This window comes from Osmia bicornis, chromosome 9 (genome assembly GCF_907164935.1).
Source record: "Osmia bicornis bicornis chromosome 9, iOsmBic2.1, whole genome shotgun sequence".
NCBI lineage: Eukaryota > Metazoa > Arthropoda > Insecta > Hymenoptera > Megachilidae > Osmia > Osmia bicornis.
In genome coordinates, this window is record NC_060224.1 from 2,216,018 (window position 1) to 2,441,777 (window position 225,760).

A 225,760-nucleotide genomic window follows, 5' to 3' on the forward strand; every position below is an offset into this window, starting at 1 on the left:
TTCGGTGAATTGTGTGTCCTTACATCTCTGCATTCTTTTCATCTCTACAATCCTTACATCGCTTCATCCCTTATATCCCTACATTCTTTACATCTCTTCATCCCTTAAATCCCTACATTATTATCATCCCTACATTCCTTTCATCCCTACATTCTTTTCATCCCTACATTCTTTTCATCCCTACATTCTTTTCATCTCTACATTCTTTTCATCCCTACATTCCTTTCATCCCTACATTCTTTACATCCCTACATTCCTTTCACCCCTACATTCTTTACATCTCTGCATCCCTGCCAAATCTGTGGCCACTGGTTCCAGTAAAGGTAAGTAAATTCAATTTTTGAATGGTGAATTTCCAATTTTGGCCCTCTAGCGGCAAAAATGTGAACTAAAATCTCAATGTCCGGTCAGCGCCATCTGATTTTGGAAAAAGGAACTAAATCATGCACCATTTTTGGCCCTCTGGCGGCAAAAATGTGAACTAAAATCTCAATGTCCGATCAGCGCCATCTGGTTTCGGAAAAAGGAACTAAATCATGCACCATTTTTGGCCCTCTGGCGGCAAAAATGTGAACTAAAATCTCAATGTCCGATCAGCGCCATCTGGTTTCGGAAAAAGGAACTAAATCACGCACCAATTTTGGCCCTCTGGCGGCAAAAATGTGAACTAAAATCTCGATGTCCGATCAGCGCCATCTGGTTTCGGAAAAAGGAACTAAATCATGCACCATTTTTGGCCCTCTGGCGGCAAAAATGTGAACTAAAATCTCGATGTCCGATCAGCGCCATCTGGTTTCGGAAAAAGGAACTAAATCATGCACCATTTTTGGCCCTCTGGCGGCAAAAATGTGAACTAAACTCTCAACGTCCGACCAGCGCCATCTGGCGGCGAAAAATGGAACTAACTTACCTTTACTTACCATTCCTCGAAGCAGTCTTTATAATATATTTATTGTAAGAGATGTAGGGATGAAAAGAATGTAGGTATGAAGAGAATGTAGGGATGAAAAGAGTGTATGTATGAAGAGAATGTAGGGATGCAAAGAAAGTAGGGATGAAAAGAATGTAGGGATGAAAAGAATGTAGGGCTGAAGAGAATGTAGGGATGAGACAAATGTATGGATCAAAAGAATGTAGGGATGAAAAGAATGTAGGGCTGAAGAGAATGTAGGGATGCAACGAAAAGTGGAATGAAAAGAATGTTGGGATGCAACGAAAGTAGGGATGAAAAGAATGTAGAGATGAAAAGAATGTAGGGATGAAGAGCATGACAAATAAATGAAGTAAATTTCATAAACTGTGGTAAAAAATTAAAGGACAATGATTATACTGGTTGTGCCCTCTTGATACGGACCTGATTTTATCCGGGGGTGTTAGGGACCCCGCTGCGCCAACGGCGCCCTATGCGTACCGACCTGATATCATATTGGGGTATTAAGGAACCCGAAAAGCCGGTGAGTATTTCTGCGTACCAACATTATAGCATCCGGGGTGTCAGGGACCCCGAAGCACCAGGGTCTATCTCTGCATACTGATATATCATCTTGGGGTGTCAGGAACCCCGCGGCATCGGTGACACTGTTAGTATACAGACATTTTGGCATCCGGGGTGTCAAGGACCCCAAAGCACCGCAGACAATCTGCTTACCGACACTATGGCATTCGTGTACCGGTAACGCTACATGCCGACATTATGCCACCGGGGTGTCAGAAACCCCAAAGCAAATAGCGAAATATAAGACCTAAAAACGAACAAATCGTGAAACTCACTTGTTCGGGATAGTGATAGGTACGACGGGATCTGTGGAACAGGTAAATTTTTAAGAAATTATGCACTCATAAACAATGAAAATGATTTATTTGTAAATAACAAATGATTTCCAATCAATTACAGTTATCAGTTATCACAAAATTTGTTTATTATAAAAAATTACTAAAAAGTTTCGGCTCACATCGTGATTGAAATGAAATTGCTAATTACAAAAGAATTAATTTTTCACAAACGCTAAAAATAGACTCACAATTAATCACAAACGATTTACAAACGAAATACAGTGAGAAAAATGAAAAATAATCATATTTTATTATTCCTTCCGGCTAGATTCATGTAGGTGTCGATATGCAGGGTATCACTGGTGCTTCGGGGTCCTTGGCACCCCAAGCCATATATGCACGTATAGAGTAATGAACACGTAGCGCAACATAAAACGCGTTGTATCTATTTTTGAAAGTTGCTTACATGTAATGCGATCTTAGTATTATAATATATTGTCATAATTTATTAGCTTCATGTTTTTTCCTGTTTACATCGTTTAGATCTTAAGCTACTACATTTATATGTCACATCATCCTTCCTTTGAACAATAAGTTTCAATTCGAATTCAACAAGAATACGCATTTGCTAATTGTTTGTATGAAAGTGGTTGTATTCCTTTTATTTCATTGCATTTCCTATTTATTTTATTCAATTTATAATTGCAACTTTAACTTTCCGTTTGTTAAAAAATCCCGCTGTTTTCTTAGAAATACGAGTGATACCATCTAGTAGTTGGTGCTAAAAAATGGAGCTTCTCGGTTCTGCCATCAGATGACGCAAAAATTCTTCCTACCTTCAGTTCCGATTTTCGTTACCACCGATTACTTTCACCCTTGTGCAGTAAAGATTCAATGAAAGCGAAACGCTCAGGACCGAACTTTCGTTTACATTGTGCAATGCCTACATTATTAGAAGTTTACCGACAGCTTCGAACACATGAATTTTGCGCTCTCTAGCAGCGAAAATTGAAACTAAAAGTAGGAATAATTTTTAGCAGTTCTAGCACCAGCCGCTAGATGGCACTACGTGCACCCCCAAGAAAATGGCGGGACGTTTAAAGACAGAAATTTAGTCAAAAATAAAATGACCTACGAAAAATATCACGCTATATGTTTGACTTACTTTTTTATGTAAATTTATGCCGTTTCTGGTTGAGCCATCAGGTCGCAAACATCTTGTATATTACATTTGCAATATGATAATAATTTATCACCATTTTCCAATGTACAAATCTTTTAATTTTTACAGAAAAGAGCAATGCAACCACTGTTCACACAAATAGAGAGCAAAGTGTCCAAACTTCCTCTTCGTTTGAACATAAAAAACAGCGAAGAAAGGAAAAATACTAAGACACGTTCGAATTCTAATAATTCCTTCTTCGTGTTCTACCTTACCTAATGTTTACTAATTACATAATTAGTACTTTATTATTGTCACGTGTATCAGAGTGGCTATCAATGTAAAAATATACACGATTTTTTAAATGGTATTTTGTGATACTTTTATGTCAGCGAATTGTGTCATGTACCTTACTTGTTTCAAAAGTTTAAGAATCATGATAATTTTGATAGAGATTTATCCAACGTTCTTTCTACCACATTTCCATTTATATTTTCACGCATTTACATAGAAAAATCTGCGTTTTAAGAAAAATACTGAGTTATCAAGGATTGACTAGGCCTCGTATCGACAGTCACCCTGATTTATGGTTGTTTCACAAAAGTTCGAGATCGAAATATGATCATGGCAGATACCGCTAAAACATGAAACTATATTTAATTGATAGCGCCGCCGATACGTCCATTCATTTTTTTAAATTGTGCAAGAAAAAAAAGAATTATTGTCTGGTTCAGTCGATATGAATCTCGAACTTCGACGATCGCTGATCAAAAAAGAAAAAGGAAAAAATTGAGCATTCAGCGATTCGACGAACTTCGAAATACTTTTAAGAAACGAGAAGATTTCAATTTAGACGAGTCGACGAGGCTAACGTATCAGATGAATTTCGTGACAATAATTAAAATTTCATTTCAGGATCCTTATGGATGCACCATGTGTCTTTTTCAATAAGAACACTCGATAGAAAATATTTTTGGTCCTAGATAATGTTTCGCTAAGGATATGCTAAAATTTTGTTCATTTTTTTCGCTTCTCTCGCAATTCATACATGAATAATATCATTGGGCCATTTAATAGTCGTTCATTTTTGAAGTTCAAAATTTAAGAACGACGTCTTACATTTTGTAACATAGATGACACATTCTTCTTAAGAATTAGTAGAATTCAAAACGTATATAGAAAATGTGTCATAATTATCTCTCCATTAAATACAGTGTCTCACATAATTGTTCATATAAGAGACATCAGTACTTATCAAACTTAAACTGAACACTGTGTGAGTCACTGCATATCACACATAGTGGTCAGAGATCCATTTGGACTAAAATTCATTATAAAATTTGTTTTGGACCAATTTTCTACCAAGATTTTATAGATATTAACAAATAATTAAAATGTAATTATACAGTGGATCAGAAAAGTATTTGGCACTTTGATAATTAATTTTATCAACAATTTTATTATTACTTGTGGTACCTTAAAAAGAACTAATTGCAAAAAAGCAGGATGTTTCAATACATTTTTGATCCATTGTATATTTGATTGAATGATTAAATGGACTTTCGGACTTGCCATAAAACTGTGAACTCAATGATTATAGAATTAATGAATGGCAACCTAAAATTGCCTTTTTTTAATTGTCTTTAGTGATCAATATAAACAAAAGGATATAAAAATCGCTTAATGTTAAACATGAATCATTCTGACCCTATCCTATCAGTTGAGGATAAAAATTCGCATTATTCTCAACGCAAATTCTTATCGTATCTGTGCATGCAACAATAAACGCACTCATCAAACGCATGCATACATTCGCGAAGGAATGAATGAATAAAAATACAAATAAAAAGAAAGTAAATAGAGGCTTGAAATGCGACTAAAATCATCCTAAAACGGTTGCTCGCTTAAAAAAGTATTAAAAAACCGTGAATTTGAATAATTAGAGTCACTTGAATCGCTATTGCATCTTTTTAAATGTTGTTTCTTTGCTCGGTGGGTCTTTTAATACTTTGCCAACAGGTCCGGACGTCGAAATTACAATAATAATACACATTTTGTTAATACAATCAAAATTTGATTGCTTGACAAATACATACATTTGATAAATTTGTAATGTACGCTTTGGAAAGCGTACAATTGGCAGAATGATAACAAGAGTTCCACTAATTCCGATAGAACATTGTTTTGCACACGATGGCAGTATGTATAACGCGAGTACAATGTTTAATAATCGAATACCAGCACGTAAAACAATACGTCTGTTTCTCAATTTGAACGAGAAGGAGGGAAAATCAAATGAATTGTCTGCTGTGATCGAACAATAAATTATCGTTGACGATTTTTTATGGGATAGCTAACGAAGACGTAATCGATGCCTATGGTGAAAGAGGAAGAGGCTCGAATCGCGTGAATGGAAATGATATACATCGTGGAATGAAAGAAAAATACATACATACGTTCAAATCGTTGCAAAGAATCGGACACGTCGCGTGTCCAACGGAGGCGAATATGTTATGTTCCTTATTTTAACATATACACTTTTCAATTGATGATCATTTTCTGTTGATGTACCCAAAAGTTTATGGAATTATTAAAAAGACAATCAATATTAAAAAGAAAATTTTTCATTGTAATTCTAGAAACCTGTGGGTACTTCTTTGTGTATTTACAGAGTGTTAGAGAAATAATGACTATAAGTTACAGAGGAAATATTTTTAACAATAATATAATTATTAAATGAGAAATAAAATTAAAAAAGATAGTGGCATAAATACGTGACACTAAAGTGTCTTCTTTTACAAATTAATATCATTAACTTAGTATAGTGGATCATTACTGTAAATTATGATCATTATTGTGTTAACACCCTTATATATTACTATACCTCCGCTGGAATCGCGAGCGTGATATAATCTCGCGAAAATCTTGATGTCAACGCAGCAGGGATGATATCCAGGAAAGAGAGAACTTCCGTTCTGCTTAGTTTCTTAGGTGGCCTGCATCAAAATATGGCTGTCTTTTGGCAGGTCACCATTTTACACTTGTAGAATGCTTCCTTACATCTTGCAATTCGTTTAATAGAGTCTATATTAGAACACGATTTGGTAGATCAACTCTAAATTTTCAAACTGTATTTTGTTGAAGTCTACCAGTCATTAATCTGACCCTACGAATTGCGAATTGTTGAAGAAAAGAAGATTCTACGAGGTTTCCGGAAACTTCGCTTCGTTTGCCGTTGCCTTAGAACCGGAAGTCACTCTCGTGGATCCATTCTGACTGATTAAACCTGAGCGGGTTTCGACTTGCCGACGACCAGCATTATTTTCTGCAGGAACTTCGTGACGCTTACTGCAAAAGAAAAATAATATTTTTAATGATTATACAAACAAGGGTCTACCGATACAGAATATGACATCACGATTAGAGAAGTTAATTATCAGATTTCATTATACATAATTAATTCCAAAGATTACATTAGTCACAAATTTTATTGGTGCACCATTGTGAGACAGCTGTACGAGTTAGTGTGTGTGGTGCTGACTGTGAGTGCATCATGCAAAATTAAACTTGAACTCGTTTAAAACATAGAAGTATTCAAATGTAATTACAGAAATTAAACAATTTTATTTCATAAGAAAAAGAAGGAAAAGGAAGATTGATTTTTTAAAGAACTTATACTCATATATTCTTTAAATTGATGTAAATAAAATAAATATTAAGCATGCGTGACATGACAAGAGTAAAATTATGTTAGAGTGTGTTTTTGAACCTTAGTCTTTGGTCCGACGACTACCATCAGCTTCTGCAAAGTTTTGGTAACGGCGCCTGTGGGAACACATTTAACGTTAACCAAAAATAGAAGAAAATTATAATAAGAATCTTTCTAAATTTCTAAGAAACTCAAACGAATATGAAATTATAAAAAGAATAAAACAAGAACAATTGAAGCTCAATTTCTATGTAATCAGAAGTGATTCTCAAATTCTCTGACAAATGTTTTCCTTTTATTATAAGGATATTACAATAATCCACTTACCGACTCCTTTTTGGAAGCATTTTGGCTTATTTTTCCACGCGATAAACATAAAGTACACAGGTATGGATGAGAATATCATCAGGCAACCGTATCCTAGAAAATAAAAAATTAAAATTCTTGTTAATATAAATTGTCTTGGATGTGTGATATAATTTATGACGGATAAACTTACCTGTTTCAACAGGACTGGCGTACATTGGTACCACGGTTACGAAGAGGGTGGCAAGGATGTAAATAATTGGGAAAAAGAGATTCACTTTAATTGGCCTGGGTAGATTTGGTTGAGTCCATCTGAGCCATGGCAGGCACAATACAGATACACCTATGCTCAACTGCAAACAAATATGAAAACAATTATATAAGTATTAGTATTAGTAGAAGCATTAGTGTTAGTAAATTTTTCTGATTTCAACGACGGTCAGTCGAGTCGCAATAAGGTGGGCACGCTTATGTCCGGCTATAAAGTCGGACAATACTGTCAATTACACTGGACAGTATGAGTCAATTAGAGAATTATCACTCGTCCGGTTGGGCTAATAATTCGTGGCGAGCAGGTATTCGTTCTGCTTGTATATCCTGACCTGTGTACAACAATCCATTGCGTTTCTTGGAACGTAATGACAGGCAATTACCCGATTTTATTTTCATTGCTGAACAACCAATAAAATTGCACTGTGTCAAGGCAAGTTTTTCTTAGAAATATATTTAAACGATCTCCATTCGTTGCACTTCATTTTACTTTTTAATTCTTACATCATAAATCAATAACAACAAATGAAAAATATTCTTCTTAATTTATGTTAATTTGAAAATGTAGTTGATTTAAATGATTTCACGTACCCAGGTAGCAAAACCGACGTAGTTGATCAAGGCAAAGATATCGGAGGAGCAGAGGTACAACATAGACAGCAGGGCCTGGAACAAATTGAACACCAACATTCCAATTAACGCTCGCAATTGTCACTTCCTTCGATCTCGATTGTACAGAACATTCTCGGTCAATCGCAATCTGGACCAGAAGATTGCACAAACATTCTCTACGAGATTACTCTTAAACTTGAAAATCCGACCAACGGTATAAAAGAGAACCTCTAGGATTTTTCTCTTTTATTACGGTCAACTTCTGGGAGATTGAAATATCGGAAGTGGCAGGATGTACCATGCAGAGAACGGCCGGCGTTGGGGTCAGCCTGGAAGTTTGGATCATCGTTAATATTTCAGGCATTTGACCCTCGCATGCTCCTGCGTAGAAAAGTCTCGAGGACGTTAAAAGAATTCCATTTACGGCGCCGAACGTCGAGAGGGCCACGAATACTGGTATCGTCCAGGCGAATACACCAAACAGGCGATTGGCGAAGGTCTGAAAGAAATACAAAATCCTTTTTAATTATGTAATTACAATTATAGGAATTTGATTATTTTATGGTGATTTTCACTGTAGCAATTAAGTACAGCTATTCTCTTCAACAAATTATCAATTTACCACTGCAACAGCTTCGCTCCCCAGAACTTCAACAGGGCTCAATGTGGTGTAGAAGGCCATATTTGCAAAAACGTAGACTACAGTGACCAGAACACAGGAGATGGCAATGGCTTTTGGTAAATTTCTGAAACAGAAACGAAAAGAAATATGGTCAGAATCGAAGAATAAGTTGAGGAGTGTCGAAAATCAAAAGAACAGGGAGCAAGAACCCTTTAATTGACCTCGTGTCAAAGTTAAAGAAGGCGGGCTTTGCGACCGTATTTTTTAATTAACAGACATACCAGTTCATATGGTGTGATCATTGCAAGAGATTCCTACAGAGATAACGTTTCTCCTCTTTCAGAAAGAAGAGAAGAGTTGAAAGTTTGAATTTTCATTGATTTATCTCCCTTTTTATCACTGTTTGGCGAAATGACTGGTGGATTGCTTACTTGACAGGATCCTTCAGTTCCTCGATGATGAAATTCAAGTAGTTCCAGCCATTGTAAGCGAATAGTCCCGAATAGAAGCTGAGTGCTATCGACGTCACTTCTGTGTTCGTGTTGTCGAACGTGAAATACTGCGTGTGTCCTGCAACATGGAATAAAAGTAATCGATCAGACACGCGAGCCATTCGAAGGTATGCACTTGTCGTTTCTTTCACAATATCTTTCATAACGTTCCGACAAAAACAAACGCCTGAATCTCATAAAAGAATTGTGAAACTAAGGCGATCGAGCTGACTCTATCTGGAAATAAAGCATGGAATCTTAGTATCTCAGAATTTTAGAATAGCGAGGGACCCAATCACCATTTTTTAGGCAGCCAAGCCCATCCTGGGCCCATCAATGATGTTAATTAAAGCTAAACCTATTAATTTTTAAACCAGAAGATTTTATACACTGGAAATTAAATTGAAATTGTCGTTGGCTGAACGATTGGTCTTCGGAGGGCTAAAAATGGTTCTCACGTCGATGTTCAGTGGAAGAAGAAGAGGCATTTGAACGTTTGAATAGGTCAATTCAAGCGATTCCTCGTGCACGAACAAGCGTACACACCTCGAGATCTCCTGCGTCTTTAACCCACCTTTTTGATTGGGCAAATTGTCTCGTCCGGCAAATGAAAAGACGCCTAACAGTCTTATACTGCTTCAAGGGTGGGCGTGGGTGGTGAAACATTATAACGCGAGCTTCCTCGTTCTTGCCCAAGACGTTTTCATTGCCTTTATAACAAACAGGGCTACACTTGACATAGAAAGCAAACTCTGATTTAATTTTCGATTTCTATTCGATACTGCAATTTTATTTTTTAATTTGATAGCATTCAATTAAAATTTGCAAAGTTATTAATACTCTGTTCAATTTATTTCTCTTTCTTCTTTCTATTAAACTACGCTAAATCAGTAAAAAATTGACAGAAATGTGAAAAAAATTAGCTAAGAAGGCCTCGCGTATCAAGAATAAAAACCTTGTATTTCTTACAGGCATTTCTCGAAGGCAATCGCACCATCAAAAACTTTCAAACCTTCGATACTCTACATAAAATATTTAGTTCCACTCTTTCTTCGTGCCGTTTACTAAAAATGACACGACAGAAAAGATCCTATAACGATCGATCAACTCTATTTAGAGTGGAGAGAAAGTTAGGTTTCCTTTTGTCACGGGTACAGAGAAAAAGATTGTGCAAGAACTTCTTTTTGTCGAAATGATATAGCCTCGAGCGTTACTGGACGTTCTGTAAGTCAGACAATAGTTCATAGACATCATGAAATATCCTGGTAGCTATTTGGCCGCAGTGACCTGTGCGGACCCACCCGCATGTTCCAATTAATCATCATTTTCTATCTCTGGGTACTTAAGAAGATAACAGAGTTTCTAACATAAAATTGTTAATAACGGAAGAAATGAATAAGAGCATTGAACTCACCGCTGAACAACTGATAACCCCCGGTGAAAATAATGATGAAGAGTGCGAGCAACTTGGCGTAGGTGAAAACGTCTTGCACTCTGGTCGCCCATTTTACGTCCCAGCAGTTGATGAATGCCAAGATGCCTGGACAAAATTGTTAATAAAAAGTGTTAATTAATTTTTTTTTATGCAATTTCGCTAAAGTAGAAATAAATTAAATTTATTAACCCTTTACCGTACAACACCCTGTCGTACTCGTGACGCAACTTACGTCTAAACGATTCTAAATCATAGAATCAGAATTTGTTAAGAAACAAACCGAGAGCGAGATACGGACTAATCAATTTAGACGCACGTTAATTAGATTCATTAGCCGCTGGAATGAACCGGAGAAACCTATCAACGTGATCGGGTTTGTCATTTGTTCCCAGACGAGATAGATTAGATAGATAGATTCTTTTCCAGGTGAGACACGCAACGATGGCACGCGATTACTGGCGAAACTTTTCTCTTGGAACATTTGATTCCATTCATTGTGATAAGGAAAGGTTAACGGATGTTAATTAACAGTGATAACTGTGTCGTTTCGAGTGGCGTTAATTAAAAATTTGAAACTAATTGTGTTGAGATTAAAGATATAAATGAAAAATCAGTAATCAAGTCTTCTTCCAAAGTCGAAATTAAATCTATCCTCATGACCCATCGTCGTATTATTATCAGCATTGGATGCGATGGACTTTCTGCCATTTTATCAAAGATCGCTGACTAGTCCATTCGTTTCCAAACCACAACAGGCAGATCGATAACACTAACGTTTACCAACATTTTAATTCATGGAACCGGTTGCATACGGTAGCCTTAGACTAACTGGCACCAGTCCAACCAACCATGACGACCACAGGGGGTGGAAACCAGCATGGGTGGTTATCGACCTGCTACCTTAAGAACCATCTGTCCAGGTGAGCTAAGTTATACGTAGTTTTACTTTGTAATCAATTCGCCCCTTTCATCTAAATCTCGAAGATAGTTATCAAAATTCAAAACGAGAATTTAAAGGATTATTAACACTAGAACTATGATAATATAAGAATATAAGAACTATATAAGATACTTGATTGGTAGCAATATGAGACAATCTTATATTACTATCACATTTTAAAATTTATTATTTAATAATAAAATGTATGCTTCTAATTTTATTTTTCCCGAAAGTAACACTGTCTCATATTGCTACCTGAATTTTTATTGGTCCAAATTTTCCATCATTTAGAAAAAGCGAAAAAAAAAACACAGAAGTTGTGCAATTTATATTTATACAGCACATTCCGCATGAAATTCTCAAAATTTTTCTGTTTCATTTTTCTATTTATGACTATTCCGAGACTCTCTACGTCGAAAATTAAACGTACCCCCTTCTCTTCTGTTTATTGATCTCCTAAAAGACTTCGTTCATTGTTAAGCAATTGTCACCACAAAATGTTCTGATGCAACCTACTGCACATTTTGCACTTCCTGCGGTCAGGCTTCTTCTAAGAATGGTAACTTTATTGTCCATGGTTATAATGTGACTTAAGTGGTCACGACAAACAATATTCAAGGAAACTGTAACACGTGGAAGAAGTTTTCCAACTTGCAAATTTTGTTACATTGGATTGAAAAATCTGAGGATCTATAATTAATGACTTTGGATGATCAGGTTTCACCCAAACAATCCTTTTAATTCTCATCTAGATAGAGAATTTATAGTCTCTTATGGATGATAAATAATGAAATGGAAATGTAAAATTAAATTAAAATAAAATTGATGGAACGAGGAAGATTTTTATATAAGCAACTGGGTTCGACTGTTTGACCAGGCTGTCCTTGCTGGGTTCGTTAGCGAACGTTGAAGAAAAGTAAAAAAAATGTCGACTGATGCAACATCTCGAAGAATATCGCGAGACTAGCACTGCACACGCTTTGTTAACTCGTTCTCTTTCGTTTCCATTCTATTCCCCTCGCTCGTCTTCTTTCAATCCGTTCTCTTCTCTATTCTGCTCTTCATTTCGCCCTCACCCCGTGAGCCCCCCTTCGGCGAATTATGCTGTTGTGGCTGCCAGTTGACACGTTATTAGAAGATTACATTTAATCGCAATGGGACGTGATTGCTACCGCAGTCTCTTTTCACTCGAGAGCACTGCCTCCTCGAGACTCCACGACTCGACGTCGTTTCGATCAAATCGATAAATATACAGTATCTTTCAAAAATATTGTTAATTGCAATAATTACACAGTGGGGTGTCTTTAACCCTTGGAGGATCCATGAAAAACGGCCACGAAACGATAGAGAATTACATGCAGTATAATATTTAAAAAAAAATATATAAATATTTTTCATTTTAATCCTGTAATTAGATTTTTCTTGACAAAAGAAATTGAAAAGTTCTCTATCATTTTGCAATATACTTTTTGGTTTTCAAGATACAAGAGGTTGCACGTTCTACTTCCGGGGTGCCCTGTTCACCCAGAGCACCCCGGAAGTCCAACTCCGCAAACGATAGTTGGTAGGCAAAATCAATCGAATAGTGAAAATTGTAGTATTTTGAAATGTTGAAGAGATTAAATTATTAAAGAATGTAAAATATGTATTGTAAACCAATTAACTTGGGTTAGGTGAGGTCTACCATTGACCCTCCTAAGTTTAAGTGGTAAGAAACACTGGAGGAATAACATGACGTGAACGTAAATTAGATGGTCAAGTGATGGCATCAATTGATACAGGCACACTGGTGTACGGATTATTGTCAAGTTTCTTTTCGATTTTTCTTCTTCACATTTTTGAACAATATAGATTATGTTTTAAAGAATCTGATGAAACTGAAGCACTTGAAATGTAAATAACATGCAGATAAACTAACTGCTAAGGAATAATCTCACGTTTCATAAATCACGTAGACTCCCCTGGGATTAGTAATTATTGATCTTCATCACTGGAAACTCGTTCTAGGAAATCATTTTCCTCGGTGTCACTACTCATGCAACGTGCAATCAGTAATACGAAAAAATACAGAAAAAACAATCAATCAGTATTTTACCGTAGATGAACATTGGAACGAAAAATAAAGGGTAATCAATTAAATCGAATTTTTCCAAGAACAAATAGGTAATTAAAATCTAATCAACAGCTTTTTATGTGGATTCTTGACGAGAGTGAGGATGTTTCACAATAGAAATTCTTTATAATTTTTCATATATCTTACACGACGTTTGTGATGAATTCTTACAAGAACAAAACTTTTCCAAAAGAAAGCTCATTGAAAGAAAGAAAATATAAAATAAGACCTAATTACAAGTAGACAGGATGAAAGCTACAGAAACGAGATTTCATTTCGTTCTTACAGGAAGGAAGCCTTGTTCGCGAAACGATTCATCGGAAATTAAACGGAACGTTCCCTGGAAAGTGTGATACTTTGTTGGAAAATCCTCTTTATGCTCGATGCGTGAAGCAGACGCGAGCGAAATTACTATTCATTCGCACTACTTTAATTACAAAGAACAAAAATAGAAACGTAGGAAAATTACCGTGGCATAGAAGATTTTAAACGGTTACCAGATGGTGGCGGATAATCGCAAAGGTGAATGAATGAACGAATGAATAATTCATCGTCGTGGAGAGTCGACGGTGTGAGACGAATCTTATGGAAATTTTTTAAACCTGTTGATTTTAACATTAATTAACATCTTCAAGGCTGGAGACAGTGAATAATTTGAGAAAGAAGGTTGTAAAAGATATTTTTAAAGTCTATGCGTCGCCGACCTTCCGGACGAATTTTTGGCATCCATAGAGAAGTATAGTGCGAGGAACGGGTTAACAGTGGACAAATTTTTCAAGTTCCTATATACTCGTTATAATAATAGCGTATAATATAGATATACTATTTACGATTCTGTAAAACGATATATAAGGAGGGATCTGAACACAGGCGGAAGAGCAGCGACCACAGAAACGCGATATCCTTCTGCTGTGTGGCATTTACCAACGAAGAAAAGGATTCCCAAAAAATACGCTTTTTCCGCTCGTGTTGCGGGATCGAGACAAGCTGGCGATCCACGTATCGGCAACTTTTTGCTCGTACAGAAACGAGTGGAATGTTGCTAGAATTTTAATGAACGTAACTTCAAGTACCTCTGGAATTACTTGCTTCCCAACGAAGTTGTTACGTATTTCAAATATTTTACGGTGTCTAAGGTTTGACTAGATAACAGTGATCTATAAATTATCGCAGCGCAATTTTGAACCATTAAATTCAGCTTAAAAAGCCCTTGGGGATTCGTTAGATTCTTGTAAATTGCATGGTTGCTGTGAGACATCCTGATGGACTGTTCCATCTCGATGAAAACAAGAAGATAGACAATTGCAAGGCTGTTATTATTGAGGGAATTACAAATTGCTCTCGTAAGAAGTCACGGTATTAACTGTGAAAGCTTCTCGAAGGACTTAAGCTGTGTTTCATTTTGCGACAATAGAGAGAAGTCGGATTTTCTTTGGCAAAAAAATGTCCAAGGACAATGTGAATAGAATTCCGTCGACCATTAGAATATTGGCGATCTTCCTACCCACGCGAAGAAATTCCACAGGGAATGAGAATATTTCTGGAGTGTTTGTAGGAGGCTTGAAGCCTCGAATGATTTAAATCCACTGGAAGAACAAGGAAATTTTTCATTCTTTTCATTTTTAGTAGAAGAAATTTATGAAACTATAAAGACGCCTGGACAACATATATATTACAAAAATGATTTATATATTATCTCATGGAATGTAAAATCCATTCTTTTTCTAAATTTACAACCAGACTCAAGATTGCACATTAATTGATGTAATTCGTTTCATCAGTGGAGATCGTCAGATTTTGGTGGTGTTCCAAGAATTGTTCCTTGTAATTGGAAGGACGGTTCACTATCATTCACCAGCATAACAGTCGCTTAATCAAATCATCTCCTTTGCTACTCTCACGGAGAGTCCATTTTTAGCTTTCTATTATTACATTTTTACTTCAATGAACTCTGACGGCAAATAAATTCTATATAATTATGTTCACTCACAGATGCAGCAGGCAGCCAATATCCTCGTTGCATCGTCTGGTGGCGTGCAGTCTGGAAACACCGGCTTCAGTACGTAAACGCTGAATGTCAAGGCCACGATGGCCTGGCTGCAAGGTCGCACTATCATACATTCAACCCAGAGTCTGATGAACGCCAGGAAAGGTCCGAAGGTCTCCATGATGTACGCGTAATCGGCGCCCGACTTTCTGATCATACATCCCAGCTCCGCGTAACAGTATGCGCCTACCTGTTGGCGATAAAATATACTTTATGGCTACGTTAGACTACATTAATCCTTTGATACCCTGGCTCACCGTGTTACCGGTTGAGTCAAACAGTACTCTATTACATAGTAATCTAGAGGATGATTCTCTAATCCTCATGTATTTTGTAATAGAGTTATTAACACTAGATTTACAAGACGCGTCATTTTGACGTATTTTGAACTTTATCATTTATGCTAATCCTACCACTTATCCTACCACTTTTATCCAATTAACGAGACAAATTAGTTTTCTTCCAGGCCTTCTAATCTTGAAAATCTCCATGGATACGCGTCAATTTGACGCAATCGTAAATTGACTATTAATCCTGGTACATCGGCTGGACTCATAAAAGCATTACTTCAGTGATAAATATAAAAATGTAAATCCCTACGGATACGCGTCAATTTGACGCAATCGTAAATTGATTATTAATCCTGGTAAATCGGTTCGACTCATAAAATCAAAGTAAATGTCAAAAGTAAAGAATGCAGTGGAAATATTTCGAACCCAATATCTGAAATCTGAAGCGGTTGGCGCGGCGTAATTGTAAACCTAATGTTAATGAATGCTTGTTACTTAAACTTCAAGCTTCGAAATGATATACATGTTAATTTAATACTCAAATTAACTTACAATAATCGAGAGTTTTGAACTCGATCGCCGGGTGAACGACTGCTTGCGGATCGATCGCGCAACAGGGTTTTACGTACCGTGGAGAAAATACCGGAAGCAGTCCACACTAGGAGGCTCGCGTTCACGCTTCCCGTGTACTTGAGGACACCGGTCGGGCTAACGAAGATGCCAGAACCAATAATCGAACCGACGATCACGGTGATGCCGTTTAAAAGGGACATCTTCGCCTCGAGTTTGATCTCGTCGTTTGCTCCTTTGTCCGTGATTGGAACCGGGTCGTACGGGCCCTTCTCGCCATCCTTGATGCTACCCGACTTCGACATCCTCCCTGAAACGTAGAATAAAAACATTAGTTAAATATCAGTTGATAATTCAACTGCAAAACGCGGAACGTCCACGTGCCGATTACGAGGAAAATTATTAATTATTTATAAAGCTTTGGTTATGCAAATGCTTGTTAAAATACGGTAATTAGTATATCTATTATCAGAAAACTGAAACACCGTGATAAAAATGAAAATAAATTTATTAACTAGCTTAGATTCTCCACTTCAAAGCTGTTGTGTAATACAGAGATAGTTAAATAGCATTGCTTTTGATTATACAAAGAGTGTCCACCTTGAACTTTTCGAATGATAACTAGCTAATCAGCTTTCTCGAAAACACCTGTTGAATAAAGTAAAAGAATCAACGAATTCAAGGCTGGAGTGTTTTGATACTTTTCCCATCGAGTTTCTTCGATTCATTAGATAAAAGCATCGTTACGAAGAAACGTTTCGTTATCATTGTTTTAGCTGAGAAATTGGAGTTTCCATCGTCCCTTTGAATAATGCAACTCTCGCTGAGTAAAGATCCTACGGCGTAAAATCTACTGGGAGGAGTTTGCTGAATCAGCAGCTTCTGTTTTGTAACAAAGTGTGATCAAGAGACGTAGTGAAAGATATAAATTTATGTATTTTTCACTAAAAATCACTACGGGAAATACTGAATTGTTATCGAGTTAGAGGTGCCATAAACTTCGGAGTAATATGAAGATTTATAGCTCGAGTAGACAGTTTGATAAATATAAATTTCGGTCTCCTTTTTATCTTTACTTTTGCGTTAACTTTAAATAGCGTGCGTTTTAAGTCGACACGCGTTGATTTTTTTTGCATTCGTTTGGGAAAAAAATGAAATTTGATCGGTAGCGTTCGATAACGAAAGCGATGCGAATGTACTCGCAATAAAGCAATTTCTCTGATACATTTTAGCAAACTCATATACGGTGTCAAGAGTTTCACAATCATCAGATTTTTGCGCGAGGAATTCAGCAATATTGCAAATCGAAAGGTGTCAAAATATGCAAAAATTCCAAATGAAAATCAGGTAAGAAAGAAATTCTGCGCGCCAAAATATTTTTCGAGAAACGAGATCGAGTCACGTTTTTCCTGCAGCAAGAAATTCATATAGAAACAAAGACTCGACCTTCTGGAATTGGATTTGCATTAAAGAGAAACACGTGCGGCTTTATGTATTTACAAGAAACATTCGATCCAGAAAGAGAACGTAATTATTCAAGGGGTTAGATAGTTTCTTATTTACGTTCCACTTTCTTCGCGACGACAAATTCTGGGAAAAAAATGAAAAATAAACGATAAGGAAATCCGTCGCTTCTTTCTTCGTTTTACCGATCAAGAAACTACGTAATACAATCATCAAACGTGACGTTCGCGTCATTGCAATTTTTTCATTTCAATGATCGAGAGTACACTCCTTCGTCGAGATCGCGAAATCGGCCAATGGTGTTCGCGAACGTCAACGCACGCCTTTCGATCGGTTCGCTGACTTTTACGATCGTTAATACGCGTTTACATACCGGATATTCTAGAAGTTATCTACCGGATTCTAGGTTTCTTGATCGATCGTTTATTAATTACGCTTCTGTATGAGTCTTGTAATTAAAGTGGCACTCCTCAAATTTCTATTATTTTTCATTTTATTCTTGGGTTTGTTAAAGACCTGATTAGAAATCAGTGAAGAGAAGAAGTATTGAAGAATTGTCAAAAGAAAATAATTCTGATAACGAAACAATAACATTATAAATTAAAAAAGAGTACCAAGATCCATGGTGTAATTATTAAAATATAAAATTGAACCTACATGGTTAATAATTATTTTATAACTTACTATTATTGAAGCATGTCCACGTAAACGAAAAAACGCATAGAATAAACAGACACCGTATCACATAACTCATAGAATCTCGTTTTACAAATCGGACACGTTGACCAGCATGTTGCACTTCGAACCTGAACGCTTAAGCTCGTTATTTCAACCAAATCATTGGAGTTATATTAGTCATTAACTGTGATATAATTTGTCCACATACCGCAACGTGGTCAATCGAGATAGATCCACGATTCGTTCATGGTAATCGATTCACCGCTAGATCACTTATCAAGAAACAAACTCGGATCTAGCGTTAATCGTACCCAACTCCTTCTACCTTCCTTCGTATCAAATCGACTGAAATCAGCCAATGGCATCCACAAACGTCGATACACACCTTTCTATCACCTGGTGAACATGTTCGAAGGTGACAAACCAGTTCTTTAATCCGCCTCTGTTAACCGCCACTTATCCCTTGAATTCCATAAATTTTCTAATTGCTTAATAACGAATGCCGACTGGTTAAGTGTCTCGGGGGGAACAGGTGAATGTTAATGCGAAAATCGTTGCCGTATCGAGGGAGTTGTTCTTTCTTGTGATTTATTGTTACTTTGACAGTTGAGGGTCAATTGTAATCCGCGTCGCAGATTCAATATTGATGCACTAATTAAATAGAGAAAGAGAGGGAATCAACCTGTTAACGAAGTTAAGAAAGGATGATGTAAAGGTTGGTGTAAAATATCTACACCTATCCTTCATTTATTAAAAAAAAAAAAGATACGATGAAAGGAGATGGCGAAAGTTAGTCGTAAGTTTTCCTCCTAATTAATCACGCTACCTTGTTTTCACTTTTGAATATTTTGCGCGTATACTTCGTCTGACAGTGAGCGATTCCAGACATGAATCATCGTGAAGTCTCCAGTGAAATCATTCCTCGACGGGAAGTCCAGATAAAGAGTCGTTAATGAAACTTCACTAACAATAAATTATCTTTCGTTACATATGTTTTCGATTATTACTTATAAATAGAATATCACCTCTTATAGGTATTTAGTAATTGAATGCAGGGCCGGCCCTGGGCCTAGGCAGATTAGACGGGCGCCTAGGGCCCCCCAAGGTCTAGGGCCCCCATAAGACGATTTTACGTCTAAGAATGCAAGAAGAGTAATGTTTACTTGAATATTAATCGATGTAAATGCAAATCTAAATTAGTTATAGAAGTTTTAATTTTAATTTTAAAAATTTTATTTGAGCTACTTTTTTTATGTCATATATGTGAGGGGGCCCTTTTTCGGAAATCTCAGGGACGGCCCTGTTTGAATGTAACAACATTTTCACTGATACCCTGTAATTTGGTAAATAAAATGAATCTAACAATAAGTCTTCATAATGTTATCACGTACCAAATGTCCCATACGTGTCCCGCATCTTCTATATCCTTGCTCCGATAATTCCAGATCCTATTGAACTCGTAAAATCATCGATTCAATGGAAAACACACACGTTCGAAACACGTAACATAAATCTTGCTGAATGTTCTAAGGGAAAAAGCAAATAAAAGATCGTACACAATGTAAACGAGATTTAGCATCGTTAAACAGCACGATTGATACTAAACAACCGAGCGAATGGCTGAACGATCACGGTATTGCTCCTATTTACACGACGGATCGAGCAAAAAGATGTAATCACATCCACCGGGTCGAGATACGCGTTTTGTAACCCGACCGATCTCGAACAGAAAGAACACGATTATAGTTTATGTTTTCGATCGAATTTGCTGCACTGATTCACGCTCAATTTGTAACGGGAAAAGAATGTCCACGAATTCGTTCTCGGAAGTGTTTTTCTGAACGACCGAATAAGCTTTGTTATTCAACGACGCGACAAGTTTCACCGTGAAATTCATTTATAATTATAATTGTGTGTTTTATTCCCGATGCCTGGTTTAATTAGCACTTCCTTATCTTGGTATTGCCTTGTTTGTTAATTGTTTATATTATTTATTTCATTTTGTGTTGCTCTTCGTATTGTAGTAATTAAGATATAATACTATGTATGTATACAAGTAACGGACGTTGTCGTAGAACTCGTATAGAGATTAATTTCAATACATTGTTAACCATGCAAGATTTCCTTGTCTTTTAATGCATTAATGAATATTTAAACGCAACATTATCTCGTTTTAGGTTTTAAATCGATTATTTATTAGTGATAGTATTAAATTTTGGTATCTACATTACCTGGAATAGAAATAATTCTTGAAATTTTAGAACCTTCCCAGTGTTGATAAGCCTGACAAATTTGGGGGAATATTTTTCGATATTTACTTGGTGTTTCCTCTTCCTATCACAGCATACCTATCTAACGTGTATGTAGAAATAATATATACATATAGATAGATGGATAGTAAATATAGATATCCTAGAACGATCGACTACTTGTTGAGTCGTATCGCAAGCGACCCCTCGAAAATCTATAATCGATCATCCAGCTCGAAAGGAGCAATCGTAAGCGTATATGCACAAGCACGTGGGTCTCGGTGTCAACAATCACACATGGAGCCGCGTTTGAGTCACAACACGATATTAAATTTCCTTGTATCTCATATTCTGAGATAAAAAGAAATGCGTTGTACAAAATTCTGACCGCAATCAGTAAAAGAAAGGTAAAAGAAGATACCTGTTCAAATCTGATGCAATCCGATTTCTTTTTTTTTGTAAAAGGTATGCAGGTTCGGCCCTAATACCAACACTGCCATACCTTAAATCGAAAAGCTTTAATAATCATGAAATTATGAGAACTTTGCAACCAAATCAGTATAGATAATGAAACAGTTTTATTCTGGAGCATTTACAAAACGGAACTCACTAGCAACCCTCTCTTTAATTCGAACTCTTAATACGACAAGTCTAGCACTCGTACTGCTTCGAACCGCAATACACGCACACGCGTTATGAAGCTGCTTTGAACCTAGTTTCTTTTATCGTTCAAACTTTTCTTTCGTACTAACATCATAATCGATCTATGAAACCCCCCTTTCGAGTAACGACTTCGAGATAATCGATTCCATTACAGTACACAACCTGCGTCAAATGAACGCTTATTTGAAAATTCAAAATAAATAATCATATATTATAATTCTTTATCTCGACGAAAGTCAACATAAAATTTAATAACAGCACCTTGTTCAGATTTGTAATTTATGATAGAAAATTTACAATTCGCCATTTTGACAGTTTAGGTTGTTTTGATGTGAATCGTTTAAATTATTTGAAACCACGAACAGCGTAATCTTTATCGTTCGCTAAATATAAACACGTATTTCCTTATCAACAAAGTTGTCCATGAATTTGTTACGTATTTACGATAAAATTTCTTGAAAATTAATTGCAGCTGTCAATACAGTGCTTTATTACCATATGAGTCATTTAGAAACTGATGTTTCTAACGCGGTTAATGATTTATAAATATTAATGAAAAGAAATGAAATTTGTAACTGTGATATAAACAATACAGCACATGTGAAATACAATAAAACAGAAGTGACGATTCATATGGAAATAATGTCAATATTTCTCCGTGCGTCTTTTTCTGTATGCGTCAAGTCAAATAGCTGATAGTAGATCAGAAAATTTAGTAAGAACGGAAACGTTGCTGTCTCTGTAAAAGAAGTTATTCCTGTGCACGTGCATGAAATTCCAACGAGTTTGGAACCTCCCGAAACTTTCCTGAAACATTACGTCAGTTTTTATTGATCCCGTACCGACATCTCTGCTCACCGTCTAACGGTAACACAACCTGTGCACCAGACATTATGAAGTATTGTTGTCAATCCTTTCGTCTAACATAAATAAATAAAAATTATTACCATTAAGAAATTTTGTAACCTTCGAACCTCATACGACGAAGAGAAGAATACCTGCGTAAAAAATTAAATATCACTAAATAGTAATATTAAATATTTAATATTACCAGATACTTGTCCCATAGGTATCAGTGTACTGTTTGTTAAGGGTATGGGAATAACCCGACATGTCTATCGGAAAATGTAACTAACCGTTTTCAAATCGTCGCTGAGAATATATGTTATCGATCCGTTTGCAGAAAACCAACCAATCGTTATGATAAGTGACAAAGTGTGTTTAGTAACACTAGAATGATGAATTGTCCCCCTAAACGTAATCAGTTTATTCGATTACCTGTATGCTGTATGCTGTTTAAACATGTCCCTAAACTGCGCATATTTAAAATGTTACTATCAGAAACATATGTACATAATTGTAACTTCATTTAATAGATACGATTAACATGAAAAATTGCAATTGAATTAAAAGAAAAGTGCGCATTCGATTGATTTACGACGAAGAAAATGGTAATATTCGTAGGGGACGCTAAGGGATGAAGAAAAGGCCAGTTTTCACCACTGTGAACGCAGCGGCGTGGCGGGCAAGAAAATCAATAGGCCACGTGGGTCGCCGACCGGGTTTTCCGTACCCAGTTTTCGTTCAACGGTTCACACTACGACCCTACGGAGTGATGAATAAACCGTCAAACAAAGAATCTCACGATACAATAGAAAAATCATTATTAATAGAAACATGTCTCCATAGAGGGGGTTGCTTCCATTCAACCAAAACAATTCAACGCGCAATTCAATATTGGCGAATTTCGCATCAATCACATTAGAAAAACAGAATTATTACGGAAATACTATCGACATATCGTATCGTTCGATCTTCGAGAAACGTAACTCGTACTCCGAGCGGCGTTACTCGACATACGCGAATATAATTTATAACATTACTCACTCGATTCAATCGTATCGAGCATCGCGATTACTTAACGTCCTATCATCTCGATGTTTACAATCGATCGCGTTCAATCTTTAACTACTTTTCATTCAACATCGTCGATAATCAACCGCGTCTCGAACGGCGCATCCAAACCGCCACACGTGCATGAAAACTTATGACTGCATCACTCACCTAGTATCTATGAAAATCCGTGGAAGTGGTTGGTTCGTTGGAGATGAAACCAAGTCCTGAAATTTCCACTGGTCGACGAATCACAGAAGTAAAATCACCGGAGAGACGAGCGAGAGTCCAGCGTCGTCGACACGAGGTCCACCCTCAGAGCATAGTTCCCTTTTCTGGTTCGATCTGTTCCAGCACTCACGACCAACTTAGCTGATCACGAAGGCAGGGCGGATGCACGGATCGTGTACACGACGAAACAACAAGGACGTGAAGGAGCCACGAAACGTGCAGCACACTGGTCGAGCTCTGAATGACCGTCGTCGAACGTTCCGCTCCGTTCGTGGGCTTCGCGCATTATAAACGTGAGGCAACGAGGACCGGCGCATGTCGTCGGTTCTTTCTCCGTCTATCTTTCTCTGTCCCTCCTTTTGGTCTGCCGCTATATGTGATTCTGTTATGCGCAGTGATGGGTAGATAAAGTATCGTATGGGTAAAACCAACATTTTGTATATGCAGGTATCCTACGGAATATCGTATGTTTTTTAAATATTTTCTAAAATGAACGATATTGAAATATTTTGAGCGCGAATGCTAACCTCCAACTTTCAATTTCGCGGGAATCCTGATCATTGGCGTAACTGAGATTCCTGTCTGGGGTGGATCCATTGGCGTAACTAGGACCTTTCTTTAGGGTAGTGGGCCCATAATTAAGTGTAATTCACTAGATGTAGCAAAAATCAAGAATTTTCCCCTAAATTTACCCATTTTACCTTCGTAAACAAATTTAAGTAGATTAAGATTCGGTATGTTACGTGTTATGGGTCAGTTGCAATGCACGATAACCACTAACGAAGCTGTTATCATCGCATTGATAATAATTCTGTAAACAAACAAAAAAATGATTACATTTATGTATACATATATACATATATGTAGGTTATTTTATGTAGCGTATAAAGTACTTACACTCAACGAGATTCTGAATGCGTATGTGCATTAGGTGCGTAAGGGCAATGAAGAGGCTCACGACTACCCCTAGACGTTATCGATTAATCTATCAGCCATCTGGCTATAAATGTTTATATTCTTATACATAATTCATGTTCATTACGCAATTTAATAAATAACTGAGCCATTGCAAAAAAAGGGGTAATTGTATATCTTCTGAATAACCCCACGAAAGCCGAGGTAATATCAAGGACGACGAATTACTGGAGAGTGGCTAAACGAATTTGAATGCTTCACACGCCGATGTTGTGGTGTAATACACGATACCACAGCAATCTTTATTGACCTATTTTTAACAATGTGCTAGTGTGGTAAATTTTACAGAATCGACCCATAGCCGAGTGTATCTTTACGTCGTCCATAATCAATGAGCCGTTCTTAATCCGACGATGCATAAAGTGCACCAGTTATCGTTACTATAGAACCACTCATTTTCGATCCATTAAAGTCTTGTTCCGTGTATTTTTCTTTCACTCTGAGAGAAATGAAATGCCTTGTTATTGCAAAATCAAAGCGACTTAATTTTCTGCTAAAAATTGCATCGATCGGTGCATCAGCGTTGCATCGAACGCCAACTTAATCACATTACGCTTTGACGTGGCGGAACAGTTGTGTTTTCGGTTGTTGCATAAACTGTGATAAAATTAATTAACTTCTGGCGATCGAGCTGTATTTTATTAATCCATTCATTATCTGCAACAGTATCATTGTTTACATTGAGATTTAGATTTTGGTCTGGAATCGTTTAAACACGTTTATGAATGAACTTTCGATAACAAATTTTCAACTGTTAAAGTGTTAAGGATTTATGAATGAATTTTACTCACGTTCAACGTGGAACGATCATACCGAAACGCCAGCAGCGAGATTAACGCAATCTAAGATAACGACAACCAGAAGTTCCTTGAAAAGGAGAGGAAATGGTGAGTCGTTATAAAATAGTACGTGCTTTCCCATGATTTTTCCTTTCCAACTCCAGTTCGCTTCTTTTTCCTAGATCCAACATGCGCAAACGGTCATCCCAGGAAGTTTCATTCAATTAAAACTAATTGCACGCTGAGTCATTATCGATCTTTGCTGTATCAATTTACAAATGTCATTTGTTTGTTAATGGACTTGAAAATAAATATCGATAAAGGATATCAAGAATATCTTTGTAGTCATTTGAAGATCATATATCCCTTGTAGACATTCTTCAAGAATTGCATCGAAGAAACTATATTATTTTCAGAATGATATGGTTAATAATTATTTAACTTTCTTAAATACCTAAATATTTAAATTAGCTTTAACGTCAGGTTGGAACTGCTTATCGAAATTGTTGTAAAATTTTAATTTTACGTTCAGTTCTGAATTGCAAATATTACAGCACTGCGCATAATTTTAATGGATAATAAAGAAAAGCAAAATTCAAGGTTGCACACGTGGACCAGCAGGGCACGAGAAACTCGTTCGTCCACGTAGAAGCACAAAAGATCCCGCAGCTGGTTCTGCTCTAAGGACTTCAGAAACTTGGACAAAGCGTAAGAACGTGGTACGAAGGGGTGAAAGATCATCTCCCAGTAAAAAAAGTAGAAAAACACACCAACGAATTGGTTTGCATCCCTCCAAATCCTTCGCAGGTTGGCCCAGGTGCATATTTCCTTTTGTCCTCTTACGTTCAACACGAAATGTTGATAAATAGACTGTGAATAAATTTAAAATAATACAAAAAACATTTTTATTACTCTATGTATATCTGGAAAATTAATTAATATTTTGGCAAAATTCCAGTTCGATGGCTCGCTCAATTAATTATCCAAAAGTAAACCTGTAAAACAAGCAATTAAAGTGAACGATCAAGCAAACTGACGCAATTTGTCGAAACAATAACGTGGAATCTTTTTTTACCTTCCCTCAAGCAAGAAGAAATTGATCCCTATAAAAAAGCAGGGGAAACCACATTGAATTGACTCACGCATTACTGGTCATTATTTGTTATTTTTCTTCTAAGACGGATTTTTATAAGATTCAAGAAATGCTTCATTGAACATGCAAAATGCATCACGTAATCGAGCTTCTTGTGCCTTGCGATAAATGTAATTGTTGGTTACCATTTTTTACAAATTTACACGTTCGCCAGTAACTGAAATTACTGGTGATTACAGATACATAGCGAAATAGAGGAGAACGTTCAGTTTACTGTATTCTGTTTTTAAACACGATTAATTATAAGAAACGCATGAAACAATAATAATGAATTCGGTGGTACAGCTTGTTGCGTAGAAAGTGTTCAACGACGTCACAGAATCAATACCGTGGTCCAAGGCGATCTACGTCATCAATGACACGCTCCTCTTCGGCTGGCGAATCGAAGTGCTAGAAACCAGGGTACCGTGTCATAGCGGACCAACGGTTGGATTAACCAGATGCCTCCCTAACGTGATTTACCATCTAACACGGCGTTAGAAGTTAGCCGAGGAACGAAATTGCATCTTTCTCCTTCAATTTTCCTCTATTCAATCGCATCCCGCCTCCGAGTCGAAAGGAAAACTCATCTCGAAAGGACTCTCCGTTTTTCTGCCGACGAGTTTAAGTCACCTTCTAGATAATTATTGTAAACTGGATAAGTAACGAGTAAAAGAAGATTACTTGAAATAAAAGATCAATTATCTTGGGAATAAAAGTTACGCACTGTTCTTTGGAGTAAAATAACATTTGATAGCGTTCCTTATCGATGATAGAGGTAGCAATTAGAATGGTAAATAGCTACGGGCCCCAAGAGACCTTTGCGCGACACCATTCATCGTGGCAATTTTCCAATTCTCAGCAAACCTTGCAATTACGTCTGGGTCCAGACAGACCGTAATCGCGTCCGTTGAATAGTTAGGCATAAGATATCCTATTCCATTTGTTAGCGAACGGGCTTCGTTTGCGAACACCGCCGGATGATATCGTTAGCATCAACCAAAGGGTGTATCCCCTTGCGGGACTACGCTATAGATGTATTCTCTGTGATTTACTGTGGTCCCATATCACGCATGCAATGATCTTTTCGGAATTCTAACATGTGTGTATATTACCAGGATAATGGAATTAACTGAGATACCGAGAAAGACAATTGAAAAAAGAAAATCCTAACGAGAATCCTAATAAGACTTCAGCACCATCAACTTATATTACCTACACGTTCTACGTTTAAAATGGTCTTATAAAGTTTCTTCCCTTCTTCCATTGATTCCAATACCGAGAAAACAGAAATTTACTTTCCTTCTAAGTTTTTTCAAGAACCATCAATCGATCAGTGCGATTCAGCAAACATTAAAGAGCCTTCCAATACCTTTTGACCCAATTCAAATCTATTACAAGGGCATAAAACTGACCTATAAAATTGTTTAGTTAATATAATAATTTGAATAAATTCGATAAAGTAATGATGTATTTGAGTGAAAATTTTTGAAGTTGAGATCACTATGAGATTCTTCCATAATAAGTTATAGAAAATCTGTATATAATTCAGTTCTAGAATTTTATCAATTGCTATGTGATAATTGAAAGTTAATTAAAAAATATTAGATTTAATTATTTACTATTTATCTACTTGTATTACGCATTTAATTGCATAAATAAATTAGATAAGAAAGCTCATCAATTTACTGACGGTAGTCGGAAGGAAAGGATATCTGCATGGAATAAAAAGATTTTGTACCCCCAAAAGATAAAAAAGGGTTCTACGTGGTGCCCTCTGATGTTGATATAAAAAACTATAAAATGATGTATTTTTTGCACTCTTTATCGGCGAAATCAAAAAGCTCATTTTTAGCATCAAACAGTAGATGGCACCACGCGCGTTTCCGTTGTGGTGATCGTTTTAAAATATAAGAATTTTGATGAATTTTTAACATCGATTTATGCAGAAATGAAGCCTCCTGGGAAGCTTTATTTTACTTTTTCATTTAGATTCATCCCCTATAAATCACAATTTTCCTCTATAGATTATACTTTCATATAGAATGCAAGTAATTTGCATAAGAAAGTAACCAATCGATGTGCATGAATAATGACAAGTAGTAAAAGGAAAGCGTGATTGGTTAAGTTTTATACAAGCAGTCAATTGCATCTTAAAATATATCCATTGTCGCGCTTTAAATGCAACTGCTGTTTATTTATTATATAGCTTCACCCCTCGCTGTTCATTAATTTCAACTTGGTGTGCTAAATTCAGTATTTCTATTAAAGCTTTGAGATTTTAGGTTATGCTTTGTTTACGTGTAATTTCATATTTATAAGCCTATTATTAGCTTATTTTAAAAGACACAGTTGTTTATAAATTAATTTTGATAATACAATGATGACCTGTGAAGCACACGATTGTCTTTCAAATGAAAATACTAAGATTGATGGGAAAAACATTTTATTGTTTCCTTTCCCTGACGACGTTGCGTGAGTGGTAACTGTATTTATATCTTTATCAATTTTGATATGTGGTATTTTTACCTATTTATTGTTTTTAGTCGAAAGCAGCAGTGGATAAGGAATTGTGGGCTGAGTGAAAATGTTGAAAGCAATAAACCTCTGTCCCTCTGTCAACTGCACTTTGAAGAAGTGCATTTTACAAATTCAATGGAATTGAAACCAGATGCTGTTCCAACTATTTTTAATAAAGTGGATGGTATGTGCATTGATTTATTAAATATTTTTAATATAAACCCTATGTTCTGTGCTAAACTATTGTTCATATTTCTAGATGGTCAGAGAAAACGCAAGGCAGAAGATACACTTGAAACTGAATCACCCGAAACTCCACCATTAAAACAAAAGAAATTGGACGATGATTCGCATAGTATAGAGACTCCACCACAAAGTCCTTGTATTCCACTAATAGAAAATGTAGAATATTACTATCTTCTTTATATTTTATGTACTTAAAGTAAAAGTGTATAAAACAATTATGGTGTTACAGGCTGAAGAAATGAATGGAGAAGATAAATTGGATGTATCATCTAATTGTGAGGTACCATTAAATGACCCTACCCACTTAAAATCTGAGTCACACCAAGAAGTTAAGATAGGAAAAAGAGTGTATCGTTTATCAATACAAATAGATAAAATATATGGTAAGCCATGTCCTAGATCAAAAAAGCTCATGATATTGGCACAAGTAATGAAAAGAAGCCAGCTTCCTGGAGTTCTATTTGACATAGACCAAAGAGATCAATCTCTACAGAAAATTAATGGAAAAGCAATTTGTGAAAAGGGTGGTTGTAGGTTAAAAAAGTCTGTTTATGACTCAAAGCCAGCATTTCAATGCGAACATTGTGATAAATACTTTGTAATGAAGAAAAATACTAATCAAGAAGAGAAGAATATTTGTAATACATGTCATGAAACTTTCCCATCTTTACAATCTTTAAACCTTCATACTAAAACTCACTTGATATGTGATATGTGTCAGACTGGATGTAGTTCACAGGTGACTTATGATAAACATGTAAGGCTACATGTTAGTACAGACCCGTTACATCCATATAAATGTCACCAATGTACAGAAACGTTTGAAATTAAGGATGACATAAGGCAGCACTATCTAATCGTTCATCCTACAATAAAATTACAAAACACGATTTTGCAAGTGACTACACCACCTGTAGCCCAACAAGTACTTCAATCACAGGATTATCGGTGTGTCAGTTGCAATATTACATTTAGGAATGAACAAGCTTATAGGTAAACATATGAAAAAACATTTTCTTTTCCATGAAGTATAATATAAAAATATATTTTTTTCAGGAATCACATAAATTCCCATAAAAATAAAGAAGGTTTAAGATGCAGCATCGGAGATAGTACTAATAATATATTTCCAGTACCTAATCCTTTGACTGGTAGCCAAATTGGTATCCTCCGTGCGGTGAAATTCAGTTGTAGAGTATGTTCCATGGAGTTTGACAACGTGGGTGAGGTAGATAAACATACGAGGACCCACTTGGCGGAAGATACCGAAGAGGAACAGCAGTGCAATATTTGTAAAAGAGCGTTTAAAACAACCGCTCTACTTAATGAACATTTAAAATACCATCTGTCCCGTGCACATTCTTGTCCTACATGTTCCAAAGCTTTCATCAATAGAACTACTTTGAAAATACATTTAAAAACACACGGCGAAGCATAGATACAGCGACGAATATATTGAAAATTTGTATAAATCAGAATGCGTTTACGGTGATGTAATTGTATTAATCGGTAAGGTTCCTGAATACAGAAACCTTTGTATAATGTGTACAAAGTTACATTTTAATTGCCATTCACAGCCAGTGATGAAGTAAGAAAAATCATTGTATATGTTTGTAGAGAATTATTAAATTCTTAAACAATAACATTCATGTTTTTTTTTTATTTAATTGTATTATAAGTCGGTTCAATTGCAGACCATGAGTGTCAGTGACAAGTGTAAAAGAGGAACGTCTCTAGGAATCGCGAGCGAAGAATGAAAATAATAAGAAGCGGGCTTCTTTGAGGAATATCTGAGCTCGAAGCTGATGAAACGCACGATTCAATGATCCTGATTTTTCGGAAAAGAATGTTTAGTAGTTATTGGCAACGTGGACACGGTGAATAAGAAGGAGAAAAAGGAAACGAGGGCAAACGATTCGGTGCTTGAAAGGAAGCCGACAACCTCTGACGGAACAATCGATGTTCACGGTTATCCTGTCAACGGGGACCACTTCAAACGTAGCCGTCCTCAATGTGTTTATTTGGTCAACGTCAAATTTACTCGTGGAAAAGGAGAGCTGCTTGTACCTAGCTGTTGTTAGCAACACCTTGCTTCCCTCTGTCCATGGACTGCCGCTAGTTTCTTGCGTTCGACTAAAATGAGATCGTTTGGTCGCGCTCGATCATCGGCACTTGGGCGTGGCTCGTGTACCTCTATTGTCGACTTTTGACTTTTCTCGACCCGAAAAGTCAAGTACTTTTGCTCTCGCTGTTCTTTGTTACATTAAAGAAGCCACGATGTACTCGTCGAGTTACAGGCAATTTTTTTTTAAACTTTTATCTATTAACCCTTTCATTCTGCAAGGGTTCAATGCATGTTTTCAAGGACAAATTTATTACAATGAAATTCTTCATTAAATACTCTAAGAATTATTATCAATCGGTAGTAAAGTTATTAATGAAAGGGTTGAAGATAAACAGAGTATGCAAATGTAAGCACTTTCAAAATTTGATAAAATTGTGAATAACAGTATGAAGTTTAGAATGTTTTGTATTGTATGGATGGAAGTGAGTCTTGTACTTTAATTCGCATTAAGAAGAGAGATACGTCTCTGCGTATTTAGTAACGCCTTGTCAGCATCATGATGTCGACCAAGCATAACTGGGTCAAAGTAAAGCGGTCTATAAATTCGCCATGGTTTTCCATAGTAGCCAACCGACTAGTTCAGCATTTATATACGTCTTCTCGAGGGTTCCGTGAAAATTAAGGACGACGGAGGGTTGTCGCGTAACCAATCGTCTGATTTTCCGTGAACGACTAAAGTATCTTCCATGGAAGAGGAATATGATGTACATTTCAATCTGTTTCCACTCAACATGTATCAAATATCAATAGCATCATATTTGTTAGCCATTAGCATCAAATTTTCAATAATTTTATTTTTGTGAATTTTGACGTATTATTGATTTCCTATTTATTCTTATCTTCTATACTTTGCTTCACATTTCATATAAAATTGATCAGCAAGCAGAACTAAATTTTAATTATGTAATCTAAGCATCTTTATAATCCTTTATTTCACATTATTTGAGCTAAATTTTCCGCTGATTTTTCGCTGCAAAATGTCGAAAATCAAGCGTAAGGATCGATTCGTCGCATGGTTGTGGTATTTTCACGCGGATCTATTTTAGCAAAGGCGTCGAAGGACGACGAGGAAGGCGTCAAAGAGGAGAATTGAAAAGAGGCATCCCGCGGTTAAATTTGCACGCCTAGTATTTCCGCCAAAGGGTTGCTCGGACAGTAAATATGCTAATTCACAGTCGTGTGGTTGTGACCGGCATTCGCAGTCGGGATTCTGTATCTCAATTGTTCGGCAGACGCCGTTTATTCGGCATCAAAGTGCCGACGAAACGATGCAGCTGCACCGGCACTTTCATTTTTTACAACGCGTTTCCAAATACTTGCGTACAGTTGCGTTTTGTAATTTGTTAAAAAAATGAAATGCAAATTCCTGCAATTTCAATATTTTTAAGTTCGCCGTTCGCAAATTGAACGCTTGCAGCTTGAAAACCTGCAACTTCAATCTTTTCATCTTCAGCTTTTAGCTGTTCACGTAACATTTATTTCCAAAGACATATATCTGTGGTTTCGCTTTGATGTCGAAGAGGCGCATTGTGAAACCGCAGAACGTGTGTGCACACACGGTGGTAAGACAGGAAAGTGTGAAAAACGTCGGACTGACGTTATTCTGTGGAACGATCGAAAGAAAAGGCAAGGAAGAGAAAAAGAATGGGAAAGAGGGACGAAGAGATACGCCACTCTCTTCGTTGTCGGCACGGGCCATCTGGCAGAACGATCTTTTATAGGATCATCTATCCCGTGTCCTTTCTTCAATGAAGGAATCACTCGCGTGGAAGTTGCTGGCCCTTTTGATTAATGGCTGACTAGATAAACCGTCCTGCTTCCTTCATCGCAACCACGATCAAAGGATCGATAGAAGCTTCTGAATCCGATGCTTCCTGGGATATTTTAGTGGAAAGTGCAATTGTAAGCTTGCAACTAGGACGCTTGAAAATTCAACCCCTTCAAGTTCGATGCTTGCAATTCTAATACTTGCAATTCTAATGTTTGCAATTCTAATACCTGCAGTTTTAATACTTATAATTCTAATGTTTGCAATTCTAATACTTGCAATTCTAACGTTTGGAAATAGAACGCTTGCGCATTTGCAACTGTTGCGACAAGCCGCAAGAAGAGTACTGCACGTTCGAATGATACGCGCGTGCTTTTTCGTCGAGGACCGATGATGACAAAGACAACTTGTCTGCGGTAAGGGGGGGAAAAGTGACATAAATCATTGACGGGTACCGGCCGATGAATCGCGTTGGGTTCATCCACGTGGAAGGGGCATAATCAAATTTCAGCCCGCCATGCAAGGGGCGGCGACTCTGCGGTTGTGCACACTTTCCAAGCTTTTCTGCTTACCAAGAGGGTGGGTCTTGCTCGAGGGCTATTATAGGGCTTGCCTTTGGTTACCCCTCGGAAACTTGGGGCACCAGGAGCATCCAACCGTGTAGCGAGTCCTAGATTGCATCCGACGTGACGCTGACATTCGCATTCGACGTGTCGTGTGAACTTCATGCTTAATCCTTTTACTTAAATCTTTTATATATTGATCTTTGATAGCCACTTGCTTCGATTTATGAATTAAATGTTCAATATGATTCATTTCATTTATCTAAATCTTTATCAACGTTATCTTATACGAGTTCATTGATCATTCAATCTTATCTGTATCATTCTTTGATATAATTCATGTATTATTATTATCAATAATAACAAATGTGCAGATAATGTCGCTAAAATTAATATCATTCATATACTGTTTATAAATCAAAGTAAATAAGGCTGAATTATCTTTCTCTGAAGAAAAGAAGAAAACAACTGTTGGTGAGGAGAGATAAAAAAAACGGAGAATTGTAATTACTTGAAGTATTATCTTTTTAAAGGAGTTCATTGAATTTCCATGATCGATGATCATCGTATCATGATTTGGCAATCAGAAATTTACCTTCCCGTTGTTCAATGACATTGGAACGAACGATCGTTCAATCTGAATCGTTCGCGTGCAATGGTTGGAAACAGATTTTTGGGCAAAAAACTGCTGTTCCAGAGAAAAAATTAGAGCGAGCAATAACCTATCAGTCATTGGTTATTGACGGAGGTACAAGAAGAACTGACGAGGCACGCGTTTGCTCTTTTTTTCTGTAGCTTCTTCAAAATATGAAAAACAATACCGTATTATATTTCGAATGTATGTCGAATGTAGAACATTGGAACGAAAATTATAATTAACGAAATTTAGAAATATTAGAAATTATAGAAAATTATTATCCTAAGCTTGTTGCGAGTTTTCTGAATGCTCGTTCAACACAGAAGCGGAAGCGAAGAACAAATTTTTCGACGTAAAACGATCTCTAGCCACAAATCGTTGTTATGACGTTTAAATGGAAAAATAAGACGGATCGATGGGTTTCCTTCAATCGAGTGATCAATCAAAAACAGTGACAGAAATCTTACGTTTTCTACTGACTCAAAGAAAACGCCTCTTGTTCCCCGGATGGATGTTCTAGCTCCTTTTTCGATAATCTATTGAGTCTATTTTTCCAACAGACTTCTCGAAATAATCCTTTTCAGGGTTTTGTGATTTTGAAAAGACGTTTGCGCAAATTTTGTGCAACTTTTTGTCAGATAAAAGCATGAATGGTTTTCTGAGGATAATAACATTTTTATAAACAACTTTGAAAAGAAAAGTATAAACAGTCATCTAAATTAATTTTTTAATCTACTACCATTGGAATAAGGAACTTGAAATCCAACGATTTGAGTACGATTACTAAAATTTGAACATTAATCTTATTTATTTCAGATCAATTTCGGTTGAAAGTTATTTGAAACGATCTACTAATCATAAATATGCAAAAACTTCTCGTCAGTTTATCAATACCTACATGTTTACTCGTTCGATCACGACGCACGAATGTTTAGCCAAAGTAGAAAAGAGAAAAGTAAATTTCGAAATCAACGTATCCTACGAGTTCAAATGTGTATATAAGGAAGAATCAGCATTTTGATTGCTAAATTTTCGTGAATTTTTCTCGAGTACCTTGCAGTTTCTTCGCAAAATCTATTTTACAAAAGTTATTTGAATTTTCATCAAGCAAGAGATCGTGTTCGCGGTTTAAAGATTTATTCATTTATTTATTTATTATTTATTATTGTGTAAACGGATAGAAATACGGCGATGATGTTCTGACGAGTGTCACAAAGGGGCCTACGGGTATCAATGGTCCGAAGCCGGTTTTGTACGAGTATCGTTTTGACAGAAGGGTACCGCGTATTGCTAAGGGTGCGGAGGGAAATAGGTGGAAATAGGTGGAGGTCCGTTTCTGAAGGGAAGCTTAACCTCGAGTGTTACAATAAATCAACGAGGAGCTTTTGCAAACTCCACCCTCGTAACTTCAGGAGAACACAAAGCCCCATAGACAGAGGTCGTCTGTCTGTTTTGTTATGTTTAAAGTACTTCTCGTTCGTATAAACAATTTATTATTCCATCATATGAATTTTAATTTCATACCGGATAATTTCAAGGTTTTTCATTTTACACACGTTCAACGTAAAACTCATTTTTAACCCATCATTTTATTCTTATATATTCCGTTTTATGTTTGGTACATTAGACTTTTATTTAAATGAGCTTTCAGCTTCGATACAGATAGAAACGTTTAGCTGTGCTTTTAGAAAAATATCCACTCAAACTTGTTACGATATACATACTTCGTCTTGTGCCATAATAGTCGTCAAAATTAAAAATCATAATCAAATTTATACACGCGTTATAAATTCGTCTCTTTAAAAATTCGATGTCAACATAGCTGACTCAATATAGAACCGTTTGCTATCAAACCATTGAGGACGGTTGAGGTACGCCAATACAGAGTGCCGTCCTCAAAGGGTTAATTGTTTTCAAAATAAATTAATAAATTATTTAAACGTCTAAATGTACCAATTAAAAATACGTCGACTATTCGTCCACTGTTATCATTTCCAACGAAATAATTTCAATGAATTATTTAAAATATACCATAAATGAGAAAAAAGATGAAATTAAAGTCAAGATTTAAAAACTTAGAAACTAAATGGAGGAGAGCAAAAAGAAGAAGGCAAGATAAGTAGGCAAAGACCAAAGAACTAGATAAGCAAGACAGGGGTTGCAGCCCTTGAATAGTACAGATATATCGTTCCTCGGCGTTCTTCTTTGCTTCCTCCGTTTGCTATGGTTCCCTTCTCTATCTGTTCTCCAGCACCCTTTGCAAGCCCATGACAAAAGGGCCAAAGGCCCGTGGCCGTGGTGACCGATTAATTCACGACAAAAGGGGCTGCGTATCGGTTAAGCGAGCCCTCGACCGGCCCCTCTAAAACCCACCTTTGCCCTTACCGAGAAGGCCGCCCCTTCTACTTCCTCTTCAGCTTCTCTCAAGGGCTACCTTCGCTACCGAACGATCCAATCCTGTACAGAGGGTGGCAACCACGAATGCTATATAACACTGGGGTGAAGTTTGTTAAATCAGTCGTGCTCAAGGTCCCATGCCAATAACACCTCCTAAAGAGGAAGAAATTTCCGCGTCGAAAAGTTCTCGTCACACTAAAAGAGACCGTCGGTAGCTTTGAAACGAAGCACTAACGTATCAGCTGGAATTAGCTACCGACAGGATTCGAACCTGTGCGTTTCAGTGGTGTGAATAATATTTTAAGTGTTTGAATAATATAAATTATAAAACAAAAATGAGTGCTACGAGGAGCACAAGATTCTTCCGACCCTGGAACGTCCATGAAACCGTTGGTGGAACTAACACGGCGTCGGCTGGAGGAAACGAGAACCGGCACGAAATGGAAGAGCCAGTAGAACGACAAGATGAAGATGTCACCGCTTCTTCAGGCGTTACTTCCGGAGAGGTCAGCTCCGGAAGTTCATCGGACAGCGACGTTTCCTCGGCTGGCACCATGGTGTCGGCGTACAGCGACGGTGCAACTAGGCGTATTTCCATGGCACCACAAGAATCTGCGTTTCAAATAGCGAACTACAATTATCTAGCGAGCACTCTGCATCAAAACAATACGAACCTCTCAAATACTTTCCATCTTGGCTTGGATTTGGCCAGTTCTTCAACGTCTCCGACAGTGTTTCCGGCCATGTTAGGGATGTACTGTCCATCGTCCATGGACCAGGCCGTTGAGAGAGTTCACTTGCAAGACGCGGCTGCGAAACAGATGAAGAAATTGCGGCCGAAGAAATTTCGATGCGAACTCTGCGACGTCGCGTTCAGCAATAACGGACAGCTGAAGGGACACGTCCGTATACATACAGGTGTGTTTCACCTTCAATTGTATCATAAACATATCCTGACTTTCTGTTATATAAGAAAGCAAGTTCTAAACCAGGGTTTCTCAAACTTTCTCTGCAATGGAACACTTTTTACTAGTAGTAAAAATTTTAAAAAAATGTTATTAAAACACATTATTTATTTAGTAATTATTTTTAAATATAAAACTTTCCAAATTATCGCGGAACATAGTTTGAGAAACCCTGTTGTAAATGATCGAGCTCACCTCGTGTTTTCGATTTCTTGTCCTAGTTTCTATTCTGTTTATTAAAAGAGGAAAGGTCAGTTCCTTTTGTCGATTTGAACAGAGGTTTCATAATAGAACGGCTGAAAATGAAATTAACAATATTTTTAATAATACGGTATTTTTATGTAAAATTTTCTTCTTACAGGAGAGAGGCCCTTCAAATGTGACGCGGAGGGATGCGGAAAATCGTTCACCAGAAACGAAGAACTTACGAGGCACAAGAGGATTCATACGGGAGTTCGTCCACACGGTTGCATCGTCTGCGGGAAGCATTTCGGAAGGAAGGATCATCTGAAGAAACACATGAGAACGCACGAGAACCGAGATCCATATCGTGTGTCAGCAGCAGCGTTAGGGATGTTCGCCCTTGGCTCGGTTCTACCACAAGGCTCTCCGTTTCCACCGTATCTATATCCATTTTGACACTGTAACAGTGAAGAAATCGCGGCGTATTTTGTAATGTATATAATTGTTATGATATTTTATTTTTATACACTTTGACTAGTTATAAGAGATTTAATATATTTTTGTATAGGAGAATTATTATATTCTATGTATCGAAACGTTTATATAGTACAAATGATCGTTGCCTTGATAGGAGGGTCCTTCGTTTTATGAAGGTTCGATGAAAATTGATATATTTTTGATACCGTGACTTTATCGATGCTAGTCAAGAGCAAAGGCTGTATTTACAGGCTGTAAAATATCGTAACAAATGCGAGAAATATTTATACACAAGAGATATATGTACAAGAGATTATTGTATGAATTAAGTTAATTTTCATTAAAGTTTATCTATTGAAGTCTGTTTGAAACATTAACAAGATTTTCATTTCAACCTCCATTTTTCCAGCAATGAAATATAAGATGGCGTCGCTAGAACCCTCTGCAAACCCTATTTGAAGAGTAAAGAGTCCCCTACCCTAGTTATAGGGTGGCTGGCAGGGAAGGGCTGGTACAGACGCGAGGGTTGAGCCCTTTTGCTCCCCGGATGGGGCGATTACTGTGGGCAAACCTATCTCTGCCCTTCTACCGACTTTTTTACACTCTTCTCGCAATACGTTCTTGTGGAACAGTTCGTGGTCGAATACATAAATGTATCGGTTGATTTTGGGGTAGGAAGTTCCAAGAGGGCAGGAAAAAATTCCAATTCAATTAGTCACTTCGCTCAGATATCAGATGACTGCAGAAATGCACTAAAAGATGAAAGTTTTATTAGGTGTAATTATATGCATGAGAAACATATATCAACATTTAATTGGAACAGACAAAAGTCGTTTAACCCTTTCGCTACGACCAGCGACTACAGTCGCTCTCCACACAGTGCCTTTGATACATGATATTCCCTATCCTTCTCGTATCACATGCTTAGAAATCATAAGTTTTTCTTTTATGGAAAGTCCTTTTTCCAAAAAATCGGCTAAGCAACTTTAGATACGGTGAGGTGTTAATTCAGTCGTTTACATGTTTCCTCGCGTAATATATACAGTTTTGAAAGGATTAATGATCCCTCACAAATCTACTAGTTAAGAAAAAGGGTTTATATGATAAAATGCTATTTGATAAGATAGAAGCGTCTTTCTAAACGAATATGGTTGCGCAAATTCAGGAAAGTTCAGGCTTTATTGCATTAGATTCTCACACTTGGACACGCAGATTTTCGGTGACATAGCAGGGTAGTAGACACCCTGCTGGGCCATTCGTTCGAGATCGTTGACACCCTCCTACGGATCGTCTGATATATGACAGCATCCTGACTTCTCTCCTACGGTGCAATTCTCCCTACTTTACTACAGGACCTTTTGCCAATACTCTTCCCTATTCTGCAATTTTCATTTCATCTATTAGATTTGTCCTGCACCTTATTTTTAATTTTATAACAATTACGAAAATTACGTACTTATTTCTCATTTTTCTTATAACTAATTTCAGTTTGTTATTTCAATAAATTCCCTCCACTTCAAAACTATCCTTCCACCCTATCTTTAATTTTGCCACGTAATCTTGCAACTAATAATCTTAGAATATCTCCTGCAACATTCGTCTTTTTCGTGGATTCTGTAATTCCCGGTCCCCTGGATACATTCAATCTTCGCCATTACCTGCATAAAGATACGTTGCACCCCGGTGCAAGCTACGGGTAGTCCTGTATATCAGAACGTTTGCCCTCGTCATTGTTGCGTCTCTGACATTAGATGCATTCTTGTGCCGCTTAAAAACTGTTTAGTGTCTAATAGCAAACTCAGCTTCCTCTTTTTGGACAATTCAGATGACCGACGACGAAGCATCCTTGTGCTCAAAGGGACGCACAGCACACCCGGAGTGCGTTGACTTTCCTAATATATAGACACGCAGGTCTTTCGATCAGGATGAATATCGACATTCGTTGGTACGTTCACAATGGAAGAGGCTGGTGGAGTCGTCTTCGTAAGAGACGTTGCAATAAACGTATCAGGGGCAAGATATTTAGTACAGGAAGAAAGGAATCTTGTTGAAAATATTGGGAAAAATTGAAAAGTTATCGTGTAATCTTATGAAGCTATACCTTTGTTCTTCTTTTATTAGTTCATATCAATTGAGACATTGTTTTTCAAACTATTTTCGTTGTATTTAGATTTCGTACACTGGATCGGTCAAAAAATTACCGCTTGGACCATAATTGCATACCACATACAAATACATGGACGAACCTATTTTGTACTTTATTTTACCGCAACCAAGCCTATTCGTTTTAGCCCAAACTAATTGAGTATAATCACTCACGCCGTTGGTACTTCTGTAATCAACAAACAAATTAGTTTTCATTTAATGTAAACATTTTTGCGACAGGCGATGACCGGCAAAACGTTTAGCTGAATACCGCATATAATTTCCAAAAATCTGTACTTGAGTATGGAAATGTTTTGATGTTTGTAGGTATGTGAATATAAGTATTACTTATCACTGTGATGCTTATAGTCAGTTGTTTATAATTTTGAAAAATGAAATATGAAAATCGCTTACTCGAACGTACGACTACGTCGTTCGTATTCAGGTAAAGCATTCGAAGTGAGGTAGGACTACGTTGCACGTATTCAGCTAAAGAGTTTGAAATGATTACGTCTCCGGTCACAGAAGCGTGAAGAAAGAATGACAAAGATTTACGTAAGTCGGGGAACTTGTTTGCGGTCCATCCTTTGTACTTGATTGTACCACGAGGCCACTACCTGTGATAGTGTCGTACTCACACTTGCATAACGCGATTCGCTATACACGGTTTGCCCGACAAGGAATCTATCTACAATAAAATCATTAATAAATTACAAAGAAAATTCTGGAAGGCTGCAATTTAACTGTGTCTTACCAACGTGTCTGCATGTATCATAAGCGTAATTGCACTGGTTTGCCCATCTCTGAGCAATTTCCGCTAATTCGCTGTCCCAAAACTGAATAAATATTTAACAATAAATATAGATAGTTAACACGTTTAGAGTGATGAGTATAGCACACTATAAATAAAATTATTCAGAATAATGACACTTTCTAATTATCGAACCAATCAATGTGTTAATCGTACCAATACTTGCATATTCGATGCCGGTGGTTGTGGTCCTGGATTTCCTTTCGTTTCACGACCCTGAGCCACCCGTGATCTCTGCATGTTGATTGCATCAAGTATTTCCCTTCGTTCTATGTCTGAGAATCCCATAGATTGTACTTGGCCACAGGCTACTGACGCATTCGAATTCTGAAACATCAAATATTTTTGTTAGCAATAATGTTCTTGTAAAAACGTAAAAGCATTCTACAAAATGTGAGAGACTTAAGACACTTCGATTCCAGATTAATTTTTTATACTGACCGTATACTTGCACATAGTGTGCTGCGTTCCACTTGCCAGGCATATATTATTAGTGCAATTGACAGCCGAACTTGTAGTTACTGCAAATGCAATCGCAATAACGATACCCAGAAATCTTTTCATAATTGAATTTTTGTTTGCCACTGTACTATTGCCACTCACAATTGTCGCTGTGCATATGAGAGTACGGCGAACGTGCTCGTCGATATATACTTGTTGCCTTATCAGTTTAGTCACAAAACCAGTTCATTTCTTAGTATCACAATCTTTTTTATCAAATTTTCCTGCTCCCTATTAATTTCCACCTGCAAGAATTATTTTAAATCACTACATATTTCAATTATTGATAGTTTTTAACTATCCTTTTGATGATAGACTCCAAATCTTTGAACTAAGCGATTTGTTTGTAAATCGATGTAATTGTCTATTACTTCCGTAAATTTGAATATCGTAATGCAAACATGTTTACAAGGCGAGGGATAGTCTCGTTTACTAGGATCCTTCGTTTTCCCTCTGATAGAAATAGTCTGGAAAAAATACTGAATAGATCCATTCATACTCTCACTTGACCCTGTTATTTAATCGTCAGAATTTAATCGCTTTGGAAGCTTTTGGAGATCTTAATCGCTTCTCTTTTCCATATTACTATGTCATCGAAATTCATTGATCAAGCTCCAAAGTTGATAACGATAAGCAAAAAGATTGATAATGGTTACAAACCTCAAGCCATTTCTTATGAAATAACATTAGACGCATTTTACTGCCAAGTAAAATAATTTACATTTACCATTTTTGTAAAACTATGATTTTTGATGTCATAATTTCATCGAGGAGCCGAAGAAGAACATCGAAGCTGAGATTCGAACACCAAGACCTCCAACTTCGCCATCAACGTAATCAGGAAGATTTATCAGTAGAAACAGCATACTAAAAAAAAGATAGAACAAGGAAAATGATATTGATTAAAAAGAAATGTAATCTCTTTCCATTGTCATTAAATCTTCAAGGCAACATATTTACGTGATAAATATATTTTATCAAGATATTTCATTTATTTCACAGAAATGAATTGCGTCAGGAATGAAGTGCGCAAAAGGAGAACGAGTACATTAGTCAGCACGCTGATTGTTCATTCATCCTCTTGACCATCCCCTTTCCTTTCTAGCTGCACGGACCAATCATTGAAAAAGTCTGCTGTTTCTCAATGAAGAAAACGAGCGAACTTCGAAACGATTAATGACGCGACTCTCCTGAGGATTCTATTCTCTCCATTCAAGAAATCTTTGTAATTGTCACTAACTCCTCTGTCGTTTGTAGCCGCAAGAAGTACACGTACGTTCAAATGATACGCGCGTGCTTTTTAGGCGAGGACCGATGATGACAAAGATAACTTGCCTGCGGCAAGGGAGGAAAAGTGGCATAAATCATTGACGGGTACCGGCCGATGAATCGCGTTGGGTTCATCCACGTGGAAGGGGCATAATCAAATTTCAGCCCGCCATGCAAGGGGCGGCGACTTTGCGGTTCTGCACACTTTCCAAGCTTTTCTGCTTACCAAGAGGGTGGGTCTCGCTCGAGGGCTATTATAGGGCTTGCCTTTGGTTACCCTTCGGAAACTTGGTCCTGGATTGCATCCGACGCGACGCTGACATTCGCATTCGACGTGTCGTGTGAACTTCATGCTTAACCCTTTTACTTAAATCTCTTATGTACTTTCGAATTTATTGGCCGTTTGAGCAAAATTTCTGGCCAACAATCTGTAAAATGTTTACGAAATAAATGTATATTCATACACACCTACTGTGACTGATCAATGAAATGTTCAGTATGACTTAAACTTTTGTTGACGTATTTACTGATCGTATAATCTTACTTGTAATCAATGATAATATATCTGCTGATAATATGGCTAAACTTAGTATGATGTATACACTGTTCATCAATCAAAGCAAATAAGGCTTAATTATATTTCTCTGAAGAAAAGTAAACAACTGTCTTCCGGTGAAGAGAGATTAAAAAAAGAGCAAATAAGGCTTAATTATAATTCTCTGAAGAAAAGTAAACAACTGTTTCCGGTGAGGAGAGATAAAAAAAAGAGGAGAAATTAGATGAGAATTGTAATTACTTGAAATATTATCTTTTTAAGGGAATTCATTGAATTTCCGTGATCGATGACTATCGTATCATGATGTGGCAATCAGAAATTTATCTTCCCGTTGTTCAATGACATTGGAACGAACGATCGTTCAATTTGAATCGTTCCGTGTAGGTTGGAAACAGATTTTTGGGCAAAAAACTGCTGTTTCAAAGAAAAAATTAGAGCGAGCAGTAACCGATCGGTCATTGGTTATTGACGGAGGTACAAGAAGAACTGACGAGGCTCGCGTTTGCCTTTTAATACTAGATAGACAAAACAGGAGCTGCAGCCCTTGAATAGTACAGATACATATATCGTTCCTCGGCGTTTTTCTTTGCTTCCTCCGTTTGCCGCGCTTCCCTTCTCTATCTGTTCTCCAGCACCCTTTGCAAGCCCATGACAAAAGGGCCAAAGGCCCGTGGCCGTGGTGACCGATTAATTCACGACAAAAGGGCCTGCGAATCGGTTAAGCGAGCCCTCGACCGGCCCCTCTAAACCCACCTTTGCCCTTACCCAGAAGGCCGCCCCTTCTACTTCCTCTTCAGCTTCTCTCGAGGGCTACCTTCGCTATCCAACGATCCAATCCTGTACAGAGGGTGTCAACCACGAATGCTATATAACACTGGGGTGAAGTTTGTTAAATCAGTCGTGTTCAAGGTTTCATACCAATACCTTTTCTCTCTTGCAATTCTCATTTCATCTATTACATTTGTTCTGCACCTAGTTTTCAATCCTCTGTCTATTTAATCTGATAAAAATTATGTATTTATTTTCCATCATTCTTATTGTTATTTCAATAACTCCCCTCCAGTTCAAAATTATCCTTCCACTCCGGTGTAGGCGCTTTTTCCCCTCTTTTGTCATTACGAATCGTGGGTCACCCAGACGTCAGTACTAAGAGGATAACATTGGTTTAATAGGGTAGGATACTCGGTTGAACGTCTCCCGGATTACAACGCTCCTCAGCCTCTCTAACCCTGGATTAGAACGACAATCTTCTCGGTGGTTTGACAGGGTAATAGGATTTGAGAAGGCGTTTATTACCTTTTACCACTGTTTACATTTGATCACAAACGCAAGGATTGTTCTGGAATGACAAGTTGCAACGTCAGTAACATTATTCAGGAAAAAGGAATTTTTATGAAGACATCCTTGTTCGCATGATGCAACGGTTTGTGAAAAATTCCCGGTCCGATGGATATATTCAATTTTCGCAATTGCCTGCATAAAGCTACGCTGCACCCCGGTGCAAGCAACGGGTAGTCCTGTATATCAGAATGTTTGCGCTCGTCATTGTTGCGTCTCTGACATTCGATGCATTCCTGTGCCGCTTAAAAACCGTTTAGTGTCTAATAGCAATCTCAGCTTCCTCTTTCTGGACAATTCAGATGACCGACGACGAAGCATCCTGTGCACAACGGGACGTACAGCACACCCGGAGTGCGTTGACTTCCCTGATATATGGACACGCAGGTCTTTCGATAGGGATGAATATCGACATTCGTTGGTACGCTCACAATGGAAGAGGTTGGTGGAGTCGTCTTCGTATGAGACGTTACAACAAACGTAACAGGGGCAATATATTTAGTACAGGAAGGAAGAAACCTTGTTGAAGTGAATAGGAAAATATTAATAAACATCCCACGGGAAAAATATTGGGAATTAGAAACTGAAAAGTTGTCTTGTAATCTTTTGAAGCTATACCTTTGTTCTTAAAAATATCTTTTATTAGTTCATAACAATTCAGACAAAGTTTTTCAAATTATTTGCGTTGTAATTCGATTTCGTACACTGGTTCAGGCATAAAATTACCGCTTGGACCATAATTGCATACCACAGAGTAATACTCGTGCGAACTTACATTATATGCTATTTTACCGCAACCAATGAACTTTGTCTTGGCCCAAACTAATTGAGTGTAAGCACTCACGCCGCTTGTACTTCTGTAATTAACAAATAAATTAGTTTTCATTTAATGTAAACATTTTTGCGAAAATCAAATATGAATAACGTTTACTTAAACGTAGGACTACGTAGTTCGTACTCAGGTAAAGGATTCGAAATGCCGTAGGACTACGTTGCACGTATTCAGCCAAAAACTTTCAAATGACGTAGGACTACGTCTCCGGTCACAAAAGAGTAAAGAAAGAATGGTAAAGACTTACGTAAGTCCGGAAACTTTATTGCGGTCCATATTTCCTACTTGCTTGTACCATATGTCCACCATATCTGATGGTGTTGCAGTCACATTACCAGTAGTCTCTTTTCTAGCCGAATTTTGCCCGACCAGGAATCTATCTACAATAAAATCATTAAGAAATTATAAACAAAATTCTGGGAAGCTGCAATTTAATTGTGTCTTACCAACGTGTCTGCATCCATCGACAATGTTTTCGCACTGGATTGCCCATCTCTGAGCTATTTGCGCTAGTTCATTGTCCCAAACCTGAATAAATACTTAACAATAATTATATATAATTAACGCATTTAGGGTGATATGTAGCATAGCACACTATAATTAAAATTATTCAGAATAATGGCACTTGCTAATTAACAAAGCAATCAATGTGTTAATCGTACCAATTTTGGCATATTCTTTGCCGGTGGTTGTGGTCCTGGATTTCCTTTTATTTCATAACCCTGAGCCACGAATGATCTATGCTTGTTGTGTGCATTAACAATTTCCCTTCGCTCTTTGGTTGTTAATCCCACAGATATTACTTCGCCACAGGCTGCTGCCGGATTCGAACTCTGAAACAACATCAAATATTTTTGTTAACAACAATGTTTTTGTGAAATTTTAAGAGCATTCTACAAAATGTGACGGACTTAAGACACTTCGATTACAGATTAATTTTTTTATACTGACCTTATACTTGCACATAGTGTGCTGCGATCCACTTGCCAGGCATATATTATTAGTGCAATTGATTGCCGAACTTGCAGTTGCTGCAAATGCAATCACAATAACGATACCTAGAAATCTCTTCATAATTGAATATTTGTTTGTCACTGTACTATTGCCACTCACAATTACTGTCACTGTGGATATGAGAGTACGGACGTGCTCGCCGATATATACCTGTTGCTTTATCAGTTTAGTCACAGAACCAGTTAATTTCTTAGTATCACAATCTTTTTTATCACATTCTTCCTCCCAACTTTTTCTCCTAAGCTTCACGCATTTTTCGCAGTAACTTACAATTAGATGAGTTCTCTTGTATGAAGTAGCTTTGTTTCCTTCAATTTCCACTTGAAAGAATTATTTTGAATAGACACCAAATGTTTAAACTAAGCGATATTTATTTGTAAATCTATGTAATTATCTATTATCTCAGTAAGTTTCAATATTGTAAAACAAACTTGTTTACAAGGTGACCAAATTATTGTGATATGCTTTTTCTCTCTAATAGAAATGGTCTAGAAGTAATCGCTTTGGAAGTTTTTGAGGATCTTAATCGCTTTCTGTTATCAATATTCATTGATCAAGCTCCAAAGTTGATAACGATAAACAAAAAGATTGATAATGGTGACAAACCTCAAGCCACTTCTTATGAAATAACATTAGACGCATTATACTACTAAGTAAAATGTTTTACATTTGGCATTTTTGTAAAATTATGACTTTTGATGTCACAATTACATCGAGGAGTCGAAGAAGAACATCGAAGCTGAGATTCGAACATTAAGACCTCCAACGACGAACATCGACGTGACCACGATCAACATAATCAGAAAGATTTATTAGTAGAAACTACATCCTTAAAAAAAGTCAGAAGAAAGAAAATGAAATTGGTTAAAAGAAAAATACAATTTCTTTTCCATTGTCTTTAAATCTTCAAGGCAATATATTAACATCATAAATATATCTTGTCAAGATGTTCTGTTTATTTTATTTATTTTCAAAAATGAACTGCGTCAATTTTTTTAAAATAATTTTTTTACATAGTATACCTAATAGAGGGTCACCAGGAACCATTAAGCCTACACTCGGAGTGCGTCGACTTCCTGATATATGGACACGCAGGTCCTTCGATCAGGATGAATATCGACATTGGTACGTTCACAATGGAAGAAACTGGTGGAGTCGTCTTCGCAAATTACGTTGCAACAAACGTATCGAGGCCAAAATATTTACCACAGGAAGAAAGAAACCATGTTGAAGAAGCTAACGGAGCTGATCGCAAAAGTATCTTAAGTGTGAATAGGAAAATATTAATAAACATTCCAAGAGAAAAATATTGTAAATGGAAAATTGAAGTTATCGTGTAATCTTATAAAGCAATGGGTTGGTTCTCATTCTATTAGTTTATATCAATTGAGAGATTGTTTTTCAAATTAATCCGCCGCATGTCGATTTCGTACACTGGATCGTACAAAAAATTACCACTTGGACCATAATTGCATACCACATAGTAATACTTGTAAGAATTTGCTTCATATTCTATTTTACCGCAACCAAGCCTATTCGTCTTAGCCCAAACTAATTGAGTATAGCCTTCCACGCCATTGGTACTTCTGTAATCAACAAACAAATTAGTTTTCATTTAATGTTAACACTTTTGCGACGAGCGATGACCGACAAAACGTTTAGCTGAATACCGGATGTAATTTCCAAAAATCTGTACTTGAGTATGGAAAGGTTTTGCTGTTTGCAGGTATGTGAATATAATTATTACTTATCACTGTGATGGATAAGTACTCAGGTAAAGGATTCGTAATGACGTAAGACTACGTTGCACGTATTTAGCTAAAGAGTATGAAATGATTACGTCTCCGGTCACAAAAGCGTGAAGAAAGAAAGACAAAGATTTACGTAAGTCGGGAAACTTGTTTGCGGTCCATCCTTTGTACTTGATTGTACCACGTATCCACGACGGCTGATGGTGTTGAAGTTGAACTTCCAGAATACATTCTAGCCACGTTTTGCCCGACAAGGAATCGATCTACAATAAAATCATTAATAAATTATAAACAAAATTCTGGAAAGCTACAATTTAACTGTGTCTTACCAACGTGCGCACATCCACTGATACCGTTTTCGCACTGGATTGCCCATCTCTGAGCTATTTCCTCCAGTTCGTTGTCCCAAACCTGAATAAATATTAAACAACAAATATAGATAGTTAACACGTTTAGCGTGATATGTAGCATAGTACACTATAATTAAAATTACTCAGAATAATGACACTTGCTAATTAACAAAACAATCAATGCGCTAATAGTACCATTGTTTCCATATTCGATGCCGGTGGTTGTGGTCCGGGATATCCTCTTCTTTCTATACCCTGAGCGATGAATGATCTATGCATGTTGTGTGCATGAAGTATTTGCCTTCGCTCTTTGTCTGTGAATCCCACAGATATTACTACACCACAGGCTGATGCCGGTTTCGAACTCTGAAACAACATGAAATATTTTTGTTAACAACAATGTTTTTGTAAAATTGTAAGAGCATTTTACAAAATGTGACGGACTTAAGACACTTCGATTACAGATTAATTTTTTTATACTGACCGGATACATGCACATAGTGTGCTGCGATCCACTTGCCAGGCATATATTATTAGTGCAATTGATTGCCGAACTTGCAGTTGCTGCAAATGCAATCACAATAACGATACCCAGAAATCTGTTCATAATTGAATATTGTTTGCCACTGTACTATTGCCACTCACAATTGTTGCTGTGCATATGAGAGTACGGACGTGCTCTCCAATATATACCTCTTACTTTATCATTTTAGTTACACAACCAGTTAGTTTCACAGTATCACAGTTTTTCTTATCACATTTTTCTCCCAGCTTTCCCTCCTAAGCATCACGCATTTTTCGCCATAACTTACAAATAGATCAGTTCTCTTGTTTGAAGTAGCTGTGTTTCTTTTAATTTCCACTTGCAAGAAGTATTTAATCGTCAGAATTTGATAGTTTTAGAAATTTTTGGAGATCTTAATCGCTTTCAGTTTCCGCATTATGTTATTAAAATTCATCGATCAAGCTCCAAAATTAATAACGATAAGCAAAATGATAATGGTGAAATACCTCAATCCAATTTTTATGAAATAACATTAGACGCATTTTACTATTAAGTAAAATGTTTTACATTTAGCATTTTTGTAAAATTATGACTTTTGATGTCATAATTCCATCGAGGAACCAAAGAAGAACATTGAATCTGAGATTCGAATAACTAGGCTTCCAACTTCGCCATCCATGTGACCAGATTCAAGGTAATCAGAAAGATTTATCAGCAGAAAGTGCAACTTAAAAAAAAAGTTAAAACAATGAAAACGATATTTATTAAAAAGAAATATAATCTCTTTCCATTATCATTAGATCTTCAAGGTAACATATTAACAGCATAAATATATCTTATCAAGATGTTCTGTTTATTTTATTTATATTCAGAAATATCCTGAATCAATTCTTTTAAATACATTTTTTTACATAGTATACATAATAAAGAGTCGTCAGGAACCATTAAAGAATACACAGGAAGTGCTTCGACTTCCTGATATATGGACACGCAGGTCTTTCGATCGGGATGAATATCGATATTCGTTGGTACATTCATAATGAAAGAGACTGGTGGAGTCGTCTTCGCAAATTACGTTACAACAAACGTATGAGGGGCAAAATATTTAGTACAGGAAGAAAGAATCCATGTTGAAGAAGCAAACAGGGCTGATTCCAAAAGGATTTTAGGCGTGAATAGGAAAATATTAATAATCATTCCAAGGGAAGGATATTGGCAATTAAAAATTGAAAAGTCATCGTGCAATTCGATAGCTTCTTATGAAGCTATACGTTTGTTCTCATTTTATTCGTTTGTATCAATTGAGACATTGTTTCTCACATTAATCTGTTGGAAATCGATCTGGTACACTGGTTCGCCGAAAACATTAGCCGTTGGACCATAATTGCATACCATCCAGTAGATCTTCCATTCGTCTGGTTGATATATTATTTTACCACAACCAACTCTATTCGTCTTCGCCCAAACTAATTGAATGTAATCATTCGCGCCTTGGTTATTTCTATAATCAACAAACAAATTGGTTTTCATTTAATGTAAACACTTTTGCAACGGGTGATGACCGGCAAAACGTTTAGCTGAATACCGCATATAATTTCCAAAAATCTGTTTCTGAGTACGGAAAGGATTTGCTGTTTGTAGGTATGTGAATATAAGTATTGCTTATCAATGTGATGCTTATGGTTATTTGTTGTTTAAAATTTTTAAAAATCGTATGTTGAGAGTGCTTATTGAAACGTCGGAATACATTGTTCGTACTCAGGTAAAGCATTCGAAATAACATAAGACTACGTTGCATGTATTCAGCTAAAGAGTTTGAAATGACTACGTCTCCGGTTACCAAAGCGTAAAGTAATAAAAATGGCAAAGACTTACGTGAGTCGGGGTACTTGATTGCGGTCCATATTGTTTACCTGATTGTACCAGTAGTCTATTATGTCTGATGGTTTTGTAGTCACAGTTCCAGTAGTCTTCATCCCAACTGCGGCTTGCCCGACACGGAATCTGTCTACAGAAAAGTTATTAATAAATTATAAACAAAATTCTGGAATGCCACAATTTAACTGTGTCTTACCAACGTGTGGGCACGTATCGGCAGCAATTTGGCACTGGATTGCCCATCTCTGAGCTACTTTCGCCAGTTCTTCGTCCCAAACCTGAATAAATATTTAAAAATAAATATAGATAGTTAACACGTTTACAGTGATATGTAGTATAGCACACTGTAATTAAAATTATTCAAAATGATGACACTTGCTAATTAACATAGCAATCAATGTGTTAGTCGTACCAATATTTGCATATTCGATGCAGGTGGTTGTGGTCCTGGATTTCCTCTTTTTTCAAAACCGTTAGCCACGAATGATCTATGCATGTTGTGTGCTTCAAGTATTTCCCTTCGCTCGTCCTCTGTGAATCCCACAGCTAATACTTTGCCACAGGCTCTCGCTGGTCTCGGAGTCTGAAACAGTATCAAATACTTTTGTTAGCAAAAATGTTCTGGTAAATTTGCAAGAATATTGTACAATGGTGGTTATACTGACCGGATACTTGCACATAGTTTGCTGTGTTCCATTTTCCCGGCATTTATCATTCTTGCAGTTGATAGCCGAACTTGTAATTACTGCAAAGGCAATCACAATAACGATACCCAGAAATTTCTTCATAATTGATTCTTCGTTTGCCACCGTACTACTGCCACCCACAACTATCGGTGTGCATATGAGAATACGGCAAACGTGCTCGCTTATATATACCTACCTATTGCCTTATAAGCTTAGTCACAAAACTACATATGCTAGAGATACAAATTTGGTACCGTTGGAAAGGTCTTGATGAGAAACGCTGAAAATCGTTGACTTTGTGTTTCTGGATGGTCAGGGTCAACAGATATTGAGATTTTACCACTTTTCGTAGAGATACATGTAAAAACAAGGTGCAACAGCTTGCACGCCATATGCACGCATAAACTCCTTGGGTTCCTAAATAGTTAACATTGGCACGTAGTTTTAAAAGTAAACAAGGTGAAATTAACAAAGACACAGCTGTCTAGGAACCCACGGAGTTCATCAGTGCACCTGGTGTACAAGCTGATCTGACCTTGTTTAATTGTTCTTTTAATTAACCGACTTTGAAAAAGGAGGTGGTTACTTAATTCGATCAGTATATTTTCAGAAATGCACCGTGTCAATTTTTTTACATAATATTCCTAATGAAGAGTCGCCAGGTGCTATTAAGCCTTCACTCGGAGCGCGTCTATTTCCTGATATATGGACACGCAGGTCTTTCGATCGGGATGAATATCGACATTCGTCGGTACGTTTACAATAGAAAAGGCTGGTGGAATCGTCTTCGCAAATGACGTTCTAACAATCGTATCAGGGGCAAGATATTTTGTGCAGAAAGAAAGGAACGTTGTTGAAAAAGGTAACAGGGCTGGTCCCAAAAGTATTTTAGGTGTGAATAGGAAAATATTAATAAACATTGCAAGGGAAAAGTATTGGGAATTAAAAATTATTTTCTTCTTTTATTAGTTTATAATAATCGAGACATTGCGATTAATCGAGGAACAGTAACTGTTACTGTTATTTTCTGATTTGGTATATTGGCTCGTTCATGTAATTGCCACCTGGACCGTAATTACATACCACATAGTACTTCTTCCATTGGTCTGCTTCATATACTATTTTACCACAACCAAGTCTATTCGACTTGGCCCAGACTAATTGAGTGTAATGACCCACACCGTTGGTGTTTCTGTTGGTAATCAACAGACAAAATTAGTTTTATTTTAATATAAACACTTTCGCGTCATATGATGGCTGGCATAACGTTTAGCTGAATATTGTGTATAATTTCCAAAAATCTGTAATTGAGTACGGCAAGGTTCTGCTGTTTGTAGATATGTGAATATCAATATTAGCCATCAGTGTGATGCTTATAGTCATTTGTTGTTTAAAATTTTTAAAAATCAAATATGAAAATCGTTTATTGAAACGTAGGACTATGTTGCACGTATTCAGCCAAACACTTTCAAATGACGTAGAACTACGTCTCCAGTCACAAAAGTGTATTAAGAATGGCAAAGACTTACGTGAATCGGGATACTTGATTGCGATCCATATCTTTTACTTCATTGTACCACATGTCCACTATTTCTGATGGTGTCGTAGCCACAGTTCCAGTAGTCATTGTCATAGCCGCGTTTTGCCCGACATAATATCTATCTGTAATAAAATCATTAATAAATTGTAAAGAAAATTCGGAAAGTCTACAATTTAATTGTCTCTTACCAACGTTTCTGCATGAATCGTGACCGAAATTGCACTGATTTGCCCATCTCTGAGCTATTTCCGCAATTTCATTGTCCCAACTCTGAATAAATATTTAATAATAAATATAGATATGTAGTATAGCGCACTATAATTAAAATTATTCAGAATAATGGCACTTGATAATTAACAAAGCAATCAATGTGTTAATCGTACCATCGTCTGCATATTCGATGCGGGTGGTTGTGGCCCGGGCTTTCCTCTCTTTTCTGAACCCTGAGCCACGAATGATCTACGCTTGTTATGTGCTTCAAGTATTTGCTTTTTCTCATCGGCTGTGAAACCCACGGATATCACTCTGCCACAGGCTGCTGCTGGTTTCGAATTCTGAAACAGCATCAGATATTTTTGTTAGCAACAACGTTCTTGTAAAATCGTAAAAGCATTCTACAAAATGTGAGGGACTTGAAACACTTCGTTTCCAGATTTATTTGTTTATACTGACCGGATATTTGCACATGGTGTGCTGTGTTCCACTTTCCCGGCATTTATCATTGTTGCAGTTGATAGCCGAACTTGTAATTACTGCAAGTGCAATCACAATAACGATACCCAGAAATCTCTTCATAATTGAATTCTTTTTTGCCACTGTACTATTGCCACCTACAACTGTCGGTATGCATATGAGAAAACGGAGAACGAGCTGGGTGATATTTACCTGTTGCCTTATCAGTTTAGTCATAAAACCAATGAATTTCTTAGTATAACAATTTTTCTTATCACATTTTTCCTCCCACTCTTACTTCCTAAGCTTCAAGCATTTTTTACTATAACTTGAATGCGTTCTCTTGTATTGAAACAGCTGGGGTTTTAAAAGAAATAATTGTTTCTTTTAACTTGAATGCATTCTCTTGTATTGAAACAGAGGGTTTTTAAAAGAAACAATTGTTTCTTTTGATGTCTTTTTAATTTGAAAGAATTATTTTGAATCACTACACATTTTAATTATCGTTTGTTTTTAATTTTTCTTTAAATCATAGACTCCTAATCTTTGAGCTAAGCAATTTCTTTGTAAATCTATGTAATTATTTATTACCTTGGTAAGTTTAAATATTGCAAAACAAACTCCTTTGCAAAATGACCAAATTATCAAGATATATTCAAGGCGAGGGACAGCTATAATTACCAGCATGCTTTTTCCTCGTGATAAAAATAGTTCTTTAACGATGTCAAAGTTACGCATTTTATTGAAATATCTTATTGTGCTTCTTTTGACCCTTGACTTCAAAAAATGGGGCTACGGTAGGCGGGTGGCTACTCCTGGAAAAGGATCTTGGAAAAAATACTGAATAGATCCATTTATACTCTCACCTGACCCTGGAATTTAGTCGTGGGGATGGTTTTGGAAACTTTTGGAGATCTTAATCGCTTTTCTTTTCCTAGTTATTGCGTTCAAAATTCATTGATCAAATTCCAAAGTTCATAACGATATACATATCATGACTTATATCGACAGAAGTGTTTGAAGGTTGATAGGATCGAAATCTATTTTAGTAAGAAATAAATCCATGGTAAAGGCGTCTACACCCAGAAAAGGGGCGCGTTCGACACCTGTTGTGTTGTTAAATCTTCTACAGGATATCTCCCACAGGATATACCTGCTGCGAGGCAAATCGGTTGAATGAAAGTAATCTTGCTAAGTCGAATTGAAAATGACTCCTGAATTTTCAAATTTACAGCTCCATATAGAGAACCTTCTTATTACTATTTAGTAGTTGAAGACAATATCAAAATAAGCTTCACAATTAACCCTATAAATATTGTACATGTTTAATATCAAATTGATCTTTTATTTTAAGCTCCAAAAGCTTTAGTTATATCTTATCACTGCTGTTGATCTAATAATTGAAGATCTTTTATCTTAATCTTTCAGGAATGATGTTTATTAATTGGAAGTAACTGTTATCTTACAAATGAAATGTCTATTTTATTTTCAAGAACGATTCATTTACTGTCGCTTTCCCTTTTTACTTTGACTCGAGACCTCTTTGTTTTTTCTTTCTTCTTCGACATCTTTCTTCAACGTCGCAGTACTAGATTCTGGTGGTTTGATTTGTTGACTGTACTCCAATAGTTTCTTCGTGGACCAAGGACGAGGAGTTTTAAATTCCAGATCGATATTGAACTTCTTATCACCTGCGCTGCTCTTCCTCTTAAACTTCAACAAGAATATATTCGGATTCTCTGCTTGATCAATCGTGTTCCTCAACTTAAAACCCTCATCTCCGTGGTGGTACTGAAAATCTGTTGATTTCCGATCTTGTTCTCGAGGTCGAGGATACAGCATTACAGTTCTATTTCCTGAATCTTGAACTTGACTTTCTTCTGCTTCGACCCGTCTACTAGGAAGAGGATCCTCGACGCAGTCACACGGAGGATCGTATTCCACTCTACCAGGTTCTGTCTGTGTTCTAATTACCACTCTATTGTTATTAATAATAGCTTCGATCTCTTTATAGGGCAACCCTTTCTCAGCAATCTCCGAACGAATCTTGCTGGATCTCTGATACTTTGTCTCTGATGGTTTTACAGGACAACATGTCGAAGGGTCGACGATTCTTGGAGCTGGTGGAGGACATTTTTTAGGGGCTGACTTGATGGAGACATTTTTGGAGGCGCAACAAGGTGAACAAGGAGGTTTTTCTTTCTTTGGTGGACATCCACATTTGTTTGTTGCCAGGATCATTCTTACAGTCGTTCATCTTGATAAAATAAAAAGAGACGTAGGATTAATTTTGGCAAGGATACGATGGTGTCATCAACTACAATATAAATATCTCACCTTTTTTTATTGTTAACATGATGAAGTTATGGAAATTTAGTTGATGGTTGTAAAAGTGTCATGATGGTAAGGTTGATTGTACGATGTGAAGATATATGATTTCTTGAATACCATGAATAACGGCAGAAAGCAATCGATTTCAGATCCATCAGTGTTCTCCAGTGCACTCCGTTAACCCATATTCTTCTTTAAACATGCATTAACAAATTCTCATTTCTAAATTGCAAGTGTTGTATTACTTCTCTGATAATCATAATTAACATTGATCACCATGTACTCCTGTCCTCCTATGCCACCTCCACCCTGTCCTCCACCATGTCCACCTCCTCAGCCATCGTCTGGGGATTCTTCCTCAAAATATTACCGAGAAATTGGAACAGCCATGATTGGTAACCAACTGATAATTCGTATAGAAAGAGACAAGTCGAAATCGAAGAGAAATCGAGACTGGGATCCTCCTTGCGATTGTGATGTGATTGAGATCCAGAGACCAACGAATAAAGAAGGACCAAAGATACTGAAAGGTGGCAATAACAATAGAATCGTGTTTCGTATACAATCAAAGTCACAAATTTCGAAAAAAACTGATAACGATGACAAGGCTCAAGCCATTACTTACGAGGTAACATTAGATAACTTTTATTAGACACTTTTGTAAAATTATGACTTTTCGTGTCTTACTATGTTTTCAATCATTTTCTTCAACGTTCCTGTTTAATTAGATGGGTCGGTGCAGTGGTGGTCCCAACACTAATGATCAGTGTAGAACCTTCACTATTTATCCTGTGATGAATAGTTCAACAAACGCGCAGGAAGTACATACAGATCGTGTTACTGAAGGAAATGAAAATGTGTTCATGTTGAAAGTGAAGAAGAAGACAGATTCCATCGAGGAGCCGAAGAACAACATCGAAGTAGAGGTTCGAACACCGAAACCTCCAACTCCGCCATCAACGTGACCAGGATCAATGCAATCTGGAAGATTTATCAGTAGAATCTGCATCTTTAAAAAAAAGTCAGAAGAAAGAAAATGAAATTAATTGAAAACAAATATAATCTCTTTCCATTGTCATTAAATTTTCAAGGCAACATATTAACGTCGTAAATATGTATATCTTATCAAGGTGTTTTGTTTATTTCATTTATTTTCAGAAATGAACTGCGTCAGTTCTTTTCAAACAATTGTTTTACATAGTATACCTAATAAAGAGTCGCCAGGAACCATTCTTTATCAAGGTTCTTTATCATGGCATAGCATTCAAATTTTCTGGTAGCACTGCTCAATGAATTACTAGAAGCGAAATTCTTGAATGAAGTATTCAAGACGAGAACGAGTTGTACACTAGTCAGCAGGCTGTTTGCTCATTCGTCCTCTAGACCAGCCATGGAGAATCGCTTCGTTCCGGCCGGATGAGCTGTCTTCAAGTTCCTCCTCTCCTTTCTAGCCGCATGGTCCAATCGCTGAAGAAACCTGCTGTTTCTCAATGAAGAAAACGAGGGAACTTCGAAACGATTGATGACGCGACTCTCCTGAGGATTCTATTCTCTCCATTCAAGAAATCCTTGTAATTGCCACTAACTCCTCTGTCGCCTGTAACTTAGTCTAGAAATGATCATTCATGACTTCCATTGAAAAACTTTGACAGAATTCTAAAGAATAATCTTCTAACATGGTCGCTGAGGAGATTTAAAATTTCAATTTCTAGAAGATTTAAGTGAATAAATTAATATAATACTGCATACCTGCACCGTCGAGAATAAATTCCAGTAACGCCCATAATCGTTCACTATTGAGGATTACAACTTTTCATCGAGCCAACTCGGAACATCGAGAATTTCTAAATATATCGATGACAGTTCGTGAAATTCACTCAACTCTTTTGTCTGTTCACCTCCACATTTTTTTCTTAGTTCTCTGACATAAAAAATGGGCCTTCAGTGGGCGGGTGGTCATTCCCGATGCTTTGGAAAAAGTACTGAATGGTTCGATTTTCTTCAGTCCCATTCAGACACGCACCTGACTGCTGACTTTGGTCGTGAGAATCGCTTCAGAGATTTTACCAGACCTAATTGACGTCCTGCTCTTTGGAAGGTGAAAAAATCAGAATAGAAGGTTCTTCTTTTCCTTGTTCTACAAAAAAAAGATTACGTTCATTTTCTTCTTAAAAATTGGAGCCTTTTCTTGTGTCCTTATTAATAAGCTTTACAAGTAATTATGTATAGAATTAGGAGGAACAAATTGAAAAGTCGATGATCTACCGTTAGGTGGCTTCTCAGGGAGGATATTTACTTTGAAATGGATCAATGGTAAGTGTTAAGGCAGCCACGCCCAGAAAAGGGCGCGATGGACACCTGTCGTGTCCTGTGGGATATACCTGTTCCTAAACAAACTACTTCAATGCAACATTCTGATGCTTTTCAATCGAATTCCAGAAGACTTTTCAAGCTATTTGTCACGAATAATTATTTAATTTCATAAATTTTATATTATATTATAAAGTTTGACAGAGACTGAGTTATGAAGAAGAAGAAGAAACGAGAAGAAAAGTCATGGCGATTGTTACAGAAGTTCATAAAGGTGTCGTTCGAGTTGTGTGGTCTTGTTCGACAAAGAGGGTGACCAATAAATTAGGTGATCCATAAGGAAGACAGGCTCTCGATCTAGGAGAAATAGTCGTGGCACTTATTATCACGGCCGTAGGTGGAAAACCAGTCGCCTTTTCCAAGCGGGAGCTGTCTCGTAAAGAAAAAGTCTGCGGTCAGTACTGAATAGAACGACAAGTGACCAGGATATTATACGTGGGACGAATCTCTTCAGAAGATAGAAAAGAATCTTTAAACGTTGAAGATACGTCTTTCAGATGAAAGAGTGGCGATAATTCATGAGTTTCGATTCTAGACCCAAACATTTTCGCACGCTTCTATCCTTAACAACTATAGAGTATGATAAAAAATAGAATAATAAAGAAAATTTATACATGTCGTTCACTTCTGAATTTTCATGAATGAAAATTCGCACATTCAATTTCCACACTCATCCTTCGTTCATTAATAAAATTAATCGTCGAAGCGTTTAGGGAGAAACGAAATAAATTCGCAGGAAAACAGAGAGCAGGTAGGAAGAACGTGCGACTTCGCCAGGGGTGGTCTACGTTTGCTTCATTGTCCCGAAAGCCACCGCAACTGAAAACGCGGTGACACATTCACGGGACGTAATATCATCGTTATATCACACAGATGCGTCGAGATTTCCTTTTTATATTGTGGTCGCGTAGCTTTTGTGCTATCTTTCTGTCTTTCCTAAAGGGAGAACCCCTGGAGAGATGTGGTATATACGTCTCTGCGGGGTTGTTTAACCGACTTGCTTCCCCTGTCGACAGCTATGGTGATCTGTACACGTTTTCGCTCGCATGCTTCTTCCTGTTTCCCTTCTGACACCACTGTTACCTGCAAAATATGCAACCATTATGAATAGGCAAAGGACGTTTGGGATCTGGGACAAATTGCTGCGATCCTTTTCAGATAATATTTGCCTGTGGTTCGTTAGGGTAGCCGGTATCGATCATGGGGTACCATGGCGTGCAGCTATGTTAGAATGTTGAACGTAAGATTTTCATGAAATATAGAAAAGGTTTCTAGAAATTATTTTTTAATTGGTTCGACCGATTCGTCATTTATTTCACGAGCGCAGACGCGTCGTCGTCGATGAATATCGTTTGACAGATATATCCAAATTCATGATTTCGACATCGTTACCGTCATTAGGAACATCGAAACGTTTATCATGCTCGAACCTCTAATCGTGCTAACAGTATTGAACTGTTTCTTCATGTTCAGCTCAACAGTGACAACCTGCGCGTTATGGTAATCAATATTATCAAAATGATCTCAGCCTCGTTTTGTTCAGCACTGAATCGATACTCGACAGGTGGCAATATCGGAATCATCGATGTTGTTTCAAAAAGGATTCAATGAGACACGACTTGTCGAGGATGAAGACAACCTGTCCTGGACGATCGTCGAAGAAAAATGGGAATGGGAGACAAGATAGTACAGTGAATGGAAATGATAGACAAGATAGTATTGTGAATGGAAGTGATCGTAGATCTAGTTCCACTGTTCATAGAGATAGTAAGAGCTCGAAGAGAAACTCGAAACAGAAGTCAAAGTCGAACATGAAGTATCTGCTTCAGGAAAGGATATCCAGCGGGGAAGAAGTGTCTTCCATGTAAAAATTACAATGAAATAGTGTTAAAGGTTTATATATTGATTTTTCTAAATTTTAGATACGGAAGTAGAGATCTCGAAGAGAAGACAAGAATGTCAGAGGCTTCTCAAACAGCCAATGAAGCAAAATCAGCTGTTGTGATGGAATACTCGACTGTCCAGAAAATTGTACAAATTTTAGACAACGATGTGAATCTATCTGCCACGAGGATGGCAATTAGAGAGATGAACCCTAAACACCATAATGATGAGAAGAAAGTTCAACAGATCCTTGAAGAAAAGTCTGAACCTGAATCCGTAACTGTGTATGAAGCAGTGCTTGAAGAATAATTTGAATGAAAATTACAAACTGAACACGATGGATCTTTAGTAAAATATTAGGTTTACATTTTCAAGTACTAGATTTAAAAGGAGCACACTTTGTGTTAAAAATGAAATCTGTTTTTCTGTAACAATATTAATTTGCAATCTATAGTTACTGAGCGGTATAACCCTTTTCTAACAAAAATAAAAAATATTGAACGTATCTGGCAAGTTTTCTACTCGGATCACGACGTTACAGTGGTCTTCAGGTTCTCAATGGTGGGGAACAGTGTGTACTTAGACCACACCAAGAGAATCCTTTGCTCAGTGTTGATGTTGCAGTTTAACGTTGGCCTCCATACGTTGCACACAACGTTTTTGGAAGAATTTTTTTATCTAAAAATCTGTACTTGTGATTTTTTTCTTTTGAAGTTCAGTGTTGAATCATCTGTCATCTAGAAACAGGTAAATGTAAAATATAAAAATACAAATACAATTTAATTACTATCAGTTATTATTAATTTTCAAGTTATATGAAAAATGTGAATTTATATTTTGGAAAAAAATTTGTTGTTTTCATTTAATAAACAAATCATCCTTGTATTTCATGATATTAGCGACTAACATCTTTTTTTGTAAGTGCAAATACTAAATGTTCAAGTTCAAACTTTCATTTCCTAGAGTTTACAGTTGTTTTTAATTAAAACAAGTAGATACTTAGAATTTCAAATTCCAACACGTTCCATCGATTGCCAATTAGAAACTCTGTACAGTTTCCAGAATTAAGAGTACAAATATGATAATTAAGTCATTGAACTTACTGCCATACCATTCATATTTAAAAAAAGACTTTTCATTTAGAGACAAAATACTGTTAAAATGTAAAACTTTTTAAAATTTTCTAATTTTCAGTAGAATCTACTTTCAATGTACGAGCGGTAGTTTTGAATACTAAACAAATTTCATTTCAAAGTAAGTCGAGAACCAGAAAGTTTTCGAATCGAATTTGTCAGTCGAAAAGGCACCCACAATTCCCATTGTTTACATTTATCACACTTTCTCCTTTCAAACGGCGATTTTCTCAAAGTTCACACCGAGTCTAATCAATTGCGATCACGTATAACACCGAATGATGTTCGGCCGAAAACAAGCTTTCTCCGATCGACATACAGAAAACGCCTGCACCCAGGATTCAACGGTGATGCAATACATAATCATCGTAGAATTCTGTTCACGTAGAATCTTCTTTTTCACCGTGGTGTTCGCTCTTTTATAAATGGAAAAAAATCGTTTCACCTTCGAGCTTCTGATGATTTACGCGTAAAAGGTACTTGTCTGAGGTCACAGAACTGAATTCCGGAAGCACGACACCGATAAATCGTATGCATGGATGATTATGATTACAGATTAGCGCTCGATTATCTTAAAACTATGAATTTTCTATAATCTTCAATCTCAATATAACTCTCGCAAAATTCCTGATCGTTTTAAAACTCTTGGAAGATATAAAAGGTTTTAGAAACGTTTAGAAGATAGAATTACAGACATAATATTACAGAGATGCGCGTTGTGTTACAAGAAAAATGGAAGAGATCTCGAATTTCGCACATCGTTGGCAGAGACAAGTTCCTCGAACGAAAAACGATGCGTAAGAAGTGTCAATATTTGATATTATTTCCTTCGTTGAAACTGATAATCTTCTGAGAAAGAAGAGTACCTACGCTCAGTTCTTTCGCAAGTGTTGCCAATGTTTGCAAGGATCTCAGTTCCGGTTAAAAAAAGCAAATTTACCTTTGCAGCGAAGAATGACACTGTTACCGCCGACGGTCGAGCAACAGAAACGCATAAACGAGGAAGTTCCGACCGAGCCGGAAATGAGGAAACGCGATGTCGCCGCAATACGCAGCTGGCTCGCGAAACAACCTCATCTGCCTAATCACATGGGTATGATTTTCTAAAATTCTTTCATATATTAAGATTAAGAATACAATAGTTACACTTAAACAAATGGATCCTTATAGAATTTCGCGATTAGTCTTCGGATGATCAAGCGTGTCCCTTCGTTTTCAGATGACGTTAGGCTGGAGAGATTCCTCTTCGGTTGTAAAAACAGTTTGGAACGATGCAAATTGATTTTAGAAAGATACTTCAGCGTTCGTACAGCAATACCGGAGTTCTTCGCGATCCGTGATCCTTTATCACAGGAGATCCAGGAATGCTGCGAAGCAATGTAATTAGCGTAACTTTTACCGTGTCTGACACCTCTAATACACTTGTAGATTTTAAGGTATGGTTTCTTTTCATGTATCAACAGCCATTACTTCGTTTTACCGTCGTTGACAAAGGATGGCCATCGTGTGAGCGTTTTACGACTGCGAAACACCGCGATAGAGAAGTTCTCTATTCAGGCTATCTCCAGAAGAATTCTTATGGTGTTAGATGCACGTTTGATGGAAGAACGGTGTCTGTCGAACATCATGGTCATCGATCTCCAAGTATCGATCTCTTGAAATTGAAATTCTACTTTTAATCGTACAGTTGTATTTATAAATGATCTCTTCAGGGATTCAGCGTGGTGCACTTCACGAAATGCAGTCCAACGCAGAGTATCGTGAGGAAATCGATGCTGGCTGTACAGGATAGCATGCCACTGCGTCTTCACAGAGTTCACTTCCTCCATGCACCTGCGTTTATAGAGAATATTCTTAACATATTTTACCCCTTGCTCAAGGAACGTCTCGTTCAAAAGGTACTTATATTTAGTTCTTCAAACTGAATTTTCTTATTTAATTTCATGGTCTTTCATTATTTTTAAGTTTCGCATCCATACTGGTGGTGGAGAGGAGTTGTATCCTTACATGGACAAAGAGATCCTGCCAAACGAATGGGGTGGTCATGCAGGCACCTTTGATCAGCTGAATGGTTTCTTCTTACACCCTTCACACGAAATTAAAGCATTGTTGCATAGCGTCTAATTCATAAATATTGTTTTCAGACGCATGGAAGAAGAAAATTGAGAAAAACAGAGATTGGTTCCTCCGCGAAGAGAAGATTAGTCGAACAAACGAAAACGCGAGACTTCCTGAATCGAAATCAAGGCTGCTGATTGAACTGGAAGGATTGCAAGGTTCCTTCAGACAATTAAACATCGATTAAATAAATAGAGAATTCTTAATAAATAAGAATCGTCTGTTTTTTCTCTGGGATATAAATGTACAATTATCTTGGATCTTTTTAACTTTGCGATAACCGACAACATTCTGCGAAGTCCCCTAGATAGCGCCACGGAAGAGTTCCAAATCCACAGGCAAGCATTATCCAGGGTAATTTCGCTGAATGAAAGCTACAATTATCTAACCTAACGATCTAACGCGTCACATCAAAGCTGTTTCATATTGTAATATTTTGCAAAAAGTACATTAAATGTTTATGTAACTCTAATCCATTATACAGTATCCTTTTATACTGATCATACTTGTTTATGTGTTGTTTGATGTTGTTGAAGATATTCTAACATATCTTTCCAATTGCAATGTACTTATATTGTCCTATAATAATTTCTGTTAATTACTATTGATAATCAAACATTTCGGCTAAATTCCCCAAAATACTAATTTCTTGATACATTTATCAGAAAATCTTAGGGATTTAAAGAAATCTAACTGGGCCGTCTACTTGGTCCGTTTTCTCGGTTCAAGCAACTTCAACCATTCATGATATTTAAATCTGAACAATATACTGATTCCGAGCAAGTATTACACACGTTTAACGATTCTCAACTGGGTATAACTTCCTGACCCATCAAACATAATTTAACTTTTATCGACTATTTCCTATACTCTTGAAAGTGATTCGAACTTTATATGCCATTAAAATTGAATGGAATCAAATGGCAAATAAAATTGTCCGTTGAAAGAAAATGAACCGTAGTACGATCGATTACGCAAACTGCAATTAATTCGACTAATTCAATGACGGTGACCGTGCTGGCTAGATATACAATATCCCTGTCCTGCCGCACTGTACAGTACGACGGCAGGGTGGATTGATTTTTCGCCCCCTGACGTCACTACGGGGCTAGCATGCGCGTGTCGGCCGCGACGCGGCATCGCGACGCCTTTTATTTCCCCGTCTCGGCTTCTATTTTCCTTAATCACCGACTGGATATCCCCCTTATCGAATTCCTATCCATCTTTATGAACGAACAAACTCTAGGTCGTCCACCTTCCTACATCTCTAATCAACCGTTATAACGAATAATCTTAAAAATGAGTCAATTTTCTTTCTGAACACACCTCCATTCTGTTCTTTATACTCGGCATAGTTTTAGTCCACGTTTCTTTCAAAGACAAAAGAAAGAAAAGCAGGCCGACTTGATTAATTCGTAATAAAAGCATCGACTTCGACTTGTACAAGGGTGTATTCCATATATTCAAACAGTGGAACATTCTCAAGAGTCAGAAGTTCAATAAGTGGTGTGATTTTAAAATTCAGACCTCTAGAACACATTCCATGAATTCTAAAGTAAAGTCGATTCGAATCGTCATGAAAGAAACTGATGATAATGTAGACCTAGCAGAGGGGACGAAGACGGTACAGGGTGGTGGAGTTGGGGTTTCAGAACGAAGCAGGACGTGTCGGGGTCAGAGACGAGTTCATTCAGTGTCGCGTGGTTGGTCGACTACACATTCTTCTTTCTTCATCTAACCCCTATACCCCTCCTTTTCGATAGCTGCACTCTCCTCCTCCTTTGAGGTGATTTCCAAGCAACCAGGAGGAACGGGTTGGTCGATGAGGATTAAGCAGCTTCGCGAACTTGTCTCTGTTTGCGCTGAACCCGCAGCACACGTGCGCCGTCACGGCGACGAGACGCGTTTCTAGGCGGCTTAACGTGGTCTGGTTTCGCCGCGACGCTTTCGATCGACGTACCAGAGCTGGGTCGACGCTCAGCAAACTACCATTGACGAACGGTGCGCGGATACTTTGCTCGAATCTTCGTCGACGTCTACGAAGATCCTGAAGTCTGCTGGACATTTCTATTCTTCCCAGGCGTATACACAGCTCCACGTTTCATGGTGACAGAGGATGATAAAGGGGCGACTGACCTGAAAAGAAGAGGCTGTGTCTGAAGGATCAGGATAGAAAGAAAAAGGTGGATACGTGACGGAGCATTGCGCGAACTGTCGAGCGACGAGCACGACGAGGGACGATCTAAATCCATGAGGGCTATCCACCACGCTCGGCTGCTCCGTTCCCCACGCTGGTATGCCCCTCCTTCTTCGATTCGCCAGGACGTCAGCTGGAACTTGCGTGGTGCGTTCTGGGTGTGCAGCGTGCCGCTGCAGCTTCTAGTCCATTGTCACGATCCGAAAGACGATACGAACTGAAAGAGAAAAGGAAAGTCAACGGTGAAAGGAATCCATTATCAAACTGTATCCTCGTCAGACAGTGTCATCGTTATCGCGTTTCGTTGAACCGATTAACAACGGAGTACACTGATAATTCATGGATCGTCCCTGCTAAATCAGCCAGTGTGAACAAGCGTGATTTTGTGCATCGAAAAAAAAGACTATCCTGATCTACTTGTAACCGATACATCGCGGATGCGCTCGATCGTCGTCCAGGCTGTCGCGTGTTCTCGCGCTTCAGCGTGATCGGGAGCGACCGGCACCAGGCTGCCTTTCCTCGATTCAGTGGCAATCGTCGACGAAACGTCGGTGCGACGAGCCGGTGCGACAAGAAGCGACGGAGTACTGTCAACTTTGTGAATCGTTCACCCATAGGACACGTCAGTCTTCCGGTAAGTGGTCGATTGAACGCAACAACGCAAAGCGCACGCAGATTCGACGCAACCAGTCGAGCGACGATCGTTCACTGTTGCTCTAAAAAACGGTGTTTCGTTAGGATTACTTGACAGTGCTTCGTTTTGTCACGCAACGTCAAATGTTCACCGCAAGCCCGGTTTATCGTTTGAAATTATGTAAGAGACCGCGTTACGCGCAACTAACGCCTGTCCCTGACGCGAATAATGCGCCTCGCGCAATCACGTGCTTATTTTCTTTAGTGCATCTTAACTCTTTCTGTCCATCTCCATTTGTTTCGTCATTCGACGAAAGGAGCGATGAAGGGAATCTTGATCGAAGCCGCACGTGCTGCGTCAATTCTGAACACCTGCAGCGAGCAGATCCGGTTAACCGATCGGTTAATTAATCCCTGACTGATTGAAGTATGCAGTTTCAGGGTCTAGTTTCAAGAGACGGAACAATAGTGTACGCTTACCCGCTAGTACCATTCGCGATTAACCGTTGAAAAAGATCGGCAATAGGAGCAGCGTTTACTTAATTAATGCGGCCGCCGTGCGGCTCGTTGACCCCGTCGCAATGCTCGGACTTGGATCGTCCTTCGACGAAATTGATTTACTAAACCTACGGACCAACTTGCGTTTCTTATTCGGCTAAAAAAGTGTCACCATCTCTAGCTACTTTTTTCTTCTTTCTTCTGCTCTCCTCTGTCCTTTTTACCCGTTTCGCTCACATCCCTACCGTTCCTATTCTGCAATGCGTCAACGGACCACCTTCCGCACGCAACACGCGTCTGTAAATTTTTTGGTCGACCAGCTCGTCTGTTCTAAAATCGATAAAAAGACTAATTAGTGTCACCATTATGGGTTGGTTCATTTCTACACTGGTCGTTTCGTGACTAAATTAATCAACTCACCGTGACACCTGTCAAACGAGTAATAATTCATAATGTATATCGAAGAAAAAATAATTGTTTTGAGTATTAAAAGTGAGGCTCGGTAATAAGGAAGCCTTTTGATGCAAAAACAAGATTATACGTTCGGTGTTTTCCAGTCGAATACGAGCGAACAGACTTGATTAGAACATTTTCAGTTTCTTTTCTGTATAAAAATATAAGGTTGTCAGCCTTTTAACAAGCCTAATCTTGTGAGAGATTGAAGTTAGACTCCACTGCATTGAAATGAATAACAGTGTGAAAAAATAAACTCAGTCAGTCCCAAATAGGCAGCAGGAAGCAGCAATGAGAGAGTAATTTGTTTTCTCTGCGTTGCACCCCTCGTCAGCGGGAGAAACGCAATTACCGTCGCATCGTTCGCGCCTCTTTAAGTCATTAATTCAAGAGCTCGTCACCGCGTTCTGTCCCGCAATTTTTCTTCGCCATAAATGATGAGCCTCTAATGCTATCTCTCATCTATCAAGTAAACGAAGCATCATTCTCGACGGTTGAACACGTTTTCTTAAACCATCCGGTTTAATCACCTTTCCATAAGATCATTTCCAACCTTTTCAAGCTTGATCCGATTGCTGAGTTTCATTCAAACTTGGTGCATAATATCCGAAGTGCTTCTCCTTGTGAATGAATTGGGATCAGAGTTAACTCGGGTTGCCCTAGAAAATTAAATGAACGAAAATTAGAGGACGTTGCTGTAAGAGCGTAATATACACTATGCCAATCTACTCTCGTTTCAAGATTCCACTGTAAGAAATGGAACTGTAATGAATATTCAATTACATCGTTGAAAATAAATTGGAGTATCGGTTGCTCGACTAATCAAACAACGATAAATCTACTTTTTCTTTAGATACAAACGACGGATGGTAATTTCAATCGCAAATTGATCGTAAAAATACGTCAGATCGAATAGCCTATTATAAGTTACGTTTCCCATCGATACTGAACGTTTAACGATCGCGCGATAAGTTCAAGTGCAGCTCCATCGAGCGTGCTCTCCTTTTTCCTGAATCGTTGCTCACTTTCCAACCGGTGGACACTAAACAACGGCAATTTCGTTGAACCACGTAATCGTGAAGTGTCAGGAATCAATAAGACCTTGTCCAAAGTCGGCAATTATCATAGTTGACTGTCACAATAGAAATGACCATGTGTAATATAAACGTCTCATAGTGACAGTCGTTAATACGTTGTCTGTCATACTTTAACAAAAAGTCTTGCGACAGTCAACGTGTTATTAATGCAATTGCTATACATTTTTCTTACCATCCAATCATACTAAATTTCTGATCAATTGCATAAGCAATAATGCATCTAACGGGCATGCCGCTTATCGATTCAACAAGCAGTTTACTTTCATTTTTCCTGTGGATTGGAAACATTTTTTAAAAACTTTCTGAAACGCAAGCTAGAGTGATCGTTCAGCTAAAATTGGTCGCTTCTTCTCTGCTGTTCAGCTGAAAACTAAGATTTAAAATAAACTGAGTATTTTGAAATTGTTTTTATGCAATTTTTCATGTAAGCAAGATTTACGAGGTGTTTGAAATTTCTCTGCGACCAGGCACTACCGTCAGCCAAATATTCCTATTACTTCATTGTCCGCTCTGATCGATTTTGCCGCGTTGATTGATACGAGGATTCTTATTGTTGGAACGGATTCATTCACAGACCTCTTCCAAGAATGCGGTGCTATGTATCGAGCGAAGGTTTTCACTGACTCACTGATTGTTCTGCATACATCTATAGATGTTGTCACCTAGCAAGCACCGATTATCGACGTGTCCGTTTGAAATACGGCTTTTTATAGCGTCCATAGAGATAAAATGTACGTCAACGGTATCATGCAAACGATGGGTGCAGTTCTAAGCCATATTCGATGAAATTATTTTCTTCAGAATGGCTATTTAAAATTCTTCATAAGTACTTTGACTACAAAATGAAGAATCTTAGAAAGCAACGTTTAGTTCATTCGCTCGAGTCGTCGTAGAAATGTCAAACTTTCGGCCTCGATATAAATAGACAGCGATGAGTTTCAGTGAAAATCGGTGCAAACCGGTGTAATCGAAGGCTCGAAGTTCGGTTAAAAGCGGCGAATCTCAACGACGGTAGTCTCATCCCGTGGTGAAAGCTGGTCGCGAGAGGAATGGGTTGTGTCCATGCCTTCGTTCAGGGTTAAGGTGATACAGAGGTTGAGGTTGAAGTTGCGAAGGTTCGATACTAAATATAGAGAAGGCGCTTACGGGGTCAAATCAATAGGCATTCTGCGTATATATATATGTATATGCACACTGCCTGAACGTCTGCACAGTTAAGCTTAAAATACCCGTTCCTCGTGATCGTATCCAGAAACATCCCGTCCCCACGTGTATGCTCCATTATTTCCTTCTGTTTCGGATACTGGTCCCAACACAGCATCGCTTAATTTCTTCTCTAAAAGAATTTCGATACAATTTTCCTGATACCTATTCCGATCATTGCTGAGGAGTAGGGAGAATCAATCCGCATTTTGGAGGGGGCCAGGTTCGCCCTGGCAATTATGCAAATACTTGTAACAGTGATAAAGTACCGTTTAGAAATGGTAAAGCAGAGAGACGCAAAATCGAACGCATTCGCCGCATAAAATATATCACAAAATTTCATCGGTCACGCGACGCGACCCCCTTATTAGGCCATCACGTAAGGACATACCTTTCCTCCCACGTGTCGGCGCGATTTTTTTTTTTTCTATCCAGTTGCTATTCTAGCAATGATTAAATCGTTTCTAGAATTTCACCAAGGGCATCGCGTGCATAGAGGTAACGACTCACTCGGGGGTACGTTTTCGGATTTTCGTTTATTTTCGTTCCAGGATCGTAGAGCGAGCCGATACCGAGATCGGTGCACAGTGAAGATCGGATGTGGTGGACGTGCCGTTTAGCTGGAGGAACGACAGTGCTAGTATCGGTGGTAGCCGCGTGTACAGACGAGCTGGCACGTGAAAGGTTATATTGGATGAACAGGGGAGATTGTCGGTGATGGACAATGAGCAGCCGCATCAGGAACTGGTCAAGTGCGTGGTCGTGGGCGACACCGCAGTTGGAAAGACCAGACTGATCTGCGCGAGAGCCTGCAACAAACACGTGTCTCTCTCGCAACTGTTGACGACTCACGTGCCCACCGTCTGGGCTATCGATCAGTACAGAATCTACAAGGATGTAAGTTCTTTTTGCACAGCTATCTAATGCATGTTAGAGCATATATAATTAGACTGCTATTCGTGCAAATAAAAATGGCATTTTTATTTAATATGCCGTATTAAAGAAATGGGATAGAAAACAATGTCCTGCATTCGTTTACCAGGTCTTAGAACGATCCTGGGAAGTAGTCGACAACGTGAACGTTTCTCTGCGTCTCTGGGACACGTTTGGCGACCACGAGAAGGACCGACGTTTCGCATACGGAAGGTAATCTTACTCGTCCACCAACGTGCAACCTTCGCTAGATTTCTTCACGAGGTTAAAACGTTCAACTCTATTTATACAGATCAGACGTAGTGTTACTATGTTTCTCCATAACGAATCCCGTTTCTCTGCGGAACTGCAAAGCGATGTGGTATCCGGAGATAAGAAGATTCTGCCCTCAGACACCGGTATTGCTGGTGGGATGCAAGAACGACCTGCGGTACATGTATCGAGACGAAACTTATCTCAGCTATTTTCGAGATCGCAGTCCATTCGTGAGGTACGTTATCCGACTGGCTATGTTTAGCTCGATTTTTCTTCCGTATTTAGAAGCAACACACCCCTTTCGAGATTGATTTATTTTCCATCCTATACGATGGCTCGTTCAAATGCATCGATGCTTCTTCACCGATGGCCTCTTTGGCAAACTGTGTCAAAGTATTGATTTCGCTGGCTCCGCGTGCCTTTCCAATCGGTCGCTACTTTTCCCACCTCTTATCGGATGAAAATTTCCCTTTTCTGAAGATCACCGACGCGGAGTACGACATTTCGAACGCCTTTAACCATCGAGATATCGAATTCCCGGTTGGATGGCAACATTAAAAAGCGGGATTAATAGAACCTTGACATATAACGGTTGGCTCTCGAGGGATCTTCAAAGTTCAGCGCGACTTTCAAGAATTCTCTGCTTCTGTTTCGAGTCAATTTCACTCTAGGACGATCCTGTTTTCAGGGCGACGAGGAAGAGCGATCTGGTGATGCCTGATCAGGCTCGCGCCGTCGCGCGTGAACTCGGTGTCTGCTACTACGAGACCAGCGTCTTCACCTATTACGGGGTCAACGAAGTCTTCGAGAACTCGATCCGTGCTGCTCTGATCGCTCGTCGCCAACAACGATTCTGGATGACGAACCTGAAGAGGGTGCAGAGACCTTTGCTGCAGGTATCTTGAAAGCAGAAAATTTCACAAGTTACCCGTACAGTGTCTCGAATTGAAAGAAATATTTATGATCGCGTTTAGGCACCGTTCTGTCCACCGAAACCAGTCCCACCGGAAGTATGTCTCGCGGTAAGCACCTACGAGGAGAACATGAGGACGCTGTGGACGAAGCCGGTTCACACCGACGTGACTTTGATAGCCGGTAATTGCACGTTCTCGGCACATCGGTGTCTTCTAGCTGCCGCATCGCCGGCGTTCCATCGACTCTTCTCCACGGAATTGATCCAGGAACAGACGCCCAGAAGTTCCAGCGAATCCAGCATGGTATTGTCGCTACAGTCATCTGACCCATTTGCAAGTCGTTACCTGGATGGGTATAACAATGTTTTCTTACATTATTAAGGTGAGTACATTTGGCGAAGCAACGGTGGGTGATTTCAACGAGGACACCGAGTGCCTGATACGTATCGATCAATCAAAACCCACAAAGTAAGTTTATCCGACAAATAAGCGGTGTTTCTAATACCCGGAAATCCCGTTGTGATGCAACGATCAGCATTTCAATGAGCGTAAACGAACGTTGCAGAGTTTGGGAACAACTGAAGCGTCGCTCGAGCTTCCAAGTACTGCCCACGATGGATAACCAGAGGAAATCAAACGGTGCGACCAGGGAACTCAATCATCCTGCCTTTCAGAACATCCGTGTGTGCCTGGTGGGTACCTGAAAAATGAATTAATGAACGTCTAACAGAAGTTTAATTCTTTATTTTTGTCAATTGAATCATAGACTGAGAATACGAACGGAATGCAACAACCAACTACCGTGGTGACGCTGTCCAAGTTAATCACGCCACAGGCAATGCAGCAATGCCTGCAGTTCATTTACACGGGCAGTTTGGATAAACGGTATCATGATCTACAAGTACGTTGCGTCGGTAGATTTTCTATGCGGGCAGCCAGGTACACCCGTCCAGCACTCTCGCGAAGTCTTATCCTTTGCGTTTTTTTCAATTGGCGTAACAAGTTGCGTACGCCGATTTCTTAATAGCAAGTGTAGTTACGGTATGAGCAAACGAATAAAGAGAGCAAGTTAATTATGTCGACAGGTTACGTCAGTTTGATCTTGAATAAGAATATCCAGCTACGGAGAGCTTGTAATATCAATGTACTTTCTTTAAGCAATGAGTTTAAGCGATGCTAACAGTGCTGTATACAGTAACTAACGCGGCTCTATTCTTTCAGACAGCTCCTATCGGGCTTCTACTGGTTAGTACAATGTGAGATACGTTTGCTGACACCAGCACACATACACAAACACATAAGAGAATATAGACACGTATTAACACAAACCACACGCACGCATCTAGTAGAGCCATTTAGCTTTGAATTGTATCGATTCGGAGAGAATCGATCGGTTAGGTCATTGTCGCAATTATTCTTATTTTAGCATGTCCTCTTATCCATTAGATGAAAATGTAATAGAAGAGAAGAATCCAGGTAAAGGACGTATTCGTAGGATATCATCTGATAAATGTAACAAACATTCGTAACGATCATGGGTGCATGGATCATCGAATAGGACTTCCAAATGATTCATATCGATCATCTCCGTCTCGCGTGATAAATGGATTCCTGGTGATTGTACATATTTCTCGGTCACAGGAAATCAGGCAAGCAGCAGAATTCTTGGAGCTTCCGCAGTTACTGATGGTACTTGGAAGTATCCAAACAAGAGAACAGTTCAATAGTGACCTCAATAATCGGTACAAGCAGGTAGTGAGGCAGCGACTCGAAGATATTTGCCTGGAACACGGTAAAGCGTTAATTAAATAGAGATTTCTTGAATTTTCTATTAAACATACGACTTCTTTAGGACTGTTCGCCGATGTGGTGTTCGAGTTGGACGATGGAAGCGTGCCAGCCCACAAGGCGATTCTTACTGCCCGATGCGACGTTATGAAGGCGATGTTCTCTGGCGATTTCCGCGAAAGTAGCGCAAAAGTGGTAAGTTAAATCTCTTTCACCTCTACCGTTTCATTGTATCCTGTAAATTATAATAAAATTCAAATAACAGATAGTGTTTCCTGGAGTACGCGAGTACACGTTCCACAAACTGCTCTGTTATCTGTACACGGACGAGGTGCCAGCAATTTCCTCTGCCAGATGCTTGAATCTACTTGAACTGGCGAATCGCCTCTGTTTGCAACGACTGGTTAACCTGGTCGAGAGCAGGGTAATCGAAGATCTCGAGAGGCTGTCGCAGAACGAGGGAAACGAGGCTGTGGAGAATTGCCTGAGGCTACTGGAGCCGTGCAAGGTCAGCGAAGTCTTCGATCACTCATCGACTGATCAATAAACGACGAGTCTAATTTACGATTTATCGTTGGTTTGCAGTTACACAACGCTGATCAGCTGGCAGATTGGTGCATGAACCATCTGTGCGTGAATTACAATAAGCTGTGTAAGATGTCCCCCCGGAGTGTCCGTCTTCTTCATCCGGAGAACCAGGAGTATTTGAACGAGCATCGGTGGCCTCCAGTATGGTACGCGTTTTCAGTCAATACACCCTGGTACATTTGAAATGTTCAATTATATATTCTCTGTAATAGGTATTTAAAAGACTACGATTATTACCAAAAATGCCTGGCGGAACGGGACCGCGAGAACAAACCGACGTTGAAGAGGAATCGCAATCAGTCCGGATGTCTGTGCTTCTCTGGCTCTAGCAAGACGAGAAGAGAAGGTTCCAGCAACGGTAGCGGCACAACATCGTCGGCGAACAACGATCCACAAGCTGAACGACCATTGTTCGACTCATCCATAGAATCTGGTGACCAGGTTGTATGACAAGAGCCAAGCGGCATTCGCCGCTCGGTCAGATTCATTCTGGTCCTACCTGTGCTCATGGTCTTCATATGCACCATTTTTACTATTTTGATACTGCTACAGATTTATACTTAAGGAAAGGTATACGCTGACAAGACAATGATCTAATGCACATACAAGGTATACACACCTGTTACTAAAGTGTACCACGATGAAGCCTGTGTGTACTTGAAACAGGCTTCGCGTTCTTTATCCATTTTTCTCGTATGCAACAGGGATGAGAGTCTCTCCCTTGATGCATATTTCTTTCTTTTTTCTTCCCTAAAATGATACGCTCGATTAAAGCGTAGATTTTTTTAACATCGATACACGGTGCAGCTATATTTTTTTCTATGCGAACACAGTTCCAACGAAGGTAACGTTAAGCGAACTTACCGTTTATACTTGTACGTTGTCGAACTGCTGTAATCCTTTTTAAAGTAACTTCCTAACGGACGTCCATCGTTTTTAAAGAAAAACAAGCTGGTGCCTTTTGTTGATAACTCGTCGTTACCCACTAGACAGACCATCAAGCGTAACATTGACCATCTGAAAGAGAGGTTTCAACATCTTCTCCTCGTGTGTAACGCAAGAGAAAAAGACGAGTTACGATGCCGATTTCGACGATATGCTTTCTTCGGAATACCTTGCATTTGATTGTCCGTTAACACTGACAATGGAAATATTTTTAATTGTTCGTCTACTTTGATCACGTGAAATATATACAGATTACTTCGGTTACTGTCCAGAATATTCAGGCTTTCATGGTTAATAGTGTTTTAAAACAATATATGAAAACATTCAAGAGCTTCAGACATTATTAACCATTTTGATAATTATTGTTACCTTTTTTTCTTCCTTCTCTCTATAATTCTAATTTTGCAAACTATTATACGAAGTAAAAAAGGGATATAGAAAAGGTGACAAAACATTGAAATCAGAACGAGCCACTGAAGCAAAAAATTTCTCCAACAGACGATAACGATCGGCGTAATTTTATCGATGCGTGTTAGACTGAAGAAAACGAGCAATAGCTTTAGTTGATAGTAAAGCGTAAAGTATTAAGCGGTACATATATAGTTATGTAAGGATATAAGACAGCGTACGTGAACCTCTCTCGAGCCGTAAACTATTATTACACAAATCAACGCGAATTTTTACATCGTTTGTAAGATTATTCGACAACGTATACTCCCCTCCATCTCTTCGGTTTTCCTTCGACGAGTAAGGTTACAGCTTCTTCGAATCGTTAGAAGACTTTCTCGTATTTGTACTGTTTTCTAATCACCTACGGTTTAAGCGAATTATCCTCGTCGATTGTCGATTACCTTCGAACGACAAAAAAAAAGGGAACGTGCAGTTCGATCGACGCAGGCAGAGATCGTCCAATACATAACTGCAACATATCGATCACGGTAATGGGTTACTGCTAGAATTACTCTTCGCGACTACATCGGTAAGAATAATTAATAACTAGATAAAGGGAGAGCGGGAGAGAATCGATTATGTTTGTAAGAAGTATACATCAGGTGTATCTAATGTTCATAGGATATAGAATGATGTTATATCAAATATATTTCAATATAAGAGCGAATCCTTGGGTACCTTGTATATTTTCTGAACAATTTCATACTTTTTAAATGCACAAATTAACGGTCCTCGTGCGTCGAAGAAGCGTAACCTTTTTGTAATCCCATTGTGATCGGTTCAACTACATGTAACATTAGTGGTCGTTATTGTAGGCCTCTTGATATTTTTTAGTAGTCGATTATCACAAATATTATCGTTACTCATACCGTACATTATTGCGTGTTAAAAGTATACTTGGAAGGATTGAACGAATGAAACGATTTGAGAGAAAGAAATGAAAAATAAAGAAAACATGCGGTGAACGACTGAAAGAAGCGACGTATGTGTTTTGACATCCATAATTCTAGATTTTATATTTTGTGTATACAATGAACATTCGTTTTTTCACGAGCTTTCAAATAATTTGTAATATTTCGAGCTGTTTAAAATATTATTCGAATTGAACGTAAGTTCAACATTCTATCAAATATTCAGGATAATTCGATCGCTACATTTAGATACGCGTCAAATAATTGAACATATAGAATGAACGCATACACAGTCACAAAAAAAAAAAAGCGTTACTGCCCACTATGCAGGAAGTTCTGTTACGAAAACGACGTATGCCAAAGAGTGTTTGTTCCGGTGAGGGTAAGAATAACGTCCCACTTGTACGCTACGTCAATTTCAATGTCAATGTTATTCTTCGTCGCTCTTAAATGTATATTTTATACTGAAATTGGTAATCATAGAATTAAGGATACAACCGTATATGCGGTTGCAGATATGGAACGATAAGGGGCATCAATTTTCGCACGTATTTTAATCGAAGTTATCTTGTGACGCGTAAAAAAAATGTTAAGTTCAATACTTATTCAAGGCATTTGCGAGCGCTTAGAGTTCAACACTTATAAATATTTCATAATTAACATTATATTTATCACAAAGATAACTTAAATTCATACGTAGAAGTATTTCTTATCCTTATATTTCAATAATTCCTCGACTATTCGGGGTATTTACGTCCATCTTGTGTTTCTTCACTTTAAATTCAATGTTTTAGCTTCCCGCGCTCGCAAAGCCGTTGGTCCTGACCCCCTGAGGTATCGTTGCGACATATGTTTTGTAACGATAATCAAATCGATCAATTTAATTGATTTATAATCAACACGATGGAAAATATTATGGTCGTATGCTAAAGTTTAAGCATAAACATCAATTAATAAATAATAAAATTACATGAACATTTCATACTGCAAAATTTAGCACTGATAAGAAAGAATCCTTATTTTTTATGCGTAGCATTTATAAATGGACATTAAGTCCTATAGACGCGTTGTACTTCGACCTTTTAACTATTCCATTCTTAAAAGATATACGTACAAACTGACCGGCTTTGCCGACGATTAAGATTTTTTAAACTACAATCATAGCATCTCAACTGAATTCAGAAAGTTCTTTACCATCAATCTATTACCTACTTCTTTACCGGGTATATTTCAGTTTGTGGTCACATACTCGGTGAACAAAATCATATACGTAGCGGAAGCGGAAAGAAGCTGATCTTGAGACGTCATCGTTGAGCGCATAGTTAGCGCCATCTAATAACATAGCGCTGAACTGTGATAAACCGACTTAACTCGTAACTACCAGTCGATAAGTTCTTTCCATCTATCATTTCAATAGCGCTGCTATTTTATTCTATTCTGAACCGATAATATAGTATGTGACATAAAAATGGTAAGAGGTCTGTATTTGGTATAATTGTATTTGCAATGGTACATTTCAGAATCTCAAAGGCATAGTTCCTGAAAAAAATATAACAGAGATTAAATAGAAAAATAAAAACATAAATTCCGCAGCCAATTCGCTCGTATTATTTGCTGCATAATTAATAAGTGTACCATTGAAATAATGATGCAATTATTAATAATCCATCAAATAATAACGATTTACCAGGTCTCACCACGGGGAGGTTGCTGCGGCTGGAGACCCGCCCTACCTCATCCCATCCACCCTCCATTTATGCAAATTTTTACTTTTATTTAATAACATCATCCTCTTAGTGCACATTTGCAAAACGTTTCGATTGTTGTGCAAACGAACAACAAAAGGAGCATTGTTTTTATTCTCTACCTACCTATCTACTTATCTATACATATATTTACGTAGATTTTTGCTTTTTATTCCTATCGCAACATTTTTTAATTTCGATTTTGATTACAGATCTGTAATTAATAAATATGCAATTGCATATTTGTCCTACATACTTATACTACTAAGAATAGCTACCAATACGAGCGCTCGTAATTATATTAAAAATTCGCTTAAATCTAACGCTTTCTAATTAAACACTGCAGTGTTTGACGATTATATCTTGATGACCATATACATAAATAAGTCCAATGAATTTGTTGATTTTGTTGTCTTCACCAGAATACTTCCTAAAATAAAACTGAAAAGGATTAAACATAATTTAAGAAAATAATGAGACTTATGTAACCTTAATCATAAATTTACAACCTGCCTGAAAGAAACAGAAAAGGATTAAATACAGTTTTCGAAAATAGGAAGGTTCAAATATTACCACTCATAAGAATCATTTTCCCTTTTCAATGATTTCCACCTTGGTTTACTTAATTGGATACATTGAATTCCATTTATGGACGCTAGATTTTAAATTACATTTCTTCCAATCTATTATCCGATATTATTAATTCACACTTCCTATAAAGATATTACTCTGTAACAGAAACTGATTAATTGAATCCAGAAAAAGACAAAGAAAAATTAATAGCTGGAAAGAAGATACATTAGTAACAATAAAATTTTACAAAAGTCAGAGTGGTTGTTCATAATGCAAAATCAATTTGATGCGAAATATGAATTAAAAGCAAACTTCACTACCAAAATAAAGCGAAAAAAATGCAGAAAAATATATACTTGAGTTATGTGATTTGAGTTAAGAACATTAATTATTTCATTTTATTGTATTTAATATTCGTTCATTTCGCGACAAATAGTATAGAATATTTTAATTGAAACAACTGTCTTTTACTGCAATATACGTACAACCATGACTCTACTCGACTTTATTGCATTATATTATTCAATACACCTTTCGATGCAAATTTATTGTAAATGGAAAAACTGAAAAGAAAATCACGAGTGGACTTTGCTTCTCAGGAAAAGAATTTGAAAATTTATAAAAGTAATTTAATTAGCTTCTCCGTAAGCTTGAAACAAAACATCGCGATCAAAAATTAAAACTAAACAACTCGAACAACAATTATCCACTACTTTTGTTTAAATAAAGTAGAATTAAAATTTAATAAGATATTTCAAATGAATCTTCCTTGAAATAATTTATCACCAATCATCACAAAATAAAAAGAATTTCCATTTTAAATAAAACTTTGAATAAAGTTCTCTTTAAGACTTTATCGTATCTACTAATATTCTGAAAACATTAAATTCATATATTATTTAACAGTATTTCCAATAACCGATTGCTCAAAATTTTCAAAATTAAAAAATGGAAAGAAAAAAGAATGGGGGCGGGGCAGTGAGAGGGAGGGTACAGGGGAACCTGAAAAGAAAAGTTTGACTGCCCATAAGAGCAATCCCTAAGCAAACCCTATAAAACAAACCGAAATCACACGCAACACTAATTTCAAAATTGCAAACATTCTGAACTATGACAAAACATCGGCTGGCAACGAAGGGTTTCACGCCCCCTAGTCTTACGCCAGACGCTACATACCACCCACCCCGCCTGCACGTCGTAACGCCAGGACAGAATGCACCCCTTCGCTAAGAGCGCTACCCGCCCGTCCAACACGTTGCATCCAACGGTGTCAGATTGACGGACGCCCATAGTATAGACAAAAGGACTGCAGTTTAGAATATGGTAACATATTTTCATATGTTCCATATTCTAAAACTGCGCCTGCAAAGGCCTAGTAATGCATGGGTTTGTCTCCCATGAGATGGTGTTCACGGTCTCAGGCCGCGGAATCCTTAAAAGGACTCCCACCGAATGTGAGTCATAGTTACTTCCACTAATTAACAATCGCGAATTCATTCGCAACACTAATTTCATTAATTATATAATATGTACAAAAGCGTACGCGTGAAGGCTGCTCCATTATGCGCAACACTAAGCTGAAAAAAAGAAAACAAGAGAAAACGCGAACTGTAACGCAACACTACTCAAATCTACCGAATTTTGTAAGGCGCAACACTAATCTAAAAAAGGGGTACAGCCAATCCAAGGCTGTACCACGGCAGCTGGTCCATAGCTGCCTTATGGACCATGGCAACTCCACTGGATCGTTTTTGGGCATTTCTAATGCAAAACGCGAATATTCATTACCGTAACACTAATTAGGAGGGAACTCTATAAACTAATGCAAAGCAATCGCGTATTTATAAGTCGCAACACTGGGAAACAATCGCGCTAATGTCATTCGCAACACTATCTTTAACAGGCATGCAATTAAAATGCAAAAAAGGGGGATTCTCAAACCGTGAATTTTTTACTCGCAACACTAATTTCATTAATTATATAATATGTGCAAAAGCGTACGCGTGTAGGCTGCTCCATTATGCGCAACGCTAAGCTGAAAAAAAGAAAGAAAGAGAAAACGCGAACTGTAACGCAACACTACTCAAATCTACCGAATTTTATAAGACGCAACACTAATCTAAAAAAGGGGTACCATGGCAGCTGGTCCATAGCTGCCTTATGGACCATGGCAACTCCACTGGATCGTTTTTGGGCATTTCATCGTATATCGCAACACTAATGCAAAACGCGAAAATTCACTACCGCAACACTAATTAGCAGGGAACTCTATAAACTAATGCAAAGCAATCGCGTATTTATAAGTCGCAACACTGGGAAACAATCGCGCTAATGTCATTCGCAACGCTATCTTTAACAGACATGCAATTAAAATGGAAAAAGGGGGATTCTCAAACCGTACATTTTTTATTCGCAACGCTAAAGCAATCAACGTTGAAAAGTTAAATTCTGTTTTGAAGCAATGCAAAAAGGAAACGCGATATTTAAAATTCGCAACACTAAATTGAACCGTGATTCATTCGCAACACTAAATTGAAAACGCGATTTGCCCAAAATCATGGGGGTCACGGGCCCCCTCTTCTCCTGCAATTACAAAACTACAACTACAGGCAAGCACAGTGACAAAGTAGTAACGATAATGATTTCCCATCCTTTTTTTCAAAAGGATGCAAAATCATTAGTAGTTCCCCTCTTGAAAGACAGTTTGTCGGGGCGCTTCGGCATATAGCCTTTTCTTTCTTCGGGCGGTCCACCCACCTGAAACTTATATCTAAAGCTCGAGACTTGCAAATTCGCAAAACAAAAGAAAAAACAATCAACAAAAAAGAAAAATCGCGATACTCTAATTGACACGTGGACGAAAGAGGACTTTATATGTATAAGTCGTTGTTCGTGCACACGTGCCGTGCTCGAGCAGAACTTGTGCGTTTCGTGCCATCGCGATCGCGTATGACGACTTATAGAGTCGCCAAAAATTTGAAAAATTGTACAGATAGAATCGAAGGCGAACGGCATACTCCATTCGTATCGATTGGATCGTCAATTCTTCAAATATATTCCAGGTACAGGTTGATCACGCGAAATCGCGCCTACCCGACCAAGAGACTGTGACAACCTGTCCCGGCCCTATCTACTTACAATCTATCACACACACCAGAAGGTATACTACCTACCTGCCTAACGCTATATTTAAAATAGGCAAAATCACATTCTCACAAAAATTCATTCCACGACCCCCATACACTCCACCCGGGCGCAAAAGCCTAAACTAGGGAGAACGTCCCGGGACGCCTCCGTCACCCGAGTTTCATCTCACATCACACTCTACGGTACGTACCATTTTTCACTGAAATCGTCTGGCAAGGCTAGCAATCATTGCGTATAATGATAATTACAAAATTTAATTAACTACTTCGATATAGAATATTTCATAATAATGGTAATAATCTTGGTAATAGTAATGGTAATAATACTATTTGGTTTATACGTTCATTGTACATCTTGTTGAATAAAATATTATTTCAAATTAAAAGTTAAATGAAAAAGTTATTAAACCGACGCAATCCCACAGCCTAAAAACACACACACCATATGTGGAAATTACGTCGTGCACGATATACTAACACAATGCCAGCCGCTTATTAATTATTATTCTTATGAACTACGTCATCGTGCCCATTGCCTCTACCCATCCAAGTAGCACCTGGGCACGTGAATGGGCTTTGGCAATAAACACGGAAGGGGTTAAACCTGAAAATCCTGATCTACAAACATGATTAGTACATAAACATCTAACGGGCTAATATTTTACTATTTTAATAAAAGTGACTCGACTTTGTAAATATAAAGCTTTAAGAACAAATACTGAAAAATAAAATAGAGCAACTATGACGCAAACATGGTGCACTGCTAATATCAGCTGGCAACGAGGGGTCTCACGCCCCCTAGTCTTACGCCAGACGCTACATACCACCCACCCCGCCTGGACGTCGTAACGCCAGGACAGAGTGCACCCCTTCGCTAAGAGCGCTACCCGCCCGTCCAACACGTTGCATCCAACGGTGTCAGATTGACGGACGCCCATAGTATAGACAAAAGGACTGCAGTTTAGAATATGGTAACATATTTTCATATGTTCCGTATTCTAAAACTGCGCCTGCAAAGGCCTAGTAATGCATGGGTATATCTCCCAGAGATGGTGTTCACGGTCTTATGCCGCGGAATCCTTGTAACTAATTTCATTAAATAAATAATACATTGGATTGAGTTTAAAAACCAAAAGGATTCCCACCGAATACTAGTCAGTGCATAGTCATATTTACTCTCGCGTCGGAAATTTCTCGCAACACTAATTTAATAAAGACAAAACTCTAATAAAAAGGAATTTAATGTCAAAATTGAATTTGATATTTTATTAAAAGCAAAATGACTAATTAAGAATTCTTTACAATGAAAAAAGAATTTATTATGAAAATTAATAAGAAATTAAAACATCCTCGGGCAACTCCCTCCTCAGAGTAACTTTTCAAGAATACGCAAAATCTGTTGAAATAGATCACTCTGAATTGAAAATCTACCCGTCACGAATTGTCTTCTTGCACATAAATTGATCAATTTTACATGAAAGCATAACTAAGTTAAACTTCGCTATAGAGAGTATTGAACATTACTACTCGTAAAAAATTCTCAAATTCTATTTGAATTTTCAATGTACAAAATGTAATGAAATCAATGTAAAATCATAATTAGTATGTATATCCAATATACATATTATATTACCAATATTGTATCAATTTAAATCTTTACAATAACTAAATCAGATGGTATCTGAATTCTTCGTTAAAGAAAAACTAAATAAAATTGTTTTTGCATTACAATATTTCTTATTCCACGTTTTGTTATAAAATCGTATCATGAACATTTTAAAGCATTCATATATTTTATAAATTTGTATTGGAATATGTGGAATAGAAATAATGTTTAAACGCGAAGTGCAAGAAGACCTAGCCTGAACTATATGAAATGAAATACAATAAAAATGTAACTACTCATGAGTATAATCATACCCATGGTCACTGTGCTAGCCAACTACATATACAACCAGTAGCCCGTGTCGATTCGGACCATTCGTCCTACGACATGATTGGGCACCGGAGGAACCATAAAACATGCGACTCACCGTTCGCAGATATGCTCTTCTTCCGACAGTCAAATAGGAGGCTGCACAACAACTAGGTAGCAGGTTGGCTTATAGGAGAAGACGGAAGTCGTGAAGGAAATCATCGGCCCAGTCATCAGGGTGTTCAGGAACTCGGCAAAATTTAGAAATTCATCTGTAACAGAACAAAAAAGAATTATGGTTAATTATGAAAATTATCAACCTTTATTCTTATAAAATTATAGATCAATTTGAATTCTATAAAATATTAGCAATTAAAAAGAACTCTCAATTATCAAGTGTCGAAATTGTAAATTATTCTATTTGAATTAAAATTAATTAAATAAAGTAATAAGATACTTACACTCTGTCCTTATGGAGCAAAGCCCAAGACTCCTCTTCAGTGGTGCTCTGACTCTAATACCGGATATATCGAAAAATTGAAACAAAAAAATAAAAAATAAAAATAAAGATATTCTAATAACGCGACCGTGAATAATTTCGGGCGAACAATTGTAAAGACTCTACTTTCGCGATGGAAAAAGAAAAATCAGAGCCGCGATACTCTAGAAAATATTTTATAATACGCAGCAAACACTGACTCTACTTTCGCGTGATTCCTAATTGTACAAACGCAACTCTATTCAGGGCCAGTTCACCCTTGAACAAAACAAAACATTGGAACTATGTTCGTACAAACACTGACTCTACCGACCGCCTTGCGCGCGGCCACAACAATTCCTGGAAGAAAAGATTAGTGAGGAGGTTGGGGATGGGTGGAAATAAATAAAACCATACAAACATTCTTCTTATTGAGCATTCCTTAAGATAATACTGTTACGTGTAAATGGAAATATCAACGAACACGAATATTATTGAAGTTGAATATTGATCCTAGATTAAATAATTGTTGATAATTATTCCAATGAATATTACAAGGATAAAAGATCATTGTTAAATACATATAATAAACTATTTTATTAAAGCAGTGGATTTTTGTTGTTAAGATTGTAAGCATATTAGAAATTGTTGGAAATTTTATTACGTCGTAATTTATAAATTATCTAATTCTTTTCAATAAGCAAAATCCATTAATTAATCATGCTTAAACAGCATGTGATTTAAAAACGTGATTCTATTTTAATTTAAACTTGCATCGAAAACTGGATATTATAATATAATTACTACGATTTAACAAAAATAGATTGTTTAAAATAATTAATAATTGCTGAAGAGAAGCAATCATTTGCAGTAGAATTCGAATTATTTCAATTTTGTTCTAGTTTAAAACAAATGTATTAAAATACTGGACGAAATTATTTAATAAAATGAAAAATTAATTATTCTTTTTCTATGAATTGGTTAAAGAAAAAAAATGTCTCTAATCTTTTCTTTCTTGACTTTGGCAGCAAGTAATTATCAAAAATGCTTACAATTAACAACGACTCAATAAAAAACAAGTAATAATAAATGTTAATTATTGATTAGAATAAATTAAAACAATAAATTCTTACAAAATTCTATTTCAAACCCATATTAGGTGTCATGGCGTCCTTTCAATATCCATCAAATATCTGTAACAAATAAGAAAAACGAATTTATGTAAATAAAATTTAATCAACAATAATAAAATTATTACTAATAAACGATCGAACTATAATTTATGCAAAATATTTTAATAGGTAGAATGCGCACCTACTACTTATACGGAAGGATGCTCTCAACACGTCTTACCTCTTCGAAGCTCGAGAGAGCAATGGCGAGACCTTCCTTCCCATCGTAGACCGATCAGCACCGTTCGGTATTATTCGGTAATGTTCGTCCCCAGCCGAACCGAAGCCGGTAGACGAACAGATCTCATAATATTACGATGCTCAAGAAAGAACGTTATTAAATATCAAACAATAAATTGTTTGAAAGAATATTCAAAACGTTCAATATTGGCTAGAAAATTAACGATATAAAAGGGAATGTAATTCAGATTCTGCTGTTCCAACCTCATTGTACAATCGCGGCAAGAGCACAAAAATTCAACTCTTGTATTTTTGAAGAAAATGCCGAATTAATGTCAAATATCAACAATCTAGACTTCTCTTCGATGTTTCTCTCTGTTTTTTGTACTTTTAACACCCGATCGGCAATTTAATTTAATATTTGAAGATAATTTAATCTTACCTGTTGCAGACACGTGAACAACGGACGAAACTTCCAAGAGGACTGATGCACCCCACGAGTAACGATGAATCTGATTGGTCTAAATAGGTGGACGCCATAATGGATGCCAGGTGGACGACCAATCACAAGCATTGGTAGAAACTTCAAAGTGCTTTGAAACTTTAACATTAACAGAACGGAGATTCGTTGAAAATAATCAACGCCATATTGAAATAAAGTCAAAATTGTTTTTTTCACTTTAAAGCACCGAAATATGAAAAAAGATAGAAAAATGCATAAGATATTAATGGTATTTAATAAATTATCATCATAAAAGCAGAATAAATGAGAAATATGTTATTTTAATTCGTATCTATATCGGCAAAATAGGGTATAAATTTTCAGCTTACGCATTTCTTATGACAATGTGGAAATGATGTCAGAAATCATGACTCCGGTCTTCTCTTCAAATTTGTCTACCGGGTTTTGTACTTTTGATACCTAATACACTATTAATATAATATTTTAATACTATTTAAGACGTCGCCAAGCGTCGAGACCGCTTCACATACACGAGCTGCGAATGATCGTGCGGTCGAACTCAGAAGACGAATGAACTGCGCCCTACAGGAAAAATGAGGAACTAAATTTGTGGTCTGTTTTCCTGTAGTCACAGTAATCTATGGTATTTTTAAAAAATGGCGAGCAGTCTTTGGAATAGGTTATCTCAAGCATTTAAAACGTTTGATCAAGCCATTGATATTATTTTTGGCCGCGGCTTTCCGCCAGGTAATAAAGAACAATGTTTCATTTTATGATCCTGTACGATTGTGTAATAACACATGGTTAAAAAACCTGCTTATTAAGCTGTTATTAACCTCGTAAACTCACTGTGGATTAAAATCATTTTTAAATGTTTGAATTTTTAAATGACAAGCAGATAATTAAATAATTTAGTGGTGCATTAATATCGTATTATATAGGAACCCTGTATGCATTTGAATGTAATCATGCTATAAAGCAAGTACAACCTACTAATCTTCCTGGACAATCATTAAAGGATATTTTGAATGATGCATTTCTATGGGCTGTCCCAACTAAACGACGGACTTTACAAAAGAGGCTTTCCAGAAGATTTGGTATTCCTGGATTAAATTGGAAGCCACATGTTCCTAAAACTATTTTAACTTGCAATAAATGTGGTCATCATCATGAAGTTGGTCTGCTATGTGGTATGCTATAAGATTTGTTTTCTAAGAAATAACTATTTTATTACATTATTATGTTTATATATATATACATCTAAACTGTTTAAACTTTCAAAGGATATTGCTATGAGATAGTAAAAAAAGAAACTGAGGAAATGCAAGAAGCTATACAAAATGAATTAGGATTGGAACCGGTAGAAAAAAATGTTATAGTGCTATATGAAGGAGAAAAAGAAAAATTGTCAGATGAATTTTGGCAGGTACTGAAGTTAATTCATTTCAAATGTATTATGTGTATGGTATAAATATACATATTTTTATTAATGTATGATCATATTTTCATATAGAAACAAAGAATTGTTGAATTACCTAAAAAGAGGCCTGAATGGTTTAACCAGAATCTATTACAGCCGTTGTCAGAAGAATCATCAGAAACGGTAGACGAAAAATCCGAAAATCAATTTTTGGAAAACATAAAGAACAATTGAAATGTTATTATAGTATATTTATAAGGTACTTTGTTTATATCAAGTAGATTTAAAGAAACCAAATAAATGAAAAAATATTGAAGAGAAGTTATAAAAAAAGTATTGACCTTCCATTTATTGAGATGGTATTTTTACATTTGCGTAACCCGTCGTAGTATTACAAATCTGTTTTGGATTTTTGTAGTTCATGAACATAAAAATAAATACTCTATTGATAATAGTGCTGTTGATTTAATACTCGGGTACCCATAAAATATTTCTGAATAAAAGACGAAAACTTTGTTCCAATAATTAACAGATAATTGAATATTGTATTGTATAAAAATAAAGGAATGTAACATAAGAATAAATTTTTATGAGTTTTCATGGATTTTATGAATTTCATCTATTCAGAGGTATCTTACGAGTAGCCGACTATCTGAAATTAACAACTCTAATTGACAACAATCACATTTATCATTATTTTTATAATAAATCATTGTATTGCATTTTTATACATAATAGTTTCTATTAAAACTTTTCTCGATCAACAGTTCATAAAATTCAATAATCAAAAAACATTTTTAATCCTGTTAAGATTAACGTATTTCAGAAAATGTACGAAGTATTTACATTTATTTTCTACTTTTAAAATAATATATAAAATCGTTAAGAAATTAAAGGTACTATCAGTTACCATAACCCGCGTGTCAAACATTAGTGAACAATTTCGAAACCTTCTACCGATACTTCGTTACAAAAGTGACTTAAGACGTGTTCATGAAATTCTGCAAATGATGTAGTTTTCGTATAAAATAATCCGCATAAAGGACATATTTTATTGTCTTGTTCTGGATTATCTGTTGAATTGGAACTTTTATCTAAAGAGAGGCTCGGATTTTGAAGGCTGGTTTGCGTCGCGCCATGTTCTTTAATACTTTCATTCAAGTCGAATTGTGTACCCGCTTGACACATTTTTTTATTTGCATTGGTGCGACAATTATTACACGTTAGTCCTATAAAATAAGATTTAATATCAATTTCCTCCGAACGATTTTATTAAACGTTAGATAATTATATTTATACCATCTTTCTTTTTCTTCAAATTTTGTAGTGCCCTTTTCAGCTTAGTTTGTTGTGTTAATAAGGTATTTTTCATCTGTGACAGCCTCATTTCATGTTGCTTTAATAATTCTAATTCTGTATCAGAATCCTCTGGATATGTGAAACCAATCTGTTGCAAATTTAATTCAGTACTATTTTGTAATTCAACCATCTATACAAATAATTACAAACATGAGTAATTATAATTTATACAATTCAATTTATTTATTTTTTATTTACCTCTGCATATTGTTGTTCAAGATCAGACTTTTCTAACATAATGCTATTTATAAGTCTAAGTGATATTTCTTCTAAACTTTGTTCTTTTTCACCTGAATGAACATGTATACATTTTTATATACATATATGCCTACATAATTTGGTACATCCACTAAACATGTTACACTGAAATACAAACCATTGCTTGTACTTAATGCACACTGTTGATTATCCTCTTGTTTAGCAGAGCTAGAAACATCACGAAAATTATATGATACTATCTCTGATGGTTGTGCTGGAGAATGTTGTTTTAGTGTATCAGAGATTTTATTTAATTGGTTTCCCAAAGATTTATTAGTCCTTGTCAATTTTGTTAATCTGTTCCATAATTGACGATTTTCTGCTGCTACCATACAAATCTGGTGAGTCAGCTGAGATTTCTGTTTTGTAAGTTCTTCAACCTTTTCCTGTCAACCAGACTATATTAAAATATAATATAATAAAATGTAAAGTAATGATATTTCATATATCAAAATTCACATTATACAAACCTTCAAGGTTTGTACAATAGTTTTTTCACTGTTATCACCAGTTTTTGTGATAGCTGCAGATTCATCTTTGCCACATTCTAGTCTTAAACACATGTTTTCCTCTTCAACTATAGCTAATCTTGTTTCTAGCTGTTGACAACGCTCATTCATTGTTTTAAATGCAACCAATAAGGCATAATATGAACCACATTTCTCATTATTTGAATTCTCTGACTGTTCCATGTCATTCATAATAAAATATAATTAGCAAAAGTAAAAACACAATTTTATAACTTGATAGTCACTGAAATTGTTATCATATTTTTGTTATTTTATGCCAGACATAGAAGCTGTACAACATAGAAAATAATATTATTTACCTGCATATTGATAAAAAAACATTCTATATAAATTACAAAGAAAATCTGTGGTTGATAATCAAGTTAACAATTGTTACATCAAGATGATCAAATTAGGTTAAGATGTTACATATTTCAATCAGAACATTTTCAAATTATTATACGTTTCGCTACTAGTCGTGCACAGATTTTGACTTTTGTAACTAATAGAGATACGTAGAAAATAATGTTACACATCAGTATTACTTAGCAACAATAGATCTAAAAATAATTAATAAATTATATGGTAATTCCCCTTGTCAACAAAGCGCATCATAACATTCGACAAAATTTATAATCCATAATTACTATTTAGCATTATGCACTTGCTTTTTGATGCAACCGCAGGTAGAAAAGAAACATACTTGTTTCCGAAAATCTATTTTTCAATGAAAATAATTTTGACAATCAGTTGTAGCGTTGAAAACTTTACCCACTCATTATTCATTCGCGAAAGACGTCAAAAAGATAAAACAGACCACAAATTTAGTTCCTCATTTTTTCTGTAGGGCGCAGTTTATTCGTTTTCTGAGCTCGACCGCACGATCATTCGCAGCTCGTGTATATGAAGCGGTCTCGACGCTTGGCAGTTAAATCGTTTTTTTACAAATAATTTCATTAATAAAGATATATACCAAAATTATTTAAAAACATGTATTGTAATTGCTATGTAATATTTAACAACACAAAATAGATTTTGACTGATAAAATAGTATTTCAGATGTGTATTAAAAAGAGGTCGCTGATCAAGTTATTAATATTCTTTCGAAAGGCTGTGAATACTTTTGAAATACTTAGTGATCAAAGTTTTCTGTAATTTGTAAGTGCTGTGTTCGAATTAATGGCGCGACTACCAGTATATTTACAAACGAGGAACGGAAAGGGAAATGTAGTGGGGAGCGGTTTTGTGTATCGGAGGGGATTCAGGGAACTCGAAAGTCTACGAGACGTGTGACTCGGCTCACTACAGTTTTCGCTATGGCGTGTATAGGGTCGAGTAGGCTCTGTGCTCGTGCAGAGAAATTGTGCCAGTTTGGACATTTCGCCCAATTACGGAGGAAAGTTTCAACAACATGTGTCAAGTCACGACCCAGAATCGAACATCCGACCAGTGCTTTGGTTCAACACTGTCAGGTATGTTAATTTTCCATCGATACCGTGCGAATAAATGTTATCTACGAACAATATAGTTTTGGCGCTAAAATGACAAATTATGTCTACATCTGCTCGGCATGAGTATTTTACCATACGCATAGAAATTCCTTTAGTTTCATTCATTTTTAATCAAATATTGCAAGTAGTCCGTGTGTTATCACTGACATAACCTAGTTTTCATTCAAGTGTGAAAGTTTTGCGGTACTATATTTAACAGTTTTTATAGCTTGACTTGTTAATTTTTGAAGATGTTCATATGGAAGGGTATAAAATAAGAGGAAAAATGAAGAAAATATATGAAAAGAATAATTTTGGTCGATTGTGTAGATTTCGTACATTACATAATATCTGAGAAAAAGTGTCGGTAAATTGTGCTTCTTCAATGTGAAATTGAACCTGATATATTAATAAGTAAATAGGTATTTTTCAGACGTTTATTTTCATTTTTGCATTTCAAATCTGAGCATACTAAATGAAAAGTATTCTGTGGATAATATTATTAGATAAATTCATAAAATCACGTTTTTATCCGGTGGAGCTGTCAGCTGTTTCTAGCAGACGACTAAGTTGGCGTCTGCTACCGACGTAGTTCATGTTATAAACTATAAAACAACATTATATTAGAAATGGCAATAGTTCTTAATAAAAATGCCATAAAAAAATATCTTTTGAATTATAATTCAGTATTCTTGTCACAAAATTGTACAATATTTCTTTAACTTTTGTTTAAACCGTGTATTGACTGTACTAGCGATGGTTGGTCGTTGAACGCATGCGCAATGTCGAATTTGAATTTACTCTGCATAGTGCGTATAGACTAATTATCAAGAATTCTTAATTCTATCAAATTATTCATTGAAAACAAATAACGAAAATACTAGCAATGGATCATTAAATATAAAACAGGTAGCTGAATGTTCATTTCACACTAATAATTTCTAATTTCCCTTCAATCTCTAAACGGTTTGATGATCTCTAACGAAAGTTTTCCATAAATCGTTCCACGGACGGTAAAATGAATTGCACGACTTTCTCTGCTCGAAAGTGACACAGAGACAAGATTTTGAAATCTCTTTCGATAGCCTGCAGATCGAAGAACCAAGTTCGGCACATAAGTCGATGGTTAATCGTCTATACTTTATTACGCAAGTGTTAGGTAAACGACGACTCGTCGGCTGAACGTTACACTCATGGGAGATTCTTTTTCTCTATTTCGTAGCAGGCTCGTTCAATATTAATCGAAATGAGTGGGAACCGGTCGTGAGTAGCACGGTACGAATTTCAAGTCCCGCTCCTTGTAAGTAGGCTAACTGGCCCGTGAGATATCCTTCTTCGAGCATGGTTAACCCATGGAATCCACGCTCTTGACTTTCTCGGCTTGTACAGCTGTACTCTGCCCGTATAAACCTCTGCTTTTACTTACTGCTTCTTTAACCGACTGAAAGTTCTACGCCTTCCTAAAGAAACAGAATATTTCTTATAATTTTCCTGAAATTATACATTATATATCGCATTCGTTCTATCGGTTGACGGTGGCGTTCAATTTACAGGCGAGGTGAATACAAATGTAAGGTCATTAACACTGGGTTCAATTCGCGGATCCTGTTTCACCCGCGTCACTCTCCATATCTTGCGTACAATAAGGGAGATTTCCTTCATTGACGCACGATGATTTTGCTTTTGACATTCCGTTCTCGTGAACGTTGCACGTGTGTACGCACGCAGAGGAATGCATGAATTGTTTTACAATGCGATTGTTGATAAATTACTGCGCACTGCATTCGATGAGCTAGCCCATAAATTAACATGGAAAATCCCTGCCAGCCTTTTTCAATCGATCTGCCTAATTTCATTTTAAGGATCATCAGAGGATCATTAGTAGGAGGCGGTAGATGTTGGGTTTATAATATGAAGTTCAATGGTGGCTATTGAAACGATAGAGATATGTAGCTCTGATAAAAATAAAGGAGGTGTTAAGACTCCCTGTTGTTTCACCTTTATCAAAACCATATCCAGCTACTAGTTTTTGACATTTTATTACATATCCATCTGCAGAGATAATAAACACTTGTTTTTCATGGTTACGTTTATTACATTTTACGGTCTTGAATACTTTCCCCGCTGGTAATTGTCTTCCCTGATGATATTCACAAATCCTCCTTCGACCATGGTACTTTTGCGTGAGATGACCTTTGATTGCTTTTATAGAAGCGCGAGGCTTTTCTGATGGATCATTAACCTTTGTGCGCTGTCGATTTCATAATCAGATCTACCTTTGATTTTTCTTTCACAGTTTGATGATTTGTTTTTTTCAATGTATCAAGTAAGCTATTTGAAATCCAATCAAAATTAAACTCTCAAAGGAAAAACATATTTCAATCGACGGAACAAACACCTGTGTACTTAATTCGAACAGTTTCCACTCAGGAGTTCGAAAGGAACCGCGTTACAATTAGTCAATCGCCGGCGATTTAAGATAAAATTGTTGCGATGTGGGAGAACCGGTCCAGTGTATCCTATTTTATTGGCCACTTTTCAAACCGACACTTGCGAAAAGTTGCATTACGTTGAAATTAGTGGCACACGAGGATATTGCGCAGAGTAAGCGGAGATTTTCCACGTACCGTAACTATAACACTCGTACGATTGCTCAATAAAGATTAATTATCATTCCGCAAATCGATCAGTTGGGAACGAAATTTTGTTTGAAATAGACTATAGGAGAAGGGGAATATTTTTTAAATAAAATACGCTCCTGGTTGGAACACTTAAGATAGAGGGAGATTCCCCTTCTTCATGTACGATCACTGGTTCTCTGTTTCCGTCGACACAAAAAAAAAGTCCGGTTAAACGAGTGGAAAGAACGGTCAGGAATCACTTGGAGACACGGTTGAGACCTACATTCTATAGATTTATATTCCTGCCTGGCGATCGATCGGTTCGATCGCCTATCGCCGACTAAATGATCGACGTGCATCGCGTATGACGATGATTTCGTAAAAAACAGCGAAACGTTGCGAGAATACTGTCTCTATCTGCTAGAAGATCGCGTTTCATCGTTACATCGCGGTTGCGCAGAAAAATTTCGAATTTTGTTTCTATGTTCTGGTTCTAAACACGAGGCGAAAGGAAATAGCGTTAGAGAAATATGATTCTGCGTACGGCTGGTTGGGAAAAATTTCATTCGGTCGCGTGTTACGGTTTGCGCGGATTGAGTAATAGATTAGAGAAGCTCTTGGGATTTCTCTATTTAAATTACAAAAGAATTAATTTAACACTTAAAGGACCGCATCTCAGCATTGAAACACGAAAAATCTCACGAACGGTCGTTTAATAATTAATAATTAAATTTCAATATTTTCAGCTTCGCGAAATAACAGTGATATAAAAAAAAATGAATATTTAATAATTCATCTCGATGGTGGATTACTTTTTCCCCATCACCATTTATGTAACTCGAGCGTCATTGTAAAACGTTCACGGCAGCGCGCATAACGGTGTAAAGTATAAAATGTAAGTCATCGAATTAGGTCCAGATCCGAGTGTTTTACACCGTTTAACGCACCTTTCGCTCGTTGTTTTTGCACGAGCAGAGAGAAACGGAATAGGCGACGTTGAGATCAACGTCCACCGCTCGTCTAGGTGAGCGAGTAACATCTGCGATGACTTAGACTTAGGTAACAGAGACGATTTTCTGTGATAGTGGGTCGTCAAAGTGCACGTTATCTGTGCTCCTTTCTGCGAAGGTAGTCGTGACTTTTTCCACCAGACTTCGTACAGGTGAAACGGTAATTCAGCTTGGAATCAGCGATCCCTAGAACAACTGTAAACTTTAGCTATAATATATTTTAATGATTCCAAAATTCATATTAGCCTTCAATTTGCATTTATTCCTCTTAATTTTGTAGTTTGAGTAACATTTCTGATCTGTTTGCTATTAACATACTTCGATCGTAATCTCGTTCTTTGCTTTTGAAAGTAAGCATTCACTGGGAACAGAATTTACGCACCATACTAGATATAAATTAGATTGAAATTTATTTTTAATAATAGTGGATATTTATCAGAGCAAGAAAATATAAAACGAATACTATATATTTATTAAATAAATGTTTATTATATTCTTTAGTATATTTAATGTTGCTGGAAGAGATATCGTAAAGTCGATTAAACGAGAAACCTGTTTCCAAGGAAACACGTTCCACGAGTTACTTGAAGCAGACACCCAAAAACGAAAATTAAGACTCTGATTAATTAAAATACTATGAATAAATTCTAAACTTGACCCTTCGATTTAGAAATATTCTGGTAGTCTTTCGTTAAGAGTATAATTTAACGATTAAAAGAAATTTTGTAACAGTAGTTGCACAACTTCCTCTCGCTCAGAAAATTATTTTCTTGTTGCTGTTGTTATTGCTATTGCAATTACCATAGCTGTTTTTTCTGTTTTATTCGTTTCATCTTTGATGACTTAATCCGTTAAGCACCAAACTGTGAAATAATGTCATTTTATACCATAAAAAATTGTTAAGTGGTAGATTTAAAAAAAAAAACATTGCAAATGAGTTAATAACGATTGGAATAAATTTCAAGCTACTATTAATATCTTAACGATATGATTCCCCTTCGTCTGTAATCCATGGAAAGGAATTCTCTTGATAGTCCTTCGCTCAGCAATCATCGAATTTACAATAAACAAGAATAGATTTGATTGAAGAATAGGAAGTATCCTTAATGAAAGATCGGGTGGTAATAAGAGGTAATTGCCGCGCGAGGACACGGGAGAAATGTTGAACAGACAGCGTGATTTCCTGCGGATCGTTATTATCGCTGTGTAATTTACAGTAACGTAAGCTTTGAGGTCGGCCTCTGACTAGAAGCATAATTGAAGAGAACGGCCGCGATGTGCAGAGGAACGTAACACACCTGTTCTGATCCGTCCATGGGAAACCGGTATTAATGTTGTTTTAATCGAGTTAAAGGATCTACACGGCTCTTAATTATCAGATCTGACCAATGACCCTCGGATTAGTTGAATTTCTATGTATTATGTTAATTAATTACTGCAAAAATATTTGTGCAACGGTACATCGGAAAAAGGATACCTCCGGTCAATTAATTAGCGCCGCAATTAATCAGTCCTTTCAGTTGGAACACTTCTTCGTATTAATAATTTGCAACTAATTTTTAATGATATATTAACACTGTAGTCGGGCGTTATCTGGTTTAAGATTAGCACCTGGTATTTTTATTTTTAGTCAACTATCTGTTTTTAGAAGAGTCTTCATAGCCCAAAATAACTAAATTGTTATCTGGAATGGTGTGAAAAACAGATCGACACGTGATAGATTCTATCTTGTCCATTCAGGAAGCGTTTATGAATCATTCACAGCTCAGAGTGCGTCAATTGATACGCTTCTTGCATGAATGAATACGAGGCTCTGAATTCGTTGGCGGTGTCGCGAGCGATGATGCTGACAGATCTTGATGGGTAAGACCAGGCATATCAAATAGTCGGTGCACCATACTGATTGCAAAATACTGTTATGGAATATGCGCATCTTTCGATGATCGATCAGCATGCGCGGTTTTTACATAACGCGTGATGATGCGATTGAATTCCATCGGACGTTCATGGTCTTTTTCTTAATCGCATGGAACTGTGTTCGCTGCACAAAAATAATATTAACCTTAGGAAGACTAAGGGTTGAGAAGAGGGTCGCAGGGTTCATCGATTAGGAAATATTAAAAAATTTTGAAACACCGCATATTTAATTTATAATTCCATTCTCTTTCTTTCTGATCGATTAGTATTCTAGTCAGCCTCTCTGTATGTTTTTCTACCAGGATTTCCCGAATGAATCTCATGCTTTTTTCATCTCATTGAAAAAGACTGATTAAACATTGTAAAGCAAAGAATAATTTTATCACCGATGACGAATAGTTAGCTCGTTTTATTTTACTAGACGGTTTTTTTCGCAATGAACCTCGGTCATTCATTCGAATCTTACGCAATCGATTCGCAGGCTGGAATTCGGCACTCATTTTGGGTCCTAATGTTTCTCGGACATAACGGGACGATGATAGCGATCGTGGTATGATTACAAAGGTATCGAATTGAATTCATCGATCACTGTGTTAGAAATTAAATTCAATTCCAAACGCGTACTCGTGGCGCTCCAGCATCTTCTTAATTAATCAGTGACGCGTAGAGACTAATGACGGTCTATATAATAATTTAAGGTAATTTTTGAAATGTTCCATCTATAGAAGGGGTCACGAAACTTTTTGAGAAACGGGCCGAATTAAAATTCGGTAATTAGGATGAGAAGCTTGTGAAAATTAGAAACGTCAGGTGGAAGAGAATTAATTACCTAACCCTTCAATTAAAAATTGGACGAAATTAAATAGATACTTAGGTATCTAAGTTCCAATATATTTATATTTTGTAAATTTTACGAGAAACAAAAATTTCTGCCTCTCATTATACTATTCCTCTCATTAGCATCTTCTTTATCCTCTCATTACATTCAGTAAAGAAATAACACAGCGGGGAGGTTAAAATCTTTTTTTTATCCTTTTCCCTTCCTTTCACGGTGTACAAGGATGACCGGATTCTTCAGATTCTCAAAAGGCTCTCTAGCTTGCCAAAGAGGAGTGAATCTTTGTACTCCTCTTCCGTTCAAAGATCGATCAACCTTTCCTTCTGAAAAAAAAAGTAAAAATAAGAAACCTTGATACTCATCGAACTTTCCGCGAAGTCTTCCGCATTTTTTGAAATGCAAATCCCCGGGACGGTTTGCGCGGCAAGTTATCCTGTAGGCGTCGAAGGAGACGTCGCTGTTCGCATATAAGATCGTAACGCAAAAGCTAATTCGTAGTCGAACAACGGATGGTCTTCCAAGGTCCAAGGAGTTCTCTGTCACGTCCTGTCTCGTCAATTCATACGCTACGTCCAGAAATATATATTCGCTCGGGTAGGGGGATCTCTTTGTCAAGGGAGAGAATAGGAGGTCACCCGTTGGAAAGGGTCTTTCGTCTTTGATCATTTGATTTCCAGGATTGTGCGCGCGCCACTCGATGCATTTCCACGATGCGTTTTCTTGTCGGATGCACCGATTCGCAGGACCTTTTTATATTCCGACGGTATACTTTCGGTTGGCAGCTGTGTTGAATACCTGGAAATGTATTAAAATCACCGTACCGCGTTTCCATCAGTTCCGTGGACGTTAATGGTCGCAGGAGCTACTTTGTCTTTTCAGTTTATCCTGTAAGCAAACATTAAGGAGAAATTTAGAATTTGGGTTATTAACTACATCGTCAATTAGATTAATTTCGTCCAATTCCTAATCGAAGGCTTAGGTAATTAATTCTCTTCCACCTGACGCTTCTAATTTTCACAAGATTCTCATCCTAATTTCCTAATGCAATTCTAATAGGATTTCAAATACTATCTATTAGTCATCGCTCGTAGCTGAAACAGGGTCACGGTTCGTGTTTAAATTTAAAAAAATTAGTTATTTTCGATATAGTGCAACGACTGCACGCAGCCTTTTATCCTTCCCTCGACACAACATAGCGGGCAGTTTCTCCGAGACGGGAACGGCATGCAGGTGCCCTCGATACCCAAATGCGAATCACGGTAAAAGTTGAACGCGATTACGTGCTCCACGTACTCGCGTCCGTGTGCCTAACCGCGATTCCCTGAACCTTTGACAAACGGGACACTTCTAATATCTAAGCTGCATCAAATGATCCTTTTCCCCGAACCATGCATTGAAAATTTTTGATATTCGTGCCTGTTTCCAGTCTCTGATACTTTCACAGTTTCTCATCTTCTCGATATCATTTCCTGATAAAGATCGATCGAAAGTTACGATGGATGGGTCGATAGCTGGCTTCAATTATCGCTTTCACTCAATATTTAGTGTCGCAATTGTTCGCCATTGGTGTTGTGGGAACGTAATTGAGCTCGAAATATATTTCGAGCCTTTGCTAGAATTTTTCTAAAGAATCTCAATTTCTATTATTTCCTTATGAATATTTTTACTGAAGTAATTAGGAGACGAAAAGAAGAAAAGGATGTAAACGAATCAATTTTAAGTAGACATTTCCTGTTTGCCTCTTCTTTCGATTTCTTCGTGAAAGGAGACTTCTGATAGGCCAAGGTTGCCGAAACATACGTGTGCTTTTCGACACGTATGCCACTTTCTTATAATACCGCGTCCAAGTCAGATTCCAGACGTATGCAAAAGTAGCGCGGAAGTAGTAGAATCCGATAAAGATCAGACATCCGTCAGCTGGTTAAAACTACTCGGATCTTTTGTTCGCGAGTTGAACGCTCAATTAGAAACTGCTTGTCCTTGTTTTTTTTTCTCGATAATTTTCGGGTTATTTGCGACGGTGACGAATTTTGGCGAAGAAAATTAATGTTAAAATTAATTGCATTTAAAATTGTCCTAATTGCTGGATTTTGGAATACTGAAAGAAGATTGACATTAACCTTCGTTTCTTCATTTTCTTATGGAAATACCGCAGCATTGAATAAATAAGAAACTCGTTCGTTTCTTTAAGACTCCTTTGAATTCTTCTCGAGTACTCGTTGCCATTCATCTTGTCCCTCTCTTGCAAAGTAACTTTCTGCGAACCTCTTTGCTCCTCGTCGAACAAAAGTTTCTGTTCGCTCATTATCGAGTGACCGAATCGAATATCGGGCTTCTAATCTGTGTCTGGTCAAAGACCTGGATCCAGCTGGGACGAATATTCGGGTCAAGGATGCCGGCCCTTTCGGTGAATGGAACACCTGCGACCCACTTTTCTTTCACGTTCGTGTTTCACTTTCCTCCTACATTCGACGTAAGTTTGACCGTGTCGAAAAAGTCGCGAACGAATCGTCTGGCTAATCGTTAATTTTGATAGTTACGAGAATGATTCGGAGATTAATAATACAGTCTCGCGATGATTCAGCTGCTTCGATCCTAAGGAGGTTGCTGTACTTGTTCAAGTACAACGTTGATTCGCGTGCAGACTGTAACCTTGAATGTTTGCCCAGAGACAAAAAGTCTGAAGGTTCTCCACGTGGGATTCAAGGATTTAACACTTTGAAATTTTTCCCTCCGTCAACTCTTCGCATTATGCTTACTCATACAAGATATCAAGAATCCATCCGGAAGGTCGGCGACGCACGGTTCGAAAGGTGGCTCGTTTCTTCTACAGATTTATGTGTTTCGAAGAAGCAAGAAAGTAGTCAATTTTCGTTGAAGAAAATTAGAAAGAAACTCAGCTGAACGATCTAAATAGTGTTCGCTTTGTTCTCGTCCATTCATCGTAGACATCGTGCCACTTATTGGTCCCCCTATTCGGTGAAGGAAAAGTGGCCAACGACGATTGTTGGCCACGATAAAATTGTTCGTGGAAAGTTGTCGAGGAATGCGCATTGACCTTGATTATTCAAGCTACTCTTGTCGTTATCAAGAGCGATAAATGATCTTCTTAGTATCATTAATTTGTCGTTAGTAATTCAAGCGAATATGTAAAGGTCAATGAACTTTTGATATAATGAGTACATCGCCTTATGCGAAGGATGCATTGTGCAAGGGAAACATTGTTGCAAGAAAATTAAACTCCTGTTTCTTGATGCAACTGAGAAGAACGTTGTTTCGAGTGCACTGGAGTCATTTTCAGGTCGTCGACTCTTAATATCAAGCTTTGTAAGTTCTACCTTGCAACGACCACTTGGGAAAAATAAAATTGCTACAAAAATTGTTTCAACTTTGAAAATAAAGATAAAAGAGGATTGAAAATGAACTTTTTTTCAAAAATATCGATCTATATTAAGTGAAATAACGGTATCGATTTTACAATCAATAAAAATCATGTAAATTCTGGTAAAGATAGTTTAAATTCAATGAACGTCATTTCTGTTGGCGTAAATATGCAATAAACTTCGGGAAATGTGTGAATAGAGTGTCGTGAGAGTGACCTTGATTCCTTTGGCCGGATTTATTCCGCTTAGCGGTAGAGTACACCGTTGAAACGTTCATCGACGGTCATCAGCATCCATGATTCCAAAATGTGGGTCGTCCAGAACCCTCGGAGAAAGTGTATTTTCCCACTCCATCCTTTCTTGACATTCGATATCGTTCCTCGTGAACGCGTAGCCACGTTGATCGGTGCAACTTGTACAGCCGTGGAAGTTCAAGTGAACATCGAGAAACGCGGTTACAGGTTTTCGACGATCCTACAGGTTCTGTCGAAAGATATGGCATCGATAGTTTCACGAACGCCACTGAATTCTAAACTTTACTTTGGACTTTTGCATATTGGTATCGGTAACAAGGTTACTGGCCCCTCGTTATGCCAAAATTCCAAAATCCAAAGTTCAAACTTCAAAATTTCGAAATTCTGAAACACTCAGATTCTAAAATTCCAAAATTCTGAAATCTTGAAATCCCAAAATTCTAAAATTCTAAAATCCTGAAATTCCAAAATTTCTAAGGGACCTAGCCTAGCCCAGAAAATAGTTAGTTTGGGGATTTCAATAATTTCAGAAGTTAATTTTGATTTCACTGACATGTACGATACTTAGCATATAGCAGATTTCGTGAACGATAGTAAACTCTTTTGTTTTATTTTAATCCCATTGTTATTCTCCGCAGCAACTTTATTCTCAAGAGAAGGATATATCATCTAGTACCAAAATAGAACAAAATTTGTTCAATGTGTCCTCCAGGACTGTCTACTCTGTACCATTTCGTTATACCTGTGATTATACTTTTAAAAAATTGTCATTTTATTCAACATTCTGAAATATTCAGAAATTGATTCAGTGATAACATCCTCAACATGTATTACGTATTTTTTGAGGATGTTACGAAGAGAGTTCAATCAACTTGAGCAATAAGCAACTGTGACTAAAAAGTCAATGAAACAGGAACGACCAGTCGATTAATCGCAATCGCATTCGTATTTTTATGAACATTCATCTCAATCTATTTCTTTTGCAATCGTGATTTATACCTCGTATTTGCATTTTCAGATGCGCTCCCGCCATTTGTTCTACGATTTCGTAAATTCGTTGCCGTAAAACTTTCACCGTGTTTATTTATTCCCGCAATTAAACATAGGTAATTAACGAAAAAAAATGACAGCGATTCGTCGGTGATCGTAGAAATCTATTCCGCGTGATTGGGCAACTGGGAATCGAAGGGTAAAGCGGAATTTTTATACTTTTGCTCGAAAAGGTTTGTTTGCGCTCTTCGGTGACATTCTTCAGCAAAGGAGTGAAAGTTTTTCTGCTAGGCAAACAGGCGCGACTTGTATTCCAAAGATTTGGCAACGACACGCTTCGAGTGTCGAACTCTGCTTGTTTTTCGCAGCTCGTTGAAAATCGGTGATTTCAAGGGACCAGATTAACCCCTCGTTGAATTATGGAAAGCAAAACAAATTTAGTAAATTAATGGCCCCAGGAAACCATTACCTGGATCGGGGTTTAAAATGAATCATTCTGAAAAGCAATTAAGGTTAATTGAAAGATAATGAGTTACAATTACCTAAAAATGTAATGAAAGGAAGTATCTTACTTTGCTCACTTGAAACTTTACTTTGCACATGACAGCTGCAAATACACGTAATATCCTCTTGTAATTGCATAACTACCGATTACATTTCTCTTCAAACTATTCACACTAAAAGCGTTGTGAAAATTGAAACATTAATTATTAATTAATTATAATGCCGAGCTTCAGCAACAGTGAATATGTTAATTAGCGTGAAATTCGCGACACGTGTTGAATACCTGTTGGTAGGATGGCAAGGTGATTTTTGAGGTAGGCGTCCTTAACATCGCACCGTTTAATAGCCTTCTATTTTTAGCAACTTTTTGCTCTATACGTGAGGCGATTCTCGTAAACTAAATGACGATTTCTGTTAAATCGAAAGATCGCCGCTTTGTCAGCCGCGTTCCGTTCCATTGAATCTATCGTTTCGTAATGATCATCTTTGGCGCGTGATTAGGTGAAAAAAAAATTACTTATGTGTGCAGCATACGTGATCCTCATTTAGAAAAAGGAATTGCAGCGATAATTACTTTGCGGAGGTGTTTACAGATTGACTAGCGAATATTTATGAAGCTAAAAACCTTCATGGATTTCATTTCTCCATTAAGAGCACTTGCCTACTTCTTCTTTTTCTTTTTTTGCGTAAAATTCCGTCGACGTGGAGGACAATGTCTTGTGAATATTTCGAAGGATTTTGGGTTGTTATTGAACAGGAGTGATTCGTTTCTTTGTTAAAAATCACAGGTAGAAGAGATGCGGATGAAAATATGATATCAGCCGCGCAAATTATTTTATTGGCGATTTATTTTTAAAAAGTCATAATCACTTTATTCACTAAAATAATCGCTTTTATCAATAGTCTTACAACACTTATCGGTAACATTTTAGATCCATAAAAGAAGTGGAAAATATTGAAATTTACAGTAGGAATAATTAAAGAACGATGACAAAATCATTTTTTTAAGTATACGTTTTACTAGATTTCAGATTGATTTAATTTTTATCTTGATATTCGTGAAACGAATACACGGTATCCTTTTTCGTAATTATACTTTATAATGAAATTCTTTTTCGTTATTATGTAATGTTCCTTGTTATGTAATCATATACGAGGTGGTCCACGAAAAATATCTGATTTTTATTATTTCATTTTTCAGCTACGCCGCTTAGGAAATCAAAGTTAATTAATGCTAATGATCAATTTAAGCATCCTTACTTCTATCGTAGCTTATAATAAGAATTTATAATTTTCCATCTCTTCGTTCGGTTTCTCGGTCATTGAATATATTTCACTGTTTGCCAGACGCAACAGTCTGCTAAATGTTACTTTTTCTCCTGGACTGTCCGGTTACATCACCGTAAGCTTTGCGATATGCATTTATTAACCGCTGTGTACATATGTATGATTGAATAGAGAAAGAAAAATGAGACGTGAGTTGACCAGGTACTGGGTGGAGCAAACCGGGATCGTCCTAAATCGAATAAAGCCAGTTCGGCCTTTCTGTAAAAGGAGAAAGTGCGGTTACACGAGCGGACAGTTCGACGCCGCGAGGTGGATTGTGTCAAAACGATGTTAGTTGATCGACAATGCTGCAAACTCTGCCAAGAAATCTTGTTACCGCACTGATTAGGGTCCTACTTGTTGCCACTTTAGATGAAACGTGAACCGATCGATTGCGAAAGAAGAAGAAGTAGTTTCTTCAGGCACTTTGGAAATTTTATCCCTTGGATTGCAGAAATTGTTTAAATTTAATTTTAATTTTCAGCCATGTTAAACTATCCCTTAAGGCTACAAGGATATTACACTTCTTGTGGGTTTTAATTGATTCATTCTGGATAAGTTGTTACGAGTTAGAAAGGAAATGCTTGAAAATGTGTAATTTCTTACGTCGCAAGTATCAATCATGATTAGTTGAAGTCAGAGTTGAATAGTTCTGTAATTACACCTTCACCGTTATGCTACGCCTATTTAACTTTTACGTACTTGAAGTAAGGACATTTTTTTGAAGGTAAACAAGAATTGCCATGTTTTTGCGACCTTCGTTACCTATTATTATATTTATTAACCTTTCTATTTTTGTCGTCATTAGTCACGCTGTGTCAGTAAATACTTTGCTTCGTTTTAATATTCTTAAACGTGTGTTGCAGTCAAAGGGTTGAAATGAATCAGAGGTCTAAGGTGTTCCAATCCAAACACCGATTAATTGAAGTTTCTAGTAACGAGAAGGCGATTTTTTCGTACATTCGTGTAGTTCCTTTCGAACAGGGTACACAGGTGCGACAGGTGTAGGTATTGCGACAAAAGCACTTCCACCTGGTATGCGATCTTGCGCCATCCAAGGTACGCGTTTCTTTCGATCATCCTAGCAAAGAGGTTCTTGTTCGCTTATAAATATCCGTTAAATAAATTAATATGCAGGTATGCGTATAACAGGAACTGATAGTTAAACTTTATTAGAGTCATTCGTTAAAATGTAGACAGCCAGGTGTAGTGGGTTTATGCTGATTCATTTTTAGGAATATATTGACTAGTATTTGAATATAAAAAATGTTGAAAATTTTTTCTCAGTTGGGTGGTTTTCTTATAAAATTTCTTAATTCAATTATTTTGCAACTATTTATTTAGAAATATTCTGTCTAATTATTATAGTCTTGAAAATTTGTCACCTCTTCATCTTAATTTTCGTCTATTTTAGACACATTCCTTCCCTAAAGGTAGTTAATTGTAATTAACGTCTCGTTCCTTCCTCGAAACAGCAATTAACAAATATTAATCAGCCCCGTCCGGTATAAAATTAATTCGGTATTCATTAGTAGTAAAAAGATAAAATAGTTAAAATGTTAAAAGATAAAATAGAAATAGGAAAAATTTAGCGAAGGAAAAAATCACCATATGGATCCAAAACGAAGGTCTATCTTAATTCTCGAAGTTCTTAATAAAATCGTGTTCGATCCTTGACTTTTACGCGTCGAATAAATTATCGGTAAACCGATCGAACAAGGAATTCAACGAATCGCCCTTCTATTTTTTTGCTGAAAATCATTTTTTTAACCGACAGCTCTGCGTACGCGTTTATAGGACAAGGAAAGGAATAATCAAGCTAATGAAGGATATGAGAACGTTGGAAAACAGTGAACGAAGTATCATATTCTCAGAGGCGAAGATTATATGTCATAAATGTTCTTTGCGTTCGTAACCGAGTGGGTACTAGTTTCAGGCTAGGTTTAAACAAAACCGGTCGGCAATTAAACATACTCGACGTGTTACGTGTTCCAGGTTACATACGTGTTCTCTAAGAGATATGAAACAGGATCAAAGAAACGAATCCTTCTTATTTGTTTTAAATCAACACTGCTCTTTTCTCGATGTCAATCAATATTGATACATCTTCGGTTCTTTTTTTTTTGTTTGAACGAGCAGTTTACCGAAGAAACAGGAGAAACATTTACCAAACACTTTCGCTGATTTCGTGACTTTGGGAATAATTTGTAAAATGATAACAGATTAAACAGCGAAAAGAGTAGCCGGACGTTGGAAACTCTTCTACTATATGTTTAATCATGTAGGAATCACGCGAATGTTTTGAGTAATGATTGAATTGCACAATTCGTTTGACATTCATCGATTGTAACGCGGATGCGACTGAAATAGAGTTAATTAACACGCAGGTTTTCTATTTGGGGAACGAGAAGAATGTTATTGGAAGAATTTAAGAAAGCTCTGGAGAAAGAAATTCATGATCATTGATTTAAGAATTATGTGGTGCTTAATTCCAGGGATTTCATAATCGTTTCATTATCCAAAAAGTGTCAAATTTTACATTTTTACAAAAAATATTGTTCATCAATGATAAAAGTATCTAAGGATCGTTCATGAGAATAGTTTACGTACTTTCACGTTGCTCATTAAAATCTACTTGATTTACTAAATAATATTTAATGATCGGGAGAATCGATTGTGATAGCTGGAGGACGTTTCAGGTGTACACTTTCACATTTTTCGAGTTCAGGTCCCACTCGTCCAACTTTCAGACGGGCTATCGAATGGTCCCAGGTGCCGAAATTTCTACCGGTCATAATTTCGTACAAGATTACTCAACACATTTTCTTCATCGTAAAAAAAACGGAATTTCGAACGACACCAGGGAATACTAATCTTCACGGTGAAAGCATAGCGATTAGAGTACCGATTAGTAATAATTAACCAGGTGAAGAAAAAGGTGGAGCATACTTGGAGAACGTCTGTCAAGAAAAAGAGAATCCTAAAATATTATAAAACGCAAATTCCTCAAAGTGATCAAAGTAAAACTAATTTAAAAATTAATTAAAAAATTAATTATTTTACACGCAATCGAAGCTTCGGTGGTCATTTCAATAGTTCATTGAACCTAAACTGATGCAGAGCGTTTGAAGGGGAAAAAGGAGAAAATCGTAACTGGAAAACTGCAGGTAGGTTCTCGCTCGCAGACTTGTTTGTCAATGTTTTTGTTATTTTGTTGAACGTTGGCCTTGAGTAAACAAGTATCATGCGAGAGGTAAAAGTGGGGTAGTGAACTTGCCTGCTGCGACGAAACTAGTTATCCAAGAATGTAATAAGCAGATACGGTGCCGTGGAAATCATATAAGACACGCATGGACACACATCGAACACGGTCCTTGCTCAATGTTGCATGTCCTCCTATAAACGTATTGAACGTTTCATTTAAAGATTGATCTGCCTACGTGTCATCTATGAGACGGAAATCGACGCGTAACTATTCCTATTTTCCATGCCACGAAGACCGTGAAGAACCTGTGTTTGTTGCGTATCGTTTAAAGTTCATTTTTATGGATGACTGCGTGTCCGACTCGTAATTGTAGGCAAAGAACAATCTCGATCTTGTTTTTCTCTGACTGAGCGTAACAAAAGTTATGCATTTTCTCTCACTGCTAAATAACCAAAGAGATTTTTTGTTTTAATCCGATGAATTGAGCAATTCTATTATTAATTCATTCTGAGATTTGCATCCGATTATCCAGGGAAAATACTTTCAAATGTACTTGATCTACATTTTTGCTAGTCATATAGACAAGAAATAAGCGAACAAGAATGTTATTACGTTCACAGACAGTTGCAGTGAAAATTAGTAAATTTAACGATGCTTAAGCAAAAGTGGTATAATTGTAATTTGAAATTGCAAATAAATTCCAAGAAATTAATTTTTCTATTCGAACGGCAACGATACTTGCAATTTTATCGTCACTGATCAGTTTCCTCCACTGAAGAATTAATTGTGATTAAGTTTGAATTGTTATTTACAAAATTAGTATTAAAATGAGTAAATGATACTATTTATAAAGTTAAATGTCATTCCGTTCGTTAAAAAAAACAGCGTTTGTCTATTTCTCGCAAGTAGTAGAGTCAATGATATCTCAGTCGCGGCGCAAGTAGTATATGACGACGCATGGTCAGACCAGATCAGTAGTTAGCGTCGCGTTACTGCTATTCTCTACTGTTCTACTATTTTAATAAATGTTATACTCTGCTATTCTTAACCCTTTATCTACCGATAGCCTGTTAACCAGTTAATTACCGAATTTAATTTTAAAAATCCCTATAAATTTGACGGATAAATTAAAGCAAAATGAGGAAGAATTACATTTTTATTCGATAAGAGATTAGCCAAATTCCAATAATAAAATTCGTGAAAAAAAAAATAATTTTTAGAAAGTTAAAATAAAACAATAATGTGTTAATAATGAATCCTTTTTTATTATTCCTTGCAGAGTAGAACGAGCACGCGAGACTGCAGGACGAATGTCGCGAGAATGATGAGTTCGATGCAAACACAACTGCCTGGATCCCTGCACGATTACCAGGTCGACCCTTACCGGCTTCTGGAAGATGATCTGAAAGATATCTACGACGACATACGAGAGGTAAGTCGATTTTTATCATTTCACAATCGTCAATAATCGAGATGACATAACATCGCCGCGTTAACCAGTAAACGTTTTTGTTGTTGCGTTTTCTGTGTACACTTTCTCCAGGTTGTTTCTCCTTTCGCACAGTCGTTCGATAACCTGGGAAAACGTGATAGTCGAACTCCTTAAATGGAAGTGTAATATGCTTTTTACGTATCCTTTAACTGGAAACATTGTGAGAAATTGTATATTTGAAAAACGTTGAAGAATAATTATGGGAACTCGAAAGCTCAAGTATTCGTAAGTTTTAGCATTCTTTAAATGAAATTTTCTGGCAATTCAATTGCCAATTCGTATTTCTGAACAACCTGTCACACCGTAGGATTGCAAAAGCGATGATTTCTCTGAAGTTATGAGAACCATAGGCACCCAACTCTCACGTTTCTTCGAGGCGAGTCCAGTGTCTGGTTGAAACCGATTTCCTGCTGCCATTTTCGGTGCAAAGCGCACGGATTCGATTCGAATCACCAAGTACTTCCGTCAGAAGGTTTCAATAGGAAGCGATAGCCAAGATCCGGAAGAAAATCGCGCGTAATTCAAGGAATTCGTCCACGAATCCCCGAGCTTTTGAATTATCATCATCATTATCATCAGGTGTCACAGGTGTCGTTATTACGAGATATGGATAGTAAACGCAGTAGACTCTTGGTCGCCAGAAATCTTCCCTCTTTCACACGTTGTCTACTCGCGTAATTATAAATATTTATAGTGAGGAATGCCGTTTTCACGACGAGGAGACGCGGCTGGCGCGTTAGCGAAAGCAGCTCGCGCGACATCATGGTCTGCATATATGGCCGAGAGTAGAACTTTTACTCACGGCCGTGGCTAGATACTATTGTATTTGAGTATGCCCGTGCAAACGCGTTTAGAAAGCACTTTTTTCCCATCACGCCTTGGAGCAAACGGATCCGACCAACGATTACGCGTCCTCCTATGTTCCATTAATTGATGCACGCGTTCGTGGACAAACATTTCTCTGTTAATTATTAGAGAAATCATGTATGGCACTAAAATTGGCGATCCAAAGAAGAGTTCCTAATTAGGTATCAATTAAATCTTTAAAAAAAAGAAATAGAAAACATGCAAATTGCATAATTCCCACATGATTAAAAGTGCAATTTTGAAGTGATTAATGAAATCTGAACGGTAACGAGATCATGTATCCGTTGCTATAATTAAGATTAATTAACAAATTCATTCGACCAAGTGATTCTCTAATTATTTCAAGAACCTCACTCGCGTTACCATTGTACAGTTAGAAGGACGTTCAATTAAATCGTTCCGGGTGCATTGGTTCGTTAGCTTCCGATCACGTGGTCGAAGCAGACGTCCAGAAAGTGTCTCTGACGTAAGCTTGCGAAACGAGCTAGCGTTCCTTTCGACTTTGGCCAAATTCCAGGACGAACTTTCAGCCGGTGCCATGGCTGGAATTCAAAGCGCGCCTCTTCTTTTTCTATCGCTCTTGCAACGAACGGTCCGTTCCGTTCGTCACGTAGACGAATCGTCTTATGGTCATCCATTGTCTATACGAATCGCTCTAGATCAATTGCTCCCGAATAAAATATGTAACGCCTGCATTGAATCGAAATAATACGTGCCAGGTGAAACGGTATCGGTTGATCTAATGACGTAGCCATTTTTTTAATTACTCTTCCAATAATTCAATTGCTAAATTGACTGTTGAACAGGTGATATCACGCTAGCGATGTAAATGGATGATTTGCGACAATTTTACAGTTTACACTTCTTATTATAATGTATCGTCTAAACTGTATTGGTAATCGTGCTAATTTTCTTCGCGTAATACTAACCGAGGGGAAATCCAAAGCCGGAAATTCGTAAATTTATGGAAAATTTACGAAAGGATCAGAGGAATGCAAGCTGATTTCTCGTCCAGGTGCAACGCCCAATTCCTCATTGGAATTCTTACGCCCTCACCTCCGCAACACTCGAAGAGAATACTTGGGAGAGAGAAATCAGAATTTAGGAACGGTTTTAGATCAATACTTAGCCTAGGCGCCCGGTTGAATATCAATGATCTAACTTTCCGAAGCATTGCATTCCCGAGCGATTCGTCCGATAATAAAAAAGAATAATTCATCGTCGAGCTTGTTTCTAGCTGCTACGAGAGAATTCCTTTTCACCGTTCGAAGTCAAGGTTACGTTTGCCATTGTTCCAGGTACTCATCAGGAACACGACGCAGAAGGAGCTGCAAACTATAGCTACGTACTACTTCGACGGCAAGGGAAAGGCTGTAAGGCCAATGGTAGCAATTCTCATGGCACGGGCTATCAATTACCACAAGGAAAGAAAGTGAGTTGCGAGAGGCACGCCTTGGCGGATTCTTTCAAGTTCGCCGTCGATAAACTTTTACATTTCGCGGCAATTAACGGATTATCGTTGATCGAAACGTTCGAAGTCGCGTGTAAACGGTCGCGTAATCCTTCTGCAATTCGGTAATCAAGTTCGAGGTATCTATTTCTTTAAAATTGCCACCGTGACTAATTACCACTAATTGCCAGACAAATAGATCCTTCAAAATAGATATAGCAGATATGGATTTTTGGAACTAAGGAGTGGGAGAGGAAGGAATTAGTATTTGTATATATTTCATAATTCCATTAAAAATTATTTAAGTTTTTCTATATGTATAGCAATAAAATGGTAAATTAGTCAAATTGACTCGCTCCGACAATCTAGTGTTAACGCGTTAGTTAATTTTTAGAAAGAAATGATCATTTCTTTATTTGCCAAGCGAGAAAAGTCGGCTCCGTTTAGAAAGCATCGAAAGAATGCGGTCTCTTTCTAATTCATATATCGCTTTGAAAATAATGATTTGTCGCGCGCGACGGGTTAGGTGACGATGAATATGAATGAGATGTCCCCGTGAATGAGAACTAGTGTAGCGTATACTATCACATATGCCCGGGGATTTGTAAATACCAGTGAACATGACTTCGCAGCTTGAAACTCGACGAAGATAATCCTTCTGATGACAAAGGTGTGAAGTTGTCAATCAGCGATTGTATAGCTGTTGACATCTTTCCGTCTGATCAATTTTATCGAGCAAAGTAACTTGCTTCGAGTAAAGTTTAACATTACCAATTTCTCCTCTCCTTTATTTCCTGTCGTTAAAATTTCATAGAAATTGGAGGAAAAAAGAGGTAATTCGTTTGATTTTAGCGATCTCTTGGCGTCGCAGCGACAGGTCGCGATGATCTCCGAGATGATCCACAACGCTTCCTTGATCCACGACGACGTAATCGATCAGCCAGACTTCCGCCGAGGCAAGCCTTCGGTCAACGTCGTCTGGAGTCAAAAGAAGGTAGGAATTCTAACCGTGGATCAAAGTTCACTGGACAATTATCGGATTAAAATAATTTATAAAATCCTCGATCTTATTTCTTTCTAATCTTTTTCATGGATGCTTCATTAAATTTAGCTCAAGTTCGTTTTCTATAAATATTCTATTATTGGTTGTCCATCGTATTGATCGATGAGAAGCGAAACTCTCTCTGAAATACCAGAGAGAGGAAGGAGGCTAATGCGATTCACGACTCTATCGTACTGACCGTGCACGCTTTCTTGGCTTGGAACCGGAAGCGGACCTCGTACAATTCGTCTGTGCGCATTGTCTAGCCACACGGGAGAATCGTTGAAAATCGGTGGGGCGATTAACGACCCGGTAGAACGAGCACCGTGAAATTACTTCGAAAGTCAATGTATTCTTCCAATTAGATTTCTGATATTGTTTTCTATTTTTTCCTTCTTGGACATGATTTTTCCTTACGAAACTTGAACATACTCGTACACGTTTTTTAAACACAGATCCCCATCGGGGTTTCAATATTGCACGCGATTATGCAAAATGTGTATGGGAACGGAGAATGAATACCAATCCCAGCTAAGCTGGTCGGTAACTATTATTTACCTCACTTGCCGTCAATTTCAGCAACGTTCGATGCAATTTCGAGCATTCGGTGTTGAAACGGTTCGATTAGCTGCTACACTCGTGTAATGGAATTTTGATTGTAGTAATAATCATTAACCCACCGTCAAAGTTATTATGGTCATACCTCAAGTGTGGAGAATTAAGAATTTATAAAGGAAAATAATGAAAATCGGAAAATTTGAAATTTGAAAATTTGATAATTAATTTTTGAAATATACAAAGCGATTACCTGTAACTTCATTTCCTCGTGTCAAGGTTACAACACCGATCGAAGATATACATTCATGTAAAAGAAGTTGCACAGAAGCAACGGTTACATCGTGATAACATCTTTTTTCTTGGGTGTGATGTCACTTAAAAGATACGAAGGTCACCTTCACCTTTTTTTTTTTTATTTAAGTAGAACGACACCTTTTCTCGTCGTTGTTCGATAAAGAATGCGTATTCTCTCTGAAATGATGAATGCAAAAACCTATGACTGTAAAGTCGTTCAAGACCATCGTTGAACGAAGAAACGGAGAATTCTTCTTGAACTTTACTACAGAACCTACGTCTCGCGACCTAAATCCTCCATCAGAGATATTTCCTTCAATTTCTTTTATCTACATAAGTCAGCAAAATTCTGACTTCGAAGAATACATACGTACTTGTGTACCATTTAAATTAACGAACTGTTAAACGATCGATTGAATTAAACGTCAGCCGATTTAAACACGAAACCCATAAATATGCAATTTGTACTGGAAGGATTGAAAAACTGTAGACGGCCTTGAGCAACGAATTAGCGAGTCACGAAGAAATGGAAAGCCGACGAATGGCCACGAAAGTCCCGGTTGCTGGACGATTCGTACGAGCGGTGGGTTAACAAATTGTGTAACAGTGCCGTATTAACGGGACACTAATTGAACCAACTGTTGCGTATGTATGTATAATAGTTATCGCTGAATTACGGGCGAATAACGAGGCCGTAGTCGAGGCAGGATGTTACTTTGAATTTGTAATTGTACCGGGATTACCCTTCGAACGTGTGATCATTTTTATTTTAAAGCTAGCCTTGCAGTAGCTCCCTGAATAATTTCTTCTGATTAATCATCGAATGATGTATGGTGGATCGATCAATTTATTCCATTGTTTTCAATCTCATTTCGAAAACAATAGAAATTTACTTGGAAACACAGTTCACTGACCCAAGTGATTTTCTACTCTTCTTTGAAATGATAATCGGTTGTCGGATTTAATTAAACCTGAAACCTCACAGTTCAGTACACAGCTCGTTGTTTCCCTATTTCAGAAACTTTCCCTTTCGTCCCTTTTGCAATCTCGCAATAGGTATCTGTCGGATGACTATACCGTTCTAATTGACTCATAAGTTCGGCTCGCTAGACCAGCTGGCCGCCTCGATCCGTATCATTGAACGAAAGTTATTTCCCAAAGCCATAACGGCGAATTTTGTAGTCGCCGTTGCGAAAGACGGGGGATTTTTCGCAAGCATCGTTGGCCACGAAAACGGCGGTGTTCTCGAAAGTGAGTCCATCGTTGCGCTGCGTGAAAAGCGGACAAGCACCGTACCGGATGTGAAACTGGAAAAATTACGACCTGTCCACGATGCCTCGTCCCAGCCATTGTCGGAGGGAACAACGAACGATAGTTCCTTCGAACCATCCATCTATTTGTTCGACTTAACGCCGAATACCTAGCGTTTTTTTTTTAACTGGTAAACGAACTGCCTCGAGGGAACGCTCAAAGTTTCACTCGTCAGGCTCTTCCTCGCGAGGAAAACTGGTGTAGTGAAAGCGTCGGGATTGTTTGCGTTCGGGATTGCAAGATGTTTCTGAAAGAAAAACATATTTGCAGAAAAACCGTGAAAGAATATTCTTATTCAGTTGGATGCAAGAGAGGATTCGAGGCGCTCAGGTTTTTCCATAAAATTCAATTCTTTTCCACGTTCCTCTAAATTTCATTATTTTGATAGAGTCATGGCAAATTTTATAAATCAATGTTAACAGATTGACCCTGATTCGTATCTAATAATATGCCAAACATAAATGCAAAAGAGGCCTCTTTTTCCATAAAACTCAATTCTTTTCTACGTTCCTCTAAATTTCATTGCTGTATTTTGATAGAGCCATGGCAAATTTTATAAATCGATGTCGACCTACTGACACTGATTCGTATCTAACGAGCCAAACATAAATCAATAGAAGAGTTATACTGTATTTATTAGTATACCTGTGAAAAAGAAGATGTATCAGTCAATTAAAATTCACGACATTCTATCCCCATACTATTTTTAATAATTCCACTCGTACGATTGCTATTTTTATCTGCTTTCTAGTTAAATAGGTAGGCTTGTAGCAGGAATCGAAATGGCTAATTTTTCTCGTGTCTTCGCCTGTTTACCTTGAAGTTTCACAATCAGGAAAGAAAACGAGACGAGAGTTCATTAGTTATGCCGGAACCAAATCTAGGAACATCGTGTACAAGATATTCGACACGTGTCGTTAAAAACCCCTAACACGAAATTGAACAACGAAGGCCATCGAAAGTGTCGTCAAACATTAACTCGGCTATCACAATGGAGATAATTAGAAATAATGAGTCAGAATTTTGCAAATATAAAATTTCATTAGTTCCCATTCATTATTGAAAAAAGAAAAAGGAAAAAAATCATGCATTGTCTGAGAGGAACACTGGAAACTCAGCAGTCATTGACGAGGCGTCGAAATTATAATGTGTTTGGAATAGAAGAAAATAGTCATCAGCTTTGGCTACGTTAAAAGCCATCAAGAAAATGTGGTTTCAACGTATGCAACATGTTCATCAACGATTCCTGTTGTCGGTTTATCGCTGGATAACCGCAGCCGCATGAATCGAAACGAAACACAGTAGTCATCGTCTCTTGGACGATCTGTTCGAGCTCTCAATGATTCAACTTGCTATTCTGACCCCTATTTGCATTGCAACGACTTTCTAACGGTGTTGCATGCAGAAAGGTTCATTTGATGTGTATGATCAATTAGAATTTAAAAGATTCAAAAATGGCTAAGAACAGCTGTGCCTTTTCTTTATTTTAATTAAAGATTTATTTTTAAAAAGCCGTAGTAATTCCAATTATTGAAATAATCGTTATTTTTATTATGTTGTCTTGTCACTTTCCAAATATTCAAATTAAAAATATTAATTAAGAAGGCGTAATACTAAAGGTATCTTCATCATGTATCATTTTAATTTTCTTAGAACTCATCGAATTTGAAATGAATTATTTAGAACAGATAGCTTTCTGCTTTTTGCTATGTTCGTCCATTTTACGCTTTCTGTATACGCTTTTACCTTCTCAGGTACCAAATTGACGAATGGCAGAAAGTAGATTCTTCTCGCATTGCTAAACAGAGATCATTATCGTGATACATTAATTAACGCGTGTAACTTGTATCTTGATTTCGCTGGAACAGGAGGCTCTGATTGAAAGATGTCGAAGAAGCGAAAACTTCGATGATAAGAGAATCTTTCCATTATCTAATACACGTATAATACGATAACTTAAGTAGAATAATCTTTTTTCCTTCTTGCCAATGAGAAATTATAATCGATTCAGTGTTGAAATGGGAATAAAAAAATAAATGAACATAAACGCACGAGTCATCTTTGGGTATTGAACATTCACCACCTTCAACTTTGCTGATTCTGTTTCGAAAGATGTCCAGTGAAAGGAAACGCGCACCTTAATTCTACACACTTGTTTTTATCTCTCTTGCCTATATGAATGTTGCAATTTATTTATCCGTGTTTTAATTAATACTCGTCGATCCATTGACCCTTCCTCCCATTTTCAAAATCGGTTCTATAGAAAATTGGATCGCTTATGATTCATCGCAACTTTTTAGCGAATTTTGAAACAAGTTTCTGGGTCGTAAGTTAATGCTTTCAAAACAGAGAAAACGGTACGCGAAAGGTGAATAAGACGATTTCTTACGGTTCGTGTTGAAATTGTGCGAAAGAATTAATTTTAATTTCTAATTTTTGTGTTTTTGTTGCAGGTGACGATGGCAGGGGATTACGTTTTGGCAGTCGCGTCGATTATGATATCCCAACTTAGGAACGACGATGTTACCTTCTGCCTTAGTCAGGTAAAATTCCAAATGATTTCAAAGTTTCACGTTATAACGGGTGCGTACAAGTACACGTACTCTAGGATCCTGATATAATCCTGACGAGAATTATTGACAAGTCCAGGTGCTTTCCAGGTCGTGACGGACCTGGTGCAGGGTGAATTTATGCAGCTCGGATCGAAGGAAACGGAGAACGAGAGATTCGCGCATTACCTAACGAAAACGTATCGCAAGACGGCAAGTTTGATCTCGAATTCCTTGAAAGCTGTAAGTCAATGATGTCTATGGTGTTCTTAGGACTATTGGTTCTTATTGGAATCTCTATTGAAGACTGTGTGGTATTGCAGGTAGCTATGCTAGCAGGTGCCGACGAGCAACTAGCCGAAGTGGCCTTCCAATATGGTAGAAACGTCGGTTTGGCATTTCAATTAGTGGATGATCTTTTGGATTTTGTGTCTTCCCTGCCGACAATGGGCAAACCTACAGCAGCAGATCTTAAACTTGGTCTTGCAACCGCCCCGGTTCTATTTGCATGTGAACGGGTAAGAAATTAAATAGATCTGTAAGATCTATGAGAGAAATACTCTTGAGAATTATATATCTGCTGCTGGTAATTTGGAGAACTACTGCGGATATAACAACACTGCATTTCCTCCTACGAATCAGTAAATAATTATATCTGAAAACCTTCTGTTAAATAAAAATAATAAATAATGATAAGAGCAATGGCACAACAAGAAACTTGAATCTGTATATTGGAATTAGAGCAAGAGTTGTACTTCAGTCCATATTTACTATCTTATCAATAGTTTATGTCTGGAATTAGGTCGACACCTTTACTGTATCTTACAATTGATTCTCAGACGTTCAGAAAGCTTGAAATTATAGTTGTGTCCATTGTCTATTCTGTTACAGTATCCAGAATTGAACGCGATGATCATGCGTCGGTTTCAAGAGCCAGGAGACCCGGAGAGAGCGTTCGAGTTAGTCCATAAATCCCAAGGTCTCGATCAAACGAAATTCTTAGCTCGAAAACATTGCGTTGAAGCTGTGAAGCTAGCACAATCGTTAGCCGACAGTCCGTACCAAAAAGGTTTACAGGTGGTCTGCGATTTAGTGTTGAATCGCATGAAGTAGCGTTACAGGTGCTCACCGGGAGAATCGAAACGTGTGACGAAAAGTGTTGAGAGAAAACTGGTAGTCGCGAATAATTCACGTTGGCCCTGAGATACGCCAATTAATCAAATTGCATCGAACAAAGCATAATTAATGCTTACCTCTGATAACGTAACAGGTAGAACCAACTATAAAAGTTGATTATGCGTTCGATTGATTGTTATCGAGGGTAAAACTCGTAGTTCTATTTTAAACTTGTATGTTTTGTAACATAAAAGTTTATGATGTTAATATTAATGTTAATTCGACGAATACGAATGATTAGAGGGGAAATTATTTTTATAAATTTCACACCACGTGTAACGGAAAGAGAAGAGTACATCATGTTGATGATTGTCTGTAAGGCAATATCGAGGTACGAGTGACGTTATCATAACGTTTCTCTGTCTATGTGCAAGTCTATACAAATTGAAATAAGTGTAATAAGCGAGCCGATCGCTTGTCAAGTGCCTGGTTACATCTTGCTAGGGAGAGAAGCATCAATACAGAACAGTGTAAAAAAGAAAAGACAAACGATAACGTTTACTTCGCTCTATATTGCACATACTACCTGATTTTTATCGGTATTGTCGTTAGCCAATCATAAGTGTAAATAAAATGACGTGTAGGAGTAGTTACATTGCATTAGAATTGGTAACTCTTTTTGATTGTTCTTTTCATCATTCATTCTTATAGTATTATGTGACACGATGTATCCAAAAAGGAAAGAAAAGCTATTCATGACAGTATTATAATTAATTAGCTTAATCAATTCAAATATTATAAGGCGGACAGAGTACTTCAACGCGGTAGCAACTAATTTTTCAAATTACATATTTGATATTTTGAAGAGTAACAATCGCAAGAGTACCAATACTAATTGACAGCATAATTTAAAATCTCGTTTAAAGTGTGCGAAGAATACCTGCCAAAGAAGGCTGTATACATAGTCTTGATTCTTCCACTCGTATAAGAAATTTATTTTTGGCTTGTCGAATGTAATAAGTGTCATCTACTACCACAAATTTGCATATTACAAATTATTGGAATTGTTAGATTTCTTTTTTATATCTTCATTCAAGTTATTCGTGTTAATTTAAAAAAAGAAGAAAATGAAAGTGGAAAACCATCCTCCATGATTTTTCATATTCTTGAAACGAAAAGCTGCTCAAAATATTATTTACTACATAACTGAACATATAGGAATAAATGTATAATAACTTATATTTATAACATGAATTAATGTATATAATTGCTCTGTAAGGTAACACAAATCACCGCTGTAAGATTATTAATAAAACAAAAAAAATTGCAAAAATGTAATTACGATCAAACGTAGATATATATGTGTAGGGTAAGGATACTTCATTGGTACAGAGAAAAAGAGAATAAATGAAGCTCTCTTTTAATCTGTTTAAAATAATAACGTTATTGCGCGATATTGAAATTTGGAAATTGACTAAACTTACTCCATTCAATATTTCAGCACAACATAAGAATTTAAAATTTTTGTACAATCCATATTATCGATGATATACATTATTATTTCTGATAAAAAACCGACAACACTAACAAAACATGATCAGATTTAATTTTTACAATGATCAATAAACGAATAAATAATATTGTTGTGCCAACCACTACTTAATTTTCTTTGCTATTGTACTAATGTAAACCTTTCGATCGGTGTGTTTTTTACATGAAATTATAATGTGGTTTAAAAGAATGAAAAAAGTAAAAATAAAATTTTCTTTTTTCCCAATTTGATCAAAATTTATAGATCAAATAAATGGAGAGTTCTGACATTATTGTCTTGACTTTATTGCTCTCACTTTTCAATGTTTTCATGTTCTTACATCCTCAGCTTTATTTTTTAATAAATGTTTATCCCACAATGTAATTTTGAATCTTACAAAATATTATTGAACATCGATAATATAGGTATTATATATGTGTATTGTATATAAAATGCTTATAGATGTCGTTTACTATGCGTTTCTGTTTGAATATACCTAACTCAAAATAAGCGCGAAAACACTCAACGCTTACATCTTGCCAGTTGAGTTAACCACTAACAAAAATTTAATCACATTTAGCAAAATATCAAAATTATGGCAAGTTTATTAGACCTTTGTGAACAATACTTCGGTGCACGTGATTTTTATGAGGTCCTAAAAATTCCAAGAACTGCTAATGACAAACAAGGTACGTGGACATAACCTGTATGTACGAATTGACTTTTACTATCATCGTTTTATGATTTAATACATTAAATAGAAATCATTATTTTATTTCAGTACTAATTGAGCATTATTTTCCATATTTTCTTAGTGAAAAAAGCATATCATCAACTATCTTTACTGGTACACCCGGATCGTGTTGAGGAAGATGTCAAGGTAGAAGCAACAGAGAAATTTAAAGTACTTGGACGTATTCATTCAATTCTCAGTGATAATGAAAAACGCAAAATTTATGATCAATCCGGCGAATACGATGAAGAAAGTGAAGAGGTTATGATGAGAAATTGGGCAGATTATTGGAGGTCTCTTTTCAAGAAAATCACAGTGGAAGACATCAATAATTATGAGAAGAATTATAAAGGATCAGAAATAGAGATCAAAGACTTAAAGCGTGCTTATATGGATAGTATGTAATTTTAATTCTTACACAATATTGATTATGCATAAATACATAAGTTTTAATGTTTTCTTGCAGGCAAAGGAGACATGGATTACATCTTAGAAACAGTTCCTTTTACCAGCTGTGATGATGAACCCAGGCTACATGATATTATTCAAGGTCTTATAGAAAAAGGTGAAGTGCCAGAGTATAAGGCCTTCACACAGGAGAATGATAAGAAAAAGCAACGTAGAAAGCGTAAGGTATGTGGGAAAAATATTGTTTAAAAATGTATTTTATAATATCTACAACTCTTTGATGTCTTCAGAATGAAGCATACATGTTCTATTTCTTTGCATGTAAAGAAACAGTTATTTAATGCAAATATTATGATTGATGAGATAATCAGTCATTCTATTACTCCATATTGTTTTCTCATAAGCTTGAAATGTCAAACATGTTGAAAGATGCCAGTATGCGCACAGGTGGCGATGTGCTCGTAAATTTGAGCTCGATCTCCCGCCACAGCCTCTGTTTCTGCTGTAGATCACCTTAGAGATCTGATGAACAAGTGAGCAGCGCGCTATTTTCAAGCTTTTCTATTTTTACCAGTACATAGTACTGCTTCATGATTGGAAGTAGTAGGAGGTGAGCCAGTAGTACAAGGAATAAGAGGGGGAGCTCTAGTAAATAAGTAAAGAGGGAACGCATGAGAGGATTCAGTCTACAGAACAATTAGATCGATTCTAGCTCAGTGCTAGATGAATTACAATTTTCGGCTAAAATCCCTACCACGATGACTGCGTAACTTTGAGTCGTCGAGACGAACGCGTGCTAAATAATGATACGTATTTTCTACCACGATAAAATCGTCAAACTGTTGTACAGTCGATCGTGTAATTTTTGAAACAGTTCAACTGATCGTTTTATCGAAATGGGTGCGATCGTCGAACTGTTACTGTTCACCACTGTTCTATGTACGAGTGTTGGTGGAGTGCAAGGCGAGTGCAGGCATGTGATGAACGACGACATGATAGAATACACCTGCGAGGGTGGACGACTTTCCGACTTGAACGATCTTCCCGAGTCAACTGGAAAAATTCGAATCACTAACATGCCAATTTCAAGGATAACTACGAACACTTTCTCCAGATTCGGTCAAGATTTATGGGTCCTTAGTTGTTCCCAATGTCAGATAAGGGACATCGATCCAGGTGCTTTCCAGCGCTTGAACAATCTCCAGCAGCTAAGTCTAGACAATAATTACTTAACCACCGTCAGAGAATCCTGGTTCAGAGGCCTGGATTATTTAACGTACTTGGACTTAAATTACAATTACATAGAATCCATCGAGGATGGGGTGTTCAGGAATCTACCCAGTCTGATTGATTTAAGACTATCTGGTAATCGATTGGAATGTTTGAATCTGGAAGCTATGACGAATTTGAGAGACTTGAAGAGAATATTCCTCGGTGAAAACTCCGAATTCAAGTGTCCCAATGCCGTCAGCGCGTTCCTTGAAAGGCGTGGAGTGATATTTGACAGGGATCCGGAATGGAGTAAAATTCCCAACGACTTGATCCCAGCGATACCATTTGGCTACGATATCGACGAGTATACCACTCCGGAGCAAACCATGGCATTGCCTACCCATCGCCAGAGACTACATCCAACATCAGCGACACCACCACCTCAGCCCATGGAATCCACAGCAACATACGTACCACCAAAATTCCATACCACCGAAGAAGTAATCTATCGTCCAGTGTACACTCCAGATTGGAGAACAACTCCAAGACCAACGACTGAAGTCTACGAAGAGAGGGAACACTCCAGCACGCCCAGCCCCTATTACGATGATGTAGCGAGGCCCTACGTTCCCCCAAGGACCATCGCCCCAATAGACACGTACGAAACAACAAAGTACGAAACTCAGGATGCAACAACCTTAAGATCTTGGCCGACATTCCCGGAATCCACCAGTGCTAGACCCGAATACCCGCTTTATCCACCCCATGAGAACGAGGACAGGGACTACGATGAGCAATATTATTCGAGCGAAGCGACCAACTCGTTCCCTTTGGCACCTAGCCCACCTGATCGTCACGAAACACCGCCTTTCGTGGAATCTGATGCAGAGCGGACAACCGTCCCATATACGGATTGGTACGACAGGAATACCGTACCATCGTACCCAGCTATATACAATAGGCCACCGGAGTACCGCGTCCCACCGACAAGTGAATCGCCTCCGACTCATATCGTCCAACCATTGCCTCCTATGTCGCCAGAAATGGTGCAGCCAGCCTCGCCAGATAACACGTTTCAAGCACCCTATTACGAGCACACGATTACCGTTCATACTCCACCATTGGTTGCCAATCAACCGTCTCTGGAAGAAATGACTCCAGTTATGATACCAATTGAAACGACCACCGATAAACCGTTGCCCAATTGCCCGACCAGCAATTTATCTTCCTCGAGCCAGGGCTCCCTAGGGACGATCCTCGTCTCCTTTCTTCTGATCACTATCGGTCGCATCCTCGTGGAGGGATTTTAGCTAAAAAAAACAATAATCTTACCTTACAAACTAACGTTAATCTATTAACGAAACAGTGCGGGCACGTATGTCCTGGAGTGACGGTAAATGGATTTAATCATAGACATTGGACGATCAAAGTGTAGCTATACGATTTCGTCGTTTTCTTCTCTCCGCATGGTGTTGAATCGATCACGAAGACTATGGTAATCATCGGTTGTAAGCTCGCGAACCAAACGGACCGTTGGTTCTTAAGAAGCACCGAGGAGCCTGTTGAACCCAAAGTGTACGTATTGGCTTGTTCGGCATGCACACGCGTGACGCATTGCTAAGACTCTAGATTGTGCAACATTGTTCCAAGGAGGAATGCCAAATACGATTTCCGTGCCGGTGCAATGGTGAATATCAATTGAAAGTAACGAGCAACGAGGGCCAGCGCAATGTATCCGGTGTGCTAATGAAATAATTACTAATGTCATCGTCCAATCTAATACTGTTGGCTGTTATGTAACGACCTTGACTGACGCGTTTGATCGGGATACTGCGTTTCGTGTTTTGTCAGCCGAGTCGGCACGCGATTACAAAGCGTTCCACTGTCTAGATGTATCCACGTCTGTCTCGCGAGAACCGATTGCTCTTGCAACAGGTGTACTTACATATTCCGATCCGCTGACTGTTCGCCGTGTCCACACGCCAGTTCTAAATAGTAGACAGGCTGATCGACAGTGGCCTTGCCGGAAGTCTCGAAGTGACTCCGTTGAAGGGTGCTCATTGTGGGCTCGATAGAAACACGTGTGCACACGTGTGCATCCATAATGCGCTCCTATTGCAATAACTTCGCGCGGCTTAATGGCACTCGGACATTCGATGGAAAACGATTTAGAGTTATAAGATATAGTCGGATTCGGAAATACAGCGCGGTCTTTAGGAAACAGGGGAGATTCTATAAATATCGTTTCGCGAGCGCTTTAAAAGACGAGGATGAATTCTTTTTTATTACAAATCTCGACGAATGTTACAGTTGTCTGAAGACATAGTTTACGTCACGTGTAAACAGATGCTGTCAGCACGTTTCGGGATCAGACATCACGCCCAATGTTGGACAAGCTTATTTTCTCTGCCGGACAATTTTAACCGGACAGACGTTGAAAAAACGTTTATTTTATCAGTAGAACTTGAGTCGGTGTTTTTTTTAATGGTTTCTCCATTACAAAATGTCTTGCTGAAGATTGATTTTTATGATTGCCGAACTATATCAACGTACGAGATGGAGTTTAAATATAATTTTCAATTCTCCCCTCCGCCGTTTCTTTATATATTATTCTTTCCACCGTGCGATAGTCGTTCGTTTGGAAATCTGACTTGGTCGACGCAACGTTTTCTCGCAGATCTGGGTCACCGGATTGACCCGGTCGCCGTTCAAGGGTTACCTCGCGATCCCGGGGAAACTCATCAACGAAGCGAAGGCCTGCCTCCAATTCGCGATAAACCAGTTAGGATTCGTAACATTGAGCGTTCTAGGGTCAATTCTTGCGAAATTCCGCAACGATGACCGACCGCGAAGGGAATTCGTTATGCAACTGTGCCGTTACCTCGAACCCAATGACTATTTTCAATTATTTCGTGATTCTGATGATTTCCGGAGCGCCAGGCTCGCGGCCAGATCTGTCGTTTGATCTAGACACTCGGAGGCTAGGTAATTCAAGGTTGCGGAAGAGGAGGGACCCTGGGGCGTCCAATCGACGGATGCGTGGATGCACGTGTGTCCACTTCGAACAGTGGATATTTTGGTACCTCTTTGATTCACAAATAGCTCCTGAAGATAATATCGATCGATCGACGTTACTTCTGTGGTAACAGCAAATCCCCCGTAGATCTGACAAATTGTTTATTTGAAATAGTTTGCCTGTGACTAACAGAGGAGATTCCTTTGGCTCTGAACACTGTTCATCAGTGTTTTTCCGGGTGCTATTTTTAGGAGATTTGATTATTTTGTATCTGTTTCTTGGGTAAGGGCCTAGGGAGAACTAGGAGAGCCTAGGCTGAGCCTAGGGAGTACTAGAAGAGTTAGAAGCGTCTGGGAAGAGTTGGAAGAGCCTAGGGACCAATTTCCTTTAAATTCAAGTCCACTTGCAATTCCCTTAAATTTCACCCTTACCTTTCAACCCAACTATCTTCAAGTAACCTTTCATATTGAAATTAACCCTCTTCTTTTTCTATATTAATCATCCTACCAATGAAAATATCAAAATAGAAACATAGCAAATTGTCAACTGTACCATCATAAATGAATCTTAAGGCCGCCGTTTCGCAAGCATCATTTAGCATGAAATACTACGTCTGTTGTTTACTCATTTATCTGTTTGCATCAAAATAACAATGATGTAAACACCGCGAAAATAAATCCTCTCTGAAAGCAGAGGTCCCTTTGACAGCGAAACCTTGTTCCAGCTTCAAAGCTGAATTCCTGAAGAATTTACATATTCGCATAGTCGATTTGCTGACAGATGAAAGCGTCTCGTTAGTAATAGCTGATTCACTTTCCTCTCGGTAGGTCTCTGTCAAACGTCGTTTTGATAATTGTCGCATTCAGAATTTCGCGAACCGTTGTGTAATGGACTAACATTAGGATGTCTCTCGGATGTACTTGCCAGAAATTATAAATAACGGAATTTCCTCAGCGTCGAATTATGGAGTAGGTCACTAGGAATATGGATCATCGACAAGTATGAACTATAAACATTCGCATCTGGTCCTGATGAACGATGATTAAGACACCCTTCAACGCTTCCACGAAAGCCTCTATTTATGAAAATCTATATTTCCCGCATCAATGAATTATTTAGATTATTTAGATGATTCATTCAAAATTTCATTTTGCAATTTTACCAGTTTCTTCAATTTTTCTACACAATTTCAAGTGTATTATTCAAGTAATACAATGCACGAAAGTTTAGTCAATTTCTGAAGGCAAGAATCTGACGTATTTCGTGGAAATATTTTTGCGAACGTGGAAATAGAATCAGAGAGAATCGTTGAAACAACGAGACGTACATTTTATTACCTTTCACTGTTGATTGAAAAGCCATATTGCTGGCACGTTGCCTTTGTTTCTTTAAACAAAGCGGCATTGTCAAACATCCTTCGTTAAAATTAATTTTCTTTTCGCTGACGATTCGCCAATCAAATTTTTCGAGAAGAAATTTGTAATTAAATTTCTGAAGGATTAGTAATTAGAGAAGGAAGTTGCAACTGCTGAGTATCATCTTGATAGATTAAAATAATGTCTGATAATCCCGAGGATAGACATATGGCTAGCTTCGAAAATAGAGTTAGCCACGTCGTGAAGTGGTAGCAATTAATTTCGTTAATAAGGACGCCTCTAAGCTGCACCCAATCAACCTGTGATTTATACATCTCAATCGTATCTGTTGCTCGTTAATCGAGCTCCTTATTAATCTGGGTCAAGCGATGTTATCAAAGTGGATGGAAAGGCAAAAGCTGGCTAATTAAAATTGTTGAAGCATTAACATTTTAAGGAGGGATGTTTAATTGAATTTTATTAAAATTTTATTTCATAAAAATCTTGCCTACATATTGGGAAATTTATTTAATAAAAATAAATTTTTTTTTATTCATTTTCAGTGGGCCAGGGAAGCACAGGAAGCTGAACGTCTAGAAAAGATGCTGAAGATCGAAAACGAAGAAAACGCAGCTGCAAATAATCTAGCTTTGGCCATTCAAAGTCGCAACGAAGCACGAGCAAGTCAGTCTGACAGTTTCTTCGACTCGTTGATTGACAAATACGTGAAGAAGGCGGAGAAAACGACGAAAAAGAAAGCCTCGCCCGTGAAAACCGTGAAAACCCCAAAAAGCACGAGAAAAACTAAAAAAAAGGCGTAGAATAATAGAATTTGTATACGAATCTCCCTCCACGTTAGCATATTCGCGCGATTTTTATAACTTCATCGTTAATTAGCGAAGATCGCATCGCTCTACCGTATACCTGTTTTTATGAAACAAATGGTAATATTTATGTTTTGTAAATTTTCGACGTGTAACATCGTTTTTTAAAAATGTCACGTCGATTCGATGGAATTCTTTGTAATTACATGTAGATAAATCATGTTCAAATATACAATTTGAATACATAACATTACTGATTGCTTAATCGCAATTAAAACTAACATAACGCAGAGTGCATTCGATCCGGAGCACATAAATGGTAAATCTATATGAACAAATAAATAAAAAAGGTAAAGTGGCATTTTTTCGTACGAACCTCCGTTTCTGAATAAATCAATGTTGAAATACTTATGTATTTTAAAAATTTCAGCCAAAACAAATGGCGCCATCTACTGCTCGGTGCACGAAATGAACTTTTTGATTTTGCCGATAGGGTGCGCACTGTAGGTTTCCTTCTTTTCACCAGGTGTCTCTTCCGGCGCAAAAATTGGCGGGATCATAAGTATGTTTTTACACATTAACAGTAGATGGTCCCACGCGTTTTCCGCTTCGGCGGACTTTTTAAAGCATGAAGGGAGAGTGCACTTCCGGATCCGGTAGTAGCGTGTGGTTAATAAGGCTGACAGGTAAGGACAATTTTTCATCTACCAAATAGTATTATACTAAGAAAAATGAGGTTTTTGCATGTGGCCCTAATTCGATGACCAAAAACGCGCCATTATTAACCTAATCAATCTTTCGTGTCATTGGTCATAAGTTATTACTTGTTTGACTACTTGGTGTCGTGTCAAAAGAATCGAGGGTAGATTTTCGATAAACCGGCATCGTGACGGTGGCAAAGATGGTATTGGTACCTCTTTTTATCGGTGTTAGTAGACATGGTTTATATCGGCGTCATAAGTGGCCGTCTCGTATGGTCAGTCTCGGATTACGTCTGAGCTAACTTGAACGACAACACACCATACATCGGGTGACACACTTCAAGGTAAACGGTACATTGATTTTTTTTCGTGATGCAATTTAAAATGTTCTCCTCGTCTCGAGAACTTGAAAGAACGTCTGTCAATTGTCAGGTCTTCCTCCATGTTCCCGCCATGATCAATTAGCAATGATACGTAGGACATATCGAACCACGATTTTGAAAGAAATCAATGATGACAGGGGATAAAAATTGACAAAAATTGTATATACAAGAAATATCAAAAGTTCTGTAGGTATATCAGTACCTGAACTTTTGATATAGGATTATAGAAATACATTAGAGTAGGCAGATAATCTATAATAGGTTATCGATCGAAATCGAAGTAAATCGAGCAATGATTTATCGAAATTATTACAAAATCTTAATTTCCAACGCTTGGATAGAAAAAAATTATAAAAATCCCGATATTTTATACTGTAATTCTATATTTCGATGGTTTTATTAAAAATTCATTATCTTATAGGTACCAGAGGTATTGAAACAACGCATCCGGTTTCATTTTGGCGGGAATTCTGAAGGTGTCACCCGTTGTACGATTAATCGACGCACACTTTTGCTCAGTCACGACCCAACGACCATCTTATTACCGGTACGCGATGCAAACATTGGTAGCAAAGTGTAAACCACCGCTATTATTAGCCGGCCGTGTAATAAGAGTCTGTGTTAGCGAGTTTCAGAAAGAAGACCGAAACACAATGGGGAGATTTTGCAGCGCACCTTGAACAATAATATTTTTTTCATCGACGTCGAAACAGCAATTAGATCCTGGCACGATGTTGTACCCTACAAAGGCAAGTAATCTGCTCGATGGCCGATTGTTTCCCTGGACGTCGATTCGATACTAATGGAACGGACCGCGATGAAATTACGAAGCAAAACATGAACGACGACGTGGAAGCAAAAGCAAAAGCAAAAGCAAAACCAAAAGCAAAAGCAAAAGCAAAACGTTTTATAGAACTGCTAATCACCGGAGCAGAAAATGAAACATTGTTCGTGGTAGCAATTTGCGAGGAAATTAATTAAATAGCAATTTAACGCTTCCAGTAGCGTGTTAAATTCAAGGTATATGATAGGATGATGAAAAACAGGCTGAATAAGTACATTGTTACATTTCATTGTATTCCATCATTGATCTCGTTTGTTTCTTGCGGTTTCATCTTTCACTTGAAACAGTATGATTACTTCCATATTAAATTCTTTTTTCATCATTTTTGCCATTTCTTGTTAATAGTAGCTTATTATGATAAAAGATCTATATAAAGTTAATGTTGAAACCGAGTAAAAGGATACAATGATTCTTTATTATTTTGTAATTGGTGAATGATCCACACGCCTGAGGGCCTATTATAAGGAATCTTAACGTCCAATAAATATACGGCTGCGGAGCAGGCATCAACGTTCATGGGGGGGAATAATAGCAACAAAATAATGTTACAATCGAGTGAAAAGTCTTTGTCATGTAAAGTGATATAATCAGTAAGCTATAAAGAATTCACGGTCGTAAAGCATTGTACGTATCTTACTCAACGTTTAACTCTCAGCCGTGATTCACGCGTAGTTTCTTGTTTATGGATCAATAAATCTGGCGGAGGGAAGAGAAATGAAGGAATAAATGAAATCTAACATCGACCGTGACATTTAATGAAGTCACACCTCAGGGACTAGCGGTGTAATTACGGTCCTATTCCTTTATAATCGTATTGATTTATCGAGTTCCGTTTTGATTGCTGAACGGACCACTTAATCTGCGATTAAGAATAATTAACTCGTCGTTTCTTCTTTTATACGCTTTAAAGCAGATGAAAATGAAACTCTGTCGAATGATCGAAGAAATATTGGAACAATATTCAAAGAAGTTGAGTGGTCTGGAAACAGTGTAAGTTTGAAAGGTAAACGAGCCTGAGAAGGAAAGTTTGTTTTAGCAATTCCCAGGCCTGGGAAGCAGGAAAAAGAAGCAGAGTAAGTTGCAACAATGCTTAGGCCACGATCAACGCGCCAATATTTTAAACCACGGTGCCTTAACTTCGCAGGTTCTTCTTTTCCCATATGGACTCCTAATCACGAATCGCATCGGCAGATATAGCGTGTACCACGATGCGCACCCCGTTAAATCTCAGGATGGAATCAAGGGAGCTCTGATGGAGAGAAGGAGAGACACGGTGAAGAAGTCGGGGTTGCTGGGACGAGACAAAACGAGATGGAAGATGGAACAGTCCCAAGGAGGAACGGTGTAGCATGGTAAGAGGAGGTGGTGGTCGTATCGGTGGAGGTGGAGGTGGAGGAGGAGGAGGAGGAGATGGAGGAGCAGAACAGAAGGAGAAGGGGAGAGCGACATTCCAGAAGGCGGCGGCGGCGGTGGTTCTCGTGGGAAACCAAAGAGAGAGAGAGGAGAGAGATCTCGTCTCGAGGAGAGGTTGCGAGCCTTAAGGCACCGTTCTCATCTCCAGACGCGCGACAAGACCGCGGAGAGACTCCTGCCGACAGTTGTCCAATTCATGATTCAACACGAATAATTCATCCCCTGCTCCAATTACTTCTTCAGCAATGCTACAAGAGTCCCAATTTCTTTCCTTTCAAAGACTTCGACAGATGGGCATTTGCTATTTAATGAAAGTACTAAAATACCTTGTTAGGTACGAATATTGGTATCAAAAAACGATAAGGAAGCGAGGTAACAGAGTTCCACGCATCGTCAGACGAAATTTATCGTCCCGCTAACGAAACGACGTGTACGGGAAATTGGATACAGCATTATTCAGTGTTTCGAACTACGAGGATATTTATGAGCGCACTTGATATTATATTAGTAGCAATAAATGCTTGCGTTGCCTTCTTTTATTTACGCATAGGCTGTTGCATTATTCTTTCCTGATAAAGCCACGACAATGCACGCCAGCTCTGTAACACGATCACCTACACCTACATGAAGGTGATTACGATAAAGAGTCCGATTCTGGCAAGTCAAGAGCTCGAGCAATGCTTGATTGATCAGATGAAACGTGTTGGAATAATAATCCATAGGTGGTAGGATTTGGCTGAAGGAGTTAACAAGATCTTCCAGAGGACTCTGTGAATCGGCCCTTAGGGTTAATCTTCACGAAACTCGGGACAAGTGATTTCAAGCCAAACGAAGAACACACGAGGAGAGAGAGGATGATATTAAACCCACGAGGTTTTCGATCTTCGCGAAGTTCCTTCGATAGTAATCTTTTTACATTCAAATAAGAAAGAAAAAGAATATCTCTGACCCTGTATTAATTCATTACAGATTAATTGGCAGGAGGAATATTTATTTTATTCTTTTTAAATTGGCCAACTACTAATGAAAAAATAATTTGTAGGTGCTTCAGGATGGTGTCCACCAGTCCTCCCTTAAAATTACAAATGGCTATATGCATCCTACATGCAAATGCGCTATAAATTGCACAGTGCAACCAGCCCGTTCAAATAAAAGCTTGATCACTCGGTAAGTGGCTGTTGGAGAGTGCGTTAATTAGGTACTTAAAATGTTTCTACGTGGCAGCAGGTAGCCAGGACATTTCGAGTAACAGTCCTCTTATCTCACATACGGTTACTCGGAGCGCAATGACAGCCCCAGTGACAACGGCTTGTCATCATCGTCGTGGGATGTTGTATGGTGGCAATAAACGGGCTCATTATTGTTATTACCGTCGTAAGTCAACGAAGGCGTCCGAATGCAGCTCGTTATAACACGATAATCGGTCAGCAAGCGTGTGCATCGGTATCGGCAACGACATGCACGCGCTTGATTACGCGAAAGGATAACGTCCAACTAAACGGCGCTGAGAAACTCAACACCGATTCACCAGCTGGAATATCCATTTCTCTGACCGCTGACGTCGCACTACCGTCCACCCTGGAGCCTTGATCCTTACTCCTGTACTCGAGTTTCCAATAAATACTTGACGGAGAAGATCGCTACTTCAAATTAGTTAATAGGAGACATAAACGTCTCTGTTCAATTTTAATCATATTTACTTAAAATCTTTAATGTACTAACTAATGTTAATTTTCAGGGAGATCCTGAGCATGAAGGAGGAGTGGTCCTCGCCTCCGGATTCTCATTCGAAGAGCCAAGGCACATCGGGATGTTAGCAGGACTACTCGGGAAAAGAGAGGTGCAACCGAATGGTGCAATGAACATTTTGGACATGGGTCAGAGGGATCGGTGCAGGTCCATAGGAACACCCTGTATAAGGTAGGGCGCAGAGGCAGGCTGGTCCGCGAGATGAGAAGAAGAAGGAGGGAAAAAGGTGGAGAGTTAATTGAATCCGAGCAGCGTATAAGTGGAATGGCCTATTCCTCCTCTGGTTCGCTCCTCTTATTCTTCTTTCTTCCCGCGTGCCTCTTCTCCTCCCCATACCCTTGCTCTTCTACCATGTCTCCCTTGCCTTGCCTCGCGCCGTCCTTCGTAGCTCCTTGTACCCCCTTCGGACGGGGTACCGAGCTGGATCGGTAGGTGGAAGGACGCCGGAGGACGGAGGGAGGAAGCATTCCTTTGTCTCTGCGCGCACGGACCTAGATCATATAGTATATATAAACGTGTATAATGTGCACGCGAATGTGCAACAATGTATTGCGCGTGCTTGAGTGCATTTGGAGCACGAAGCCCGTAACGAGGCACCGAGGACTTTCGTGGCTGAACGATACATTATGAAATGCATAACACCAGAGTTCATTGCTTTAACGTGAATTTATTTGACAAAATGCTTTTTATAATAGGAGAAACAGAATATTTATATCTAAACTAAAAGGTACAGTATTTTGTTGGAATTGATTCGCCTATTTCAGTAATTGATAGAGGAAGTTCATAACAAATGTTTCAACATTGTTTTAAACTATGTTTCCTAGAGTCTAAACGATCCGTGTCTAAGAATAATTTTCTTTTGTGGTTTCCAGCTGACAGAAATCCTATTTGTTCAACTTTAAAAATGCAGAACTAAGCGGATGACGTAAGTTGCGTTTACATTGTCCAGAAGCACGGTACGCGGTCACAAGCGATCACAATACCGTACACGTGAAGCGTGTACTGTAAGACATTCATGGTACGACACTTTGCGAAGAAAAGCAGAGGGAGTTTGAACCCCACGCAGCAAGCGAAATGTACCCGGATCCGAAGCTGGTTCTACGCTACTTGTTTCCTGAAAAAGATCGATCGATCGTTGTTCACCGCAGGATCCAGGCAGAGCTACTTAGATCGGTAAAAAAATCCTGTTGGATTTCCTCGCGCTACCTGGACGGACGATGATTTTTGTCGATGACAGTACTGCTGGCTTCTCACCGCGGGTGCTCTCCAGCACCCTTCGCACACACGCTCCGCGTATTTGCGTACCCCGAAATAGCCGTACCCTTCTCTCTGCTCCGTCAGACGGTGAGAGGATGAGGATGAGGACGCTGAAGAGGTGGACGAGGGACGGGAAGGTGGAGCGGAGCGTGTATACCGCAAAACCAGTTCGCTGGTGAGTAAACAAAAAACGAGAAGGAGCCAACGCCGCGGCGCGGCCTCGTTGTCCGTTGCGAGGGGAAGAGAATCACTGGTTTATTGCTAATTCGAAGACATTCGCCCGGCAGAAATGAAATTTTATAGTCCGCCTGCGGAGCGGGAGGGACACTCGCGTCACCGAACATACGTGGGAGCTGTGATACAACGGGAACCTGGCCCCTTGGCTACGCTCCTGCCAGGACAAATGCCTTTCCTGCCTCGATCACTTCCAACTTCCAACTACTTCGAACCTACGACCCTGTGAGTCCTGATAGCTGAATCTATTCATGCAAGGAATAGAAATGGATAATAGTAATAAATCTACATAGATCATGGTAAGGATTGATTTATTGAATCAGTAGTAATAAAATTAATACTTAACATTTTTAATTTGTCAACTCTAATTAAATGTTAGAATTCGAAGCGGAGTTGGAATTTGCAACATAGAAGAATTAATGAAATTAATGTCTGGAGGTGTTTGAATTACAAGAAGGAAGCTTACCGAGAAATCTGACGATTATTTTCTCCGAAATCGTTCTCGGTTTCCAACACGGTCTCGAGCGAAAGCCCAGCGGGTGGCTCGCGTCACGAGAATGCAGCTCGCAGCGGCGAAGCTCATTACGTTGGCGTGTGCGTAAGAACTTCGTACACGCGATGTAATCGCGGCGGTGAAACTGACGCGGCGAGTCTCACGCAGCACGGGTCATCATGTCGGTGAGAAATTTTTCTCTTCTTGCATTCTTTTTTTTTTTTTTCTTTATTACAAAAGTTGCGATGATGCTCATCAATCATCGACGAATCGAATGAGGCATCATGCCGAATGAAAGAAAGAAAGGATGGAAGAAAAAAAGAAACCGTATCGTTGTACGTATGTTAGGTGATAAAAGGAGCGAGTCGAGTGTTCATCTGGTCTCTCGCAAGATCGCACGGAGATTACGTCTCGTACGGCAGCCGCTCAAGTGTCGCAGTTGCACGTCGTTAATGCGAGGCAGGTGCTAACGCGGTGAGAAAGAGAAGACAGGGGAGAGAAGGTGGCGGTGAAGGAGAAAAGAGAAGATGCGCCCGGATCCCGTCCTCCCCCTAATTGACAAATTGGAATCTTATTAGAAGCTCGTGATGCCGGAGGTACCCCGAGGCAGGAGGAGCCTCGAGGCGCTCTCCCTAGCTGGTAAGAGAAAGACCGAGGAAAAAGAGAAAGAGAAAGAGACAGGTAGCGAGAGTAGCTGTGAAAGACGAGGAGAGAACGAGGGGCATAATGCGTGGATGGCACGACACTAACAGGTTGTACGGCCCACGGTGGAACGGAAAGAAGAAGTACCTTACGCTCGGCCTGCCGGCCGGCAGGCGAATGCCACCCAGGAAGCGTTCGCGCGTGCGCGATCTGTGTGGCCTCGGCTCTACTCGACCACCGGGCCCAGCCGAGTACTCACGAATCGGCCCGATTTAACACGAGCTGGCCCGAAGCCGACGTGTGCTGGGCCACCCGGTAGAGCGCGCGCGTGCCGCGTCCTGTGTGGTCTTACGCTTGCTTCTTCGCTTCTTCCTATTCTTCCTTACCCTTCTACCATCTCTCTTCCACTATCCTATCATTCTTTCTATCGTTCTGCTCTCTTCGTACACTCGTCTCTGTCTCATTTCCTCCCGCGCTTCTTTTTTTCCATCCTATCGTTTCATTTTCTTTTTTCTTTCATCTTTTGTTTCCCTCTCCTGTTCTTTTTCCTCCTTTTTTCCACAGATTCTCAAACGTTTTTCTCGTTTTTTCTCGCCGCTCGTCTGCTCCTCTTTTCTCTTGGACTTCTCACTCGTTTCCACCACGGGAAATTCTTGCTTCACTTCGCTCTTCTTCGCAGCCCAAGAGTTCGCCGTTCGAGACACGGCTACGTGCCCGTCTCTCCTTTCTCCTGGCGGTTCCCTCCTCCCTGCGTCGCCGCAGCACGGTCCGCGCTGTCTCTTGGCTCGGTCCGGGCCCGCGAAGATGAGCTGGCCCCGAAGAAGAAGAAGAAGAACAGCGAAAGGTGGAGGTGCTGACAGTGGCGTAAGTAACGAAGGATCGTGTAGATTGGGCGATATTGCCGGGGACAGGAGCGCGAAATGGAATTCTAATTAGGCAGCCGTCTCGTTACCGGCTATGGAACGGGACAGGCCAGGTTAGGAAGCTAAACGACAGGGCAATTTGTACGCGGGCATCGGGCCTCATTGTACGGCTTTCCATTGTATCCGTCGAGTAGGTGAGAATGAAAGGATTCATCAGGGCCGTTGTGTTGGTCGACGCTACTTGCTAGGCCCTTTCCTTCTTTCTTTTTCTCTTCACGTAAGCCTCTTTGATGCAAAACACTGACGGTCGAAATGATCTACGAAAGACGGCGGCCAGTTCAAAGAGGACGGATCGGGACCCTGTGTATTAACTATTCGTCGCGAGGAACAGTTTCACGTGTCACGTTCACAAGGGCCATGTAGAATTTTATCTACGTCAGTGGGCAAAGAAAGGAGACGAGGTGGTAAGCCCACTCGACTCGCTTCCACCTCTTCTCCTTTCCCGCTTCTCGGTTTCCTTCACACGGCTTGCCTCGACCACGTGCTAACTTACGAGCTACGATCTCTGTACCCTTCCACTTTTCTTTCTTTCTTCATCTATCTACCTGTCCCTCTTCTTGTTTCACCGCTTCACTCCCAGTTTTTTATCTCTGTTTGTCTTTTTCTGTCTCTCCTCAGACCGATCCGGCGTCGCGTCGCGTCCCGTCCAGTCGTCTCGCTTTTTCGCCTCCCCTCGAGTTCTCCTCGGATTATTAATCCACTGACGAGAGAGGATCCGTGGCGTTCGCGGAGATTATGGGCCGAGAGCACGATCAAGGTGCTGCTACGTTAACAAGCATCAATAGGCCGACGGGACGAAGAGGGATCAGCATCGTAAAACGTGATTCTCAGGATGAAAGATCGCGCTTTCCTGTGTCCTTTACCTGTACCCGTACCTCCTTAGCCATAATGATACGGCGAGTACCTTGTGGTAACTGATGTGTGAGATTCATCAGATCCCTTAGGACACTTAGGGACACGTTAGTAAGAATACCACTCTAATTCTCTCGTGTTCATCATTATCTTTATCCTAATTATTCATACATATGTCTCCAGGACGTCTACAAGATTGAAGCAGTTCATCTACTTAAAGTACCAGACGCCGAGTTCCATCGGTTCAACAGTCGGTAGACTCAACAGGATGTCCGATCGAACATGGATGTAAGAGGTAAGTGGGCGGATGATATATTCCTTTAAAACGATTCACACGGTTTCACCGTGTATTCCGAATCGCGAAAATAGCGTGCGCCCGTGACGCGGGGATAAACTGTTAGGCTAGGGCGCGATGATTGGTCCCGGTCGGTCAAGCGTATTTTCGCGCGTAAAATGTAAATGGCGCCGTTCTGTGTTCCCGAGGCTGGCCAGTTTCCACAGCTCGTAGGTGTGCGTCTGGCGGAGAAAGATAGTAACGGAGGAAAAAGGGGGAAAGAGAGAAGGGAGGCAGGGTTCAAAGAGCCGACAGTGGTTAAAGAGCCTTCTTCCTCTCTCCACCTCGACACGCACAAGTAGAAGGCGCAACCTTTCGAGCTACCCAGAAGAGTATCATTCTTCTATCTTTCTCCCTTGCTTACTGTTGGCTCGCTGTTGCTCTCGGCACCTTAGGTTCTCCTTATCCTGCTGGCAGAGCAAATTTATTTCACGTTCCTGCCTTTTCTGGACCTTTCACAATATTTGGCCGTGCTTTGGCATCCAGCACCGGTCGCGGCCGGGTACTGGTCACCAGAAGATACGGCTTTGAGCCCTCGGTGATGGATGGTTCGCTTCTCGAACCCGCCACGAATTGCTGCTTCTACTCCGTTGCCCATCTCGCTTTCTCTCTCCGCTCTGCTATCCTCTTTCTTTGTCCCCCGATCGTTCGTCTCGTTCTCTCTAGTCGCCCCTTCGGTGGATCTTCCTCCATCTACGGAGGATGCTAGACCGCCGCTGCCGGGGTCCAGGGCCGGTCAGTTCTAAGGTGTATACACGTGAAGTCCCTTGTCGAGATCGGTCGATCTACCTAGCGTCCAGAGTTTCGGCTCTTCTGGATTTCGTCGTTCCTCCTCTGCAGCATCGTTCGGTACTCTTCCAGTCATCCGCGGGCATCGATACCGACGCGTATACCCGGTGTCTCGATTATTTTCGTGATCACGAGGAAGGAGAGGGATCGATGTTCCTCGTTGAATTGTTTCGTGCGAAGAGAAATGAAAGTTGAAACGGATGATGATGATGATGAAGAGAATGATCGGTCGAAGAATGGTCCGTCTGTTGGGCTATTGCAACAAGCCGTCCCTGAGTCCGAGGACCCGCAGCCCCGGCACCGTTCCACCGAGTTCGTGCAGGTATATAAATTCTGGTGCTATTATTGGGGTTTGTGCCTTCTCACAGAGCCCTCTGGGGCCCGCGGCGGCCTCCTTTGAGCTACTCTTTCTACCTCTCTCCTTTTCCGCTTCATCTCTCTTACGCCTCCACTGTTTCAACAGGCTCTCCCCTACCTTCAGTCCTCGCTGTCTTATCCTGCCACACTACCACCGTCTACCTTGTCTTTCCTGCTCCTTTCGCCTCCACCTCTTCCTCACCCTTTAACTCTCGCCCGTCCTCCCTTTTCCTCCCATTCTCCACCTCGACGCGGATCCTACACCGCCCCTGACTTGTTTGTTTTCCCTCGCGTCGTCTTCCGTTTGCTAAACGCACCTTAAATTACGCGGCCGATGATAAATATTTGAGCCGTCCATTACGCGAAAGGGCCACTCGGACCTCTGTCCGACCGGTGTTACCTTCTTCAGCCGACGTAGGTTCCACCGTTGGATCGTGTTACTTTGTAAAAGGGACACCCTGGCCTGGGATGCTGCTCCTCGAGGTGCAATGCTGGCGTCGCACGGTATCCTATCCCATTGTTTTTTCAGAAATAGAAGCAGTAGTTATTGCAATCATCAGGACCCTATAGAAACTTAACGGATATAGGGATGTTAGGGTTTCCGTGATAGGGAATACATAAGATTTACGTTTACTTTGAGGATAATTAGACTTTAATTAAAGAAAATTACAAACAATAGCGTTACAAGTAACGGTAGGAATACTATGACTATCGAACGATGCTAATTGATTCTTATTTCGTTAATTTAACGAATTTTGCTAGTTTTGAGGATAAGTCCCATCATGGCGGCCGACGGCACGGCAACGCCGCGCTATTACTCGCACCTCGAATTTTATTTCCGCTACGAGCCAGCACAGCCGCCACAAAAGTCCAAGTGCCTCGTAACAGGATTATGAAATGTTCCGGAGTAGCGTTCCACGGATGTTTACAGCTCGCAAATACTCGTCGCCTTTTATTACCGGCGAGTTTCAGCGATTCTGGCATCGGCGCTTCGTTAACGAGCGACGTTTTATACTTTCTGTTCCGATCGTAATTCTCTGCCCTTCGTGTACCACGATACGCGAAACTTAACCATTGTTTTTCTACCTTCAAACTTTTCCTTTCTTTTGGGAATCCAATGGATTTCGGTAATCCTGTAGATGTCGACGCGTGTTACGTACCATCCGGAACGCTACTCGAATTGTCAATACGGTTTGTTTGGCGAACGGTCTTTATCTACATGGGTTAGCTAGACTAATCTCTAGTATGGCTCTCGTCTTTGCCTCCGCTTGCTTGGTTATTTTGAAAGCCGATATTGTTGCGCGTTCTTTAATATTGTAGCTATTCAAGCTCTTCTTAATGAAGGCATTCGAGCACGTACTTAATTTAATCTTATTCTTATTACTTAACTCTTTGAGGCACGGAATTTTAGACAATAAAGAAACCCATGTTGCAGACAAATTTTGTTCTTATAAAATTGAACAAATTAGATTAAAAAAATTAAAAAAAAAACATTTAATTAATTAATGGGTGGGATATAAACAGCTCCATCTTGCTATATGGATCTATGAATGGTATTGATTGAAATATATAGGTGAACACAATTTTAATTTTTTGAAGATTAACAGAAGATTTGATAAAGTTTTAAGTTTGAGATCGTATCGTGTAACAGTTGCGATGTATTACACAAAGTGTTATTTCCTCGTAAAGATAAGAACCTTCGTATTCAGGTTGAAAAAATAGAAGAAAAATACGGAACATCTGTGAATGACTTTCTCGTTTCATTCAGTACCACTGTTACATAAATATTAGCAACCAATGGAAACTGGAACGGTGAAACGATCTTGTTCGCGCGAAGAAAGGCTTTTTCTCGTTTCAAGTACAATGCGGCTCGCTGGCGGAATTTCAAGGAGCCCCATTTTGTTTATACCATGTAAATTCAGACGTGTCATTGATAGATTGCCGTTGGCCAACGGAGTGGGGGCGGCCGGGCCGCTTATTCACAAAAGATGTTTATTATCGGTAAACTCGGAACAGTTTGGTAGACCGTGGGCTCGTCCCTCCCCGCCTTGTCCTTCGGTAGACTTGGACTTTCGTATCAATTGGCTCATAGCTGTGGCTGGTGACGTTTCATCGCTTGCCACCGCTCGCGTCGCGTACCTCGCCTTCAAATTTCTAACCACGCGCGTATCTTTTATCATCGCGATCGCGCCAGGTGTAGCAGTATTACCTGGATAAACGTAGCGCCACGGTTTAACCCCGATATCGCGTCGCGTGAATCGGTCTGTAAGCTCTGCTCCAATTTCTTACTCTACAAGTGATACCGGCGAGAGAACGTTTTTAAAAAAGACATCGGTGGGTTAGTGCTGCTAAACGATTAACCTGCGGAAGATGGGAGAAGAAAGATACATAGTACCGTCGTCGCGTTTGAGGAGGAATAGAGAAGGAGGCTCGATGCAGCAGACACAGGGTAGAAATGCAAGAAAAGCGGTAATCGAGCAAAGGTGGAGCGAGGAGGAATGGTAAAGAAGAGCGAAACTTGACGGGTAGCGAAGTCAAGGTGAACCCACCCCACGTTTCGACGCGTACAGGGTACTCGCGCGCTCGCCCCGGGGGTAGAGACGGTCATTGAGAATCTTGGCGCAACTCGGGCGACCGTGCTGGTACACTTGGAGGTACCCACGGTCCGACGCGGGCAAATCTTTCCTCGAGGGGAGAGACCGTGAGGCGAGCAACAAGGTAAAACGTTGTTACAACGACAACGAGGACAAGGAAAAGGACGAAGAGGAAGGATGAATCGAAGGCGCTAGGTGGGGATCGGTGGGACAACGTAAAAGGAAGGAAGAAGGACAGTCTGTGCGGCAAAGAAGCCGAAGAAACGGAAAAGATTGGAAAGAGAGGCGAGGATAGAAAAGGGAAAGAGCGAAAGAGAGGGTACGACCTCGATCAAACCGAATCGAACGAGGAGAAAGCTAAAAAGGTTTTCGAAGCCTCTCCCTTCGCCCTCTGAAGTTAAGTTCTCTCTTTCCTCCCTGACTGCACCGATACACCTGTCCTCGTTTACCTCGTGCACGCCCCGCCCCGACCAATGGAGTGTCGAGGGGCCCGGTGACGTCAGTAAAGGTGAACCAGGAGGGCCAGTGCGGTGGTGGGGGGGGGCAGGATCATCCACCACCACGTTCGGAGGCCGTGAGAGCTGCACGGGGGCCAGCAGCTTAGCTGGTAACCAGCACCAGCGGCCCGGCTGCCCGTTGGCCACCTTGGTGGGGGCAGGAAGAGGGGCACCCTGGACCCCGACCAGGCCAAAGGAACAACGCAGAGTACCCACACGAAACCCATCCCGCATTTCCCACCACTGACTCGTCCGGAAAACGTGCGCAACAGAGCTTCCGGACTGCTGCTCGGGCATATATCGAGTTCAGTCAAGTGAGTCAGGTCGATCGGGTGTTACATCTCGATAAATAGTCGATCATTAAAAATCCACGATTCACATACGGCGTAACAAAGTTCAGATTCCGATCTTGGAGAACCGCGGTCCGGTGAATCTTCGTTTCGAAGAGTGGGTGAAGCGTCTCGACGGTGTATATCTCGGTGATGGTTCCCCTTTCGATCTTTAAACATGTACGCGTCGATGGATGAAGCATCGTATCGGTATAGAAAACTTGGTATCGGTATCCTGACGTAACGACTCTGATAAGTAGTACCGAGGAAGGGAGGATCGGGGGAGAAGGAGATCTCCTTCGGAGAGTCGGAGTAGTGATTAAAGGAAAAGGCGTGGATTGTTTCGTACCGATTAACACCGGTTGATCCGCCGATATTTGTTAGATCTCGCGGGTGGGTGGATTAGACGCCAGCTACAACGATCGCAACAACGGTGATAAGAGTGCGCGAAGGGGGGGTGTGTGATGCCCTGGTTATGGTTAAGCGTGAGTGAGGTCAGTGGCAAGAGGAGGAGAAGAAGGACCGGCTGCTCGACGTCCGCGTCGCCGTCGTGGTCGTCGTCGTCGTGGTCGTCGACGTCGTCATCGTCGTCATCGTCGTCTAGGTCATCGTCGTTCTGTCAGCCGTGGAGGAGGAGGATAGCCGGCGGCGGTGGTGGTGGTGGTGGTGGTGAGAACTCGGTGGTACCGTCGACGTGCTCGACAACCGACGGGCTCAGCAAGGTCCGCGTACACGAGGATCACCGACCAGTGACCAGCAGGCAGGGTCGTCCTCGAGTCAGAGCCACGTGATTATGGTGCACCATCATCATCGTCGTCGCGGCCTTCAGGCGAGCCATCACTGCGCGCTCAGGAGGCGAGGAACGACACCCTCGCTACTCCAGGTGTTCATGCTGATACTCTGTCTCTGGCTACCGGTGTTGGATAATAGTGGTCTCGTCTTGGCATGCGGACCGGGCAGGGGTGGCGGGCGACGTCCGATCCTACGAAAACTCACGCCGTTGGTGTTCAAGCAGCATGTGCCGAATGTCAGTGAAAACACGTTGCCAGCCAGCGGGCTTAGCGAGGGTCGAGTGTCCAGGCATGATTCCAGGTTCCGGGACCTGGTGCCCAACTACAATGCCGACATCATCTTCAAGGATGAGGAGGGCACTGGAGCGGATCGACTGATGACTCAGGTGACAGAACGTTGAAATTTTAATTGCTCTTCATTTTCCTTCCGAGTCTTTCAGGATTCTCGCAAGCTTACGTTGCACCTACGTTAGGAGTACACTTGGGTGCAACGTTGGCATTAATAGAGGGTGGCACCTCAGCTTTTGATTTTGAAAGAACCTAAGCAAAAATCTATCGCGTATACTTCACGATATCCCAATTGCAAGCGTAAACGTTACGATATCTCGAACTAGTCATCACTGCTAGGGTGTTTTCGTTCGAAACTTCTACGGTAACTCGTTGTCACCGATAAAGCTACCGAAGTGCGTCAATCTGCGATAAAGATTCTCGTCCTTGAAGGAGCTCGCCGATGAATCATCAGAGAGGCGACGCTACTTTTTTTCTGGCATCGATCGATTTCTCAATTTTATGGCAAATTAAAAATGGTTGAACTTGCTAGAAGTTAGGGCGTCGGATTTACTTAGGGGAACGCGTTGCTCCGCACCTAGGAGTAGGGAACTTGTCTAGAGGATTCTAGAAAGACAAGGCAGTCAGTGACCTTTACGTTTCGATTCCGATAATAGTTAGCTGATTCACACGTGAACAATACGCGAATGCTTTCCGAACATAGCGCGGGAATAGAAATCCGGTGTGCTCCGTGACAAGAAGTTTGGTTATTCAGTCGGTTGATGTATCGCGTACTTGAGAAACGTTCTGGGAACATGGTGCACCATCGGGAGGGAAACGTCATGGTCAAGGAAAAATCGTGTTTATTTTATCAATGAAATAACTTAGAAATTTTTGATCGATGATTAATAGCTATCGATAAGAGATCAAAAATTCGACGAATGGAAATGATGAAATATTTACCGTAATCTCATATTAGGAATCCTACGATATAAATCAATTTTATTGACGATTAGACAACGTTAAAAGTCATCTAGGCTCATGGATGATTAAGACGATTGTCGTTGTCGGCGACATTTTCGAGGAGCATGATTCGCAAGAATTGTTCTCCGTCATAGGATTCACGGCGAATTAGAATGTTATAAGGCTCATAGGATGGTCGATTGAACGAGAGATTGATTGCATTTCTCGTTTGAAAGCGCAGGGTTGACGGGCGCGTTAACTGCAGCTACGCGTGTTATTACTTCAACGCGTGTCACCTCGCTCCGTGGCCGTATGACAAATTAGCTACTGTAGCTCGTTAAACGTCCGCAGGTGATTCACGTGAAACGCTATCCACCCGATAAGAGCCTCGATCGCTTCTGAATACGTTTCGCGTGCAGAGGATCAATACCTGAAACTCGAATCACATCGTAGGATTTCACGCGATACCGCGCCGTCTAACAGGCTCTTCCTCTTGCTCGATAATTTATTTCAATATTTTCATTACCCTTTTACGATTCAAAGGATGTTTTGATAAATATAATAATTCTTCGTTTTTATTATATTGACAAATTGGTTTGTTGGTAATGCGTTGAAATTTTTTACTTAGATATTTACTTGCTTTTTCTCTTTCGAATAGAAGGATAAGATTTATTACCGCAAAGTACTTTATGATTTAGTGACGCTGGGATTAAGTAAACAGCAATTTATTACACAGCCATTAATTAATCGTCTGTCATCGTGCTTCGCAAAATTACCTCTATTGAAAGAGAAGAAGAGAATGTTAAATGAAAAATTCTAATTGCAATTTTATTTGACTCTGACTTTAGAATTTTCAAATGTACACATTCTTCGTATTGAACGCGAAACGTTTGAAAAATCTCTCCTCTAACAATCTTCCCATTGACGGACGTTTTCGTCGCAGAGAAGAATCTCCATTTTCAAGCGATTAGTAAGGTTGAAAGGATAAAGGAAGAGGAAAAACAGGGATCTCCTGTTGTCACCACCTGTGCCTCTCCACACTCTTGTTCGCGGACCTTAGTCTCTTCTTCTCCTCCTTCTTCTTCTTCGATGTTTATTCCCGGTCCATAGAAGTTCCATTAGTGCTTTATTCATGCAGTTTTTATCGGTGTTTGCCTTCCACTTGGCGCCCCCGCGAAGCGTGAAACGATTCTCCTAACTCTTGGCCCGTTGTATTCCAATTTGTAAGTCCCACGTTTGGTGATGCGGCGAACAAAAGGGCGGCGCGGGGCCGGTTTCCGCTCGTAAACCATCCCTCTTCCAGCCTCGCTCGCTGCTTACCACGGGAAAAAATACGTAATACAAATCCCGCTTTCACTCTATGTAATCAAGATAACAATGCGTAAATTGATATTAGTCATTTAACGAAGATTCTTTCGTTTAATTACACCGAGGGTGTATTAGAAGTCGCGATCTTTAAATTTTCTATCAAGTTTGGATCAATCTACTGATTCCCTTAATTATGAATTCTTCTATTTTTATTGAAAGTAGATAAAGAAGCATCGACTATTTACTCGCATTTTGCAAAACTCATAGACTTTATCGATACATTCGGGGGGATGAACATTGAACCGGCGCCGAAACTATCGTTCGCGACTATGGTTTCACTCGTTCAAATATTATTTCAAGATTTGCTTTGCACCGTGTATAAAGGTCAGCCCAAGAAAATTTTCTTAATTTTGGAAAATCAGTCAAAGTTCCATCGTATACTTTGTTCCTCGAGCGGGCAGATGGAATCGCGCGTCCCCGGGCGTCGATGTCTCCGAAGGTACCCGTCGCTGAGTTGCCGGCGTCCTCGTTAACGCCGTGTTTTGCCAGCATGAATCTCGTGTCGCGAGACGATCGTAAAATGACGATACCTTGGCCAATTAGCAGGGTTCACCGACAAATTTAAGCGCAATGAATAATGGAACTTTTTGACTTTTAATCATTTTCAAAAATCCAATTCTTCTGTTGTTGATTTACACACCTGTCTCTTTTTTCATAAGAAATGACCCAATTTGATTTATTAACAGAAAGCGTTTAATCCATATATTTTCCTGGGAAAATATTTTCAAAATGGGCGTAATACGAAAGGAAGATAGATAGGAGCGCGAAACTTTTCCTTGAATCTTTTTCATCCTCTTGCTCGTCGCGTTTGTCCTGATGATCGCGGCTAGGAACGGCGGTCGCGCGGAATAAATAGGGGAAAAAGCGCGTACCGTGCGCCGGGTTTAAGTGATTGTGGGTAGGTTTATGGTGGCCATAACCGGTGTTTGGTTTGGCGCGTTAAAGCTCCCCCAATTACGGCAAATAAACCTAATGGCCGTGCTACTCGTTCTTCTCGTTCCCTCATTCTCTTCCTCTTCCTCCTCGTTTCTTACCCTCGGTGCCCGAGGATCTTCCGATTTCTTGATATCGATCTTCTTAACCCCCGAATAGGGTCTCGATCGCTCTTCACCGTGAGAAAGTCCTCGGTGATAAATGAAACCGTGTTCGATATCATCTGTCAATTATATTGGTCCTTTTGTTTCAATGCAAAGAGTTAATTACCTATAATGAATAAAATTGATTTTTAAACGTGTTGCAAAGAAATTATGAAAAATTTGAATTTGTAACAAACTTCTTTAGTATATTTAATGCTGATGTCAGGTTTTGGATGGCAGGAAGAAAGGGTAGTAATCAGACACATTTTTTTTTTATCTGTGTAACTTTAATTACATTTATTTGTTGAATATTTGCATAATAATCAGACTGACGGTAATGAGATAAAAAAAAACTGCATCAACTGGCAGTGACTTGTAACGGGTGTCCGATGGCGGGCAATGACCAACCGGGTAACCCGATAGACGCACGTGGCGCCACGTGATACGTTTCTGACCCGGTGCAGCTAGTCGACGATGATTGTACCACGTCGTCGAGAACGTTATCGTTCTCGAAGCATCGAGAAACGATCGAAGCAAAGTCAAGGTAAACGTCAGCGAACAGAGGCAATTCGCCGAGCCCGAGTCTGATCCTTAAAAATATTTCGAATTATCGTTAACCGAGAGAGAAAGTAACGAGAGAAAGGTGTATTTATTGCGTTAATCCTCTATTTGAATTATCGATACTTTAACATCCTTCGAGTATCCTCGGGTTTCTCGAGTTCTTTTCACCGATGAGCTTCTTAAGGATAAAAGCGAGTTACCTCGTGCGACCCCTTCGCGCGTAAATTCAGAAGAGTAATAATGCCCTTTTCTTTTTTTTAATTGGAAAAGAAGAAATTTATCGTGTAATTATTGTCAGTGAAGGAGTATATTAAAATAGATTAACAGGTTGACTGGTATTGTGAAAATGAACGGGTATCTAATTTTCAAACTCTCTATGCAAACAAAGTCTTCGGATATAATTTCTATGTTCAATCTCCTTGATAGGTACTATAAAATTACTAATTTCTAAATGATATTTAATATATGTACTAGCAGTCGGTCGTCAAAGCGTGAAGCAATTGACAATTTTTTTCTTGTTCTTACGTCTATTAGTTATCGTTAAACGCAAGCAATAATATTTTTACGATATCGGATATCTTGTTATTTAGATATCCAACGTTGGAAAGTATATAGTAGATTTAATGCGGCAACTATCGAAAACTGGTTCCAGCTTACGGTAAAATGTCAGACGATCGGGACACTGTCTCGCGTTTCCCACAATTATTGCAAAATATCATTTCTTGCATAAAGTAACGCTTCGTTTCAAAACATTATTTACCAGGAATGCCTTCATTTGTCAATATTTTCTGGCTTCCCATTCGCGTGCTAGCCGAGTATGTTTGCAAGCAAAACTCCTTGCAAGATACGTTTTATGTATACGTATTTCTCTTTATTACACGAACCCGCCGGTGTCGTTAGAATGAATCATAAGTTTCACAAAAGCATCTACAATTAACCTTTACGAGGTTGGAGTATTTAAATGATGGAGATGGTGAATATTAGGACTTAGATACTCGCGATATCCAGCCATAGAATATCCTTCGAACGATCGTTTCACTTTTACTACGTACACCGTGAAAATTGAACATCTATTCGATGTAAGTACCGTAAAATACATTTACTCGGGGCAAAAAGGAGATAAATCGAATAGACTCTTGTATTCCCCCTTGATTTATGGTGAACGATACGCTTGGAACGTTAATTTTTCTTAACGAGCTGAAAATAAATTGTAGAATCAATTTTTCGAGCCACTTTTTCAAACTGCCATTTTTCCCTTTTTTAATAAATTCTAATAAACTTTCCAGATTTTTTATAATTCACTAGTTGTAACCTTTAATTGCAACTTTATTAATTGCACCGCGATCGCATCAGGGTTTAAGTTCAAAAAAGAATTCTTATTAATTGCACGAAACAACGTGCAGGAGTGATCGCGGCAAATAACTGGCTTTGCGCAATAGGAGAGTAAAAAAGGAGCGTGCATCAGGCGGACTGCGGCCGAGCCTCGGGATGACGACTCGCGGGTCGGTCGCGTGAAAATTTATGACGTCCGTTTAATACAAGCGATTGCGCGATCCAGCTATATTTATTTTCTGGCCTCACTGCCAAGTGGATAGGTGCACCGTCGTGCGGTTGTTCGCCGGACAATCGCACGACGATTTATCAGCGTGGCGTAACGCGTTGGCAACGGGACCGCGAGAGATTTCTCGCGTTAACCGATAAGCGCTTAAACCGTCCCGATCGATGCGATCTTGATCGATGCGAATTCTAGCTGGCGCGTGTTTAAAGGTGTGTTTGCAAGCGACAGCGAATTGCTGTTTCAGCAATGCTGTCGCTGAACCGCGTTGATATTTTTTAATGAAAATTCTAAATTTCATCAGTCATCAACCCCCCCTGGATTTCTAGTTTCACAAGAGACAGAAGTCATGATATTTCTTGTCACGAAACTGTCACTTAGCTGTCACGTGAAAAAGGTACTTTAAATGTCAGGAGGCCGGCTTTGAAATAACCGAGGCACGAGCCACGATCGTTGCTTTCGAATCGATCTACCTTGTGTTCGATGTCAGCCGTTGACTTATGAGTGTTCCACGAGCTGTGAAATATCGCGGGACAAGTACCGTTTACCCATGGTAATTAGTGGCCAACGTCACATTTGTTTCCTTCGATTTCTTTCGTCCGGTTGGTAGTTTCTGCTTCGAATAAGTACTAATTGTTGCTCGGGGCGGAATCTTTCAAGCTGTGATTTTTATTCGAACAAAGATCCGATCGCGGTTGCTTTCGACTTCTTTTTTAAGACTTGGATATTATCGTATCGTTATTCTTGATATTACTGTAATCTTCGATTGCGTACGTTTATCGCACTGGCTTTTGTTCTTAGCTTGATTTATATGGTCAGTTATTGTTACAGGGTCTTTGTGCTCTTAATTTTAATTTCAGTTGAAATATGATCGTATTTTGCAGCGATATTAACTCGGTTTATGCAGGTATAGCATTTGAATCATATTAGCTAACCCTCGGACGGCGGACCGTGGAGAGAGTCCCCATTTCAGTTTAATTTTATATTTCATATTATTTTCATTTCCTAAATTTCCTACATTATTTGTGAACAAGATATATGCAAAATCTAAATTGTTTCATCCATTTCTCTAAAAATGCATTTGCATAAACTTCCACAGTCTCAACGCGTCAAATATACCCCGAAGAATTCGAGTTTCGCGCCCCAGGAACAGATCGGTACATCCTCGTCGGTTGTACGAATGATCCGGGTCACGGTTTCTGTTGGACGGCGATCGATCAAGCGAACCGGTCCACGGGTGAAAAGAATCGATACTCGATAAATATCGCGGCGGATGGTGAAAACGGTCGGTGGCTCGCGTACGTTCGACGGCTAACTTATTGCCCCTTGGTCCGTGCCGCGTTTTACTAATGCCCTCGGTGGATTAGCGTTCCTCTCTTAAAATGCCCGCATCGCCCGGCTACCTATCCTGCCTTTACGCTTCTTCTCCACCGCGCCGTTATCTTCCCAGCCGTAACCTCGTAAATCCACGGGCATTTGTTTCCTCCGGCTGGACGTCGGGGTTACCTCCGTTAACCCCGATGCGATCGTTCATGCGTTTACAGCGACAAATCGCTGCCTCCTCGTGACTTCTCTTCCCTTCTTTTCCTCCCTTCTCCTTTGTCTTTCGATCCTCTCGATCTCTCGTGACCTTTGTCCGCGTGATCAGGGTTGCAGCGAATAAAATGTTTCGTACGAATTATAAATCCGTTCGTTTCCCAAGGTGAACAAATGGAGAACAACGTCGAACGATTCGCTAAGTACATCGTTCTTTGATCCTAGTTTCTTTATTTCGTGACAGGAGTCGGCTCTTAATTAAAACAGTTTTACACCGCGTTTAGAAGCAATTATACGCTTGCTACCCGGCGAACGATGCGATCCTTTAATGGCGGCTGGGTTCAAACGCGCACCCTTCTCTGTTCCCTCCGATCGGATATTGTGTTTCACTGTTTCGTCATTCGTCTCTCTCTCTGGGTCATTGCAATTTTATTAACAAAAGGGTTGAAGTAATCCTTAAAAATTCGACGAAAATGAAGAAATAAAGAAACGCCCAGCAGTGGCGGTCGATGAAGGGAACTGGTAAAGGAGCAACCGGATATGATCGCAATTTCCGTTGTCCATCGATCGAGAGGTTTCGGTCGGGCCAGTCGGTTCGATGTGCACGGTGCTTAAGGTAGAAACCGCAGACCAGGATGCGTATATAGAGAGCAAAGGAGCACGAAGCGAAAGCGGTCTCGGTATCGTTTCGTCTCGTCTCCGTTTCGCTTGCACCTTTTACCTGCTCGATCCTGGTCGTTTCTTTCTCTGGCAGCATGTTCGATTATACGCGGGATAATACGGTGAGAACAAGAGGGATAAAGAGGCGACGAAGAGGAAGAAGCGTACGGAAAGAGGACGGAGCGAGGAGCAGAGAGTTAAGGGAAAAGAAGAAAGAGAAAGAGAGGGACGTAATCTGGTTGGTCCACCGAGTTTCAACGGGGAAAGGATGAAGGAAGGGCCGAGGGCCTCGAGGCGGCCGCCATAATGCATCGTGAGAAGTGTGCATCGGGTCAAACGGGTCAAAAGAACGTCATGGCGTTTCTCGTCCCTATGGCGGAGCCGCTTGCCAACCGTTCTCCCTTAACGTTGAATCCTCGCTCGAATCGCCTCCCGACGACTTCATCGCCATTACACCATAGACCTCGAATCGTAAAAATCCTCCATCATCTTCCAGTACTCGAAACCATAGGTCACGGTAACACCCTTCTATCGAAAAAAAAAAAAAAAAAAAATCAATGGCGAACGATTTCATCGTTTCTTCTCCCATTGCTGCAATGCCGAGAGCTAAAACAGCGATGGTTCTCCGGCATTTTTAAGCGGTTCCAAAAGACCGTCATCAGTCGTTGGCTGTCACGTCGAGCGAGCGATTTCTCTCTGTCCGCTCGCGGAACGCGTGATGCACTGGCCAACAGATTTCATGGTTTCTAAGCTAGACTCGGGGTATTAGAGAGTGAAGGATCTTCTCGAGCTCCATTAGAGTTGGTCGGATCCAGGCTGATTTCTTGTGGAATAATAAGAGTAGGATATAAATATTAGCCTGGTGAAAGCGCAGATATTTCGTAGAAAAAATTTCAAATTCTCTTCGACGCTTGTTACACTTTTAAGTTAATAGAATATGAAATAGATGGTATTCGAGGAAGGAGAAGGCTAGCTAACGATTTGTCAAACGCACTGGTGAACGACGTTCCACGAGGTCATTGTCGTGAATGGGGTAGACCATGGAGAAGAAAGTTTTGCAAAATATGGGACGGTGCTCGTTGTAAAACGATCTTCTCGACCACTTCCTTCCTCCCGTTGCGAGCGGGGATCCGATGACCAGTTTGAGGTCGACGATGACCGACGTGGGAAAGGATCGTCACTGGCTGGTCTTCCTTTTAGCCCTCGTGCTTTTACTTCTTCTTCTTCTTCATCTTTTTTCTTATCCTTCTTATTGTTTCTCTTCTTCTTCTTCTACCGCCACGGCAATCGGCTCGTCGGTCATCGATGTCGCCTCCTCCTCGTATAACTTATCAATTTCTTGCCATTATCGCCGCATACCTCGGTTAATTTTGCAAATTTCCTACACCCGTAGCCAACAGATCGTTCCGTAACCAGAGAGAAGACGATCGATCCTTTGATCGATATTTATGTTCGTAATACCATTATACGGAACCGTAAAAAAATCACTCTGTTAGGTTATCGCGACACACGGCGCGGCTGAGAATCATTTCGTTGACGGAAGGATCAAGTTGTGATCGTGGCAGGGTACGGGACGAGTGTAATAACCGGCTGCGAGGTTACCTCGTAAAAATTCATTATCCGGCTGAATTCCGCGGAATTTTCGTGAATCGCCCTACCATCCCGAGGAAATTATTAATTCTACAGTGTCGAGAAGGATGCCGATCGTGATACTGATCATCCCGAGAGTTATGGCGAAGATGCCTCGCCGAGGGGAAGTCATTCGAGCAATTTGCTCGGAACTCGTTGCTTTATTTTCCACCTTAACACTCGCAAATTGCGCTCGATCTCGAATTTGATATTCATACGCTCCGTGTCGGACGGCGACACTTCTTCGCGTTCCTTCTGCGCATCGTTTATCGCCTCTCCTCGATGGTTACCATCTTGAATGCTACCACTCGCTTCCGTGGAGGACGTGTTAATGCAATTCCCGCTACGTTTAGCGCGTTCGCGCCGAATTATAGCGCCGATAATAATCGACGGATTACGGAGCGGTTCTAAGAAATAAAACGCCGATGGTGCTATTCAAAATTCTAATGATAAACTTTTATCGACTAATACTGAACTTTGAATTTTATAATCTTAAAACAAGGATGAAAAAGAAAAAAATAAACTAAATTATTAGTACGTAACTTTTAATTTCATATTTGGCCCGTGAAAAAATTGATTTCCCTACCCCTGCCTTAGAATCTTAGAATAGCGAAGGGTTCGCTCGATATTTTTAAAGGGCGCACCCTGATTTCTCCCTTCGATTCGCTATCCTCGAGGATCAAGGGTAGAGATTCGAACCGACTCGATCAATGGATCTTGTTAGCGGCATAAAGCGCGGACCGCGGTTAATAAATAAACAAATAACTGTATAATAAGCGGTACAAGCCTATTGTGCATTGTACGGAAGGCAGTTGCAGCCGTTGGAAGCAGCGGCCCTTGCAGTAACACAATGTCCTATCTGTTGCAATGCATTATGGCCTGAGGGTCCTGGACCAAGTATGCGTACGGACACGTAGCGCGCACAAGTATTTGCATTATACGATCGTTATACAACGTGTTCGAGAATGTATAACCCGTTTAGCATAAAACGATTTCCGAAACATTTCTAAACTGCACGAAAGCCCTATTTCAATTTACCTAATCTTTTATAAATTTCATCGTTCTTTTAATATCCGATCGTTAGTGAAATTTTCGAATACGATCCCGATGAAATTTGTTGACGATACAAGCCAGCGGCCAATTTGAATCGTCCTGTAGAGATTCGATCACGGTCTCAGTTTATGTCTCGCGCGTGTTCGGCGTAGGTGGGCAAGTAGGAACAAGCGGCGAACAACGCGCTTATTCAAATACATTCAATTAATTTCCATAGGAAGACAACAATGGCTTCCACGCCGTGTAATCGTCCTCACCGATATGGCTCGACCCGGGGGTATTATGTACATATCCTTAGGTTTCGTAGCACCGTACGTAACGGCATTAAATCTTCAGCATCTTTACTTATCTCGTATCCGTTCGCGAAATATTTCTCCATTTCTATCCGGTCTGTGTTTTTCACCGATTAATTGAAAATCTTGGGGGACCAGTTTTACCAGACCGACCACGGAACTTCGGCTTCGTACGTGTCCCGTTTCACAGTCGACACGTCGATTAGCCGCGTAATTGCGGGTAATTCGTAATTAAATCCTTTTTTCTCCGTTTGGGCTCGTTTGATATAATTAATCGGCCGTTCGAAGTATCCCGCTGGTATTCGAACAGCGTATCCGTGGATGTTAGACGGTGGAAAGCCAAAGGCGAGGACAGAGAAAGAGGGGCAGAGAATATCGGCGTAGCAAGCTGTGAATGGCTGCGCCCTTGATGGAACGGAAAGGTGCCACGGGAGGGGAAGTAGAAGAGGGGCGGTTAATTAATGGGGCGGCAACCGACCACTTCCCTTCGCGTCTACCTCTTTCTCCTTCTATCTTCATCTTCCTCCCCTTTTTGGATTAGTATTTTTCAACCTACACAATATTCCCCCTTCGTCTTTCACCCGAATCTTCCACCTCCATATTTGATTCAGACATGGAGGTTCGATCAAAGAAACATTCGCCATTAGAACGGTGATTAGTGTATTTATTTTTTCATTAATCATTTTCTTGTCAAATTCGTACGATAAATTTTGCAGAAAAATTTCATTGCACCATCGAACATCGAATCTCACCGTCGTATTTTTTACAATGTTCCATTTCTTCTTTTCTTTTCGGTTCCTCCAGATCGCTTTCAGGTATATAGTTAGTCGGCTTCACAGCGAGATCGTGGTAACAGTCGATGATTAAGGGTATTAAATCTTTCCTCTTGCGGTGCTCGTCTCGTATTTTCCGTCACTTTCGTGGCTCGTCCTCCTCTTCCTTTTCTTCGCCGTGCTACCCCCGTAGTCGACGCCTACGCTGACCAGGGAACGTGGTTATTTGTCTTTGAAGATACCACCGATTACTCATCGTAGACAAACGATATTAAATTAGAGGATCTTTCTTTCATTTGCCAATTCTTTTTCGCTTTATCTCTTTCAAAATCGAACCATCCACGGTGAAAACACACCAATGAATTTGATAAAATTCAATGAAATTATCTTATTTCGTGTAGAAATATTGCGAAAGGGTTGATATTGAAAATTTCCGTTAGATGGACCGATATAATCCGACACTTGCTCGTCGGATGTATCAAGAACACACTTCCCACGTGAATACCTAACCCAAGAATGCTTCTATCCGGTATCATCGGACTCTTCAAGATCCTCGATAACATCGGTAGGAATCCAATGCACGGTAATTTGTTCGAAGATGACTTCGAAGTCCATCGTCGTTCTCGGTTATCAAATTCCTTCCGCGACCGATCCGTGGAATCCGTTAAATTTACATTCTTCCGAGCAAACGGACACTTTCAATGGAACCATGGAAGATTTATTAAACGATGCCCCGTCTGTGCTTCTCTATTAACCGTTCCCCGAAGAAACAGATCAAATATTGATATTTGCGCTCGAACCTTTCTCATTCCGTCGTTTCGTCATCGATAACCGTACGGTCGACAGATAAGAAATTAGCTAAATTCTTTGAAATCTCGTAAGTAATCTGTTTTCGAATTTCGTCGATTCTTCGAGGAAATTCTTCTGTTTACTCGGCAAGGCAGTGGGCATCATTTTCAGAAATCTTTCTATGACAACTTTACCATTAATTAGAATCGTCAGCTTTAAAAATAACGATCACGATTCCAGCCCGATCGCAGATATAATAAATTCCAAAAGCAGTATGTATCCCATTCACGATCAAAGGGTTCGCGGAGTAAAAAGAAAGCACGCAGCAATTTGTCCCCCCCTTTTTCTCCATAAATACCTGAGTGCTCATCCTCCGAACATCGTGGATCGATTTCACACTGGGCAACAATGTCGCCGGGTGGAATCCATGGAAAAATCGCGTCGAAAGACCGGTGGTCCTGTCGGAGGGGTCGCGTTCTCCAAGTTTCTGGATCGCGATCGTCTTTCTAAAAAGCGGACGTATTTTTCGCGGTAAGAGGCAGGATACACGGGCTTGGAATTCCACGATGCGAAGCCGCCTGGTCCCGTGGGACGGTTTTTCCTCGATCTCCGGGGTCCTCAGTTTTATTCGTGTCGTCCTAATTCGAAGCGAGTCATCGGGCGCGGACGGCACTGGAATGCTCCGTGGCATGCGGTGCCCACCCCGTTTACCCCTTCCCCGATTCTTCTCCTTGTCGTTGTCCGTCGCGCTGTCTCCAGGTGGACAGCCTGCCTTGCGAACCCCGGTAATTAATTTAACTTCTTGCCCCGACGATGGCGGCTGCTAATGGTTTTCTTGTACCCTGTGCGCGAAACTCTCCGCGTCCGAGGCCTCCGTCTCGCTACCATCGGGCCACCACCGGTTCTTCCGACCGCTTCCAATATTCTTCCTCCACTTCGCCTGTCTTGCTTATACGCGCTTTTCGAATTGTTTCAGTTTTTTTTTATTTTTTAAGAAAGTTATTTTAACCGTTTGCGTTAAGTTTGCTAAAATTATTTTGTTACGTAATTTATAACTCTTCGAATGGTTACATGGTTTCTTTTTTTATCGGCGACGATCCATAATTGCACGGAGGTGACCGATCAGAGGTAATTAGTCGTGGCGTTTAACAGACGGTCGTCGTAACACGATCCTGTTCCACGGTAATAGCCGCGGATGGTCGACGGAAATGACGTAAACAGAAGTAAGAGGCCATTCGAGATTCTTTCGGCGCACCTTTATGCTTCCCCTTAAAGAACGTTATTTATTTGACTCCCGCGTGCCCGATGGGACGCGTCCTGTCTCGTCTGAGCCAACCACCGACAGATCCTCCCGTTGGAATTCACTAGACGATCGCTTCGAAATTCTCGATCCTCTTTCGCGAATAACACGGAAGCGGACGTGGATTTAAACTTTCTGTGAAATTTTTCTGAAAAAAAAAAGTAAAATATTTTTCATCTGAAAAGAAAAGCTCGCGGTTTCCCTTCGGAACTGTTCTGTTCGGTTGTTGATCGGCGGGAGACCTTCACCTTGGAGGAGGGAGAGGGCCAAAGGCGGCCGGTAAATAGCTGCGTGTGCAACGTCCGCTGTGGCCGCGAGGCGTTAACGAGGCGGGCAAACATGAAGAGGACGAGGAGAAGAAGGTTGGAAGGTTGCTGGCGGAGGATGGACGAGTGAGACGGGTGAAAGAGAGAACGAGAAGAGAAGAGGAATGGAAGAAGGCACGAAGGCGCCTTTTCAAGGCAAGGTGTGAACTCTGCCGCCCTTCGGCTCCCTCTATCGGTCTCCTCTTCGTGCATCCACCAGCACGAAAGCACCTCTTTCCACCTTATTAAGACCCCCGACCCTGCCAGCATACAACAACCGGACTCTCTCACGGTTCTCTCTCGCTTTTCTCTTCTGTCTCCTCCTCCTCTTCTTCTTCTGCTTCGCCATCCTTTGAGGCTACACACGCGCCGACCGGGACCGGTGTACGTATATCGTGGTACCACCCGATGTACCCAGGCAAGATTTGCTTTTTAACGATCTTCCCGCGCTAGAAAGACGCTTCAACAGACGTTGTTCATCGAACGCTCGGTGCAACGAACAGAGAAAGCGTACGCGATTCCGCGGAAATTTCTGTCGGTCCCCGACGTGTGTGCTTTTTAGGAAAGGGAGATGGGGACCCTCGCTATCTTCTTCGGGTTCCGTTTAAATAGGCATCACCGAACCGATCTTTCCGCTCGCGTGTTTCTCCGGCGACGTTAACCCGGCCGTCTCCTTTTCTTCGGTGTTTTAACGCGGTTGAATTAGCGGGAGAAGATGAAAGGAACGTGCTGCTTTCTCGAGTAAACGCTATTTAGTGGAAGAAGGGATCTTCGGAAATGGACGATGGCCGATACACCGAACGAATGGATTTAAAAATCTTCAATATTTGTTTCTCTTCATCTTTCAACTTTCAAAAATGTTACCCAATGGATACGGATGTTTTTTATTATTATTATCGCTGCCGCTAAAAATTCCTACGAGAAATAAACGAACGAGAATAAATGATTAATGTCCGCGAGCGACGTAGGGTTAATCGGAGCCGGGCTTGAACTACTGGTCGCGGCAAGTAGTCAAAATAAAAATTCGATCGGCCCGGTTGTGTCGCGCGGTAAGAACACGTCGCGTCGGGGGACGACAAAACGAAAGGAAGTCGGCGTTTGGGGTTATACGAGAGAGCCGGTGTGCAGCAGCCTGTTTATTTTAATCGAGCCTCAACGTGCCTTCGGGATTGTTTCGTCTCGCGGGACCACGATGTTTAGCTCGCCGTTTAATCGCCGTTAACGAGCGGTTATCGTTCACCGAGTGGAAACACGACGATGCTAACGAGCCGATCGGCCGGAAGCACCAGGCCTTCTCTCCTTTTTCTCCTACGTTCTTGTATTTTTATCGCGCGTTTTAGCGTACATTAGAGCTTCGTTCTTTCCGCACCGACAAAGAGTCTCCTGCTTTGTCTTCCATCGAATTCGAACGTTTTACGATTAGTCTGTATCATCTTGAAACCTTTCTTTTTTCTCCCCTTGGAAAGTTAACAGGTTTCGTGGAATTCTTGTAAATATAATCGTAAATTCTTTTTCGTGTTTGACAGAGTCTTGTTTGAATGAACAGGGACGAGGCTTGCATGAATATTTAATGACCGATACAAAATGGACGAAATAGGAAATTTGGAATGTGAGATTTAAGATTCGAAGTTGTAGAATTTACAGAAAATTTACCGAAAACATGAAAATAAGTGGTCGAAATGCTTTCTTCTTTTTTCTGACAAGAAGAATCCTTTCAAGAGCAACGTTGCAACACGGGATAGCTGACCGATATTCGAAGGTCGTTTTTGTACCTTTTCTCTTCGAAACTTTCCAGTAGTCAACCTGGAATTTAGTTTGCAAAATAGGATTCGTGCCACTCGGTGGCATAATAGGGCGCCGGGTCGAGCTTCCGTTTCCAACTGGATTTTCACTTGATCCTTGGCCAGGTCCATTGAAAAATTCCTCGTAAATCACGTCAGGACGATTTGTTACGGAAAACAGTGGCGGTATTGTTGGGAATAAAGGCAGCGGAGTTAAAAGCTCAGCAAGGGGACTGGAAAAGGACTTTTACTGCAATATCTATGTAAATTTAAAACAAGGTATACGTTAAGTTACTTCAAAATAATTATTTCATTTTTATTATTAACCCTTTGAGAACAGTTTTAAGCTTCTCAAAATGAATAGAATTAATTTTCCAAAGCCGAGGACTTCTCTATTCAGAAGAAAAGTAACAAAATAACGTTGCCATTTTTGAGCAGAAAAAAATCTCATAGAAAAATCTTTGATCCGTGACCGAGGCGACTCGTCACGGTTCCTCTTCACGCTTCCTCTATTCGCATACATTTCCAAATACAATTCTTCTTCCGTTGCATTCCGGTAGAAACTCGGCTTGTCCAATGTCCGTTTCACTCGGACGCGCGACTAATCGGCCCGTACAAATATTTAGGGCGTAGGTCCGAAAGTTGGTGTTTACCGTTTAACCGGCCCGTTGCACAGTAGTTGGCCCTTTTCAGGGTGCACCGTGAAGAATCGCGAATCTGATTGCGTTCACTCTAACGCGGACAGCCGTCCCGAGACCCGTCACCGTCACGACTTCCCAATAAATTTACTAGACGGAACGACCGCTTCCGTCCGGCAGCCAGAATCCTCGGATTCGTTTCACCTCGTCGCCAAGGATACTTCCACGTCTTCTCGTCCTTCGGACACTCGCAGACTCTCAAAGCGATTCCACGCAGTGTCGACTTTCAAGCGAAAGTCGGCAAAACAGGATATATTTTTCTTTTCCTCGAAGGGCGTTGAATTGGAGGAGGTTGAAGGATTTCAGTATTGGGTGCTATGGAAATTTAATTAACGAGAGTAATGGTGGGAATTGGGAATTAGGGACAGAAAATGTGAACTTCGAAAATATTAACCCTTTGCAGAAAATAATTTCGTTATCTATATCGAATAGAGATATCAGTCTTGCTTTGATCAGTGACTTAAGTTTATATTTTTGCTAAAATCATAATTAGTTTCACTGAAATTTATTTTATGACCCAGCGAGAATTACACTTGAAAAAGTCTTCGATGGCAGGGGGTTAATATTCCCTAGGAAAGCTCACCATACTCGATACTGTAGAAAATTCAAAGAGAAGGCTATTTTTAATGATTGATCAAGATGACTAGTGTCATCCGGTGGTCACGGTTCAGCTAATGTCGAATAACGACGGATAGAAAGAAGGAGCGGGCCTAAACAGGATCAAGGAGAGGGCAGGGATCGAAATGGGCGAGGCTGTTATGCACATCATGATCGCGTTATGATCGCCATAAGATTTTACAGCGGTCATAACGGGCCCCGGGGCTTTATTGTTGGCCGGACAGCTTGGCAAAAACCATACTGGCCCCTGTCTTCACGGTTTCGTCCGGCTCTTTGGGTCTCTGTAAATTCAGTCCTGGTTAGGCCAACATCTACTCACGACCCAGCAAATATTACCGTGCACGAAGATAAATAAAAATGTTTATTTTTTTTCTTCTGTCCCTTCGGTTCAGCTCGAAAGACAGACGGTTGTACTTAGTCGGTTAGGAATGAGGGCTTTTTGTTCCTGAATCATGGGGGTCGGTATAACGGGACGCTATGTTTCATGTAAACTGGACCTTCGTAAAGCACCGTGGATAGCGATGACAGTTACGGTACTTTTCGTATATTTCCGGGGGAAAAGGTCTTTATGGCACATTTTTTTAATCATATTTTTGGATTATGGATTATTAAATTAATAACAGTTTCATTTCAATTTCCCTAATTCTAGACTATTTATTTAATAGTTCCATAATCTGATTTCAATCAAAGTACCATTGTCCATTGATCTATTAGTAGCATGGCGCCACTGATTTCAAGGAGAATGTAGGATTCGATCAGGACGATGATAGAGGGTCAGGCAGGACGACGAATTCCTGACTAGGCTCGTCGATCCAGCCACACGAGTGTCATTTTTTTATTTACACGTACGTCACAATGGTCGGGCTGGCAGGCGTGATAAATCCTGGTAATGGTCGGTCATCAATCTGGTAGGAATTACGCGCACCGCACGTTCCCTTCGACAATGGGCCCACACCGAGCTAGTACCAGAATGGGTACCTGCCTCGACAATGGCCACCTATTAATAAACCTCGGTATTAACAAAGAAACATGGCCCATTGGTTATTAAACGCCTCTAGAAGCACCCAACCCAACGATCTCTCGTGGCGCTATCGATCTCTCATTGATTTGTCCACGAGATTCACCTCTCTTCTTGGAGATCTTAATAATATTTTCGAATAATCAGCTACCATATGGTCCAATGATGTTTTTATTCATTTGTTATCGAATCAATTAGCCGGTGAATCAGTTATAATTGGAAATTAATAATTTTCATAGATTACCCTTGTAAACTAGATCAAACAATGTCGAAGGTCTAATTTTCTATATATTAATCAATTTCTTACGACACGATATTTTTCTCATGACCCCCGAATTTTCATCGATCCAAAAAGCTAAGGGTATCGCGGAATTCGCGTGGAAGTCGAATCCTCCGGTCCGGTCCCGTTCTCTGCCGCGCCGGATCCTCGTGCTTGATCCTCTCCATGAATCTCTCGGGGTGTAGATGGTGAGCCAAGATAGGGGGGCTACTTAAACTTAACCCTTGCTCGAGCTCGTGCTGTTGGAGGCGAAGGGGACCGGTGAGACCGGAGGCCACACACCAAGAAAGACTAATAGCCGGGAAGATAACGCTCTTAAACACTTTGCCAGGCCAATGCTTCTTCTCCCCTGTTGCAACCTGCTTCTAACCGTCGTGCGTCCTTTTGCTACGTGTCTCTTTTCGCTACCCGTCGTGCCTGGTATGGGCTACCCAATTCACCCGGATCGCAAACACCCGGGATCGATCGGCTGCCAATAACATCGCGAAAAACACGGGAACGACACGGCAAGGACCGGGAATCCGAGTACCGGGTACCGAAAACACGCGCCGCATCGAATATAAATGAGTATGCTGTGAATTTCAAGCAGATATCGACGAGAACGATTCGATGATAGTAAAGGGTTGAATTCACCCTTCAGGAAAATTCCTTTGATTTGTAAAAAATTATTGAAATTTGATTAATAATTTGTTAAGACAGTCTCAGCATTGAAGGTAAGGTTCGTTATAATTCCGCGGGGCCTGCACGAGCGGCATTAATTCAATTCTTCACACTTGTACGAGCAAGCAGGTAGCAGCGCATCTTGTCACGGGGAATTAAGATTAACATTCAGAAGCACCGTGTACCGTAGGTCGTTAGCGATATTTACAAGTATGTACGAGCGAGCAATAAACTCGTTGCTGCAGTTATCCTGGCGAACTGTAAAGCAATAATCGAGTCGTTATCCCGGTTGCAGGTGAACGTCTGCCTTTCGAACGCTGCACCGATACTTTGCATTCAATGCTTTTATTAGATATCGATTTTATCGTTAGACTTGCAGTCGACCGGCTTGTTTAACCTTTTACTCCTACGGCGCTATTGAAATACAATCATTCGTATTAACATATGTCTTTGAATATTTTTTTGGGGGCTAAATTTATCTTGGAGATTTAAACAATAGCTTCCGAAATATCCTTCGCAGAAGCTTCTAAATTTAGTCAACGATTACAAAAGGCTGGGATAGGCTCTTCGAATCGGAACTTGCGTCAGTTCTTACGATTTCTCTGAAAAGAAATGAAAATAAACTTGAGACTCTTTTGATCTTTATTAAGAAATTTTTACCAAGTAAATCGCATTGAAAAATAGATCCGGGATCGTTTTTTTCCCTCTTCTAAATATTTTTCTTTCCGACTTTAATTTCGCATTACCCACTTGGAAAGCGTTAAGTCGAACGGCAAACAGATAGTCCGAGGCAAATTTGTGTTTCTCGAGTTGAGAATTAAAAAAAGGAAAGATCAAAGTCAGGGCCAGGGTGATCCTTAACAATTAGCTATTACAAGGGAAGCAGCGAGAAGAAGAAAGCACGTTTCGTTTCTACCGAAGCAACATTCGTCCGTGGTGTACAAATACAAAAGCAACAGGTGGTGAGTGGCTTTGGGTTTAGGTTACCGGTTCAGCTATTCAGTTTTATTCATGACTTCGGCAGGGAAGGTGGGGAAAGAAAGAGAGAGAGAGAGAGAGAGAGAAAGGGAAGCTCGTACATACAAATCTACATCCGTGGCCCACTCGACCCCTCGAATTCCTTGCTTGGCCGACCTTCGAGTCCCTTACAGGTTGCGCACCCTCTGCTAATACCTTTACAATGGACTTAACGATCGGCTTACAACGTTCGAGTGCGGTAGACATTACGCGAAACTCGTGTGAGATATCGATAGCCAAGCGACTTTCTTCTTTGAAGAAAAGAAACATTCAAAAGCTTCTAATAAGAGAGGATTAATTAAATTTTTTCTTTATCATTTTATATTTTGCTAGGAATTATTTTCTACGGTCAGCTGTGTTCAAAAATACCGATTCCCTCACATCTGCCTCGAGCACAGACATTATTAGAAAGTAAACACACTGTGTACATATCGCCGGTTTGCTAAAAGTGTGCTGACTAAATTTTTAAGAAATCAATTTGAAATCTTTTGTGCCGGACGATTATTGGCCTGGTCAACCATTTAGCGACCATCAAATTTGTTTTCCTTCGCGATTTAGCTGGAACAGCGAAGGTTGTGCTCGGTATAGATCAATGACGATAGAAAATATCTCTGAAACGAATTCACACGCTTGATATCCTGAGAAAAGGAGCACGGTTTCCTCTCGGGGAAGATACAGAGAAAAAGAGCTCCGGGGATTATTGACGATCTATTGAAAACCTGGCCGAGAAAAGCCTGGCAGATTTCTGTAGTGATAGGCCGACAGTAGTAACATGATCACGGTCCGACGTAATTAAAGTCCTCCGTCATCGGTATCTTCTCGTGAATCGAGGAGTGGCTTTTGCTTTTTCGTAAATTTTCGATCCTACCTCTCTACATTCGCGGTGAAACGATCGATTCCCAGGGTCGGCATTCGTAAACGAAATCCATCGTAATTACACGCACGCGTATGAAAGCGGGTATTTTATGAAACGAAAATTAACATACTTACACGCGTCGTTCCGTTCACGCGGCCGAACTGCATGGCAATTACCAATGCATATTTATTGTTACAATAATAGTCGTACCGTTAACCAGGGAAACGGGTCCATTATAATTTAATCCTTCGTTATAACTGCACCGTGAATAATGGCCGACATCACAATGAGCCATAAAATACCGTCGGAACTATACGCCGGAGAAATGTCCGATACATTGTAACTTACGGTTAAACGCGGCTGCCCTGTTCCGAGAGTTCTGCCACGGTTTAATCTCGATCGTAATTGAATTTATGGCTAATACCCGGACGCTCCTGCCTCCTGCTTCGTCGCTGAATTGTCCTGCCGTTGCTTTCGTAGATTCTCGTGTCCTGTCGGCTTGAGAGAGAAAAAAAAGGAATCAGGATCGGTGGTTAACTTCGTTCAGGATCTTTGTACTTGGAAATAATTATGATATTTATGAAGTTTCCTTAAAATAATTATGCAAATGTCCCATCGATATTCTTAAGAAGGAAGGATTGGTTAATGGTTGTATTATAATTTTATGAAGACTTCTTCTATAAAGTGATCGATTCCAATACAAACAGACAAATTTGTTCCGAACGAAGAAATAATGGGTTGTATCAATCATCGGTCGATTAGATCGCAGAATTCGAAGGGGAAGTCCCGCTTCTCGTCTCATTAATCATAAAATCACGATCGTGATACAGTGGAATTTATCGTAGCAAATTAATCCTTCGAATAGATCAATCTAGCAATTAATATTCTACCAGCTTTCCGGATGCAGTTTCGCTTAACAAATTAATTAATTTAATATTCAATGCAGCTTCCGAACTTGTTACAGGGGTTCCTTTATCGCGTATCGACTCCAGAGCGATAATCGATACGTGAGGGAATTGAAAACAACCGACACGATTCGGTTCGAATCTAGAATTACGATTGCCGTGACTCTTGATCTAAACTTTTGATCAATGAATCGATTACTCGATCCGTATTTGTATTTAGAAGATAAATACTCTTCCTTCCTCTTCGTTTTTAGTTTTCTGGAAGAGATTTGATCATTGATCTGAAAATAAACGAACGTGATGGAATTAGGAAAAGGGGGGAGAAGATGTATCGTATCTTTGGCCTAGAAAGATTTATGTTGCCCAATTTGTAAGATAATAGATAAACTCCACGTGTCTTCCTTCCATCGTTAATTAGTCCTTTCGTTATCTTTTAATTATTTCATTTTATAGAAATAAAACTCTTAAATTGTGCGCTTGATTGTATTCGTAGATTAAATTAATTTCCACTGAATTAATTGAAAAGCCTGCGATAAACAGTGAATTTAATTTATTTCGTTTATTTCACTTTGAATGCTATTCAATTGAGTCTAAACAATCGTAGGAAAAGTTTAAATGAACTTGAGAATTAAAATAGATTGGGAATCTTATTTGGATTCTCGGGTCAGGAAGGAAAGGAAACGAGTATAAAATGGCAGTAAAGGTAGGATGAAACGCAGAAGAACGCGTTTGTTGCGTCGAGGCGGTAGAATGTATCTCGAGATTAGCCTCGACCAGCGGTCAATTAGCGTTAATTAGCATGGCCTGGCCGTGAGACGGCTGATTGATTTAATGGACGTGCCCTCGCTTCGAATACGACACTCGAACTCGCGATTCTCAGCTCGCTTCTCGCGTCGATCCGCTCGGCTGAAGAAACACGGCGTGATTCACAGTCACGTGCTTGTGGAAGAAGCCCCGACCCCGTGTAGCCACGAAGTAATTACAGGAACGACAAGATAAATAATCGTCCGCCTACGAGCATCATACCTCTGCCAACTATAAAACGCCATGTGATTTGTTGACCCGCTCGCTTCAGGGAAACTCTTTTTCGCTGATGCCAAGGTAGAAACCGATGAATCTGTGTCTCTCGTGTTCAGCGAAAATGTTCGTTAGGGAATTAAATCCCTGGTGGTTAATTAAAAAATTATCAAAATTTTCCTTTCGATGCAGAACGCAAGTTAAGTTTGTCTTACACCCTTCGCAAACTCATCACGATCCACTAATCTCGAGTTCACGATTTAAACCGGGCCACAGTTAACGGCTAATTAATCCAAACGATTAATTAGCCAGCCAATTAGCCGTGTCGAGTGCAGAGCCGATAGAACGACAGTAAGTGTCGGTATAGGATGGTTGACGTCTTAATTGCTGGGAAAGATTGTTGTTTGCGAAAGAACGATGCTGTGTAGTAACCGAGAACACCAGCTGAGTTTAATGCAGCCGTTTACTCGATAATACGACAGGCTTCTCGTTATAATTAATCGAGCCGGGTGATTAATTCAATTTCTCGCGATTTTGCAAACAGAATAAACAAACGGTGCTTTATATCGGTAATTTTAGTGGAGGATCTAAGATTTAATCGCTAAAAATCATTGGAATAATCAATTTGTCATAATTGTTTATAACTTCCTTCTCCACCTCGTTCCGTTTTCAATTTATTCCGGTTATAACTCGAGATTTTCTACGACCTCACCATAAAACCTCCCCTTTTTCCCTCATCAAACTGATAACGAGCGAATATCACGCTTGTCCCGTAACTTTTGATAGACGACGTTATACTCGCACGATAATTAACTGCAAAGATAACGTTCCCTCGATAAGAGTCGAACATGATCGTGGAACGCTGCCTTTAACACGCTGGTTGTACGATTAAATTGTTGTAGATCGTTCGTGTAATTGGCCTGGCGAGGCTGAACCGTTTCGATTTGCATCGATAATATCGATGTAAACGGTGCGTTTTTATCTTGCTTTTCCGTGGCGCTTGATTAAACAACCAGTCGATACAGGATCGGGTCGATACATATATCAGCACGCGGATAGACGACGGTGACTTTCACTGGAACATTGATTTCCTTCGCTTAGCGAGTACACATTGAAACGTCGTCCCGTGAAATTTGCAGCCTTGCCCTGTTATCTCTATAAAAGATCAATGTAATTTATACAGATAGAAGGTATCGGTACGCGTAGATACGTCAGTTCCTCTAGGTAATTATAGGCGTCTCTCGTTATACACATTTCTTTTTTACGTTTCTTACCTCTCGGTTCAATATCATAGGTTTCAATTAAATTATTCAAATTTATGTTTACTTAGCTTCGAATGAACGAGCACTTGAATAGATCTTTATTTAATTTTCTAGCTGGGCTGATTATCCAAAGAGGGTATTAAGAATATTAAATACAGAAGTTCTGCAAATTATACAATTTTTAATCAATTTTTAACTTAAACTAATTACCCTCGGAATCAAACCCTTTTCGGAGACGATATAAGACGACGAGAATTTTTCCAGGAAAGTGAAAGAAAGATGGTCCATCTAAACGGTGATATAATTTTCTGATTTAGAGGCACGTGACACCGTCGTCACGTGTCTGTAGAGTTTGAAGCGACGATTAAAAGCTCGTTAGGTCGGACGCGCAGCAGGCATTCCTGATGGTGTCCGGGTGAGATTTAAGGCCCGTCCACAGGGGTAGGTCCCGAAGGTAGGAACGTAGCGGAGGCTGAGATAGGATCAGGCAGCTACATCCTACAGGATTGTGGCGAGCCAACCTCGGCCACGGTATCTAATCTGGCCACTTTCGGAGCCGCGGGTAGCCGTGTTTTGGCCGGGGATCGTGTTAAGGGGATTTACATTCATTTCGATCCTAATAACCCGATCCCTTGGATCCCGATTTGGAACACGATATCCGTCCTCTCCGTCTACGTATACCCCCGCCCTTTACTTTTCTTTTCTGTCTTTCGTGCTCCCCTCTTTTTCTAATCCTTTACGTTTCTTCTTCTTCTTCTTCTTGGTGGCTACTCAGCGGACCGAGCTTTTAAGTTAAGGACAACCCGAGTCGTCCTACACCTTTCACCCACTCGTGAGTTATTTCTTGAATTTCCTTTGGTCGGCCTCGTGGTGTTTAGGGTTATCGAAGAAGCTGCCGAAAAGGGGTGGGTTTGGTCCACAGAATTTTAGAATATTAAAATTTTGGAATTTTAGAATTTTGAAACCTTCCAGTTTTAGAACCTTGAATGTTAGAGCCTTCGAATCGTAAAATTGGAAAATAGCAAGGGTGCTACTCCACATTTTAGATCCCCACCTAAATACAGCAACGTGTCATTTAAATATTTAGTCTTCTCGGTACCTTCCGACCTTTGCCCTCGACAGCGCCGTTACGTGTGTCAATATTCCTCGACTTTCATCGAAGGAATGCGAAAAATGTCCCGTCTTTAATGGTGTTCCTGTGTCCGGCTGTTTCAGTTTTATTGCTTTCCACGACCCGTTCCTTGTCTATTTGGAATAGAATATTCCAACGGGTAGTTGCTCTCTTGGAAGTGTATTCCACTTCACGACAATTTCTCGTCGCTTTTGTTCTTCTACTCGTGGCTCTTTCGACGCGGTGAAAATATTTCGAGTAGGCGCACGTACTCGACAAAAGACCTCTCGTATTTATCGACGATGAAGTGAAAAACGCTCGAGACGTTTTTAGAATACTCGAGGTAATTGGAGAATCCACTTGAATTCTTCGAGACTTTTAAAACTCTCGAAGCTCTTTTAATTCTTCAAAAATGATAAATTTAAAAATTTGAAAATCGGAATGGAACGTCGCGGCTGGCGAAGAGAAATAAATGAAAATGGGCGTCGAGCAAGAAGGAAGCTGCGAGATTGAGTGGCGAGTCAGTGGAAGCGACGAGGCGTGCATTGATCCTGGTGGACGAGGCTTCATCACCCGTGGTCGCCTTCGTGGATCCTGTCAACGACGGGCGTGATGTGCCCCGGGGCCAAAACAACACGCCCCTGTATCTTCTCCTTCTCGTCAATCTTGAACGTTAGCTAACCTATCTGCGTTCACCTTGCGCCGCGGTAATCCGTTCCCACAGACAAAAGGGACTCGCGGTCCGTCGGGTTCGATCTTCTTTACACCACCTCGACTTTCCTCCCCGTGAGTGTTTCCACCGTGCAGGTATGTAATAAGGATGTAACCCGAGCTGCCCGGGATACACGGGGACGATCGCTTCCACCAGACGGGTTCCCAGTCTCTTTCTGCTTCGCCATTGGACGCGATCGATCGCCGATTCCAGGAAAACCGCTGGCCCACGAAAACAGCGAGCTTCGAAATTGGCCCACCTTTCATCTCGTGTTTCGCCACTTTCCGGCACGATGGATTAGCGGGATCGATCCTTCGATCCTAAACTACGTTTGTAATTGATACACCGGATCCTTGAAATTTTTCATCGCTCCAGTACCTTCGATCGCTTAGGGGTTAAGATTAGGGGTTATTGCACCTATTCGTCGATCTCGCGAAGAAACGCAGGCATGCAAGGATGTAACCCAAGCCAGCGTGCAAGGAAAGTAACAAATTCCAAGCGTACCTCGAAATTCGCACTCCACGGGCTTCCAGGAAGTCTGCTCTTTCGGACGTTATCCTCATCCCTCTCCGACCTCGTGGTTTTCGGACCTGCAACCTGACCGATGAAAGTATTTCATTTGGAAATCTGAAGGATCAATTTTTAATCGTGATCTTCTTATCATCGTCCAACCTGTCGTTTGCTACATCGAGCAAACGAAGGACCATGGGGGAGCTGTCGAGGGAGGTGGAAGGAAGATGAAGAAGCGTGAGATAGCCTCGTCCAGGTCTCTTCACTTCTTACCAGGGTACCGTCTAGAGAGCTCGACAAACACTCGAACAATCTCGCGTGAGACTTCTTCAAAACACCGGGCCCCATTGTTGCCGTGTCATCTCTTCGGGTCCTGGGCCATTGTACCCTAATGCGCGTACACGTACCAATCGGTCGAATCGATCAGCCATTCGCTAAATGCACCGCGAGAACAATGACAAGGCTCGACCCTTTCTTCAAGATCATTTTTATTCGCGATAAGAAATTTTTCGCTATTCTGAAATTGATTACGAAAGGGTTGAAAGCGTTGCAAAAGAGGACGAGACGTCTCATTGTCTGGGAATTTGAATCGTCGATGATCAACCCGGTCGATAAAAGAGGCAAGTGGCGCGGAGGTGTCGAGGGAAGCGGAAGTGACTTCCTGGCGGATCAGCTGACGCCTGGGCGGTTCGTTTCAGGACCTAGTGAATGGAATATCGAGAGCAGAGTAGAACGGAGATGGCTACTTTCACTCTTTCTCTCTCTCGCTCTTGGTTTTCGGCCCCGAATTCTGGCCCGGAGGTGGAGGAGGTGACGAACGTTGGATGAATGGTGGGGGGATATGAGGGAAATCGGAGAAGAAGAGAAGATGATGGGTAGAAGAGGGAGAGGAACGTGCACGTTGAAACAAGAAGAATGGAATAAAAGGTTGGCCTGGCCGCGAAGGTGAAGCTGAAACGGGCCTGGAGGAGGAGAAGGACTGGAGAAGAAACCAGCGGGGGCGGGGCTCCGAGTATAGATGCTGGGATGGAGCCTGGATGGTGAAGGAACCTTCACCATCTTCGTTCATCTCGGACCCAACCCCCTTTCTCATCCAAACCTGGCCCATCTTTTGCCTTCTCTTCTTCTGCTCCTTTCTTTTTTTTTTCATTCTTCTCATGGTTTATTCTTATATTCTTTAATTGATTTTGCATCTTCGACCGTGGCTGATTATTCTTGCAGTTGTTGAAAAAATTGGCTGATTATTCTGTCAAATTCTAAAGGAGTGTATTTCTTCTTCGTTATAATTTTTCAAAATTATCATTTCTAGAATTTCCTATAATTATACTAACTTTTGCAATTAATTTCTTGCAGACCCATGAATAACGGTATAATTCGATATGAAAATGAATTGCATATGGTGGTCGGAAATACGGAATTGAACTTGCTAACTAGGCAGCTGCAAGAATTAACACGGCGTTCGGCGAAGGAGATAAGATAGGCTGCATGTAAACCAGGTGTAAGTGATAGACGCTCGATAATTAACGGGTATCGAGGTGAGAGATGAGGCAGAGATAGGGTGTTCGAGCAGGGGCACATTATCCCTGTCGCATCCAGTCCATCATCCACCGAAACTGGTTTGCTTTTTGCCTTTCATTCGCCTTTCGTAACGTGCAGTGCGCGACTCGAATTCCTCGCCGACACACTGTGAAAAATTTTCTCCCTTGTATAAGCTTGTCAGTCGTTTACGCTTCACTGAAAGTAATTCGCTACATTGTTGCGAATTTTATACCCGTGTTAACGTCAGAAAAGTACGAGATGTCATTTAAAATTCAACGAAATTAATGTTTGAGTATACTGCATAATGTCCATGCATCTTTTATTTTTTTTCTGTCGCGAGTTCGAATCGAGGGAACATTTTTTTTTTATTTTTAAAACTTTTAAATTCAAGCATATTTTTTCAAAATTATTCCATCTAAATTTTATTTAAATAATTTAAAATGGTGTTAATACCAAGATCCTTTGTACACCCACTCGGAGGTTAACGAAACCGAGCGAAGAGGAACGAGGGGTTGTTTTTTCAATCTGATGCGTTTTTCAATCGTTTCTCATGAGCACCGTACAAGAATCGCGATTCGTTTCGAGGATATTTCGCGCGCTGGCTTTGTGATCGGCCTTTTTTTCATCCCCGTCGTCTGTCTGCCTTCAGCCCTCGGTTGCCCCTAATGGATTACAGGCCGGGCCATTTTTCACTCGAAATGGATTTTCATAAGGCCCCGACATTCTCCGCTTTGCTCGACCGCGTGCATTCTCTCTTCCACTCTATCTGCACTCTGCCAAAATGTTTGTAAATAGATGTAAAGTCTGGGAGGGGCTCAAGGGATTCCCTGCTGGGTGAACAAGGCACCCCATCGTGCACCACCGACGGTACATTTCTCGGCCTCTTCACCATTCTTCCCTCCCTTTATACGAAACTGCATCGGCCACCTTTTGTGTTTCCTCCACCTTCTTCTTCTTCTTTCTCATCCTCCCACTCGTACTCTTACCGCTTCTTCTCCTTTTGTTTTTCCTCTTTTACCCCCTGTTTCTTCTTATTATTCCTTATTATTACTCATCCCTTGATTTCTGGAATCGTTTTCTTTTCTCTCGAATTCCAAGCAAGTGTAATTATATTTAACTTGCGTAGAAAATCAGCGCAAATTCTGCGCTCTTGTTGAAAAAATCCAAACATTCCCCGGTCTGTTTGAGAATACGGTGTGACAGGCACACGGTGTCGTGTTAGCAGTGCAAATTATTAAGACACGTTCAAACACGCGCTTTCGTCGGAAGCGATAAATCATCGGTATGAAAACACATTGTGTTTGCCCTGTGCACCTCTTCGTTATGCAAATTTACGCGGGATTCTGTTCCGACGAACTCGGTCCGCGCGCGAATTCAATGGAAATCCAGGATAACGGTGGGAACGGAGTTAATTTCCAAGTTCAGGGTGCAACCGTAAAATCCCGATTCACAAGGGCTGACAAATCACACCCTGGAGTATTGGATCACAATAGCACGCACCGTATATCTATCACCTTTCGATGATTTTGCGTTTATATAAAAATCGGTCGTTCGTGTAACATATGGTAGCATTTTCAACAAAGAGAAATTATTTTCCTCCTTTTTTTTATTTTGCCCTTTCGATATCCTCTGAAGGCTTTCGGTTAACCCCTGAAGGCATCGAATTTAATGCCGTCTCGCGCCGTTTTCATAGGGGCGGCTTAACGTTTCGACATCGGGCACGAAAATGAAACGAGCCTTCTTACAATACCACGAATTTGCAGCTCTCCTTGCGGCAATTAGCCCCTATTGAGGTGTACAGGACAGCTCGAGGGACCGGTCCCGCCTTCTTCGTCCGGCCCGTACCCTGCCGCGAGTGCTCGCGGGTGAAAAGCGGACGGGTTCCACGCCACGGTGTCACGGCCACGTGCACGCGATCGCCACAAGCGGATCGCACCGCACGCCCATCGCTTGTCGGATGAATTCCCATTAAGGTACGCGGGTCCGCCTCTGAATGAAAACGGCCCCGGCTGCCCTGGACTTAGCAAGCCGTGCTGTCACGATATCGTGTCGGCTCAATAGCCGCCCTTAATTCCTCTCCTCCCTGCGATATTTCAACAATACCAACCGCGTATAAAACAAATTTTGTTATTCAATAAACCACAACGAGTGGTGCCTCTTGAAAATTCCTTAAGAATCGCGATTCATCCCCCGAATAAGCACGGACCGCAAAGAAAGCCGCATTCGACTTTCCATGCCCCGGGAATTGGCTTCTTCCGCGCTTTCTGTCGTGAATAAAGCATCCCGACGCCCTTCGAAAATCAACTTAAACACGGGTCAGAAAGGGCCAGAATAGACGCGGACAATGGGTAGCTCGTCGCGCCCTCGATACGCTGCGTTCCGGATTAAACGGGGTTTACACGGATCCCCGTGTTGCTTCCCGTCGCGCGATGTCACGTTTTTCCTTCTATTGACCGCTGGGTGCTCCGGTATCGTCCAGGTAGACGGATCTTAGAAAAAAAGGCGGCGTCCGCTCGTGAGAGGATCGCCGTGACCGAATGATCCTCGACACCGGGTCGTGTTTATACTCCTGTTTGCCTCCTGATTCGCCACGGCCTCGACCCTTAAATGGTACCCCGAAAAGTCCTGGTGACCGGTCAAAACACGCATCCGTTTCCCGCCACCTCGCCCAGGGACATCGGGTTCGTTTACCTGACGCCCGCTGTCTTCCCTTTTTCCTCGCGCATCCGCGTGAAATCCTGTCGTCCACGCTCGGAAAATCGCGTTAAGCGGAACTTCGGGGAAAACTTTTCCAGACATCGAGGGCGGATATGAAAAGGACTTATTCGGAGTTCTTGGCAAGACGAAGGAGATTGAGAAAGGATTGGGTGTTTGGGGATGACTTTGGGGAACGAGATTTCAGAGTGTTATTACTTTTCTTTTTATTTTTTCATTTTCATTTTCTTTCCCGTAACCTAATGTAAAACCAAATCCATTTTATCAATTGAATTAACCGTGAAAGTGTTTCCGTTGCAGAGGTGCAAGGAGAAGCTGAACACCCTCGCTATCTCGGTAATGAATCAATGGCCAGGGGTGAAGCTGCGTGTGACTGAGGGCTGGGACGAGGAAGGAAAACACGCGACGGATTCGTTGCATTACGAGGGACGTGCCGTCGACGTGACGACGAGCGATCGGGATCGTTCGAAATACGGAATGCTAGCCAGGCTCGCCGTCGAAGCTGGTTTCGATTGGGTCTACTACGAGTCTAGGTCGCACATCCATTGTTCCGTGAAATCTGGTCAGTATTTCATTCGATACACCCTCTCAAATATATCTTTAAAACTGGAATCTTCTTGCTACACCCCCGAGAAATAATCCGGGGATGGTGTTACAGTTACTTGGAATTAACAGGTCGATCAGTATCGTAAATAAAAAAGCAATTATCCATCGATCGAAGTGTCGAGAGGCAATAATTCGAAGTAGGTATATTATCGTTACACTCCTTCGATTCGATGGCTTCCATTAATTTCCACGTAAATTTCAATTATCGCGACTACAGACAATTTACCTCGATCCAAGCAACCAACGCAATAACGCAGTAGGAACCAATCGACGTTTCGTTATTTACCTTCAAGTCGTTTCCACGTTATACGCATGGAATCGATTAATTCCGTTCGTAACGGAACTGGTAATTCATTGAAATATCAATTTAAATATGCCTAGAAGATTGCATTTCCAAGATTCACAGTGTTCCAAATTTAGCTAACGATTATTGATTAGATCGTGTTATCGTTATCAACTAGCATTCCAAGCGGGACGTGTGTTTAATATCGTAAGCGTTAAACCAGTCACGTATAAATGTTATCGACAATCGTGCTGGCTTCTTAATTTCTTTTTAAATCACATAGAATGTTTACCGTTCTGCCCTCGTCTTATCGTCGAGGAACGATTACGATAAAATCGAATTTTTGAGAACGGTATCAAGTGATTTACTTCTTACACTTTTGTATTTCCCGGACAAATTAAAACTTCGATCAGCGCCATCTAGCGATCGATGTTTTTGCATTGCTCCTAGTAATAGGATTATAGAAAAGTAGAAGAGGTATCCGCTAAATTGTGCGACAAGGACGGACTTATCTATACCTCTCCTTGGCGCACACTTTCGTCGGACTCTTCGCTCTCCTGTGATCCTAATACCAGGAGCAACTTTTTGCGCAATCCGCTAGAGGCCACTATTCAAACCTTTTGCCCGGGAGACATAGAGATATAGACAGAAAAGTTTCCACCTATTTATTTATTCTGGCAAATCTTAATTTACATAGCCTGAATTTCACAAATCATGAAAATTATGTCCACTATCCCTGGCAGAGTATTCAATAGAAATTATTTAAAACGGGCCACCTGCTTTCAGAATCCTCATCAGCGGCGAAATCCGGAGGATGTTTCCCGGGCAGGAGTCTGGTGCGAACCCAGGGCGGTTCCACGAAGCGACTGGACCAGGTGCGACTAGGTGACCGCATCGCCGCCCTCGATTCCCACGGAGACATCGTCTACAGCGAGGTGATCGCGTTCCTGGATCGCTCGCTCGCCGAGAGGAGACAGTTCGTCCAATTAACCACGGAATCGGGCCGGGTGTTGACCTTGACGCCTGCCCATCTGGTACCAGTTGAGGGTAGGGCATCAACGTTCGCCGGAAGAGTGGAGCCGGGTGACAAGATCCTGGTGAGGGATCCAGCGGACGAGAACGAGGTCGAGCATCGTCTACGATGGGACAAAGTAGTCGACACTCGACTGGTCCTCGAAGAGGGCGTCTATGCTCCTCTGACGACCGAGGGCACGGTATTGGTCGACGACGTGGTCGCGTCCTGCTACGCCTTCGTGGACAACCACGAATTGGCTCACTTCGGTTTCCTTCCATATCGAGTCTGGTCTAGCGTGAAGTCCTTTTTCACTAGCAGGGTGAGCGTCGAGGACACCAGGTATCCTGACGTCAGGCAAGACGCGAGGACGCCAGAGGAAGGCATCCACTGGTACGCGTCCTTCTTGTACTGGCTGTCCTCCTACGTTACTCCTACCAGGATGCTGTATCAATGAAACCTCTCACTGATCGAGGAGGATTCTTTAGTTTTCGTTGCGTGAAACGGACCGTGAAACGCGTCCAAAAAACGCCAGCCCCGTCACGTGGTCGCTTCGAGGGAGGCAGGGTGTCCTTGAAGAGGAGGATGAGCTTGCAGAAGGAAACGTCCTTAGACGTGCTAACTACACAGTACTAGAAGACCATCAGGATTCGATCTTGAAGAGACTATTGTCGGATCTTCGAGGAACGTACTCGATGAGTTTGAGTAAATCTTTGTGACGTTTGTTGGCCAGTGACCCATCTCCGTTCACCGTGTGACGTGTAGTATATATTAGGTACATAGGACGAATGGAAATGAAGCTTTAGAATTGTTTGAAATTTTCTCACCCGGTAGCGTGTGTACAATAATTTCTTGTTCTTCTTCATCGTTCTTTGACCAACGTGTCCGCGGACTGCGTTGTCTGAGATGGATCTGCGACGGAACCCGGTTAAATGTGACTAATTAAAAGGATCGATGGAAACGGAGGGCGGAATGTACAGGATGTTTATGTAATAGAGTTTATTTATGGAACATTTTTAGTGTGAAGCGATTTCGTTTTTTATTAATTGTAGTCCGGCGAAATGCTTGAAAAGTATTTCACGTTCAGCGTTTTATGTATCGCGGGATCTGAAGTTCGTCTTGAAAGAATTATCCCGTTTAAATTGCATGAATGACTTTTCCAGTTGATGTATTTTGGAAAAATATTTTGTCGGAGTGTTTACAGATAAATTGACGCGAGGAACACTTGCGTTTCCTCGGCTCGTTTTTAAACTGCATTCGTATCCCTTGCTGTATTTAATTCGTAATCGATTCTCCCCTCCCTTTGTATAGTTGTCATAGCGACAGAATTTTTATTTCGATTGGATTATCACTGATTAATGAATTAAGGTTGATGACCTTCGCGCTAGAACGATTGATACATTGACACCTAAGTTATCCCTCCCCAGAAATTGATATATTATATATTATTATAGTAATTATTATTATATTATTAATATTATTATTATTATATTTTATTATATTATATTATTATATTATTATTTGTACGTAGCTCAAAAACAAATTATAAATTATGTATATATATGCCGTCGATAGATTGAATTAAATCATTAAACACAGCACAAATCGGTGATTTTTTAATCACCATTAATAATTCATCGCTGCATGTTATAACAATTTTTATAATTAACATTGAAACTTCAATTCCTCGTCAAAGATAAAAGAAAGAATATTCCAATAAATTCATTGCTGTCGACGTTTCTTTGTTGCTCCGAACTCTTTACAAAATTTGTCGACATTGTTCGATATTTTGATTCTTTTCCCACAGAAATAACACAGATAAATTGTCTAGAATTTCCAGGGTAATCAACACCGACGCACGATGCAAATTTCAGAAGATATAGGCGGGAAAAGCCTGCAAAAGGTGACTTTCTCTGAATATAAATTTTACAAGGTTATATCGTTCAATTACTAACCAGTTTATTAATTTTTCAGCGATCGAGCGTGATAATCCCGCATCTACAAGAAATGGAGAAACAATTCTTCGAGTTGGTTGCCAACGGGAATGTTTCCGACGTGAGACAATTTCTCGAGATCCATCCGGACTTCAACATCAATGTTTCCGACTTCCAAGTAAGTGCAGTTTAAATTGTAAACCGAAGTAATATTCGAAATAGATCTTCTGTAAAATAAACAATACCCCCAGAAAAATATTTACCGATCCCAAACGTTACAATCTAATCAAAATTCTTCGAAAATCATTACCGTCATTACGCTGTCCAACAGTTATACGAGCGTATAATTCAAACTGGAAGTATCAGTTGAACAAAGAGAAAGGAAAAACTATTAGTTAACAACCTCCTGTTCGGAGTCTGGCCGAAAGGTATTCAAAATCTCTGCTGCGCGTCGGGAAGCTCGTAAAGATCTCCGGATTTATCTGGCATCGCCGGTTTCCCACAACATAACCGTAAGTGGTGTGGTCGGCCGTTGATTCACGAAGAAGGCCCAGGTAAAACGAGAACACGCTTTACCGTTTTCCTCTTTCCTTTGCCGAATCCACGTACTCTCTGTCAACCCCTTTTCCCTCGCATCATTTCCGATGATTTACACGGGACCGTCTGTGTTGGTTCCCGGGTTCAAAGAGTCAGCAAAAGAAGAAGAAGAAAAATAAGTAAAAGAAGGAGAAGAATCAGGCTCCAGAAACAGCGGAATCGAAGAGCAAGACGAGGTCTCGTTATCTCGGATCTTCACCCTGTCGAGGTACACGTACCCCCCGTGGAATGTTACCCCCTCTTTCTCCTCTCCATCGGCTGCTCGCGTCGTCCTCTTCTGGTTCAGAGTTACCGAAAAGCCCAACCCTCGTTTCACTTTGAAACAGAGGCCGCCTTCGGCCGACTGATCATCGGGAAAGAAAGAGAGAGAGAAAGAGGGATGCCAGGAGGATGAGGAGTTGAACTCGGATAAGGGTGCGAGTGAAACGGAACGAAAGAAGCTGGCTGCCTCCGTGTATCTACGGCCATATTTCAGGCCGTCCTTTACAAGACAATGGTTTCAGCCGAGGACCGATAAAAATTATTCAAATGACTGGTCCCGCTGTAAATTCCATCCGGGAATCCCCTTGCCACCGTGCTGGCTGCCCTGGCTCGCGCGCCACGACCATCACGGTTGCTCTCCTTTTTCCCGATGGAATTAGGATATTTATTATGAAAAATAGGAGAAATTATTCGAGGATACCAGAATTTATATTATCGGAGGCACTCGTTGGGTGCCGAATCGAATTATTGGCTGTCCACTGTGCCATGTCAACGTGTGCCATTTCAGAAGCGTCGAAGATGACTCGAAACGCTACCCGATTCCTCCCCAAATTCTTCCGCGTAAACGATCATCCGATTGTTTCGAAGGCCGCGTGTGAGACGCGGGGATCCCACACGGTTACAGCTGTCGAATTTGTAGAAAAAGGCGAGCATATATCACAAGGTGGCATTGTGGCGGTGCGTGTGGCCGGGATCCACGTCGAAAAGGCAGGATATCAGGGAATATTGTGACCGGTGTCGGCGGCAACAATGGATCGGTTCCATTGTCGGTGGCCGCCTCTGTAAACGCGCCGCAGATGGGCGACAAACGTCGTCGTCCCATTCTTCGAACAAAAAGGGAGACAGGGCCGAGAGAAAAAAAAATGAGGCGAAGAGGAAAAAAGAGATAGAAAGGGAAACAGATATGGAGAAGTTCGAAAGTCGAGTCGAAAAGCGCCAGTAGGGACAACGAAGGAATTCCATGATCCTGGAAAGACTGACTGTCATCCTTTTTCGCGACACGTGTAGGACGCTGAGAATTTTTTTCATGGCTTTCGAACATGGGTTTTTAACACCCATGTATGGTCGACCCTTGAATTTTCATAGAAATTCTATCGGTTTAATTAGAACTTTTTAACACTTTGACTGCCACGCTGAAGCTGTTGAAAATTCCATTAAGAAAGTCAAAGTATTAACCCTTTGCAATCTTTAATTTTTTTTTACCTACCAACAACTCCTTAATTAATCTACAAAATAGATCAAAAAGGGGTGTTTCGATAAAATGTATTGCAACATTAAAACACTTTTAATTATTTTAGAAATTGTGTCGTATAACGTCGAGTTTAGCTCGATATTGGAGTTGGGGTAAAAAATGTAATGTCAAGCCACACTCTTAAGGGATGGGGCAGGGCCAGAGAATTTTATAATAATAGAACTCGAGATTTTTATTAGGGATCTTTATAGAAAAAGTATTTGAAAAAATGTCTATTTACAGTTATCTAAATAGCTTCTAAGGTCCAGGAATGTTTCTTTTTAAAGCCTACAAGGATTCCTCCTTCGATTTATATACTATGAAATAGTAATAAAAATAAAAAACACGAGCCTGACAGGACACTTCATTTTTCTCTCTGCTAACAAAGTGCTTTTTCAGGGTGTCACCGCGCTTCACATCGCTGTTCACGAGAGGAATATGCCGATGGTGGAGTATCTGCTGTCCTATCCCGACATCGACCCAGGCGACACGCACCTCCACGCGATCCGGGACAACGAACAGAAGATCACAGTGATTATTCTAAACAAACTGAACGAATTGACACCGGGCCTCGAGTTCGTCGGGGTGACGCAAAGCACCGATTTCCCGGACGACACGACCCCTTTGATGGTGGCTGCGCAGTGCGGACACTTCGAGATGATCGATCTCCTCCGGAGAAGGCATCATTCCATACCGAAACCGCATCCGCCGTATTGTAATTGCGAGGAAGTGTGCAAGTACGAATCTCTGAATTAGGAGACGAATAATAATCGAATTAGCCAATAAGGAAACTATAATAGCGCAGGTTCGAGCGAGAGAGATCAGACTTGCTGACGATTGGAAAGATGAGGATGTATACCTATAAAGCAGTCATCAATCCAGCATATATATGTCAAACCGTCGATGACCCGATTTTAGAGGCTTTTAATTTAGCGTACGAACTGAAACAAGCAGCCTCCTTCGACAAGGAATTTTATCACGAGTACAAACGTCTCTCAGAGGTTGCTTCCCTTCTTCTTCGACCTTAGAGATTCTTCATTAAAAGGATCTTTTTTTTTATAGACCGTGGCAGAATTCGCAACCGATCTCATCGGATGCGCCAGAAGCGTGGAGGAGGTGGAGGTGATTTTGAAACAATCAACTGGTTTCGCTCATTCGTCCAAGTTTTTGTATCCAAGGTTGTTGTTCGCATTGAGGATTAAGCAGAGGACCTTTGTCGCTCATCCTAACGTTCAACAGGTTTAGTTACAGTAGAATTTTTAATAAAGGAGTTAGTTTTATATTCCCTCCCTCCTGCAAGATTTGCTTAGAATATAGAAAGACTAATAAGCTTTGTCTTTGTTACAATACGAAACTGAAGGTAATTTAACTTAAGTTAATACGAATTTCAGGTAGTTACCAGCAATTGGATCGACGGATGGTACGAATGGAAGATCATGACAATGTGGATGAAATGTCTATACGTGATTTTCCGTATCTTCCAGCTACCCATCATTCTACTGATAGTTATGGTCGCCCCTAATTCGAAAAGATCGAAATTCTGGCAGTCACCGGTGAATAAATTCATCTCGTCAATGGCTAGCTACTTGGTATTCCTGTTCTTCGTGTTCCTGCAATCGAACATGGATAAAAGCGAACAACTTCGAGGACCTCCTAACACCGGTATACCAAACGATTCGACAGATCTTGAGATACTTGTTCTTGATCTTGGGATACTTCCTCAGCGTACGTATGGATTCTGATAATCTACATCGTATCGTACACTTGGGCAGCAATTCGTCTATGCGTGATACATGGACCAGGGAGATTCTTTACAGCCCCTTGGTATTGGTACGGTTTATTCTTATAGCGAAATAATTTTTTATGGATTATGGGTTCTAGAGAATTAATATAATTCTGACGTAAACTTTATTGGCGCAGGTTCGAGATAATAACGATATTCCTTTTCATCATGACGTTCATGTATTGGATAACAGCCGCTCTGGACGTGAGAATAAACGGGCAGCTGGAATTGGAGAGGAAATATTGGCACAAATACGATCCCACGCTTATTGCCGAAGGAATTTTCTGTTTGGCGACGATAATGTCTTTCCTGAAACTATTGCATATCTGTCAGTTAGACTATAATCTAGGTCCTCTTCAATTGTCTCTTGGAAAAATGTTTAAGGATGTTGGAAAATTCATCATACTCTTCAGTATTATCATTCTAGCCTTCACTTCTGGTAAATGAATAGAATTATAATATACAATGGGTCATCGAATGATGCTCTTAAATATATTATATTAATTTTCTTCTTTATTTATTCTTTACACCTTTATTTTTAAAAATATCTTCTTCAGGTACTTGCAGACTGTATCAATACTACGACGAGATGGTACAAACAGACGACGAATCGAAAATCAAGACCCAACAGGTCAGTTCGTTCGTTAGTTTCACAGCAGCCCTGAAGACCCTTTTCTGGGCTCTTTTTTGCATGACCCCCATTGAGAGTGCTGACGTGATCATTGAGAACCTCCCTGGCGATGCAGAAAACGAGACAATTATCAATCATCATACGTTCACAGAAGTCATAGGCTACTTCTCTTTTGCTAGTACAGAAATTACAAAACACCCTTTAACACCCTCGTGTGCCACCCATTGACTATAGAAATTAGGATATAATGGCACAACATTTTCTGGGTGGCAGCGAACGTGTTACATCACCTTCAATTTATAATAAATCCATTTTCTTGTTCCAGTGTTCACCTTTATTTCTGTGATACTGATTCTAAACATGCTGATCGCCTGCATGTCCAACACCTTGACAAAAGTGACAGAAAATGTGATCGTGGAATGGACATTTGGCCGAACCGAGGTTCCAGTTTCGATTAAGAAACTCAATTAATTTTATCTAATAAAATCTATATATTTATTGATCCGTAATATTAATATTTAAACGTTTCCTGTTTTCAGGCTTACGTGGATTATATGCTTACGACGACACTTCCGCCTCCGTTCAACGTTATCCCAACATACGTCGGTATACAACCGGTGATCGAATACGTGAAAATATTGTTGCATCCTCCGGAGGACAGACGGGCACGATGGGACATAAATCACTGTTGTTTCATTGTTAGTGTACACGTGGAATATATTCGAAGGAAAGTCTGCCGTTTCTCATAGACGCAAAGGTATATACACGCGAAACGATGCCGTAGACTGCAATATTTCACTGAACATTGTACTGTATAAAAGAAACATTGAAACGTATGGTTTCCTTCGAGGACGTAAGAATATTGTTCGAAAGAAAACTGTATGGTTTCGAAGATATAAGTTTCCTAAAATGAAATACTGTTTCTGGAAAATTTTATCTTTCAGTTGATATATCACTTCCGTAATTTTTCCAAAATAATTACTAAACCATCTTCTATGAGAGAAAAGGCAAGACAGGTTAATTAACAAATTCTACCGAAGAGAAAAGGAAGCATGAAATTAACATGTCATTTTCCAACAGGAAACTCTTGAGAAGGACTCGAACAACAACTTTGACATGGTGATGGCGCAACTGGTACAACGTTATTTCCGGCGAAAGGATAAAGTGGAAGCTGAGAACGAAATAGAAAGATTGACGAAGGAGATCGTCGAATTAAGAAGCCTTCTGAGAGATGCTCTAACCACTGATTGAAAAAAAAAAAATTCCAATGAGAAATTCATTTTAATACCCTTTCACAAAAGAATGCCTCGAGGAAGCTGCTCGAGTTGTTTTAATTAGTTTCATAAAAGAGAAATAACAGAGGTCCCTTTTTAAATCGTGAATTCAATTTGGAAGAAGGAAATAAGATCATTCGGAGAGAGCAAATGATGCGTCAAAGACACAAATGGATGGTCCAATGTAATGAGTGTTCTTTAAACAGACGGGAAATGAATTTCTTCTGGCTTTATTATTCCCTCGGACAGTTTGAAACGTTGCTAAGCTTTATGGAAAACTAAAAGCGTCTGATAATACTTTTTTATCATGCTAGAATCTGAATCGAAAAAGAAATTAAATTGTTGGGAAATGTTGTTCGAGGAAGCACTTCAAAAAAAAATTGAAATTATTAAAACACTTTATATAATGTAATTATTCAACGCGTTAATATTACATTAATTTTACGCGATTGCAAGTGAAATGTTGAAATTGGAAAATGAAACAGTCGTTTAATTACAATTATAACACATCTTCTCACCGCGGTATTTAACGTATTAACAGATGTTTTAATTATTCCATGAAACATTGTTCCAGCTGAATTTCAATTTTGCATAATTGTATCATAATTGGGAGGGCAAGAATAAGGAATAAATTTATTTAATATGTACATAATTATATAATAACACCAGAAAAGGTGAATAATATCGATAATTTAAATGAAATAAAAATTTCAAACATCAATTCCATTGGATCTATATTCACGTCATGGAATTAACGTAATCGCATAGAACCTCATTCGCATGTGTTAAAGGAATATCTCGTGTTAATTGTTAATTACACGACAGAGAGCTTGTAATTAACCACGAAATTATGTAGGAATTTTCATTAGCCTTTGCTTAGTACAATAAGGCACGGTCTATGCGAATAACGAAATTTTGGGAAAAGTTTGAATATTCGAAATAACGTTCTAACTATACTTCACAATTTTTGTAACATTTTTATTCATTATAAGTCGTATGTAATTCAATTTTCACCTTTACTCTTCAAGTCCCACTTTTATCCATTTATATGAAAGAATTGAAAGGAACTTAATTCAGTCTTCATAACAGGAAGCTCGTTTTCTATGGCGACTTATGGATGAAAGAAACCAACCCTATAGTAGACAACCGTATTTATTATGAGAAAGAGGCAGACGTAAGAAATCTCGTAAATAACAGGGTTAACAACCCCTCAGAACCTTAGAACATCTTCGGTATCTCACCACGACTTTTCTCTTGCTATTCCGAAAAAGAAGACCCGAGAGCTTCTTGTTTTTTATTTCTCTTTTATTATAGCGAAGAGCGGAGGCGAAAGTAACATTGTAAATAATTCTAAAACGCTAAATTTATCCGTCGACTTTATTTAATTTTATACTACTTGCCAAATTTTCCCAAAGAAACAAAGGAAGTCTCGGCTGGCAAAGTTTTCGAGTTCAATGAATTCTCTTTTTCCACGTCCTCTTTGAGTACCAATTAAACGTTCCACTTTCAACTGTTAACGTTGAAAGTGCTTTCAGCGGATGAAAGTCAATATGAAAACGAGAAGAGCGTTAACTGCGATACCGTGTAATCGACTGGGAAAACACGATTGAATCATAATTAATCTCGATACAAAAAGCAGAAGCTTGTAAGTTGGAACAAGACGAGTGGAGGGTTGGGGGAGGAAATTGTATTGCAGGAAGCGAACAGAAGGGTAAACTCAATTCTACGATGAATCGATACTAGAACAGAAATGAGCAGTCTCGAGTGCCTTAAATTGCCATGGCGTCAGTTCTTTTTTTTTCTCTTCTCCCTTCCTGTATCCCGTCCCCTCGGTGGTATCAACATTTAAACAACGAAATTACTCGGCCTGGAAATCGATAACCGATCGAATTCTGAGACAATTTCGTGTCCTCGTTAAGCGTCGTAATTTGAACCGAGTAAAGTGGCAATATACCCTATCTGGCAATGACTCGACTCGTTTATTGCCTCTTCAACTAAACTTTCATCTATCATAATTCTTTCTCTATTTGTAAATTAAATTGGAGCTTGGTTTTGAAAAATGGGTCGAATATGGAATAATAAAAATAATAAAAGTAGGAGTGATCGAGGAGATAGCTTGGAGAGATGGAAAATTGATTGGAATAAAATTTTTCCAATTAAAGTGTAGGGATAGTAAAAGAGATTTATATTTTATTGGAAATTTTTATATTTAAATTTTACTTTTTTTAGTTATTACAGTGATCCATCATCCAGGGTTTAATGATTTATTATCTACCAGAAGAGAGGGTATGGGATACCAATTTTATTTTTAGATGAGCAATCATAAATAGACAAATTAAACAAAAAACTTTCTCTTTACACAAGCTTATTTTCTCTTCTCGATTGGCATCGTTGCTTTGTCCATTCCAATCAGAGAACCTGGTGAAATAAACCACGATCGAAGAATTTCTTCTTCGGTGCAGCCTCTCGGACACCCCTAGCTTCCACCCCTTGAATCCTAATCCTGGCTCCGCAATTCTGAAGCCGCTCGATGATATTCGACCCCAGAGAGATTTGCTCCTTTCGGGATGACTAGATTCATAAAAGGGAGTGACATGATCGCTCGACAAGCGAAAGAAAAAGGGAAAGAAAGAAAGATAGGAGGTGCTCGTTAAACGAGTGACAAACGATCTTTGGGGACGGAAAATTTCGTTCGTCTCGAGGGAACAAAGAGAAAATTCTTCGATTGCCCTATCGTTAGCTGATATAACATTAACTATTAATTATTACATATCGTGTCCTATTTAATTCGTTCAAATTTCCCCTGGTAGCATTACAAACTTTTCAAACATTTCATCCTCTGCGTCGGTAACAATTTCAATTTCATTCCAAACCAGGTGTTTTGTATGAAAATTTTCAAGTTTGTAAATTTTCAAATGCAAACCGTTTATCAAATATCATGCGGATTTCTTCCATATCGCGCAGTCTATTATTATGGAAAGTATCGAATTTATCCCTGAAGGATCATAACACAGAACCCCAGGTTTTCCGGGGAAACTTTCTAAGATAAGATTTCTGAATGGCATCGTCAGATTCGATATCCTCGTAAATTCTTAAGATATTCCATAAATGCATTTTGCACTTATTCAGAGGTTCTTCTATTTCTCCCTAAATTACCCTAAATTACACTTGAATAAAAATATCCATAAAAGAAGCACCCGAGGAACGTACAATTACTTACTGCGAAAACTTGCAAAAAATAAGAGAAACAGGGATGACACGTAATGAGAGTAAAAAATAGGATACTCTGACATAAACAGAAACATCTCTCGTATGGTTCTTCGGCAGGCAAAGGGTAGGAGAGACAAATGTCGCGAGGATGCGCAAGATGAACCTGCTGTTCGCAGTGGACGCGCGACCTTCGTGCCGTCGACACCGTTCGTACTCGTCTCCCATAATTACATCCTTCTTCATTAAATAGAAAATGAATTTCATTTTCAAATGGTGCATAAAGAACCCAATTTCAATTGAAATAAAAAGTGTATCTAAAAGGTGGTATAAAATATGAACAACATACATGTAACATAATATAAAGTGCTAATTGAAAAGTTTAAGAAACATTTATTTATTTATCCATGAATTTTAATATAAGTCTACATACATGATTCTAAAGTGTGTAAAAAAGAATATAAAGAATTCTAAATGTATCCGGGGTTCAAAGCTGCTGCATTTCAATGAACTGGAACACAGGAAAATTTACTCAGTTGCCCTGTGAGACGAATTTACATGGAAATCGTTGAATTCGTCCGAGGAAAGATATCGAGTCGGCAGGATACACTGAAGGAGTGATAAATTTCATGCGATAAATCATCGCGAGGAGAGGATCAAAAGGATAGTGGATAAAGGAAGAGGAACTTCTGATACTTTCACCGGACGAAGTTAAGAATGAATTTACCGGGGAGAAATTTGCATTTTGATCAAACAATTCGTATGAAGAATGAGGATATGGAAGTATACATGAAGGTAAGGTGATTTGTGTAATTTATAGTTTCATAGGGGCTAGAGGTTCGTTAAATATATTACTTGAAATAATTAGAGTATTTAGCATAGGGTTGGCGTGGGTCGTTAGGGTGTTCTCCCTTCTTTTGGGATAATTAACAGGTTGAATGCTGATAAGTTTTATTAATCTCAATCTATAATTTAATTTCGAACGCATTATTATTATTCTGATTTCCACAAGGGGAATTAGATTTGATTATAATTAGTTCTTAGACAGTAAAAATTGCATCAACTCAGTAGCTTAAATTAAAATATGCAACCTGTCTGGAGCAATAAAAATATAACTGTGATCAAGGTAAAATATATCCATCATATTGCATGATTAATAATTCACTTTGATCCGCAATAAGCAGAGAAACGTTACTCGTTTCAATATTAAAATTGAACCTTCCTAATTAGAGGTTCAATCAAAGCCAGAATATACAGCTGTTTTTCTACCTCGTTTTTAACGAGATGCTACAAACTTATTTTCTGATTATTACTCCCTACTGGAATTTATTATATATACATATATATCTATAGTTAATGAAACATCGAATCTGATTACAAAGCAGTCTGGTTGGTTTAATTAAAATGCCACCGATATTTCATACCATCGTTACGCCCTTATTACATTCTCGTTTTGCTTCTAAATATTTGGAAGTACATATTACTATACAGTAGTAATAATAATTTTAGAATTTGAGGTAATACAGTATTTTAAATATTAATATTACATTATTCAATTATTTTTATTTTATTACTATTTAAAATTACTGTGCAAAAAGTATTCAAATATGGTACTGCGCTGTACATATTCAATTTCATATACTACTGTCCTCCCGCGGAAATAAAATTTCTGATCAACGCCATCTAGCGGTTGGTGTTTTTGGACTGCTCCTAATACCAGGATCACAGAAAAGTAAAAGAGGTATCCGGTGGAACTGTGCGAAAAGGAGGGGCTATACCATGTAACAAAGATGGCCTATACCTTGTGACGTCATAATGGCGGCGCGCCAAGTAAATCATATTTGGCAAAAAAATAATCAATTACTCGTTTCTAAGGAACAATTTATACACTTTTATGATTGCTTCTTGTAGTTCGGAACTAGAGTAACTTTTATGTTCAGTTTTAGCAGGATTCGATCTGTGATTAATTAATTATTAATAGACTAATAATTCAACCCGATACGAGCTTACGAGCCGACGGAATTTATCAACGATTGATCAATAATTTTTCAATTCTCGTAATTAAATCATACATATTTCTGATCATAGAATATTTCTAAGGACTTGTAGTAGTAGATACACCTCTAAATATTCATAAATGATCTACGAGAAGTTAGAAAATAACAGGAATGTATGAAGGGTAGTTACGTACCGGCAGTCTACAGCGACAATCGCTCCCAAGATTCTTAATAACTAATTATTTTCGAACATAATCTTAACAAATCTTACATAGGAAAGTAGGTATTGAATCAAACTTCATTCTTCAATCATTAACATTCATGAATTAATCATTAAAAGTTCATAAATAACCGAAAATGCAGACCATGCGCTCGCTGCATCTAGCCGACGATTCATTAATCCATTAATAATTAATTAATTACAAGCAGAATATTTGAAAAGGCTATACGTGAAAGTTACTCGAGTTCCGAACTATAAGAAGCAATCATAAAAGTGCATAAATTGTTCCTTAGAAACGAGTAATTGATTATTCTTTTGTCAAATATGGTTTACTTGGCGCGCCGCCATTATGACGTCACAAGGTGTAGGCCATCTTTGTCAAATGATATAGCCCCGCCTTGTCGCACAGTTCCACCGGATACCTCTTTTACTTTTCTGTGATCCTGGTATTAGGACCAGTTCAAAAACACCAAATCCAAGATGGCGCTGATCAAATTTTTAAATGGCCGGCGTAGAAATTGAGTATGAAATTGAATTCGAACATATTAATAAGATGGAAATCAATAAATCCATCGAAATACGATCGACAATTGTAGATTATATAAAAATAAAGTAATGGAACGTGAAAATTCTTAATAGTGTAAAAGGTGTCTAATGTGTGTAATGAACTTCCTATGGAGAATGACAGTTAGTTAAAATAGCATTTGAACGTGAATTTAAACTTCAAAAATGCTCCACGCGTCTGAAAGACCAGAAATAAAGGGTGAACTTGTGAAAATGAGAATATCGTGGAACGTCGAGATGCTGCATATTTTATCTGCACCGGTTATTGCGTTACGACACGCATTCTCTGTATTATTACTCTTTTCGTCGTATTGCCCTGCCACTCACTCGCTTGTGAATAATTAAAAACGAGATATGGCTGGCCTTTTCTTTTTTCATGATATTCTATTATTCGTGCCATTTACTATTCGAATGAATGTAATCTTTCGTGAAAAATTCATCAAAACGATTCATCCATGGAAAACATAACCTTATTCATGCATACTAAATACTCTATTACGAGGAATGAATAGTTGTTGCTCTTTCTTTTTCGACTTCAAAATGTGTAACATGTTTGAAGTTTCTGCATTATTTCCCTCTGAAAATCGATTTTTTATGACAATCAAAATTCGTAAATGGGTTGTTCTACTATAACGATTTTCGAAATTGGAATGCAAATCGATACCAGGATGAAGAGGCAATCTGATGGAATACCTGGCGTATTTACCTGTACATACACATTGCAATTTCAGCAAGCAAAGATGGAAAGAGATAAGATAATAAAGCAACAAAAATGTTTACTCAAATCAAATATAATTATCGCTTCTAATAATGTCGCCTTCGATTTCTAGATTCTATCAGGATTTCAGAATATGTAGTATCTAATGAAAATCATGGTAACTATTATCGACTACTAAAGCTGTTCTATAATCCATGATAACGTAATACACATGTTCCGATGTACATTGATTATCCCCGACAGTCTAACAAGATAGATTAATTTCCTGTGCAAATATTTTCATACCACGATCTTATTTATTTATTTTTCCATTTCTAGCGATCGAGTTATCTCCGACTTTTTTTAATAAACACCATTCCAATTGGCATCAAATTGCAACAGTTATTTGACGGTCGAACAGTTTCCTTTAAAACGAGGAAAAAATGATTCTGGTATAAAGCGGAAGGAAGTTTCTTTTTCCTCTTTCTTCCGATAACTTTAAGACGAACGAGTTTCCAACGATGTTATCGGATCGAAGCAAAGGTTTCGCCATAAAATCGTTTCTTCTCTATGACGAGAATAAAAAAAAGTATAGCGGAAGTTCCAGTCGGATCCTCCTTCCCTCGATTTTGTCGTCAATAAAAGGCATGCTATTGTTTCATAAAATCGGAAGTAACGAGGATCCAGGATGGACAAGATTTCATTCCGCAAATTGCACTCAACACTAACGAACAATACGTTCGACGATTTTTCACATGTACGTGACTGGAGAGGAATAAATTGGATTATAGAAAGAGTGGATTGATCCTGGTGTTTCGCGTCCAAGAAGTTCTCGTTTCAAGGAGAGTGCAGTTTCTCATGCAAGAATGGAGAATCTCTTTACATTTAAATTGAATCCGTGACTGCGGAATAATCGGGTTACAATAATAGCTTGATGACCCCTTTCTTCTTTTTTCTTTCATAAAACAAGAACTTAACGCAATCTGTAATATTCGACTTCTTAAAAGTTTTATATCTAACTATAAAAAAATGTAATTACAAAGTTATCTCATTTACAGTTTAATAGAACATGGATTTGAACTATGTATTAAAATTGTTGTCTCTTTTTGTTACAGATGCTCTGAACGTTGCCTAACAAGATTATAATCAAGATATAATATGAGGGACGAGATATCAATATTTTTAGTAGTCGTTCTCGCGATTGGAGGTCTGCTGATGATGAGCGCATTGTTGGCCTGTTATGCGTGTATCTTTCGAGACCTGTGTTGTAGACCAGAGGATAGATCAAAGAGAAGACGTCCTCAAAGTCCTCATAATGAACCTGATGACCCGAACAGGCCCAGATGCGATGCCATGCTCTTGAATGATATTACACAAGGAGAAAGCATGCCTACAGAATCTGAGAAAGTTTAATTAAGTGAAAGAATTCCAATATGAAATTAATATTAATGCCTGACGACGATGATAGGGGATGATTAATTAATAAAATTAATGTCTTTCACCGTTAATGAGTGTATATACAAAGCATAAACAGAAATAATTGGACTTTTATTTCAAGTTTCTATGTTGCAAATCAATGCATTATGTACATATTCAAATACATTCATACATATATACATACGTTATGTATCATATATATATATATATGCAGCGAATTTTATGTAATAAAAAAATCTCTGATAAAAATATTTAACATCATCTGGTTGCCAATAAACGGCTGGCCACGTTACATGGCTACATCTACATCTACATTAGTATATAAAATAAATTTGTATTTATATTTCTCGTACAATCATTATGCTACCCGCACTGCATATGACACACATTTCCATCCTTTCTGGTAACTCTACTTGATGATTGGTCTAAGTACCCGCGAAAAGTTTTTGTAGACATTATATTGTGCAATCACGAATCATCTCATAACATGTTCGACTAGCTGATCTGGCTGTTGAGCTGTTGAAGTACCGACAGTACCACTTCGCGTAAGGTCTGAAATATTTGATACATATATTTATTAAAGGGTGTTCATTTATATATTAAAAGCGATCGACGTACCTGAGGTTTACAGTGTTCTTCTAACCAGCTGAACACACATCCAGATAATTCTGCAAAATTTGCTACCGAGATGTTATTAAACGTTTGAAACAAACGATCCATAATTGCCTGGAACTATAACGAAGTATATACATTATTTCAAACTAGAAAAGTGAAAATCTTTGGAAATGATTTCACAATTAGTTTTATTCGTACCACTTGAAATTTGGTTTCGTCAGACACGCGCATTTCTGCATGTCCAGACTGAGTTTGGTGCGCTTTAACAATTTGTTCATAATTAGCTTGCATGATACGTAAGGCAACAACTTCTTTTCTCAGTGCGTTACGTTCCTCTTCTTGTTTCTTCTTTTGTTGCAACAAAAATTGTATATAATCAATGGATTTTTGAAGTACAGTAGCCTTGGAAAGTTTATAACCAGACGAATCTGTGTGTTGGCACGTGGGTACTAGATCTTGAAGAGAATCGTATCCCTTCTTAATAGCATCTCTTCTTTTCTGCTCTGCTTGAGTATGCGCCTCTCTCCTACGTTCTTTGTAACTTATAGTTGAATTTTTATTATCACTATCTTCATCCTCTATAATTAATTTTAGATAATGATTTGCTATCATGATGTTTATATTATCTTAATTTTAGTTTACCCGTATTATGAGCAGATGAAGATGGTGTGTTCACTGATCCAGTACTACTACAGCGTGAAAATGTATATTTTTCTGTAGGACTAGATGGTTCTAGCTTCATATCGCTATCTGCTCCAATATTACCACCTCTTCCTCGCATTGCCAAATTTGCTATTTTTATAGAACAATGAAATACATTAAACACACTATTACAGCAATAGTACAATTTACAACATTAAATGCTAGGTACAAATAATATACCAAATGGATCATTCTACATTATAGAAAATGATAATAATAGAGAAACAAACTGATTTTACTTACATATTTCATATCCATCTTTGTGCAACGTATCTGCCATTGCGTCAACAATTTGTTTGCAGAGGATTAGCGCGAAAACAGGAACAGAATGATATTAAAATGTGCACGTGGAAAGGTTACAACACAGTTGCAACAAGTAAGATACACCAAACTACCAAGTAACAGATTACGCTTATCCATAAAGATTCGATGGATAATCTCATCCATTAACAAAATACGGTAACTTCGAAGTAAGTGTTAAAACGAAATAAGAAAAAAATGCGATGCCATAATAAACAACCGAAAATTATTTCGTAATAATCCTAGTAATAAAAGATAGAGTTTAGGGAATAGTTATAAGGTTTTCGACGTGCAACCAAAGTTCCTAGAAAGTACAGAGTAGCAAAGTAGGCATACCATACATATACCCTTATTTTATTTTCTGCGTTCATTTAATTTGCTGCAATTATCTTCTTAGCTTATTGAATAAACTCCTTAGAAGGACAAACGAGTTGATTTTATTACTTCGCTCTGCACCCTTTATATCTCTGCACCCTTATATCACTGCATTCCTTACATACCAGCAACCCTTACATCTCAGTATTCCTAACATCTCTGCATCCCCAGTAGTCACTGGCATCCCTTACATCTCTGCATTCTTTTCATCTTTACATTACTTACATCGCTTCATCCCTTATATCTCTACATTCCTTAAATCCCTACATTACTATCGTCCCTACATTCTTTTCATCCATACATTCTTTTCAACCCTACATTCTTTCCATCCCTGCATTCCTTTAATCCCTACATTCTTTTCATCCTTTTCTGCATCCCTTATAATAAATATATCATAAATATAATAACATATCTGTGGCCACTGGTTCGAGTAAAGGTAAGTAAAGGTAAGTAAATTCAATTTTTGAGTTTTCAATTTTCAATTTTTGGCCCTCTAGCGGCAAAAATGTGAACTAAAATCTCAATGTCCGATCAGCGCCATCTGATTTTGGAAAAAGGAACTAAATCATGCACCATTTTTGGCCCTCTGGCGGCAAAAATGCGAACTAAAATCTCAACGTCCGATCAGCGCCATCTGGTTTCGGAAAAAGGAACTAAATCATGCACCATTTTTGGCCCTCTGGCGGCAAAAATGCGAACTAAAATCTCAATGTCCGATCAGCGCCATCTGGTTTCGGAAAAAGGAACTAAATCATGCACCATTTTTGGCCCTCTGGCGGCAAAAATGCGAACTAAAATCTCAACGTCCGATCAGCGCCATCTGGTTTCGGAAAAAGGAACTAAATCACGCACCATTTTTGGCCCTCTGGCGGCAAAAATGTGAACTAAAATCTCAACGTCTGATCAGCGCCATCTGCCGGCGAAAAGGGGAACTAACTTACCTTTACTTACCATTACTCGAAGCAGTCTTTATAATATATTTATTGTAAGGGATGTAGGAATGAAAAGAATGTAGGGATGAAAAGAATGTAGGGCTGAAGAGAATGTAGGGATGCAACGAAAGTAGGGATGAAAAGAAAGTAGGGATGAAAAGAATGTATGGATGAAGAGAATGTAGGGATGAAAAGAACGTAGGGCTGAAGGGCACGAAAAATAAATAAAGTAAATTACATAAACTGTGGTAAAAAATTAGAGGACAATGATTATACTGGTTGTGCCCTCTTCATACGGACCTGATTTCATCCGGGGGTGTTAGGGACCCCGCTGCGCCAATGACGCCCTCTGCCTACCGACCTCATATCATATAGGGGTATTAAGGACCCCAAAAGCCGATGAGTATATTTGCATACTGATAATATAGCATCCGGGGTGCCAGGGACCCCGAAGCACCAGGGTCTGTCTCTGCATACCGATATGATATCATCTTGGGGTGTCAGGAACCCCGAAGCAACGGTGATACCGTTTACATTTTGGTATCCGGGGTGTCAGAGACCCCAATGCATCGGTATCGCTTTCTATATACCGACATCCTCTTTGGGGTACCAGAGACCCCGAAGCACCGTCGACTGCATACCGACATTATGGCTCCGGGGTGTCAGGGACCCCGATGCATTACTGACGCTCTCTTGCATACCGACCTGATACCATCCTGGGGTCTTAGGGACCCCTTAAATCATAACCCCTTGCAGTAGTCACTGCTAAAATATTATAAACTGTCAAACGGAGCCACGTGCTCGACTAGCAGACGAAAGTGAAAGTCAAGGTTATACTAGACCAATCGGAGAAATTCAATCAGCTATTTTCAAATAAAGCAAGTTCAGAGAGTTCGCCACTTCCTCTCTCGTTAAAGTTGAAACAAAAAGCAAATAGTTTTTTTATGTTAAATTACGTTTATTATAAGGTGTATCTAATATATATATTTACAATCGCTTTAATACACGTAAAACCATTTAAGATAACTCATATATTTCGGCGGTACGGTGTTTCATACCGTAACGCTGGCAATTGTATTTCCTATGCTCTTTACCGCGTGTAGGTGAATTTTAAAGTACACGCACGGTATTTCCATTCGTAATTGCTTACTGTGTAGTTGATCCGGAGACCATTACTTTTACTAGTGCAGATACTGCGAACGAATATACGTATGGTCCACGGATACTTAATCATGATGAATGAAGAATTGAAAATTAAATCGTTCCCTGTGCTCGCATTCTTAACGCACAGCACTACTAATTAGGAAATTATTCTACTTCTAATTGTGTATTCATTGTTATATTCGATTGTATATCCTTAGTAGATTCATATACGTAGTACACAATGCTACAATTTGTATCGTTCGGGGACGGATAATGTCGGAAAGCCAATGACTGTAAACTATTCATTTTAAGATAATAAACTGGCAACGTGTATCGTTGGTAAATAGTCGAGTGGGAGTACATAAAAGTACATTTAGTTATTGATTCGTAAATACAGTTTTCCCAAGATGCGAGTGTACAGGATGCTGTTACATTCAGGGGCCTAGATATATTCGTGTAAAGAGAATCATCTCACGCGTCATGTTCCATAGTTTCTTTTTCTTAAGTTTTTCATTTGTCAGAACGCACCACTATTCGCGACATAAGCATACAATGCAAGCATTTCGAAATTTCCGACACGGCGATTTAAATTACGCCCGCCCCCGCAATCCTATTCAACATAACATTAAGTAAAATTCATACATCTTCTTTTTTTTTGTAGCCAAAAACGCCCCACATGTATTTTACTTGAATAAAGGTCACTTTCCCGCAGTTAAATCGATAAAGCATCACATCGTAAATTCTCATTAAGTTTGAATTTAGTATTTTTATTATATATACGTGTGTGTGTGTGTTTTGTGTGTTTGTGTTTATACATATATATCACGCGCTCTTAATTCTCTTGCATAACTTCTCACATACATGCGTATTCGTAACGTACTCATTTTCCGTCCGCTCGCAAAGTTCTTGTTTTTCCTCCTTTTCACCTAATTATTTTCGACATCGATAAAAAATTATATATATTTCGATAATTATTTCATCATTAATTAATTATTATATCTTATTGTTCCATTAAAGTTTAAACTAAACTGCTCTGTGTGGTATGCATGTCTGGCAAGTACCTCACTCATATATATATTTGTATATTTATAATAAAGTATCATTTTACTTATTATCAGTATCTTTTATATTTATTACTAGAATCATGAATAATAATTAACTCACAATAAGTCAAATTACAATTTTCCTTTCTTTGAGATTAATTAGGATTGGTGCAAATAATATAAGGTAATTGAATCTATACAGACCGATTATCGAGCATCGCGCAGGGTAATCCGTACGACTTTAAAGCAACAAAAAGTTATATATATATATATACGACATTTTTCAATTAATTCCATTAAACAATAATCCTCCATTGTCGTTCACCATTTCTGTCGTTTAAAAACGCGGTATGAAGTTCATTAATTTTAATCAATATGATTGATAAATTAAAACATTGGTGTTTTCTTTAAATTCATTAAAACAATTTGATAATAATTTTCCTATAAATAATTGATCCTATAAATAATTTCCTAGCGCTATTAATATTGCAATATACACCATCCAGCAAAATAAATCGCTTGTTTAACGGATGGCGCATTAGAAAAAAAAAAAAAAAGATAACCCCCATTTAAGGTATTCAACATATTTTGCTCACTTTATCAATTCACTTTCTTTCTCCACAGCTTCGCATATTTTTAAGGCTCACAAAATTTGTATACCATTAAAATTGTTTTGATTTTATCTAGGTGAGCTGCTCTATTAAATTAATTTTTTTAATTACAAATTTACCCATTAACAACCAAAAAATTAAGGTGATATCACATGTTATTATGCAAAAGCAATTCACTTTTCAAAGCCTTTGACTTTCACTATCAAGTTCATTACTTAAACTCATATTATAAATGGTATACACAAATCATATTAAAGTGAAATTATTTCTTTGTTCAATTGAATAGATTTCGATAAATTAGAAAATTGATATGAATATTGATGAACTTGGGAGTACCTGCGCGAACCGGTCCCACTCAGTCCTCTCAGGTACTTATTCATTGATACTGCAAAATAAAATTTGCAAGAATCAGGTCTAACGTCCACTCGAAATTTTGTACAGAAGTTTCGTCAAAGATAAAACTAATAGCTTCCTATCTTTGTGAAACAAGGTATTACCATGTACAAGCAATTTTTGTTCAATTAAAGCTATAATGAACAATAAATTAAGCAATTCAAATTCTTCATTAACGATTGGTTTTAATAATTTCCATACCGACAACTTGTTTGCCAATTAAACTGTTTAAAAATGAAAATTTTATAGAATAAGAAATAATTAGAAATATTTGGCAAGTAAATGATAAATTAGTGGATAACTTGTGTCCATGATATATAGAAGGTGAATTCTTGCTGATCACCTTGATCTGTTCTATAATGCGGATATTGTTGTAAAATAAACATTTCATAGAAAATTCAACCCTTCCGTTATTCTTGTGTATACCATCACGAGAATAATAATAATTAAAAGGGCCCGAAAAAAGTTGCTCCTCTGTTACTTTACGAACGACACGAATGATCAGCTATCATTTAGAATATTTGTAGACGTCACTGTGTGTGACAAATCCGTCCGTAATAAAAATAGGAAAATTAATCGCGTCAATTCCCTTCGCGCGGTAACCAACATTGCTATAATTTTCATTTCTTTTTCATTTTTCAAAACGAGGTTCGTTGCGCGAAATGCAGGACGTTCAGGAAAGAATTTTGTACTTTTCTAAGATCATTCGTTCGCTTGCGTAAAGAAACACAGTTATTTTAAATAGAAAGACCTCTTTCGAAAACCCAGTAAAAATGTTAAGACAGATATTTTTTTTGTACCATGATCAGAATCGATTTATATCTTCGAGCGTTTAACCTGACGTGACTTGGCGGCACGACGAGGTTTCTTTGTAGCATCGCTCGGTGCTTCCTCTGCCGTATTGGATTTTCGTTTTGAAGATAATGAAGGCACAGGAGCCTTTGGTGGTGCCATTTCCACTGTCGCCGGTGGCGACGAAGGCTGTTGTGTAACCGTTGGTTGTGAAACAACTTCGGTAGGACTCTGCGCATCTGTTATAGGAATGAAGTCTAATCCTTCGTCGATCGTTTCCGCTATTACGCCTTGATTTGTTAAAACTTGTAGATCCTCTGGCGGTACTAACATAGACTGACCGCAGACTACGCACACCGGTATCGCTGGAGATTTAGATCGCCAATACTGAAGCTCTGTCTTACATTTGTTCAATTCCTACAGAACATATTTACATCGTGAGAATGATTTGTTAACAAGGAAGGTATCGAAAAAGGATCTTAAAATCTATAAATCTTCTACATATATCTTTTCCGCTACACGTTATTCTTACAAGTACCAAGTGTACCTTAGTAAATACCTGTAGGAGTGTGCTAAATTTGCGAGATGTCTCTTCGTTCTTTTTATCATTCTCGTCGAGGCGCGTGGCATATTCAACGATTTGTTTCTGTTGCTCGGCAATTTTTGATTTGCAACTCCTCAAATCTCTACGCATTAACGTTAACTGACTATTATATCGTTTCATTCCTTGTTTAATCTTCCGGATACGTTTTCGTAACACCATGTTCGATTGTGGTGGTGATACACTAGATTCTAAGAGGCCAGGATCATCCGACGAATGTGGTGGAGAACCTTCTTCCCCGCTATTGTTTCCTCCTTTACCACTCCCAACAGTCAGAGGTGTAGAATCCAGGCACATAAATGGTTTGTTCACATTACTAGAGGCTAAAACATTTAAACAGAATATATACAATATAGTATTGTGCAAAACTGTAATAGAACACAGCTTAATGTAACTTCAGAAGATTTAAAAATCGGGCAATTTTGCTCACAGGAGAACGTTCCAGTAAGATCTAAGAAATCAGCTCCAAAGTAAGGAATTTCTGGTAATGTTGGTTCGATACGTTCTTTAAAATACTCCATAGCCATAGTACTTAAATCAAATAATTCGTCTGTTACTTTATATGGTCTGGCTAATTTTGGAGTAACTTTTATATAATGTAAAATACGATAAACTTCGTCTAAAATCTAAAATTAGAAATTAAACTTATCAAGTGTATTTAAAAACAATATATTTTTAATCCTACAAACCATAAATAGTTTCATTTACCTCTCCAGGAAAAAAGCAACAATGTTTACGCTCAATGTGTTTGCCAAAACTCATTTGAAGCAAGGTGAGACGCATGTGAAGAGTTTCAATAATGTCAGATTCACAAGCTAATGGATGATTACGGCGAGCAGATTCACGTCTCGGCATCTGTGATTTAATTGCCTGAAAACGACTCAACATCTGTGTTTGAAGCTTCTGAAATGTCGAATTTAAAATTGAACCACAGACACGATCCATCTGATGGCAAACCTGCGAATAGAAAAGAACATATTCTTTTATACACTAGGTTAAGTATTTTAAAAGTTGTAAAAAATATTGTATACTGTATTTTTCGCTTACTGGACGTAAATGAGCCACAGTATTATAATCCAAATAGCTGAAAATCTTTTCAAGAATTTCAACCGGTAAGTCAAGGAGATTTAGATTACTGTAAGAAGGTGGCTCCGAGGCAGATGTTCCGCTATAAGAACTAGCCATTGTCGCAGATTGATGTCTTCTAGATGAATTTACATCAGCAATCTCAGTGACTGGTCCACCCCCATTGCTTGCTCCCATACTACTTGACTGACGAGTGGATACCATATTTTTAATGTTCTTATTTGCTCTGCTTCAGCAAAACCCTGCAAATTTACCATAAAGAAAAATTAGAAACAAAACTGGTTGGTATGCTTAAAATATTGTCAGGATAAAACAATAATTAAGACACCTCAGATACCAAAAATCAATACACAATCAAAGATTATTCCTTTACTTTCCTATATTATAAAGAAATTGATCAAGTATAAATACAACGAAATTATTTGCCAATTCATTCGTACATTTTTACGAGAAACATACTCTAAAATGTACTCGGAATAATTGTGACAAAAGAATGTCAGAAAATCTCGTCATAACGGAATATCCCCCGAAATATCAAAATAGGAAACAAATTTCCAGTATAACATAGGAAGATCTTGAACTCGTTAAATAATTTGCAATCGTTCTCATTGGTTTTTAAAGAAACGAAACACGATATAGCAGCAGTTACATGAACAAAAATCAACGTGAAAATTGTTGAAAAACGAAAGTTGAAATTCTTTACGTACGGTGGAAAGTCTGCCAAGAAAAATTCAATTTACGAAGTGGTAAAAAAGCACAGCGACACACGAATATAGTGAGTGTACAGTATCGACGGATACCTGGAAATCGGCACCGTAAGTGCGATCGCCGAATGTCTTCGTCGACGCTGGAACGATGAAGTGAAAAAAAAAAGAAAAAGAAAAAAATACAAGATATAGAAAGAGATTGATATAAATGCAAGATATCTCAGCGCGCCACTGTAACGGCCGTGGCGTGTTATGCACACAACCACGACAAAGTTGTACAAAGCCCGATGGAAACAAACAGAGGGAAACCGGGTAACCGTGCGCAATCGATGTACCTAGGACATTTCTCTCTTTCAATGAGGTTCAAAGAGGCTGCGTACATTCGAAACGTAAAGTAAACGGGAACAAGTATAGGTGGAACGATAAAAAAAGAAGAACGATCAAGTCAGGAAAAGATCACATACCCCCTGTTAAACGACGAAAAGCAATCACTGTATCCGCGTTGGTGTTTTCAGCGACATTTTGACGGAGACCCCTTCCTTCTCCTCGCGAACCCCTGTTTCAACGTTCTCGTTCTCGCTTCGTTTCACTATCGAAACTTTGTCTCGTTTCGTCTCGACTATCCCTATCGCTCTCGTTTCACCGATGCTTTTCTATGCTTCTCTCTTTTCCGCTTATAATCCTCGTGTAACTATGAACACGCACCAACACGTATCCATAAATTGCACCCCGGAAAAAAAGCCCGCGCGTGTACAGTCGAAGGAATATTATAAATTTCTTCTTTTTTCGTTACCTATCCACAAGACCTGTTTCTCTTCCCTTCAGAAAATCGCCGTCGGGTACATAGGCTTTTTTAGGTCTATAAATACCAAAATAAAGGATAACGATGTCACTATCTTAGGAAGCTGTTTCGCTTGTAACCAGAGTACGGCTACGAGAGAAACGAAATCTTATAACTTTTCTGCGATTCGGTTTAACAGTGAATCCGGTCGCTTTTGTTCAAGTTAGAATAAAGATCAGCGAACAATCAACGCCGACGTCGACGATTACGACTATTGCGACGACGACGGCGATCAAATGCACATACATACATATGTGTAAAACTAGTATCGTTGCTTTTGCTCAACCGTTTCCTCACATTCCTTGTAAACGTACCCACCGACTTACCAACGTTCCTCGATTGGTCAATTTTTCAAGTCAGTTTGCAACGAACGCTATTCTGACATTTTAATGGTTATTTCACAATTTGTGTAGGCAGAGACCATCTCCGAGCTTTAATGATATACATATGCCCGTTACTGGAGTAGCATTGTGCAAAGCAGAGAAACTGTACATACAAATTTTAGTTCTCGACTACTATTAGCGACATCTATAGATAGCGCTGATGGATCGGAAGAGCGTATAGTTTAAATCAAATACAATTTAACAATATTCCATTAATTTACAATGATATGAAGTGTCCAAGATACGTATTGACGTAGATGAAACTATTTCTGAGTCAAATCTAAACAAAACATATAATTTTTATTTTTGCAGTTGTGCGTATACATACCTGTGATCAATTAAATTTTGAACGTGTGTGAATAAATGTATTATTTTCTTTTAATTCAAAAACGGACAGAATTTTTCGATAGACCTAATATGTTCTAGACTTGTTTTCATAAGAGTATGTAGGTATTTAAGATATTTGTTCAACCATTTTACTTTTTACGCGACTGAATATAATGTCACGAGTATAAAAATATCTTGGTTGTGACCGTACCGAAAAAGAAAATACTTTCGGTTATCTATCTTTAGCATTACTGAAAAATATATGGAGTTTATATTTACGTTGCAACTTAAAGTAAAACTTAACCTATTTTTGAAATCTGTGAAACAATCGTTTTGCATACATTAGTTTCTCTTGTCACGAATAAAAGACAGCTCATCAAGAGATGATTCGATCATTATAAATCAAAAGAGACGGTGATCGATAAGTCTTTAAATAATCTACGCGCGAAGGTAGAAACAATTTTACACCGTTTTCGATCTACAGAACCACTTGAAGTTTCCTATATATTCCGTGCGCGATAGATCGCGCTCTGAAAATAAAAAAAGGAAAGGAGATGAAAGAATGACACTAGACCTGTTCCTGCCGTTCTAAAATAATTATCTAGCTGACCTTTCGCAAAGGAATCCGCCTTTGCCCTTGCCTTCTTTCCAAATAAATCGGCCGAAAGATTAACCCGAAACAGCAGTTTCTTGTACATATGTATACACGCGTTGCATAATAGTTGCGAAATTGGGTCTAAGAATCATGCTGCGGTTTTCTTGAAACTTTTATTCCGAAACGTATCAAACGAGGCGACCTTCATTAAATATTTCGAAGGCTCGTTGAAGCGCCGCCGTGCACGTTGTCGATATTTCATACCGTTTACAAGGAAATGCAAAAAACACCCTGATGCCCCGCCATAATTGTTTTTAAAGCGTTCGGTCTATACCGTGAATGTGGTTAACAATGAATCAGTTGGTAATAATATATAGCTGTAATTTTTTAACGATAATTGATACCTCGTTTATCGCCAGCATATTTCATTTCAGAGTGTATCAAAAAAAAATACAGACACACCCAGTTCCATTAAGATAATTTTAATTATAGATTGGGACATTATCATAATATATGTATAATCTATGGTATTTTATTCAAGATTAATATGGTATTTGCTAAATTTTCCTAATAACACGTCAGAGAAGAATTCATAGTATTAAATATTCGAACAAATTTCCGAGGTTTTCGATGAACGTGGTAGTTAAGGAAAATCGTTAGCGGAAGTACGTAACCGAACGGAAACCGACACGTCCAAAATACAATAATGAGCTCTTACGAGCGTTAAAGTACCGCAAGCTATATGGCTCACGTACCATAAACATCTCAAATAGGACCCCTTCCTTTCTTTCTTCCCATACTCTTCTAATTCAACTTACATATTTTTAAACCTTGTTTTTCTACTTTTATTTAATATCATGCAGCATTGTTGTCGTTAATACAGTATCGGAAACGTACTTATCAATGAAACAAAAACACTATCTGAAATTAATTCTTCGAGTGAAGTTCAGAAGACGATAAAGTAAGTTTAAATAACAAAACTGCGAATAAAAATGAGTATGCGTATGAGAATAAAAATTCCCAGATTCATTCTTAAGATTTCCTCGTTTACATATATGTATACATTTAGTTTCTTTTTTATTTTCCATATACAAGATTATAAACAAAGAAGTCATTGAACCGACGGGACATTGGTAACGAGCTTCTAGAAACTATACCCGTATCAGTTTCTGGAAGCGGCAGCTTTCTGATATCATAGAAGGATTCTGAGTCATCGGAAATCACGATCGGTCCCTTGTCCCCTTCCTGACTTTCTCGATATCCCGATTACCTGGTCATCGGGTAGCTAGCTCTGTCTGGCTGTCGGTCTATGAAATTTTCTGCACAGTCGATAGGCCACAGCGAAATAAAAGCGGTCGTCTCTTATTTAACATAGCCGACAAGGCAGCCAGTGCTCAGTCGACCACCGACCGTATAACGCAGAGTATATTCACATTTCTTAAGTCAACGTATCGGTAGACCGGCGTTCCATACTCGGTGTTAGACAGTGTGAAAAGTGACAGTTCCACTCGCCATGACTTTCTTAATCTTCACCATAGTTCCATTATTCGTATCGAGTAAGTGGTATTATTCTTCTTTGGTTCCTTTGAAATTCGAATTGGTCTCTCCCACGGTCTGGTATATTAAGAGTGATTTTTTTATTGAGGAAATTTATTCAAATTTCAATTCCGAGTTCGAATTCTCTCGAGGGGTAAATAAAAATATAACGATACCGTGGATTATTTAATTTTAATCGATTTTTATCATTTCTTTATTTAATACTTTGACGATCGTGGGATTCCTGGGATCTACGACTTAGATTTAGATTTTTTATATTTCACAGAGGTCGATACCGATTGGATTGAATTTTTAATTAGACATAATTCATGGTACATAGTGTAGAAGAGAATTTTCAATTTTATAAATGAACAATTTTTTGAAATTTTATATCGTTAGAAATATTAATAATACATTTTTACATCATCGATTGATTTTCTTCTGGCTCGAAGCGACGTTGAAAAAAAATATATATATATAACTGAATGGCACTTGCAGTTTATTTTAATATTCTACGCGTTTTTGGCATCTGTCCACGGTGGTTGCTTCTAAAACAATTATATGCACTTATTGTTATTAATATCACGAAATCACTTAAGATTCATGAGGGGAGCCGGCTGCATAGCCGGTGCATATGCAACCTGGTTGCATCGCAGAAACGGTATGCAAACGACAATTAGAATAACGTTAAAGATTTTCATTTAGACGGAATTGTATATACAAAATGAGGGAAGTAAAAGCGTTACATAAAATTCATGAAAAGGGAAAGCCAACTATCGCCATCGTACACCGTGTAATTCATAGATTCATAATTACCGCGATGAAATCGCCGTTCATTTTTTATTCTCCTTTTTTGTTTTTTAATTAGGTACATACAAGAAATTATTTCATAGCAACTGGTAGGAATTAGGAATCAATGAGGATCTTCGGTCCAATAAAATATTTTCATTCCAAGTTTAATTATAATAAATATAATAAAAAAATCTATACGATTGAAATATAAATCTACATTGCTTTGGATTAACGCTGCCTTTTATAAATCAGAGAGCCTTATATAACATTTTGTACCACACATGTTCATATCTGATCCAACGTGTGCTCGTACTATGATGCGATTTAATGCAATTAACGAATATTACAATTAATGCCTATTAAATTAGGCAGAATTTTATTTTTGCCAATTATTCGTAAAAATAGACCAATGCCGGCTAATCGAGTAATTAGAATAAGATGAGATAATACGATGTCCCTCGAGCGAGCGTGGTTAATTAACGCAATTTACCGTTTAAGAAATCGAAATTTACAATTAACGCTTTTTCCTGAATTCTACGATGGTCATGTTTATTTTTCTTCACTTCTGCACGCAATCGATGATGAATGAAAGGAATACGTAACACGGATGCTTGTACTGTAACAATGTTATTTTCAACATTGTGTATTTTGTTAAGATGGAACTTCTTGGAAAACTTTTATAAACATTTTTAGCTGTGGATAACAACCGAGGAGTATCTTGGAATTTTTTTTCTCATTCAATTTACTAAGTATAATCCATTTTTCTTTTTCATGGAAATTTTGCGCCTTTGATACGCGTAATAGGTTTTCCTAAAGTATCTCTAATTATTTATAATTTATTTAATGCACCTTGTGCACGAATGCACGAACTATAATGCAGTGTTCGTTGTCGTGCGAACTGTTTTGAAAAATTTCACTTTCCAATACAGAAGATAGAGGTTGAAAGCGAAAAATTGTATAAACGTAACATTTTATTGCAAACAGACTTTATGTTCAAGAATTTGTTATGATAAATTTTCTGTTTCGTGCGTGATAAAAAATTGCATCAACGAAGTAATTTTCACAGAAGCTAATGATTAGAGAATCGTGCAATGGGTGTTGATTTATCAAAAGCATAGTACGTTTTGATGTAACATAAAACTTTGTAATCATCGTTTTCGATCTATGATTTTATTATCTCTGAAATTAAGCTGTACACTTTAGAAAAACACGTAATATCCATAAACTTAAATGATATCGTTGATAAAGTGCATTTGGCATAATTTTCTGCATACCATGTGTTGTGCAACCTTCATAAGATTTTTCAGAAAATTAAATTGTAATTAGTACTCTTGATTTACGAGATTTTGATCATTTATTATGGTTTTCACGTTTCCTTTTATTATCTTATTTTAAAGTAATCATTTAATTAATCAAAATTAGATAATAAAACAAGTACTAGGGAAATCTTTTGTAAGATAAAAGAATACGATTGGGAGATATACATATGTATGATAAATTATTAATTGCAATAATAAAGTTTGAATAAAAGAAGGCACGTTTCAAAGTCGTCTTGACATTGATACGTCGAATTATAAGCATTGAATATTTTAATAAACGTTTGAGACTTTAGACATGATATAAGAAACTTTCAACGCCTATTATACAGAACGTGATTTCAGTGCATACGTGTAACCCTTTCCTTTGTAAACGATAAGCGAAATTCTAGAAGCCAATGATAAACTTTGCATTCAAAGAACTATTATTATGTCCTGTGGTATTTAACCCTTGTTACGTCTGAAGAACCAGAGACCTTGGTTTTTATTTAGTTTTGAATTTTTTAAGAAAAATCAATAAATAGATAATTAAGAATATATAAAACTCTCTCAAGAGTTTATAATTTTATTGAAATTAAAAAGAAACCATATTGACTGACAGTTTCAGAAAAAAATAATCATATAATTAAGATATTAAAATAGATAATAATTCGAAATATAAGGATTGAGATGTTTCTTCATCTAGTGATCCCTAGAACGAGTCGTCTAGTGTTTTTTTTCCTAGCACAAAAACTCCTGATATTGAAATACGAGCGATAGAGGATTATTATTCTTCGTTACACGTGATGTTATACTTGATTTTGTAGACGGTAAATATTATAATTAAGAAAATTTCTGTCAAGGTCCATCGTAATGAAATGGAGATGCATTGAACTCTACGCACGAAGATTCATGAATTTTCGTGTGCTTTGTTTTTTAACAACTCACCGAGAGTTAATTTATTGTACACGAACGATATTGCTTATTCAACAATAAAATTATGATAATATAAGATCGTTTAGAAATTCAAAATAAAATCTTCATAATTATTCTTTCACTTCGAGTGGCTATTTTCAATGTGCCAAGTGAAACAGAAGTGTGCTGAGTACGATCAAATCGTGTCAGTACATATTATAAATGAATACTAAATGTATGGACAAACGATATTCCAAAAATACCTCGTTGGAATGTTGTGAAAAAGAATTATCTTTGAATGATAAGGTAATAAATTGATTGTACTTAATATATTAATGACAATATCAGGTTGATTTATATATCTAATCTTTGTTTATTTTTGGATAAGAAGAACCAATATTAATTAACCAATATTAATCTTACGTAATTAAAATAAACAGGTATTTTATGGATGTTCCACCTTTGATACACTCAAAGCAAAATAAGAAACAATGAGATTCTGTAAGATTCTCAGCTATATTATTGGATTGTTTAGAAAGTTTATAGCGGAATTTAATGATAACATCGAGGTGGAATTTTTATGTAATCAAATCACAAGATTTCTGAAATTTCTCTAGTTGTATAATATAGGTCGTTTTTCATTAAGACCTTTATTAGGTGCGTTGCGAAAATCCGAGTATCCGGTGTATTCGAATGCTAATTAAGCTGTGAGAGATTTTAATATTGCCAAATTTTACCAATGACCTAATAGTTTCTTATTTGAATCTAACTGCAAAAAAGTAATCGGATGAATTATTTTATTTAGAAACCTCCTGTTCAACATTGACGCATCCAAGGCCTTTGAAGCTTTCCCTGTATTAAAAACGCACATAACGAAACATAAGATTGCCGTCAGTAGATATACGTGCTCTCGTTTTCATCGTAATCCACGATCAAGTTACATGTATTTAGCAACAATTATCTTGCATAAGAAAAGGACAGTTTCAACATTGTTTAAAGTTATTTAAATTAGTTTATAGTCCTGGAAACGACCCCCCAGATGGATTTCCTCTTCGACTGAGAATAATGTCGATCCTAAGAAAATCCTATTCGTCATTCGACCACATGTGTCGAGCATATGTGTAGGATCTGGAAACACTAGTTATTATATACGATTTATCTTCAGTCAGAGAAAGGAAAGATACCGAGCTTATTCATTAACCGATGATCGGGGAAGAAATGGTCTACTTTACTTTTCCACCGGAAACCTTAAATTTTATCGCCTTGAGTCATATGAATAATTCATATGTGAGCGATTTAGCAATTAGTGCGGCTAGGAATGGCATTTGCATAATGTGGAAGTTAAAGATACATAGTCAAATTTTGTTTTCTTCGGTACTTGGTTTAGGTTTACCGAATTATCAAATTACCAATTACCAATTTAGTAAATTTCCAAATTACTAAATTACCAAATTACCAATTTAGCAAATTATCAAATTTCCAATTTAGCAAATTACCAAATTTCATTTTTTCGCTACAAACATTTTACTATGCAGCAAATAGAATAAACTTATCGTAGTTTCACGTTTGAGAAGAAGTACTTGACGTACCGGTGAAAGTCGATTCACGAAAGATTCGAATCGAGCACGGTGTTGCATTCAACTCGTCACAGATGAATTATTCCAAGACTATTTTATTACGAATAAACATCGATTCGTTGCTATGAATTCGATTGAAAGCGATTATACCGTTACCTTTGACATCGAACGTTTAGACTGATGCATACCTGTCTGACTTGCTGATGAATAATTGAACGTAAACTTGTTCAACGTATGCAACAAGGACATTTTTATCCATGAGAACCTGTTGTACACAATCATTTTCTTTACCCTTCTAGACAAACCGTTTTCTATTCTTCACTACACGACAGAGAAAAAGTTACCTTTTATTAACGATCTTTCATGATTTTCCATAAACACTTGGCGATTAACGATAATGAGGCTCTCATGATTGTTCGTCAATTACGCATAAATTCGTACGCGGTTAATTAAAGGCAACGTTCGTTCAAGTGGCGATATTTGTATAATGTGCAATAACGTGTAAATCAATTTGTTTGTTCACTGGTTGCAGGTGTGGTGGCCAATAATTTCAGCTACGACGGAAGCAATGGTGAGTCAATTATTATGTTAATTGTTCAACCACTTTTTTTCGAGTGACGTCTCGTTAACGTCAATAACTGTTGAATTAATACCATTTTCGTGGAATCGTTGCATACTTGTAAAACATTTACTCTTCGAGTTATCATTTTATTTTAATTCACCTGATTTTCATTTCAACCCTTTTTCAACCCTTAACTACCACAGAGTAAAAATTGACTCTCTATCTTTGAATAGATAAATTAGAAATTTAATTTCAAGAGGTAAATCTGACTCATCTGGCCCCGGAATTTCTTCTATTATTTTATGACGGTGGCTCTTCACGAAAGGTTTTCGAAACGCTAATGAATAATCCTTTCCAGGTCCGTCTCATTGGGGCAACGAGTATAAACTTGCCTGGGGAAATTCCAGTCTCCTATTGACATAGAAGAAAAAGATGTAACCACTACCACCTTTCCGTCACTGCAATATTCTGGTGTCCATCGTTCCCATACAGCCTACATGACAAACAATGGGCACACAGGTATAAAGCAACAAGGTCAAGATATTGACGAGTACGAGCAACCCGGCGACTTTGTTGAAATAATATGTACACATAGAAGAAATGTAATGCACTGAAGAAGGTTCCATACCGTTACATGAAACGTTTCAAGTGAAAGGAATTTTTCTAAAAAGAGAAAAAGGAATTGTAATCTAAACAAGATTAAACAGGGAGAAATTAACTGAGTAATTTTAAATATAATTATTCTTAAGTGAAAGAAAAAGCTACTCAATTTTGCAAGGAATTTTATCCATGAAAGTTTACTTAGAAAGCGTAGAAATTTACTTATTCGAAGGATAAATAAACGATACGACCGTTTAATGGTATTGTAACGTTATGCATAGCTAGAGTAATTTAACAATCGATAAGTCTTACATACTTATCAGAAATATACTACAAGATATTATTCATAGCGTTCAATTAACATGTAACTACCTCTTACATTATTTATCATAGTTTACTATTTAGAAATTTTTAGTCACCTTTGCATAAAAATAAAAATTCAACAATTTCAGTCTCCTCGTAATGATAAATACTGCGCAGTAGAGTAAGAAAATTATCAATTAAACATTCCATGCGAGTCGTACGGGTTGTAATATAAAATCAACGTCGAACATGGAATGTTAAAATCGTTTTCAGGAAAGCGTACAATTTCAATGCCTATGTAATGTTCGTTGCATTTGTTACAAACGTGATTTGTATCCTTGAATAACTGGAAATTAACGTTGATTATTGCACGACTTAGACATTGTCTCATCGTAATTAAGATAAACGTTCGAGAAAAGCGTAAAAAGCAAGGCTATTCGGTGCAGATAAAAAGAAATTTTATGCTATTTGTTTAGTGATGATTCAAAGCTTCGACAATGAATTGCCTACGATATCCGGAGGACCCTTAAACGGTAGCTACGTTTTCCAACAACTACACTTCCACTGGGGACAAAACGATAATCTGGGATCCGAGGATCTCATCAACAATCACTCGTTTTCCATGGAACTTCATGCTGTTTTCTGGAAGAAAGAGTACGGTTCATCGAATAAGGCAATGAATCATTCTGATGGACTTACTGTGCTGGCATATTTATACCAGGTAATGTACAAATATTGACAGTACATGTTTCTATACAAATATTGAAATTGATTAACGATAATTGGATACGTAAAGCAATCCGAAACGAATGATAATTATAAACAGTTTAATCTTCATTAAATTCTCTTATTGTATTGTAATCTCTTCCTGTATATGTCTTTAGGTATATCTTTTGAATCTATTTTTCCCTAAATAGATTCTCTTCAGATTTGAACCCTAAGAAAATAAATGAAGGAAAAGCACCAATTTGTGGATCTTGCTTCGTCAAACAAGATCCATGTTCTATTTTGAACGTTTACATCTCAGGAAACGCGTTCAACTACACTTGAATTTATTACATATTTAACAGAAAATGTACATGTTGCAGGTCGCCGATAAACCGAATCCAATTTTCGATCCCATCGTGCCACAGATACCAGAAATAATGGCTGTTGGCAATAATATCACACTGAAGGATGACAATATTTTGAGCAAATTGATCGCAGCTGATATCGAATCGGCCCAGAATTATTTCACGTACAGAGGATCGTTAACAACACCCCCGTGTCTGGAGATCGTTCAATGGATTGACTTCATAAAACCGCAATTTATATCTCACGAACAGGTACTTCCTGTTAAATTCTTTACACGTACGCGTAAGGAGGATTTTAAAAGTGTTTGATTAAACTTTAGCATCGACTAATTGTAAACACGAAGAAATGCTGTACAAATATGTTCTGTAAATGCTTCCTATTGTGCTATAATTATTTAGACTCGAATACTAGAAAAAGTATTTTTCTTTTTAGTAGGAGAGCGTGGTTTCTGTTTATAAATGGCAAGTCTCATTTTCATAAATTAATTTAAAAAACCTTGATTTTTAGTTGGCCGCATTCCGCAGTGTCCAATCTAGCGATGGTACAAATTTAACTCACAATTTCCGTCCGGTGCAACCGTTGGACGGTAGGGTGGTCTATCGCAATGTTCCTTCCGGATCCACGGATACTTCCGGGTCAACGAATCCGACACTAGCCCCCGAAACTACAACTGCACCCCCTGCAACGACTACAACTTCAAAGCCTGAACCAACGACTAAACCTTCAAATCCTGACCCAACGACTAAAACTTCAAATCCTGAACCAACGACTAAAACTTCAAATCCTGAACCAACGACTAAAGCTTCAATGCCTGAAACGACTCCACCGATTGCTACAACGATTCCTTCGAGCAATAAAACTGACAGTTCTAATAATGGACAACAAAGCATGTGGACCGTATCACGTTCGTATTTTATTTTGATCGATAAATTTTATAGACACTGTTTATGATACGATATTAATTTGTTGTCTGATTTTTATTGCAGCTTTTGCAGTGATACTTGGAGTAATTTTTCTGCTACCCTGCCAGTAATATACTGGAGACTCTAGTCAATCACTTTGACTGTACATGTAATTTAAAGTAGGCAATAAGCAATTTGAAGTATGTATTTACTTGAATGATTTTGATGTATTTCCTATGATGCATCTATGTAAGCAGATTTTAGTAAATACATATTTCAAAATTATGTATAAGATACTTATAATACATAAGAAAAAATAAATGTCTTTGTTATTTTTAGTTATATATGTACTACTGATATTTATCTATAGGAATATTGTGAACATTGTATATATATAGAGTATTCTTGTACTGACTGATTATAAGAGTTCTTATTTCTTGTCAGAGCTAAGCAGTAGAGATAAAGAAAGACAGTAAGCAAATTGATCACCTATACTTTGATAAATAAGAAAGATAAAACTGTTAATTAAAATATTAAGAATAATATAAGATGGAGCTTTTTTCAGAAACATTGGTGTATGTCTGTCTAACAGTTCCTACTGCTGCCATAACGATGTATTATAATCAATTACATATGTAATAAGACTTGTTCACAAGTGTATGCATGTGAAATATATTGTGTTAAAATAAATTGTGATTTAGATGATAATAAATACAACTATTATAAAAAGGTATCATTATGATTTTTTGTATGTACAAAATTATTTAAATATTATGATATAAAAATATGTAGAAAGTTATTAATACCCTCAGGTGGGCGATTCACTTTGTTCTTTAGTTGCCATATTTACTACAGCAGCTAAATCATGTTGTCCTTGCTTAAGTCGGTCTCTTATAAGTTCAGCTATTGCTTTTTGGGTTCTCCTTTCCAATTTTTCTAACTTCTTAGCAACATCTCGCTTTAAATCCCAGTCTGGTTTTCTAGGAGCAAGATTACTGATATCCTACAGAATACAATTAAATAGATGTCAAACGGAAATAGCTATTTCAATTTCATAAACAATTGTTTACCAATTCCTCGATGACAACTTTTGTATTTGCAGCACTCAACTGATCTTGTACTTCTTCTTCTACATTCCCGGGTTTTGCATCGTCTAATATTTTATCCTTCAGACTATCGTCTTGTGGCTTGTAACTTCGAAACTTTGGTCTGTCATTATTAAACAAAAATAGACACAGCAATAAGTAACGTTGTTTGAGGTTAAGACAGGTTAGATTCGAAAGCACTTAGAAAAACCACTGGAACTCACTTTGGCAATTTACTAGCAATTTCATTTCTATTTTCCTTGTTATCTTCAGTCTTCCTTTTTAAAGCTTGCAAACGTTCTTTTCTTTTTAAAGCTTCCTCTTCCAACGAACCAATTTTATCCTCCGCCATGTTTATTTTGATGCGACCGATGTAGATGGCGCACTATACAATCCTCGTGTTTCAGTAAGACATGTGATTGAAATATTATCGTTATATATTGTGCAAAACATTATAAACAATCTAATGATTTGAAATCATTTTTAGTTTTATTTCATGTGTACATTATAAAGATCCAAATCGAATACTTAAAGACTGCAGAGTGAGATTCTTAAGAGTCGGACCAACTTCTGAAATCTATAGCAGGTGAAAATGTTACATTTTATTTTTTAAACGAATTAGTTTATTAACATTTATACAAAGATTCGTACAGTTTGGCGTCAGATAAATTACAAGCAAAACTTGTCGATTACGTCTAACGTATTCCTACTCTTATGTTATACACATAGTAATATGTAACGTAAATTTAAATTTCAACAGACATTCGAGGAATCACGCTCACGCACGTACGAACTGTATGCATTTCATTTTAACGATTCCTTTAACTCAAAGTGCATCCCAACACACGTGTCTCATTTATTTTTCTGAATTTCAAATGAATCTTCTAATAAATGACATTCTGCGACAATGACAATTACCGTAATTGGCAAGAAAATTAAAATTATTACTCGGCAATAATTGATGGTTATAAGTCGACTGATTCACGACTACCCCCGGAGGAGATTCATCGATATGTCCGCGGAGAGAAATCACGAATCTATGCCAAACGCTCGTGAAATTGAGGACATACAAGACACACACAGAAATGTGTGCCGTTTTTACCCGGTGGTATTGTGAACCTTCGTCCTGGCGAAAGTTTATTTACAGTCGACGAAGTATTTTCAATCCCGGAGTGTGGCCGGATGCACGATTTTACGAGACCCTTGATCTTAAAAGAGAGTTGTACTACTCGTGGCGCGATGTCCCGTAGCTAGCTCGTCCTACACTTACATACATACATCTAGAGATAAATAATTAATAATCGCCGACGCGTCTGCTCGAAGACACCAGATACACCTACTGCTGGGCTAATTATCGCTTCGAACCACTTTGAATATAGAAACTTTTCAAATTTTTAATATTGAGAAGTAGTGTCAAAGTGATTCGAAATTTTTTTAGATAGAGTATCGAATGCCCGCCATTAGGTACACCATGCGTTATGATTACGCGGATGTCATGGTTCAGATATATTATCCAATTATCCCGACTGTAGTCGAAAATATGATAAAGATATTCTTTAGGTTATACAGGGTAATGATTTTTTTTTAGACATCCTACATCATATTTCGCGGCAGTGGCGGTTCGTAGCTAAAATTAGTGGGTGTGTTGCTCCAGAAAATTTGTAGCCTTTGTTTTAAAAGAAAACAAAAACAAAACGGCACTCACCCTCGCAGCCTCGCGTGGAGCTTCCTATGTGCGTATGCGCACGCAGTCAAACACCACGCCGCTGGAACTATGAACCGCACAAAGATTTTTCTATCTTTTTCATAAACTGGGGGATGGCTACTGGCATTAAGCTTAAGGATTATATATTGTACAAGTATAAAGAAATAATTAAAGAAAAAAAGACTCATTATATTAAATGTTATCGATAATATCAAGTGGAAATAGGGGGTACTGCAGTTCCACAGTGCCTATACGCGAGCCGCCACTGTTTCGCGGTTCAATCGCCATCATCCTCTTCCCTGAAAGTCTTACAATTACGATAAATATCGTTACGATTTACAGATACCGTGAAACGAGATGCTTACAGCAGCTGTACCACAATCGTTAAATCTTCGCTTATCGTTAAGATTGGATTGCACGAAGCTAGGCAGCATGGTACGAAGAAATTTCACGGTATACCAGATTCTCCACCATTGAGCACGTTTCACGGGCACCGATGAAACTTGTTGGCGTGGAAAATAGGTGGAAGAAATAAGAAGAAGAAAGCGAAATGGAGGACAGGAAGCAAGGGTCGTGCGATTATACAATACAGGATCAATTGCAACGTGGTAGAGGTTTGTGTAATTCGTGGATGCCAGGATGAATTCTATTTTAAATACGTTCTGGATCTTAATTAATATCGTTATGATCTTTTAAGGACTTCCTTATTACGAGGACTACGTGGAAAGTTGTTTTTCTTCGGGAGCCGTTACGATCCCACGCACGATGGAGCCCGTTTCATAGTTATGCGAACGTTTCGGTTCGATTTCACTTGGAATTGCTCAGTATTACCGTGTTCGCTGACTACAATACACCAAATGCATTCCATTGACCGAATCTTCTATTTACCAGTAACAAACCACGGTCTAAGACTTTCACAATTGCGTGTTCGCGGCTTTGCTGCTAATAAATGAATCGCTAATTGCGAGAAATTTACAACCGGTCGCGTGTTTTGTCTACTTGTATCATAATAAGAAACATGCAAACCGTCTGCGATATAATCAGCATAATTAATTGATAGAAAAGGCGCGATGAATTCTTCAAACAAAACACGTACACGTAAATTCCTCTTCAAGCCTGGCTATCTTACGAGACAATGTAGATTTGACAAATAGTTAAAAATCTCATAACGAAGCTATCAAACTCACGACTCGAATGGCTCGACAGATGCAAATATTGAAGACGAAGACTTTTATAATTCCCACTGGTTTTTGGAAAGGATATTTAAGGGACAGGTGGAATTTGAAATGAGAAGGATTATGAAGATGATGAAATAGGGAAAAAGTGAGAGTTCGATTTCACCTGACTCGTATTGTCCTGCGTTGATTTACATGATTCGTCTAACTTCCATTTCTTTCTTCACGCAGATGCTCTGCCGAACGTGGCTGCTCCTTGATTCGTCGAATACTGGAGATTCTTATTTGGCACGGCGCCCACGTTCAGTGCCAACACTTTTGAGACGATGTTCAGATCCTCTTGGTTGCCGATTCCCGGCACGTTGTTCAAATCACCGGCGATACCCGATTGATACAATAAATTCTGTATCTGTTTGGCTGGCGTGGGAGGTTTGTTTTGTCTGTACTGCGCGAAAGGATTGTAGAAATTGGTCGGACTCCTTTGAGGTGGATTGAAACCGAAATTGTTTCTGTTGGACGTGACTTTGTTATCCACGTTGAAACCGAAGTTGCCTACAGCATTGAAGGCTTCCTGTCTGTTGAATCTGGTTGTCGAGGATAGCGGAGGCTGGAAATCAGAAGAGAAGGAGCTGAAGCTCTGTTGAAGTCTCTGCTGATGCTGCTGTTGAGGTTGCTGTAATTGCTGCTGTTGCGGATGGAACTGTTGCAAACGAAATTGATCCTGGAAATTTGGCTGGAAAGGAGGAGGCGCAGCAGCAGCAGGAACTTCCAAGGCGACGCTAGGCTGCAGATGAACGTTAGGTTCCGTAGACGGTTGGAAGGACAAGAAATTATTGTTCTGTTCTGGGAAGAATTGTTTTTGAGGACGCTGTGGTTGGAACCTTTGATGTAGCCTTTGTTCCTCGAACTTGAAACGTTGTTCCTCTAATTGTTTGATCCTCTGCTCCTCCAGCCTCTTGAACTTAGCTTGTTCCTCCAGCTGCTTGATTCTAGCTTGCTCCTGGAAATAGTACTGCTGTTGCTTCTGTCTAACCTGTTGCTCATAAAGTTGCTGTTGCCTCGCCAGGAACTGCGTCTGTTGAATTTGTTGGTGGTGAAGCTCTTGCAACTGCTTTTCTAAAAGTTTCTGCTTAAACTCCAACTGTTCCTGAAGAGTCAACGCCTGTTCGTCGTTGTTTGATCTGAAAATGGGTACCACGCTTTTGGGCACACCCTGTTCATCCTGCTGAACCGTAAACGCGGCCACTAAAGGCGCTTGGAAGATCTTTACTTCTTCTGTTTTGTCTTTACTATCACTGGAACTGATCACTGTTACGTTGTTGCTCTTTGTTGCAGCGGTAGGAGTTGTCTGGGTCGGTTTTTGAGCAATCAGCGCGTTCGCAGCAGCGATACTGTTCGTTGCACTTCCCGCGAGGCTTTCGGAAATCTCGGTAGCTGGTTTCAGCGTGAAACTTTCCACCTTGCTGACGGAGAAAGCGTTGCCAGAAGGCTGTGGACTCTTCGTCCCTTGCTGGTCCAATTTGGACTCGGTTTTGGCTCCGAACGACGAGGAACTCTTATCTGGAAGAATCACATTCTGCACGTGAAAGCTTCTCGCGTCGTCCTGCGAGGCCTTCTCGATGTTCATCGCAGGTGTCTTCAGAGTTACGTAACGAACAGCCTCGTCGAAGCTGGAATTCTGTAGCTTGTCCTCACTTGGTACATCGTCGTCCCCTGGGAAACTCTTGAAAGAGTACGTGGACTTTTGTACTCCCAGATCTTTGTTCAGGTTCTTCTTTGCCACACCTTCGAAGCTGGACGTGTCTCTCTGCGAGATGGATTCTCTCTCATCTTTGTGCTGTTCCGCTGATTCAGCTTCTAAATCGGTCAGGGCTTTCAACAGAGCTTGACGAAGATTTTTGTCTAATTTCAATGGTGGTTGGATCATGTCCAAACCCTTAGCCGAGATCTCTGCCTCCTGAGATCTCGCCAGGGTGATCAATGTGCTCGCCAATAGAAGTACTAGCGTTGTTGCCTGGAAAATGAATGGCAAACATTTTGATTAGAATTATTGAAAACATTTATGATTTATGAAACAATGAAATTAAATTTTTCAGGAGACAGTCTAGTATTATGGACTCAACGCCAAAGATGATCTTTGTTAATGAATGCATAATTAAATTCTGAAAGTTACTACGCTATGCATATACATGAACGTGATCGAAGAAGCGAAAATTTATTATACTTTTTATACGTGTTAAAACGTATAGATGTTTCGCAATTATCAGATAATTTTCTCTTTTCAAAAATTTACACAAGACTTTCGTTCCATTGGTAAGATTAATTTTATGTAATTATATGAATGAATACTTTATTTTATATTCTGAATGATTGTAAATCTGTAAAACAAACTACTAGGTGAGATATTAGACGAAGAAAATTATATCAAGATGCGAAGAATTCCCACGAAAGTGGATGCACCAGCATTCCATGGAGTCTGCTCCATAAACGGAATGTTTAATACGGGTCTGTGGGCAAAACAAGAGGATCGTCGTTTCGTAGAATGAACCTTCATAAATCATTCACAGTGAAAGTTGTCGAATTAAGTAAAATTAACTTGGTCGATAAAATTTCAGAATTTTCGGTACCATCCTTCTCACGGTAACTTTTTAATAATTTTATCTATCATAAGAGCATAAAATCAAATAAGTATTTATATATGTAAATTAATTAATCTAACGATATTTATGAATTAGACGGTATTATGGATTCGTTCTGAAGGGAAAGAAGTACGTTGACGAAGATTTTATCGAGCCACGTCCACGATGCGCAAAGGCGAGGTTCACACGTTTCTAGAAGCTCACCTCGAGCCACGAACTTTCATCCTGCACGGTGAAATTAATCGTAAAATCGTCCGCACACGAGGCTTCTGTGGTTTCTTCCGATGCCAATTATAATAAACGTGATCTTATTATATTAACAAAGATCATTTTTTTCATAGCGCCTTCAGCAATTTGAAAAAAGACAACTCATAGCCATCTCCGATTGAAGATATATCAAATGACAGATACTAAGAAATGGAGTTGTACGGATCATTGATCATAGAATTTTTTAGATCGTAAGATACATACATTAATTCATGTAACTGTAAGGAGTACCATGTCACGCGTCTGTAAAACAAGTCGGTGAAAGAAACTCCTAGCCACAACATGTTACGCGACATCTTCGTGACTGGTAATTGCTATCGCGCTAAAATCTGTTACCGTTGTCGAGGTCATTGAGAACAAACGCATGAACCTGCCGTGACTACGGAACATGGTTTCCCTCGATGCACACGAGATATGCAAGCATCCTTACAAAATAGAACACCGTATCCTTCGAAGATGCAACCTACAATTAAATCAACTTTCTGATATTAATTTACATTTTTTTACAGAGATAGCACGAGACTTTAGGGAGAGACTGGCTGTCGGCGAACTTTCACACAGGTCGTTGAAATCACCGAAAAGGAAAAGCGATTTTCATTTCTATCGATGTATCGACGGGCCAGGAATAACAGGCTTCTGTTCGCAAAGTCAAGAGAAAATTGCGTTCCGTTGACTTAACGAGTTAAGTGTATACCCGGGTCGATGGAAAAATGTTGGTATCGTTAAACGAATAGTATACCTCTGACATTTGCAAAGAAAGCTGTATTAGAAGAGGAGCTGGGTAACGGAGTGACACTTATGAATGCTCGTGAGCAGGAACAACGAAGTCCACCGTGATGTTTGCTTTGTCTGCGATATGAAAGGGCGGCAGACCTCGTACAATTGAATACCAATGAAAATTCGCACGGTGTGTCGTTTGGAAAGCAGTCTGATTTGCTCACAATGCTCATCCTCAGGTTTGATGAAAGAGCAGGTTGGGTACCCTTTGTGTATTATCTTTATGTAGGACAGCGTTACTTTGGAATGCTGCAAATAATTATGTATCGCGATAGAAAATGTGATTCCAAAGAAATAACACGTGTAAAATTCGTTTACAGATACAAGCTTGAGGAATCACTTCCGCGTGGACAGACAGCTGTGACACGCCCGTACAGAAGACAGCGTAAACATCTTTAGAAAGTTTCTAAATCAGCAAATGATAGTAGCCTTCGTTGGTCCAGCATCTCATTAATATTTCGTAAAGACATCGAAGGAATGAAACGAAAATGTGTTATGGACAGAGGCGGGCACGTCTGTCTACGCTTTCAGCGTGGGTTTCACTTTCGAAAATCTTGTTACCTGAATGATCATTTGACACCATTCGTTCTCTATATTTTTGCATGACAAATTATACTCTGCGATTTGGGAAGAAGTTTCACGCGACCTCATATGCTGATAAGGAGTTAACATAATGATCTTAGGTATTCTGAAGAACCACCTATTAACAACTATGTTACTTTCTTCTGGTGGTTTTAGAATAAGAATAGAATAATTTCACAACAATTTCACAGACAAATTGTGCCTTCGTCATTCATGCCGGAAGCAGCTTACAAAAGGAGATGAATTATTTCAGTAACACCTGTTTCAGGAATATCTTCATTGACAATTGACTTTCTACGATTTTCCAGGAGAGGATTCCTCAGCCTATCATTTTCCAACATGCAAGCAGGTGAATTTCTCCGCATAGCGAGCGTCTAGTCTATTAGAAAATAGCGAGGCTGTAGCAGCAAATTATCGATTATTAAAATGTTTAAGAAGGATTTTTGACAGAAGAACGAAATCTTATTATCATGGATTCAGATACATCCAGACAATTGAAGACGAGGTTGGTTAACTCCAAGCATATTGAGTAAAACGATGAAATAATACGCTTCCGTAATCTGATATTCTTGACAGGGTGAATGGATCATCTGAAAGGATCATGCGAGGAATCTGTGTTAAAATTCTTCGTCACACGATTCGTTGCGTCACACAATACAAAGATCTTAATCATTGATGCATCTTTAATAAGGAATTACTATTGTAACGCTTATGTTACTTACAATCAGTTTTTGCTTTGACTTCAAATGGATATCAGTTTTAATTTCTACAGAATCTTAATTTAGTATTGATCGATAGGATCAATTTTCTTCTGAGATGCATACAATAATTTCAAAGTTGTTAATTAACTGATGATCAGCTCATTAACTGATCAGAGTTACTCTCATGCAATAGCAATCAGAGTGAGCCAGTCAAGCTCTAATTACTCTAGTAATGCTTCAATTTCATGCGATATTTCATGTTGCTGCTTTTCTTTATTAATTATCAATGATAACAACTTTTTACATCAATTGACTGTGAAATTACTAATTATCAGATTCTCCAATCATTGAAAATCGAAAACAGATTAACATTTTACAACATTCTATTCCACATTTTCATCCATTTTCTCAAACACAATTGCCCTACTAATTCCAGGAATTTGTTTACAGAGCCCACACAGTGTATCAAGAATTCATTCAGGTTTAATTATCAGGCATGCGATAATTGGGTTCATTGGACGCACAAAATACTCCTTGAGGAGAGGAGGAATGCTTCGAGTAGTTAATGAACGATTAGTAGCGTGCGATTGAAAGCAAAATACCGTGAGAGAGACTACAATCCTCGAATAAGAGAAGACAGGAGAAGAAGGAAGATGAAGAGAAGACGCCGCGGTCATGAAGGCGGTACTTTCACTCGGCAGTGTGTCGAGGATGTGCACGCTCGTGAACTTGCCACGATCAGCGTAAAAAGCTTCGACGATACGAGTAAAGAGCTCGAGTTTTGTCACGTGTGAGCTCTGGATCCGTCGAGGATCTCCGGCACGACGCGTTTCACCGCGTTCATGCCGAACTGTTTGAAAAGCGAAACTTTTCTTGGATCAAGTTCTTACAATTAAACTTGAGGTCAATTATCATTAGAAATGTAGCTTATAATTTATAAATTATACGTGCGAGAGCAAGATGATCAGAGTTCCAGGATAGAAAAGAAAGAAATGATTCATATTTCGAGCAGGTCGAAACAGAAACGCGGAAACGCTGTCACGTGAAAGCGCGTTTTCAGTGTCGCCAAGTACGCGCCGATTATACAACCGAGTCCTTGGCGTTGAATAATGCATAGGTCCGGCAAGAAGATGCAACGAATCGAGCGAGGTGCAATTAACTTGCAACGTACAGTGGTACGCGACGAAACGCGTCGCGGTGCAACGAGTGAAAGTCGAGGATGACAGCTTTGTAATGAACGTTGAAGGAACGTCCTCGTTCGGAACAATTTGCTGGATGAGCCATGTAACTGGACGGACCTCCGTGATCGATTTCCTCCGATGAGGGCTCGATGGAAAGCGATCGAAAGAAATCGTTCATGAGAAAGAGTTCAAGGATGTGATATAAGATTTGAAATCAGATGGTATTCGAGTTGAAGACAAAATTGATGTCTGCTTTTTATCTTGATGAAATGATCAATGAAGAGTTGATGTAAGTGAATGATAAGTTCTTAGAAAAATTATTTTACCCTTTTAGTACGCAATGACAAATGATAAACGACTGTTGTTACCTTTAACATTAAAAGGGTGAAATTTTTCACATTGTATATAGTTTATAAAATGATTTCATCACGTGAGTTTTCACCCGATGATTTCATAACGAGACAACGTTAAGTATATATTAGGTCTGATCAACAGCGGCTGATCTTCCTTTCAGATTGGGTCACGCGTCATCGTCGAACAGAGAAAAAACTTTCTTCTCGGAGGATCGAAAAGATGCCACCTGCTTAAGGTACAACGAACCCATCGCATAGAATATCCACACCCAAATCGAGGCTCTTTGTAAAATCGTTTAGTAATTACTTTCTCCTTGAATGTGGTTACAGTAACTGTAGGTAACCACTGCATTAGAAATTGTCTGTTTTAGTTTTCAAGAGACACAGTCATTCGTCTTTGTCTACCTTGGGCGATACAAATCAGCTGTACTGTTCCCAGTTCATTTGTCAATACACAATAAAAGTGTGTTAATGCGTGAAACACACGGTAATTGCTTCGGAAATTGTTCAAAGCTAATTTGGAAATTGCGTGGAAGAGCGGAGTCATTAAGAAGACTTTAGAAGCACCGAGAGAATGACAAAATTAGAGAAGAGAGAAGAAAAGGATACCGTTTCTGTGCCAGCGGTGTTTCATTTTAATTCAAGGCAAGGTCAGGAGAAATGAGACGTTTTTACGAGTTTCATGGTGAAACGACAAACGGTTTTAAGTGATAGAAGGAAAACCGCAGCCGTAGCCGCAATATATTAAGTTTCCTTTCTTGTGTAAATTACACCCATAGATTAATAAGAAGTATCCGTATCGTTTCAGTTCATTAACTCTGGAAAGCTGCCGTATCATTGAATTCTCAAAAAAACTAGAAACGTATCAAATCCAGACTGTTAGCACGTTCCATATTTAATTTTAATAGCAATTAATTGCTCCAGTGAGAGACACGCTCTTGTACCACATAACAAATAGGTTGCTGGAATGAAGGAAAGAATTAATTCGCTCCGTTAACGATGTTCTCTTCAAAGTAGGCAAGAGTCGAGCAAATGGATCGTTAAAATGAAATGAATTTCCGCGGCTACAGGAACAACGTGGTAAGAGGGAAAGAGTTCAAAGGAAAGCGGTACGATGACCGAAAGAAAGTTTTTAATGATAAAGGAATCTTGTTGGAAGCAACGAAATTAAGAAGATTTAGGTAACATATTTGTAAGTGTAAAGTAGAGAAGAGGCAAATAATAATTATTTCAATTTCTTTTCCAGAGATTCAAGAATAATAGCAATGGAAAAAAGAAAAGGGAAAATGTGTATCAAAGGTAACAATGATGTTGAAAAGGAAATGCCTTCGTACACCTGTGAATACCTGAATCGGGGGCCCCACAAACACGGGAGAAGAAAGTCGCCTGCACACAGAATGCTCATCGGGAACTTCTTCTGGGTAGAAATCTGAATTTTTCCAGCATTGAGTCGCACGGCACAACTAACTTTCGATTGCCGACGCGTCCGCAGGATTTATAAGTACGTTTCTCGACAACAACATGCTACAGGATCTAAAAGATTATCTATCAGGAGAAACTTACTTCTACCATCCTGAACCAGCACGTGTAAGGTGTTTTAAATAATTCCAAATGGACTCTAAAGAAATATATACTTTTTTCAAGTAGGCAGGTAAATTTTATGAATTTTATTTTTAGGTACACAATGGAAGAATATCTATTATCTTTTCACTCGAACACTTTTCACTTGTAGCGACTGATTTTCACTGTCACACGGTTTACACGAATGGAAGAATCATCACCGTTGGAAAGACAGGTGCAACAGAGGTTGAGTGAAGGAAACCAGAGGTGATAGTGAAAAAGAAAGAGAAACTTGTCGGTGAAGTGGTACAATGAATGAGTGGTTTCGTACTCACCAAGCTCATGATGCTGTCTGTGCCCACGCTCGGTTAGCACGCGGCTTTTACTCAGGAAGATCATCTTCAAGTAGTGATAGTTTTAAGGAAGAGGAGGGAGGGGTCTGCGATGTTGATACACGTGTATAGCGCATACCAACGTGAAACGTTTCTTTCGCTATTTTCCATACCTATTCGATAGACATTTAGCGGCCCATTTTCGTGCAATGCTTGTTATTTCTGCATTATTATTGTGAATGGAACACGAATTTATCAATCAAATTCTTGCAAATGTTAGATATTGTTATTTTCATGCGATTTTTCGTTGATCATTGTTTTAGATATATTTTGAACATATTCTATTTTAAATATTGGCGTAGTTAATAGTTTAGAGACTTTCGATTGTGAAATTTAGTTCATTTAAATTCAAATTCTTGTATTGTAGACGAGAAGAAAATTTGTCATACGAAGGAAAGTATTCGGGAAAGTATTGCTAAACGATTATGCAAATATTTGAAGTGACGGAAGCGCAGACGGTTTCTTATGAATCCATCAATTTCTATAAGAAAAAAAATATTAAGAAAGTTTTAAGGCGGCTGCTATTTACATATTTTCAGTACAAATAACAAAAAGATGTTACATTTAAAAAAAATATATTAAAAAAGATAATATGTAATACAGAGAAGTTGAAATACCATTGTACCTAAATGATGCATTAAATAATAAAGTTCTCATTTCCATTTTTAAAAGTTCGTTTTTTACTTTCCCTTTGATGCGGGAAGCATTTTTGCATTACTATTAATTTTCACACTAAATTACTTTATTATTATATAATCTATAATTATTTATAATTGTTCCCGCGGAAATAAAATTTTTGATCAGCGCCATCTAGCGGTTGGTGTTTTTGAACTGCTCCTAATACCAGGGTCACAGAAAAGTAAAAGAGGTATCCGGCGGAACTGTGTGAGAAGGAGGGGCTATACCATTTGACAAAGATGGCCTACACCTTGTGACGTCATAATGGCGGCGCGCCAAGTAAATCATATTTGGCAAAATAATAATCGATTACTCGTTTCTAAAGAACAATTTATGCACTTTTATGATTGCTTCTTATAGTTCGGAACTCGAGCAACTTTCACGTATAGCCTTTTCAAATATTCTGCTTGTAATTAATTAATTATTAATGGATTAATGAATCGTCGGCTAGATGCAGCGAGCGCATGGTCTGCATTTTCGGTTATTTATGAACTTTTAATCATTAGTTCATGAATGTTAATGATTGAAGAATGAAGTTCGATTCAATACCTACTTTCCTATGTAAGATTTGT

The 225,760-nt window shown here is 38.8% G+C and overlaps 23 protein-coding genes and 2 long non-coding RNA genes across 59 annotated transcripts; 16 read left to right on the plus strand and 9 right to left on the minus strand.

Annotated features, from left to right (window-relative positions):
* Positions 1-3,003: 3,003 nt before the first annotated feature.
* On the minus strand, positions 3,004-23,794 carry LOC114876797 (Y+L amino acid transporter 2). 5 transcript variants are annotated; one of them, XM_029188623.2, is made up of 13 exons: positions 23,459-23,794; positions 19,874-20,008; positions 16,400-16,650; positions 15,424-15,670; positions 10,360-10,485; positions 8,886-9,024; positions 8,455-8,578; positions 8,131-8,331; positions 7,812-7,886; positions 7,144-7,303; positions 6,972-7,064; positions 6,705-6,760; positions 3,004-6,283 (listed from the first exon to the last, which is right to left on the minus strand). In XM_029188623.2, exons 2-13 carry the CDS (start codon positions 19,896-19,898, stop codon positions 6,281-6,283), a joined length of 1,500 nt encoding a protein of 499 aa, XP_029044456.1. In that variant the 5' UTR covers positions 19,899-20,008; positions 23,459-23,794; the 3' UTR covers positions 3,004-6,280. The 5 variants fall into 5 exon arrangements, with proteins under 5 accessions (XP_029044456.1, XP_029044455.1, XP_029044457.1 ...); XM_029188622.2 differs by lacking the exon at positions 23,459-23,794 and adding an exon at positions 20,714-20,834; XM_029188624.2 differs by lacking the exon at positions 19,874-20,008.
* A 4,663-nt stretch (positions 23,795-28,457) lies between these two features.
* LOC114876774 (zinc finger protein 431-like) lies at positions 28,458-30,813 on the plus strand. 2 transcript variants are annotated; one of them, XM_029188583.2, is made up of 5 exons: positions 28,458-28,879; positions 28,951-29,108; positions 29,184-29,326; positions 29,400-30,163; positions 30,227-30,813. In XM_029188583.2, the coding sequence occupies exons 1-5, from the start codon at positions 28,785-28,787 to the stop codon at positions 30,606-30,608; spliced, it is 1,542 nt and encodes a 513-aa protein (XP_029044416.1). In that variant the 5' UTR covers positions 28,458-28,784; the 3' UTR covers positions 30,609-30,813. The 2 variants fall into 2 exon arrangements, with proteins under 2 accessions (XP_029044416.1, XP_029044417.1); XM_029188584.2 differs by having other exon boundaries at positions 28,802-28,886.
* Positions 30,814-35,220: 4,407 nt separating this feature from the next.
* Positions 35,221-38,662, plus strand: LOC114876802 (zinc finger protein mnm-2-like). The gene is made up of 2 exons (XM_029188637.2): positions 35,221-37,578; positions 37,987-38,662. The coding sequence occupies exons 1-2, from the start codon at positions 36,996-36,998 to the stop codon at positions 38,262-38,264; spliced, it is 861 nt and encodes a 286-aa protein (XP_029044470.1). The 5' UTR covers positions 35,221-36,995; the 3' UTR covers positions 38,265-38,662.
* A 1,705-nt stretch (positions 38,663-40,367) lies between these two features.
* On the minus strand, positions 40,368-41,871 carry LOC114876788 (venom allergen 3 homolog). The gene is made up of 5 exons (XM_029188606.2): positions 41,683-41,871; positions 41,398-41,568; positions 41,185-41,266; positions 40,986-41,118; positions 40,368-40,617 (listed from the first exon to the last, which is right to left on the minus strand). Exons 1-5 carry the CDS (start codon positions 41,803-41,805, stop codon positions 40,452-40,454), a joined length of 675 nt encoding a protein of 224 aa, XP_029044439.2. The 5' UTR covers positions 41,806-41,871; the 3' UTR covers positions 40,368-40,451.
* Positions 41,872-45,524: 3,653 nt separating this feature from the next.
* Positions 45,525-54,369, minus strand: LOC114876779 (venom allergen 3-like). Of its 5 annotated transcripts, none has more exons than XM_046287001.1 (5): positions 54,134-54,362; positions 49,048-49,218; positions 48,832-48,913; positions 45,985-46,117; positions 45,525-45,762 (listed from the first exon to the last, which is right to left on the minus strand). In XM_046287001.1, exons 1-5 carry the CDS (start codon positions 54,254-54,256, stop codon positions 45,582-45,584), a joined length of 690 nt encoding a protein of 229 aa, XP_046142957.1. In that variant the 5' UTR covers positions 54,257-54,362; the 3' UTR covers positions 45,525-45,581. The 5 variants fall into 5 exon arrangements, with proteins under 5 accessions (XP_046142957.1, XP_029044436.2, XP_046142956.1 ...); XM_029188603.2 differs by lacking the exons at positions 48,832-48,913; positions 49,048-49,218; positions 54,134-54,362 and adding exons at positions 46,184-46,265; positions 46,400-46,570; positions 46,689-48,114; XM_046287000.1 differs by lacking the exons at positions 45,525-45,762; positions 45,985-46,117 and adding exons at positions 47,701-48,337; positions 48,636-48,765 and having other exon boundaries at positions 54,134-54,335.
* A 265-nt stretch (positions 54,370-54,634) lies between these two features.
* On the minus strand, positions 54,635-56,374 carry LOC114876781. Its single transcript, XM_029188598.2, has one exon. The coding sequence runs from the start codon at positions 56,372-56,374 to the stop codon at positions 55,637-55,639; it is 738 nt and encodes a 245-aa protein (XP_029044431.2). The 3' UTR covers positions 54,635-55,636.
* LOC114876786 lies at positions 56,228-57,694 on the plus strand. Of its 2 annotated transcripts, none has more exons than XM_029188605.2 (3): positions 56,228-56,313; positions 56,884-57,092; positions 57,193-57,694. In XM_029188605.2, the coding sequence occupies exons 1-3, from the start codon at positions 56,286-56,288 to the stop codon at positions 57,427-57,429; spliced, it is 474 nt and encodes a 157-aa protein (XP_029044438.1). In that variant the 5' UTR covers positions 56,228-56,285; the 3' UTR covers positions 57,430-57,694. The 2 variants fall into 2 exon arrangements, with proteins under 2 accessions (XP_029044438.1, XP_029044437.1); XM_029188604.2 differs by lacking the exon at positions 56,228-56,313 and adding an exon at positions 56,418-56,536 and having other exon boundaries at positions 56,614-57,092.
* A 2,768-nt stretch (positions 57,695-60,462) lies between these two features.
* On the plus strand, positions 60,463-61,027 carry LOC114876795. Its single transcript, XM_029188615.2, has 2 exons — positions 60,463-60,698; positions 60,757-61,027. Exons 1-2 carry the CDS (start codon positions 60,463-60,465, stop codon positions 61,025-61,027), a joined length of 507 nt encoding a protein of 168 aa, XP_029044448.2.
* A 321-nt stretch (positions 61,028-61,348) lies between these two features.
* On the plus strand, positions 61,349-65,083 carry LOC114876778 (alpha-tocopherol transfer protein-like). Its single transcript, XM_029188596.2, has 7 exons — positions 61,349-61,465; positions 62,800-62,944; positions 63,071-63,230; positions 63,315-63,495; positions 63,564-63,749; positions 63,817-63,922; positions 63,996-65,083. Exons 2-7 carry the CDS (start codon positions 62,806-62,808, stop codon positions 64,154-64,156), a joined length of 933 nt encoding a protein of 310 aa, XP_029044429.1. The 5' UTR covers positions 61,349-61,465; positions 62,800-62,805; the 3' UTR covers positions 64,157-65,083.
* Positions 65,084-65,180: 97 nt separating this feature from the next.
* On the plus strand, positions 65,181-77,811 carry LOC114876796 (rho-related BTB domain-containing protein 1). Of its 4 annotated transcripts, none has more exons than XM_029188619.2 (15): positions 65,181-66,800; positions 70,602-70,947; positions 71,093-71,196; positions 71,276-71,473; positions 71,927-72,134; positions 72,213-72,455; positions 72,535-72,620; positions 72,718-72,844; positions 72,919-73,053; positions 73,374-73,397; positions 73,794-73,944; positions 74,005-74,135; positions 74,206-74,448; positions 74,526-74,674; positions 74,741-77,811. In XM_029188619.2, the coding sequence occupies exons 2-15, from the start codon at positions 70,768-70,770 to the stop codon at positions 74,976-74,978; spliced, it is 2,217 nt and encodes a 738-aa protein (XP_029044452.1). In that variant the 5' UTR covers positions 65,181-66,800; positions 70,602-70,767; the 3' UTR covers positions 74,979-77,811. The 4 variants fall into 4 exon arrangements, with proteins under 4 accessions (XP_029044452.1, XP_029044451.1, XP_029044450.1 ...); XM_029188618.2 differs by lacking the exon at positions 65,181-66,800 and adding an exon at positions 69,809-69,962; XM_029188617.2 differs by lacking the exon at positions 65,181-66,800 and adding an exon at positions 69,809-69,930.
* Positions 77,812-87,128: 9,317 nt separating this feature from the next.
* LOC114881202 (39S ribosomal protein L32, mitochondrial) lies at positions 87,129-88,380 on the plus strand. Its single transcript, XM_029197907.2, has 4 exons — positions 87,129-87,253; positions 87,448-87,696; positions 87,790-87,932; positions 88,020-88,380. The coding sequence occupies exons 1-4, from the start codon at positions 87,163-87,165 to the stop codon at positions 88,158-88,160; spliced, it is 624 nt and encodes a 207-aa protein (XP_029053740.1). The 5' UTR covers positions 87,129-87,162; the 3' UTR covers positions 88,161-88,380.
* LOC114881200 (protein spindle-F) lies at positions 88,249-90,887 on the minus strand. Of its 2 annotated transcripts, none has more exons than XM_046287026.1 (7): positions 90,700-90,887; positions 90,373-90,612; positions 90,014-90,296; positions 89,662-89,929; positions 89,484-89,575; positions 89,226-89,373; positions 88,249-89,155 (listed from the first exon to the last, which is right to left on the minus strand). In XM_046287026.1, the coding sequence occupies exons 3-7, from the start codon at positions 90,242-90,244 to the stop codon at positions 88,857-88,859; spliced, it is 1,038 nt and encodes a 345-aa protein (XP_046142982.1). In that variant the 5' UTR covers positions 90,245-90,296; positions 90,373-90,612; positions 90,700-90,887; the 3' UTR covers positions 88,249-88,856. The 2 variants fall into 2 exon arrangements, with proteins under 2 accessions (XP_046142982.1, XP_046142981.1); XM_046287025.1 differs by having other exon boundaries at positions 89,226-89,415.
* A 381-nt stretch (positions 90,888-91,268) lies between these two features.
* Positions 91,269-120,272, plus strand: LOC114881201 (all trans-polyprenyl-diphosphate synthase PDSS1). The gene is made up of 8 exons (XM_029197906.2): positions 91,269-91,524; positions 108,870-109,022; positions 111,248-111,381; positions 112,252-112,393; positions 117,058-117,147; positions 117,265-117,396; positions 117,477-117,671; positions 118,045-120,272. The coding sequence occupies exons 1-8, from the start codon at positions 91,369-91,371 to the stop codon at positions 118,264-118,266; spliced, it is 1,224 nt and encodes a 407-aa protein (XP_029053739.1). The 5' UTR covers positions 91,269-91,368; the 3' UTR covers positions 118,267-120,272.
* A 528-nt stretch (positions 120,273-120,800) lies between these two features.
* LOC123988138 (dnaJ homolog subfamily C member 9) lies at positions 120,801-121,282 on the plus strand. The gene is made up of 3 exons (XM_046287154.1): positions 120,801-120,930; positions 121,000-121,166; positions 121,232-121,282. Exons 1-3 carry the CDS (start codon positions 120,801-120,803, stop codon positions 121,280-121,282), a joined length of 348 nt encoding a protein of 115 aa, XP_046143110.1.
* Positions 121,283-121,604: 322 nt separating this feature from the next.
* Positions 121,605-127,177, plus strand: LOC114872065 (vasorin). The gene is made up of 2 exons (XM_029178831.2): positions 121,605-123,728; positions 127,088-127,177. Exon 1 carries the CDS (start codon positions 121,838-121,840, stop codon positions 123,461-123,463), a length of 1,626 nt encoding a protein of 541 aa, XP_029034664.2. The 5' UTR covers positions 121,605-121,837; the 3' UTR covers positions 123,464-123,728; positions 127,088-127,177.
* A 972-nt stretch (positions 127,178-128,149) lies between these two features.
* Positions 128,150-132,519, plus strand: LOC114872066. The gene is made up of 7 exons (XR_003788691.2): positions 128,150-128,393; positions 128,854-128,979; positions 129,058-130,349; positions 130,421-130,628; positions 131,732-131,856; positions 131,917-132,361; positions 132,428-132,519. It is a non-coding gene; the product is annotated as an uncharacterized LOC114872066 (long non-coding RNA).
* LOC114872064 (sonic hedgehog protein A) lies at positions 132,520-176,863 on the plus strand. 2 transcript variants are annotated; one of them, XM_046286987.1, is made up of 12 exons: positions 132,520-132,609; positions 133,311-133,870; positions 133,983-134,228; positions 134,309-134,607; positions 134,771-134,896; positions 135,001-135,061; positions 135,744-135,928; positions 136,606-136,946; positions 137,023-137,134; positions 140,617-142,916; positions 173,658-173,919; positions 175,033-176,863. In XM_046286987.1, exons 10-12 carry the CDS (start codon positions 142,533-142,535, stop codon positions 175,713-175,715), a joined length of 1,329 nt encoding a protein of 442 aa, XP_046142943.1. In that variant the 5' UTR covers positions 132,520-132,609; positions 133,311-133,870; positions 133,983-134,228; positions 134,309-134,607; positions 134,771-134,896; positions 135,001-135,061; positions 135,744-135,928; positions 136,606-136,946; positions 137,023-137,134; positions 140,617-142,532; the 3' UTR covers positions 175,716-176,863. The 2 variants fall into 2 exon arrangements, with proteins under 2 accessions (XP_046142943.1, XP_046142942.1); XM_046286986.1 differs by having other exon boundaries at positions 134,771-135,061; positions 136,606-136,950.
* A 256-nt stretch (positions 176,864-177,119) lies between these two features.
* LOC114872148 (short transient receptor potential channel 5-like) lies at positions 177,120-183,595 on the plus strand. The gene is made up of 12 exons (XM_046287155.1): positions 177,120-177,161; positions 177,233-177,370; positions 179,681-180,018; positions 180,087-180,282; positions 180,344-180,520; positions 180,673-180,943; positions 181,006-181,111; positions 181,202-181,503; positions 181,622-181,873; positions 182,021-182,136; positions 182,235-182,393; positions 182,776-183,595. Exons 1-12 carry the CDS (start codon positions 177,120-177,122, stop codon positions 182,944-182,946), a joined length of 2,268 nt encoding a protein of 755 aa, XP_046143111.1. The 3' UTR covers positions 182,947-183,595.
* A 7,208-nt stretch (positions 183,596-190,803) lies between these two features.
* On the plus strand, positions 190,804-191,434 carry LOC114872105. Its single transcript, XM_029178907.2, has one exon. It carries the CDS (start codon positions 190,813-190,815, stop codon positions 191,065-191,067), a length of 255 nt encoding a protein of 84 aa, XP_029034740.1. The 5' UTR covers positions 190,804-190,812; the 3' UTR covers positions 191,068-191,434.
* On the minus strand, positions 191,184-192,971 carry LOC114872104 (max-like protein X). The gene is made up of 5 exons (XM_029178906.2): positions 192,652-192,971; positions 192,349-192,498; positions 191,905-192,284; positions 191,710-191,823; positions 191,184-191,643 (listed from the first exon to the last, which is right to left on the minus strand). The coding sequence occupies exons 1-5, from the start codon at positions 192,686-192,688 to the stop codon at positions 191,587-191,589; spliced, it is 738 nt and encodes a 245-aa protein (XP_029034739.1). The 5' UTR covers positions 192,689-192,971; the 3' UTR covers positions 191,184-191,586.
* A 2,545-nt stretch (positions 192,972-195,516) lies between these two features.
* On the minus strand, positions 195,517-201,698 carry LOC114872094 (F-box only protein 28). 8 transcript variants are annotated; one of them, XM_046287040.1, is made up of 8 exons: positions 201,559-201,697; positions 201,185-201,250; positions 200,856-201,082; positions 199,646-199,926; positions 199,307-199,555; positions 199,029-199,224; positions 198,545-198,921; positions 195,517-198,414 (listed from the first exon to the last, which is right to left on the minus strand). In XM_046287040.1, the coding sequence occupies exons 4-8, from the start codon at positions 199,886-199,888 to the stop codon at positions 198,022-198,024; spliced, it is 1,458 nt and encodes a 485-aa protein (XP_046142996.1). In that variant the 5' UTR covers positions 199,889-199,926; positions 200,856-201,082; positions 201,185-201,250; positions 201,559-201,697; the 3' UTR covers positions 195,517-198,021. The 8 variants fall into 8 exon arrangements, with proteins under 8 accessions (XP_046142996.1, XP_029034706.1, XP_029034707.1 ...); XM_029178873.2 differs by lacking the exon at positions 201,559-201,697 and having other exon boundaries at positions 201,185-201,522; XM_029178874.2 differs by lacking the exon at positions 201,559-201,697 and having other exon boundaries at positions 195,517-197,197; positions 198,006-198,414; positions 200,856-201,522.
* A 2,173-nt stretch (positions 201,699-203,871) lies between these two features.
* Positions 203,872-212,826, plus strand: LOC114872076 (carbonic anhydrase 2-like). Its single transcript, XM_029178850.2, is given in 8 exon segments — positions 203,872-204,093; positions 209,185-209,223; positions 209,573-209,599; positions 209,602-209,733; positions 210,594-210,838; positions 211,206-211,442; positions 211,699-212,095; positions 212,178-212,826. Coding segments are annotated over 8 exon segments (1,167 nt in total). The 5' UTR covers positions 203,872-204,050; the 3' UTR covers positions 212,225-212,826.
* Positions 212,817-213,598, minus strand: LOC114872077 (coiled-coil domain-containing protein 12). The gene is made up of 3 exons (XM_029178851.1): positions 213,403-213,598; positions 213,164-213,302; positions 212,817-213,096 (listed from the first exon to the last, which is right to left on the minus strand). The coding sequence occupies exons 1-3, from the start codon at positions 213,528-213,530 to the stop codon at positions 212,902-212,904; spliced, it is 462 nt and encodes a 153-aa protein (XP_029034684.1). The 5' UTR covers positions 213,531-213,598; the 3' UTR covers positions 212,817-212,901.
* Positions 213,599-213,678: 80 nt separating this feature from the next.
* LOC114872078 lies at positions 213,679-225,181 on the plus strand. Of its 13 annotated transcripts, XR_006829656.1 has the most exons (14): positions 213,679-213,764; positions 215,226-215,497; positions 218,155-218,371; positions 218,456-218,698; positions 218,794-219,937; positions 220,062-220,424; positions 220,632-220,672; positions 220,759-220,828; positions 221,475-222,494; positions 222,720-222,857; positions 222,930-223,208; positions 223,367-223,739; positions 223,805-224,145; positions 224,236-225,181. It is a non-coding gene; the product is annotated as an uncharacterized LOC114872078 (long non-coding RNA). The 13 variants fall into 13 exon arrangements; XR_006829654.1 differs by having other exon boundaries at positions 220,062-220,672; XR_006829655.1 differs by having other exon boundaries at positions 220,062-220,672; positions 220,762-220,828.
* LOC114872075 (putative uncharacterized protein DDB_G0271606) lies at positions 215,493-218,161 on the minus strand. The gene has a single exon (XM_029178848.2). It carries the CDS (start codon positions 217,983-217,985, stop codon positions 216,282-216,284), a length of 1,704 nt encoding a protein of 567 aa, XP_029034681.2. The 5' UTR covers positions 217,986-218,161; the 3' UTR covers positions 215,493-216,281.
* Positions 225,182-225,760: the final 579 nt, after the last annotated feature.

Excerpts from the sequence above, each read along its gene's own strand:
- LOC114876797 (XM_029188621.2), bottom strand. The coding sequence starts at position 18,558 with ATGAGTTATGTGATACGGTGTCTGTTTATTCTATGCGTTTTTTCGTTT. Across the intron at positions 16,651-18,488 it reads GTGGACATGCTTCAATAATA|GGAGGATGTCGAAGTCGGGT; the intron begins GTAAGTTATAAA and ends TCTACGTTTCAG. Across the intron at positions 7,304-7,811 it reads ACGTCGGTTTTGCTACCTGG|TTGAGCATAGGTGTATCTGT; the intron begins GTACGTGAAATC and ends ATTTGTTTGCAG.
- LOC114876774 (XM_029188583.2), top strand. The coding sequence starts at position 28,785 with ATGATGACCTGTGAAGCACACGATTGTCTTTCAAATGAAAATACTAAG. Across the intron at positions 28,880-28,950 it reads CCTTTCCCTGACGACGTTGC|TCGAAAGCAGCAGTGGATAA; the intron begins GTGAGTGGTAAC and ends TATTGTTTTTAG. Across the intron at positions 30,164-30,226 it reads AGGAATGAACAAGCTTATAG|GAATCACATAAATTCCCATA; the intron begins GTAAACATATGA and ends TATTTTTTTCAG.
- LOC114876802 (XM_029188637.2), top strand. The coding sequence starts at position 36,996 with ATGAGTGCTACGAGGAGCACAAGATTCTTCCGACCCTGGAACGTCCAT. Across the intron at positions 37,579-37,986 it reads ACACGTCCGTATACATACAG|GAGAGAGGCCCTTCAAATGT; the intron begins GTGTGTTTCACC and ends TTCTTCTTACAG.
- LOC114876788 (XM_029188606.2), bottom strand. The coding sequence starts at position 41,805 with ATGAAAAGATTTCTGGGTATCGTTATTGCGATTGCATTTGCAGTAACT. Across the intron at positions 41,267-41,397 it reads CATCGAATATGCAAGTATTG|TTTTGGGACAGCGAATTAGC; the intron begins GTACGATTAACA and ends ATATTTATTCAG. Across the intron at positions 40,618-40,985 it reads AAACAAGTTCCCCGACTTAC|AAGTACCAACGGCGTGAGTG; the intron begins GTAAATCTTTGT and ends TGTTGATTACAG.
- LOC114876779 (XM_046287000.1), bottom strand. The coding sequence starts at position 54,256 with ATGAAGAGATTTCTGGGTATCGTTATTGTGATTGCACTTGCAGTAATT. Across the intron at positions 49,219-54,133 it reads ACACCATGTGCAAATATCCG|AGTTCGAAACCGGCATCAGC; the intron begins GTCAGTATAAAC and ends ATGTTGTTTCAG. Across the intron at positions 48,766-48,831 it reads CAGTGGATGTGCGCACGTTG|ATCGATTCCTTGTCGGGCAA; the intron begins GTAAGACACAGT and ends ATTTTATTGTAG.
- LOC114876781 (XM_029188598.2), bottom strand. The coding sequence starts at position 56,374 with ATGATCCTGGCAACAAACAAATGTGGATGTCCACCAAAGAAAGAAAAA.
- LOC114876786 (XM_029188604.2), top strand. The coding sequence starts at position 56,742 with ATGTACTCCTGTCCTCCTATGCCACCTCCACCCTGTCCTCCACCATGT. Across the intron at positions 57,093-57,192 it reads CTCAAGCCATTACTTACGAG|ATGGGTCGGTGCAGTGGTGG; the intron begins GTAACATTAGAT and ends CTGTTTAATTAG.
- LOC114876795 (XM_029188615.2), top strand. The coding sequence starts at position 60,463 with ATGAAGACAACCTGTCCTGGACGATCGTCGAAGAAAAATGGGAATGGG. Across the intron at positions 60,699-60,756 it reads GGGGAAGAAGTGTCTTCCAT|ATACGGAAGTAGAGATCTCG; the intron begins GTAAAAATTACA and ends TCTAAATTTTAG.
- LOC114876778 (XM_029188596.2), top strand. The coding sequence starts at position 62,806 with ATGACACTGTTACCGCCGACGGTCGAGCAACAGAAACGCATAAACGAG. Across the intron at positions 63,231-63,314 it reads CAGGAATGCTGCGAAGCAAT|CCATTACTTCGTTTTACCGT; the intron begins GTAATTAGCGTA and ends ATGTATCAACAG. Across the intron at positions 63,923-63,995 it reads CACCTTTGATCAGCTGAATG|ACGCATGGAAGAAGAAAATT; the intron begins GTTTCTTCTTAC and ends TATTGTTTTCAG.
- LOC114876796 (XM_029188619.2), top strand. The coding sequence starts at position 70,768 with ATGGACAATGAGCAGCCGCATCAGGAACTGGTCAAGTGCGTGGTCGTG. Across the intron at positions 72,135-72,212 it reads TGCAGAGACCTTTGCTGCAG|GCACCGTTCTGTCCACCGAA; the intron begins GTATCTTGAAAG and ends GATCGCGTTTAG. Across the intron at positions 72,456-72,534 it reads GTTCCAGCGAATCCAGCATG|GTGAGTACATTTGGCGAAGC; the intron begins GTATTGTCGCTA and ends TACATTATTAAG.
- LOC114881202 (XM_029197907.2), top strand. The coding sequence starts at position 87,163 with ATGGCGAGCAGTCTTTGGAATAGGTTATCTCAAGCATTTAAAACGTTT. Across the intron at positions 87,697-87,789 it reads TGAAGTTGGTCTGCTATGTG|GATATTGCTATGAGATAGTA; the intron begins GTATGCTATAAG and ends AAACTTTCAAAG. Across the intron at positions 87,933-88,019 it reads TGTCAGATGAATTTTGGCAG|AAACAAAGAATTGTTGAATT; the intron begins GTACTGAAGTTA and ends ATTTTCATATAG.
- LOC114881200 (XM_046287025.1), bottom strand. The coding sequence starts at position 90,244 with ATGAATGACATGGAACAGTCAGAGAATTCAAATAATGAGAAATGTGGT. Across the intron at positions 89,416-89,483 it reads TTGAACAACAATATGCAGAG|ATGGTTGAATTACAAAATAG; the intron begins GTAAATAAAAAA and ends TTATTTGTATAG. Across the intron at positions 89,156-89,225 it reads TTTGAAGAAAAAGAAAGATG|GACTAACGTGTAATAATTGT; the intron begins GTATAAATATAA and ends CTTATTTTATAG.
- LOC114881201 (XM_029197906.2), top strand. The coding sequence starts at position 91,369 with ATGGCGTGTATAGGGTCGAGTAGGCTCTGTGCTCGTGCAGAGAAATTG. Across the intron at positions 109,023-111,247 it reads TCTACGACGACATACGAGAG|GTACTCATCAGGAACACGAC; the intron begins GTAAGTCGATTT and ends CCATTGTTCCAG. Across the intron at positions 117,148-117,264 it reads TTACCTTCTGCCTTAGTCAG|GTCGTGACGGACCTGGTGCA; the intron begins GTAAAATTCCAA and ends GGTGCTTTCCAG.
- LOC123988138 (XM_046287154.1), top strand. The coding sequence starts at position 120,801 with ATGAGAAATTGGGCAGATTATTGGAGGTCTCTTTTCAAGAAAATCACA. Across the intron at positions 120,931-120,999 it reads AAAGCGTGCTTATATGGATA|GCAAAGGAGACATGGATTAC; the intron begins GTATGTAATTTT and ends GTTTTCTTGCAG. Across the intron at positions 121,167-121,231 it reads AGCAACGTAGAAAGCGTAAG|AATGAAGCATACATGTTCTA; the intron begins GTATGTGGGAAA and ends TGATGTCTTCAG.
- LOC114872065 (XM_029178831.2), top strand. The coding sequence starts at position 121,838 with ATGGGTGCGATCGTCGAACTGTTACTGTTCACCACTGTTCTATGTACG.
- LOC114872064 (XM_046286986.1), top strand. The coding sequence starts at position 142,533 with ATGGTGCACCATCATCATCGTCGTCGCGGCCTTCAGGCGAGCCATCAC. Across the intron at positions 142,917-173,657 it reads CGGATCGACTGATGACTCAG|AGGTGCAAGGAGAAGCTGAA; the intron begins GTGACAGAACGT and ends TTTCCGTTGCAG. Across the intron at positions 173,920-175,032 it reads CCATTGTTCCGTGAAATCTG|AATCCTCATCAGCGGCGAAA; the intron begins GTCAGTATTTCA and ends ACCTGCTTTCAG.
- LOC114872148 (XM_046287155.1), top strand. The coding sequence starts at position 177,120 with ATGCAAATTTCAGAAGATATAGGCGGGAAAAGCCTGCAAAAG. Across the intron at positions 180,944-181,005 it reads TCGAGGACCTCCTAACACCG|CGTACGTATGGATTCTGATA; the intron begins GTATACCAAACG and ends ATACTTCCTCAG. Across the intron at positions 182,394-182,775 it reads TAAATCACTGTTGTTTCATT|GAAACTCTTGAGAAGGACTC; the intron begins GTTAGTGTACAC and ends ATTTTCCAACAG.
- LOC114872105 (XM_029178907.2), top strand. The coding sequence starts at position 190,813 with ATGAGGGACGAGATATCAATATTTTTAGTAGTCGTTCTCGCGATTGGA.
- LOC114872104 (XM_029178906.2), bottom strand. The coding sequence starts at position 192,688 with ATGGCAGATACGTTGCACAAAGATGGATATGAAATAT. Across the intron at positions 192,499-192,651 it reads CAAAGATGGATATGAAATAT|CAAATTTGGCAATGCGAGGA; the intron begins GTAAGTAAAATC and ends CTATAAAAATAG. Across the intron at positions 191,644-191,709 it reads AAGAACACTGTAAACCTCAG|ACCTTACGCGAAGTGGTACT; the intron begins GTACGTCGATCG and ends CAAATATTTCAG.
- LOC114872094 (XM_029178875.2), bottom strand. The coding sequence starts at position 199,888 with ATGGTATCCACTCGTCAGTCAAGTAGTATGGGAGCAAGCAATGGGGGT. Across the intron at positions 199,556-199,645 it reads CTGTGGCTCATTTACGTCCA|GTTTGCCATCAGATGGATCG; the intron begins GTAAGCGAAAAA and ends TTCTATTCGCAG. Across the intron at positions 198,415-198,544 it reads TCCTACAGGTATTTACTAAG|GAATTGAACAAATGTAAGAC; the intron begins GTACACTTGGTA and ends TATGTTCTGTAG.
- LOC114872077 (XM_029178851.1), bottom strand. The coding sequence starts at position 213,530 with ATGGCGGAGGATAAAATTGGTTCGTTGGAAGAGGAAGCTTTAAAAAGA. Across the intron at positions 213,303-213,402 it reads ATTGCTAGTAAATTGCCAAA|ACCAAAGTTTCGAAGTTACA; the intron begins GTGAGTTCCAGT and ends TAATAATGACAG. Across the intron at positions 213,097-213,163 it reads AAGTTGTCATCGAGGAATTG|GATATCAGTAATCTTGCTCC; the intron begins GTAAACAATTGT and ends TGTATTCTGTAG.
- LOC114872075 (XM_029178848.2), bottom strand. The coding sequence starts at position 217,985 with ATGATCCAACCACCATTGAAATTAGACAAAAATCTTCGTCAAGCTCTG.